Source organism: Macaca mulatta, chromosome 9, assembly GCF_049350105.2.
Source record: "Macaca mulatta isolate MMU2019108-1 chromosome 9, T2T-MMU8v2.0, whole genome shotgun sequence".
NCBI lineage: Eukaryota > Metazoa > Chordata > Mammalia > Primates > Cercopithecidae > Macaca > Macaca mulatta.
In genome coordinates, this window is record NC_133414.1 from 108,039,305 (window position 1) to 108,283,097 (window position 243,793).

At 39.9% G+C, this 243,793-nt stretch overlaps 4 protein-coding genes, 2 long non-coding RNA genes, 1 other non-coding gene and 1 pseudogene across 48 annotated transcripts in view; 4 read left to right on the forward strand and 4 right to left on the reverse strand.

The window, feature by feature from the left end:
• Positions 1-7,559, forward strand: part of CC2D2B (coiled-coil and C2 domain containing 2B) — a 131,147-nt gene extending 123,588 nt beyond the window's left edge. The window contains 1 exon segment of the mRNA XM_077946938.1: positions 5,632-7,559. Coding sequence (XP_077803064.1) covers positions 5,632-5,820 — 189 coding nt within the window. The 3' untranslated portion in view covers positions 5,821-7,559.
• Positions 7,560-17,859: 10,300 nt separating this feature from the next.
• Positions 17,860-35,319, forward strand: CCNJ (cyclin J). Of its 5 annotated transcripts, none has more exons than XM_015147818.3 (6): positions 17,860-18,017; positions 18,650-18,759; positions 24,548-24,758; positions 31,104-31,403; positions 31,491-31,650; positions 32,275-35,319. In XM_015147818.3, the coding sequence occupies exons 2-6, from the start codon at positions 18,691-18,693 to the stop codon at positions 32,684-32,686; spliced, it is 1,152 nt and encodes a 383-aa protein (XP_015003304.1). In that variant the 5' UTR covers positions 17,860-18,017; positions 18,650-18,690; the 3' UTR covers positions 32,687-35,319. The 5 variants fall into 5 exon arrangements, with proteins under 5 accessions (XP_015003304.1, XP_015003305.1, XP_015003306.1 ...); XM_015147819.3 differs by having other exon boundaries at positions 31,524-31,650; XM_015147820.3 differs by having other exon boundaries at positions 31,527-31,650.
• Positions 35,320-59,948: 24,629 nt separating this feature from the next.
• Positions 59,949-60,984, reverse strand: LOC144331225 (uncharacterized). Its single transcript, XR_013398196.1, has 2 exons — positions 60,953-60,984; positions 59,949-60,415 (listed from the first exon to the last, which is right to left on the reverse strand). It is a non-coding gene; the product is annotated as an uncharacterized LOC144331225 (long non-coding RNA).
• Positions 60,985-98,820: 37,836 nt separating this feature from the next.
• On the forward strand, positions 98,821-98,880 carry MIR7199 (microRNA mir-7199). Its single transcript, NR_128388.1, has one exon. It is a non-coding gene; the product is annotated as a microRNA mir-7199 (primary transcript).
• Positions 98,881-100,100: 1,220 nt separating this feature from the next.
• Positions 100,101-176,218, forward strand: ZNF518A (zinc finger protein 518A). Of its 34 annotated transcripts, none has more exons than XM_077946936.1 (8): positions 100,462-100,524; positions 103,002-103,086; positions 103,997-104,062; positions 127,082-127,154; positions 127,686-127,809; positions 127,961-132,160; positions 158,843-158,940; positions 175,913-176,218. In XM_077946936.1, exons 6-7 carry the CDS (start codon positions 128,087-128,089, stop codon positions 158,900-158,902), a joined length of 4,134 nt encoding a protein of 1,377 aa, XP_077803062.1. In that variant the 5' UTR covers positions 100,462-100,524; positions 103,002-103,086; positions 103,997-104,062; positions 127,082-127,154; positions 127,686-127,809; positions 127,961-128,086; the 3' UTR covers positions 158,903-158,940; positions 175,913-176,218. The 34 variants fall into 34 exon arrangements, with proteins under 34 accessions (XP_077803042.1, XP_077803044.1, XP_077803052.1 ...); XM_077946922.1 differs by lacking the exons at positions 100,462-100,524; positions 158,843-158,940; positions 175,913-176,218 and adding exons at positions 100,703-101,158; positions 123,189-123,334; positions 125,917-126,099 and having other exon boundaries at positions 127,082-127,132; positions 127,961-134,502; XM_077946926.1 differs by lacking the exons at positions 100,462-100,524; positions 158,843-158,940; positions 175,913-176,218 and adding exons at positions 100,121-100,398; positions 123,189-123,334 and having other exon boundaries at positions 127,961-134,502.
• LOC107000240 (nucleophosmin pseudogene) lies at positions 161,622-162,910 on the reverse strand (annotated as a pseudogene). Its single transcript, XR_013398194.1, has one exon. The product of XR_013398194.1 is annotated as a nucleophosmin pseudogene (transcript).
• BLNK (B cell linker) lies at positions 164,061-243,470 on the reverse strand. 4 transcript variants are annotated; one of them, XM_015147832.3, is made up of 17 exons: positions 243,253-243,470; positions 219,520-219,585; positions 215,017-215,066; positions 202,596-202,636; positions 199,187-199,343; positions 195,620-195,783; positions 188,179-188,260; positions 186,830-186,898; positions 181,792-181,861; positions 179,840-179,867; positions 178,994-179,036; positions 176,518-176,602; positions 176,049-176,080; positions 172,937-173,013; positions 172,033-172,116; positions 168,963-169,118; positions 164,061-164,444 (listed from the first exon to the last, which is right to left on the reverse strand). In XM_015147832.3, exons 1-17 carry the CDS (start codon positions 243,297-243,299, stop codon positions 164,325-164,327), a joined length of 1,371 nt encoding a protein of 456 aa, XP_015003318.3. In that variant the 5' UTR covers positions 243,300-243,470; the 3' UTR covers positions 164,061-164,324. The 4 variants fall into 4 exon arrangements, with proteins under 4 accessions (XP_015003318.3, XP_015003319.3, XP_077803093.1 ...); XM_015147833.3 differs by lacking the exon at positions 243,253-243,470 and adding an exon at positions 226,699-226,859; XM_077946967.1 differs by lacking the exon at positions 168,963-169,118.
• Positions 196,653-198,653, reverse strand: LOC144331227 (uncharacterized). Its single transcript, XR_013398198.1, has 2 exons — positions 198,383-198,653; positions 196,653-197,695 (listed from the first exon to the last, which is right to left on the reverse strand). It is a non-coding gene; the product is annotated as an uncharacterized LOC144331227 (long non-coding RNA).
• Positions 243,471-243,793: the final 323 nt, after the last annotated feature.

Consider the following 243,793-nt stretch of genomic DNA (forward strand, 5'->3'; position numbering starts at 1 on the left):
ACAGATTCGATGCAATCCTTATTAAAATACTAATGACATTCTTCACAGAAATAGAAAAAAAAATCCTAAAATTTATGTGGAACCACAAAAGACCCAGAATAGTCAAAGCTATCCTAAGCAAAAAAACCCACAAAACTGCAGGAATTACATTACCTGACTTCAAATTATACTATAGAGCTATAGTAACCAAAATAGCATGGTACTGGCATTAAAACATAGACCAGTGGAACAGAATAGAGAACCCAGAAACAAATCCACACACCTAAGTGAACTCATTTTCAGCAAAGGCACGAGGAAAATACATTGGGGAAAAGACAGTCTCTTCAATAAATGATGCTGGAAAAACTGCATATTCATTTATGCAGAAGAATGAAACTAGGCCCTCATATCTCACCTTATGCAAAATCACATCAAGCTGGACTAAAGAGTTAATTTAAGGCCTCAAACTATGAAATTGCTACAAGAAAACATTGGGGAAAGCCTCCAGGACATTGGTCTGAGCAAAAATTTCTTGAGTAATACCCCGTAAGCACAGGCAACCAAAGAAAAAGTGGACAAATGGGATCACATCTAGTTAAAAAGCTTCTACACAACAAAGGAAGCAATCAACAAAGTGAAAAGATTGAGAGAAAATATTCAGAAACTACCAATCTGACAAGGGATTAATAACCAGAATATATGAAGGGCCCAAACAACTATAAGAAAAAAAAATCTGATTTTTAAAATAAATGGGCAAAAGACTTGAATAGACATTTCTCAAAAGAAGACATACAAATGACAAACAGGCATATGAAAAGGTACTCAACATCACTGATCATGAGAGAAATGCAAATCAAAACTAAATGAGGTATCATCTCACCCCAATTAAAATGACTTTTATTCAAAAGACAGACAATAACAAATTCTGGAGAGGATGTGGAGAAAAGGAAACCTTCATACGCTGTTAATGGGAATGTAAAATTAGTACAACCACTATCGAGAATAGTTTAGAGGTTCCTCAAAAAACTAAAAATAGAGCTACCACAGGATCTAGCAATCCCACTGCTGGGCATATACCCAAAAGAAAGGACATGAGAATATGGAAGACATGCCTGCACTCCCATGTTTGTTGCAGCACTGTTCACAAGAGCCAAGATTTGCAAGCAACCTAAGTCTCCATCGATAGATGAATGGATAAGGAAAATGTGGTGAATATACACAATGGAGTACTGTTCAGCCATAGAAAGAATGAGATCCTGTCATTTGCATCAACATGGATGGAACCGGAGGTCATTATGTTAAGTGAAATTAGGCACAGAAAGACAAACATCACATGTTCTCACTTATTTGTGGGATCTAAAAATCAAAACAATTGACCTCATGGAGATAGAGAGTAGAAGCTTACCAGGGGCTGGGAAGGGGAGTGGGGGGTTCGGAGGGAGGTGGGGAATGGGTAATGGATACAAATAGAAAGAATGAATAAGACCTAGTATTTGATAGCACAACAGGGTAACTATAGTCAATCATAATTTAATTGCACATTTAAAAATAACTTAAAGAGTATAATTGAATTGTTTATAACACAAAGGATAAATGCTTGGGGGGGATGGATAGCCCGTTTTCCATGATGTGACTATTATGCATTGCATCATTGCATACCCACGTCAAAATATCTTCTCATGTACTCTCTCTCTATATATATGGTACATATACATATAGTATATATATACACTATGATACACTATGTGCCCACAAAAATTAAAAATTAAAAAAATGCATTTACTTATAAACCAAGAGACTGCAAATGTATTGAAGAATTATTACTAGGACCGTATTGCATGGCATTAACTTGGAAACAGTTATATGTTTTATGATGTATAAATTACAGGTTTTGCAAAGAGATGTCCAAAAGGAAACCACTCTGCAACCAAAAAACTAAATTAAAAAAATCTCTAGTCATAGGTCAATTCCCTGTTATTGGTTCTGGGCAAGAGGACTCCAGGCAAGCTTCATTATCTTCTACATGCGAATTACAGTGGTCCTTTGGTATCATTAGGAGATTTATTTCAGGACCCCCACAAATACCACAATCCAGAGATGCTCAAATCCCTTATATAAAATGCCATAGTCTTTGCATATAATCTATGTACATCCTCCTGTATACTTCAAGTCACCTCTAGATTACTGATAATACCTGACACAATAGTTAGGTATTATAAGTAATAATTATAAATAGTTACACTATATCGTTTTCTGTTTTTTTATTGTTGTTTTGTTTGTTTTGCGACGAGGTCTCACTCTGTCACCCAGGCTGGAGTATAGTGGTGTGATCATAGTTCACTGTAGCCTCAAACTCCTGTGCTCAAGCAGTCCTCCTGCTTCAGCCTTCTGAGTAGCTGGGGCTACGGTACTTGCCACTATGCCTGGCTAATTTTTAAAATATTTTTGTAAAGGTGGGGTTCCACTATATTGCCCAGACTGGTCTTGCACTGCTGGGCTCAAATGATCCTCCAGCCTTAGCCTCCTAAAGTGCTAGGATTACAGGATGAGCCACTGTGCCCAGCCTGCTATTTTTTATTTTTATTTTTTTCTGGATATTTTCAATTTGTGGTTGGTTGAATCCTCAAATGCGAAACCCATGGATATGAAGGGCCTACTGTACTTCTAAATTTATACATTCAGTCAGGCCACTGACATCTTTTTTGGATGGTAAAAAGACATCTCAAACTCAGCAAGTCCATAAACAAACATGGTGGGCATCTAGTATATTGTTAGGGTCCTCCTTTCCTTCTACTCTACCCCAAGCTCTGGGCATCCTTTCACCTCTTCTTCCCTATAAACTGGCTCAGTGGGTTTTTGAAAACCTCAGCCTCCCGAGAGATAGACTCCGTCCCCTTACCATGCAATAGACTGGAGGGTGTCTGCTAGGGAACTCTCTGAGATGAAGTAAGGAATCTATTGGGAGTTGAGTACTTAGGTGGGAAGGGAGGGATCTACAGGCACTATTCACTCATGAACAGGGGGGAAGTTGTTTTTGCTTTGTTTTGCTTTATTTTAAAGCTTATAAACAATAGAAATTTATTTCTCATGGTTCTGGAAGCTGGGAATTCCAAGATCAAAGTGCTAGCAGACCTCAGAAATAATATCACACGTCTACAGCCATCTGATCTTTGACAAACCTGAGAAAAACAAGAAATGGGGAAAGGATTCCCTATTTAATAAATGGTGCTGGGAAAATTGGCTAGCCATAAGTAGAAAGCTGAAACTGGATCCTTTCCTTACTCCTTATACGAAAATTAATTCAAGATGGATTAGAGAATTAAATGTTAGACGTAAAACCATAAAAACCCTAGAAGAAAACCTAGGTAATACCATTTAGGACATAGGCATGGGCAAGGACTTCATGTCTAAAACACCAAAAGCAACGGCAACAAAAGCTAAAATTGACAAATGGGATCTAATTAAACTAAAGAGCTTCTGCACAGCAAAAGAAACCATCATCAGTTTGAACATCAGAGTGAACAGGCAACCTACAGAATGGGAGAAAATTTTTGCAATCTACTCATCTGACAAAGGGCTAATATCCAGAACCTATAAAGAACTCAATAAAATTTACAAGAAAAAAACAAACAACTCCATCAAAAAGTGGGCAAAGGATATGAACAGACACTTCTCAAAAGAAGACATTCATACAGCCAACAGACACATGAAAAAATGCTCATCATCACTCGCCATCAGAGAAATGCAAATCAAAACCACAATGAGATACCATCTCACACCAGTTAGAATAGCAATCATTAAAAAAATCAGGAAACAACAGGTGCTGGAGAGGATGTGGAGAAATAGGAACACTTTTACACTGTTGGTGGGACTGTAAACTAGTTCAACCATTGTGGAAAATAGTGTGGCGATTCCTCAAGGATCTAGAACTAGAAATACCATATGACCCAGCCATCCCATTACTGGGGATATACCCAAAGGATTGTAAGTCATGCTACTATAAAGACACATGCACACATATGTTTATTGTGGCACTATTCACAATAGCAAAGACTTGGAATCAACCCAAATGTCCATCAGTGACAGACTGGATTAAGAAAATGTGGCACATATACACCATGGAATACTATGTAGCCATAAAAAAGGATGAGTTCATGTCCTTTGTAGGGACATGGATGCAGCTGGAAACCATCATTCTCAGCAAACTACCACAAGAACAGAAAACCAAATACCACATGTTCTCACTCATAGGTGGGAACTGAACAATGAGATCACTTGGACACAGGAAGGGGAGCATCACACACCGGGTCCTATTGTGGGGAAGGGGTAGTGGAGAGGGATAGCATTAGGAGATATACCTAATGTAAATGATGAGTTAATGGGTGCAGCACACCAACATGGCACATGTATACATATGTAACAAACCTGCATGTTTTGTACATGTACCCTAGAACTTAAAGTATAATAAACAAACAAAAAAACTGACAGAAAAAAAAAAGTGCTAGCAGAAAAGGGGCTCTTGTACATATAATACACCTTCTTGCTCTTTCTTCATATGGTAAAAGAAGCAAGGCAGGTTTTGCTTTGTTTTTAGTAGAATTAGGGGATAAACAGATAACAAAGCAGAAATATAAGCCAAGGTTTAAAATGTGGAGTACCTATGTAAAATAATCAATTTAGTAATACATAGTCTACAATAATAAAACTGGACTAAACCCTGCAGCCCATGCTCAAATCCTAGTTTAACTACTCAGTAGCTTTGACCTAGGGCAAGTGACCGAATCTCTCTATACCCTCTACTCCATTAGAAAACAGGAATTTTTTTAAAAGTTACCTATTCTATCATTGTTTTGAGGATTATGTGAGTTAATAATTACCATAGCACCCAACACCTATTAAGTATTTAGTAAATGCTATCTATTTTTTTCTTCTATGTGCCAGGCATTTTGCTGGGCACTGGAGTTATAGTAGTACACAGGACAGATACAGTCTTGTACATCTGCAGAGATTATGGGTTAGAGAGAGACCAGAAAACAGGTAACTGCAATATATTTTATTAAATAAGCTCAGGGAAGGACAGTGTGCTACACAACTACATGGGAAGAGCATGTGAACAGATTTAAGGATCAGGAAAATCCTCCTGAGTTAAGCAATTACAGTGTGAAAGAATGGTTGTCATCTATACATTATTAAATAGGTAATTTTCCGTAGGACCGTGTTCCACAATCCTTTAATCCCGTCATGTAGTAGTCACCTAGTAAACATAAGCTGAATCGATGTTGAATAAATTGTTCTGAAATTCTCACTTAAATCCCCCATATGTAGAATCAAGTAATTTTCTCACCAGCAGTTTGCTGTCTAGAAAGTTTGTGGAATGCTACCTGTGCAGGCTTTGGACTCAGACCTGGTTGTGCTCCTCTCTATCTGTAAAGTAAGGATTATAATAATACCTACCTCATAGGGTTGTTTGAGAATTAAATATGTATGTGAAGCATTTAACTGTACCTAGAACATAATTTAGCACCCACAGACAACTATGATAGTATTTTATGAGTACTATTTCTTTGAGGTTTTTGTGATCTTTTTGCATACAGTAATTCCAGATTACCCAGTTGTAATGTGGGTTTATGTGCTGTTCTGTCTTTGATCCAGGTCACGGGATTTCCCATCCAGATGCCATACACTGATGTACAGTCAATTATTGATGCTGTTTATCAAACTGGAATCCACTCTGCTGAATTTCCCCAGACAGAGTTCGCTTTAGCTGTATACATTCACCCATACCCAAACAACATATTATCTGTGTGGGTCTATTTGGCTTCCTTAGTTCCACATCAATGAAAAGGAAGCAGAGCAAAGTAAAAGATTGTACTATAGGCCTCTAATACCAACAAAAACTTTTCTGGTACCTTGAGATTTTGCTGTTTATTCTCAAGTCCAGCTAAGTGCTGGGCCCAGTTTTTTATTCACTTACAGAGTTGGCCACTATGGAGACTCGCAACCCTGAGTGAGTCTTTGAGGAGGAGTCTAGATGAACTTCTCACCAGAGGCCTCTCCAGGGAGGACCTTTGGATAGTCTGGCTGTCTTGGGTCACTGTCTGCAGTAGGTCTTATTCTGGGAAAGAAGCAATTTTGGCCTCTTCTCCTAAGGCCAATGTTTTTCAAATTGTAGAATTCACACCATCTCCATTTGAATCATCTGGAGAGCCTTGTTGAAAATGCAGATTACTAGATCCCACTCAAGACCGGCTGAATCAGCACCTCCGGGAGTGAAGCTACAGAACCTGCATTATTTTCAACAAGCCCCCCAGATAATTCTGATGCACTGTTATGAGGGAGAGCCCAGCCTTATAGAATGTTTTCAGTACTAAACTAAGGCTGGTACGTTTGATGCTGGGTCTGATACAATTCAAGATGGAAGCTGCTTAAGTGGAAAACTAAAGTCATTGCCTCTCGTGAATAAAATGCTTATTTCACTGGTAAAGAAAAAAAAAGAAAATCTACCATGTTGGGCTGATGTTGGCTTCTAGAAACTTCTCAAAAGTTTGCACTTGGGATGCTACTGACATGAAATTCTTACAGCTCCAAGTATTTGGAAGGAACTCCCAGGAAACTCTAATCTAATTTCTCCCAATTCTGTGAGGGAGGAAATGGTCTTGACAAATCTCAGGACTCCTTTTTTCCTTAGTGAGCAGCCCCCAACTCTGCCTCTGGCACTTCTTGCTGCCTTGCTTTCTTAGTAGTGGCTTATCTAGATCCTAAGAGCCCCTCAAGAAAGACTGGACAGGTCTAAGTAGGAAGCACTATACTTTCTTCTAGTTGATTGTTTTGTCCTTCATTAAAAGAAATGTATTTATATAATTTCCTTACATATGACAAAACAACTTGTCAAAAAGAAATAATCAAGGAATATGGATTTCCAAAGGTTGACCAGAGCAGTTTTGTATGAGGTAAAGATAAGAGAACATTCACCTCTCCCATTGCAGAACCACTGAGGTTTCTTGGTTCACTCGCACAAGCAGAGAGCAGAGACCCCAAATTTATCTGCAGGGAATACCCAATCTATATCCGTTTCCTAAATGTGCATGGGCTGGTGCCAGAAAAGCCTCACTTATTTGTGGTGATGTTAGTCTTGGACCAAGCTTGAGATTACTAGAAGAGGCAAAATAGGGACATGAGTGAAGGAATGTTTTTTTCTCCCAGGTTAAAACCTAACTGTATGTATCTTGTGGCATGCATAAGAAAACTGATCAGAATTTTTACTTTTATTTGAATGTTTTTGTTTAAATTTAATGTGAAGTTTTATTATTAAACAAGTCCCCCACTTTGATTGATTTAGCACAAAATGATGCTGATGGAAAGATGAGGACGCCAAAGACAGGCTGAATTCATACAACTCATTTCTGTACAGCTTTTAATATTTACATAGCTATTTTATTAGTTGTTCATGGTTTTTAGAATTGATAGGCTGCTTAAGAGTAGGGTAGCAAGTGTTCATAGGAAAGCATGGAGGACCTTTCTATATTGTATCCTTTTTACATGTGTGTTACTTTTACAATTAAATTTTTTCCTGAAAATCATGAAATTATCTGTAATGAATCTTTTTTTCATTAAAACGTTTCAAAATACATGATTTTAAGTGGAATGTATAATTGCAAAGTTCTATATATCATTCCATAACTAACTACAGGGCACCCGTTACATGCCAGATACTGTGTATTATCTATTTAATAATGTGCTGGAGCACAGTGATGAAAAGACAAAGACTCTACCGGTGTGAGGCTGACATGTTTAAAGGGGAAACAAACCACAGCAAGTAAGTGAGAAGAGTTCAGGGTGTGATGAGTAGTCTAAAGGAAGCAAATAGGATAGGATGATAGAGAAGGACTTTGGTGGGGATGAAGGGTGTAAGCAGAGCAGTCAGGGAAGGCCTAAGGAGGTAACATTTAAGCTGATATTTTTTAAATGATTTAACATTAGAATTGCATTCAGTTGCATGTAACAGAAACCTAACCACAGTAGCTTAACCAAACAGGAATTATTTTTCACACATCTGCAAGTCCAGAGGAGGCAGCCCAAGTTTGGTGCAAGAGGCCTACTAACTTCATCCAATTGCTTTGCCATCTCTAAAGAGACTTCTATTTTCTAGCCCAGTGGCTTTCAAATTTCAGCAGGTATAAAACTCACCTGAAGGGCTTGTTGAAACACAGATTGCTGGGCCCCACCCCCAGGGTTTCTGATTCAGTGGGTCTAGGGTGATGTCTGATAATTTGCATATGTAAGTTCCCTGGTGATGCTGAGACGGCTGATCTGGGGAGCACACTTTGAGAACCTCAGTTCTAGCTTCACAACCATTTTCATGGCTTAAAAATGCAGAAAAGGAAGGGGAAGACAGAGGATGCCAACTGGTTCCATTCTTTTAAGAAAGCTTACCAAGAAGCCATGCCGGTAACTTCTACTTACACCCCTTTGGCCAGAACTGTATCACTCCTAGTCATAAGGGAGCCTGGGAGATCAAGAATTTTAAATGGACATATTGCTCTCCCAACTAAAGTCAGTATCCTATTGGTAAGGAAGAAGGAGAGGGTGGCTGTTGGGTAGGCAAATCACAGAGTCTGCCACAGATGAGAGGAAGCCAGTCATGCAAAGACCAGTGGCAAAACGCATTTGAGGTAGAGGGAACTGTGACTGTGAAGTCCTTCAGTCCAGAAAGAGACGCCTGGGGAGGGGAGAGTAGTAGCACATAAGTCTGGAGAGGTAGATAGGACCAGATCACGTAGGTCTTGGTAAAGAGTTTGGATTTTATTTACAGTGCAATAGGAAATCATTGAAAAGTTTTAAGCAACTGAAATAATATTTTTCTCTTTTATATTTGAAATTACTTTTAAAACTATTTTTTACAGATACTCATTATTTTATTTAAGTGCATAAATGTCATGTTTTTTGAAATGCAGGTTTTATTTTTCTTTCCTGGTTTTCGCTTGGGTCCCTGTCCACTGCTCTTCTCTCCCCCACCCACATTGTTCACTTCTTCTACCTTCTTAGCAACCATGTTGTATGTATATTTTCACTTCACCAACATTCTCAAACATTCATATGCCAACACACACACATATGCACATATATGCATCTGTCTTAGAAAAATGAAATGACACGATGTATGTTTTTCTGTATATTGTTTTTTTCCTTCAAAAATAATACAACCCCTCCAAGTGAACTATTCATGTTTCCTAAAGGATGCATAACATTCTACAGTGTGGGCAGGACCACTGCATACACTTAAGGAGGTTACACACCACATGACTCAAAAGTTTATGTGCATGGACCCCTAGAGTTGTGTAGTATGTAGAAACCTTGGTTGTAAATGTTATTTATTATAGCTTTTTCAACCATTCCCCTACTGATGGGAATTTCTTTTGGTCCACTTGGTTGACATGTTTATTTTTCCTATATCCTTGCTATTTTTGTGTCTATGAGTTCTATTACTGAAAGAGGAGTGTGAAGTTGCCAACTGTAATTCTGAGTTTCTCCATTTCTTTTTTTTTTTTGAGAAGGAGTCTCACTCTGCCGCTCAGGCTGGAGTTCAGTGGCACAATCTCAACTCACTGCAATCTCCACCTCCCAGGTTTAAGCAATTCTCCTGCCTCAGCCTCCTAAGTGGCTGGGATTACAGGCGTCTGCCACAATGCCTGGCTGATTTTTGTACTTTTAGTAGAGATGAGGTTTCGCCATGTTGGCCAGGGAGTTTATTTCTTCTTTCAGTTTTGTTAGTTTTTGTTTCATGTATTTTAAGTTCTATTGTTAGATAGACACACATTTAGGATTTATGTCTCCTTAATGAATTAACTTATATCATTACACAATATCCCTCTTTAGTCTTAGTAATTTTCTTTGCTCTGAAGTCTGTTTTGTCTGATGTTAATGTAGCTACTCCACCTTTGTTTTGATTAGGGTTTATGTGTTATATATATTTTCATTTTTTATTTTTAACATACCTATATAACATTTGAAATGAGTTTCTTGTAGACAGCATATACCTGAGTTATGGTTTTTTGTTTGTTTGTTTGTTTGTTTTTTGAGATGGAGTCTCGCTCTGTTGCCAGGCTGGAGTGCAGTGGCGCAATTTCAGCTCACTGCAACCTCCGACTCCTGGGTTCAAGTGATTCTCCTGCCTCAGCCTCCTGAGTACCTGGGATTACTGGTGTGCACCACCATGCCCAGCTAATTGTTTGTATTTTTAGTAGAGATGGGGTTTCACCATGTTGGCCAGGATGCTCTCAATCTCCCGACATCATGATCCATCCACCTCGGCCTCCCAAAGTGCTGGGATTACAGGTGTGAGCCACCGCACCTGGACTATGGCACTTTTTATACCCTCTAATAATCTCTTTTTTAATTGGTGTGTTTACACTTAATGTAATTATTGGTATGTTTGGACTTAGATCTATCATTTCATTATTTGCATTTCATTTGCTGTTTCAATTCCACTGTTTTCCTCTTTCCTGCTTTCTCGGGTTATTTGAACATTTCTTAGTATTTCATTTTAATGTATATATTATATTTTTGATTATGTGTTTTTGTATATATATTTTTAAGTTTTTCTAGGGATTATCCTAATACACATTTAACTTTTCACAGCCTACACAGAATCTACTTTTTACCACTTTTAAGTGGAATGTAGAAATCTTACCACATATTCTTTTGTTCTTCTGCTTTTATGGTATAATTGTCTAATATATTTTATCTGTTGAAGTATATGCTGAAAACACTAGAAGACAATGTTCATGTGTTTGCTTTTAACCATCAAATGTATTTTAAAGAACTCAGTGGAGGCCGGGCGCGGTGGCTCAAGCCTGTAATCCCAGCACTTTGGGAGGCCGAGGCGGGTGGATCACGAGGTCAGGAGATCGAGACTATCCTGGCTAACATGGTGAAACCCCGTCTCTACTAAAAAATACAAAAAACTAGCCGGGCGTGGTGGCGGGCGCCTGTAGTCTCAGCTACTTGGGAGGCTGAAGCGGGAGAATGGTGTGAACCCGGGAGGCGGAGCTTGCAGTGAGCCGAGATCACGCCACTGCACTCCAGCCTGGGAGACACAGCGAGACTCTGTCTCAAAAAAAAAAAAAAAAAAAAAAAAAAAGAACTCAGTGGAAAAGAATGTTTACCCAGACATTTATCACTCTGTTGTTCTTCCTTCATTCCTGATGTGCCAAGTTTCCTTCTGGTATTATTTCCCTTCTGTTTAAAAAATGTCCTTTCGCAATTCTTTTAGAGCAGGTTTACTGACAACAAATCTTTGTTTTCTTTCATCTGCGAATGTCTTTAATTTCATTTCTGAATGATATTTTTGCAGGATATAGAATTCTGGGCCTGACAGTTCTTTTCTCTCAGGACCTAAAAAAAAAGCTCAACCTTTATTTTAGATTAAGGGGGTATTTGTATAGGTTTGTTACATGGATATATTGAATGATGCTGAGGTTTGAGATATGAATGAGCCCATCACTCAGGTAGTGAGGATAGTAACCAACAGTTCTTCAGTCTTTCCCGCTTCTCTCCCTCCCTGCTGTAGTAGTACCCAGTGTCTATTGTTGCCATCTTTATGTCCATGAGTACCCAATGTTTTGCTCCCACTTGCGAGAATATGTGATATTTGATTTTCTGTTCCTACATTAATTCACTTAGGATAATGGTCTCCAGCTGCAACCATGTTGCTGCAGAGGACATGATTTCCTTCTTTTTTGTGGCACCTCAGCATTTAAAAAATTTTGTTCTACTTCTCTCTGGTCCTCTTGGTTTCTGGTGAGAGATCCATCATACGTTGAATTTTTCATTTTTCCCCTATAATGTTTTGTTTCTCTCTGGTTGTTTACAATTTTTCTTTTTCTCTAGTTTTTAGCTGGTTTTTGTGTGTGTGTTTTTGTTTTTGAGACAGAGTCTTGCTCTGTCACCCAGGATGGAGTGCAATGGCTTAATCTTGGCTCAGTGCAACCTCCACCTCCTACGTTCCAGCAATTCTCCTGCCTCAGCCTCCCAAGTAGCTGGGATAACAGGTGAGCCTCACCATGCCCAGCTACTTTTTCTATTTTTAGTAGAGATGGGGTTTCACCATGCTGTCCAGGCTGGTCTCAAACTCCTGGCCTCAAGTGATCCACCTGCCTTGGCCTCCTAAAGTGCTGGGATTACAGGTGTGAGCAACTGTACCCAGCCTAGTTTTTAGCAGTTTTATCATGTATGTGGGTATAGATTTCTTTGAGCTTATCCTTGTTAGCATCAATCACCTGAGTTTCTGAATGTGTTTTTGTCTTTTCTCAAATTAGAGGAATTTTCAGGCATTATTCTCCCAAATATTTCTGTACCATATTCTTTCTCCTTTCCTTCGGAGACTCCAATGACATAAGCATTAGACCACTGGGTACTATCACACAGGTCTCCAAGTCTCTGTTCATTTGCTTCCATCTTTTTTTTTTCAGATTGTACTATTTCTATTGATCTACCTTGAAGTTCACCGACTATTCTCCATTCTCCATTCTCCTAATGAGCCCATCCAGTGAGTGTTTTTAAGTTTTGTGGGTTTTTCTATCTTTTTAGTTATAAATTTTCCATTTCATTATTCTTTATGTATTCTATTTATTTGCTGAAACTTCCTATCTTTCCATTCATTTCAAGGAAGTTTTCTCTTCTTGGAGCATTACTATAATAGCTATTTTAAAGTCTTGTCAAATAATTCTCTGTCATCTTAGTGTTGGTGTCTGTTGATTGTCTCTCCCATGAGAATTGAGATTTGTTTTTGTTCTTCGTAGGCTGAGTAATTTGGGTTGTGTCCAGGGCAATTTGAATATGCTATATGTTAGGAGATTTGTGTCTTACTTAAATCTTTTGGAGAGTATTGATGTTTTTTGTTGTACCCAGGAATCAATCTGGTTGACTTTAGGCTGCAAGTTCTGGCTAGCCTTCTGTGGGTTGTGGTTTTGATGTAAGGTCCATTTTCAAAGTCTTTCAGTGCTACTCAGATCTGTCACATGTGTGTGCTGCTTAGTGGCCAGCCAGTGCTCTGAGCAGTTCTCAGAGTTTTTAGTCTTTTCAGAGTGTATCTATGCATGCACAACTCAGAGGTAAGCCCAGTTGTTCATAAGCACTTTGTGGGATCATTTTCCAAAGCTGCTCCTCCCTCTCCACAGTCTCCCCAGTACTTTTCAGTTTCCTGGGCCTCCCTTTTTCAGTTCTCCAGCCATAAAGTTGTGGTTTTTAGTTACACCTCTTTGCCCACACTTCCCATTATTGTACCTCTATCCAGAGTAAGGCAGTGGGAAGACAAAGGAAAACAAACAACCACAGCTGTTCTGATCAGATAAGAGGCTTTCCTTTCCTAAGTTCTAGGCACCTGTGGGCCCCTATGACCACTGTTGTGGCTACCACCAATCTGCTGAAGATTGCCTGGGGGCTACAGCAGGAGAGAGAGGAAAGAAAGAAAGAGAGAGAGAGAAAGAGAGAGAGAGAGAAAGAGAAAAAGAGAGAAAGACAGAAAGAGAGAAAGAAACAAAGAACGAATGAACAAATGGGAATTGCCTCACTCTGAGCATTGGGAGACTCCTTTGCTGTTCCTCATAACAAAAGGGATTCTCCTAGGGCTCTCTCTTTCTGTGCCCAGGTGCCCATTTCTAGATTTCAGGCTTCCTGAATCCAGGCTGGGGGATCCTGGAGGAAGAAGGGGTAACTCACCACCAGTTTGGTGATATTTCAAATTAAGGTATTCTTCCCCAGTTGCCTGCTACTATTTACTTTACATTGTCTTCAAATAGTTGCTCATGCAGTCTGTCCAGATTTTATAGTTACATTCAGTGGGAGAGACAGGATGAAGCTGGCTTAATCCATTGTGTTAGCATTCTCCAGAGAAACAGAACCTATAGAATGTGCATGTGCATATGTGTGTATTTACCTATCTATCTGCATATATATGTGTGTATATGTGTATGTGTATATGCATATACACAGAGAGATATAGACATATAAACTAAGGAATTATATCTATATCTATAGTTATATATCTATATCTTACATGATCATAAAGGCTGAGGAGTCCCAAGATCTGCTGTCAGGAGCTGGAGACCAGGAGAGTTGACAGGTAGTTCCAGTCTGAAAACCCATAGGCTCAAGATGCAAGAAGAGCTGATGTTTCAGTTTGAGTCTGAAGGCCAGGAAAGACCTATATCCCGGCTCAAATAAGTTGGGCAGCAGGAATTCTCTCTTCCTCAACAAAGGGTCAACCTTTTTATTCTTTTCAGGCCTTAAACTGATTGGCTGAGGACCACTCACATTAGGGAGGGCAATCCACTTTACTTACTCTATGATTCAAATGTTAATCACATCCAAAAACACCCTCGCAGACACATCCAGAATAGTATTTGACCAAATATCTGGCACCCAATCTTGGCCCAATCAAGTTGACACATAAAATTAATCATCGCATCCATCTTATCCAGAAATAGAATCTTATATAGCATTTTAAGATTTGGAATATTTTTCGTAAATTACAGATTACAAATATCTGTAGATTACAAATACCTGAAACAAATTTTTTATAAAGCAGACTTAAAAACTATCCTTAACATTCTTCAACATGCTAAAACAGTTTGGAAATGTGATCTAGGAACTCTTAACTATCAAGCTCAGATGTGATTTATCTTTTTATGACCACTCCAACTACTAGGTGATGAATATTTTCAAGAACAGGAGTAGCTGCAATAAAACCAGTGAAGAGACTACTGTACAAGTCCAACTGAGAGATGGTAGATATGAATAGTAGTTGCAACAAGTTGAATACTACAAATAGCAACAAATCAAGAAACGAGAACCAGAGCCCAGGGATTTTGGCTCCCAGGCCTTTGCATCCAGTAGAATATGATGCTGCCATTAAAAGGAATCCTGGATGTCCTGTTATGGAAAGTTCGCCGGAATATTCTGCATGACAAAATCTAGGTACACAACAGAGCATGTGACACACTACCATTTGTACACAAAATGAGGCAAGGGAGTTTTATATATATATATGCATGGGTATAAATACCTGGATATCCCTGGAAGGCTACAAAAGAGTAATGGTGTCGCCTCTGGAAAAAACTGGGATTGGGGAGGGAAAAAGACTTGCTAGTCACTGTATACAGTATTCTATGGCTTGAAATCTACCTTTTTCATGCATTCATTTAAAAAACTTAAACAATTAAAAATCAGTGCTTTTCCACTGTCTAAAGTTCCTTGAGTTACAGAAGCTTTCCAGAGAATCTAGTCCCACCTCATCTCTTGTCAAATCTACCTGTGCCTTACGCTGCAGTCACAATAGACTCTGCAGTTTCCCTATTCTGCCCTTTATATAGATGTTCTGCCTTTTTACTTCCATTCTTTCATACCGTTGGTAATCAGTGCTTCCTTGACTTAGAACATCTTTCCTATCTCTTCACTCCAGACATACAGTGGCCTCTATTTTCACTCCAAACACGCCTTCACTTTAGAGTCTTTGCATGTACTGTTCCCTCAGCCTGATATGTGCCTACTGCCTCACTTCCCCTTTACAGTCTTTGCGTGTACCGTTCCCTCAGCCTGATATGTGCCTACTCCCTCACTTCCCTCAGGCCTTTGCATGTACCATTCCCTCAGTCTGATATGTGCCTACTCCCTCACTTCCCTCAGGCCTTTGCATGCCTTACCTTATCATGAAACAAAGTCCACCCATGGTCACTTTCTTTTTCTTTTTTTTTTTTTTGAGACAGAGTCTGGCGCTGTCACCCAGGCTGGAGTACAGTGGTGTGATCTCAGCTCACTGCAACCTCTGCCTCCTGGGCTCAAGCGATTCTTCTGCCTCAGCCTCCTGAGTAGCTGGGATTATAGGTGCCCACCACCACACTCAGCTAATATTTGTATTTTTAGTAGAGATGGGGTTTCACCATATTGGCCAGGTTGGTCTCGAACTCCTGACCTTAGGTAATCTGGCCTCAGCCTTCCAAAGTGATGGGATTACAGGCGTAAGCCACCACACTCAGGTCACCCATGGTCACTTTCTAGCCTTTTTTCCTGTTTTTCTTCACATCACTTGTCACCATGTGATATGTTTTTTTGTTGTTGTTCATTCTCTCTCTCTTCCTAGTGGAATAAAAACTCTATGAGAGCAGAGACTTTATTTAGGAGTTAAGTAAATACCTTATTGTGTCCATCTTGCTCTAAAGGAATTAAAGAAATCATAATAAGCCTGAACTTTGCATTTTAAGGATTTACAATCTAAGACACACTAGGGCAAAACATATGTGTAAAATGAACATTAATCCATAAAAGGAAATGGACATTGAAGTCTTCTCATCACAAGGCAAGTCCAGAAAATAATAATGATTTCTGAACAAATATATCCCAGTGAACAATATTTTCAAAGTAGAAACCATAAACACAGTCTACTTCTTATACTAACGATTATAGTCTGTGCCCCATTTTTCTGAAAGTATTCTTAAATAGGCCCTGGACGGTTAAGTCATTTAGAAACCAAATTATTATAAAGTTGTTTAATAGTCATGAAATGGAACCCAAGGAGGTAGATATTATTTAAATGCCACTAAAAACAGCCTGAAACTTTTAGCCTGATGTGTCTACCTTCACTCTAGAGGACCCCTGCAACTGAGAGACAGGCCAGGACAGCCTTCTCCCTGGACTATGTCAGGTTAGGCTGGGATCTGCCACCTTCAGCTCCTGAGTTTCCCTTTTCTTGCCTTTGGTTCCTGCGGGCCTGCTCTCCTGGTTATAAGCATCGTCTATGGATAGGGTACGGCTCATATATATGTCTGCTGATAATCTTCAAATGGATGAAGATGCCACCCAGAATCACGTAACATGTATTTATCACTTTGTAGTAGTTCTTTATCATCATGTATCTTTTTGGACAAAGGATTCAAAGTAAAAGGGGTGAAGTTTTTAAAATATTTACGCTTTACTATTAAGAGATTGATCTACAGTCTCAGAAAAGTGGGCAGTCTCACTGTCCTAGGGTTACCATCCACCTCTTTTGTGATAATCCACCAGAGGTTAAAATAGAATTGATTAGGTTTCTTCTAATCACATTTCAGCCCCCATATCACCTCAATTGACGTCGGAGTGTTCTCACAGTTGTGCAGTTTCCTGATTTACGAGCACAGATGGTTAATTACATCCACCATGGGTTTGACAAGCAAGGTTACTAGAAGTAATCTTAAATCGCTTCATTCAAAGCTCTTGGGAATCCCTACAGCAACGAAAATAAGGAGGGGGAAGAGATTAATTAGATTTCTAGAAGAAAGGCGGAGTTTGAGGTGGAACTTAAAAAGAAAGAATTTCATAGGAAAAAAAAAAAAAACGCTTCAGGGGCTGCAGAAACAGCTAAAGCACATTTAGAGGGCCTGATGATCCACGGAGCAGCCCCTGGGATGGAAGGGGCTGGTGCAACGTGAAGTAAGGCAAACCGAATCCATGCTGTGAAGACTTTTAAACGCCAAACGGAGGCGTCGGAACTTTGCTCCGCGGGCACCGAGGAGCCATCGAAGGTTCTCAGCAGGTGAGTGGCCTAACTAGATTGGTCACTGCAGTGATCCACGTTACAATTTCTCCGGCACTCTGCCGACCCCAGCCCGCGATCAGGCCAGCTTCGCAGTAGGTGGCGGCTGCGCGCCCCGGCAACCGAAGCGCCAGGCCCCGCCGCGCCGTCCGCGATGCTCACCCAACCCCGGCGGGAGCCGCCGCGCCGCCGCCTGGCTCTGCACCTGGACCCGGCCCGACCGCCGATTGGACGGCTCGGGGCGACCCCGCTGTATCGCGAGACGAGATTGGCAGCGGCGGGGCCTCAAGTGCCCCCGCGCTGGCTTTGTACGCGGAGCCGCCTGCCGGTCCTTTAACAATGGGCGGCGCGAGCGTCCAGGCGCTGGGCCCGAGCTGAGGCCGGCGCTTAGCGGCCGACTGTCCGCAACATGAGCGGGGCCGGCGTCCCCCGCACGCCGGCGGGGCTGGGGCTGTAAGGGCCGCGGTTCCGGGTAAGGGAGCCAGCGTGGGGCCGGGCGGCTTGGCAGGCCTGGGGTAGGCGCGAGGCAACGGACCCTCCCGGGGTGAGGCGCAGAGCCTGGCTGGCCCGGCCTTTTGTTCCCCTTTCTGAGGCCGCGCGGAACGTGCGTTTCTCGGGGGTCCCGGGAAGGAGCAGGCCCCCGACGTCTACGCGGAGACCCCCGGCCAGGCAGACGGTCACCCCCGGACTTTTCCATGGGAGCGTTTCCCCTCAGCGGGGCAATGACCGTGTCACCTCTCCCCGCTGCTCAGGACGGGCGGGAGGGCTCCAGCGCCGGACGCAGGGAGCCCCAGCTGGGCCTCCCCGAGCTCTTCCCGAGCTCGCACCTGGCTCCGCGCTTTGGCACCTCAGGGCCCGAGTGGATCCCCTTTTGCCCGACACACAGTCGGGCAGGGAGTCTCAGAGTCCTTCGGCTCTTACTGAGGGGCAGACCCGGCCTCGCGTGTGGCGTTGGGGGAAACGACTCGGGTCGGGCTGTGTTGAGGAAGAGTCAGGTGAAGATGAGCAGCCACACCGGGTGGCCTGAGGTCACACCCCCCGGGGAGGGGGCACAGAGGGTCGCGGGGGAGCCGGCAGTGACCGCGCCTGGGGTGTGTCTTACAGACTCGAGTTGCCGCGTCGGGTTGGGCGCGCCGCCGGGTCCCATGGAGCTGGAGGGGCAGTGGTGGCGAGGACAGCTGGCCGCCGACATTCACCAAGCGCTTCGCTACAAGGTAACTCCGAGGCCCGGCCTGCCTTCTCCTGTGTCTCGCGCCAGTTGTTCTGAATCTCGGCTCTCTAGAAGGTCTGGTCAGGTTCTTTACTCACTATCTTCTGGGCCAGAAAAGACGAGTTTGCTCATTTGCTCAAGGTTAATTAACTTCTTGGCTCCTTCTCTGGGATGTATCAGAAGAACCTGCAACTTGAATGGGGAGGGAGATTGTAGTTGGGCCAGGGAACGTGGAAAGGGACGTTCTGATATCCAGGTGGATCATGAATTTGATCTTGTATTTTAAAATATATATATACTGAATTTTTGTTGGGCAGAACAGCCCTCTTTGTTCGAGAGTTGCCGTTGCATGCAGCCAGTTTAAGTCGCTTTTGTACATAAATTCCTCAACCTTTCCGCTCCCTTACTGTAAGACTTGGGACAAGTTAAATTTCTGTTTCTTGATTTCCTCATCTGTAGAATGAGGAATAATACGAGTGTGCTTTATGATTCTGGCGATTGTGAAACTAAAGTTAGTACTGTACATGTGCTTAGAAACTGCTCTTGGTAAATAGTAAGCACAAAGTGATAACTTCTTATCGCTTACCCCTCAGGATTTGGGCTGTTCAAAAGCCCTAAAGTGGAGGGAGTTGGCCGCCCCTTCCTGCTGATATCAAAGGCAGAAAGTAGACGTAATATACTTAATAGATATTGCGAAAAAAATACTTTTCCAACACAAAGCAGAGTCTGTATATTGTTACTATTAAGTAACGATTTTATTCTGCATGTGGCAAGGCACATTAGGCAGATTAATGAGACATTTCTGCCTCTTTGATAACCAAAAGAGAGACCAGATCCAAAATGATCTCTAACTTAACTCAGTTTCACCTTGGATAAAGAAAGCCATTTGTTAAATGTAGAAAATTGAGAAAGAAGCAAAATAGCTGACTCTTTCAACAAAAAGGATTCTGAATCTTGGGGTTGAGATCCTGGAATGATAACGAACTTTTTATCTTGAGTTTCTGACCAGGTCAAGTAGATTGGAAAACCTAATTCTGACTTAAATTGTTACCCTTTTCTAGGCCTGAGATTTCTAAATGCTACTTCCTAATTCTGACATTCAGTTTCTAAGATTCACTAAAATACAGTTCAGCCCCCTAGGAGATGGTTTGTACCGCATAAAAATTCTAACTAGTGGGATCTCTGGAGTCTTAGGAAAGAGTTACAGGTTCTTTACTTGGAAAATTGTCCAGATACGCTTTTGATCTTTTCTTCTTTGGCAGATGTCATCTTTCAACGTGCAATTTTTTCTTTTTTAAAAAAATTAATAGAGTTGTACATATTTTGAAAAGTGTTTTAAGTGTCAGCCTCTTTATCCCTCTGGTATGTGGTGAAATTAGTTGATATTAAGAGTACTTTTTTTTTGAGTTGGAGTTTCACCTGACCTCAGGTGATCCACCTGCCTGGGCCTCCTAAAGTGCTGGGATTACAGGCATAAGCCACTGCACCCAGCCAAGAATACATTTTTTAATTGGCATGACACTTAAAAGGTTTTTCTTGGTGATTTCTGTAGTTTTCAATCATTTTATGTGTGTATCATTTTAATTCATGAATGATTATCTGAATTAATTTTGTCAGTTGAGGTTGGACATGGGATTTTTTTTTTTTTGGTTTGTTTTTGTTTGTTTTTTCTAGATTTAGATTTGTTGAAGGCTTTTGTGAATTAGTTTCTGGAGCATCCAAGGCATAAGACCCAACCCTACACTCAAGTTGCTTATGACCTATCAGAGGACAAGGTACCACAGGGTCTGAAGGAATGCCACTGAAAGTTTCCTTGGGCCACCTATGGCCTACTGCCCTGGGTTGTCTTTATGTTTAAGCATTATGCAAACCGTGGTTCTTACTGGCAACACTTTATAAATAATTTACATTAATCAGTAAAACTTAAACTTGTGGAACTGGAGAGACCACTGTTTGTAATACACTGAAGGAAACTTAAAATGGACTTTTCTCCTAGAAAAGACGTGGTAATTCCAGGCTATTAATTGGTGATTCAGTCGGATAGTCATCTGTTTTTCTTCAACATGTTGATTATTTATGACATACATGATATTATGCCAGGTGTTAGAGCAATAACAGTGAACAAGACATGATCCTTGCCTTCATAGTCTAATCTTATCTATAATTTAGAGCATCCACATTTAGGTCTTCCTTTGTGCAGTTGCCATTGAGATACTGCGGAAGGTGTTCTATGTTTAGGCCCAAGGTTTGTGGAGAAATATTTAGTGTGACTAGCACTGTGTTTACTAGGGAAGAGTGAAAATGACAATAAATGGAAATCATGCCAACTATCCACTCCCTCAAAAAAAAAACCCCTACAAAGCAGCTGTCACCTTACACCCTTTTGTCTCCTTTCTTCTCATTATTTTGCTGTGTATAGTTAGTGTGATAGGCTGTTTGAGAAACTGTTTTTAGGAACCTTGACAAATGGGAACAATTCTAGCTTTGTGAGAAACATTAAGAAAGTGTTCCATCAGTGTTTTCCAGGGAGTCTTTAAGACCATGTTCAGGCCACTTTTTGGGAAAAACCTGATCTGGTGTTGCCTTTTTTCCCAACTCCCTAATCCCTGAGTTAAGTTAGATTTTCTTCCTAAGTGTTGCCATAATAACCTGTGATGACTATATCGTGTGATAATCTATGTATTTGATTCACCTGCTAGAGATAGGCTTAAGACTGTTTTTCCAGCTTTTATGCCTGGCTTAGTATAGTGTCTGCAACGTGGGAGATGCTCAATAAATGTCACATGATAGCAGCAAAGGTAAAGTTGCCACTCACTTACACCATCATAAAGATCCGAAGAAACAGTTAAGGAGAAAAAAATCCTAGGAGCTGCATGAGAAATCGGCATCTTTATGTGAAAAAAAAAATTTTTTTTTGGCCAAGCATGGTGGCTCACACCTGTAATCTCAACACTTTGGGAGGCCAAAGCAGGTGGATCACTTGAGTCTGTGAGCTCGAGACCAGCCTGGGTAACATAGCGAGACCCTGTTTCTACTGAAAGTAACTGGGCATGACAGTGAGTGCTTGTAGTCCCAGCTACCCCAGAGGTTGAGGTGGTTGGATTGCTTGAGCCTGGGAGGTGGAGGGTGCAGTGAGCCAAGATAGTGCCACTGTACTCCAGCCGGCGCTACAGAAGGAGACCGTGTCTCAAAAAACAACCAGAATTGATGTATTCTTTGGCTATACTACTAAATTACATTGACTATTTATCCATTTATCTTAGATAATATTAATTTAGGTGAATATATAACTTTTCTTTTTCATTTATTGTAAAATGTATCATCATAAAACTTTTTTTCCCCAAACTTTTAAGTTCAGGGGTACGTGTGCAGGATGTGCAGGTTTGTTACATAGGTAAACGTTTGCCATGATGGTTTACTGCACAGATCATCCCATCACCTAGATATTAATCCTAGCATATACTATTCTTCCTGATCCTCTTCCTCCTCCCACCCCAACCCTCCGACAGGCCCCAGTGTGTGGTGTTCCCCCCAACATGTGTCCATGGGTTCTCATCATTTAGCTCCCACTTATAAGTGAGAACATGCGGTATTTGGTTTCCTTTTCCTGCATTAGTTTGCTACGGATAATGGCCTCCAGCTCCATCCATATCTCTGCAAAGGATGTGATCTTGTTCCTTTTTATGTTGCACAGTATTCCATGTTCTATATGTACCACATTTTCTTTATCCAGTCTATCATTGATGGGCATTTAGGTTGATTCCATGTCTTTGCTGTGAATAGCTTCACTATTGTGAATAGTGCTTCAGTGAACATACACGTGCATGTGTCTTTATAGTAGAATGATTTATATTCCTTTGGTTATATACCGAGTAATGGGGTTGCTAGGTAAAAGGGTATTTCTGCCTCTAGGTCTTTGAGGAATCACCACGCTGTCTTCCACAATGGTTGAACTAATTTACACTCCCACCAACAGTAAAAGCGTTCCTTTTTCTCCACAACCTTGCCAGCACCTGTCATAACGTAAAACTTACCATTCTAACCATTTTTAACTGTACAGTTCAGTGACATTAGGTACATTTGTATTGTCACCACTATCTATCTTTAGAACTTTTTCATTTTCCCAAACTGAAACTCCATACCCATTGAACGATTACTCCCCAGTTTCCTACCCTCTAGCTTTTGATAACCACTGTTCTACTTTCTGTCCCTATAAATAGGACTATTCTAAGTAACTCATTAAGTGGAATCATACAATAAATGTTCTTTTGTGACTTTTTTCATTTAGCATACTGTCTCCAAGGTTCATCCATGTAGCATATTATCAGAATTTTCTAAGTCTGAATAATATTCCATGTATATACCACATTTTGTTTATCCATTCATCTGCTGGTGGGCATTTGCATTGTTTCCACCTTTTGGTTATTGTGAATAATCCTGTTTTGAACATGTGTGTACAAATCTCTCTTCAAGTCCCTGCTTTCAGTTCTTTTGAGTATATACCTAAAAGTGGAATTGCTGGATCATAACTCTGTTTAATTTATTGAGGGATTGCCATACTGTTACCTGTAACAACTACATCATTTTACATTCCCACCAGTAATGCACAAGGATTCCAATTTCTCCACATTAAAGCTAACACTTGTGATTTTCTGGTTTTGTTTTTTTGTTTGTTTTTGATAATAGCAATCCAACTAGGTGTGAAGTGCTGTTAGTGGTTTTGATTTGCATTTCTTAATAATGAGTGATGCTGAACAAACATCTTTTTCATGTTTCATGATATTTGTTGGGCATTTGTATGTATCTTCTTTGGAGAAATGTCTATTCAAGTCCTTTGCCCATTTTTATAATCAGGTTTTTTTGTTGTCCAGTTGTATAAGTTATATAATCTAGATATTTACCCCTTATCAGATATGATTATAAATATTTTCATCCATTCTGCGGGTTGCCCTTTTACTCTGTTGATAGCATCTTTTGTTAAATAAAAGTTTTTAATTTTGTTAAAGTCCCCTTTCTCTTTTTCTTTTTTCTTTTTTTGCAGGGCATGGGGAGTTCTGCTTTTGGTGTCATATCCCTGTTACTTCTTCTATTGTGATACGTGTTGGGTTTAGTATCAGTATTATGCTGATTTTATAAAATGAATTTGGAAGCTTTTCATCTTTCTCTATGCTCTGGAAATATTTTAATAGTATATAATTTTTCCAATTTTTAAAAAACAAGTTGATATAGTCCTGAGATTGAACAGTGATTTTAGGTGTATGAGAGGATGATGGGAAAGGACAGATCATAAAACTGCTAAAAGGGAAACAAAATTAGAAGATACTAGTGTATAGGTACTGGTTTCTACACTAATGCAAGTATAATACTGCATGCAGCATTTCCACTTATCTATTACCCTTTAACCAAAAGTTTTGAGCATCTTGGAGAGGTGTAGGGATGTGTGTGTGTTATGTGGTTGGTTTTTTGTCAGGGATGTTTTTCTGAAAACACCTGGTAGGGAAAATAGGATTCCCTTATTAAAAATCTTTGTAAGATGAATCCATTCGAGAAAGCAAGAAACAAGAACATCTATAATTGTTCACATCAGAGGTGGTTAAGAATAAGGAGAAAATTTTGGTTTTAAGTGTCATTCATTATCCTTCCACTTAACTTTTTCATTTTTGTATTCCAGTCAAGAAAAGTATGTTTTAGGCACTTGTAATACTAATATATTGGAAAAACAATGTTAAGTCATTGCATTGTGGGGTAAGTCTACAGATAGGTCAGACTAAATGTTGTTCCTTTTGACTTAGGAGCTGAAGTTGCCCTCCTATAAAGGCCAGTCCCCTCAATTAAGTCTCAGACGGTATTTTGCTGACTTGATTGCCATTGTGAGCAATCGCTTCACGCTCTGCCCTTCTGCCCGCCATCTTGCTGTCTATTTACTGGACCTGTTTATGGACCGCTATGACATCTCTATCCAGCAGCTGCATTTAGTTGCGCTTTCCTGCCTGCTTCTAGCAAGTAAGTATGAATCTGATTTACATGACTGGAAATTTCTGATGTTTATGTAATAAAATAAATTTATGTAGAACTCAGTGAAATATCATCAAATCCCATTCATTCCAGTTCACTAGTATCAGGAAGCTTAAAAGTGCTTCTCAGTGCAATAATTCTTAACCAGACATTGAAAAATGGCTTTGGAACCTGTTAAAAACATGTGCCTAAGCTGTACATCCTCGGCCACTCCAGATCTACTAAGACAAAATCTACATAATGGGTACTGGGTATTTTTTAACTTTTTGAAAAAGTTCCAAAGGTGATTTTGCTTTACCTTCCAATTGAGAACCATTGTCTTTAAACAGTGGTTCTAAACCAGGAGCAGTTTTGTCCCACAGGGAACACTTGGCAATGTGTACAGACGTTTGGTTGTCACATCTGGTGATAGAGTGGGAGATGCTTTTTTAGCATCTAGTACATAGAGGCCTGGGATGCTGCTAAACATCCTGTAGTGTACAGGACAGTTCCCCATAACAAAATTCTGTGTCCCAAAACATCAATGGAGCTAAAGTTGAGAAACTGTCTTAAAAGTACCATACTTTTATATTAAAATACTTTCTACTGACTACATAATGAGTTGGCTTAATGAACTAAAAGTTAATGTGCAACTACTACAAATGTGAAAACTTTTGCTTTTGCATTAGACCAACTATGTAGTAGGCTCCAAGATACAATCTGATACAACCATGTTTGTTACTCAGTACAGAAAATACTGGTGGACCTTTTGGCCTCTCTTTCTCTTTACATTTTCCTGTATCTCATTTCATTGCTTGTTGGTACTCTCACTGAAGATAGGGCACGTAAAGGAATTGAAATTGTGTTTCTTTCTTTTAATAATGTGGAAGATTGTATTTGATATGGAAGTTGAATCAGTAATATAGTTTCTATATTCATGTCATTACAGTAGAAATTTATAGTATGTAGATGTATTGATAACCTTCACTTTTAATTCCCACTTGAGGGATAAAGATTGTATTTGATATTGAAGTTAAATCAGTAATGTAGTTTCTGTATTATCCATGTCATTACAATAGAATCTTAAAGTAGTACGTAGATATACTGATAACCTTCACCTCTCCCACTTGAGGTTTTGGGGTCAAATATGGCTGGGATGAAATAAGGAACATTCCCCCTATATCCATGCCACTAAAGTTCTTGAGCACTTCTGTGCTTGGCTGCTTACAAACCTGAAACCAAATGTAGTCCTGTGTAATATCATTTCTGGTACTAATCTCTTCTCAGATTTTATTTTCCGACCTTTGTTCTTTCTTTGATCTGATGACCTCAACTACTTATTTTATCCCCTGGAATGTCCTTTTGTAAGTTATTTCAGATCCATTGTAGAACCAGGCTGAATGTAAATAAAACACAGCTGCAGCATGACTTCCCACTGCCTATATGTTAAGGTGGAAACTGCTTAATGTAGTGTTTAGAATCTTTCATCTGGACCCAGCCATCTTTCCAGTCTCATCCCCATGTACGTTGAGCAAAATTCTTAGAATACCATTTACTTCCTGAATATCTACATTTCCCCTTTAATCTTTTGTTCTCTAAAATTCAGACACTTCACTCATCCCTCACCCCTCACCCCCCACGCAGGAGCCAGAGAGGTAATGCTTGTATATTTATAATTAACCTTTAATTTAGCCTCTAATTAAAGTTTCATGCTCGTAAGTAACCATGTGTGTAATACTGTATGTGTTTAATCACTGGCTGTGAAGCCCTTTGGGGTTTAATAGTTTGTATAAGATTGGAAAAGCTCACACTTGACAGTTTAGATGTGAGTCCACAAATAAAATGGCTTTTTGTTATTGTACAGAATGTTTATTATAGAATCAGTTTATAGTAGAGTGTCATTGGAAATCAGACATGCAAGTTAGATTATTTTAAAAGCTTGGTATCATTAATGGAAAGTAACTGTGTGGCCATCACTGTCATTTTAACACTACCATGTCCCACCTGCTCTATGCCTGTAATTCTTGAAGTGTAGTGTGGGCCAAGTGGGAGGGTCATCTTTGTGTACCATCTTAGGTTGGTTGGAATTGAGTTTTCAATTGTTGTTATTTTTAAATTATATATTTCTATTAGTTTAAGGTCATGAACAATTTATTTTATTGAACTATTTGGATTAATATCAGTGGTAAGATGTAGTTATTTGTGACTTTCCAGTAATTAGGCATTAGGATCTGTATTTGCTAGGGTTCAAATATGAATTATCACTTATTACTGAAAGAACTGGATACCTCCCTCTTTTTTCTGCTGATGACTCCTGATTTCCCTTTCCTTGAGGAAAGAATTGCTTTTACATTCTTCCTTTTGCACGAGAGTAGGAATGTATGTGAGGTATTCTTAAGGAGTTCTGCTCCTCGCAAGTAGCAAGTTGTTCAAAAGAGTTTGAGCTATCAGTTCTATACCAAGGTCGGGAATTGAAGAGGTTGGCCCTTAGCAGGCAGCAGTCTCTTTACCGTTGCTCCCCAACCCTAGTCTATAACTTTACAGCAGAAGAGCTTAGGATTCTTATAAACTGATAACCTGTTTTCAATGTCTGATTCCTGTTTTAAATTTGTGGAGTTCATTGTAATGGGAAGCTGTAAGTGGTTTGGCCAAAGATGGAGCATACTTTGTAAGTTCTAGAAGCAAATGTTTATGTCTATACTATTAGAAGAAAGAGCCTACAGATTATCTCTGATTGGAGAGCTATGTGTAGTGTTTTCGAGCAATGACCATAGTGATGGATTCCCTGGGTTGGAATCTTATCAGCAATATGAATTTCAACAACCCTTGAATCTCAGGTTATTTCTTTATAAGATGGAAATAAAGACACCTTACAAAGTTGTTCTGAGGATCAAGTGGGGGTAATATGTTTAAAAGCATGTAGGAAATGGAAACATTAAAAGATTAGCATGGTAATTATTAATTCCCCCATAAGTTGCTCTGTTACCTTTAGCCTGCCTCCTTTACCCTAAAGGTTTTGGCCTATTTCAAACTGGACCCTAATTTGTCCAGGGAAATTCTGCTATTCCAACTCTTTCACATGTATGCCCTGGCTTCCCTTGGCTTCTGTGACCAACATTACATTTATGGAGCATGAGGAAGTAATCTTGGAGATAAGATTTCTCATAATTTGCTCAAGATCTTACATAACTAAGAAATGATCTTGGAGTCAAGACAAAGTGAAAAGTGAGACAGAGGCTTATAGTAGTAACAATTTGTAACAAGTACTTGTTTCCCCTTGCCAACCAATACTGGGTTAGCAAAGCTTTTTACTGATCTGTGAAAATTTGTATCTCACAGCTGGTTTAATTTACATCTCAATTTTTAATGAGCTTAGAATTTTTTTTCTATGAATTACCTTTTTCTTTGCCCACTTTTATATTAGATTCATGTTATAAATTTGTGATAATTCTTAGTATATGTTAGGGATGACTTTTTCTCCTCCTACTTAGTAATAAAACAATAGAATGTGGATTGGCAGAGCACTTGGTGACATCTGATCCGTGCCCTATTCAGTATATAAATCTCTACCACATACCTACTATTCACTGCTGGCTTTGAAAATGTGTTGGTTTCCATGGCTGATATGAACATATCCTATAAAGGAAAGACAACCCAGTGTTTTTGTTTCTATGGCCTCTAATTCTTTATTTTCTGGGAAGCAGATATGAATTTCCTGTGCCCTTATTTCCTGTTTGGGGCCTTTATCAATATACTCACATGGCTTCTGGTATTTCCTTTCAATTGAAGAAACTGATCTTTGTGATCTGTGTGTGGTAATGTGGATAAGTAAACTTAAAATGAACATATGCATAGAAGTCAGCACAACAAAAACTATAGATATGAATGCAGGTACTCATTGACATTATCACACTTTTTGAAATCTTTTAATATCCATGTATCTGAATATTTATTACTATACATAATGGAAAAGTTCCAAAAAATTTGAACCCTGAATTAAAACTTCAAGTATGGTTATTTATTCAGAATGCAGATTATTCTTAACTTAGCAAGATCAATATGCAAAGTCCTTCACACTTGTAGTAGCCAAATATTTTATAAATGCAAACATCTCATAGATACTTAATAATATAGAAATCTGTCAGTTCTGGTCTAGAAGTGCAAATTTGGGAATTCAGATATAAATTTTCCTTTTGGCTTCCATTTTTGGTTTGATTGAACTTATCTGACCTTAAATGGATTGGCCAACCTCACTACCTTGGTTTTTGAGCAGTGAAATTGGTCATATGCAATTTTTTTCCCAGTGTTGAAGATTTCAAAGAGATAATATGAAACATTCTTACTCCTTCAATTACGATGTATTAATTTCTTCAAAGGAACTTTAAGCATAATATAAATAAACTCATTAATTTCTACAGTATTCCTTTGAAGTATTCTGTCAGTATTGCTGTTGCTACACAAATGGCAGGGTGCTTGAAAGCTGTAATGATTCATCCAGAGACACTGAACCAAATTTCTAGGTCATTCTCCTTCTGAAGAATTTCACTTTATACAAAGAACATTGGTTTCCTCTTCTTTTTTCAGGCAATATGCTGGATAACTGTGTCATACAGACCACTTTAGTGCTTTCAACTTTAAGTATTTGCTATTGGCAAAACTTGTTAAATTGATCTTTATGTGATTTTAATTAGGAAAGGCTATCTAGATTCTTAAGGTTTGAATTACTTAAGTTTGGGATCAACTTCTACCTGTAGCAATATTTAGAGTGGTTTAGATATAAGGAAGTTCTCTGCCATCACTCCTGCTTCTTTGGGCTTAGATTCTTCACAACACATGAGCTTAGAATCTCCTGGCATAGGAGAAAAACACCTTTTATACCAGTTCCGCTCCCTAAGCAAAGATCAAGGCAGTCGGCAGCATTTTTCCCCCAGCTCCAAAGCAAACCAACATGAGCAAATCCGCACTGGCTCTAGCACCACTGCCTGTACACTGAGCATCTGGGCTGAGTGTAGCAACTTTAATGTGTGGTGCAAACCCATCCCCTGTAGAAGAGAATCATCACAGAGGAACTCTTCTGGTTTCTCCTGGTTTGGCATTCTTTCTGGTTCTTCTCCCAAAAAACGTTTTTAAAGAATAAAATTATAAAATTTCCAAGGAAATGAAAATATATTGAAATATATCAAAATATTAAAATAATTTTTATATAGTAATATGTGTTGCTATAGAAACATTCAAATGATTTTGAACAAGTATGGGTGTAAAATCTATTGTGAGAAATCTATAATAATCATAGTATGATGGTTTTAAACCTTAAATCTAAAATAGAACACAGTAGTAAGAGCTTTAGTTATAATTTCCTTTCTTTTGTGGACCACCATGGAACAAAGACCCAAAGAGGCTTGATGACAACTCTGGTTCTGTTGCTGCATCTGGAAAATCATAATAGTACTTAATAGTTTATAAATGTTCTCCAGCCATCAGTTCTAGAAATACTTTCTAAAATGAAGGCTTTATATATAGAGACAGTAAAATGCTTGTTTGGAAAGTAAAGTGTAAGATGGTACATAATCGATAGAAACATTCTGGGACTGGAAAGGGAATCTTTATTCTTCAGCTGTGCATAGTTGAAACCTTATAGATAGGTATTTCCAGAAAAGAAATTAATCCTTTTGAATAATGTTCAGCCATATTGTCTTTACTATTCTGCTTTCAGTAAGGGAATTTAAAAGCAGATATAAACTATCTCCCCCATGCCCCTTTTTTCTTCAACAGACTAGATTTTTGTTTTGAATTCAGAAGAAGTGGGGAATGGGGTTTTTTATGGAATGATAGTACTTGTGTTAAATGTTCACCCAATTTCTCCCTCCAGTCTCTCTCTCTCTGGAATTGAGATTATATTGATGCCAAGATGAAACAATTGGAGCTTAACTATGTTTTATTTCAAATAAAACTATGACATTAAATTGTTAAAGCTATCTTCTACTCTAAAATCAAATAATTCATTTTGCTAGCTACCACCCACTGCAAAAAAAAATTTCCTGAAAATACTCAGCTGATGAGATTGAGTTATTTTTTTCACTGGCACATGACTATTTCCATTCTATACTAGAACACAGAACAAAATGTTTACGTTATTTCAAGCATTTTTTTTTTCCAGGGGATTGGGGAAAGGTTGGGGATGGTGGCACTGGGAAAGAAAACACAGGTTCTGGCACAATTGTATCTGTGTAAGGTAAACTACGTCTTTGGATCTAAATCCTGGCAATAAGACAGCAAATCCCATTTTACTGACTAGACCTGTAATGATCACTTGCCTAACATTTTCTCTCCCCTCCCATCCCCTTTTCTTATAAGGTAAATTTGAAGAAAAAGAAGATAGTGTGCCTAAGCTGGAGCAGCTCAACAGCCTGGGTTGTATGACTAATATGAATCTAGTATTAACAAAACAAAATTTGCTACATATGGAACTATTATTATTAGAAACCTTTCAGTGGAACCTCTGCCTTCCAACAGCTGCCCATTTCATTGAGTATTATCTCTCTGAAGCAGTACACGAAACAGATCTTCATGACGGCTGGCCAATGATTTGCTTGGAAAAGACTAAACTCTACATGGCCAAATATGCAGATTACTTCCTGGAAGTGTCTTTGCAAGGTGGGTTGTTGTGAATACCAGTAAGTGACTTGTGCACTTGTGACTCGTGTATTCTGTTCCTTAAGTTCATTTTTGGTGTCTCCACAGATTATGCCTTTCTAAATTATGCACCTTCTTTAGTAGCTGCTGCATGTGTGGCTTCTTCGAGGATTATACTTCGTCTTTCTCCAACGTGGCCTACAAGACTGCATCGTCTTACTGCCTACTCTTGGGATTTCTTAGTACAGTGTATTGAACGACTATTGATGTAAGCCTTTTTATTATTGTGTTTGTACTTTCTCATTAACAGTTTTTTTCATGCATGAGGTGCCCTGAAAACAACTTCTGAAAGGCACAGAGTTTCTAGGTTATTTGATTTTAGCAGCAGTTACTTGCTGCCATGAGCAAGCCCATGTATGAGCAGAACTCTGGGGAAGGAGAGTCCCTTTTGGCCATTAACCAGTTAGAAGATGTCATTGCTAGAATGATTCTGGGCACATGATAAGGAAAGGAGCTGCTTTTTTGTGTCTGTAAGTCAGTAACTCTGAGATCAGTCCAGGCCAGCCTTGCCCCATTCCTAACATCTTTGAATTTTGGGGGCCACCAGGATGTTACCAAAGTGGCAGCCACACTTACGTGCTTATTGTGGACACAGCTCCCAAACTGGAAATAATCCTCAAAGCTACCAGGAAGGTTCACATCAAGGGAAATAGCTTTAGAAGGACACAAGCGGGGTCTCACTGTTGTTGTAATTATGGTGCAGTGACTGCTACCTGGGTAGTGGTGGCAAGTGGTAGAAGAAGCTGTTGGGGAGTTGGGGATGGGGCCTGACTTTCTTGCAAATTCTTCTCAAGTAATATTTTTAATAGTTTCCTTTCTCTCCATGTTTCAGCGCTCACGATAATGATGTGAAAGAAGCAAACAAACAGAGAGGGCAAGCAGGACCTCAGTCAGCGCAACTAAGTGTGTTCCAGACAGCCTCCCAGCCCTCACGGCCAGTTCACTTTCAGCAACCTCAGTATCTCCATCAGACACATCAGACCTCACTGCAGTATCGCCATCCTACATCAGAACAACCAAGCTGTCAGCAGATTGTATCGACCACACACACCTCATCTTACACACTACAGACATGTCCTGCTGGCTTCCAAACTAGTGTTCAGGGCCTTGGGCACATGCAGACTGGTGTTGGGATGTCACTGGCAATACCAGTAGAAGTTAAGCCCTGTCTGAGTGTTTCTTATAACCGGAGTTACCAGATAAATGAACATTACCCTTGTATTACTCCATGTTTTGAAAGGTGATTATGTCTGAAGCTGATAACTGACCCAGACTGCTTTGTGACATGAAGCTATGGGTAAGCGTTTTGTAAACTTCTGTTCAAAAGGAAAGGGATCTAAGTGACATCAGAACTCTTCAGGTGCCAGCACCAGGAAGACTGAATATCCCTTTTAATGCACCATGAATCCTGGGAGGACTAAGCAAATTAACAGTATGTCAAATTCTGTTACAACAAATCCTTGTATGACAAAAATGTTCAAGTCCTGGCTGATGGTCCAAATATTTCAAAAATACTCAATACAACAGAAAATTTGGACAGACTCCAATTTGCCATTTTGAGAACTGACCTGTGGTAGCATCTGGGCCTAATGTTGGCTTCTAAGTCAAAGACTAAATGTTTATCTTATCTATGGACTTGCCAAACAGTCTTTTATGAAGGAAAGTTACAGTATTAATTTTTGAAAAGGTTTTTTTATTCTGCAATTTTTTATTTTTGTTCTACACATGAATTTTTGACTAAGTTTAAACTTACGAATTGTTATGCTGTACCAATCTGCAGTGAAAAAATTTTTTTAGATGATTCTATATAACTTCCTCTCATAAATAGTATAGGTATCTGGATTAATATACTAAAATTAAGGGTAAAAAAGATCTTGTTTTTTAAATCATGGTCATAATTTTTCTTTTTTTCCCTAAGTGATCAACCTCAAATTTTTAGAATTAAAATAGATTTAACTCAGGGAATCTGTACTACTTGGAAACACTTAACTGTAATGCAACATGCCTTGGGAATGTTATAGTGTGAACTACCTTTATAACATAGGTTAAAATACTCTTGCTAGGGTGTGTTTTCAAATGAGAACGTAATATTATAGCTCAGAATGAAGTGGTAGTTCCTGTGATTCATAATACATATGTAGGTTTTGCATTTCTCAGTGCAATCTGTGATTTATACTCAGAATCGACATTCTTAAAAAGTTATTTCAAGGGATGGCATAACTCTAAGAGGTCAGTGCTACAATAAAGTCCTGTAGGTTTATTTTGGAAGGGACTGTGGCCAGGGTAGTTCTCAGGTTGTGCTAGAGCAGCACTTTGTTATGTGGAAGACAGGTTTTTTAAGCAACCTTTGAATCCAGCTCTAGTCCGTCTAAGCAGGCAAAGGTAACTGATGACTAAATTTCAGTAGCTACTTTCATTAGATTGACCCTACAACTGCCCTGGGACATTTCACTGTACTGGTATTAACTGCAAACAGCAATAATTGTCATTACAGCAAGGGCAGTTTGGGGGTAAAGAATTTTGGAAGAATAACCTTAAAAAGTTAAAAAGTCATTGTAATAACTGATAAACTGTATACATTGTGCTCTTTTCTGTGGGAGAAGAAAGATTTGGTGGAGGGAAGCTTTCTGGTTTAAAAATTAGTAAGATGCGTCTTTTTGTGTTTTTTTTAAGATAGCACTTGAATAGAAGGGAATCTGCGTGGCAGATATGTGACTGCCACAATATGCATTGAAGACAAACTTACTATAAAGATGTTGTGGGTATGCAGCAGGAGTCTCAGTAATCAAGCCAATGGCCTTTGTCAGGAAGGGAAGGGGCTCAACACAGTGATGGACTGATCCAGATGGCTCCCGGGGATGAATGTGGGAGGGTAGCTTCTGCCAGCATGAATGCTTAGAGAAATATCCTTTCCTTAAAAAGAAAATAACTTTTATATTTAGAGTACATAGGGCATGATGTGGATGTATTAGTCTGGTAGATAAAATGAAAACCACTCAGGTAAGAACTCTCACTCATGGCAGCTTTTAAGCATGAAAATTGTTTTCTGAAAGTATCATCACTTTTCCTTTTTAAAGAAGGCTGCTAATTGGATTTTGGTAGTTCTTACCTCAAGAAAACTTGAATTGTTTGGGGGGAAAATAGGCTCAAAAGAGAATATATCTTTCACATTCACATTCAGAACCCAGCAACCTGGAGTCCAATTTTCAGTATTTTAACTACCTCAATAATGCTATGAATGTAAGATATTGGGATAGAGATCCCAACTTGAAACAACAGCCAGTGCCTGTGGAAACTTAATGTCTTGTCAAATACTTTTATTGATTGGTTTATATGCCGTACTTGTTATAGAAGAATATGCCTTTTAAAAAAGCTTATTAATAACACTTTCCCAATTTATATTTTAAAAAGCTAAAGAACACTGGATTAATAATCTTTTGGGAGGGTAGAATAAAATAATTGATTACTATTGCTGCATACCCGGGGTGGGATGGGGTGGTTGGAGAACCAGAACTATTTTTAAAACATTAGGTTTCAATATAAATACAACTCACAACTGCTAGCTTTGGGGGGTAGGGGAGCAATGTGTGGGTTTTGTTTTGTTTAATTTATTGATTAGTCTTCAAAGTAGGCTTTTTTTTTTTTTTTTTTTGAGATTACTGGACCATCATTAAATGTGTACTGTGAAGAGATTAATATGTATGAAGGGCTTTACCAAAGTCCACTAAATAAACACTACTCAAGTACAGACTGCAAACCAAAATGTATCTGTTATGACATTAATTGCAAATAGCAAGTATGGTGCTAAAGTCTACACCAATGGAATTAGATGAGTGCTATGCACTTAATTTTAAAATAAAACTAGTTTTCAGTAAAATGCCTTTGGTATTTTTGTTTCAAATACAAACTTGTATGTTTGCAGCTCTAGTGAAGCATCTCATGTAATTCAGACTTGGAATCATGATTATATTTACTAAAAGCCATGAAGATGTAGAATATAGCCATTAGTGGCATAAAACATCTGTTCGTTATGTATTCCATACTGAGCATTAAAGCTCACAAAAGTATATTGGACACCATTGCTGCCTTTTGAGCTTAAAATCAGTTGTTAGTATGTTAGCATCTACAGATTCTAATTTATTCAACAATCATGCAAGCATCAGAAAATCTGAAGTTTGATCTCAAAAGTAGGGACACAGAAAATGGTTAAAGCTGTGAGAAGGAACATAGGGTCTACAGTGAGTGCGAATGGTCTGTTTACCTGAGTATAAATATCATTTGCTACTTAATTCAACTCAAATCTTAGCAGATGGAATTTGTTTTGAAAAGTAAAGTTTAACAGGTTTATACAAGCGGGTGAGGAATTTACATGCCTTTTTAAAAAGCATTTTTGAAATCAGTCTCAAAAGTATTGTATCGTCACTTGTTCTGGCACAGTGCCAGGGTTTAGCAGCTCTCAAGAGTTAATATACCATGTTCTTTAGAGCTGACTTTAAGAAAAACAACAAGCATTCCAAACCAGGCCAGGTAGCTTTGCCTTGAGGCGATCTGAGCCCCATGTGACAAGTTTATAACCAACAACTGCCTGTCAGGCACATGGTAAAAGCCTCCCTAGCCTCGAGCAGCTTACATCTATGATAAATATGACTAGCACACTTGAAGCAATTAGGCTAGTAGAGGCCTGCGCGGTGGCTCATGCCGGTAATCCCAGCATTTTGGGTAGCTGAGGCCAGCGAATCACTTGAGGCCAGGAGTTTGAAGCCAGTCTGGGCAACATGGTGAAACCCTGTCTCTACTAAAAATACAAAAACAAGCTGGGTGTGGTGGCACGTGCCTGTAGTCCCAGTTACTCGGGAGGCTGAGGCACAAGAATCACTTGAACTCAGGTGGAGGCTGCAATGAGCTGAGATCACACCACTGCACTCCAGCCTGGGCAACAGAGCTAGACTCTGCCACTGAAAATTAGGCTGGTGTAGTCTGGAACTCGGTTTAATATCGTGTTGGTTTAGGAATCACTCAACATTCATTTTTCCATCCCTTAGATTTTAAAAAAGTAACAAGTATAGTCAGTTGACAGCATAAAGATCAGGCTCAGGGGTCATATGGGAAGGACACCTGCTGTCCTATCCTTGACTATCACTCTGTCTTTCCTCCCATAACACCCTCTGCCTCCCAGGTAAGCATCACCACCCTGAATTTAGTTATCAAGTCCATAAAGCCTTGACATGGTATGTAATTTATATGTAAATGATTTCCCCTGTTCTTAAAGTTTTATCAGTTACTCAAAGGGACCTGTAGTTAAAAATGGTAACAGTCATTATCTTGTATTCATTTACTTGCTAGTTTCTCCCTACTAGAACCTTGTGTTAGGCTGGTCTTGCATTACTATAAATAAATACTCAAGACTGGGTAATTTATAAAGAAGAGAGGTTTAACTGGCTCATGCTTCTGTAGGCTGTACAGGGAGCATGGAGCTGGCATCTGCTTGGCTTCTGGGAGGCCTCAAGAAACTTATTCATGGCAGAAGGGTAAGCAGCAGCAGGAATCTCACATGGTGGGAGCAAATGCGGGTAGGCGAAGGTGCCACACACTTTAACCAGCTCTCACGTGAAGTGAACTCACTAACAAGGACAGCACCAAGCCATGAGGGATCCGCCCCCATGACACAAACACCTCCCACTAGGTCCCACCTCCAACACTGGGGATTATATTTCAACATGAGATTTGGGTGGAGACAAATATCCAAACTATGTCAAACATATCTTCCCTCTGTCTGCCAGGCTGGAGTGCAGTGTCGCCATTATGGCCCACTGCAGCCTCAACCTCCTGGGCTCAAAAAATTCTCCCACTTCAGCCTCCTGGGTAGCTGGGATCGTAGGCACACACCACCACATGCCTGGCTAATTTTTACAATTTTTTGTAGAGGTGGGGTTTGCCATGTTACCCAGGCTGTCCTTTTTTTTTTTTTCTTGAGATTTTTAATTTTAGAAGAGCTTAGATGTACAGAATTATTACTAAGATAGTACAGACAGTCCCCATATATCCCACAGCCAGTCTCCCTTCTTATTAATATATTGAAATGGTACATTTGTCACAATGAACCAGTACCAATGTATTATTAGTAACAGAAATCCATGCTTTGTTCAAATTTCCTTAGTTTTTCCCTAATTTCCTTTTTCTCTCCCAGATTCCTATGCAGGATATCACATTACCTTTAGCACTCAGGTCTTAGGCAACTCTGGGTTGTGACAGTTACTCAGACTTTGTCTGTGATGACCTCGGCAGTTCTGAAAATCCGTAGTTAGGTATTTCATAGAATGAACATATGTTTCTTGAGAGCAGGGATTTTGTCTTACTCATCTTATGCCCCTGTATGTCATAGGGATCTGAAGTATGATAGCACATCATAGGCTCTTGGGACGTAGGTAACAAAAAATTGGCCAGCACGGTGGCTCACACCAGTAATGCCAGCACTTCTGGAGGCCAAGGTGGGTGAATCACTTGAGCCCAGGATTCAAGACCAGCCTGGCCAACTTGGCAAAACCCCATCTCTACAAAAAATACAAAAACTAGCTGGGCGTGGTGGTGTGTGCCTGTAGTCCCAGCTACTTGTGGAGCTGAAGCAGGAGGATTGCTTGAGCCCAGGAGGTCGAGGCTGCAGTGAGCTTGTGCCACTATACTCCAGCCTGGGTGACAAAGTGAGACCCTGTCTCAAAACAACCACCACCACCAAAACAAAACAAAACAAACAAAAATGCAGTCCAAAAGTAGGCAGTGACTAATAAACAAATGCTGCCTTGGGTTGATTTAAAAAGTAGAGTACTCTGATCATAGGAAGGCACAGTCCCATCAGATTCAGCACTGGTTAGATCATATCTACAAAAATCGTGTGAATCAAATTTTAAGTGGAATGGTGATAAACCCAAGTTTTGCCACAAACTGGTGATGGGTCCAGGAATCGTGTTATATGAGTGACAGCTGAAGGAACTGGTGGTGTTTTCATCTGAAGTTTAAGGAAGGGTAAAATGCTTGTCTTCCCAGATGTGAAAAGTCCTATTACTCCAAAGGGCAGAATTAAGGCAGTGGTCCAAAGTTTCTCATATTTCAATGAATAAAGCCAGAATGTTACAAACAGAGCAGTGCTGCTTTGAGAGTTCCTGAGTTCCCAGTTAACAGAGAACCCTGACATAGACCAGAAATGGGATGGAAGTAATCCTTGAACTTGGGTGTAAATATCTTCCAATTCTCAAGAGCTTCTCAGCCTCTAAAGAGTTTCTGGGGAGTTTCTAAAGGCTTTATGAACCTGGGACTTGAGCTGGGTGTAGAAAGAAGGGAAAAGCTTCAGCTAGACTAGGGCAGTCATCACCCCTAGTGTTGGCACAAAGCAGACTGCAGTAGCCTGGCTGAAGCCCTTCCCTTCTTGTATTCTCAGCTCAATTGTTGGACAGTGAAGGCAGACTCATTGAGAAATTGTAGAGGAAATAAGGCTGAGTGAGTAGAATGAGGTTGGGTTATGGAGTTTTATTTTATTATTATTATTATTATTGGGAAGGAGTCTTGTTCTGTCACCGAGGCTGGAGTGCAGTGGCGCGATCTCAGCTCACTGCAAGCTCCGCCTCCCAGGTTCACGCCATTCTCCTGCCTCAGCCTCCCGAGTAGCTGGGACTACAGGCACCCACCACCACGCCCAGCTAATTTTTTTTTGTATTTTTAGTAGAGACAGGATTTCACCTTGTTAGCCAGGATGGTCTCGATCTCCCGACCTCGTGGTCTGCCTGCCTCAGCCTCCCAAAGGGTTATGGAGTTTTGAAAGCCAGAAGAGAATACAGTTTTTGTGGGGTCAGAGATACCGCTGAGGATTTGTGATATGATACTGGTGATTTTAGGAAGAATGATGATTTTAGGAAGACTGGTTTTAGAAAGAATAATGATTTTAGAAAATGGTTTTAGGAAGAATGATCTGACCATATCAGAATAGGTTAGTGAGAGGAGATGGGAGTCAGAAAGCTTTCTGCAATAATGACAAATTGAGTAAGAGTGGTACATGGATATTTCATGGTACAAAGGTAAACCCTAAGAAAGAAAACAAAATTGGTAGAATTGAGGGATAGAATAAAGGAAAGGAAATATACTAACTCTGTTATTACGTATAAAAGTGAATTATAGATACTGAGATACTGGCTAAACAGAAAACAGGTATTATATAATCGGTATTACAAAGGTAAGTACAGGAACAAAAACACAAAGCTTTCTAATTATTAAAAACTGTCCATATAGTAAAATATACTTTAAAGGTATAAATAGCAAAAGTATAACAAAATAATCTGACAGAACTAAGTCCAAACATATCAAATCAATAAATGAAAACAAACTCAACTATTAAGAGAAAAAGAATTTCAGACTGAATCACAAAGTGAAAGTCAAATCTATGTTGTATGAGAGACAGGTCTAAAATAAAATGATTCAGAAACGTTGAAGATCAATGGATAAGTAAAGAGATACCAGAAAAACTCAAACAAAAAGAAAGGATCTTAATAACAGACAAGGCTGAATTTTGGCCAAAATGTATTAAACCAGATTTTAAAAAGAACACTTTATAATGCTAAGGGTTACAGTCCATGATAAGGATGAAGAGTTATTAATACTTCTGGATCAAATAACTGTAGCAATATTATCCAAAAACTATAAAGGTTATACAGAGAAATAACAGAAAGACATGGGGCCGGGCGCGGTGGCTCACGCCTGTAATTCCAGCACTTTGGGAGGTCGAGGCAGGCAGATCACGAGGTCAGGAGATCAAGACCATCCTGGCTAACACGGTGAAACCCCGTCTCTACTAAAAACACAGAAAGTTAGCCGGGGGCAGTGGCCAGCACCTGTAGTCCCAGCTACTCCAGAGGCTGAAGCAGGAAAATAGCGAGAACCCGGGAGGCGGAACTTGCAGTGAGCCAAGATCGCGCCACTGCACTGCAGCCTGGGTGACAGAGCAAGACTCCTTCTCAAAAAAAAAGAAAAAAGAAAAACATGGGTGGTAGGTAAGAAACTAATTTATTTCTTTAAGTCCAAGACAGATCAGTAACATTAAAAAAAAAGCAAGGATATACAAAACCCTAACATACCATTAGGGTACATCTAATGGACACATATTAAGATACTCTGAGAAGGAAATGTTACAGACCTGGAATAACGAAGATGGCAGAGAAAACAAAGGATACTGCCGGATGTACAGAGATAGCCTGTCATGCATGCCAACAACAAAATTCTGTCTTCTAAAGAGTCCTTAGATAACTGAAATTGCTTTCTTTGTTGACCCATCTAGGTGCCTGAGATCAGAATACCCTTGCTGGCCTCTTTGCTAGCTACCAGCTAATCTGCAGCTTATCCAGTGAAAATAAAATTCGTGGTTTCCAAACTGCAAAAACACTTCCACTTTGGCCTTTGTTAGATGAGGTCAATCCATTACTGGATTTCACTTTACACAACAGTATACTAATAACTGACTATATTTCTGTAAGTTTTCTTGGATAATATCAAATTCTAATGTGAAGTTTCACAAAACTTAACTATGTATTAATCCACCAAAAAAAAAAGTATCAATTCCAAAAAGTAGAATTAATACAGAAGACATATTCTGATGAAAATGTGACTAAAAAGAAATATGTAAAAGGACCAAAGAACCCAAATAATCTTTGGGTCAAATAAGAAACTGAAACTGAAACTTCAAAGTATCCAGAAAATCACTTGTAACAAAAATTCTACATATCATGAGCTCTGGGATAAAACTAAAGCAATGCTCAGAATAAAACTAACATCCAACTGAAAAAGTCTAAGAACAAGAAACCAAACAAAAGCAGGAGGAAAGAAATAAGACAAAAGCAGTAAAAATGAATTATAAAAGAGAAAAAGAAAAAAACTAATACCTACCTACACATGCAATACAACTAAACAAGAGAAAATAAAATACAGTTTAAACATTGGGAAGGAGGAGGTAAAATTACAACTATTTGCAGAATCAATGTATACCTGGAAATGCAAGGTAATCAACTGAAAAACAATCACACACAATAAGCAAATTTAGTAAATTAGCTGGCTACACAATTAAAATAGCTCTCACATATACAAACAACCAGTTAGATTTAATGCAAGATATACTCAATTATAATGGCCACCAAAATAAGATATAATGCCTAGCAATAAATATAAGACATGCACAAGATCTACAGAAAGAAAACTTTAAAATACTTATGACACAAAAGAAAGTTGCACAAGGCATACGATGTACTTTTACAGAAAGTGTAAACTTTATAAAGATGTCAATTGTCCTTAATCTATAAATTTAACACAATCTAACAAAGTAATTTTTTAAAATGACCTAAATAAGCAAAAATAACTAGGAAAAAAATTTTAAAGAATAATGAATATAGAAAAGCCTCATGACATTTTAAAATATATTATAAATCTATAAAAAATAAAACACAATGGTACTGGCAAATGAGCTGACAGACAATTCTGTGAAACAGAATAGAAATTCCCAAAATAAACACATTTAGAATTTATGATATAATAAAGGTTGTATCTTAAATTAGTAGAGGAAAACAAATATTACTCAATAAATTGAGTTAGGTCAACTGGGTAGCCACCTAGAAAAACAAATTTAGATTCCACACCTCAAAAAATTTAAGTTTTAGGCTGGGCACAGTGGCTTATGCTTGTAATCCCAGCATTTTAGGAGGCTGAGGTGGGAGCATTGTTTGAGGCCAGGAGTTCGAGACCAGCCTGGGCAATATAGCGAGACTCTCATATCTGTTAAAAATACAAAATTAGCCAGGTGTAGTGGTACTTGTCTGTAGTTCTAGCTACTATGGAGACTGAGGTGGGAGGATCACTTGAATCCAGGAGTTCAAGACAAGCTTGAGCAACACAGTGAGATCCTACCCCTACAAAAGATTTAAAAATTAGCCAAGCATGATGGTGCATACCTGTAATCCCAACTACTAGGGAGGCTGAGGTGGGATGATTGCTTGAGCCCAGGAGTTGGAAATTACAGTGAGCTATGATCTCACCATTGCACTCCAGCCTGGGCAACAGGGTGAGACCTCGTCTCTTAAAACAAAATTAAATAAATGAATAAAACATTTAAATTCTGACCAAAAAGAAACTATGGAAGAATTATTTTATAACCTCAAAGGCAGAATGTGCAAGAATACAAATGCAGGCTGGGCATAGTGGCTGCCTGTAATCCCAGCACATTGGGAGGCCGAGGTGGGTGGATCACCTGAGGTCAGGAGTTCAAGACCAGCCTGGCGAACATGGTGAAACCCCGTCTCTACTAATACAAAAACTAGCTGGACATAGTGGCATGCGCCTGTGATCCCAGCTACTCAAGGCAGGAGAATCACTCGAAAGGATTACTTTTACAACTGAGAAAATATATTTTTTAGGGAAAAAAGCTTCTTAGATCAAAAGGTAGACTGACTTCATTATATCTTAGAGCAGGTTCTAGATAAAAGCCTTTGTAGGTATTTGTGCAGATTTTTTTTTTTTTCAGTTTAAAAAAAATCCAGAGGTTCAAGTATTAAAGACCTCATTCCACGAGAACCTTCTAACTCTTGATATACAACAAAATTTGGGCCTTCCCTGGCTCAAGCAGAAAGAAGCCTACAAAGGAACCTATAAAGATGCAAGGAACCTACAAAAATGACCTGGTCTAAGGCCACTTCCTTGTAGACTCAGAAAAATCTGTCTGGCAGATAACCTTTTCCCCTCTGTCGTCCTGTTCTATGAGGATCTCTCACGGCTGCATGAATTACCAGTGACACTCAGCATCAGTGCCCCTCCCTACTATTGGTCCTGAAGAAGTGAGCTTTCTTTTGAAAATTCAAATTTATTGAGGTATAATTTACACACAATAAAATGCACATACTCAGTAACTTTTGACACCTATGCAACCACCACCACAACGAAGATACAGAACATTTCCACTACCCTAAAAGGATTATTTGTGCCCCTCCCACTCCATCCTCCCTGTATCCAAGCCCCTGGCCCCGGCAACCACTGAGAGAAGCACCCATGAGATGAGGATTTATCAACATGAAATAAGTCTGCCTTTCCTACAGTTTCAAACAAATGGAATTATACACGATGTTCTCTTTTGAGTGTGGCTCCTTTCATTTGGCAGGCTGTTTTTAAGGTTTATCCATGTTGTTTTTATTGCTGAGTACAATACTATTTTGTTTGTACTCAGCTGTGAACAAAACCAAACTACATCATATTAGAAATTCATGATAAGTGGTATTTGGGCTCATTAGTCACTTCATTCACCCATACGTCTTTCCAGTGATTCACTTTTCCCTCATCCAACAAATACTGTTCTAGTATTGCCTGTTATGCATCAGGCAATGAGTTAGCCATTGGTTAAATGTAAGCTGCACACTTGGTTCTGGGATCATGTACCTAATTTTGATTAGGTAAAAAAATTTTTGATTAGGTAAAAAGATTTTTGATTAGGTAAAAAGATTATTTTGTGTAATATTCAATAGTAGCCCTACTTATCTATGGGAATGTGAAACCTGTGTGGGGTAGTGTTAAACTTACATGCCTGGGCACCCAGTGTCTCGGTGTTCTTTGTAGACTTTGTGAATAGTCTATTTTTTCCATCATAAGAATGAGGTAAGATGGCGCAGCCAAGATAGTATGTCCATGTTCAAGACAAGAAGAGCTAAGAAACATCTGTCACTGTTATCAGAAAAGCAAAATCTTCCCAGAAGCCTCCAGCAGATTTCCTCTTATGACTCATCCACCAGAACTGGGTCACATAACCATCCACATCTACAAGAAGGCCAATGAGGGTCTTGCGAAATGAAATAAGATGGTCATGACTGACACATATGAATCATGACTCACAGACTGAGGCTGGCAATTGTTATCCCAAGCAAAATTGAGGTTTCAACAACAAGAAAGATGGAAGAAATACATACAGGGTAGGCAATATGGATGCTGTGTCTACCATGACTTCTCCTGACGATGTCTGCAGGGAGCCTCAGGATGACTCTGGCACAGACAGGGCAATGTGAGTAATAAAGTGGAGAATGGAAAAAGAATTCCATTAGATGGGTACAACCTTCCCTAGCCCATACTAAATAAGATCTTTGGAGACTTCCAAAAATATCATACACAATTGGGACGTTTACTTTGTTAACAAATGGATTCGTGCTCATAAAATCATAATTATGAACTTTCTCCCACTAATTATAAGACAAGATAAAGACAGAGAACATTTGCAGTCCCTGCCAAAAGGCACTCTCAAGCTCCAAAGCTTGAGTAAAGCACAGTTTCTAAGGAGAAGCCAGAGTCATATCATCTTCCTTCAGCCTTATTCCCTATCGTGCTCCCTCACCTCACATGTATGCTCCTCGAGACAGGGAAATTCGATCATGATTCTACTCTAGGTTCCAGGGGGCTGATAAATGTCACCCTTTTCTTCTCCCCAAAAAGGGAGAAAAGTCAGAATCAATGCACAGATAAAAATGAGAATAAGGCAGATGAAGACCAAAGTATCAGCTTTAGAACTAATAAAACCTACCTCAAAGGACATGCCTTAGATGTGTTATCTCAGTGCGTGACCTAATAGATACTTTACCACAGAATTCAGTATTCTCAACCAGACACAGGCAGGGCAGGACAACTGTAGGCCTTCCCTACCAGAATAGGCTTACTGTGATAAACTTCCTGCATGTATGAGTGAACCAGACATGCCTCCGATCTGCCAATGTGAAGATCAGAAGGGGAGAGAAGCCAAACATGCCCATGTCCTTATCCTCAACTCACAGATCATATAAAGTCTCCCTGCTACCCTGAGGAGGGGGAGTGGCTGAAAGTGTTCCTCACTCCTCTTTCTCCCTACGGACTGGAGTAGAAACTCCTACCCTCTGTGGAAACAGGAGAAACTAACAGTTCCTCTAACACTTCTGTTTACAACCCTAAAACTGTTTGGTCACTAAGTTTGGATCTTTTTTTAAGGAATAAATAGGGCGCCAATAAGAACATTAAATGTAAAGGTGACTCTGGAAAGTTCATCTAAAAAGTAAGATCTCACAGCCCCCTCATTAGCTAAGTAGTAGAGACTTCATTCATGCTAACCTATATACATAAAGAATATATTATTTGGATGAGGTAAAATGCTAGTTTGAATGACAGAGACAGTCAGCTATCTGAAGAATTAAAATGCAGGGAGGGCCGGGCATGGTGGCTCAAGCCTGTAATCCCAGCACTTTGGGAGGCCGAGACGGGCGGATCACGAGGTCAGGAGATCGAGACCATCCTGGCTAACGCGGTGAAACCCCGTCTCTACTAAAAAAAATACAAAAAACTAGCCGGGCGAGGTGGCGGGTGCCTATAGTCCCAGCTACTCGGGAGGCTGAGGCAGGAGAATGGCGCAAACCTGGGAGTCGGAGCTTGCAGTGAGCCGAGATCCAGCCACTGCACTCCAGCCTGGGCAACAGAGTGAGACTCCGTCTCAAAAAAAAAAAAAAAAAAAAAAAAAAAAAAATGCAGGGAGATTTGGGGGAGGGGTGTTAAAGAAAGCCATTGCTAGAGTCTTTCAGTGGTACAGTATATAAGTTTATTTCAGGATCTGGGCTCCTTGTTTAGAGTGAGCCTTTAGCTCATGGCACTAGTCTTCATATATGTTACAAATTGATTTTGTTTGACCAATCCAGTATGAACAGTTTATTTGTAGCACCGAGGAAAAAAGTTCATTATTGTTATACATGATACGAGTCTACAGAACAGTGAATCTTAAATGCCAGTGTGCGTTAATCAAAGAGCTAATTAATGCAGATTCCTAACACCCTACCCCAACTTCATAAGGTAAGTCTGGGGCAGGGCCTATTAATCTGCATTTTTAATAGTTACCCTGGGAAATTCTGATTCAGATTTTGGGAGGTCCATATTTTAAGAACCATTGCTATAGAGATGAAGTGAACTTTCATCAACTCCAAAACAGCTCTAGTTTCTTCTATTAGTAGCCAATCTATGCTCCTTTAACCTTCTTTGTCAAATATATTGTTAAATGCTATCTGACAAAAGAATTACTTCTTAATGAGCCTATTAGGTCAGTAGCTTTCTAACTCTGTGGTCCACTGGTAGAATATGAAGCAGCTTTCTCATTAATCATCCCCCTACTTTTGGTGTGTACTGTTCTAATCAATATTGAAGAAATATTGAAGACAATAAAGGTATTACAGAAGATTCAGTTTGCCTACCCTAGCATCCATTTCTCCTTTTTTCCTTTGAACAGAAGCTTGATTTGTCATGTCCCCTTTCCCCCCACATCAACATTGCAAGCTCAACCCGCCCTCAATTACAGGGAGATGACTTAGAAGGCTAATAGTTATTCATTTTCTTTGCCAGTGCTTGGTTCAGAAACTGGCACATGAGGCCAGGTGCGTTAGCTCATGCCTGTAATCCCAGCGTTTTGGGAAGCCAAGTTGGGAGTATCAGTTGAGGAAAGCAGTTCAAGACCAGTCTGGTCAACATAGCAAGACCTTGTCTCTACACGCAAAATTTTCTTTTTTAATTAGCCAGGCATAGTGGCTCATGCCAGTATTCCCAGCTACCTGCTTGGGCCCAGGAGTTTGAGATCACAGTGAGCTATAATCATGCCATTGCACTCCAGCCTGGGCAACTGAGTGAGACCTTGTCTCTAAAAGCAAAAAAAGAAATGGGCACATGTTTAGAATCTGGCCAATAGGACACACTGGGGAACTCCTCTGGGAGGATTCTAGAAGTTTTCTAATACTGTGAGCAAATGCTGCCAGCTCTGGATGTGATGCCTGGAACTGCTGCAGCTGTCTTGCAACGGCTTGATGTTGAAGTCATAATTACATACTTTCACTCACCAATTGCAACATAAAATATGATGGAGAGTTGCAAAGAACCTGTGCCCTTGATGACATTACTGTGCCAGTGAATAAAGGCAATCACACCTCAAAGCCTACCCTATAGCTGGAATTCCTGTCATCAATGAGTTAATTTTACTATTTAATCTTCTTGGAGTCTGGATTTGTTACTTGTTGCCAAAAGCATTATAACTGATACAGACATCTTTGTATCATGTTCTGTATTCTTCTCCAATATGGCTAGATTTGTGTACATTTCATTGTGCCCTCCTCAAAATGCTATCTTTTGGATTTCTGAATATTCTCAGAATTTTTTACACACGTGCATAAATACAGACACACGCAGACACACACACATACACAGACACCCCTCTTTACTTAAGGTTAAGATGTTTATACTTCCCATGTCTTTTGAGGAAATGTGTTACATTAGTGGCTCCTGTTCCTACAGCTGTTAGTGCTCTTAAGGTTGTGAATGCTACTGAACCATGATTTTTGAAGCAAAAAATAAGATTTTAGCTAATTATACCTACCCACCTGGGTGCTGTAATTTATGAATGTCCTACACCAATTAATATGAAGAAGCTGCGCATCTTAGAAATTCAGCCATATGTATAGAGATAGTAAGTATTCTTGTTATTCAAAGCATGCTGGTGGCACTCAAGTGAGAAACTCAGTAAACCCTACTATTACAGAAAACGCACTTAGAAAGACAAACACCCTCTTCCAGCAATTTTACAGGTCTTTAAGTGTCACATCTAAATCTGCATTTGAATGAGTTGGGTACGGTTATAAAATGAATGTCAGTAAGGGAATCATGTCGAATACTGACAAAAGACTGTTCCATTAGCCCATCTAAACAAGCTAAATAATCTCAACCCTGGTTATAAAAATTGCTTTTAAAATCACAGAGGTACTTTTTAGTTTGAGGATTGATTCTCAAGGGTCCAAGACTCAATTTTCTCAAAAGTAAGGCTTAGTTATTCATATTCAATGGATGTAATAGGCTTCAAGGAGGGACTGGCTTGTGCGTCAGTGTACAGTCTTCCATGACTCTTTAAAAAAGTACGTATACTTTTGTGCCCTTGCCCCAACTTGCAACAACTCTGAAGGGCCATCCCAGCTCCAGAGTGCCCTTACAGGATCTCCTGACATCTTTGTTGTGACTGCATCACAGCTCAACTAACTCTTTCTTTTGCCTAATTCTGCTTCCTTTACTCCCTCACTCACATTACACTCAAGAATCATCCCCATTAAGGCACCTATAGCCAAATCACTGTCTCACAGTCTCTTTCACAGCAACCTCAACCTACAACACTTTTCCTTAACCCGGAGAGTTGGAGGCCTGCCCCGCCTCTCTTAAGTCAACCCCTTTCCTCTAAACCTTCATGACAGCAGAATGGGGGTCGAGACTTCGACACACCATGTTTTTTAGTTTCTGATTCTTATTGTACAACAGAATCCTTCTCTAGGCACTTTTGAAGATTGTGTAGAGGGGAGTGGACTGACTGCCCCTTGTCCTGCGGTATATGGGAAGAATATATTTAGGCTCTTCCCAAATAAAAAGAAGAAACTTTGCTGCAGTGACCAATTAGATCTATGGTTTGGTAAAATTCTACTTGGAAATTATGAATTGATTTATTTGCTTAACATTTGTCTCTGCTCTCAACCAATTCAATGAGAATCCCTGAATTAATATTTAAAAAGGCTTTAGAACTAAGAATGTTTTGAATGAGTAATAAATACATATAGTAATTTTCAAAAGGTAAAAAAATATACTTCTATACATACACACACACATACACACACTTTTTTAAACTAGTAATTCTTATTTCAATACCAAAAGAAACCGTCAAATTGTTTCTGCTAAAATACTAGCAATTATATACAGTCTAATCTAATACTCATATTCAAAACCAATGACCAAGTATTAAATACGATCAATGTCTTAAATTTCCATCCCCACTACCTGGGTCCTAGTTACCATTATCTCATGCTTGGATGACTGGTTTTATATCTACTCTGCCCCACTCTAATCCTTGCTCCAATCGCAGCCAAGGAGATCTTCTCAAAATTCGAATCTGGTCTCAAGGGTCATCTCCTCCTCCTTCTCTCCCCTCCGACCACCGGCCTTTCTTCTAGTACCTATATTTGAACGTTCTTTCCTATCACAGGTCCTTTGCATATATTAGCCCTTTTATCAGGGGCACACATTCCTTCCCTCTTCATTTGTTAACATTTACTCATGTCTTCAGATTTCTGCTTCAGCATCACTTTAGGGAGACTTCCCTAATCTAAGACAGTCAAATTCTCTTGTTATAGACTTCTTATATTTACATTTTTATATTTGTGATTATCTGGTTACTGGTGGTCTATAGAAACTTGTGCTTCTTCCTAACACCTGTTACATTTGCATTTTTGTATTTGTGATTATCTGGCTACTGATGATCTATAACACTAAACCATCAGCTTTATGGGCAAGGGTTTCACCTGCTTTTACTCACCATTTACAAGCCCTCTGTTGGAGTAGATGCTCAATATGTATTCACTGGGTGAAAACATTGGCAAATGTTTTATCTCCTACAAAATAGCCCCCAAAGCAACATGAATTTCACCATCTTTTTCCTTTAGTTGTTTCCAGTGATCGAAAGAACCCCAATAACAAATCTTTGGCTAGAAGATTCTTTTTTAAAATATCTGTTACATGAGGAAGATGGGGCTGGATCTTCTTAGCACCCACCCATTTTGGAAGAGGGTTGTAAAGCATAGACAGCATAAAGGGATAGTGCCCAGAATGCAGATACTCTATTACTTGTAACCACAAGATATCAACACCAGGACCATTTCCTTCTCTTGACACTAAAAATAACTTCATCAAACGGGGAATTACTCAACTTCTCATCTGCACCCCTTCTCTGAAGTTGGTATCCCATCCATCATTTGAACCCTGGTACATGCTAGAACCCTATTCAAGCTACTCTCAAGTAAAGATACCAGCTCTTATCATTCCATTTTCTCCTTTTCATGGATGGGTTAAGTCTCTTTCCTGAATTGTATTCTTATGACACCAATCAAAGCATATGGGAGTAGGGGTTGGAGGGAGAAGGGGAAAAGCAGATTGTTCACAAATGTTAGGTTTAAAGAACTTCTTTATTCTTAATGCCTTGAAGAAAATTTCCAATGGTAGCAAAATCTTTTTCTGGGAAAAACTGTTTTCATTTTCACTTTCCATGGGCTTTTAAAAAATACTTAAGCCTCTTGGGGCAGTTTCAAAAAATATTTTTATAAAAGTTCTGGCCGGGCGCAGTGGCTCATACCTGTAATCCCAGCACTTTGAGAGGCTGAGGCAGGTGGATTACCTGACATCAGGAGTTCAAGACCAGCCTGGGCAACATGGTGAAACCCCGTCTCTACTAAAAATACAAAAATTAACTGGGCGTGATGGCACGTGCCTATAATCCCAGCTACTTGGGAGGCTGAGGCAGCAGAATTGTTTGAGCCTGGGAGGCGGAGGTTGCAGTGAGCCAAGACTGTGCCACTGCACTCCAGCCTGGGTGACAGAGCGAGACTCCATCCCAAAAAACTTTCTGCGAAGATAAATTAGAGGCCCTGAAGCAAGATTCACAGTGATATGCATGTAGTTAACACTGTGTGAGAGGCTTGAAAATGTATGCCACATTTTCAGTGTATGTTTAGGAGTGTATTTTTCTGAAGAAACAGTCCCAATATTGCTTCCGATTCTCAGTCTCTAGTACTTAATATACTGCCTGGCATGTAATAAATGCTTTATAAATACACAAACAAAAGGATGAGAGAATGAATGAAGGCAAAGCCCTGAAGACATTCAAAGGAATGACCACAGAAGTAAATTATCTAACACCAGGAAACATTGGTGTCAGTGAAGTCCAAGGAAAAGAAGATTTCAAGAAGAAAGTGGATAAACTGTCACATGTTGAGCAGAGGTCAAGTCAGACAAGGTCTGAGAAATACCCAGTGGATTTAGAAATGAAGTGGTAGTTGGTGACCTTTAAAACTGGTAATTTCAGTTGAGGTAAAATATTGCAGTTGGTTGAAGAATAAATAGGAAGTTCAAGGAAAGAAACAGTGAGTACAGATAACTTTTTCTTTTTATTTTTTATTTTTAATTTTTTTTTGAGACGGAGTCTCGCTCTGTCGCCCAGCCTGGAGTGCAGTGGCCGGGTCTCAGCTCACTGCAAGCTCCGCCTCCCGGGTTCACGCCATTCTCCTGCCTCAGCCTCCCGTGTAGCTGGAACTACAGGTGCCCGCCACCGCGCCCGGCTAATTTTTTGTATTTTTTAGTAGAGACGGGGTTTCACCGTGTTAGCCAGGATGGTCTCGATCTCCTGACCTCGTGATCCGCCCGTCTCAACCTCCCAAAGTGCTGGGATTACAGGCTTGAGCCACCACGCCCGGCCAGATAACTTTTTCATGAACACTTGTCTGTGATAGAGAGGTATGAAACAGAAGAGAGAAGGGCAAACTGGCATAGGATGGTTTTATTTTTTTCTTCTAAGATAGAAAAGATGTGAGAAAGGCTAAATGCAAGTGGGAAGCAGCCATAGCTAAGTAAAACGAGAAAAATCCTAAAGAGTAGGAATGAATGGGAAGAGATCCAGAGCCTCAGACCGGAAGAGGATCACCTTTTCCACTGTGCAAGGAGGAAAGGACAAAAAAAAAAAAAAGACAAAAAAAATGGGTTATCAATGAAGTAAGTTTGAAGATGTGGTCACACTAATTTGCTAAAGTTTCCATCTTATGTTTTCTATTTTCTCTGAGAAAATGGGAGGTAAAATAACCTGCTGAGAATGAAAGGGTAGGAGGAGATCTAGTGAGCACACAGGAAAGGGTCTAAGGTCAGCAGAAGTTTAAAACAGCTCCTGTGGAGAATGGGAAACAGAAGAATTGCCAGGCAAAGTCATGAACATAAATGTCATAGTACTAGTTTTCACCAATGTGTGATTTTTCTCTAAGAAGTCTTTTGAGCAGAAAGGGGTTTCTAAGAAAAATCCCTGCCACCAGAGGCTACCTTATCTCTTGTGAGTGAGAATTAAGTCAAGTGACTTAAATTCAGGTTCAAAATTGTGGTGGAAATACATTTATGTGAGTATCACATGCAGAAATTATGGTGAATCTGAAATTAAGGTAGGAAGTTATTGGTATTATTTTAAATATCTAGAAAATAAAAGTTTGCCTCTTTAAGGGACTAAGAATGGTGACAGGAAAGTTTTTTTGTACAGGGAAATGAAAACCATTGTCGAGGCCAGCACAGTGGCTAATGCCTGTAATCCCAGCACTTTGGGAGGCTGAGGCAGGCGGATCACCTGAAAACAGGAGTTCGAGACCAGCCTGGGCAATGTGGTGAAACCCCGTCTCTACCAAAAATACAAAAATTAGCACAATGTGGTGGTGCACACCTGTGGCCCCAGCTACTCAGGAGGCTGAGGCAGGAGAATCGCTTGAACACAGGAGGTGGAGGTTGCAATTAGCCAAGATCATGCCATTGCACTCCAGCCAGGGCAACAGAGCCAGACCCTGTCTCAAAAACAAACAAACAAATAAAAAAAACCATTGTCAAAGCAAATCCCTAAATTAAGTACAGTCATCATGCACTACATAACAATGTTTCAGTCAACAATGAACAGTATATGCACTGCTGGTCCCATAAGATTAAAATGGAGCTGCACTATATAGGTGTATTAAAAAACAGAAACAACTTTCATATTGTATTTTTACTGTACCCTTTCTATGTTTAGATATATTTAGAAATGCAAATATTTACTATTGTGCTACAACTGTCTCCAGTATTTAGCACAGTAACATGCTGCACAGGGTTGTAGCTTAGGAGCAAGAGGCTATAACATGTAATCTAGGTGTGTAGTAGGCTACACCAGCTATGTGTGTGTAAATAAGCATGATGGTGAATTCGCCTAATGACACATTTTTCAGAACATATTCCCACAGTCAAGTGATGCATGACGGTACTTAGAGAGTCCCATAGGTGACCTAATAACTGAAGCAATCAGCTCTCAAAAGCTTTACCCTGTCACTTCACAATGTCAGCATCAACAAATCCAGAACAAAAGGAAGGACATCTAGAGAGAGAAATCCAGAGCAAAGACTAGTTAGAGTGGTTTTCTCAAAACAGATAGAGATGGAAGGCAACAAGAGGGTGCATGATCCCCAGCACATCTCTCCAGGCCAGCTGAGCCAAGCCTCAGAGAGGGCAATGGAGGTCCTCAGCCCATCAGCCATGACATACATATACATGACATAATCACTCAGACTCACCTAAAATTAAAAACAAGAAACAAACAAACAAATGGAGGACTCTCTCATGCCTATTCTACCAATTTTAAGTCAGTTCAGTCTCTAATGTTCAGTAGGTCATCAGGCAAAGGTGACATCACACTCAATCTCCAAACTGATGCCTATTCTCTTTAGCTTTTTTTCTTCCTCTGGCTACAGACACCCAGAAGCAGCTGGTGACATTAAATACCTCATCACTGTTACTTCCCTCCTTATCTGTTTTCTGGCTTGGCTGGAGACCTACCAAGAGGGTTGGTTACAGAGCCAAGGTTTAAGATGAGTGCTTTCAACACTCTCCACCTAGCAAAACCTACTCTGTCTTGAAAACAGTACAGCAGTCCAAGTGTGGAAGCAGAGAAGAGAGCTGCTTTGAAACACAGTCTAAATAAGTGGTTAAATGCACATTTTCTAAGGGCAAACTTCTATGGTTTATATCCTACTGACAGTAGACAGAAATTGAGCTTTATTTTCCTCATGCACAAAATGGAGATAACAGCGCCATTGAGAATATTAAAGGAGACAATCCAGGTAAACTTAAAAGACTGGAATACAATAAGCACTCAGTATGTGTTAGCTATTACCATAATATCTGACCTAGGGTTGTGTTTTACTGGGTAGGTCTAACAGGGAAAAGGGTGCAAGATTGTAATGGTTGAAGTGATGGGAAGTAAAATGTAAAAGCTGACTGGGAGAGAAAACAGCACAGCCAAAGGATTGGAGTTCTTGAAGCTGAAGTACAGATGCACTGGAAGTCATTCAGCTAAAAAGCTGGAAAAATGGGCAGAGAGCAGAAGAGATTTTTAAGTTTTTAAGCGTGTAGCTGCTGATATAAATAATTATAAGATTCAGAGACTGGGTGGCTTCGTGAAAAGGTAAAAGGTCACTAAATTTGAGGTCAAGCAGTTGAGAACCAGGATGTTGGTTTAGTTAACCACATGGAATTTGAAGTGACCATCATAAAGGTGGGACTTGGGGAGAAGAGAGTAACTATAAGCCAGGTGCCAAAGTCTTCAGTGAATGAAAGGAAATGAATGAAAATGGCAGGGACAGGAAACTCAGAAAATAATAGTCATATTGTATGAGCACAGCTAAAGAAGGATGCCAACTGCTCTTCCCAATTCCAACTGATGCTAGCTGGTGGGAAAAGACCATAGACCCAAAGCTGCTTGCAATGCTTAAGAGAGTATAACGACAGTACAGCAAACTGACCTATCCAAAATGTTACTGTTCCTGCTGAGAAACACAGCCATCAAACTGTTTAGAGCGCCTTCTCAAAGCAGCCTGGCTATTCCGGGTGTCATGGTATCTCTGAAGCCCTTTCGAAGGATCATTTGTGTCCTCTCTCTACCCCCGCACATATGTCCACCACAGTATGGCGCATACTTTATGTATTTTTTTATTGATTGAACGATTGGAGACAAGGTCTCACTCTGTCACAAGGCTGGAATGCAGTGGCATAATCACAGCTCACTGAAGCCTTGACCTCCTAAGCTCAAGCGATCTTCCCACCTCAGCCTCCTGAATAGCCAGACTACAGGTGCAAACCACCATACCTGGCTAACGTTTTCTTATTTTTTGCAGTGATGGGATCCCTATGTTGTTCACAGTGGTCTTGAACTCCTGGCCTCAAGCAATCCTCCTGTCTCAGCCTCACAAAGTACTAGGATTATAGGCATAAGCCACGACATTTGGCCACATGAATATATTTAAATGTCACTCTCCCATAGGTACTTCCAGGGCTGAGGCAAGATATAGTCATCTTTTAATGCCTATCTCTTAATGCTGTGCAAGCACTTCATAAATGTTATAAAAGAGTTCTCGCAGTCACCAAATCAGGGAACAGAGCATAAAAAGAATACTCTCCTATGAAGATGGGTCATGAAGCATTTAAGCTTTGACTATAAAGAATGATTTTTTTCTGGGTGGGCGTGGTGGCTCATGTCTGTAATCCCAGCACTTTGGGAGGCTTGGCGGGGGGGGGGGTGGATCACTTGAAGTCAGGAGTTCGAGACCAGCCTGGTCAACATTGTTAAATTCTGTCTCTACTGAAGAAAAATACAAAAATTAGCTGGGCGTGGTGACGGGTGCCTGTAATCCCCTCTACCTGGGAGGCTGAGGAAGGAGAATTGCTTGAACCTGGGAGGTGGAGGTTACAGTGAGCAGAGACTGCAACACTGCACTCCAGCCTGGGCAAGAGTGAGATCAGGCCTCAAAAAAAAAGAGAAGGGAAGGGGAGGGCAGGAGAGGGGAAGGAAGGGGAGGGGAGGGGAAGAAAAGAAAAGGAAAGAAAAAAGAAAAGAAAAGAAAAATGATTTTCCAATAAAGATTAGAAAGGAGGTATGATATTTTTTCACCAACTGGTAGGATAACATTTTTAAACACTCCCGATGAGAAATCATGGCTGACACCTAAAAGGAAAAACTCAGGATTTGGAAAATAAATTTGTTAGTTAACTTGGAAAATCCTTTAACCAGTACACTAAATGAAAAACAATGATGTCTTAAATTAGCAAAATCCATTTGTATTCCTTGTTTAAAAGTTTAAAAATTTTAAACTTTTTAAAAATTTACTTGTTTAAAAGTTTAAAATTTTTAAACTTTTTAAAAATTTACTTACCCTAGAGTTTACATGAGATGCTTATAAATTCATCTTTGCTGTACGTAAGTAATGAGAAGGTTTTAGAATTTTGTTTCTGGTCCTCCTTTCAAGTGTCCCATGTCTTTCTGTTTTATTCTTTTGAGTCACAGAATATCTCCAAATGTCAAATGTTCAAATTCATCCATATTTGATATAAATTCTTGAAGATGCAGAAAAAGTAGGGAAAACAAAGTGAATATATCTTATGATTTCAGCCTAGGTGAATTCACATTTTGTTGGGGTGGGGGGTTTACTGTTACTCATTTACAGGAAAACAGAAAGATAGAGAAAAACGGTGTGGAAATAATAAAAATTTTAAAGGAAAACAATTTTCAGGGTAATACAAAGCAATCCTTAGGTACTTAAAAAATTATTCAAAGAAACTATTTGCTCCAAATTTTGTGATATCACTTCTCCTTCAGTTCTTCAAACTTGAAGGTCTTTGATTAATAAGCATAAACTTCTGTGAAAACTTCATAAAATGAATTACTTTTTTGGACTAATAAAATAATTTTTTGTAGGCCCTTGGCTTTATTCTCCTTTGGGTTTGGGGAACTCAGTAAAGTATACATTACAAAGTCTGTGCAAGGAAGTAAGTACTAACAGAAGTGAATACTATTCCCTCATTACTGCACAGGCATAACTAAAGAATAAAAACTGTGTTTTCTGTAAAAAAAGGGCTCTGAGAAAAGGAAATTCATAGTGAAAATTCCAAGATGTTCATGGTTAATGTTCACTCAGTAATGAAGTGCTATCACATGGTACAGAGTTTTATTTTAGTAGCAGGAATTTTTGTAATTACGTAAATGACTTTACTCCTGTATCTGGTCTTTAAAAATTGAATATACAGGCATATATTCTTTACAGAATTATGTAAGTAAAATTATAGCCATAATCACATTTAACAATTGAAATGATTTTTAACATCTGGATTATTAATATAAAATAATTTCCTGTATCTCATGTTTAGTTAAAACACTGTGTTATTTGAGGGTAAAAATTTTTTTTGTTAATTTTCCCAAATATCTTCCAGATGATATGTCACACACTGGCTTTTCTGGCCACAGCACAATACTCAGCTGATTATCTACAGAAAACAGTCTACAACTCTATAATTATTCCTGTGCCACCTTCCTGGTTCTAACTGAAAGTACAGACTATCAGACAGCCATACTTATGGTTGGAATAATTTCTCCTGTTACATTATTCTCACACTTGCCCACCCCAAAACTTGAACACTTTTCTGCCCATTGACATAATTTCAATACATCTTCCAATTGTAGTTTATTATTCATAACTCAGAAATATTCAACATTATTTGGAATAATATTTGGGAAAGACAGTATGCCTAATCACCTCCAGAATACTCACAAAAATTAAATAAGCTATCAACATTTTTTGAACTTTTCTTACAATGAAGATTGCTAAAAATTAAATAATGTTCCTATACTTTGGCCAGTTTAAAAATAAATCAGATTTCTTGTTGGAAAGTCTATATGCCAACACTTCAATTTTTACTATACCTCTTCAACGAACAAAATATACCCCATACTTGATGACAACCAACAATAACAAGCAGAAGAAAAGATATCTGGAAAGAAAGACATTTTGTAACAGTGAACTTTTGAATGCAAAAAATTTCAGTGCAACATATTTTTGCACTATTAATACTATTGCAGTCATGTGCTGCATGACATTTCACTGATGGTCCCATAAAGTTATAATATTTTTACTGTACCCTTTCTACGTCTAGACATGTTTACATATGCAAATACCATTGTGTTACAACCGCCTATGGTATCCAGTACAGTAATATGCTATACAGGTTTGTAACCTAGGAGCAATAGGCCATACCATACAGGTATGTAGTAGGCCGTACCATGTAGATTTATGTAAGTACATGCATAATAACAAACTCACTCAACACATTTCTCAGAATGTATCTCTGTCATTAAGCGATGCGTGACTGTGTATTTTATGTCTAATTCAAGCCAAATACAATTTTTTAATGTTGTATTTGTAATGTGAAATGAAGATGTGGTGGGGCACTGTGGCTCATGCCTGTAATCCTATAACTTTGGGAAACTGAGGTAGGCAGATCACTTGAGCCCAGAAGTTCAACACCAGCCTGGGAGAAATGGTAAGACCCTGTCTCTACCAAAAAATTAAAAAATTACCCGGTGTGGTGGTGTGTGCCCGTAGTCCTAGCTACTTGGGAGGCTGAAGTGGGAGGATCACTTGAGCCTTGGAGGCAGAGGCTGCAGTAAGCCAAGATTACATCACTGCACTCCAGCCTGAGCAACAGAGTGAGATTCTGTCTCAAAGAAAAAAGAAATGAAGTCTTGTTTACTTCATTGAGTAAATGTTCACTGAAAACTCACTATGTGCCAAGCATGTTCTCAGTATGGGGGATTCACAGGTGATAAAGACAAACATGGTTCCTATTTTTCCATTATTATGAAGACTAAATTTTTTAAAAATTTATTTTGCAGATGTGATCAAATGAAATCTATGCTTTATCTTGAATCATTTACATTCAAAAATACTTAATCCTGCAATAAAATGTTAAAAAGTCACAGATGTTACAGAGTTAGGGTTGAAAATGAGCTCATCAATTCCAAGATGCACATTATTTTACATTTTGACATCTCTAAAATCAGTCACATCTTACAATGTGACCAGACTAGACAGCAATGGAGATGGAGTTGGCACTGCCTATGTGTGCATCAAAACTTCAAAACTCAGAATGAGCACAAGGGGCTTGGAAGAAAATCTCAGGTTCAATAGTAAAGGCACCATTGTAAGGATTTTTTTTTTTTTTTTTTTTTGAGTAGAGATGAGATATTGCTATGCTGACTGACCAGGCTGGTCTCAAACTCCTGGCCTCAAGCAATCCTCCCATCTGGGCCTCCCAAAGTGGTGGGATTACAGGCGTGAGACACCACACCCAGCCTTAAGGATTTTTGATGATTCAAGGTTCAATAAAACATAACAGTTGAAAGTTTTCATTTATTATAGGTGAGGAAAATGAAATTTGGAGTGGTCACATGACTTGCCCTAATTCACAAAGCTGGAGAGGTAGAATAGAGTCCAGGTCGGTTTTCTACAGTCATTCACTCTTCTACCAGTGTACAGTTATATGGAGGAAAAGGGGTGTCATACAAAATAAGTAGGTAAGAAGATGGCTCTAGTTTTGTAACCATAAGCAAGAAACTTAATCCGTCCTTGCCTCAGTTTCTCCATCTATTAAAACAGGGATTTAACAAACCTAACTCACAGTACTGTTGTAAGCATTAAATAAGATATGTCTGGCAATTGTCACAAAGATTGGCATATGTTAAGTACTCCATAAATGTCAATTATTTGAGATCAGACTTTACATTTATTATACACTAAGTCAAGCCCACATATAGTTGTTTGTCTAAAGCACTAGAAAACTAAATAAACTGGTCAAATGTTTGAAGTGATAAATACAACGAAAATTTCCACCTTAACAATATTTTGTCCAGGTACTGTGCCAAGAACCCAGTAGACCTACCTGCAAGAAACCAAACAAAAAGCAAGATTCCACGCTGGCATGATGATCAAATTACGTACTTCAATATGTGTGAATGCATTTATAAGCACAATCTCAATACATAAACAGGGAGCAAAATATTTAATGTATAAACAGATCATTTCTTTTTGCTTTATTTAAAATACTATATCAGAATCACCCGAGGAACTTGATAAAATTTTTTTAAAAAACTATTATAACTACGTATATTAAGCCTGGTTAAAACCACAAGTTTTAGAGGTTTAAGCCTTACTAGCTCAGCTCTTCTAATTTTGAGAGTTTCAGTGAAAATCTAAATTATAACACAGTATGTGGAGTAAACTTGCTTTAAATATTAGCTTCTACATTGTTTCTATAAAAATAGTAATCTTCTGTCTTTTAATATCAACTCATCACATATTAAATATTTCAGTTAAATCAAAATTTCAGTTGAAATCTTCAATCTAAAAAATACACAGTTATGCGCTTAAAAAGTAATTTTAACCACTAGGAAATGTTAATGATTAACTCACATTTGTTTCTGTTTCACTCCATGACAAAACCTACAGGACACCCTGCAGAGAGGAAAACTCACATTAATATATCCAGAATTTTATTTTCAGAAGCTTCTGGTAATGAAAACTTTATTATGAGGTGTCTTCATGTTACCACCGCGCAGTAGCAAAGTTAAAATATTCTAAAGATTAGTCTATTTTCTCATACTGGTTTTTTTTTCTAATGCTTTTGCTAACATGTTGTCTAAATTTAAACCTTAAAACGATCACATGACCCAATATGCGAACTCTGCCTATTAATTCTAAAACTTTTAATAACAGTTTGCTTATGTTTGAGACTTAAAAAAAAAACAAAACAACATACTGCACTATGCCCATCCTAGATATTTTCTAGGATCAAAGTCTATCTGGAGCAGGGCAGGCTGTGGTTGAGGGTGGTTGGGTCAGCAGGGAAGAGCCTTATGATCAGCTCTGAGCGCCTCCACGGTGAGGAGCACCCAGAATTAAGAGAGACCAGGCACCAAAGGGTGGGGTAACTCAAGGTTCCATTTAGAAGACTCCAGCCTCGGCCGCCCGTGACTCCTCGACGAGCCCCACCTCTCTAGATTCCAGTATCCGGCCCGCCCCTTCCTCCCAGGCTACCACGGTATGGCCCGCCGAGCTCCCGGGCCGCGGGAAGTGACGGAAACAAAAACTTGGTACACAAAGAAGGGCTGGGTCAGAAGTGAGGCCCCACCCTGCCAAGAAGGACGAGTTTTCTAGAAAAACTTAGCGGCAAGTTAACGGGAAGCGCGACAACAGAGTTCTTAGGATTGTGGGGGGCACCCTGCCGCCAGAAAATCTCATCCTTTGTCCTTTGAGAGGCCTCCTTGAAGCCGAAGGCTCTAAGTGCCCCTGGGCAACCTTTAACCCGATCTCCATTTCGGGCCCTCACTCATGGCAGCCATGACAGTTGCATCGGAAATATCGAATAGCAGCGGCCAGAGTCTCCCGGAAGTGACGCAACGCGGAGGGATCCGCGTTCGGCCGAGGGAGACCGAAGTGAACTGGTTCCCGGAAGCGGCTGCAGCTGGGCAGCTGGTGGCGGGGCGGAGGAAGGTTGGGGAGAGAGGTTGTGGGTCTTACAACCAACCCCAACGCGTTTTACGTGTCGGGCGGGCATTGTGCTGAACACCTGATTGGCAAGCCATTTAATCCCTGCCTTACTACAATCCCAGCAGTCAGGAATTTATTACTTCCATTTTACATATGGGGAAACTAAGGCTAAAAGAGGGCGAGTAAATTTGTCCGAGATCGTATAGCTGGTACTTGGTGGACGTGGTGTAACTCAGACACCACATTCTCTGTGGTGACTCCCTTTTGTAAAACCAGAGCTGCTGGCCCTTGGCATCCTGGTAAGCTCCTTTAAGTTAGGCACTCTGTGGCCCAGAGAGGGGCCAACCTGTAGCCAGTGTGCTCTTTATGGTGAACACAAGGCCGAACGGTGTGCCTGGGTCCCCTTGGCTGAACCTCAGATTTCACTTGGTCTCTGACACCTCACCTTTGCAGCACTCTCCCTGTGTTTGCAGCGCTGGTTACCTGAGGAAACTGTCAATGATTGCTAGGCTCTGGGGAGCATTTTAACTCTGATTAGGCCCTTTTAAATCCAGGACTAAGACAGTTGGAGGCCTCTATCATCAGATACTCTTGCTGGCCTTAACAGGGGGCCAAGGATCATAATCTTGGACTTTCCACCAGATAAAGTGTTTGTTTGGTTTCTGTTTCTTTAGAATATGACTGAAAACCAATCTATTGTTTAATCTTCTTTCTGCGTTAACCAGTACTCAAAGTGTGAATAGCCACTAAGGCTATGTTTTTGTAAAAACAAATTATGCATAGAAAAAACACAGGAAATACATCAAAATTAACAGTGATAGTGTTTGAATAGTGGGTGATTTTTTTCTCTCTGCTTTCTCGGTTGCATATCTGCTATAATACCTTTTTAAAATAGAAAAATAAGCAAACTGGCTATGGTAAAAACATTTTTAATTGCCTGCCATTGTAATGAAGGCAAAGGCATGTTGTCATATTTTGACAAATGACTGTCCTTGATACAAATCACATAGGGAAATCCTGTTTGACTAGAAAAGCATTGGATTTTTGTGAGTCGGTGTATTCTCAAAATTTTTAATGTTTTGTTTTGGTTCTATAATCCTCACAGGAAAAGTAAAAAAGCAAATTGATGTTTTTCACACACTTTCGTATGAGAATATGCCACAACCAAAAGTCATATCTAAAACAAAGTTTCAGAGGGCATGGAATGTGGGGCCTTTGTGTACTTAAAATGCTGGAGAACAAGTATAAAAAGCTATTTTTATTCTGGCTGCTTTGGGGTACAGTTTTAAGCAATTTATTTCAGACTGCCAAAGAAAGCTTCATTCTTTATGCACATACTCTGCTTCCCACTATTGCTTATTAGTGACTTCTAAAGCAGTGACAAAACAAGAAAAAGAAGATAGAAGGGAAAAATGAGAAGTGATCACGGGAAGAAGAAAATGTGGAGGAACAAAGACACATGGTGATATTGGGGTTGGAGTTACTTTGGAACTCCAGGGTGGCATGTAACAGCCTTCTTATCCAAGTCCTGGCACAGGCCTGGTTACCTACTAAAAGGTAAGTTAGCATCTATGATGTTCCCGCTCACATACTCAGCACCCACAGTGATAACTCTTACTAAAAATTCATCTTGATGCTCATTCAAATTAGACATATATTTTAACAAAAATGGAGTGGTTGAACAAAAAGAAATGTAAAGTAAAATCTCATCACTTTTCCTGTTTTTTTCTCTTACCATGTCATTCATTCATCCTGTGGTTAGTAGCATAACTATAAACTGGAAGTTTTACCTGCATTATTATAAAGCAACAACTATGAAACACCAAAGTGAGGTGCTGACAAGATGCATATTTTCCAAAGAAATGTCTTTACGTTAGTCTGACTTTGATGAGAAGTTGTTGTGATGGGATTAAATGTGCAACAATTTTATTAGAGGAAACGCCTGTGAGAGAGAATGGGAGGGAGCCAAGCAAGGCTGGGAGAGGATGCAAGTCTGAAACTAAGTGAAGGAGAAAGGGAGAGAAGGGTGGTGGAAGTTTCCTAGACTGCCAAATAGTCTAAGCAAGATTTAGAAAGGCTATTGGAAATTCTCAAGCAAAAATCACCTGCCAGAGGAGTCCTTCTTTCGGGAACCAGCCTGCATTATTATCTGTGCTGCTCTCAGTCACCGGCTGGAGCAACCCATGGGTGAAAATGTGGCCAGGGAATTCAGAGTGCAGCAAGCATCTGGGGCCCTTGATTGGTTTTGCTCCCTGTATTGGCAGCCACTGTCCAAGAACTGATTTTGCCACTCCTGGACCTTTCACCAGTTTCATGGGTTAAAAGATGTTGAAAGAGATGAGTTTATGAGGTGAAGTTTTGGGGAGAGCCATTGTTATGCTTCCCCACTCACCTTCAAGTCTAGTGAAGGGAGCTTCAATAGCAATACTCAGAGAACTTGATATGCATTCCCTGCGTTTTGAGAGTTACAGTAGTATTGTGAGTCACATCTGGGAAACCCCAGGGGCAGGAGAGATGGGCCAGTGAGAATTTTGGCATAGGAGTGAAGGAGAGTTGCTATGTTGGGATCGATAGTCACTGCCATAGTTTGTCAAGGCAAATGATGCCTGAGTGTTTCTTGTGCAGCAGATGTGGGCCACATGAAAAAAAGAGGAAGTTTGCCTGAGACTTTTTTGACTCTTGTGTATGGAGAGAATCTGTATGGTATGGATTATTAGAGAAACCATAGCTGCAGATGGAGCAATAGCTGGAGGAATAGAATGCATTGCCTATCTAGAGTGACCAACTTGTCCAGTGTGCCTTGGACTTTCCCTGCTTTAGTACCAAAAGTCCCAAGTCTCAGGAATCCATGTTTGATCATGCTACATGTCATAGGAGTTGCGGCATCCAACAAACCTAAAAATCATCTGTGAGAGTGGGTCAAGTTTAAGTTTCAAGCAGGTCTAGAGTGTAAACCCAGTTTATGACCATGCCAGTGTTTAAAGTAGATTTTATCAGAGGATAATTGGAAAATGATGCTAAAGGAAAAACTTCTTCACACTGTTTTTTTGGATCAGTCTTTTGACACAGCCAAAATACCATAGACTGAATGGCTTACACGCAGAGATTTATTTTCTCATCGTTCTGGAAGTTCAAAGTCCAAAATCAAGGTTTTGACCAATTTGCTTTCTGGTGAGGGGCATTCTTCCTGGGTTGCAGCTGGCTGCCTTCTCACAATATCCTCATATGGCCTTTCCCCGGTACATACTCAAGATGAGGAGGCATGGGAGAGAAACAGAGAGAACTTTCTGGTGTATCTTCTTATAAGACACTAATTCTGTCAGATCAGGGATCCACCCTTATGACCTCATTTCATCTTAATTACTTCCTTAGAGGCCCCATCTCCAAATATAGCCACAGTGGGGGTTAGGGCTTTAACATATGAATTTGAAGGGCACACAAACATTCAATCCATCACAGAGTGTGACTCTGCAACACAGAGATACCTTTTTGGGGGAAGGGGGGTCGTGAGAACATTAGGTCTGTGTTTATGTCTCACACTCTTAAGGAGGAGTTGTGCTATGGTGACTTTGCAGCCCTGTATCTTTATGAACAAATGTAAATATGATCTCTAGAGATCGTTTGTGACACTTTTAGAGCTTTTTAGACATTAATCTTGTCAAGGAAAGTTGGATACCCAGAGGACCCTGTTATTTTTGCATTCTGCAAAGCAGAAGATATCACACACTAATATTCACACTACTGAACTCATGAGGAAACCCACAACGGACTCTGTGTACATAGTGATCAGGACTTGGTCTAAGCCCTGGGGCTTGTATTTAGCTACAGGGACTTAGTAAACAGTGGAACTGTTCTGATAAGAGATATGGTTCTGCTTCTATTTATGAAATTTGATTTTTTTTAAAGTTAACACAGGATTGGTTAATCAGGGAGTATATCCTCTTACATCTTTCTTACAAATATGAACTCAAGTAGTTGTAGGACTCCAGCTTAAAAGGCCAGTATGTTAAGAATGAATTGCTGTTAAACAAAACAAAACAAAACAAAACAAAAGACAGACATAGATTTGAGCCTCCTTTAGCATCCACTTGATCCTTCCAGAAGGCATAGCTGTTTTTTTAATTCCTTAAGGGGTATAATAGTTGGAAGTATGTTCAGCTATGATGAAGTAATATAAATTTCCAAAATAAATTTATTTAAACATGACATAAACTAATTTTTTTCTTTTAAGAAGTCTAGATGAAATCAATTTAGAGTTAGTACAGTTATTCATGGTGTGAGGATTCCAGGCTCCTATCTTGTTGCTCCACTATCTGTGGTGTCCATTTTCCAAGGTCATTTCATGATCTAAGATGGCTGGTAGAGCTGTAGCCATTCCAGTGAACAGGAAAGACTAGGGGATTCAAAGAAAAGCACAGTTGTTTCATTTAAGGATGGTTCCCAAATGTTACACACAAGCTTCTGCAAGACATGTGGAAAGGGTAGTATTTTATTTTGTGGTAAGCCAGTGCCCAGCTGAAAAATTAGTTTTTATTACTCTATAACAAGGGTCAGCAAATGATGGCGAATTGGTCAGTTGCCTGTATTTGTAAATAAAATATTGGAACACAGTCATGCCCATTTTACCTGTCGTCCATGTCTACATGTTCTTTTAAACTATTTTATTGACATAATTCACATTATACAATTCACCCACTTAAAGTGTAAAATTCAGTGGCTATTAGCGTTCACAGAATTATGCATCTATCACCACAATCAATTCTAAAACATTTCCATTGTCCTGAGAAATGCCACAACCTTTAGGTATCTCTCCAGTCCCCCATATCCACCACCCCAATCTTTCTGTCTCTATAGATTTGTCTACTTTGGACTTTTCATGTAAGTGGAATCATACAATAATATGGGTCTTTTGTGACTGGCTTCTTTCACTTAGCATAATGTTCTCAAGATTCATCCATATTGTAGCATGTATCAGTACTCCATTTCTTTCTGTGGCCAAATATTCCATTATATGGATATACCACAGGGTGTTTATTCATTCATCAGTTGATGGGCATTTGGGTTGTCTCTTTCTTTTAGCTATTGTGAATAATGCTTCTATAAACATTCATGTACACATTTTTTTGTGGACCTATGTTTTCATTTCTCTTGGGTATATTCCGAGGAGTAAAATTACTGGGTCTTATGGTAAATGTACGTTTAACCTCTTTTTTTTTTTTTTTTTTTTTTTTGAGACAGAGTCTCAAATGTCTGTCCATTGATGCAAAAGAACTCATGGTATTAATTTAAATGCCACATACTGGTTCTTTAGAAATCATTTCCCTCCTCCTTTAGAAATCACTTCTTCCTTCACCTAGGACAAATCACAGATAACTGCACAGGCTCTGTAAATGGTTCTAAGAAGTCTTCAGTGATGACCCTAAGAGCGTATTTGGCTCCCCTCTGGTAGATTAAATGCTACCTGTCCTGAAGAAGGCCCCCTGAGTATTAGTCTTTTTCTCCTACCGTGAGTGACATACTGTAAAAGCATTAGGCATCCAGATGTTCTACTTCTCATTGCTTTTCTAAATGTTTTATTGAGATATACCTTCTACTATAAGATGACTCATTGTTAGGCATTATTTATCAAGCAGCTATGCCAGTTATCAACTGATTGCCTCTCAGCCCCAAATTTGCCTTTTGCCTCATCAGTAAAAATGGACCTGGGTTCTTGAAATATTTCTCCTTAGCCAGTGGGCATGATGTTAATCTTCTTAAGAACTGGGAGCTGGAGAGACATTGTAGGAGGAGGAATTTTTCCTTCCTGGTCCTAGTGGCTTTTATTCTCTATTACTTGACCTCTATTCTCTATTGCTTTTATTTTCTATAGCTTGGCCTGTGTAGTTTTCTCCGGTATGAGGTACCTAAAGGAGGCAGATTTCTCTAGTGGCTACTGTGTCAATTTCTAGACTTGGGTGACAGAGGCATAGCCAGGAGAATGGCATGAATTTGTGCCTTCCCGGGTCACTGCCCTCTTTGCCCACTCCTCAGACCCACAATGTGTACATGCCCAGAGCCCTGTAAGCTGGCTGTGAGGAGCCCTGCAAGCAACCCTAACCCTGGCTCTAGTGAGCCAGCCACCCAAGCTTTGCCTATGCAGCTGCTCAGAGCTGCCCTTGTCCAAGCCACACACAGAAGCACTAGTTTCCTGTAGCTCCCAGTTCCAGCAGCATCCACAGTGGTGCTCTGTCTTGTTCTGTGCACTTGACTTCCTGCCTAACACCCACCTACCAGTTTGAGCTTGCCTGTACCCTCTGGCTTACCCAACAACTAGGCATAAATACATCTTTGCAACTTTGCATCTTCCAATTCATGAACATTGTATATTTCTCCATTTATTTCATTGTTCTTTGGTGTCTTTTACTGAAGTATTATAGTTTTCTCTACAAATATTTTACTTATTGTTTAAACATCTATTCCTAGTATTTCACATTTTAATGCTATAATAAATGGCATCATCTTTAAGTTTTTAATTTTTGACTGCTTGGAATGCAACAAATGTGTATATGTTGATTTTGTATATCCAGCAACTTTGCTAAACTTTCATGTTAATTTTAATCATCTATCTGTAGGTTCTGTTTAATTTTCTATATCCCAAATTGTATCATATGTGAATTCTTCTTTTCTAATCTTTATGGTTTCATTTATTTTTCTTGTTTTATGTACCAGTGAAGACACAAAATATAATGTTGAAAAGAAATGGTGTTAATGTCTGCCGGGCATAGTGGCTCATGCCTATAATCCCAGCACTTTGGGAGGCCAAGGCGGGCAGATCCCGAGGTCAGGAGTTCGAGACCAGCCTGGCCAATATAGTGAAACCCAGTCACTATAAAAATACAAAAAAAAAATTTAGCGGGGTGTGGTGGCACGTGCCTGTAGTCCCAGCTACTCGGAAGCCTGAGGCAGGAGAATCTCTTGAACCCTTCTCTTTTCTTTTTCTTTCTTTTCTTTCTTTTTCCAGATAGGGTCTTACTTTGTCACCCAGGCTGGAGTGCAATGGTGCAATTGCTGCAGCCTCAAACTCTCAAACTCAGATGATTCTCCCATCTCAGCTTCCTGAGTAACTAGACATCCAGCTCATTTTTTTTTATTTTTTGTAGAGATGGGGTTTTGCCATGTTGCCCAGGCTGGCCTCAAACTTCTAGGCTCAAGAAATCTGCCCACCTCAGCTTCCCAAAGTGCTGAGGTTACAGGCTTGAGCCATCGCACCCAGACAAAAGTTTGGAATTTTTCAATCTGGGCCTGGAAAAGACAGATTAGTCTTTCTCAACTGATAGAGATATGAGGGTAGATGAGATGCCATGAAAGACTTAGAAACAATAACATTCTTTACTACCAGGACAACATTTTTTTTTGCAGTGAGATAAAGCTGATATGTAAAGAGAAGCTGAGATAAGAGATTGATGGGAAGAGATCTGAAAATTTTTATATCACTGTTTCTGGGATCTCCTGAGACCCAGTATTATGGTGTACCCTTTCAGTAGTTGTGTATTCAACCCTTCATTTCATTATGAAGAATATCATACCTTGATATTTTTTCAATAAATTTGTATTTTCAGCCTAGTTTGTTTGCAACCATAAGGAAGTCTCATTGCATACATGATTGTTGCAAAAATGTACAAAAAATTATCAAGCAAAAAGCAAGGATTTTCTCCTCTCCTTCTACCTTACTGTTCTCATTATGGTATGAACTACTCACAACAGTTTTCTTAATATCTTTCCATGTTCATTCTATGCCTATTACACATGTGAAATTATATCTTTATAAACTACTTTCATCACTATTTCACTCAGTGTTATATTGCAGAATTCTGTGTCAGGATACAGAAAATACACTTTTGTCTTTTTAGTAGACGTGTTGTATGGTTATGCCCCTATATGTCTAACTAATTTCCTATTGATAGATATTCAAAAGATGTTCCCAATTTAATTGGTGTTACAAAACAAAGATATATAATTATTTGCTTCATTTGTTAATTCAACAGAAATATATTGCCCATATTACATGCCAGACAATTTTCTTGGCAAGTAATTTTTCAAGCTTCTACTGGTAGAGGGGGGAAGAAATAAACAAGAAAACAAATATGTGTGAACTAAATAATTGCATCTAGTGATAAGTTCTGTGAAGACAAATAAAACAGGGAGATTTCATACAAAGGGAAAGATGTGGGTGTAGAACTTCTTCAGAAGGGGGATCTGGGGAGGTATGCAGTGGCTCATACCAATGGAGTCCCAGTGCTTGAAGAGCCAAGGTGAGAGGATCACTTGAGTACAGGAGTTTGAGAACAACCTGGACAACATAGCAAGACTCTGTCTCTACAAAAAGTTAAAAAAGTTAGCTGGGCATGGTGGCATGCTCCTCTAGTCCCAGATATACAGGAGTTCAGGAGGCTGAGGTGGGAGAATTGTTTGAGGCCCAGCCCAGGAGATGGAGACTATAGTGAACCGTGATCGTGCCACCCCAGCCTGAGCTACAGAAGGAAACCCTGTCACTTAAGAAAAAAAAAAAAAAAAAAAAAGGAGGATCTGGGTCATTTCTGCTGCAAGGTGGGTGATATTTGGCCTATATCCTGAATGATACAAAGGAATGGGCCCTGTGTGATCAAGGCAGACGAACATGGAAAGCAAAGATCCTAAGGCGGTAACAACTTGGCAGTTTGGAGGAAAAGAGAGGTGGCCAGTGTATCAGTTAGACTTCTCCTTGCAATCAGTGGAAACCAATATAACAGTTTAAGCAGGAAGAGAATTTATTGAAAGATACTTAGCAGCTCACAGAATCTCTGGGATGCCAAAGAACCATCTTGGAGACTGGCCTGCCAAGACAAATTCCCAGAATCACACTGCGGAACTGGTCTAGTGGGAACATCACTACTGTGCTTGCTGGTTATGGATGCTATTGCTTGCACCAATAATGATACTGCTACTTCTGACTCTTAAATTTCAGTGTGTCTGCCACCTTACCCTCCACCCTTATTTACAACACTAGTTTCCAATTTAAAGTCTGGAGAAGTGACTCACTCATGTAGATCCTATATGTGTTTGCACATTTGTACTGGTATTTTTAGACTAAATTCCTAAAGGAACTGTTGAGTTTAAGGAGAAGCACATTTACATTTTTTTCCAGACAGGGTCTCACTCTGTTGCCCAGGCTAGAGTGCAGTGGTGCAATCATGGCTCACTATAGCTTCTACCTCCCAGGCTCAAGTGATCCTCCCACCTCAGGCTCCCAAGTAGTTGGAACTGCAGGCATGCACCACCATGCCCAAATAATTTTTAATTTTTTGTTAAGGCGGCGTCTCCCTGTGTTGCCCAGGCTAGTCTTGAACTCCTGAGTTCAAGCAATCCTCCTTAGTCTGCAAAAGTGTTGGGGTTACCCAACACTTGGTATTACTTATTAACTCTAGATTTATGTTGTAGGGTAGGATTGCAGAGCTGCATATATTTGGATTTCATCTTGGCTCCATGGCAGTAATTGTGCATCATTGGGCAAATTAGTCTACTTCTCTGTGCTTCATTTACCTTGTGTATATAATATGAAAATGACTACCATGTTTCTGAGACTGCCACTTGTCCCCCAGTATCTTCTTTCCCCTTCGATGCACACAGAGCCCCAAATTTTATCTAGATCCATACCTATGCAGAATCAGTACTAATTTACTCTTTTCCCTTAGTCATAGCCATCACTAAAGCCTGTTGAGCCAGTGTCAGCAATTTGTAAGAAAAGCCCAGAGCACTTTTAAAAAAATGCTGCCTCACAAAGTTTCTTTATGGTACATGGGATGATACTGGATAGAAAAACAGATACTTGTGCCACTGAGTTAAAGTGATTGAACACAAATGTAAATGTGAAGGAATTTTAGAAATACCTTAAATGATTTGTTTTGCTTACATATTTCTTTTTATATATACAAAAATTATATATAGTTGAGTACATGTCTAAATCAAAAAGGTATATTTCAATAAGCACACAATAAACATCCTGATAAGAAAGCATCTCACAATTTAATTGAAAGCATTTAAAAAATTTTTTAGATTCAATTTAAAATGGAAAATGTGGTGCACATACACTGTAGAATACTATACAGCCATAAGAAAGAATGAAATTATGTTCTTTGCAGTAACATGGATATAGTTGGAGACCATTATCCTAAGCAAATTTATGTAGAAACAGAAAACCAAGTACCATGTTTTCACTTATACATGGAAGCTAAACAATGGGTACCTACACTGTTTTACTCAACATTTTGGGAAGTAACTGCCTCTGACTTCAACTCAAGAAAACACTTTTTTTGTTGCTAATGTAGTCGGTTTTTGTAATGGCGTCAGCAAATAAAAGGATGCTTATTTAAAAAAAAAAAAAAGATTAGACATAAAGATGGGAACAATTGACACTGGGAACTACAGAAGTGGGAAGGGAAGGAGACAGAAAAGGTTGAAAAGCTACCTATTGGTTACTATGCTCACTATCTGAGTGACGGCTTCAATCATACCCCAAACCTCAGCATCACACAATACAACCATGAAACAAACCTCCAGGAGGGTCACTTGAGGCCAGGAGTTCAAGGCCAGCCTGGGCAACATAGAGAGACCCGCATCTCTTAAAAAAAAAAAAAAAAAGTAAGAAATTGGCAGGGCATGGTAACACGTGACTGTTGTCCCAGCTACCCAGGAGGTTAAGGCAGAGGATGGCTTGATCCTAGGAGTTCAAGGCTGCAGCGAGCTGTGATCGCGCCGCTGTACTTCAGCCTGGGTGACAGAGTGAGAATCTATCTTTATTTTTATTTTTTAAAGCTGATATTATATAGGAACAATGTTCTCTGAAAAACATGAAATAAAATTAAAAATCAATACAAACAGTTAAAAATTAGTTGTGAAAACAAAACCTTACTTCCAAACAACTCAAGGTCCAACTAAGAAATCAGAAGATAGTGAAATCACTCCAGATAAACAACTGGTGCAGTGCAGCTAAAATGGAACTTAGAGGGAACTTGATAGGCTTTACATTTTAGAATACAATAAATGAAAAAACCATAAATAAACCAAGTACTTAATTCATGAAGTTAAAAATAAGATAGAATGAACTCAGATAATATAGAAGAAAATAAACAGAGGAGAATTTAATTATTTAGAAAACAAAATAACAGAAAAAGAGATAATACCTCCAAAAGATTTTTTTTATTTTGAAAGAATAATAAACAGACCAATATAAAGATAGAGACAAAAAGAAGGAAAACATAAAGAATCAAAACAAGAAAAACAGCTATTGTAGAGACTTAAAAAGCCTTAGAAGGATAATTTGAATAGCCATATTCAATAAATTTGTAAAACCTAGATGAAATAGATTATTTTCTACGAAAATATAAGTCACCAATAAAGCTTAGAAAATCTGAGCAAATAAATAATCATTCAAAATAATATTAAAATGTCTACCTTCTACAATAAAGATGTTATCTGTATATAGATTTATAGGCAGTCTTAACAAATGTTCAAGAAACAACTAAACCCTATCTTACACAAACTGCTACAAGATTATTTTAAAAAGAAACATGGCCAGGCATGGTGGCTCACACTTGTAATCCCAGCACTTTGGTAGGCCAAGGCGGGTGGATCACTTGAGACCAGGAGTTTGAGACCAGCCTGGCCAACATGGTGAAACCCCATCTCTACTAAAAATACAAAAATTAGCCGGGCATGGTGGTGGGTGCCTGTAATCCCAGCTACTCAGGAGGCTGAGGCAAAAGAATCACTTGAACCTGGGAGGTGGAGGTTCCAGGGAACCAAGATCGTGCCACTGCGCTCCTACTCCAACCTGGGCGACAGAGCGAGACTCTGTCTCAAAAAAAAAAAAAAAAAGAGGAAGCATGACCTATTAATTTTTTTGAGACCATACAAGAGCAAGGAAAGAAAATTATAGCCACATTTCTCTTATGCACATGGATGTAAACACATTAAATATATCAACACGTTGAATCAAACGTATTAAAAAATAGACCGTGACAACTTTACATCAGAAATATAACAGTGGTTCAACAACTAAAATTATATCATTGTAACTCACAATATTAAGGAATCAAATTTTAAAATGTGGCCATTTTAATGGTCAGTGGATGAGGAAAATCTGTTTGATGATATTTAAAATCTATTCAAGATTCTTAAAAAACAACAACAACAAACAAAAACTTCTTAGCAAAAGAGGAAAAGAAAGACACCTCTTAATGTCATGATTGACATCAGTGCAAAACCCGTAAACACTTTCACTTAACACCATTACCACTTAATGGTTACATTTAGAAGCATTTTTATAAAAGTTAGGACGTTATATAGATGCATAGATATTTTCTGTTACCGTTACTACTCAAGATTACATTGGAGACCTTAGACATGCTCAGATTGGCTTCTTATTTTGTTTTATTTTTTGGCTGGAGTGCAGTGGTGTGATCTCGGCTCACTGCAACCTCCGCCTCCTGAGTTAAAGCAATTTTCCTGCCTCAGCCTCCATGCGCGGCCGAGTTTTTGTGTTTTAGTAGAGATGGGGTTTCACCCTGTTCCCTGGGGTGGTCCCAAACTCCTGAACTCAGGCAATCCACCCACCTCAGCCTCTCAAAGTGCTAGGATTACAGGCGTGAGCCACCTCACCCAGCCCAGATTGGCTTTTTTAAATCAAGCAATATGTACTTAAGTTTGTTCCAGGTCTTGCGGCTTGATAGTTCATTTCCTTTAATGGCTAAATACTAAATAATATTTCACTGCATGGATAGATATACTACAATTTGTTTATCCATTCACCTTTTGGAAGGACATCTTGGTTGCTTTCAGTTTTTGGCAATTATGAACAAAGCTGTAATAAACATTCCTAGCAGATTTTGTGTGAAAGTAAATTTTCAACTCATTGGGGCAAATACCTACAAGTGCAATTCCTGAGCTCTATGGTAAGACTATATTTAACTTTGTAAGAAACTGCCAAACAGTATTTTAAAGTGGCTATACCACTGTGCATTTCCACCAGTGATAAATGAGAGTTTGCATTGCTCCACATTCTCCCCAGTATTTGGTACTGTCAGTTTTTGGATTTGAGGCATTCTAATAGGCGTGAGGTGGTATCTTGTTGTTTTAATTTTTATTTCCCTAATGACATAAGGTGTTATTATGTCATTAGGCATATGGTGTATGGTATATGTTGTCTCATATGTTTATTTGCCATCTGTGTATTTCCTCTGGTGAGGTGTTTTTCAGATCTTTAGCTTATTTTTAAAATTGAGTTCTTAGTTTTCTTATTGTTGAGTGTTAAGACTTCTTTATATATTTGAATACAAGTTCTTTGTCAGATATGTATTCTGCAAATATTTTCTCCCAGTCTGTGGCTTGTCTTTTAATGTTCTTAACAGTGTATTTCACAGAGCAAAAGTTTTAACTTTAAGTGAAGTCCAGATTATCAATTTTTTCTTTCATGAATTGTGCTTTTGGTGTAGTATCTAAAAAGTTATCACCAAACACAAGGTCACCTAGATTTTCTCTTGTGTTATCTTCTAAAAGTTTTAGTTTTGCATTTTACATTTAGGTATAAGATCTGTTTTGAATTATGAGTTGTGAAATGTGTGAAGTCAGTATACATATCGTTTTAACATGTGGATGGCCAGTTGTTCCAGGAACAATTGTTGAGAAGACTAGCCTTTCTCCATTGAATCTCCTTTGCTCCTTTGTCAAAGGTCAGATGAGAATATTTGTGTGGATCTGTTTCTGGGCTCCCTATTCTATTCCATTGATCAGTTTGTCTGTTCTTTTACCAATACTACACTGTCTTGATTACTATACATTTATGCTAAGCCTTGAAGTCAGGTAATATTAATTCTCCCAGTTTATTCTGCCTCCTCGGTATTGTATTGGCTACTTTGGGTCTCTTGACTGTCTATATAAATTTGAATTTGTTGATATCCACAAAATAGCTTGCTGGGTTTTTTATTTAAATTACATTGAATCTATAAAGTTGGGAAAACCAAACATCTTAACAATATTGAGTATTTTTATCCATGAACATAGTCTCTACATTCTTTTAAATATTCTTTGGTTTCTTTCATTGGAGTTTGCAGTTTTCCTCATATAGATTTTGTACATATTTTGTTAGATTTATTCCGAAGTACTTCATTTCTTCATGCTAATAGTATTGTATTATTTTTTCTTTTATTCCTGTTTTAGGTTCGGGGTACATGTGTGGGTTTGTTATATAGGTAAACTGTGTGTCACGGGATTTGGTGTACATATTATTTCGTCATCCAGGTAATAAGCATAGTCCCCAATAGGTAGTTTTTTATTCTTTCCCTCTTCCTACCCTCCATGCTCAAGTAGGCCCCAGTGTCTGTTTTTCCCCTCTCTGTGTCCATAAATGTGAGCACGCAGTATTTGGTTTTCTGTTCCTGGATTAGTTTGCTTGAGATAATGGCCTCCAGCTCCATTCATCTTGCTGAAAAAGGCATGAGGTTGTTCTTTTTAATGACTGCATAGTATTCCATGGTTATACGTACCACATTTTCTTTATCCAAACTACTGTTGATGGGCATTTAGGCTGATTCCATGTATTTACTATTGTGAATAGTGCTGCATCAAACATAGACATGAATATGTCTTTATAACATAATGATTTATATGCCTTTGGGCAATACCTAATAATGGGATCTATGAGTCAAATGGTAATTAGGTTTTTTGAGGAATCACCACACTGCTTTCCACAAGGGCTGAACTATTTTACATTCCCACCAGCAGTGTATAAGTGTTCCCTTTTTACCACAATCTCACCAGCATCTGTTATTTTTTGACTTTTTAATAATGGCAATTCTGACTGGTGTGAGATGGTATCTCATTGTAGTTTTGATTTGCATTTCTCTAATGATTAGTGATGTTGAGTATTTTTTCATATGCTTGTTAGCCATGTGTATGTCTGCTATTGAAAAGTGTCTGTTCATGTCCTTTGTCCACCTTTTTTTTTTTTTTTTTTTTTTTGAGACGGAGTCTCGTTCTGTCCCCGGGCTGGAGTGCAGTGGCCGGATCTCAGCTCACTGCAAGCTCCGCCTCCCGGGTTTACGCCATTCTCCTGCCTCAGCCTCCCGAGTAGCTGGGACTACAGGCGCCAGCCACCTCGCCCGGCTAGTTTTTTGTATTTTTTAGTAGAGACGGGGTTTCACCGTGTTCGCCAGGATGGTCTCGATCTCCTGACCTCGTGATCCACCTGTCTCGGCCTCCCAAAGTGCTGGGATTACAGGCGTGAGCCACCACACCCGGCCATCCTTTGTCCACTTTTTAATGGAGTTGATTTTTCTTTTACGTTTAAGTTCCTTATAGATTCTGGATATTAGACCTTTGTCAGATGCATAGTGTGCAAATATTTTCTCTCATTCTGTAAGTTGTCTGTTTACTCTGTTGATAGTTTCTTTGGCTGTGCAGAAGCTCTTTAGTTTAATTAGGTCCCATTTATTAATTTGTGTTTTTGTTGTCATTGCTTTTGGCATCTTCGTCATGAAATCTTTGCCAAGGCCTACCTCCAGAATAGTATTTCCTAGGTTATCTTCTGAGGTTTTTGTAATTTTAGGTTTTGCATTTAGTCTTTAATCCGTCTTGAGTTGATTTTTGTGTATGGTGTAAGGAAGAGGTCCAGTTTCAATCTTCTGTAAATAGCTAGCCAGTTATCCCAGCACCATTTATTGAATAGAGAGTCCTTTCCCCATTGCCTGTTTTTGTCAACTTTGTCAAAAATCAGATAGTTGTGGGTGTGCAGCATTATTTCTGGTTCTTTATTCTGTTCCATTGGCTTATGTGTCTGTTTTTGTACCAGTACCTTGCTGTTTTGGTTACTGTAGCCTTGTAGGATTGTTTTGAAGTTGGGTAGCATGATGCCTCCAGCTTTGTTTTTTGGCTTTCTGGGGGTTTTTTTGCCTAGGATTGCTTTGGCTATTTGGGCTCCTTTTTGGTTCCATATGGATTTTAAAATAGTTTGTGCTAATTCTGTGAAGAATGTTTGACAAAGATAGCATTGAATCTGTAAATTGCTTTGGGCCATATGGCCATTTTAACAATATATTGATTCTTCTTATCCATGAGCATGGAATGTTTTTCCATTTGTTTGTGTCATTGATTTATTTGAGCAACATTTTGAAATTCTCCTTGTAGAGATCTTTCACCTCTCAGTTAGCTGTATTCCTAGGTATTTTATTCTATTTTGTTGCTATTGTGAATGGGATTGCATTACTGATTTGGTTCTTGGCTTGAATATTTTTGGTGTATAAGAATGCTATTGATTATTGTGCATTGATTTTGTATCCTGAAACTTTGAAGTTGTTTATTAGCTTATGGAGCTTTTGGGCAGAGACTATGTAAATTTTTAGGTATAGAATCATGTTGTCTGCAAACAGGAATAGTTTGGTTTCCTCTTTTCCTATTTGGATGCCTTTTATTTCTTTATCTTGCCTGATTACTCTGGCCAGGACTTCCAGTACTATGTTGAATAGGAGTGGTGAGAGAGGGCATCCTTGTCTTGTTCTGGTTTGCAAGGGGAATGCTTCCAGCTTTTGCCCATTCATTGTGATGTTGGCTGTGGGTTTGTAATAGATGGCTCTTATTCTTTTGAAGTATGTTCCTTCAATGCCTAGTTTGTTGAGGGTTTTTTTAACACGAAAATGTTAGCAGAAAGGGTCCTGATCCAGACTCCAAGAGAGGGATCTTGGATTTCACGCAAGAAAGAATTCGGGGCAAGTCCATAGAGTAAAGTGAAAGCAAGTTTGTTAAGAAAGTAAAGAAATAAAGAATGGCTACTCCACAGGCAGAGCAGTGCTTGAGCTGCTCAACTAAGGATACTTATTGTTACTTCTTGATTATATGCTAAACAAGGGGTGTATTATTTATGAGTTTTCTGGGAATGGGGTGGGCAATTCTGGGAACTGAGGATTCCTTTCCTTTTTAGACAATCTTGAGTAACTTCCTGATGTTGCCATTGCATTTGTAAACTGTCATTGCACTACTGGGAGTGTCATTTAGCATGCTAATGCATTATAATTAGCATATAATGAGCAGTGAGGACAACCAGAGGTCACTCTAGTCACTATCTTTGTTTTGGTGGGTTTTAGCTAGCTTCTTTACTGCAACCTGTTTTATCAGCAAGGACTTAATGACCTGTATGTTGTGTGGACCTCCTATCTCATCCTGTGACTTAAAATGCCTAACCTCCTGGGAATGCAGCCCAGTAGGTTTCAGCCTTATTTTACCCAGCCCCTATTCAAGATGGAGTCACTCTGGTTTGAATGCCTCTGACAAAGGGATGTTGAATTTTATCAAAAGCCTATTCTGCATCTATTGAGATAATCATGTGGATTTTGTTTTTAGTTCTATTTATTTGATGAATCACATTTATTGATTTGCATGTATTGTACTAACCTTGGATCACAGTAATAAAGCTGGTTTTGATGTACTGCTGGTTTTGGTTTGCTAGTATTTTGTTGAGGATTTTTGTGTCTATGTTCATCAAGGATATTGTCCTGAAGTTTTCTTTTTTTGTTGTATCTCTGCTAGGTTTTAGTATCAGGATGATGGTGGCATCATAGAATGAGTTAGCGAGGAGTTCCTCCTCTTCAATTTTTGGGAATAGTTTCAGTAGGAGTGGTACCAATTCTTCTTTATACATCTGACAGAATCCGGCTATGAATCCACCTGGTCCTAGATATTTTCTTTGGTTGGCAGGTTTTTCCGTACTGATTCAATTTTGGAACTCATTATTGGTCTGTTCAGGGATTCAGTTTCTTCCTGGTTCAGTCTTGAGAGGTTGTATGCATCCAGGAATTTATCAGTTTCTTCTAGGTTTTCTAGTTTGTGTTCATAGAGTTGTTCATAGTTGTCTCTGAAGGTTTTTGTATTTCTGTGGGGTCAGTGGTAACATCCCCTTCATCATTTCCAATTGTGTTTATTTGGATCTTCTCTCTTTTTTCTTTATTAGTCTAGATAGCAGTCTATCTATCTCATCATTTTTTTTCCAAAAAGCCAACTCCTGAATTTGTTGATCTTTTGTATGGTTTTTCGCATTTCAGTTTCCTTCAGTTCAGTTCTGATTTTGGTTGTTTCTCATCTTCTGCTAGCTTTGGGGTTTGTTTGCTCTTTTTTCTCTAGTTCTTCTAATTTTGATGTCAGGTAGTTAATTTGAAATCTGATGTGGGTGTTTAGTGCTTGCTATAAAATTCCCTCTTAACACTGCCTCAGCTGTGTCTCAGAGATTTGTGTATGTTGTATCTTTGTTCTCATTAGTTTTGAAGAATTTCTTTATTTCTGCTTTAACTTCATTATTTGCCCCAAAGTCATTCAGGAGCAGATAGTTTACTTTCTCCTCTTTTTCTTTCTTTCGTTTTTTTTTTTTTTGCAAGAGATTTCAGTTTTTACTTGTTTAAAGAGTGTAGGTGGTAGTTTCAACAAAAGACTTTTGGTAAAAACATCTAGCAATAAGACCATGGCTATCAAAGCAGTTTCTTTCAGAGAAAATGGCCATTCCTTAAGTGCTACATGTTTTTGGAAATTTCTTAGAACAGTCTTAAGGTTGTTTAATTTCTATGTAACTGTGTGGTTTTGAGTGATTTTTTTTCAGTGTTGATTTCTATTTTTATTGTGCTGTGGTCCAAGAGTGCGGTTGATATAAGTTAGTATTGTGTTATTAATTTCACATTTCAGTTGTTCACTGCTGGTATATAGGAAAGCAATTGACTTTTGTAAATTAACATTGTATCCTGTAACATTGCTGTAATCACTTATTAGTTCTAGCATTTTTTGGTCAATTATTTGAGATTTTATACATAGATAAATATGTTATCTGTAAGCAAAGAAAACTTTATTACTTCCTTGTCAATCTGTATATTTTTTCTTTTCTTTCTTTGTCCTGCTGAATTACCTAGGATTTTCAATATAATATTGAACAGAAGTGGAGAGAGGAAGCAATTTTGCTTCATTCCTAATTTTAGTGAAAAGCATCTACTTTACCATTATTAAGTATGATGTCAGCTATGGCATTTGTAGATATTCTTTATCAAGTTGAGAAGTTCCCCTCTATCCTAGTTTGCTGAGAGTTTTTATAATGAATAGGTATTGGATTTTGTCAGATGCTTTTTCTGCATCTATTGATATGACTATGTAATTTTTCTTTTTTAACCTATTGATTTGATGGATATAACATTAATTGATTTTCAAATACTGAATCAGCCTCACATAGTTTGTATAAATCCCACTTGGTCATGGTGTCTTTTCATCAATTATAGAGATTTTTATTGATTATTTCTTCAAATACTGCCTCTCCAGCATTTTTTTTTCCTACTAGAACTCTGATAAGACAGGTGTTGAAATTCCCAGTCTTTCTTCTGTGTATTTTACATCCTTTTCATTATTCTCATCCCTTCGACTTTCAGTGCTGCACTCAGGAAATGTTTCCAGATCTGTCTTTTACTTACTTTTTCATGTGTTTTTAATATTTAGTTTAATCCAGTTCCAGAGTTTTAATTTTCAATTACTATGTTTTTGCTTTTTGGAAATTCTACCTGGTACTTTGTTAACTTCTCTGGCCAGTTTTGATAGACTCTTGGATTTTTACCTGAGGGAAATTTGCAATTTTTAACATAGATTATTAAATAAGATAGATTCAAACAGAAAGCACTAGTGCCACTGGGCTGAGGAGACAAACAAATAGAAATTGAGAGACAAGATATCAGAGCAGAGAAAATCAAGGGAAGTAAATCCAAAACTTGCATGTCATCTTCCCTCAAGACATTTGCCAGTTGCTAAGCTTTACATGCACAAGATGAAAGTTCAAGAAATCTAGGATAAAGAAGCATCTTTGAGGCTAAAGAGCTGAACAGGGATTTCAGCAGCTTTGGGGTGGTAGGGACACAGAGGTTCAAGTTAAAAAGATCGGCAAAGGTGGAAAAACTATATAAATACCACAGACTTTTAGAAGATACCACAGAAAGCCATATCCTAGGAGTAAGGGCAAAAAACAAAACAAAACAAAAAACTGAATCATCTTTTATAAGGCCTAAAACCAGGCCTATATAGAATTAAGATAATCTGTCCCATCTGTCAGAAGAAAACTGACTTAGGAAGGAGAAAACATTAGTTAAACCTTTTACAGTTTTAATACACAAAGTCTGGTATTCAGTAAAAATTATGAGGCATGCTATAAGAAGAACCACATAACGAAAAAACAAATTTAAAACAGATGGAGAAATAGCCTCACAGTGATTCAGATATTGAAGTTAGCAGACAGAGACTTTAAAATAATGATGATCCATGTTTAATTGCTGACCAAAAAGAAAAAAGAAAAAATTGTTTCTAAAAACAATGATTAAGATAGCCAGTAGAACAAAGGGAAAGACAGAATTTCAGCTGATGCTAGGAATCTATTTAAAAGGTCAAATGGAAATTTTAGAATTGAAAATAATCTGTAACTAAAATTAAGAAGTAAGTTGATGTGTTTAATAGATCTGACACATCGAAACAGGATATTTTAACTGGAAGACATATGAGTAGAAATTATCAAGATTAAAGCACAGAGAAAAAAGGATGGAAAATACATAACAAAGATAAGAATATATAGAACATGGTGACATCTTCTGACTTGTGTATAAATCTCAAAATAGGAGGAGAGAGAATAGAACAGTGGCAGTATTTCAGAATATGTTGGCTGAGAATATTTTTCTAGTGGTGAAAGATATCAAACCACAGATTTGAAAAGCTCTCTAAGAACCATAGGTAAGATAAATACAGATTATCATACTTGGGATCAGCATAGTCAAAGACAAGCAAATTATAAAAGCAACCTGAGAAAAATGAGATGTTTCTTTCAAATGGGCAGTTGAGTGAGGAAAGCCAGATAAATGACTTTTCAATAGGATCAATGAAAGTCAGAAAACAATAGAGCAATATATTTAAGTTGTTGAAACAAACTATCCATAAAGCTATAATTCTACAACTGGCAAAAAAATTCTTCACAATTAAAAAAATTGAAAAGCAAATAACCATATTTTCAGGCAAAAACGTTGAAAGAATGTTTTGCCAGCAGATTTTCACTAAGGGAAATATTAAAGGGAGTTGTTCAGAGAGAAAAGAAATGGTCCCAGGTGGAAGTATAGAATACAAAAAGAAATAAAGAGTGCTGGGAAAAGTAAATATGTGGGTATATTAGAGTGAATATTGATTTTATCAAATGACAAAAATAATGCCTTGGGCTTAAAATATTTATAAAATGAAATCTATGACAACAATAGGACAAATTGGGGGGCAGGTAAATGGATTTAAAATTTGTAAAGCTCTTTCATTGTTTGTGAAGAGATAAAATTACTAATTTCATAGGGACTCTAACAAGTCAAGAATATATAATGTAAATGCTAAATTATTGATTAAGGACTGTATAATAAACTAATAAGGGGAAAATAAAATAAAAATACTTGAGTCATCCAAAAGAAGAAAATAATTAGTAAATTAACTGGTAAACTTTAAGATATGTCAGAGAAAAACATCAGAATAAGATACCAAAAGAAAAAAGAAAATATTTAGAAAAGTTTAAGACACTAGGGAATAAAATGATAAGGCATTGCATATTGTATAACATGTTTGTATTGGAGTCCCAGAAAAGGAGGAGCAAGAGAATGGTACAGAAATAATCTTTGAAGACGTAATAGCTGAGATTTTCCCAAAACTGAAAAGTGATCTCCAGGCTTAGAGATTTCCAGTGATTTTTGCCTCCTGGTATTCTCCGCTCCTATATTGTTTTCTCCCACATTGCAGAGGGCTAATCTGTATAACCAATAAAAGAGTGCAGAAAGGATGGAGTGTGCTTTCCAAGGCCAGGCATAAAGGACATTTCACCTTCCATCTTGCTCTCTCAGATCACTTTCTGAGAGAAGCTAACTGCCATGCCATGAAGACATTTAGGTAGCCCAATGGAGAGATCCATGTGGCAGGAATTGAGGCCTATTGTCAAAAAACAGTACTAACTTGGCAGCCAATTGAGTAAGCTATGTTGGAAGCAGATCTTCCAGGCCCAGTCAAACTTTCAGATAACTGCATTCTTAGCTGTCTTCTGTTAACCTTAAGAGAGACCCTGAGTCACAGCCATAATCGTTAAGCCGCTCCCAGGTTTTTCACCCTAAATAAACTGTAGGAGATAGTAACTGTTTATTGTCTTATGCCACTAAATCTGAGCTAATTTGCATGCAGTAACAAATAACAAATACAGATTTTTGAGGCCTGGAGTTGGAGTGCTGCTGTAACCAAAACCTAAAATGTAATGGCTTTGGAACTAGGCAGTATACAAAACACAGAATGGTGAAAACCTTGAAGAGCCTTTAGGTGTTTGTTAGTAGAAACCTGATGGCATTTTAGGAGACTGCAGGTGAGGACTTAAAGTGAAAGGGAGGTAAATTTTACTGAATATTGGAGGAAAGGAAATCTTCCTTATGTAAAAACAAAGTTTAGCAAAACTAGTACCTGCAGTAACGTGGAAAGTAGCAAACATATCTGATGAGCTATGTGATCTAGCTGAAAACAATTTTCAGGCAAAGTATTGCATGCCTCCTTGATTCTTCATTTTGCTTATAGTAAAATGTGAAAGGCTAGGAGAGGCAAAAAATAGAACTGCTTTTAAAAAGTTGAGTAAGGGAAGCCAGAAATCATTAGATTTGAACATTCTTAGCCTCTCCAAATGACACAGAATGCTGAAATTAACAAATGGCTTCCAGACAAAGGTCAAATTTAAGGCACTTTAAGAAAAACTTGGTCTAAAGATGAAGCTGAGGGTGTGCCTATAAAATACTTTTAAAGAGCTCAGAAGGATCCAAGGTGATGCTTTAGATACTTTTAATCAGAGAATAAAGGTTATGTGACTCTTAGGTGTGCTGTCCCCAGCGCATCAGTGGAAGTCCAGTGTAGAAAAGAGATCACTTCAATGAGATTTGTGGGTGTGGCTTTTGCTTAATAGAGTAAATCCAAGAACTTTCACAGAATACCCACAGTTTTAAAGATACTTTTATTGGTGGAAACACCACTAGCTTGGACTTAATGGGTCAGAAATAGCAAAAAGGAAAATAAGTTCTTGGATTTGGAAACATTTATAGGCATGAACTAGGCCAAGAAAATCATGCAACCAAAACCAATGATAGTGTTTTATGAAAAAGGAAGAATAACTCAAAGAAAAGAATCAAAAGCCCAGATGGTAGAGCCAAGAGATATGGAGAATTGTTCCTCTGCAGGATTAGCAATGAATTCCGATCAAGGACTTTGAAAATTTGTCCAGGTGAAGTTCAGAATTGCTGTGGACTGTGTGTTGTATTCATTCCCCCATTCTTTTAAACAGGAGCATCTATAGCAGTTATCCTTTGCCTGTGCCATCATACTGTTTGACATGGGAGACACTAACAACTTGTCACTTTAGTTCACATGCCTTCAGATTGAAAGGAACAATACTTGAGCTTTTATGAAAGAACTACACCCAAGAAGACTTACCTATATCTGGACCTGATATAAAGTTTTGTACTTTGAGCTCATGCTGTAATGGATTAAAACTTTTGAGGGTGACTTTTTTTTTCATATGAGAGGGACATGAATAATTGGGTTACAGAAGGTGGAATATGGTAGTTACCCCGCAAGATGACCTCCAGTGATTTTTGTTTCTTGGTATTAAACTCTTGGGTAGTCCCCTCTCATTCTGAATACAGTTGGCCTCTGTAACTGATACTTCTGAGACAATATAATAAAAGACAATGTGGCTTCTATCTTGTGTTCTTTTAGATCACTTGCTTTGGTAGAAATCAACTGCCATGCTAGTATACTCAACCAGCCCGATGGAGAAGTCCATGTGACACTGCATTGAGACCACCTGCTAATAGTCAGCACTGATTTGCCATGCATGTAATCAGACACCCTGGCAGTGGATCTTCAACCTTAGTCAAGCCTTTAAATGAGTGTAGTCTTAGCAAGCATCTTGACTGCTATCTCATGTGAGACCCTGTGTCAGAAACACCTAGTTAAGCTGCTTCTAGATCCCTCCAACATAAACACTATGAGATAATAAATGTATTTTTGTTTTGTTAAGAGATGGAGTATATGTTGCCCAGGCAGGCCTTGAACTCCTGGGCTCAGTGATCTTGCTGCCTCAGCCTCCTGAGCAGCTGGGACTACAGGCATACATCACAGTGCCCAGCTTGATAATAAATGTTTATTGGTTTTACCTGCTAAGATTTGAAGGTAATTTTTAAATGCAGCCATAGATAGCTAATAACATAATTTTTTCCAAAACTGAGGGTGTTTTTCCCCAAAGAAAAACACGAAGGATAAATATATGAAATGACATAAGAACCAAACTGCTAAAATCAAAGACAGGGAAATTTTTAAAAGCAAAATTCTGTTCATAGAAAGATAAAAAACACATATTATCTTCAATAGAATAAAAATTGAATAGATAACTGTGACTCCTCAACAGAAACAATGAAAGTCAGAGGCACCATACAGTTATCGTCAATGTGGTACAAGAAAACAACTGCCAACCTAGAATTCCATAACAAACGACACCGTCTTTCAGTAATGAAGGTGAAATAAGTACATTTTCAAGAGAACAAAAACAAAAAGCTTTATCACCAGCAAACCCCCACTAAAAGATCAAGTGTTTCCCCCATCACCCCTGCAAGTAGAAGAGAAAGGATCCCAGACAGAAGTTTGGAGTTGCAAGATATTATGAAAGCATGTAAAAGTAAATCTGAATCAATTATGCAATTATGTCTATGTAAAGCAGTGATAACAATGTCTATTGGGGCTTACGATAGAAAATTAAAATTTATAAACAATAGCACATAAACTAAGAAGGATGGGATTAAACTGAGTTAAAATGTTCTCTTAATTGACAAGAAAAAGGAAAAAGTACTGATATACATTAGACATTAATAAGCCATGGGTAAATTATATAAACTATAATAAAGCACTTAAAGATAAGTAAAGAATAGATTACTACAAAACTGATAAAAGGAATAATAAAACCGCCAATCAATCCAAAAGAAGAAAGAAAAGGAGAAAAATGATAGTGGAAGAGGTAGAAAAAAACAAACCAAAAAAAGATAGTAGATTTAAGTTCACATACATTCCTATCTAATTATATTAAGGATAAATGACTGTATTGTCCAGCTAGGAGCAAACCATTTTCTTAGTAAGAGAAACTATGATCTGCTGTTTATAAGAGACAAACTGTAATGAAAGAAAAGCTTAAAGATAAAAGGTCATGTCATGTAAACACCAACTTAAAGAGACCTGGTATAGATATATATCACTCTCAGATAAAGTAAAATTCAAGAAAAAATGTCTGACTAGAAATACAGTCCTATTTCATAAAGATAAAACTAATTTATCAGGAAGATATAATAATTTTAAAATTATATGTACATAAATAACATTGTCTCAAAACACATAAAGCAAAATAACAGAACAACAAGGAAAAACAGACACATCAACAATCATACTGGGATTTTTAAAGATACTTCTCTCAGTAAGTGAAAAAATAAACAGACAAAAAAAAATTTGAAAACCAGTGAAGACATAGGAGTAAAAACAATGATTTAAATGCACCTGAGAGACATGCACAGAACACTACACCTATTACCATGGAATACACATTCTTTTCAAGAGCACATGAAATATTTATAAATGTTGACCATATCCAAGGCTATAAAACAAATCTGAATACAGTTCAAAGGATTGAAATTGTGGAATACATGTTTCCTGATCACAAGGGAACTGAGTTTGAAATCAATACAAAAACAACACACACAAGTAAACAGTAAAAGAGAAAAAGGAAAGAAACACCATGTATTTAGAACTTAAACCATACATGTCAAAATATCGCATGGATTAAAAAATCACGATGGAAATTTAAAAATAGTTTGAATTCAATGTTAATGAAAATACTGCAAATCAAAAACTGTAGGATATAGCTAAAGTAGTGTTGGTGGGAAATTTATAACTTTGCATACATAAGAAAGGAGAATGACTGAAATCAGTTAGGGATTCCTCTCAAGAAGTTAGGTACAGAGTAACAAACCAAAGAATATACAAAGAAGAAATAATATAAATAGCAGAAGTGAATAAAATAGAAAACAAATATTAAATATTGAAGATCAACTTACCCAAAACTTGATTCTTTAAAATGACTTAAAAAAAAAGAAAAGGAAAAATCTCTGAGATAATGATTTTGAAAGACAGAGAAATCAAATAATATCAGCAATGTATAAGTGGATATCAAAACATATCCTACAGATGGGAAAACGAGTAAATTGTATTGTCAGTAATTTGCCATTTAAGAAAAACTGGACAAAATCTTGGAAAATATAACAATAAAATAGACACAAGAAGAAATAACTGGTCCTAGGATAGAAGGGTTTAAAAAAAAAAAAGAAGAAACAGCTGGAATAAATGTACGCAAAATGCATTTGCAACTCAAGGATGTCACCGTTGACACATCATTGACACACACTTTGTTCTGAAGATTGCATTTTCTAAAAATCATCAAATATTACTTCATTTTTTATCTTTCATTTTAAATAAACTTTTATCCATTTTGGGGTAGTGCTTCAGTATTTTTAATGCATTATTTTTAGTTATTGCTTTAAAAATTTTATTTGAGCGATAGGCATGTTTAAAAATGTGTTTTGCATGCTGTTTTATATGTTTTTAAGTTATATTTGAAATGTGCTTAATATTTAGCTTTTCTATTTTAAAAATTTTAAAGAAAATACCCATCTTCACTCATATTTCAACACTATATGAAATAAGACACAACTCTATCTATATTGTTATTTTGTCCTAGTTTTACAATCTCTAGTTTGCATGGTGTTGATTCTAGGAAAGGTGTTGAAGAAAAGTGTTCAAGTTTTGTAAATATTCCATTTATCTATTGTCAGCTTAAGTGCAGGAGTATATAAATTAGTTTAAGCTTACTGATTTTGTTGTTGAAATCTTCTATATCCTCACAAATTTTTTAATCTGTTTGCCCTATCAGTTTCTAAAAAAGGTGTATTAAAATCTTCCTCCATGATTGTAGACATCTCAATTTTTTTCTATTGATTGTTATATTTTACTTTATAAATTCCAATCTTATGTTGTTAATTATAAGTTGAGGATTATGACACCTTATTCATTAATAGTTCCTTTTATAATTACTATGTAGTGACTATTTTGAATCCTTATTAAAGCTTTTGTCTTTAAATGATATTTTGGACTCATGTTAATATTTTTAACCTATTGTAACTGAACCAGACCAATCGGGTTCAACTTCTATGTAACAAAGTTGTGAATTGCTTTTCAGTTGCTATGGACCTCCCAGGTTCAAGGTCATGTAACCTGAGCATGCCCAGATGAACCAAATGTGCAACCACTGGTGGAACCTAAGTGCTCAGACCAAGGAACAGGGACTGAATTAAGAAGCAGACACCACTGACATCATGACTCCCAGCAGCAACTCACTGCAAGCTCCAATCAGATCACCCCTCATTATCCTATACTTAAAAAACCTGACCCAGGCTGGGCGCTGGTGACTCATGCGTGTAATCTCAGCACTTTGGGAAGCCACGGTGGGTGGATCGCTGGAACCCTGGAGTTCTAGACCAACCTGGACAATGTGGCGAAACCCAGCTCCACAAAAAAATACAAAAATTAGCCGGGCATAGTGGCATGCTCCTGTAATCCCAGCTACTCGGGAGTGGCACTTCAGCCTGGGTGACAGAGTGAGGACCCCGTCTGAACAACAACAACAAAACAAAAAACAAAAACAAAAAAACAAAACAAAAACCTGGCCCAACCCCCAGCTTGGGGAAACAGGTTTGAGTGTTTCCTCCTCTGGTCTACTTGCCAGTGCAGTCACAATAACCCTTTCACGTTGCAAAAACCTGGTGCTTCCGTGTTTGGCTTTGTGTTGCGCAGGCAAACTGGCCTGGTTTGGTTTGGTAAAGCCATCTTCCATTAGTTTAATATTTTCTTGGTGTATTTACCTAACTTTTACTTTCAAACTTTATAGGTTTGTTATTTTCTCTTGTAAGCAACACAGTGATGGAATTCGTTTTTGAGATATATTCTGAGGATCTATCTGTCTCAATATGTAAGCTTACTCTGTTAAAATGATTGATGAACTTATGTTTATCATAATATTTACATTTACATTTTCTGTTTACCATCTTTTATCACTGTGTCTTTATTTTTCCTTTCTTAGATTGGATTGAAAAACAAATGTATTGCCTTTTGATTCCTCTCTTGGCCTAGAAGCTATAGAATATATTTCTCTTCTTTTAATAGGAACCCTTAATATTTGAGGTACATAACTCCATATAAATTTTTTAACAATGTCTGTAATTATTCAATTTTTATTTTATTATTTTTTGAAACAGAGTCTTGCTCTGTTGCCCAGGCTGGAATACAGTGGCTCAATCTCGGTTCACTGCAGCCTCTGCCTCCTGGGTTCAAGTGATTCTACTGCCTCAGCCTCCGGAGTAACTGGTATTATAGATGTGTACCACCACACTTGGCTAATTTTTGTATTTTTAGTAGAGACAGGGTTTCACCATGTGGGCCAGGCTGGTTGAACTCCTAACCTCAGGTAATTCACCCTCCTCGGCCTCCCTAAGTGCTGGGATTATAGGCATGAGCCACCACACCCAGCTTGTGATTACCCAATATTTGTATCTTTCTTCTGAATACCACATGACTTTTATCCATTGAGCATCAAGACCAACTCCAAACCTTGTAATTGTTGCATAGCATTTTGGCTTCAACTTTTTTTGAAGATTAGAAAATGTTTTCTTGAAGAGTCCATTAATTTTCTCACATATTTTGTAAGTTTCAGAACTCAACATTTTTGCTATATTTTATACTTTTCCTCTTGATTTACTTACCTTCTGGCTGAAGTTCATTATTTAATATTCCTTTGCAGACAATATGTGGAGGTAAATTTAATCTTTAAATGATGGCAAATATCTTTAAAATTTCCCTCATAACAATAGTTCAGCTAGGTATGAAATCCTATATACAGTCATTTTCTCTCACCACTTAAAAAAATTATGATGTTGTTTTATAGTATGTATGAGGTATTGAAAAATTCTGTTTTTAGTCTAATTCTTTTATATTTAATCATCTTTTCTTTCTGGTGACTTAAAAAAGAATTGTTTATTTCTTTTATTTTTGTAATTTTACTATGGTGTGTCCAGGTATGTTTTAATTTATTCTATCCAGTGTTTGCAGCACATTTTCAAATGGGGATTCTTTTCTTTGAAAATCCCCACATTTTCAAATGGGGATTTCTAAAAACTATGTTTTTAGTTACAATTTATTTTATTTTTTTAATTTTTGTGGGTACATAGTACATGTATATATTTTGATACAGGCATGCAATTCATAATTACATCATGGAAATTGGGGTATCCATTCCCTCAAGCATTTTCCTTTGTGTTACAACCAATCCAATTATACTCTTTTAGTTATTTTAAAATGTACAGTTAAGTTATTATTGACTATAGTCCTCCTGTTGTACTATCAAATACTAGGTCTTATACATTCTTACAATTTTTTTTGTACCCATTAACCATCCCCACCTCCCTGCTATCCCTGCCACCCACCCCGGAGGAATCTTGTGTTTTCTCCAATTCAGAAACATGCTTAGCCGTATCTTTTCCAATACTGCTTTTCTTCCATTAACACACTTGCATGCACTCCTATAACAGGTGTATGTTGAAAACACTAAATCTTTCTCCATTTCTATTAAAAGCTCTTTCATGTATTTCAAAGTATTTGTTTCTCCTTACTGCATTTCAGAGAAATTCTTCAGGGTCATTTTCACATTGATTCTCTTTATTATAACCACTGTAGGCTTTATTCCATCTGTTAACTTACAATATTTCAATGGCTATATTTTTTTATTTCTGAGATATCTAATTATAATTCTAATACATTCTTTCTTTTTTTTTTTTTTTTTTTTTTTTTGAGATGGAGTCTTGCTCTGTCACCCAGGCTGGAGTGCGGTGGCCGGATCTCTGCTCACTGCAAGCTCCGCCTCCCGGGTTTACGCCATTCTCCTGCCTCAGCCTCCCGAGTAGCTGGGACTACAGGCGCTCGCCACCTCGCCCGGCTAGTTTTTTGTACTTTTTAGTAGAGACGGGGTTTCACCGTGTTAGCCAGGATGGTCTCGATCTCCTGACCTCGTGATCCGCCCGTCTCGGCCTCCCAAAGTGCTGGGATTACAGGCTTGAGCCACCACGCCCGGCCGTCTAATACATTCTTTTAAAATATCACTCTACTTGTGCTTCATGCCTGCTTATTAATTCATTGCTTACTGTTTTTAATAACATCATTTTTTCATTTACCTTTTTGTAAGACAGTTTAGTTTCTTCAGGAGTGAACTTACATTTAAAGTTTGATTTATTGGCTACTTTCATAGCATTAGATTACTTTATGGGGTTTGGAGTTGAATTTGCAGAGTCAATTTGAATAGGAATTTTATCCTTCCTTCCTTCCTTCCTTTCTTCCTTCCTTCCATTTTCTTTTTTTTGGGGGGGGGGACGGGCACAGAGTCTCGCTCTGTCACCCAGTCTGGAGTGCAGTGGTGCCATGTTGGTTCACTGCAACCTCTGCCTCCAGGGTTCAAGCAGTTCTCTGTCTCAGCCTCCCGAGTAGCTGGGATTATAGGCGTCTGCCACCACGCCCTGCTAATTTTTTTGTATTTTTTAGTAGAGATGAGGTTTCACCATCTTGGCTAGGCTGGTCTTGAACTCCTGACCTTGTGATCCACCTGCCTCGGCCTCCCAAAGTGCTGGGATTACAGGCATGAGCCACCGCCCCCGGCCATTCTTTCCTTTTCTCTTTCTGTCACTCTTGATCTTGCTGTCTGCTCACTCTTCCTCATTTAGTTATTTTGAAGTTGTCTTTCTAAGCCTACCCCAGTCTGTCAGGGTGGAACGAGATTTTATATTACAGATGACAGGCCTCTGTTTTAGAGTAAATTGAGGCTAACACGGTTCCCCAGAGACCCAGTGGATAATTTTGTTTTGTTCCTGGTACTTCCTTTTTCTATTATTCTGAGATTTTCTTACACTTTCTTCTGACTTACACTTCCTATTATCTGATTTCTGAGTTTTACTCTTTCTTAATTTACTCCCTGAATTTTAGTGAAGCATTACCTTTTTGGGAAAAAGTGCAAGGGAGGTAAGTTTTAGAGCATTTCCCTTCCTAAAAATGTCTTGATTCTACTCTTATGTTTAATTGTTTAATTTGCCTTAGAATTTAAAGGTATTACTCCATTGTTGTCTAGTTATTTGTGTAATTATTGAGAAATCTGATTTTATTTTTATTTACTATCTTTTGCATGTGACCTCTCTTTTCTCTTTGTAAGATTTTAGGCTCTTTGTATCCTGATGTTCTAAAATCTACAGTGATGTATCTTAGCATGGTCATTTTGGTGACATTCAGTGTGAAATTCAGTATAGAAAGTGACATCCTCCAGTTCTAGGGCATTTTATTGTATTTGTTTAATAATTTCTTCTCATTTCTCTTCACGGAAAAGAGGAGCTCCTATTATCTGGATGTTAGGTTTTAATTTTTTATGTTTTCTATTAGTTGTAGTGAATAATTCTGCTATGAACACGGTATACAAATATCTCCTCAGGATTCTGTTGTTAATTCTTTTAGGTACATACTCAGAAGTGAAATTGCTGGATCATATGGTAACCTATTTTTACTATTTGCATGAAATGTATTTTTCCATCTTTTCACATTCAACCTATTTGTGTCTTTGAATCTAAACTGAGTCTCTTGTGGACAGCATTCAGTTGGATCATGTATTTTTATCTATTCTTCCAATTTCTGTCTTTTAATTAGAGAGTTTAATTTATTTATATTTAAAGTAATTACTGAAAAGGAGGGAATTTGTTATGTCATTTTGCTTTGTTTTCTATATGACTCATAACTTTCTTGTCTCTCATTTCCTGCCTTACAGTTTTCTTTTATCTTTAGTTGACTTTTTATAGTGAAATGTTTTAATTCCCTTCTCATTTCTTTTTGTGTATATTCTATAATTATTTTTGTGGTTACCATGGGGATTATATTTAACATCTTAAAGTTATAACACTCTAATGTGAATTTTTACCAGATTAACTTCCAATAGCGTACAAAAAGTCTGCTCCTTTACAGCTCCATGTCTACCTCTTTTTATTATTGAAGTCACAGAATTACATCTTTATATATTGTGCATCCAAAAACATAAACTAGTCACTGGTTTTTAAAATTCATTAGTCTCTTAAGTTATGTAGAAAATGAAATATGGATTTACAAACCAAAGTTATAAGAATACTAGCTTTTAGACCAATAATTGTTTTTTAATTTATTGGTCTCTTAAATCACATATAAAACAAAAAGTGGAGTTATGCCGGGCGCAGTGGCTCACACCTGTAATCCCAGCATTCTGGGATGCCAAGGCGGGTGGATCACAAGGTCAAGAGTTCGAGACCAGCCTGGCCAATATGAGGAAACCCCTTCTCTACTAAAAATACAAAAATTAGCCAGGCATGGTGGCGGGTGCCTGTACTCCCAGCTACTTGGGAGGCTGAGGCAGGAGAATCGCTTGAACCCGGGAGGCGGAGGTTACGGTGAGCAGAGATCATGCCACTGCATTCCAGCCTGCGCAATACAGCGGGACTTGGTCTCAAAAAAAAAAAAAAATAGTCGAATTACAAGTCACTGTTGGCCTAGCATGGTGACTCATGGCTATAATCCCTGTACTTTAGGAGGCTGAGGCGGGTAGCTTGAGCCCAGGAATTTGGGACCGGCCTGGGCAACATGACGAAACTCCATCTCTATGAAAAATACAAAAAATTAGCCAGGCATGGTGGCACATGCCTGCAGTCCCAGCTACTCTGGAGGCTGAGGTGGGAGGATTACTTGAGCCTGAGGTCAAGGCTGCAGTGAGCTGAGATCATGCCACTGCATTCCAGCTTGGGCCACAGAGTGACACCCTAGTCTTAAAAAACAAACCAACAAAAAACCAAGTTATTGTCACCATAAAACTAGTTTTAATAATTGCTCATGTATTTTTCTTTATTAAGACCTTTATGTTTTCATATAACTTTGAGTTACTGTCTAGTGTCCTTTTATTTCAAGCTGCAGGAACTATCTTTAGCATTTCTTGCAGAGCAATTTTTGTTTTGTTTATTTTTTCCCTGTGATTGTGCCATGCTTTCCTGTATCTTTGTATGTCTTGTGATTTCTTTGTTGAAAGTTGGCCACTGGAATCTAATAATGTGGCAGCTGGTAATCAGAGTCCTCCCCATTCCCGCAGGGTTTGCTGTTTTTTGTTGTTTGGGTTTTGGTTGTTGTAGGCTGTACTCATGCCAAGCCAAGGATCAATCTAAGGTGTAAACCAGTCTCCTCAGGTGTTTTCTGAGCCTGTGTCTTTTTCTGGGCATGTGCGGTGACTTTCTTATTTCTCCTGGATATGCAGATGCCTTTGAATGTCCTAGTCTTTAATGTTTGGCTCCCAAAAGGGCAAAAAGGAAAATGAAGGAGAGGAAAAAGGCGCTGGCCCTTTAAGTCTCCTGGCAGTTGCTTCAGCCTGAGGGGGAGGGACTTGCCACCTTGGAGGAGGGGTTGGGTGGTGGTGGTGCAACAATGGCTGTCTAACTCTGTGCGGACACTCTTAGGATCAGAAGTAGCAATCAGCAGTCAGAACACAGATCCCCAGTATTTGGAGGATGAGTACTTGCTCCTTATTGCCACCCAAGCCCAGCAAACTGCAAGCAAGGGACTCCAGGAACAAGTGCACAGCTGCCTTGCTGGAGGCTACAGGGTGGGGGATGGTAGCTATTGCGGAGCTAAGAGCTGAAATTGACAGAAACTGCAATTTACCTTGCAAGCCTTCTATAGATGCCAGAGTTCCAAAATAGTTACATCAGACATATCCTGCCAGTACCACTTGTTGACAGATTCCTGCTGCTTCCTATGTTGCCATCTTCCCAGAATCCTCTCTTAAAAACTTTTTTTCTTAAGTCTTTTTGGTTTGGTTTTGTTTTTTGGAGGGGAAGAAATTTTATGTGTACCCCATGAGTTTTATTAGTGATTTTCATTATTAACTTTTAAATTAATCCTTCTGTGTCAATAATTGTATAGGTCCAGTCCTCTTAACTCCCTTTCCTGTTTATCTAGAAACTGTATTAATTCTTCTGTCAGACTTTAAGCTAGGAGCTGGATGTTGATAGTTTCTATTTTTCAGTTACTCAGCTGTCTGAGGAGGTTGGGGAGATGGAAAAAAAAAGGGAGTGAGGTAATTTCTGTCTACATAGGGGCATTTTTCATTTAAATCTGTTGAATCTCTGCATTTTGTCCAGAGGGTCAGTTCCTTTTGCCATATCTCTGCTTTCTTGTGTTTAAAGAACATTGGTCATCTTGGTGCCAGGATCAGTTAAAGTGAAGACCTATGACTTGTGGACATACATGAAATGTGGTCTTACATTTTATCTGTAAATATTTCAGCATGTGTCTCTAAATGATAAACTTTAAAGACATAACAACAAATATATTACATCTAAAAATTAACAAAACAATTTAATACAATCAAATATCCTGTTTTCAAATTTCCAGTTGTCTCATACATGTCATAAATGTGTTTTTGTCTGTTTGCTTGAATCAGAATCCAAGTAACTTCCACACATAATGATTAATTGATATATAATTTAAGTCTCTTTTAATCTATAGGTTTTCTCTTTCATCTCTTTTTTCTGTGCAACTTTTTGTTTGGTTGAGAAAACAGGTCATTTGTCTTACACAGTTTCACAAAGTTTATAGTTGGTTTTGCTCATTGTGTAGTTTAGTATGTTCCTCTGACCTCTGTAATTCCTGTGACTTGGTAATGCTATAGGCACTCTTGCTTTTCCATAATGACTGGTTTTCTCCCATTTTTTTTGTGATATTGACAGAAGTCAAACATTTTTATATGCTAACCAAAAGTTATTCATCCTTCCTCCATGCTAGTTAGAACCACTATTTTGCTCAGTTGTCAATTTGCCCAGTCTCAGGGTATAAGTCATGATTGGTTTGAGTCAATCACAGCAATATTGTTTTTCTTCACTATCAATTTGTTCTAGAGATGAGTATGTGATTCCATGTTGGCAAATGAAATATAACAAGTTCATTAGAAAAGGTTTTTCTCTTCCGTAAAATTTGGAAAAGTGTGAGAAGAAAGATCTTTTTTTTTTTTCTTTTTCTCACTTCTTACTGCTGAGGGAGGATACAATGCCTACGGCTGTAATAGCTACATGATCTCAATCTGATTCTTATTCTGTATAAGTGATCTTTTTATCTCTGGAAACTTTTAGAAGTGCCACTTTGTCTTTGATATTCTTCAACTTCATTATAATGTATCAGGGTTGGGTTTTTTGTTTTTTGTTTTTTCATTACATCTCTTGCTGGACACCTCATGAACCATCAAACTTTTATTAAAAGTTTTCTTTAAAATGTAATGAACCATAATTATCTACTTTTACAAGTTCTCAAGTATAATTTATTGGTATTAGCATAGTCCATATGGCATTGATCTCACAAAAATCAGATTTATCTTTTAAGCCACTTTAGACAAAAAACCAATTAATTTCCACTAACAAAAAAGAAAAGAAAAACCCTATACTATTTTTCTTTTAAAACTTTAAATAATGAAATGTTCTATGCATATACAAAAGAAATAAAGGAGTATGTATAACATATATATGTACCAGGTTTGTTCTTAAATGTAATTAACAAGTATTCCACTGAATTATTTTTTCTTTTTCTAAGACTTGAATTAACTGTACTATCTATTATCTTTTCCTCAGGATGCAGAGAGTCTTAGGAAGAATTTGATGTGATTGGAGGTGGGGAAAGGTACCCTAAAATACTTAGGTAAGACCAATATAGTTTATACAGTTCATTTTAATGTTCTTTATGGTGAATATAGTATCCATGAAAAGAACTAAGAAAGAGAGACTCATAAAAACTTAATAAAAATGTCTTGGTCATCTAAGAAGTGTGAATTGAGAGGAAACTGTCAGGATGCCAACCTAAAGAAAAATCTTTGTCATCCTGTGTTACAGGATCTGAAATCTCATCTTTAGAATTGCTTTGTTGGATCATAAAATCTTTTAAATATTCAAGAAAATTCCATCGAACTGATGGTCCTCCACGAGGAATCATGTCTTATTTATTGCTAGCAGTTTCTGGCACATAATAGGTAGTCAAGAAAATGTCTGCTGAATAAATATTAAATAACAAAATTGAAAAGAACATTGAGAAGAATAATACTTAAAGACCAACTAACACTTGTATGATAGATTGCCACAAGTAATTAAGCCATAATATCTTTGACCAAGATGTGTAACCACTTTATGTTGTATCACCCAGACTCTTCCTATCTTTTTTTTTTTTCCCCCAATTCTGGTTGCACTTGATTATATTGTTGAGGGTAGAGAACCTGGGCTTGAGTTCATAGATCAACAAAAAGAAAAGAAGCATTTTTAAGAGACTCTTATTATCCAAATTAATATCATTTAATCTTTTGTTATCACAGTGCTTATGAGGTGCCAACTTATCTATGTCTTAAAAATATTTTTACATTGTTGTAAGAACAAATACAAGTTTGTTGGTATGATTTACGGGTGAGAATCCTTAGAGAGAGATGTATTTCCATTTATATATTATTTTTAGGAGAAAATTTCACTGTCTTAAAATGAGGTGCTTTATGACACAGTGTCCATGAATTGTATGTATATATTTTTTTATCCTTCCACCTCAGTCTCCTGAATCACTGGGATTTTAGGCACAAGCCACTGCACCTGGCATCAATTGTATATTGAAAAGCAGAAAGAGGTTTGTAATCAAGATGGAAACTTCATTACTATCACCACCATCGTCACTTTTATCATTTCCATTACACTCTTGGTGCAATGGTGTTGAGTACTCTCTCCAATCTGTCAAACAATATATAACATATTAGTTATACATTGCACAGCTCTGAGAAACTCAGAGGTCAAATGCTATCAGTTAGTAAACAGTAGTAAGGTCTTCGGAGGGATCAACTATTTAAAGCATTAATCTAAATGCCCTATCCCCACTAACTATCCTTCTCAAGTAAAAAAGTATTCCAGAATCCTTTCCTAAGCTATGATTTAGCCCTCTCCTTTTGTTTTTCTCCCTTTTAATCATCTTCCCTTCCTTCTTGATTCACTCTCCTCTCTCCTCTCCTCCCTCACCGTTTTTTTTTTTTTTTTCTTGCTAACCAATATGTTCAAAACTGAAAGGAGATCAAGAGGTAACTTTCAGGTTTTGAACATAGAGGTTAGCAAGAAAAAAAGGTCATATGAATGGTGGAAGAGGTGAGATGAATGTTGGAGGAGAAAGGGGAAGAGATAAGGTAAGTCTGACTAACAATTTATTTTAACTTTCTCCAATTCCTCTATAACATAAATGCAGGTTTGCAGGATTTTGTAGGTGAATGTATACGTAGAGGTAAAATAAAGTTATAATGTGAATACTGTTGGGGGGATGCAATATCCTAATCTGAAAAACAAAAACTACATGAAAACACAGAACAGCTCTGCCCATTTTTCCAAACTAACATCGTTTTTTGTCATTAAAAGAAAAATCTTGTTCTCTCTTTCTGCTGTGATGTGTGTGCATGTCTGGCTTGCACGGAAATGAGGACCTGAAGAGAGATGGGGGATGTACGATGCGGGCATAAAATCCACTTTGTAAACATGTTCATCATTCCATAATGGCATCCCCTTTGGTATTTACAGAAGATTTCTCCTTGTGTGTTTTACACAAACGTGAGTATGACTAACGTGAATTTCCGCTCATTTGCCTTTTCTAGGTGGAATTGTGTAGCCCAATAAACACAATAATAAAGGCTTCCTAAAGACAAAGTGAGGATTTCTCAGTGTGCTTTTTATTAAAGGATGGAGAAAATCTTGCATTTGGCTACAGGTTGACATTTTCAAAAGCCTACTCTGAGACAATTATGTATCATACACATTTTTAAAGTTTTTAGAAAATTGTCAATGCTGTACATGCTACTTAAGAAAACATGGAATAAAAAAAAAAAAGAAGTGAAAAATCCGATCGTAGTTTCGCTTTTAATTTATTGGTATATCCTTCTGCACCAAGGTATTTTGTTGTTGCTTGAACGTTTGCCGCTACTTATTCCCTCCCACATTTTAAAAGATAATTTATGTAGAATTATGTAGAAAGTGAGGTATCAATTAATAGGTTGGATTTATAAAGAACAGAAGAGGAGCCATACTGGCCTTTGGGGTAAAGCCAACCATATTAACTGTCCAGCCCTGTTGTGAGGTAGAGGAAGTATTCGTTTGAGGGGGATGTGAGCCTCTCTCATTGTAAAGACAGTTTTTGATCAAATATTCAATATGTACATGTTTGGAGTTCAGTACGTCTTCCAGAGCTACTGGCGACAGCTTCTTTCGTTGACATGGGCTACAATGATTGCTAAAACCTGTGTGCCAGAAGCAAGGGGTGGGGAGACGCCATTTGCTAAACCGGAACTGGTTAAAATCTCAGGGTGGAGACCATTCCCAGTCAGCAAAGGCTTGCGAAGTGCATACAGTTCCTGCTCCTGGTGTCTACTCTGAAGAGCACAAAGTGGACGTTTGTCTGCCATTTCACTGGCAGTAGGATCAGCAGCTGCTGGTGAGCAAAGAGGTAGTAGTGAGTCACTGGAGTGGTGGGCGCCGGGGCAGCGCCCTACGTGGAAAGATCAGCGGCGAACCCAGCTCCATGGCCTAGTCTCGTCAGACCGAGCGCGGACCCTGCCGGCTTCCGTTCTCTTCCGCTTGTCTCAGGTGCAGCGCAGATCCCTCCGCCGTAGCGTGCGCTCCCGGTAGCGCTGCGATCAGCTTTTCGGCAATACCCGGATGGAAGTGTAATGGCCGCCATCAGGGACTCGCAGGCAATGGGGACTACGACAGGTACTCCCCGTGAGCGGGACTGCCCAGACCTTTTAGGATACCGGAACTTCTAGAGGGCCGGCCAGCAGGCAAACGGCGAGTTTGTGGACCGTCAGGGTCCCCCAAACAGGGCTAGGGATCCGCCTCTTGTGAGAGGAAGCGCAAGTTAAATAGTCCCGGCCATTCAGCGCTTCCGCCTAACTTGCCGCAAAGTTTTTCTGGAGAAGTCGGGGTTTTTTTGCCGAGCGCTTTTGCAGGCTGCTAGAGCTAACCCTTACTTTCTAAACCTGGGGTTGTTTTACGTCCGGGCTTTTTCAACTCTACACTCTCCTACATTCTAGGAGCTGGGTGGGAGTAGGGCACGGTGTGCCTCCGCGCTCCCCGCGGGGCAGCCGAACCCCGGAGGAAGGGGCGGATCGGGCGCGGTGTTTGGGGCGAAGCTGGGCGCGCGGCGCTCGAAGCACTCACTCGGCGGGTTTCGTGGTTGGTGGAGACAGCAAGGGCACCCCGCAGACCGCACCCCTCGAGCTATAGGTTCGCAGGCCCGACTCGACGGCGTCCCTATTGCTGGCCCAGCCTATGGTCATTGGGGGCCATTTCTTGCAGAGATGCCCAGCTCCCTGAAGCGCTCGCTCTTCTCCAGAGTTGGCCAAAGGTGCTCTTCCCCGCAGACCCTAACCACACCCAGTGGCAGATGGATTTCTTTGTAACTGGCTTTCTCACATGTAGGGTTCATTTTGACTCTATTCTTTACATGGTGTCCTCTTTGTCAAGTAGACAGTCTCTTCCTAGGTGGCTGTGGTAATTGAAAAGTATATGGAGTGAATGTATATAAGGAAAAATGTTTTAACTCTTAAGCGGACCGAACAAACAGATGTAGCTTTAAAGTTTAGAATACAACATTTAAGACTCAGTTTTCTTTTTAGGTTTAAATTTGATAGCAAGTAGTGTATGTGAGCTGTTTGAGTGCAAACATTGTTGAGTATGTTGTCAAACGTCTAAAAAACCCTAGAAAAATAAAATAAGTCAATGTTCAAGGAATTCATAAGAATGTTGGAATTTGTACAGTTGTCACAGTGATAAAACATGAAGACACCAAACTGTCAGGATAGGAATTCTATTAACTTGAAAATGTGCATGTTAGATCTAGTTACTGGTAATTATTGAATTGCTTTTTCTGCAGCAAGGGATCTGATTTGAGTATACTCTAAGGTTGGTATCCTCAGATTTAATTTAAAACATTTAAATTGATTCAGTGAAATTTCCTAACATTTTCAGAGTTTAACTGCAAATTTATAGAAATGCATTCACTACCTTTCAGCAAAATTCTCTTTTCTGAAATTTATAAAGAGACATTGCATTCTTTTAACACATTGAGGGTGTTGGGATTTCCTGGGGAAGGTAAGCATAGTAAACAATGTTGATTTTTGCTATAAAAACTATAAATTAGATCATCCCTGGATACAGAAAATTGCCAACAAAAGGGGGAGGAGAATAAAATGTAGGTATGTTACACAACCAAATGTTTCCTGTTTGTTGCAGTGAAAATAAGTATAATGACCAATTAAAACGTTTTATATCTGGTTTTATGGAAGGACAAAAGACAGTAACCACAATGAACAACCACTATGTGCATTGATAATGTATGAACTTTTAAATGCTTCAGTTTTTTGCCATGGTCACACTTCGGATTCTGTTCTAGCCTCTCTGGTAATAGTATGCTGTAATCCCAGAAGTTTCTATATTTTGAAACATTACAGAGGGACTGTACTTTAGCCTAAATCTATAATTTGACTTCGAGATATACTTTAAATGCCCTTTAAGTTTATTTTTATTGTTTGCTTTTCTGTATATAGTTGTTTAGAATTGTTCTCATTGAGGCGTTCTGACATTGCATACTTTAGAGTACTTAATACAACTTTTTTTTTTTTTTTTTAATGATAGGAGACTTTAATCTTGCCGACATTCCTTCAGGTATGCTACTGAAGGTTTTGTGGCAAAGTGCCATAAGCAGAAGAAAAGGGTTTTAACACAGTCTTGAAATTTTTGTTTATTATCTGGTCCCAGGTGTGTAGGCTGTGAGTATTTCAATTCTATATGGGGTATTGGCGTCTCATGGTGAGCAGTTTTCATGGCATATTAGATACCAGAAATAAGTATTAAGGGTTACTATTGTGGTTGTAGGATAACTGAGTTGGAATCAGATCCAGATATTAGTTCTAGTTTTGTGACTTTGGGCAAGGCTCTATTTCTTTTTCTTATAATAAATGAAGATACTGAGTCAGATTGATTCTAGGCGTTAGATTGTGACTTTTGCAGATTTATGACATGTTACCACTGGGCATCAATGATATATGCTTAAGGGTAGAGAGGTTTTCTTAGTTGTGTGTGTGTGTGTGGGTTTTTTTAGGTTTCTTTATACACCTTAAGTTGAATGTGACGTGTAATTGAACAGTTTTTGTAGTCAAAAGTTTTAAAATCTTGGTCTTCATTTCCAGATATCATCTCTTCTTTTGATCACTGTTCCTGATTGTGACATTGTGCAAGTGTTAAATTGTGTGCCTTTTGTTCCTGAAGAAAGAGGTATGGTAAAGATTGAAATACTGGAGTATATAGTCTATTAAGTAGTAAGTTAGTATGTTTTAATATTGAACTAAATAAAATAAAATACAGGTTAAGTATCCCAAACCCAAAAATCCAAAATGCAAAATTCTTTGAGCGCTGACATGATGGTCAAAGGAAATGCTCTTTGGAACATTTTGGATTTTGAACTTTTGGATTTGAGGTGCTCAACTGGTATAATGCAAATATTCTAAAATCCTAAAAAAGAAAAAGAAAAAAAGAATGAAACCTTTCTGTTCCCAAGCATTTCGGATAATAGACCCTCAACCTGTAGTTTACATATACATGAGTTTTCATAAGTTATGTAAGTTACAGTTGTATTTTATTTTTTGGCCAAAATAAAATACTTAAACATGGGTTTTCATTTTAATCTAAGCAAAAAAAGCAATTTTTGGTTTCATAGTTTATTGCTTAACGTTTTGTTAGAGATCCAAATACAACTTTAACTGTATCATCCTTCTAAATAGAAGGTGGCATTAAAGACTTCTGGGTAATGAACAGTGGAGATAAAGGTGGCAGATAGATGTTTCAAAGCTGTATGAATGGCCAGAAGAGTGTGGTTGTGGTCTAGTAAGTGCAAAGCAATGTACCTAAAGAAAAGTTATCTCGTATGTGTTTATATTATGACTAATAGCATCTTCATTATGAATCAGGAGCGAGACTTGGGAATCACTATTGTGTTATGATTAGTTTCTTGAAGACAATCGTGAATGTCTGGGTGTAGACAAAAAAGGAGGAAAAATATGCCAACAAATCTATGGTATTATAAGGAAAGTTTTGGAAATGTAGTGGAAAATATTGTACCCGTGTAAAAAAACATGTTTTTTCTACCCTCGAAACACAGATGTCTCTTACTGTTTGTGTTGGATAGGTCCTGGGATCTTTGAAATCCTAAGATTCTTGGATACCACAGTATCATAAAATTCCTCTAAATGCAGTAAGTATACACACAAGTATAACCATAAATTAGGAATAAGATTATTTATGTAACTGCTGAAATAGCTGTCGTATAGTATACCACCTTACATTATTGGTTTAATTATCATAACTGTGTTGTTCTCTGAACTTCACCAGCAAATGGATTTCTGTTCAGGGCCATTTTTTTACAAAGGCATGAATTTTGATTTTGTCAGAAAATAATGTACATTGAGTAGAGAGCAGTAGAGCTGAGTTGAGGATACCACGTTATCATTTATGTCATTAAGTAACTTTTTCCTATATAACATTTGTTTGACTTCCTACCATGAGGTTCACATGCGTACTATGTTATTCCTGAGGAGATAAAGTAATTCTGAATGCTAAGAATTTTCCTAAAGGTTGAGCATCCCAAATCTGAAAACCTGAAATCCAAAATACTCCAAAATCTGAAACTTTTTTAGTGCTGACATGAAGCTCAAAGGAAATCATCATTGGAACATTTTGGATTTTGGATATTCAGCCAGTAAGTAGTGCGAATATTCCAAAATCCTCAAAAATCTAAAATCTGAAACACTTCTAGTTCCAAGCTGTTTTGTTTTGTTTTGTTTTGTTTTTTTGAGATGGAGTCTCACTCTGCCACCCAGGCTGGAGTGCAGTGGCGTGATTTTCTCGGCTGACGGCAACCTCTGCCTCCCGGGTGCAAGCAGTTCTTCTGCCTCAGCCTCCCGAGTAGCTGGGACTACAGGAGCATACCACTATGCCTAGCTAATTTTTGTTTGTTTGTTTGTTTGTATTTTTAGTAGAGATGAGGCTTCGCCATGTTGGACAGGCTGGTCTCAAACTCCTGACCTCAAGTGATCTGTATGCCTCGGCCTCCCAAAGCGCTGGGATTACAGGGGCGAGCCACTGTATTACAGGCATGAACCACTGCTCCCGGCTTACTTCCAAGCATTTTGGTTAAGGAATATTCAGTTTGTACTATTTGAGCCAAACTACCCAGAAAAAGTAATGTAATGAAGAATGAAAGCTTTAGTTGTAGTGAAGTAAATAAGAGACTGCTATGTGATGACTGACCAAAATGATTTTTATTAATTTATCTTGAAAAGTTGTGAGCAAAGTCTGACTAAAAATTTAAAGCTGTGACTGGTATGGCTGCCTGAAACAAGTGTCAGAATATTAGAATGAAGGTACATGATGTGAAGTTTCAGAAAATTAAGTGGACTTCACATAGGTCTCATTTCATGAGGAAAGTCAAATAAGTTCAAAATGTAGTAAGCTTATCGTCAACTCCTGATTAAAATTGGTTTGTTGAAGGCTGTGGCTGGTAGAAGACATATCATATATTGTTTTTTTTTTTTTTTTTTTTTTTTTTGAGACGGAGTCTGGCTCTGTCGCCCAGGCTGGAGTGGAGTGGCGCGATCTCCGCTCACTGCAAGCTCCGCCTCCCGGGTTCACGCCATTCTCCTGCCTCAGCCTCCCGAGTAGCTGGGACTACAGGCGCCCACAACCGCGCCCAGCTAATTTTTTGTATTTTTAGTAGAGACGGGGTTTCACCGTGGTCTCGATCTCCTGACCTTGTGATCCGCCCGCCTCGGCCTCCCAAAGTGCTGGGATTACAGGCGTGAGCCACCGCGCCCGGCTATATATTGTTTTTGTCAACTCAGTATCTCTTCATTTAGGGAACCACTCCTCCCCTATTCTGAGTGGTTGGTGGGCTCTCCATCAGTCTTACTGTCTTATAACCTGAGCTTGGTCATCCCTATTGCAATAGTGATTGCTGTTACTCATGCAGAACCAGTCAGAATCCTTTTTCAAAATTTATGGGCAAATGCTAGGACAAAGGTGTAGTACCTTTTCTCTGAAACTGTTAATCTGGGAAGGTGCTGGTGACATTCTTTACCACGTGTATGAAAAGCACATCTGTGTAGTGGGAGAAAGTGATGCCATAAGGAGATGGGAGATGGATGGTGGTAGTGCCACTTTCAATCTCAGGGAACATGGTAAGTGGTACCTACTTTTGATTTTGTGAGCTATCCTGGTGTCCTTCTCAGTCCTTGTGCCAGAATTCTATGCATAAATTGGTTTGAATTGGAGCAGAAAGTGTTCTGATGAATATATGGCCCTTATGAATTTAAGGTCTAAAGTTTCAGATTGATCATTCACATCCTTCTGTAGTTTGCCACTTTCCTATACCTTATAAAAGGTTCCCTTTATTTATTCATCATTTGTGCATGCATTCAATCTGCTTTCATTCAACCTACAAACATTTTTTGAGTGTCCATTATGTACGAGTATGTGCAACTACATGGATATGCAAGGATTATATGTACTAGACTGAGTGGATGGTGGATATATGACATTTTTTTTTTTATTTCTGGTACACAGATCAACAAGCATGTGTTGAGAATAATGACTGTGGTGCTTGGCATCTAAGTAATAACGTGAGAATAAGAATTCCTTGTCTTGGAAGTGCTTCTAGTTAAAGAGTTCATATTAATATACAGCAAACACAACAGAAAAAACAGATAAATGAATGCACAATTGTATTTTAAGTCAATTTTGATGGGAAGGAAGTGAGCAGGTTGAACCATTTAGGAAGATTTCGTGAAGAATATATAACTTTAAATGTATTTTTAGTTACGAATGTGGCTTTGATAGGCACAGAGAATAACTGAAGAAAGGATGGAGTTAAAAATGATTATAGGCTGATCCAGGTTGGAGTGGAGATTGGTTTCACTGTAACAGTATGTGTTCTTTGGAAATGAGGTAGTAGAAAATAAGGTAACTGTTTAAGGTAAATCTTTGTATGAGGCCTTTGGAAAACGAAGCAGAAATTTTGGCTTTCTACTAAGATGGAGATTTCTTTGAAAAAATGTGTATATTTCTTTTCATGTAATTTCATTTTTGTATGCTGAAATATAAAGTATGATGGAATACTGTAAAATTATTCATTATGGCGAAAACCTTTATTATAGTCATCTGTCTTGAAGATTTTTTTAAAAATAGCAAATAACTTGAAATGCCGATTTATAAATTATGTATGTATAACCTTTCTCAAAAAGCGAAAGGTAAGAAGAAATAAACATATATAACATTTCTTCTTACCTTTCCCTTTTTGAGAGATCTCTTAGTAATAGTCAAAACCATACCCTATTCCTTATCAATAAAGCCCGTTTGAAACGAATGTAGCAATAGATGTAAAAACATTTAAAGGCTGGGGAGGTGGCTCATGGCTGTAGTCCCAGCACATTGAGCAGCTGAGCTGGGAGGATCGCTTGAAGCCAGGAGTTCGAGACCAGCCAGGGCAACATAGTGAGACCCCCATCTCTATTTTTAAAAAAATGTTTTTAAAGATAAGGAACAAAATTAAAGTGATGATTGATTGCTCATAGAATGTTCATTTTGGGCTCCAGAAACTAGGAATGATGTAAAACTTATTGTTGGGTCATTGTCTCATTAAATGCTGTAGTTTCCTATGTCCTTGCCTACCTTCTTTCCTCATAGCCTCGCATCTGACTCTCAACTCAGAGAGTAACATTTGGATTAATCCAGTTGGATTATTCCAAGGTTGGCAAGCTTTTTCTGTAAATGGCCAGATAGTAAATATTTTAGGCTTTGTGGGCCATATGGTTTCTGGTGCAACTATTGTAACACAAAAGAAGCCATAGGCAATATGTAAATGAGTGAGTGTGGCTGTATTCCAATGAAACTTAATTTACAGAAACAGGCAGCAGGCCAGATTTGGCCCGCAGGCTGTCATTTCATTCCACAAACTCTCTCAGTCACATCTGCGCACCTGCTAGCATCTTTATTTATCCTCCCTTCTAGTTACTATAGATGGATCATGTTTGCTCCTTTCTAAGTTCACCTCTTCAACTTGTTCACTAGATTCTGTCCCTTCTAACCTGAAAGACTTTGCTGCTGCATTTCTTTCCTATCCTCCATCATCAATTTTTTTTATTTTTACTAGATTATTTTAATAAGCATGCAGTCATACTGTAATTTTTCCCACCTTTAAGACACAAGAAATAAAATTAAACAAAACAACTCCTTTATCGTAAAACTCCTTGAAAGAGTTGTCTGCACTACATCACTACTTCCTCTGTTCCCATTTTGCTTACATCCAAGCTTGTCAGCCTTTCTCCTCTATAACTCCACTGAAGCTCTTCTAATCCATGGTACCGGTGATCTTCATATTAAGTCTAGTTAGTCATCTTCTTACTTGACAGAGTTGTTCAATCCCTTATCCAGGAAACATTTTCTTCATTTGGCTTTGAGGTTACCACATTCTTGATTTACCTTAAGTCTTATTGGTCTTTTCTTTCCTGTCTCACTTGCTGGTTCTTTTTAATCTCTTTCTGTTGAATGTGTTATAGAATCTTAAGCCTCAGGCCTTGGACTGCTCTTTTTGTTTATTCCCCCTGGTGATTTCATCCTGCTCCAAGTACTTGAAAGTACATATGTACATATACGCACACCGATAACTCCCCAAATTTCATCATCCACCTAGCCCTGTGTAGTCTATATCCAGCCACATAGTCCACCTTTCCTCTTGAATGTCAAATAGACACCTCAAATGTTACATGCCTAAAATGGAACTTTTGGTATATTTCCTACTACTTTAACAATCTTTTGTATCTCGGTAAATAGCAATTCAGTTCTTTCCATTGCTGTCAGAACTTCTAGAGTTATCCTTGACATGTCGCTTTCAGAGAAAGCATGTCAGGATATCTTGTAGGTGCTAACTTCAAAATATATTCAATCTTACCATGCCTCATTATCCCAACCAAACCACCATCAACTCTTACTCGGATAATTGCACTGTGTATTCTTTGTCTTTACTCTTAATCCCTCCTGAATACTCTGTTCTTAGCATGGCAGCCCAAGTGATAGAAGTAATTCAACTCATGGTAATTCTCTGCCTGCAATGCTCCAGTAGCTTCCTCTCTGATTCAGAATAAAACCAAAGCCTTTATGGTTTCTATCAGGGCCTGTTTCTGTCCCCTTGTTGCTTCTCTGACCTCATCTTCTAGCTTTCCCTCTAATGCTTTCTGTTGTGGTCATACTGATTTTCTTGCTGTTCCCCAAATGTGTTAGGCACATTGCACACTCAGGGTCATGGCACTTACTGTTTTCTTTTCTTGGATTGTTGGCTTCCTCAGCTCCTTAAGATCTTGACTCCAATAAGACCTTTTCAAGTGATGGCTCCCTGACTTCATAATTAAAATTATAGCACTCTGATTCTGCCTTTCCATCTTTGCTTTATTTTTGTCTGTAGCACTTGTTGCCTTTGAATATACATTATAATTTGCTTGCTTTGCTTATTACCTGAATAATCAGTAAAATGTTATCTCTGTGAGGGGAGAGATTTTTGTCTGTTTTGTTTACTGCCATATTCCCAATGCTTAGAACGTAGATGTGGTGCTAGCTATAAGCCTGGCACCATCCCACATGCTGGTGATACAGTAAAGAACATTACAGATGTAGTTCTCATCCTTATGCAGCTTATATTCCAGTGGTAGAGATAGATAGAAAATAAATTGGCAAATAAAATATTGCCAGAGATGTAAGATGTGTTACAAAAAAGAAATACAAAAGGATAAAGTGGCGAATAATTTATGTATTTTTTTTTTTTTTTTGAGGAGGGGATGGTTTATAGGGAAGGGCCCTTCTGAGGTGGTGACATTTGAGCTGAGACCTAAAAGATGAGAAGGATCTAGCCTTTTGAAGAATGGAAGAAAGCACATTTCAAGTAGGGAACAGCTGATGCAAAGGCCTGAGATAGGAAGGATAGGAAGAATATTTGAGGAGCTGAGAATCTGTGGCAGCTTGTTGGAGTATATGTACAGTGGGGAGAGTGGTGTGAGATGAAGTTGAAGAAAAAGGCCCAAGACCAGATACTGCTGTTTCTTGCAGGCCTTTGTAAAGAGATTAAATTTTAAGTGCCTTGCCGCTATAGACTGAATGTTTGTGTCCCCCTTCGCCAGCCTCGTATTGATATATTGAAACCTATTCTTCATTGTGATGGCATTTGGAAGTGGGGCCTTTTTAAGAGGTGATTAGGTCATGAGGGCAGAGCCCTTAAGAATGGAGTTAGTACCCTTATAAAAGAGACCCCAGAGAGCTCTATTTTGTCATGTGAGGACACAGTGAGAAGATGGCCCTCTGTGAACCAGGAAGTAGGCCCTCCCCAGACACCAAATCGCCAGTGCCTTGATCTTAGACTTTCTAGCCTTCAGAATTGTGAGAAATAAGTCACCCATTCTATGGTACTGTGTTACAGCAGCCGGAACAGAGTAAGACACTTGGGAAACCACCAAGGAGCTTTAAGCAGGGGAGCTTTGTGATCTATTTTATTTTAAGAAGAGCATTAGCTCCTGTGTGGAGAGTGGACTCAGAGGAGGGTGGTGGACAAGGTGGAAGCATGGATGCCAGTTGGGAGGACTCTTTTCTTTTTTTTCTTTTTTTTTTTTTTTTTGAGACGGAGTCTCGCTCTGTCGCCCGGGCTGGAGTGCAGTGGCCGGATCTCAGCTCACTGCAAGCTCCGCCTCCCGGGTTCATGCCATTCTCCTGCCTCAGCCTCCTGAGTAGCGGGGACTACAGGCGCCCGCCACCTCGCCCAGCTAGTTTTTTGTATTTTTTAGTAGAGAGGGAGTTTTACCGTGTTAGCCAGGATGGTCTCGATCTCCTGACCTCGTGATCTGCCCGTCTTGGCCTCCCGAAGTGCTGGGATTACAGGCCACCTCGCCCGGCCTGGGAGGACTATTTTTATTCATGTTCGAAATGATGGTGGCCTGGACTAAGATGATGACAGTGGACAGGAAGAGAAGAAGGAAAATACAGGATCTGTTGTTTCTGTTTTGGTTTTTGTTTCTGTTTTTTCGAGACGGAGTTTTGCTCTTATTGCCCAGGCTGGAGTGCAATGGCACGATCTTGGCTCACCGCAACCTCCACCTCCTGGGTTCAAGTGATTGTCCTGCCTCAACCTCCTGAGTAGCTGGGATTACAGGCATGCGCCACCACACCCGGCTACTTTTGTGTTTTTAGTAGAGGCGGGGTTTCTCCATGTTGGTCAGGCTGGTCTCAAACTTGCAACCTCAGTTGATCCACCTGTCTCAGCCTCACAAAGTGCTGGGGTAGGCGTGAGCCACCTCACCCGGCTCAAGATCTGGTTTTGAGATAGAGTTGACCAGGCTTGCTTATGGGTTAATGTGGGAAGTAAGGGATGGAGGAATCAAGGATGAATCTTGATTTCTGGCTCATGAAAGTGTATGGATTTTAGTGCCACATACTAAGATGTGGACATACAGTTTCTAATCATGGAGGCAGGTGCTGTATAGACCTAGAGAAAAATTAAACCATTTATATTATTTAGTGAAGCTGAGCAGGAATGGATAACGTGATAACATGTTCTCCCAGCAAGCAGCAGTACATCTTTTGATTTTCTTCCCTCCCCTTGTGTATTCCAAATCAAAATCTGCCTATTCTAAATCACTGTCACAGCGAAATGACAAACAGAAGAAAAGAGCAAGAGATGAAAATAATCCCTTTCCTATACTGAATTCAATGGTGCTTATGTCACTTTGGACAAATTAATTCAGATTTTTCTCCCAATTCCTACCTATTAAAAAGGTGATTTCTGTTAGAGTGTGGTGGCTCATGTCTGTAGTCTCAGCACTTTGGGAGGCTGAGGTGGGCAAATTGCTTGAGACCAGGAGTTCAAGACCAACCTGGGCAACATGGTGAAACCCCATCTCTAAAAAAAAAAAAAAATTGGGCAAATTAGCTTGGCATGGTGGTGCACACCTGTGGTCCCAGCTACTTGGGAGACTGAGGTGGAAATATCAATTGAGCCCAGGCGAGGCTGTAGTGAGCCATAATTATGCCATTGCACTTCAGCCTGGGAGACAGAGTGAAAAAAAAGATGGGGGGTTGTGGGAGTGGTTTCTGACTCAGTGTGTTTTAAACCAAGTTCCAAATTATTGCAGCAAAAAAGTTTACATGCTCTTTGAAGTTTGCTATGAATTGATTTAATCTAAAATCATAGTCATATTTGATTTGAAAATGAGAGAATGAATCGCTTAAAAATATATGGGTTAGGTACCTGTTTACCGAGTCTTCTGGTTTTTGTGAGGGAAAAACGAGAAATATTAAGTAAAACTTGCATTTAGGAAGCTTATACATTATCTGGGGAGGTAAAACTTTAATGAAATTATGGAATAGTATAAAGCAGTTTGTAATAAATGGTGAGCACTGGCTACTCTTTCAGTGGATATTCAGAGAAAGGAGAGATTTAGTGTGTATTGTAGACGGTTACATGTCCCTATAGGAAGCAGAATTTGAAAGGAGATTTGAATAGTATTGAATTTAGATAGAGGGAAAGAGATGCCATGCCTGGTGACCGAAAATTATATGAACAGAACAAAGGTCAATAAAGGTGTATGTGTGGGTAAGCATCTTTTATATTGGGCACAGTAAGAAGTCATAGTTTCAGGGAGTAATAAAGAGTAAGGTTTACCTGAACCTAGAACTGCTTCTGTATTTTAATTTTTAATTTTAAACTCCTTTATAATTGTGTACCAATATCAGCTGCATACCAGAATAGTATGTGACCCACAGATACACTAGAATTTTGAACATTTCCAGATCTGTATTTAATTAGTTTTGCATATTTAACCCTACATTTCTTTCTTTTTTTTTTTTTTTTGAGACATGGTCTAGCTCTGTTGGGCTGGAATGCAGTGGTGCTTGGCTTGCTGCAACCTCTGCCACGCAGGTTTAAGTGATCCTCCTACCTCAGCCTCCTGAGTAGCTGGGAATACAGGCACATGCCACCACACTTGCTTAATTTTTAAAATGCTTTTGTAGAGATGAGGTCTCACTGTATTGCTCAGGCTGGTCTTGAACTCCTGGGCTCAAGCAGTTCTCCCGCCTCTGCCTCCCAATGTGCTCGGATTATAGGCCTGAGCCACTGTGCCTGGCCTACATTTCTTTTTCCATGTTTAAGTTGTTCATTAAACCACAGTGATTTGGAAAGAGCTGGATTTGGTTATGTATGTAAACTGGTATAAAACCATTTCTTGCACTCTCTTAAAATGTGATAGGCATTAGTTTTGCAGGTAAACTTTCGGAAAACTTAAAACAGGTACAAAAAAAAGTAAGCTCAAAATGTTTGTTTCAAGTAATGAATAGGTAATAGTTATTTTGAGGGCACTAAAATAGATTCTGCTTTGAAAGTAATATTCTTAGGGGTGTGTGTGTGTGTGTGTGTGTGTGTGTGTGTGTGTTTCTAGACTCTTTTTAGCAGAACCTTATATTTTTCAGTAAGCTTTTACTGTACATGCTGCTTTGGTTTTATCACCAGTAATGTATTCATTCGTATGACTGTTTTGCCTGTATTTATCTACAGAAAAAGGGTTGAATGACTTAAGGAATGCAGTAGTTTTCTATGTGATGAGACAACTTACGGAGCTACATGCTGAGTCACGAATATAGCTAAGCTAAAACTAGAGTTTTCTAGTTTTCTTTGGTTTTTAAGCAACTTGAATATAGTTAAATAGCACATAGATTCTTCCTTTTTAGACTCTGTAGAATGCCTTTGACTTTTAATTATCGTAGAAAGCAAATATAACTGTCTAGGAATGTTGCCTTTTGATGAACTCTTCAAATCTTCCTTATCTTTGGCATTGTACTTTGGGAATTATCTTTTAAAAGTCTTTCTGGACCCAATGTGTGATTTCTATTTTTTTTTTCTTTTTTTTTTTTTATTGCAACAGAATCTCACTGTCACTTGGGCTGGAGTGCAGTTGGCAGTTGGCTCACTGCCAACCTCTGCCGCCTGGGTTCAAGTGATTCTCGTGTCTCAGCCTCCTGTAGGATTACAGGTACCCACAACCATGCCCGGCTGTATTTTTAGTACAGATGGGGTTTCACCATGTTGGCCAGGCTGTTCTTGAACTCCTGACCTCAGGTGATCCGCCCGCCTTGGCCCCGCAAAGTGCCGGGATTACAGGGGTGAGCCACTGCGCCCACCTGTGATTTCTGACCTGTGTATGTTAACATTACTAGTTCCTTGGCTCCTCGCTTTTTATTTGGATTGTCACTCTAGTCATTTAATTTCCTCATTTCTATTTTTACTCTTTCTCCAGTTTATCTTGCTTTCTAGTACCCTTCTAATATTTCTAATGTACATCTTTTATAACTTTTTTCTGTTCATAAATTGACAGTTGCTTCTGTTAATCTTTCATTTCCAATTCAGATCTGTCCTCTGTAGTCTGTTCTCACTTAACCTCCCCATCGTGCATTCTCTTTTTTTTTTTTTTGAGACGGAGTCTCACTCTGTTGCCCAGGCTGGAGTGCAGTGGCCGGATCTCAGCTCACTGCAAGCTCCGACTCCCGGGTTTATGCCATTCTCCTGCCTCAGCCTCCCGAGTAGCTGGGACCACAGGCGCCCGCCACCTCGCCCGGCTAGTTTTTTGTATTTTTTAGTAGAGATGGGGTTTCACCATATTAGCCAGGATGGTCTCGATCTCCTGACCTCGTGATCCGCCCGTCTCGGCCTCCCAAAGTGCTGGGATTACAGGCTTGAGCCACCGCGCCCGGCGCATTCTCTTTTTGATCTAGACCCTGTGGTACCTTGGGAGAAAAATAGTTTTCTTTCATTGTTTCTTTTTTCTGTTCTTCTGGTTTAGATTGCCTTTGCTCCTTTCTTACATGTTTAAGTCCTGCTACTCTTTAAAGGGTCCTCACAAAACCTACCTTTCTGTGAAGTAAACACAGTCATCATTGATTTGTCAACTTTTTGTATTAAGATGCCTCTGATTACAAGCAGTAGAAACCAATGTGAGCTAGCTTATGTTGAAAGCGGAAATTATTTTAAGGATACAGAATTTCCTGGAATTCAGGAGTAGGAATATATAGGCAGACCTCATAAAGGCTTGTGGTGGTGACATTGCCCTCTTGGTTTCAGTCAGGGTTCTTAGGAGAGCTGATTATTTTTCTCCTATTGATTTGGTTTTCTGGTTTGTTTTTTGCTATGCCATGCTGTCATTTTTTTAAAAAAAAATTAAACTATCATCAGTAGTTTGGAGGATACCCTTCTGCAGATCTTGCTTGTATACATGTATACTTATAAGATCTTTCCTCTTAGCATGAAAATGACATGAAAATGAGGATCATTTCTCCTACTTTAAAAATGTATTCTGTGCCTCAGTCTGCAGCTTCCTTCGTTGTTGTTTTTTTAGACAGGGTCTTGCTCTGTCACCTAGGCTGGAGTGCAGTGGCATGATCATGGCTCACTGCAGCCTTGACCTCCCAAGCTCAAGCAATGCTTCCACCTCAGCCTTCCGAGTAGCTGGGACTACAGGCGCACGCCACCACGCTTAGCTAATTTTTGTTTTTTTTGTAGAAATGGGGTTTCGCCGTGTTTCCCAGGCTGGTCTTGAACTCCTGAACTCAAACCATCCACCCACCTTGGCTTCCCAAAGTGCTAGGATTATAGGCATGAGTCACCATGCCCAGCCTACATCTTCTTTTCAAAATAAAAAATATATATATTACGTAGAATAAATATTGTTTGAAGTCAATTCAGTACACATACTTCTTTCTGTATAATTTCATGTGGATGTTCCATTATTTTTTAATTTTCCTATTCCTGGGCATTTAAGTGATACTGATATATATATTTATATGTTACGCTTTTTAGGGGGTAGGATATTCTTAAAAGTGAGGTTTTTGTGAGTATACAAAATTGAGTATTATCAAGGAAAATATAAATTACCGAAGTGACTCAAGCAGTAGAAAATCTAAAGAGCCCAGAAACCATAGAAGGACTTGCAAAGGTTGTAAGGTCTAAAAAGCTGAAGTGTTACTAGTTCCATATGGTGTTCTTGGTGCAGTCTGTATAATTTTAAGGAAAGAACAAAAATTAAACTATGGTCAGTAGTTTGGTTAGTGAACTATTTCAGAGCAGATGAAATAGTGGTAAGTACTGCAATCCATTTTACAAACCCTCTGTAATACCACTGCCAAAACTGTTATAGATAGCAAAAAAAAAAAAAAAAAAAAGAAAAAAAAATCTAAATAACATTTTGTCAGATGGAATTCAGCACTTTATTAAAGAATAATATGCTGCATATTGCAAAAATAGTTCAACATTATAGTTCTGTTCATTTGTTTGTATAGCATGTAGAAAGAAATATATAGGCAAAATTAAATGGGTGTTAAAATTTTTAGTATTTCTTTTAACAGTATCAAGATCAGGAACCATATTGTTAGTTGAATACCATTTGTTTTTGTATAAAATACGTGTATCTTTTTGTTTTTTTGTTGAGATGGAGACCCGCTCTCTTGCCCAGGCTGGAGTGCAGTGGCACTATCTCAGCAACCTCCATCTCCTGGGTTCAAGCGATTCTCCTGCCTCAGCCTCCTGAGTAGCTGGGATTACAGGCATGGGCCACCACACCCGGCTGATTTTTGTATTTTTAGTAGAGATGGGGTTTCACCATGTTGGTCAGGCTGGTCTTGAACTCCTGATCTCAGGTGATCTTCCCACCTTGGCCTCCCAAAGTGTTGGGATTACAGGTGTGAGCCACCGCTCCCAACCACATCTTTTTATTTATGTAACAACACTGCATACATAATTGGTATTCTGGTTGTATTAATTCCCATTACTTTTTAGGTAGCCTCATTCCTCACAACTTAATTGTTAAACAAACTAAAAACACTTACAGCATGAATTTATATAACATGAGTGAAATTTAGTAACATAATTCATCATTCTCTTGAGTGTTTACCATTAACTTTGACGCTGGTGTTAAAGTGTTCGCTGCACTGGTATGAGTGGGTATGTGTGTGTTGATATGGGGAACACAGAATTGAATGATTCCTATATTGTTTTGATTTCTTCTTCACCTTTAGTGTCAACATTCTCCTATTTTATACTGGCAGCAAGTATATTATTTTGAGTTTGTTTAAGAAAAACTCAGTTGGTTTACCACAGAAGTCACTTGCTTTGTTTGAGAATTTCAAAATTATCATGGCTTCATGCCACTTTATTTCATAAAGTTTCATAAAATTGCAGTCTAGAGGCAAAAAGATTGCTGTTTTCACAACATCCAAATGTAAGTTGTTTGCTTGTGCTATCATAAGGTAGTATGCCAGTGTGGAGGCCCTGGTGATCTAAGACAGCATTTTATGAAACACTGACCTAAGAGTAACCAGTGATCACTAGGAACATTTTTGTATGTGTGTTCTTGACTTTTTACTTTTTACACATTTGTTTATCCATTCTGTATCCATCTATCAGTATTTGAACAAATTAAACTCTATTATGTCTACTGTTAATTTTTTCTTCACTTAAGGTATGTTACATATCATTGTGTTAGTAAATGTGAGTTTACAGTATTGATTTTTAGATTGCATAATATTCCCGTAAAATACCATACTTGATTTAATCATTATTTATTAGTGGACACTTATTTTTAATTTTGTGATTTTATAAACAATGGCACAAATAATATTTCTGATTATTAGCTTTAGGATGCATTTCTAGAAGTGAATCAGAAGTTGTATGCCTTTTCCCCCAGACTTTTTATGTATGTATTGCAAACTGTTCTTTATAAAAGTCCTGCCAGTTTTATCTCCATCATTGGTATATCATTGTGCCTTTTTTCCCTCACTGACCAACACTAGGTATTACAAATATGTAACATCTTTTGCAGTCTGATTGGCAGAAGTTTTCTCATTTTTGTTTGTTTTGAATTCTAGTGAAGTTGGGCGTGTTTTCACTTATATTCCTCTGTGACTTTCTTCTTTGGGTCTTTTGCCCAGTTTGTAACTTGTTTTTATTTTTATTATGAAATGTGTTTATGTACCAAATGCACACTGTGTGTATGGTTTAAAGATAAATATCTGCATACCAACTGTTTGAGAAACAGAAGCTCCTTTCCTCTGCCCTCATTGTGTTCTCTCTGGTCATATCCTCCTCTCTGCTCCTAACCAATATGAAACTACCATTCTAACTTTTGGTATTTTGATGACTATAAACACCAAATTGTTTAGTTTTGAAAATTTGGTAGCAAGCCTAAATCTAGCTGTACAGTGAAAGCGTAACAGTGCCACTAGTAGATGAAGGCTCCCAGGAGAAGTTAAGGTAACAGCATACCTAGATCACAGTCTAGTTTTAATTTCCCTAGAATTTACCAGAGCCGCTTTTGGGGAAGTCTAGGTAAGTCATGAGTGAATCCTAGCAACCTTAGGGCTCACTGTAATCAGAGAATCTGGCAGGCCCAGAGTATAGACCAGATAGTGGATGTCTGAGAGAGGCTGCTCTGTAATCTTGGTTTCTAAGCTCACCGTGCAGTTGATCTGGATATAAAGGTATGGAGGGAAAAGCAGGAATATGATGAGTTTATGCCAATACAAGCCAAATACAGATAAGAATCTGGGTCAGGCTCACCTGGGGATTCTGTCCAGTGGTTGAAAAGATGGTACAGTGTCAGTGATGTTTTTGGCGATGGAAGTCCTCAATGTGTCTTTTGATGTCCAAGATGTCTTGTCTTTGGACTGACAGGAGCATGTGATCTGTGGTCCAACTGTTTGTTATCCTGGTATTTCCCTTAACCATCATCTTGGGGATGTTATTTACTTCTCTCTATTCCATTTGATCTCACAATGCATATATTTCATGTCTTTCTCTCTCTTGGTTTATTCTTTCATTTTGGTGGAGTATATCTTATAGTAACAACTTGGGGGAGGATGTCTGGCAGATAAATTTTGAGATTTTGCATGTCTTCATTTTACCCTTATACTTAGACCTTTGGCTAAATGTAAAATTCTCGGTTGAAACTTTATGCCAGAATTCGAAGATATTGCCCCTTTGTCTTTGTCCATCTGTTATTGTTGTTATTGTTGTTATTTGATTTCTAATTTGTTTTCTGACCTTTTTTGTTTCTTTTTAGAAACTGGATTTTGCTTCTACTGTTACGAATCTTTGCAATGATATGCCTTCGTACTTTACACTGAGCACTTGAAAATGTCCACTTGGTGGACGTTTTCATCCTGGAAACTGCTTTCCTACAGCTCAGTACTTTAAAAAGTTATTTTATTGATGATTTCCTTCCTCTTTTTCTTTGTACTCTCTTCCTGCCCTCCTGTTAGTCAAATGTTAGACCTCCTAGGTTGCTCCTCTAACTTTCTTACCTTGTTTCTCCTGTTTTTCATCTCTGTGTTTTGTTTTTTTCTGAGAAGTTATTTCACCTTTACCTTACAGCCCTTCCATTGCCCGTTTTTGCTTCTTTATGTTTTCTTATTTCTTAGAGTTCTTTTTGTTCTTTTGATGTTCCCTTTTTGTGGCATCCTGTTCTTACTTCTTATATCCCTGGAAATCAGTGAATTTTTAAAAATGTGTTGTCTTGGCCAGGCACGGTGGCTTACACGTGTAATCCCAGCACTTTGGGAGGCTGAGGCGGGCGGATCACCTGATGTCGGGAGTGCGAGACCAGCCTGACCAACATGGAGAAACCCCATCTCTACTAAAAATACAAAATTAGCCGAGTGTGGTGGCCCATGCCTATAATCCCAGCTACTAGGGAGGCTGAGGCAGGAGAATTGCTTGAACCTGGGAGGCAGAGGTTGCAGTGAGCCAAGATCGTGCTATTGCACTGCAGCCTGGGCAACAAGAGTGAAACTCCATCTAAAAAATAAAATTGTCTTAATACATAGTCTCAGTTTCTAACAAATTACTTTTTTTTTATTTATTTGGTCTGGATCTTGAACTAATATTAGAGGGTTTTCTCAGATATCCGGTAATCCTTGGCTGTCTGCTTGTGTCTCAGAAGCTCCTGGAAAGCCCAGTCTGAACCCATAGAAGGGTTTGTAACACACAGTTTTGACTCCCACTGTGGGGAGCTCTTTGGACTGGGCCAGGCACCAGAATCTGGCCCAGTGCTTCTCCAACTGGTGAAGCTCTAGGATTTTTTTTCCTTATTTTTCTTTTTGAGACGGAGTCTCGCTCTGTCGCCCAGGCTGGAGTGTGGTGGCTCAGTCTCGGCTCACTGCAAGCTCCACCTCCCGGGTTCACACCATTCTCCTGCCTCAGCCTCCCAAGTAGCTAGGACTACAGGAGCCCACCACCACGCCTGGCTAATTTTTTGTATTTTTAGTAGAGACGGAGTTTCACCGTGTTAGCCAGGATGGTCTCAATCTCCTGACCTTGTGATCTGTCTGTCTTGGCCTCCCAAAGTGCTGGGATTACAGGCATGAGCCACCGCGCCTGGCCTGATATTTTTTTTTCCCTTTTACCTCTCAGTCTATTACAGCTGATAGTTTTAAAGCATAATAAAAATAAATTGCCAGAATAATGAAATTTTAAAAATGAAGACATATAAAACACAAGTATGTATTTTTATTATTAGATTTAACAGATAATAACCCTAACTCTGAAAATTTCTGTATTAGTTTATAAATGTTTATTTTCGGTTTCGGTACTTACCTTGTCATGGACTGGTGACAGATGGCTTATGGACCATCAGCAGACCATAGTTTAAGGAGCATTGTTGTCACCTAGGAGCCAACCTAGAAGCAGAAAAAAAAAAGGGGATATGAGGTGAGGGTTTGTGTCTCATGTATGTGGTGATTTAATCCTCTTGGTTTTGGTGTAGTACCTACTCTCTCACCTGTGCCTGGTCTCCCCGAAAACAAAGATTCTGTTTTACCCACTGTAGAGAGTAAGCCTCTAGACTTCTGTAGTGGGGAAACAACAGTAACCGATAGCTTGATAGAGTGAGGAAGAGAATCTTAGCATCTAACTAAAAGTCAACCTGCTTTCTCCAAATTTCTGTTTTAGCTTCCTCCTCACTCCTTCCTCCCATTTCGGAGTTGCTTGGTGCTGCCAGTTCTTAGGCCTCGTAAAGATTCAGAATGTAAAATGTGTTAGTTGCTAGCTTTCCCAACTGTCTGCAAGGTCATTTATGTGCTTTTCAGTATCCAAAATTTTGTTGCTGTTGTTTCCTCTGCTGTTTTCCGTTGTGAATTTTGCTGTAAGCGATTCTAAATATTTGTTGTCGCAAGTGTTCTTTTTCTCCATCCAGTCTTTTCTGCTTTCTTAACTACATTAATAACAATGTTTATATTCATTTCTGTGTTGTAGGTTATATTGTTTACAGATATTTGTTCTATATTACTTTTTTTGAGTTCTTTGTGATTTAAATTTGAATTTGCTAAAGTATTTACTCAAAACTTTTTTCTTTAAAGAATACATATGTAGTATATTTTCTGAATCTTTGCATATCTAAAATTGTGCTTTTCCCTCACATATGGGAACTTTTCTGGATGTGAAATTAATCTTGGGTTACCTCAGAACTCTATATAAATATTATTCCATTTTCTTCTCGAGTTTAGAGTTGTGAATAAAATGTCTGATTAATATTGGTGTTTGGGCTGGGCGTGGCGGCTCACACCTGTGATCCCAGCACCTTGGGAGGCCAAGGCAAGTGGATCACGAGGTCAGGAGATCGAGACCATCCTGGCTAACACGGTGAAACCCCATCTCTACTAAAAATACAAAAAAAAATTAGCCGGGCATGGTGGTGGGTGTCTGTAGTCCCAGCTATTTGGGAGGCTGAGGCAGGAGAATGGCTTGAACCTGGGAGGCGGAGCTTGCAGTGAGCTGAGACTGTGGCACTGCACTCCAGCCTGGGCCACAGAGCAAGGCTCAGTCTCAAAAAAATAAAATAAAAATAAAAATAAAAAAATTGATACCTGATTAAAGGTGGTGTTGCTGATGAAAAATCCCTTTTTTTAAGGTAACTATGACCACCTTTTTGGATAGCATTTCATTTTTATCTTTTAAGCTAAAAATTTTTACAAGAATAAGTTGTAGATACTGAGCTTTATATTCTCCTTCTACCTTGTAATCTTGCCTGGTTATTTGGAGAGCCTTTGATTTTAAAAATTTAGGTCTTATTGGAAACAAACAAAAACCTAGGTACAATTTTTTCTCATTTTCAAAATCATTATTGCTCCTGTATCTACTTTGTTCACTCTTATATGACAGTCAATATGCTCTTTTTTATTTTATTTTATTTTATTTTTGAGACGGAGTCTCGCTCTGTCGCCCAGACTGGAGTGCAGTGGCCGGATCTCAGCTCACTGCAAGCTCCGCCTCCCAGGTTTATGCCATTCTCCTGCCTCAGCCTCCCAAGTGGCTGGGACTGCAGTCGCCCGCCACCTCCCCCGGCTAGTTTTTTGTATTTTTTTTAATAGAGACGGGGTTTCACTGGGTTAGCCAGGATGGTCTCGATCTTCTGACCTTGTGATCCGCCCGTCTCGGCCTCCCAAAGTGCTGGGATTACAGGCTTGAGCCACCGCGCCCGGCCCTCAATATGCTCTTTTTTTCAATATGCTAGTTATTATCTGATTTTTTTTTTAAGTTTTCTCTTTTTGTTTTAATTGCAGTAACTTTCTTTTTGTTTTTTGTTTTTGTTTTTGTTTTGTGACAGAGTCTCATTCTGTCACCCAGCTTGGAGTGCAGTGGCATGATCTCGGCTCACTGCAGTCTCCACCTCTACCTCCTAGGTTCAAGTGATTCTTGAGCCTCAGCCTCCTGAGAAGCTGGGATTACAGGCACCCATCACCATGCCTGACTAATTTTTGTGTTTTTAGTAGAGATAGGGTTTCACCATGTTGGCCAGGCTGGTCTCAAACTCCTGACCTCAGGTGATGTGCCCTCCTCGGCCTCCCAAAGTGTTGGGATTACAGGCGTGAGCCACTACTCCCTGCCTTACTGCAATAACTTTCATTATGGTCACAGCTGGGTGGGAGAACAGAGGAGAGGTTTCTCAGAAGGTTCAGATTATTTTCTCTTTTTAGAGCTGCTGTATCCAGTGATGTTTCTGCCTACTTATCTTTTTTTGTTGGCATTGGTGGTTAAGATGAATTCCTAGAGAATACACCAAGATTTTCTCAGTGTTTTTGTTAGGAGAAGGGGAAGTTGAGATTTAACCTCATTTATTTTTCTGACAGTGTAGAGATAATTCAGTTATGTGGCGAAAGGACAGGGCTCTTGAGCAGAGGAAGATAGCCGTGGGTGTAGGAAGATTCATCTTTGTTCAGAAATAATGTCCTCTTTGCATCTCTCCTGACAGTTGGTGCTAACAATCCCCTACTCTGGCCTCTGGACCTAGCTTGAAGTTCTGGATTAATTTCCTTCTTCCTTGTACCTCAGCCTGAGCCTTCTGTCACCCAAAGGGCTCCAGCTTTTTTTCACTCAGGCCTCACTTGATCTTCCAAGGTATGTTTAGGGGTAGGAGTAGTCAGAATTATCTCTCACTTCCTTACTTGGGGTATAATGGGCAGATCCTCATTAAATATTGATTGGATGAATGTTCCTAGTGAACTCCCTCTTTAAAAATGGTGGTTGGCAGTGGGTCGGCGTTTGTTTTTACTCCCCTCTCACCAGACCATTTCCTGTCAGACACCTTGCTGTATGTATATGGAATGTTTTTCTAGTTCCTAGCCATTTTGTAGGAGTTTTTAAGTTATATTGTTTGGTTGTTTCAGTAGGCAGTTAGGAGGAGGAGGAAGTCAGATGTTTTCAGTTGCCGTGTTCTTATAGGAAACTACAGATTATTTTAATACTTTTACAAAGTTGTATTATTTCAAGACCTATTGAGATGTTGGTCAAGTCTTATGCTGTAATAATACATATATAGAAGGCAGTAGTTTAAATAGCACATTAAAACCAGTAATCTGGGCTGGACGTCGTGGCACACACCTATAATCTCAGCACTTTGGGAGGCCAAGGCAGGTGGATCACTTGAGCTCAGAAGTTCAAGACCAGCCTGGGCAACATGGCAAAACCTCATCTATGCAGAAAAATACAAAAATTAGCATACTGTGATGGTATATACCTATAGTTCCTGTTACCTGGGAGGCTGAGGTGGGAGGATTACTTGAGACCGGGAGATTGAGGCTGCCGTGAGCTGAGATCATGCCACTGCACCCCGGCCTAGGCGACAGTGAGACGCTGTCTCTAAATAAATAAATAAATAAATCCAGCAATCTTTGTTGGTGGGTAGAGATTGGACTGTGGTAAAAAGAACATTAGCTCATAGGTTGGAGGATTACAATTGTAATAAAATTTTTCTTTTTTTATGTTGAGATGTTCGCAACATGCCAACATGTTTTGTCCATATGTGGCAACCTTTGTATAAATTGCTGTCAGATATCAGGTTTGTGTATTAGTCAGAGTTCTCCAGAGACACAGAACCAATAAGATACATACACAGTCATACCTTGTTTAACAATGGGAATAAGTTCTGAGAAATGAGTCATGAGGTTATTTTGTCATTGTGTGAATGTCAGAGTGTACTTACAAAAACCTAGATGGTGAACCTGTTACACACTTAGGCTATGTGGTATAGCCTATTGCTTCTAGGCTACCTGTATAGCATGTTACTGTACTGAATAGTGTATGCAAATGTAACACAATGATCAGTATTTGTGTATCTAAATGTAGAAAAGATGCAGCAAAATTACAGTATTACAGTATTACAATCTCTTGAGACCACGTTTGTTTATTTGGTTCATTGTTGACTAAAACATAATTATGCAACATGGACTGTATATAGATTGATAGATATATAAATACATGAGAGGGGATTTATTAAGGGAATTGACTCATGTGGTTATGGAGGCTGAGAAGTCCTGTAACAGGTTGTCTGCAAACTAGAGACCCTGGGATGCTGGTAATGTGATTCAGTCCAAGTCCAAACGCCTCAGAACCAGGGAAGCCGATGGTCCAATTCTCAGTCTGAGGCTAAAGGCCTAACCAAAGCGGGGCTGCTGGTCTGAGTCCTGGAGTCCTAAGGCTAGAGAGCCTGGAGTTCTGATGTCCAAGGGCAGGAGGAAGAGAGTGTCCTTGCTCCAAGAGAGAGTCAGGGGAAATCCTTTTCTCTCCTTTTTTGTTCTGCCAAGGCCCCTGGCCAATTGGATGGTGCCCACCCACACTGAGGCAAATCTGCCACACTTAATCTACTGACTCACATCCTGGTCTCTGGAAACACCCTCACAGACAAACCCAGAAGTAATGTTTTATCGGTTTTCTAGGTGTTCCTTAATCCAGTCAAGTTGATACCTAAAATTAACCATCACAGATTGCTTCTCCATGCAACAAGTTGAACATAATTGAAGACATATAATAGACTCTTTAGAGAAACTTAAAATTTGAGGGCAAATAACAAACCCCAAACTAGCTAAAATACACAGACTCCTCTAGTGCTATATTGTATATGCCATTAAATACGAAGAAGATTGACATTCAACTTTATTTAACAGTTACCAAGCTTAAGTAAGAGCTAAGTGGATTTCCTAATAAGATGGTCTCTTTTATCCTTGTTGTTATGCCATTTTTTTGACTTACAAAAATGTTCCCAGTGAAACTTTTGAACCTCTTGTATTTGAAGTTGAAACTAGTGAAAACACATGAAAACTCGAGTAGTACAGAAGAGGTGTAAAATGTGAAATAGGACATAAGCAGTGTAAATACTGAGTTTCCATCTGCTAGGCATCTAAAATTTTTTGATACTCAAACAGAAAAAGTGTGTATTACATTTTAATAATCCTATTCTCAAGGTCTAAGTGAGACATTATTAGAGAAAGAAGCCAAAGCTGTCTGTTATGTTTTATTTCACAACCATTTTGACTCCTGAGTTACATATTAGAGTATCTTACAAGATTAGACAGTTTGATTTCCTACCTCTATATATATTCCATTTCCCCACTCTTGCCCTAGTCCCTGAAGGAGAACTGAACACGTGATTTAGTAATACTATTTTCTTTTTAATAAACTCATATAATTCTTTCTACACCCAGCCTGGGCAACATGGTGAAACCTCATCTCTACAAAAAATGCAGAACATTAGTTGGGTATGGTGGCGCATGCCTGTAATCCCTGCTGCACGTCGGGAGGCTGAGGTGGGAGGATCACCTGAGCCTGGGAGGTCAAGCCTGCAGTGAGCCGTGATGGTGCCACTGCACTGCAGCCTGAGTGACAGAGTGAGCCCCTGTCATCAATCTTTTCTTTCTCTTTCTCTTTCTCTCTCTCTCTTCCTTCCTTTCTTTTCCTTCTTTCCTTCCTTTCTTTCTCCTCCCTCCCTTCTTCCTTCCTTTCTTTTCTTTTTTTTCTTCCTTTCTTCTTTCTTTTTTTTTTTTCTTTTCTTTTCTCTTAACAAAGCAGTGAGTTAAAACCTGACTGTTGGATTGTAGAGCCCTTCTCTTATTGGTAATTAGCGTCTAGTTCATTCTCCTAGAAAGGCAAGTGCTCTGCTTTGCTAGTCATTCTGAAATCATCTGTAAGCCCCATCTTTGTTTAAGAATAGCAGTCAGATAATTCTTCTCAGCGTTTTCTCCTGGTTTCCTGACAGTTCCAGTTACTTTTTCAGCTTTTCTTGTTTTAGGGCCCTAAAAACCCTTCATAAGGCCTTCATCTTGTATTAAACATCCCATTCTAGATTCACATTTTACTGTATTAGTCATGGCATGTAAAACAGTTCAATAATTGGTATCCTTCTGATTAATTTATTGTAGATCTCTTAATATGTAAGTAACTCAACTTTTAATCATTCCCTCAGTAAAGGATTTCTAAAACACTAAAGTTCATAGGCATTTAGATTAATTGAAGTTTAAAGCTGAGACCTTTGGCTAGACGTTTATGGATGGGGAGCTTAATGTGATTTATACTATATTTTGTTTAGCTTATCTGATTTTGTCTATTCATATATATATAGCACAAAATTAAAAACGTAATTTTTCTAATAATGCAGTTTGATATTTTAATGACTGAACCTTCAGTATTCAGATTCCTGTCTCAACAATATATTGTTATGTCCCATATATGATAATCACATAGAGTAATAGTGGTAGCTATGATTTATATAGCACTTTTAAGGATATTTTTACATATATTTTCTCATTTTATATTCACAACAACATTGTGAAAGACATAGGGGAAGTACTAATTTTTTCCCCCATTTTACAGATGAAGGAACTAAGACACAGAGGTTGAGACTTGTCTAAAGTAACATGACCAGTAAGTGCTTGAATTAATGCAGGTAGGTAGTGATGGGTATGTTCTAATCTGCCAAGGGCTTTTCCTTGCTGTCATCTGGCTAGAGTTCTAGGGATATAAATCCACATAGCAAAATGGTAGGGAACCAGAAAGGTAGTAAGTAGATGAACTTTAGGACTACACTAGGAAAATGGTGCTGCTGTTCTTTTAAATTTCTTCCTTTTTGTTCTTTTTGTTTGTTTGTTTGCTAACCTGTTAGTAATGATAAGCAGATACTGTCTTTGGTTGTTTCTGTTAGATGAATGAAGCTTTTGTTAATTTAACTGTAGATTATCTCTGAGGAGCTAAGGAAGTAGAAAATCTGGAGAGAAGTCTGTTGGTATTCTCACAGGGAATAGCTATTAGATCAACTAAGCAAATGAAAAAGTTAATAGTATATGGATAAACCACATGTGAGTAATTGGAACTTTTTAGGATTCTGAGATTTTTAAAGGCTTGTTTAAAAACTGTGTTATCACCTTAATATAAAAATCTTAGTGCTTGAGCGTACTTATCCAACTGTGGTTTTCTTTAGATGAGGAAACTGAGGTCCAGAGAAGTTGAAGCTTTCCCAAGGTCACACAGCAGAGCTGGAACTAGAGCTTGCATTTCCTGACTTCCAGATTAGTGTTATTTTTACTTCAAACTGTTACTTCTTGGTAAGCTGTTCTTAAAATACTTAACAAGTCTTTTGTATATTTAATTTGTGTTTTTGATTAACATTCCTACTTTGTGCCAAAATGAACTTACAGATACGAAATTTACTATTATTTTTTGTGATGAGAGTTTCAATTCTTTGTTTAATTTTAGGTGAGTTATTGTGGGAAAAATCCTGTATTTTGAAGATGTCTCTACACAGTATCGTTTCCTGTTTAAATTACAGATAACTTCAAGAGTTTTCAGAAAAAAAGAAATTGGGACATTTTTGGTTAAATCATGCCATCTGAACAGAAAGAGTTATTTTGTGATGAAAAACAAACAACTTTAAAAAAAGATTATGATGTGAAAAATGAGATAGTTGATAGATCAGTACTTAAACCAAAAATTTCAGAAAGTATTCATTATGAACTAAAAAATGTGAAAATTCATTTGCCAAAAATAAATATTCCAAATGAAGTCCTATTGAAACATGAAGTTGACAAATACAGAAAATTATTTCAGAGTAAACAGCAGACTGCAAGAAAATCTATCAGTATAAAGACTGTAAGCTGTGTAGAGGAGTGTACATTGCTTCATAAGTCTGAGAGAGCTGAAGAAGAGGGTATAAAAATGTCTGCAAAAATACTCAATTTCAGCTGTTTAAAATGCCGAGACAACACTCGATACAGCCCAAATGATTTGCAGAAACACTTTCAAATGTGGCACCATGGCGAATTACCTTCATATCCTTGTGAAATGTGTAGCTTTTCAGCAAATGACTTTCAGGTATTTAAACAACACAGACGAACCCATAGAAGCACTTTAGTAAAATGTGACATTTGTAACAATGAGAGTGTATATACTTTACTGAACTTGACAAAGCATTTCACATCCACACATTGTGTTAATGGTAATTTTCAATGTGAAAAGTGTAAGTTCTCCACCCAGGATGTTGGCACATTTGTTCAGCACATTCATAGACATAACGAAATTCATTATAAGTGTGGTAAATGTCATCATGTATGTTTTACCAAAGGAGAGCTTCAGAAGCACCTTCATATTCATTCTGGTACTTTTCCCTTCACTTGTCAATATTGTAGCTATGGTGCCACCAAGAGAGAACACCTTGTAAGACATGTTATAACTTTGCACAAAGAACATTTATATGCAAAAGAAAAACTGGAAAAAGACAAATATGAAAAAAGAATGGCAAAGACTTCAGCAGGACTTAAGCTAATACTGAAAAGATATAAAATAGGTGCATCAAGGAAGACATTCTGGAAACGTAAGAAAATTAACAGTGGAAGTGATAGAATTATAGAAAAGAACACACAAGTGCTTCAAAAAATGAACAAAACACAGACTAAATCTGAAGACCAGAGCCATGTTGTTCAAGAGCATTTAAGTGAAGAAAAGGATGAAGGACTACACTGTGAGAATAATGATAAAGCCCCTGAATCAGAGTCAGAGCCAACTCCTGTGTCCACTGGGCAAGGTAATAAAGCTGAAGAGGGACCAAATGCTAGTTCAGGTTTCATGAAGACTGCTGTACTAGGACCTACACTGTTAATGCTGAAAAATAATAAAATAACAGTTCCTCCTAACTATAGTGCTAAGTTTATGGGCTTCAAGATGATGGATGGAAAACAGCATATTGTATTAAAATTGGTGCCTATCAAACAAAATATATGTTCACCAGACTCACACTCAGGTGCTGCAAAGGACAGTACTGCTAATTTGCAGCCCCAGACTTTGGACACTAATGGATTTTTGACAGGAGTAACAACTGAGTTAAATGATACAGTTTATATGAAAGCAGCTACTCCATTTTCGTGTTCATCTTCTATACTTTCAGGGAAAGCAAGTTCAGAAAAGGAAATGACTTTGATATCTCAAAGGAATAATAAGCTTCAAACAGTGGATAATGAGAAAAGTGTATCTTCTTTGTCAACAACGTCAGAATTGGTTACATCATCAGTGAATTTGACCACAAAATTTGAAACAAGAGATAATGTTGACTTCTGGGGAAATAATCTCACTCAGAGTCACCCCGAGGTATTAGGTACCACCATTAAAAGTCCAGATAAAGTCAACTGTGTTGCCAAACCAAATGCATACAGCAGTGGAGATATGCATAATTATTGCATTAATTATGTCAACTCTGAGCTACCTGTTGAGTCCTCCAACCAAGGATCATTACCTTTTCATAATTACTCAAAAGTGAATAATTCTAATAAACGTCGTAGGTTTTCAGGAACAGCAGTGTATGAAAACCCTCAAAGAGAATGTTCATCCAGCAAAACAGTTGTCCAACAACCAATTAGTGAATCATTTTTATCACTAGTGAGGCAGGAGACCTCAAAACCAGATAGTCTGTTAGCATCTATTAGCCTTTTAAATGATAAAGATGGAACTTTAAAAGCAAAATCTGAAATTGAAGAACAGTATGTTTTAGAAAAAGGACAAAATATTGATGGACAAAACCTGTACAGTAATGAAAATCAAAATTTAGAGTGTGCGACTGAAAAATCTAAATGGGATGACTTTTCTAATGTCGATTCACCTATGATGCCTAGAATCACATCTGTTTTCTCTCTCCAGAGCCAACAGGCATCAGAATTTCTGCCACCTGAAGTAAACCAATTGCTTCAGGATGTATTGAAAATAAAACCTGATGTAAAACAAGACTCTAGTAACACTCCAAATAAAGGCCTACCACTTCATTGTGACCAGTCATTTCAAAAACATGAGGGAGAAAGCAAAATTGTTGAATCTTCGAAAGATTTCAAAGTGCAAGGCATCTTCCCAGTTCCACCTGGCAGTGTGGGTATTAATGTGCCTACAAATGATTTGAATTTGAAATTTGGAAAAGAAAAACAAGTGCCATCAATGCCACAAGATGTGAGAGATTCAGAGAAGATGCCTAGAATTTCAGGTTTTGGCACATTACTTAAGACTCAGTCAGATGCAATAATAACACAGCAGCTTGTAAAAGACAAACTACGAGCCACCACACAAAATTTAGGTTCTTTTTATATGCAGAGTCCACTTTTAAATTCAGAACAAAAAAAAACTATAATTGTTCAGACTTCGAAAGGATTTTTAATACCACTGAACATTACTAACAAGCCTGGGCTACCGGTTATTCCCGGAAATGCACTTCCATTGGTTAATTCACAAGGTATCCCTGCTTCTCTTGTTGTCAACAAGAAACCTGGGATGATTTTAACACTTAATAATGGGAAACTTGAAGGTGTTTCCGCTGTCAAAACCGAGGGTGCCCAAGCTCATGGAACTATGACTAAGGAGCCTTGCAAAACACCTATTTTGAAGGTAGAACCAAACAGTAATTGTCTTACACCTGGACTTTGTTCCAGCATTGGCAGTTGTTTGAGCATGAAAAGTAGCTCAGAAAATACTTTGCCATTAAAAGGCCCTTACGTTTTGAAACCAACAAGTTCTGTGAAAGCTGTTCTTATTCCTAACATGCTATCCGAGCAACAGAGCACTAAGTTGAATATCTCTGATTCAGTAAAACAGCAGAATGAGATTTTTCCAAAACCACCTCTTTATACCTTCTTGCCTGATGGCAAACAAGCTGTTTTTTTAAAGTGTGTGATGCCAAATAAAACTGAGCTGCTTAAGCCCAAATTAGTCCAAAATAGTACTTACCAAAATATACAGCCAAAGAAACCTGAAGGAACACCACAAAGAATATTGCTGAAAATTTTTAACCCTGTTTTAAATGTGACTGCTGCTAATAATCTGTCAGTAAGCAACTCTGCATCCTCATTGCAAAAAGACAATGTACCATCTAATCAGATTATAGGAGGAGAGCAGAAAGAGCCAGAATCTTCTAGAGATGCCTTACCCTTCTTACTAGATGACTTAATGCCAGCAAATGAAATTGTGATAACTTCTACTGCAACATGCCCAGAATCTTCTGAGGAACCAATATGTGTCAGTGACTGTTCAGAGTCCAGAGTATTAAGGTGTAAAACAAATTGTACAGTTGAGAGGAACTTCAATAGAAAAAAGACTTCCAAAAAAATTTTTTCAAAAACAAAAACTCATGGAAGTCAAGACTCTGAAACTGCCTTTGTATCTAGAAACAGAAACTGTAAACGAAAGTGTAGGGATAGTTACCAAGAACCTCCAAGAAGAAAAGCAACATTGCATAGAAAGTGTAAAGAAAAGGCAAAACCTGAAGATGTCCGTGAAACATTTGGATTTAGCAGACCTAGGCTTTCAAAAGATTCCGTCAGAACTTTGCGGCTTTTCCCTTTTAGTTCTAAACAGCTTGTGAAATGTCCTAGGAGAAACCAACCAGTTGTAGTTTTGAATCATCCTGATGCAGATGCACCAGAAGTAGTAAGTGTAATGAAAACTATTGCTAAATTTAATGGACGTGTACTTAAGGTTTCATTGTCAAAAAGAACTATAAATGCTTTACTGAAACCAGTTTGTTATAACCCTCCTAAAACAACTTACGATGATTTTTCCAAGAGGCACAAAACATTTAAACCTGTTAGTTCTGTGAAAGAAAGATTTGTGCTAAAATTAACACTGAAAAAGACAAGCAAAAACAATTACCAGATTGTGAAGACTACCTCTGAAAATATTTTGAAGGCTAAATTTAACTGTTGGTTTTGTGGTAGAGTATTTGACAATCAGGATACTTGGGCTGGTCATGGGCAGAGACATTTAATGGAAGCTACTCGGGATTGGAACATGTTAGAATAGTTTACCATAATTACCAAGGAAAAGAAAAGTAAAATTACCTTAGAAGAAAACAATGGGTTGAATTACCATAATGCAGACATTTTCTACTTCAGTATAGGACCTGAAATTGAACACTTAAAAAGTTGATTATCTTTCTGTGGAAGAGTAAACGTTGTATGTATGATATTTGAAACTGCTATTCCTGCACTCAGAAGTTTTGAAAGAAACTAATCACAGCACAGAAGTACCTTGATTTAATTTTTTAAACATGTGTTCTTGGGAAGTTAGGGCTAAAGAAAATTTTGATAAAACAATTTTCCCACTTTAGTTCTTTAGTGACTCTTAGTAGAGGGTAATGGCTGACACCCCCATTCCCTCTCTTCTTCCACCAGCCTTATGCATCTAAGTGTAGCTCCTCTGGAGATGGAGAGCTCTTTCATCATAGAACTGAAGGAGTTTCTCACATTTGTGAAGATACTTTGAGAGAATTTGGGTAAAGAAGTTAGTCTATGTCTGCTAAATATAGTTATTTTGAAGGATATTAGGCTCCTTGAAAGTACATTTAACTCACTACAGTTACACCTCATATAATGCTTGAAGAGTTTTTGGCAAGTAAATTTGTTTTCCAGTTGAACTCTGTCACATGTTAGAGATTGGGAACACTCTCTGGTGATTTTCTTTTTCTAAATGACGATGTCAAACATTGCAGTAGATGAGCAGCTTCAAGAGAAGAATTTAAACTTTTTGTCTCATTGAAAGTTTGGTTAAAGAACTTGAACATAGTTGTGAATTTGATTATATTCTCTGATGATCCCCTTGCACAGAACTATGCTTATCTCATTTAAGTTGTTTGTCCACCATAAACAAATGGCCATTTATTCTTCTTGGTTCCCATCCCTTTAAAAAGAATGGAACATAGGAGCACTTCCAAGGAAGTGGCTTTTCTTGAAAGTTAAAATTTTTTACCAAAACAATGTTCTGAAGCAAGATCATATTTTTGTCTGTATTCACTTTATTATTTGAACATGTCCAAATTAGGACAAACCATTTCGGTTAGCTGCTTCTTAGTGTGACTGACAACCCAAAACATATATACAGATTGTTGGCATTTGGTAAAGGAAGCATCAACAGTGGACCCAGAGGCAGTGCATAAAACCTTAGGATAGATTCCTAAGGGACATGCCCAACAGAGTTTTAAAATGGATGTTTTCATGATGACAACAGAATCATAGATTTAGATTTTTCACCTTGTAAGTTTGGATCAAATTTTGTTGGATCTTTGGATGATGGAGTTCTTGTATAACAAAATTACGTGCTATATGATTTTTTGTTACATTGTTACAAGTGTTAATGACATTTTCATTGATTGATGAAAACTTCAGGGCTTCTTTTCTGTATATAACAAATCTGTACATATTTTTGTACCTTTTAGTTATGTAAATTTTGCACAGAAATTTTTGGCATAAGTTTATTTTCTTTCAGTTTAGTTCTGTGCATGCACTAATAAAACTGGTTGTTTACTTTAAAAGGAATATATAAGACTTTACCCATGTTATTTTCTTGGTTTTTATTTCAGATGTAGATTTTGTTTTTGAGGTAAATTCGTTTTTCAGGGATTGAACACTATTGTTAGCAAGTGCCTAAAAAAGATGTGAAACAGTTTACATATGTCAACTGTAACAGTAGGTCCCAAATGGGCCCATTCCCCTAATAGTTTTATTTTAAAGAAAGCCATACATAGAATGCTTCAAGCTATCTTGCTATGCACATTATACTTGTACTGTTTTGTGCAGTTTGTCTACTTTCTTAGTGAAGTATTTTTTGTATAAAATGTTACAATTGTGTTTCTTAAATTGAGCCTAAGAATGGAGTTAATTGGAAATATACAGTATATATTAATAATGTATATGGTGTTTAAAGAATGGTAAGCATTGTTAATTTCTGTAATGAGCATTTTCAATTAAATTTATCTTAAGTTTGTGTTTACACAATAATTTTTTTACTGTGCTAAAATCTAATGGACATTTTATTCCCTAACTAGGAAATACAGATTTTAAAGTGTATGTGTTTTTTCAATGCTAGTTAACTGTACAAGATAAAGTGTGGGATTTTTTTTCTTCCCAAAATCATAGATGATATATTGTTTAAGAAAGGTAACAGATACCATAATTTTACTGTGGTTACGCTGGCAAGGTAAGCCATAGAGAGGCTTATAGTCTTCAGTGCCCTAACAGCAATAAAAATAAAATGCTCTGTTTGTTACATACATAAAACGCTCTGTTTGTTACAGAGGCATCATTTGCTGTAAATAGAGAGGAGAGAGAAGGAACTTTCCTGCTAATATTCACACTATAAAATTACATTTCAGAATAGCCCTATCAGGAAAATAATGTCAAGATATGTACTTCTTGCCTTAAAGTTTTAACAGCCATTTAAGCTTCGTGCTGCAGATATTCTAGTTGGAACTTTTTCTGATTTTGTTAACTTAGGGTTATTCTGAGGGAGGCAAACCTGCTTTGAGCTTCATTATTGCCATCGCAGAAAATCCAAAACAAAATCCTGTATCCTTTATTTTTTTGTGGTTTTTCAAAGAGGACTTTCCAAAATATATTCAGTAGTTCAAGGTTCTTATTACAATTGAAGAGTTAGTTTTAGTTTTGCAGTTGAAATTCTGGGTCAGGAATTGGTTTTATTTTTTCCAATTTGTCCATCTCCACTGAAATGCGTCTCTCACTATTTGGCATCTACTTAAAAAAATTCACTTTTCAAAGAATTTATCTTGCTAAGTATTCAGTAATACGAATTGAAATGTAATAGGTTTTTTAATGAAAAATGTTTTCATGGAGAGGCTAGCAAATTTTTTCAATAAAGGGTCAGATAAATAACTTAAACTTCGTAGGCCTTCTAGTTTCTGTCCTAACTACCCAATTCTCACAATGCAGAAACAACCATAGACAATATATAAATGAATTCGTGTGGCTATGTTTTAATAAACAATTTACAAAAAGGAAGTGGGCTGAATTTGGGCTACCAGGCATAGTTTACCAACTGTTGCTTGAATTCCCTAAAGTCTGCTTTCAGAGTGGGATTTTTATTAAAAAACACAAGCTTGATAAGTTTGGTGATGTACTCCACCTGTGTAAAAGAGCTACAAAGTGTACGAACTAAAATGTATGTGTATAAAGTTTCTAGTGTAGATGTATTTGTATAAAAATGAAGAGACTGTAAATGTAATGACAGTGGTTAGTGGGTAAAATAGGTCATTTGTGTGCTAAGAATAATGCAACTTATGAAGGGATTAAAAATGAGATAGAGCAGAAATGCTGTGAGAAATTATGTCCAGGTTCGATGGGAAAAGGACTTAGGTATAGTGATTTGAAATAGCTGTTAAGAAAAAGTAATAGACATTCTTGGGATGGGAGAAAATGGAGGTGAATTAAAAACAGAATATTATATATTAATTCCATACAACTTATCTTGATTTTTAAAAAATAAGATTCCTTTTCACCATTGACATCTACTTCCTTCCTTAACTTTATTAACAGAGCCATTTGGGACATTCGCTCTGTTCTTTGCCTTAGCATCTTCTTAGGATCCTTGCTGTCAGCATACTTACCTTGACCCATTGGGGATCTCATCCAGCAAAACTTACTGGGGGGATTTTTCAGGGTGGTGGTTGTTGCTAGTTAGCAGAGTATGGCATTAGTGAAAAATTTCCCCTATAATGGAGAGTTGAAATGGTTGAGTTTGATGTTTATTAATTTATGTATGCCTTGCTCAATAAGTGGAGAGTTGAGAAGTAATTAGTATCTTGGAGGAAGTATTTCATGAAGTCATCTTTGAGGTGCTTTTTGACTAGTTTAACAAAGCTTCTGTTAATGCCTCCAAATTTAGGAATCTTTTCTGTTTAAAAAGAGAATAATTGTTACAAGAGTGGAAACTTTCAAGTAAATAGTGTGGAAAAAATATAACGTACATCAATTTTAGAAGTCATGATTTTAGGAGATGCCAAGAATGTGCTTAATTTAAATACTTATTCCTAGTGAAGACATTTCTAACGTGTTAGAATAAGAATTTTTCCATATACTTTAAAGTGCTTAAACCACAAGTGAGGGTTATGTTTTTGTGGCAGCTCTTGAAATAAATCTTTCAATTAAGGAGTGAAATGTTGCCTGCTATCATCAGTTACATGATAAGCTATTGCTAATGTCAAAGAATAGGAAAGCAAAATGAAAAATTGGGGAGAGAGACCAACATAATTGTAGATGACATGCTTTTAATATCTTGAAAGTTTAAAGGAGTACACTGAAAATTAGTTACCGTTCCTGAACAATTAACAGTAATCAACTGGGAAACAATAAAAGAAGACCCATTTATTTGTTTTTTGAGCTGGAGTCTCACTCTTGCCCAGGCTGGAGTGCAGTGGCGCAGTCTTGGCTTACTGCAGACTCTGCCTCTCAGGTTCAAGTGCCGCTCCTGTAGCTGGGATTACAGGTGCCCACGACGATGCCCAGCTAATTTTCATGTTTTTAGCAGAGATGGGGTTTCACCATGTTGGCTAGGCTGGTGTCGAACTCCTGACCTCAAGTGATCCACCTGCCTTGGCCTCCCAAAGTGCTGGGATTATAGGCGTGAGCCACCACACCCAGCTGATAAGACCTGTGTATAATAAGAGGCACAAAATAATATGAGCCTGCCAAAAAACAACAGCAAGCAAAAAACAAAAACAAAAAAACAAAAACCAGACACCAGACCAAACCTGTAAGATATAACTGGGAGATACATAGTATTTCTGAGTGGAAGACTAAATATACCCACTTGGCAGATTACATTTTTACAGCTTTTACAGCTTTGTCCCCCACCCGTACCCCTATTCCCCTCTTCCTCCAACAGAACTGTTCTACAGGGAGGATTGTGGTTTAGGCATTCATTGAGGAGCTGATTTCCCATTCTCTCCAGCTGTTCCATAGCGTAAAGGTACAGAGGTTCTGTTCAGTGGAGGGTTGGAGTGAGCTTCAAAAACTTAACTACACACCATTATAAGAGGCCTGAATTAGGGTTTTTCAGAGATACAGAACCAATGTAAGAAGTCTTGTCTTGAGGGAATTGGGTTATGTAATTATGGAGGCTGAGAAGTCCCACACTAGGCTGTCTGCTAGCTAGAGACCTAGTAATGGTGGTAGCATGACTCAGTCCAAGTCCAGAAGCTTCAGAACCAGGAAAACTGATGGCGTAACTCTCAGACTGAGGTAGAAGTCCTGAGAACCAAGGGGCCATGGGTGTAAGTCCCTGAATCCAAGTGCCTGAAAGCCTGGAGTTCTGATGTCCAAGGGCATGAGAATAAAGCTGTCTCAGCTCCTGGGGTATGCGGTTGGGGTTGAGGGGAGAAGATTCAGGGAAAGAGAATTAGCCTTTTCTCTTTTCCTTCTGTCCAGGCTTCTAGCTGTTTGGATTGTGCCTCAGTCACATTGAGGGCACATCTTCCCCATTCAGTCTGATGGCTCACATGCCAGTCTCTGAAAACACTCTCACAGACACACCCAGAAATAATGGTTTACCAGTTCTCTAGCTGTTCCTTAATCCATTCAAGTTGACACTGAAAATTAACTCTCACAGGACCTGACTTTATTTGTAACAGACTTCAGAGTATTGTAGAAAACAGTAGAGCAGTCAGTAACAGTGGAGGTTGAGTAGTCAGTAACAGTGGAGGTTAAACAGTTGCCAGGTCATTCCAATAGATAACCAGAAGCTTCAAGAACGGATCAGGGAGGCCAGGCACCGTGGCTCACGCCCGTAATCCCAGCACTTTGGGAGGCCGAGGCGGGCGGCTCACAAAGTCAGGAGATGGAGACCATCCTGGCTAACACAGTGAAACCCCATCTCTACTAAAAATACAAAAAATTAGCTGGGCGTGGCAGCGTGCACCTGCAGTCCCAGCTACTCAGGAGGCTGAGGCAGGAGGATGGCGTGAACCCGGGAGGCGGAGCTTGCAGTGAGCTGAGGTTGCATCACTGCACTCCAGCCTGGGCGACAGAGTGAGACTGTCTCAAAAAAAAAAAAAAAAAAAAAAAAAAAAAAAAAAATCAGGGAAAGAGACAACCTAGATAAAACTACAGACATCCCTTGTGATCAGGAAGACTGTGTGCATACTGAAGGCTGTCAACTCAGAGGAGTGACCAGAGAGAACTTCTAAACTGCAAGTTCCTGGCCAAATGCAGGGCGAACTTGTAAACTCCCTAAGTAGTGAAAGCAGTCTTCAAGCCATACATTAATTAGTCAAGCCAAGTCACTAAAGGGAAGATGATCAGTGTGCAGAGATCCTATGTTACCTAAAATGTCCAGTTTCAACACAAAAATTGAGATATGCAAAGAAACAGAAAAGTATGTGTCCCATATGACAGAGAAATGTAGGAAATATAAAGTTGTTTTGAGGGATACCAAATTTAGGATAAATGCTAAACAGCTGTTATATGTTCAGAGGCTGGGTGCAGTGGTTCATGCCTGTAATGCCAGCAGTTTGGGGGGCTGAGGTGAGTGGATCGCTTGAGGCCAGGAATTTGAGACCAGCCTGGCCAAAATGATGAAACCCCGTCTCTACTAAAAATAAATCAGCCAGGCATGCTGTTGGGTGCCTGTAGTCCCAGCTACTCAGGAAGCTGAGGCAGGAGAATCGCTTGAATCCAGGAGGCAGAGGTTGCAGTGAGCCGAGATCGTGCCATTGCTCTCCAGCCTGGTAGACAGTGAGACTCCACCTCAAAATAAATAAATAAACCCAAAGAACTAAAGGAAACCAGGTGTAAAGAATTAAGGAAAGTATTCTAATGTCTCACCAAGTAGAGAACATAGAGAATTTTTTTTTTTTAAGAACTAAATGAAAATTCTGGAGTTGAAAAGTATGATAACTACAATTTAAAAAGTTACTAGAAAGGCTCAATACTAGATTTGAGCTGGTAGAAGATAGAATCAGCAAACCTGCAGATAGATTGGTAGAAGACATGCAATGTGAAACAGAAAAATAAGTTTGAAGAAAAAATGTTCCTCACACTATGTACACAAAAATGAACTTAAAATGGACCATAGACCTAAATACAAGCAAAAACTGTAAAACTCTTACAAAAAATATAAACAAATATTTGTAAACATTCTCTAGGCAAAGCTTTCTTAGCTATTACATCAAAAACAAAAACAAAAATGCAATAGATAATTTGTTTTAAAAGACAGCATTTTTATTACAGGAGATTGTAAAACTAGTCTGTTTTATCTGTTTCAGATTAATTTCAAGTTAATTTCAATAGTGAAAAATTTGCTCTGTATACTTTCATTCTGCCCATGCTGTTATTGTCACAAACTACATCTTTATAACAATTATGTGTCCATCAACATAGTTTTATAATTATGCAGTTTTAAAAATCAGATAGGAGGGAAGAACAAGAGTTACAAACAGATATACATTGTCTTGCTGCTCCAAAATCTGCAATGTAAAAGGCCCCATGCACAAGGGCAACGTGCTTATTCTGTTGGAGTCAGAGTGAGAGGCCCAGACGTTGCACCTCACTTGGCTGCTCACTGGGTCTTGGATGCAGGGTTCAACCACTTGGCCAATGGGAATGGTGTGCCAGGATCTGCTCCTTTATTTTATTTTTTGCTCACCACATGGGAATTGAGATGCACCCTTAAATAAAGCATTTGTGTTCCAAGTTAAAAAACTCTTTTATGTTTATTTGTGCTGGTGAATATATTTATCTTTCCAGTGTTTTTTGTTTTGTTTTGTTTTTGTTTTTTTCCTTCGTGTGGGTTCGAGTTACTGTGTAGGGTTCTTTCATTTTAGCTTGATACTCCCTTTAGCTTTTTTTTTCTTGTAGAGCAGTTCTGCTAGCAACAAACTCAGTTTTTGTCTGTCTATGAATATCTTAATTTTTCTTTTTAAAAGAATAGCTTTGCTGGATATAGAATTTTTGGTTGACGGATTTTTTGTTTTTTTTTAAATTTTCCATTCAACACTTTTAATATGTCATCCCATTGCCTTCTGGCATCCGTGATTTCTAATGAGAAATCAGCTGTTAATTCTCCTGATGTCCTTTGGATGTGATGACTCACTTCTTTCTCTCTTGCTGCTTTCAAGATTCTCTTTTTGTCCTTGTCTTTCAACAGTTTGATTATAACGTGCCAGTATCCATATCTTTGAGTTTATGTTACTTGGAGGTTCTGGAGCTTTGTAGAATGGTAGATTAACGTTTTTCATTAAATTTCTTTTTTATTTCATTAAATTTGGGAGGTTTTCAGTTATTCAAATATTCTTCCTGATGAATTATCTTTTTTCTCTCTTTCTGAGACTCATCTTATGCATATGCTGGTATTGTTACTGTTTATTTTAGAAAGGCAGGTTCTTGCTCTGTTGTCCAGGCTGGAGTGCAGTGGTACAGTCATAGCTCACTGCAACATTGAACTCCTAGGCTCAAGCATTCCTTCCACCCCAACCTCCCAAATAGCCCAGCTAACTTTTAAAAAATTTTTTGTACAGATAGAATCTTGCATGTTGCCCAGTCTGGTCTTGAACTCTTGGCCTCCAGGGATCCTCCTACCTTGGTCTCCCAAAACACTGTGATTACAGGTGTGAGCCACTGTGTTTGGCCATATGCTGGTATTCTTGATGATATCTTACAGGTCTTTCAGGCTCTGTTCATTTTTTGGTTTTCTTTCTATTTCTCAGACTGTATGCCAACTGATCAGTCTTAGAGTTCACAGATTCTTTGTTTTGCCTGCTTACATCTACTGTTGAGCCCTTTTAGTGAATTTTTATTTCAGTTACTGTGCTTTTCACCTGTAGAATTTCAATTTGATTCTTTTAATAATTTCTATCCCTTTGTTGATGTTCTCTATCTGGTTGAGCTGTATTTCTCTTTAGTTCTTTAAACATGGTTTGTTTTAGTTCGTTGAACATATTTAAGATAACTGAGTTGAAGTCTTTGTTCAAAATGTACAATACCTTAGGGATGATTTCTGTTGATTGCTTTTTTTCTCTATGTATGGGTCATACTTTCCTCTTTGCATGTCTCATTTTTTTGTTGTTGAAGAATTTAAAAGTGTGAATTTTGTAATGTGGCAACTGAAAATCAGATTCTCCCCTCCGATCTCTCAGGTTTGTTATTCTTACCGTGTTTTATTCTTGTTGTCTAGTGACTTTTCTGAACTGATTTTGTAATGCTTGTATTCTTTGCCATTTGTGGCCATGAAAGTCTTTGTTCTGTGAGTTTAATGGTCAACTAATTAGTAGACAGAGATAAACTCTTGGAATGAATAAATCTTCCAGTGTTTGCTAAGGGACTTGTGTGTTTTCATGACACATCTTCAACATTCAGCCAGGTGGCTTACAACTCTACCTTCACCTTCAGCCTCCAGGATGGCCATTGTGAGAGTTTAGGGCCTTCTCACATCTTTTCTTAGCACACATACGGCCCTGGGCATGAGTGTGACCTTCTAAATTCTCAGGAATATGTTAAAGCTTTCCAAAGTCCCTGTGGACATCTCATTTCCCAGGCTTTTCTTCCAAGCTTTTGGTTATTCTATTGCCTGTCCCAGTTGTTGTCTGTCAGCCCAGGCAGCAGCAATTAAAGCATTTGCCTGCTAATATTTTAAACATTACCCCCCTAGTTAGCAACTTTAGCTCTGGACCAACTCCAAGTTAGGCAAAATAAAGACAGGCCTTCTGAGGTGGTCTTCCAGGGAGCCACAGACAGGTCAGTATAAATAGTTAAAGTATTTTGTGACTGACGTCTGTTTTTCCTCTAATACTGGGAATGAGGGCTGTTATTTTCAGGGCTGTTGCTGAGGTAAGGAGTGGAGAATGAGACTAGAGTGACTTAAAATACCACAAAGCTGTTGTTCTGAGAATCAGCCATTTTTCTTGGGTAAGCACTTCCTGGGATGCTGAAAGCTTTTGATTAGTTTCTAAAGTTCCAAAAAAGTTGATTCTGACAGTTTCTTTGCCAGACTTTTAATTGCTTTTATGTTAGGGCAGAGTTTCAAAGTCTTTGCTCTTTTCACTGACACCACATTATAGATAAATTTAACTTCATTGAAATTTGAAAAAAATTATTGCTTCAATGGATATCATCAAGAAAGTGAAGACAACCCACAGATTGGGAAGAAATGTTGTATATCATACATCTGATTATGCATTTTAATTTAGAATAATGAACCCTTACAACTTAGAAGACATGTAACCCAATTTAAAGTGGGCAAAAGATCTGAATAGAATTTCTCTAAAGAGGATATGCAAATGGCCAAAAAACACCTGAAAAGATGCTCAACATCATTAGTCATTAGGGAAATGAAAACCAAGATCACGTGAGATACCACTTTATACCCTCTTGGATGGGTGTTGAAAAAATAAAAACCCAGGTGATGAGGCCAGGAAGAGTTTGGAACCCTCATACACTGTTGGGAAAGCAAAATCGTACAGTCATCTCAGAAAACAGTATGGGACTTTCTCAATAGGTTAAATGTAATGTTACCCTGTGGCCCAGAGCTGCTTCTCCTAAGTGTATACCCCAAATAATTTAAAACAGGTGTTCACACAAAAATTTATACAAGGATGTTCATAGCAGTATTATTCATAGTGGCGTAAAGTGGAAACAACCCAAAGTCCATCAACTGATGAATATATAAATAAATGTGATATATATGTACAATTGAATATTATTCAATCATAAAAATAAAGTAGTAATTTATGCTACAACTTGGATGAATGTTGGAAACATTAGGTTAAGTGAAGGAAGCCAGTAACAAAAACATATGAGTTCATTTATATGAAATGTCAACAATAGGCACATTTACAAAGAATGAAAGTAGATTAGTAGTGGTTGCTTAGAGCTAAAAGCATTTAAAGGAAATACATAGGGGACTGCTAAAGGACAAGGAGTGATAAAAATGTTCTAAAATTGTGATAGTTATGTAATTCTGGGAATTTACTAAGAAACCATTGAAGTGTACATTTTATATGTGTGAATTATATGGTATGCAAATGATACCTTAGTAACTCACACAGAGACATGTATAATGTGGGACACTATTAAGGGCAACATACGTGTAATGAAAATTTTTTTAAGTAGTCAAAGAAATAATGACTAGAAACTTCCCAAGTTTGGTGAAAAACATATTTCCAGAAGCTCAACATACTCCAAGTAGGATAAATGCAGAGATTCATAAGTAGACATGTTATTGTCAGAATGTTGAAAGACAGAAAAAAAATCTTGAAATTATCATGAGAAAAATGATGCATGGAATCCCCAATAAGATTAATAGTTGACTTCTCAGCAAAACCAAGGAGGCTAAAGGGAAGTGGATAACATATTCAAAGTTTTGAAAGAGAAACAAAACTGTCTTTCAAAATTGAAAGCAAAATGGGTATTTCAAATAAGCAAAATGAGAATTCATTGGTTGCAAACCTACCTTTCAGCAAATACTAAAAGTTCGTAAAACTGAAAGCAAATGACACCAGACAATAATTTGAATTCACAGGAAAAAAGAAAGACATTACATAATAGTAATTAAGTATAAAAGAGAATATAATTGCATCTTCATTTTCCTTTCTGTTATTTAAAAGGCAATCAAATAAAGCATTATGCATATCATTGTATTTTGGGGCCAATAATGGAAATGTTGTAACAATACAAGGAAAGTAGATGGGAACAAATCTATTTTGCAGTAAGGAAATGACACCAGATAGTATCTCAAATCCACAGGAAGAAGTGAAAAAAGTCATAATAGTAAATAAGAAGGCTCATATGAAAAACTATAAACACGTACTTGTTCTTTTTAAATTACCTTTAAAAGACAAAAAATTATATAGTAAGTATAACAATTTATTCTTGGGTTTGTAACATGTAAACCTATTGTGTATAACAATAATAGGGTGGGGGAGGGAATAGAACCATATAGTAGTAAAGTTTTGATATTTCACTGGAATTAAGTTTGTATTTATCTGAAGTAGATTCTGATAAAGATGTATATTAGAAGCCCTAGAGCAACCACTAAGAAAATTCCTCAAAACATCATTAAAGGAATTAATATTTATTTTAAAATAGCCAAGGAAGACAGTAAAGGAGAAACCAATTAACAAAAAAAGAATGAGACCTATAAAAAACAAAAGCACACTGGTAGACATAAATCCAACCATATTAATATAACATTAAATGTGAATGGATTAAGCAGTCCAATCAAAAGACAGAAATTTTCAGACTGGATAAATAACATTCATATGCAGTAAACTCTCCATGTCTGTAGGGTCTACATCTGCAGATTCAATCAATCATGGATCAAAAATGTAGTTAGGCATATGATGGTTGTGTCTGAACATGTGCAGACTTTTTTTCTTATTCCCTAAACAATACAGTATAACAACTATTTAGATAACATTTGCATTGTGTTAGATATTATAAGTAATCTGGAGATTAAAGTATAGAGGAGGATATTTGTAGGTTATATGTGAATACTATGCCATTTTTACATAAGGGACTTGAACATCCGTAATTTTGGTTTCCACAAGAGGTCCTAGAACCTCTTGGTGGCTAGCCCCCATGGAGGCTAAGAGAGAACTGTTTATATTATGGAAATTGACAGCAGATACAAACCAGGGCTTTTTACAACCCCTGACCAAGAAAGCTGATTTCACCAGCACCCTCTGTGGAGATCACAGTTCTAGTTTTTGTCCCTTGAATCTGAACAAACCATTCTGTCTACAGGAGTTACACTTTAGACTCAAAGATATTAATAGGTTGAAATTTTAAAAATGGAAAAACATGTAGTCTCAGTCATTTTGGGCTGCCATAACAAAATACCATAGACTGAGGGGATGAAACAACAAAAATTTATTTTCAAAAAACATTACTAGATATAAAGAGGGAAATTTTATAATAAAAGTGTCAACTCATCAGGAAGCTATAACAATTTTAAACACATATGCATCAAATAACAGAACCACAAAATCCATGAAGCAAAAACTGACAGAATTGAAGGGAGAAGTAGACAAATAAAGAATAATAGTTGGAGACTTTGATACTCCACTTTGCATAAATGAATAAAATAACAACAAAAGATTGGCAAGGAAATAGAAAACTTGAACAGCACTACAAAGCAACTAGAGCTACTATATCTGTGAAATCCACTCCAAAACAGCAGAATAGATATTCTTTTCCAAAGTACATGGAACATTCTCCAGGATATACCATATAAAACAAGTCTCAATGAATTTGAGAGGATGGGAATGATACAAAGTGTGTTCTCCAACCACAATAGAATTAAATTAGAACTTAAAGGAAATTTTGAAAATTCATAAATATGTGGCAATTGAACAATACTCATAAATAATCAATGAGTCAAATAACAAACTCTCTTGAGGTTAATAAAAGAAAAAACCTACAAAACCTTGTGAGATGTGACTAAAGCAGTGCTTAGAGGGAAATTGATATCTGTGAGTACATTTAAAAAATAAAAAAACTTAGTGCCACAGAACTGTACACTTAAAAATGGCTAAAATGGTAAATTTTATGAATATTTACCACAATAAACAAGAAGATTTAAAATTAATAACATAACTTTATACCTTAAGGAACAAGAAAAAAAGAGCAAATTAAACCCAAAGCAAGCAAAAGGAAGAGAACCATAAAAATGAGGTGGAAGGAAATTGCATTGAGAATAGATAATAGAGAACATGAAGGAAACCAAAATTTGGTTCTTATCAAAGATCAACAAAATTGACAAGGTTTAGCTGGACTGGCTGAAAAAATAAAGAGAGAAGACTCAAATTACTCAAATCAGAATGAAAGAGTGGACAATACTACTACTCTTGAAAAATGAAAATGAATCTAAGGGAATACTATGAACAATTGAATGCCCAGTAATTAGATGACCTAGATGAAATTGACAAATCCCTAGAAAGATACAAAAACTATTACAAAAATGGCTCAAGAGGAAATATAAAATCAGAAGAAACCTATGGCAAGTAAGGTATTGAAATTATTCCCCCAAAATTGTAAGAAAAAGCCAGGTTTAGATGACTTCAGAATTCATTAGTAAACTCTACCAAAAAAAATCATAGGTAGATGGATAGATGATAGATAGAAGAAAGAAAGAAAGAAGATAGATAGATAGATAGATAGACCCCAAATGCATATACTGGTGCTTTAACCTCCAATTAAGGTATTAGGATGTGGGACCTTAGGGAGATACTTAAGTTGTTTTTTTTTTTTTTTTTTTTTTTTGAGACGGAGTCTTGCTCTGTAGCCCGGGCTGGAGTGCAGTGGCCGGATCTCAGCTCACTGCAAGCTCCGCCTCCCGGGTTTACGCCATTCTCCTGCCTCAGCCTCCGGAGTAGCTGGGACTACAGGCGCCCGCCACCTCGCCCGGCTAGTTTTTTGTATTTTTAGTAGAGACGGGGTTTCACGGTGTTAGCCAGGATGGTCTCGATCTCCTGACCTCGTGATCCGCCCGTCTCGGCCTCCCAAAGTGCTGGGATTACAGGCTTGAGCCACCGCGCCCGGCCGAGATACTTAAGTTTAGATGAGGTCATGAAGATAGAGCCCTCACAGTGGAATTATTGCCCTTATAAGAAGAGTAAGAGACAAAAATTTTTTTTCTCTGCCATGAGGATACAACAGGAAGTCACCATTTGTAAGGCAGGAAGAGGGGCCTGACTAGAACCCATCTATCCTGGCCACCTGGTCTCAAACTTCCCAGCTTCCATAACTGTGGGAAATAAATGCCTGTTTGAGCCACTCAGTCTACAATATTTTGTTATAGCACCCAGAGCTGACTAAGAAATGTACACTTCCCAACTCATTCTATGAGGCAAGACAAAGACATCTAAAGAAAGCTTCCTTATGAATGTAGATGCAATGAAAACTAGTAAATCAAGCCTGGGGACATATAAAAATAAATCACTGCAAGACATTAGTATCTGGGCCACCACTTTGTACTTGGGGCAATTCATACCTTACATACCCACAGGATGGGTTCTCATTGTCTGCTGGGTAATGAGTAATCTGGTCCCAAAACCTCGTCTTTACTTCTTGCTTTCTTGGACTACTTTAGGTACTAACTCTGTCAATTGAGTCTTCTGGATAAGATGCTGACATGGAGTTTGGAATGCAAGAGGTTTATTGGACAGTAATGCTTGGGAAAATTTAAAGGGGAGGGAGGAGAATTGAGTAAGAAAAGCCTGCAAACCATAAGACAGGTCTGATAACTGGGGAAAGAAAGGGGTTGGTGAGTGGAAACTGCATTGGTTATAGAGAGTCTCAGATTGTCATGCATCTCATATACAGTCAGCCAACCCAATGGGTACTTCAGGTCAAAGTCTTTTAGAAGAATTCCATGTTGATCAAAAATGTAGACTGAAGGGTACTCAGGAAGACCTTATATTTGGCTTGAATCCTGAGACAGATTCTGAAAGCCCTAATAGCTAGAGGCTGTCAACCTAATTGCACTCCTTGCAGCTGAATTACAAGCCAGCCCGCCCTTCCTTCCTTCCTTCCTTCCTTCCTTCCTTCCTTCCTTCCTTCCTCCTTCCTTTCTTTTGTTTTTTAGAGATAGGTCTTACTCTGTCTCTCAGGCTGGAGTGCAGTGCAATCATTGTAACCTCAAATTCCTGGGCTCAAGCAATCCTTCTGCCTTCTGAGCAGCTAGGACTTCAGGTGCATGGCACCTGGTTATTATTATTTTTTAAGTTTTTGTAGAGACAGGGTCTATGTTGCCCAGGCTGGTCTCAGACTCCTGGCTTCAAGTGATCCTCCTGGCCTTGGCTTCCCAAAGCACTGTTATAGATGTGAGCCACTACACTCAGCCTATAAATTTTTTCTTGAAGGGAGATCCAAGCTGTACACTTCCATGAATGCCACACTATAGGGCAATATCAAGTAGTACAACATTTATGTAATTGGAGTCCCAGAAAAGGAGAAAATGGAGAAAAAAAAATTTGAAGCAATACTAACAAATTTTTCCCTAAATTTTATGAAAATTATAAACCTAAAGGTCCAGGAAGCTACCTGAAGCCCAAGCAGGAAAAGCATAAAGAAAACCATCCCAAACACATCATAATCATATTTCTGGCTGAGTGCCTATAATCCCAGCATTTTGAGAGGCTGAGATGGGAGGATCACTTGAGCCAGGAGTTTCAGACTACCTGGGAAACATAGTGAGACCTTGGCTCTACAAAAAACAAAACAAGGGTGGGCACAATGGCTCATGCCTGTAATCCCAACACTGGGAAGCCAAGTCAGGCAGATCACCTGATGTCAGGAGTTTGAGACCAGCCTGGCCAACATGGTGAAACTCCATCTCTACTAAAAATACAAAAACTAGCTGGGCATGGTGGCAGGTGCCTGTAATCCCAGCTACTCAGGCGGCTGAGGCAGGAGAATCACTTGAACCCAGGAGGCAGAGGTTGCAGTGAGCTGAGATTGTGCCACTGCACTCCAGCCTGGGCAACAGAGCAAGACTCTGTCTCAAAACAAACAAAAAACAATAAAAACAACTTAGCTGGGTGTAGTTGTGCATGCCTGTAGTCCCAGCTACTTCAGTGGCTTCAGTGAGAGAATACTTGAGCCCACGAGGTTGAGGCTGCAGTGAGCCATGATCATGCTGCACTGCACTCCAGCCTGGGCAACAGAGAGAGTCTCTGTCTCAAAAAAAAAAAAAAAAAAAATCACATTTCTGAAAGCAAGTGATAAAAATTTAACAGAAGCCAGAGGAAGAAAGTACACATATGTATTGAGAAACAAAGATAAGAGTTACTGCAGACTTACATCAGAAACTATGCAATCCAGAAGATAGTGGAATGATATTTTTAAAATATTGAAGGGAAAAATAAGTCATCCTAGAATTCTATGTCTAGTGAAATCATGTTTTAAGAATGAAGACAAACCAAAGACAGTTTAACATAAGAGAAATCTGAGATAATTCAGCACAACTATGCTACCTTAAATATTAAGAGAAATTTTTAGGTAGAAGAAAAATGGATATCTTGTCTACACAAAGGAATTAAGAGCACTGGACTTTTCCCTCATTGTTTAATTTCTTTTAAAGAAAATCATTGAAAGCAAAAATAATAACATATTACAGGGTTTATTACATGTAGAAGTAAAATGTATGACAACAGTAGCACAAAGGCAGGGAAAGGAAATGGAGGAGTACTGTTGTATTTGAAGATAGACTGTGATAAGTCACATGTGTATTGTACAGCCTTGAGGAACCATTGTAAAAAAACATGTAATTACTAAGAGAATATTGAAGATAAAATAGATTTTAAAACCTCATGCCAACAGAAGGCACAAAAAGGGAAAAGAAAAACTGGTGGGAAAATATAGAAAACAGAGATGGCAGCTTTAAACCCAATTATAGCAATGTTATAAACACTCCAATTAAAAGGCAGAAATTTGTCAGGATAAAAAAATGTAGACTTCAGAAAAAAAAATGATACTAGGGATAAAAAGAAATACCTCAATGATAAAGAGTTCCATTCATTAAGAAGATATAACAATCCTAAAGGTCTATGCATATAATACCAAAGCTTCTAAATACATGAAGTAAAAGTGACAGAACTATAGAGAGAAATTGACAAATCTACAATTATAGTTAGTGAATGAAATTGAGAAATCTATATTACCATTTGTTGAATGTTACTAAACCTGTGTTTGGAGGGATATTTTAAGCCTCAAATACTTATATTAGAAAACAATAAAGGTTTATAGTCAATTGTGCAAGCTTCCATCTTAAGAAAGTATGTAAAGAAAAGCAAATTAAACCCAATATGAGCAGAAGAAAGGAAATAATAACATTATTTAAGGTAATCAATGAGTAGAAAACAAACAATAGGGAAAATTAATGAAATGAAAAGTTAGTTCTTTGCAAATGTCAATAAAATTGATAAACCTTTAGCTAGATGAATCAAGAGAAAAAAGTTAAAAAGGGGACATTACTACAGATCTGACATATCTTAAAAGCATTATATTAGAATATACATTAGACTATGTTATACAAATAAATTTGGTATCCTAGTTGAAATAGACAAATTCCTTGAAAGACAAATTGACAAAACAAGAAATAGAAAATCGCAATAGCCTATAACTATTAAAAAATTGAAATCATAATTGAAAACCTTCACACAAAGGAAGCTGCAGCCCAGATGGCTTCATTGGTGAACTCTATCAAATGTATTAGGAAGAAATAATATCAGTGCTGTACAAATTCTTCCAAAAAATAGAGAGGGGAACATTTTTATGTCATTTTATGAGTCCAGCATTATCCTGATACTAAAATTTGATGAAGATATTGTAAGTAAAGAAAACTACAGACCAGTGTTCTCTATGGATGTCTATGTAAAAATCCTTAATATATTAGCATTAAAAACCCAGCAATATATAAAATGGATGCTGTATGTTAAGTAGGGTTTACTCCAGGCAAGAAAAATAAAATATTCACAATACATATGTCTGTCAAGGGACTTGTATCTAGAAAATATAACATTTTTACCATTTAATGAAAAGACAACCTAATTTTTAAAATAGACAAAGGATTTGAACAGATTCCTCAAAAAAGAAGATATATGGGCACATGAAAAGATAATCAATATCATTAATCATCAAAAAATGCTAATTAAAGCCATGGTAAGATACTACTACACAGCTCGTAGAATGGCTAAAATTAAACTGACAATATCAAGTACTGATAAGGGTATGAAGCAACTGAACTCTCATATGTTGCTGATGTCCCCATAGAGTTTATGCAAAGTACATCCACTTTGTAAACATTTTGGCAGTTTCTTATAAACATGTACTTTCTATTTGACCCAGGATTATACTCCTAGATATTTTTTTCTAAGAGGAATGAAAACACAAACACTTCCACACAGAAGCTAACATACATACTGACAGACATACAGCAGGCTCAATAAGTGTTCACTGGTTTTATGAAAAAATAACACTTTTGAACTTTTTACAATTCTTTTTCTTCCTCCTCCTCCTCCTCCTTCTCCTCCTCCTCCTCCTCCTTCTCCTCCTCCTCCTCCTCCTCCTCCTCTTCTTCTTCTTCTTCTTCTTCTTCTTCTTCTTCTTCTTCTTCTTCTTCTTCTTCTTCTTCTTCTCCTCCTCCTCCTCCTCCCTTCTTTTTCTTCTTTCTTTCATTTCTTTTTCTTTTTCTTTCTTTTTTTTTTTTTTTTTTTGACATGGAGTCTTGCTCTGTAGCTCAGGCTGGAGTGCAGTGGTACAATCTTGGCTCACTGCAAACTCTGCCTCCTGGATTCAAGCAATTCTCCTGACTTGGCTTCCTGAGTAGCTGAGATTACGGGCACCTGCCATCATGCCTGGCTGATTTTTTGTATTTTTAGTAGAGAGAGAGTTTCACCATGTTGACCAGGTTGGTCTCGAACTCCTGATCTCAGGTGATCTGCCTGCCTTGGCTTCCCAAAGTGCTGGGGATACAGGCATGAACCACAGCACCTGGCTTTTTTTTTTCAGTAGAGATGAGGTGTTGCTATGTTGCCCAGTCTGGTCTCAAATTCCTGAATTCAAGTGATCCTCTGCCTTGGCCTCCCAAAGTGCTAGAATTACAGATGTGAGCCACTGCACCCAGCCTTGAGCTTTTTTTCTTTCTTTCTTTCTTTTCTCTTTTATACTTTAAGTTCTAGGGTATGTGTGCACAACATGCAGTTTGTTACATATATATACGTGTGCCATGTTGGTTTGCTGCACCCATTAACTCATCATTAGCATTAGGTATTTCTCACTGGTGTGAGATGGTATCTCACTGTGGTTTTGATTTGTATTTCTCTGATGACCAGTGATGATGAGCATTTTTGTCATGTGTCTGTTGGCTGCATAAATGTCTTCTTTTGAAAAGTGTCTGTTCATATCCTTTGCCCACTTTTTGATGGGGTTGTTTGATTTTTTCTTGTAAATTTGTTGAAGTTCTTGTAGATTCTGGATATTAGCCCTTTGTCAGATGGGTAGATTGCAAAAATTTTCTCCCATTCTGTAGGTTGCCTGTTCACTCGGATGGTAGTTTCTTTTGCTGTGCAGAAGCTCTTTAGTTTAATTAGATCCCATTTGTCTATTTTGGCTTTTGTCGCCATTGCTTTTTGGTGATTTAGTCATGAAGTCCTTGCCCATGCCTATGTCCTGAATGGTATTGCCTAGGTTTTCTTCTAGGGCTTTTATGGTTTTAGGTCTAACATTTAAGTCTTTAATCCATCTTGAATTAATTTTTGTATAAGGTGTAAGGAAGGGATCCAGTTTCAGCTTTCTACATATGGCTAGCCAGTTTTCCCAGCACCATTTATTAAATAGGGAATCCTTTCCCCATTTCTTGTTTTTCTCAGGTTTGTCAAAGATCAGATGGTCGTAGATGTGTGGTGTTATTTCTGAGGCCTCTGTTCTGTTCCATTGGTCTATATCTCTGTTTTGGTACCAGTACCATGCTGTTTTGGTTACTGTAGCCTTGTAGTATAGTTTGAAGTCAGGTAGCGTGATGCCTTCAGCTTTGTTCTTTTGACTTAGGATTGTCTTGGCAATGTGGGCTCTTTTTTGGTTCCATATGAACTTTAAAGTAGTTTTTCCCAATTCACGATATTGATTCTTCCTGTCCATGAGCATGGAATGTTCTTCTGTTTGTTTGTGTCCTCTTTTATTTCGTTGAGCAGTGGTTTGTAGTTCTCCTTGAAGAGGTCCTTAACATCCCTTGTAAGGTGGATTCCTAGGTATTCTCTTTGAAGCTATTCTGAATGGGAGTTCACTCATGATTTGGCTCTCCGTTTGTCTGTTATCGGTGTATAGGAATGCTTGTGATTTTTGCACATTGATTTTGTATCCTGAGACTTTGCTGAAATTTCTTATCAGCTTAAGGAGATTTTGGGCTGAGACAATGGGTTTTCTAAATACACAATCATGTCATCTACAAACAGGGACAATTTGACTTCCTCTTTTCCTGATTGAATACCCTTTATTTCTTTCTCTTGCCTGATTGACCTGGCCAGAACTTCCAACACTGTGTTGAATAGGAGTGGTGAGAGAGGGCATCCCTGTCTTGTGCCAGTTTTCAAAGGGAATGCTTCTAATTTTTGCCCATTCAGTATGATGGTGGCTGTGGGTTTGTCATAAATAGCTCTTATTATTTTGAGATACATTCCCTCAATACCTAGTTTATTGAGAGTTTTTAGCATGAAGGGCTGTTAAATTTTGTCAAAGGCCTTTTCTGCATCTATTGAGATAATCATGTGGTTTTTGTCTTTGGTTCTGTTTATATGATGGATTACATTTATTGATTTGTGTATGTTGAAGCAGCCTTGCATCCCAGGGATGAAGCCCACTTGATCATGGTGGATAAGCTTTTTGATATGCTGCTGGATTTGGTTTGCCAGTATTTTATTGAGGATTTTTGCCTCGATGTTCATCAGTGTCTCTTCCAGGCTTTGGTATCAGGATGATGCTGACCTCATAAAATGTGTTAGGGAGGATTCCCTCTTTTTCTATTGACTGGAATAGTTTCAGAAGGAATGGTACCACCTCCTGTTTGTACCTCTGGTAGTATTCAGCTGTGAATCCATCTGCTCCTGGAATTTTTTTTTTTTTTTTTTTGGTTGGTAGGCTACTAATTATTGCCTCAATTTCAGAGCCTGTTATTGGTCTATTCAGGGGTTCAAATTCTTCCTGGTTTAGTCTTGGGAGGGTGTATGTGTCCAGGAATTTATCCATTTCTTCTAGATTTTCTAGTTTATTTGCATAGAAGTGTTTATAGTATTCTCTGATGGTAGTTTGTATTTCTGTGGGATCAGTGGTGATATCCCATTTATCATTTTTTATTGCATCTATTTGATTCTTCTCTCTTTTCTTGTTTATTAGTCTTGCTAATGTTCTATCAATTTTGTTGATCTTTTCAAAACACCAACTCCTAGATTCATTGATTTTTTGAAGGGTTTTTTGTCTCTATTTCCTTCAATTCTGCTCTGATTTTAGTTACTTTTTGCCTTCTGCTAGCTTTTGAATGTGTTTGCTCTTGCTTCTCTAGTTCTTTTAATTGTGATGTTAGGGTGTCAATTTTAGATCTTTTGTACTTTCTCTTGTGGGCATTTAGTACTATAAATTTCCCTCTACACACTGCTTTAAATGTGTCCCAGAGATTCTGGTATGTTGTGTCTTTGTTGTCACTGGTTTCAAAGAACATCTTTATTTCTGACTTCATTTCATTATTTACCCAATAGTCATTCAGGAGCAGGTTGTTCAGTTTCCATGTAGTTGAGCAGTTTTGAGTGGGTTTCTTAATCCTGAGTTCTAATTTGATTGCACTGTGGTCTGAGAGACAGTTTGTTGTGATTTCTGTTCTTTTACATTTGCTGAGGAGTGCTTTACTTCCAACTACGTGGTCAATTTTGGACTAAGTGCAATGTGGTGATGAGAATAATGTATATTCTGTGGATTTGGGGTGGAGAGTTCCGTAGATGTCTTTTAGGTCTGCTTGGTGCAGAGCTGAGTTCAAGTCCTCGATATCCTTGTTAACCTTCTATCTCGTTGATCTTTCTAATATAGACAGTGGGCCGTTAAAATATCCCATTATTATTTTGTGGGAGCCTAAGTCTCTTTGTAGGTCTTTAAGGACTTGCTTTATGAATCTGGGTGCTCCTGTATTGGGTGCATATATATTTAGGATAGTTAGCTCTTCTTATTGAATTGATCCCTTTACTGTTATATAATGGCCTTCTTTGTCTCTTTTGATCTTTGTTGGTTTAAAGTCTGTTTTATCAGAGACTAGGATTGCAACCCCTGCTTCTTTTTGCTTTCCATTTACTTGGTAGATCTTCCTCCATCCCTTTATTTTGAGGCTATATGTGTCTCTGCACTTGAGATGGGTCTCTTGAATACAGCACACTGATGGCTCTTGACTCTTCATCTAATTTGCCAGTCTGTGTCTTTTAATTGGGGCATTTAGCCCACTTACATTTAGGGTTAATATTGTTATGTATGAATTTGATCCTGTCATTATGATGTTAGCTGGTTATTTTGCCCATTAATTGATGCAGTTTCTTCCTAGCATTGATGGTCTTTACACTTTGGCATGTCTTTGCAGTGGCTGGTACCGGTTGTTCCTTTCCATGTTTAGTGCTTCCTTCAGGAGCTCTTGTAAGGCAGGCCAGGGGTGACAAAATCTCTCAGCATTTGCTTGTCTGTAAAGGATTTTATTTCTCCTTCTCTTATGAAGCTTAGTTTTGCTGGATATGAAATTCTGGGTTGAAAATTCTTTTCTTTAAGAATGTTGAATATCAGCCCCCACTCTCTTCTGGCTTGTAGAGTTCCTGCTGAGAGATCTGCTGTTAGTCTGATGGGCTTCCCTTTGTGAGTAACCCGACCTTTCTCTTTGACTGCCTTTAACATTTTTTCCTTCATTTCAACCTTGGTGAATCTTACAATTATGTGTCTTGGGGTTGCTCTTCTTGAGGAATATCTTTGTGGTGTTCTCTGTATTTCCTGAATTTGAATGTTGGCCTGCCTTGTTAGGTTGGGCAAGTTCTCCTAGATAATATCCTGAAGAGTGTTTTCCAGCTTGGTTCCATTCTCCCCATTACTTTCAGGTACACCAATCAGATGTAGATTTGGTCTTCTCACATAGTCCCATATTTCTTGGAGACTTTGTTTGTTTCTTTTTACTCTTTTTTCCCTAAGCTTCTCACTTCATTTCATTAATTTCATCTTCAATCACTGATACCCATTCTTCCACTTGATCAAATTGGCTACTGAAGATTGTGCATGCGTCACATAGTTCTCATGCCATGGTTTTCAGCTCCATCAAGTCCTTAAAGGTCTTCTCTACACTGTTTATTCTAGTTAGCCATTTGTCTAATCTTTTTTCAAGGTTTTTAGCTTCCTTGAAATGGGTTTGAACATCCTCCTTTAGCTCAGAGAAGTTTGTTATTACTGACCTTCTGAAGCTTACTTCTGTCAATTCGTCAAAGTCATTATCCATCCAGCTTTGTTCCATTGCTGGCAAAGAGAGAAGCTGCAATCCTTTGGAGGAGAAGAGGCACTCTGGCTTTTAGAATTTTCAGCTTTTCTGCTCTGGTTTCTCCCCATCTTTGTGGTTTTATCTACCTTTGGTCTTTGATGATGGTGACCTACAGATGGGATTTTGGTTTGGATGTCCTTTTTGTTGATGCTGATGCTATTCTTTTCTGTTTGTTAGTTTTCCTTGAACAATCAGGCCCGTCATGTTGCGGGAAGTCAGGGACCCCGAACAGAGGGACCAGCTGAAGCCGTAGCAGAACAACATACATTGTGAAGATTTCATGGACATTTATTAGTTCCCCAAATTAATACTTCTATAGTTTCTTATGCCTGTATGTACTGCAATCTCTGAACATAAGTTGTGAAGATTTCATGGACACTTATCCCTTCCCCAATCAATACCCTTGTGATTTCCTATGCCTGTCTTTACTTTAATCTCTTAATCCCATCATCTTCGTAAGCTGAGGAGGATGAATGTCGCCTCAGGACCCTGTGATTGTGTCAGCTGCACAAATTGTTTGTAGAGCATTTGTGTTTGAACAATATGAAATCTGGGCATCTTAAAAAAAGAACAGGATACCAGCGATGTTCAGGGAACAAGAGAGGTAACTTCGAACTGGCCACCAGTGAGCTGGACGGAACAGAGCTATATTTCTCCTCTTTCAAAAGCAAATAGGAGAAATATCACTGAATTCTTTTTCTCAGCAAAGAACATCCCTGAGAAAGAGAATGTGCCCTGAAGGTAGGCTTATAGACAGCACCTTTAAGGCGTGCCACCTTTTATGGTCGAAGCCGAAGGGATGAAATAAGCCCTGGTCTCCTGTAGTACTCCCAGGCTTATTAGGACGAGGAAATTCCCGCCTAATAAATTTTGGTCAGACAAGTTGTCTGCTCTCAAACCCTGTTTCCTGATAAGATGTTATCAATGACAGTGCGTGCCCAAAACTTCATTAGCAATTTTAATTTCGCCCCATCCTGTGGTCCTGTGATCTCGCCCTGCCTCCACTTGCTTTGTGATATTTTATTACCTTGTGAAGTATGTGATCTCTGTGACCCACACCCTATTCGTGCACTTCCTCCCCTTTTGAAAATCGCTAATAAAAACTTGCTGGTTTTTTGGCTGGGGGAACATCACAGATCCTGCCGACACGTGATGTCTCCCCCGGACACCCAGCTTTAAATTTCTCTCTCTTGTACTCTTTCCCTTTATTTCTCAAACCAGCCGAGACACTTAGGAAATAGAAAAGAACCCACGTTAAACATTGGGAGTGGGTTCTTCCAATACCTCAGTTGCAGGTCTGCTGGTATTTGCTGGAGGTCCACTCCAGACCCTGTTTGCCTGGGTATCACCAGCAGAGGCTGCAAAACAGCAAATATTGCAGAACAGCGAATATTGCTGTCTGATCCTTCCTCTGGAAGCTTCATCTTGGAGGGGCACCCAGCTGTATGAGGTGTCAGTTGGCCCCTAATGGGAGGCGTCTCCCAGTTAGGCTACACAGGGGTCAGGGACCCACTTGAGGAGGCAGTCTGCCCATTCTCAGAGCTCAAACGCCATGCTGGGAGAACAACTGCTCTCTTCATAGATGTCAGACAGGGACGTTTAAGTCTGCAGAAGTTTCTACTGCCTTTTGTTCAGCTATGCCCTGCCCCCAGGGGTGGAGTCTACAGAGGCAGGCAGGCCTTGTTGAGCTGCGGTGGGCTTCTCCCAGTTTGAGCTTCCCAACCACTTTGTTTACCAACTCAAGCCTCAGCAACGGCAGATGCCCCTCCCCCAGCCAGGCTGCCGCCTCACAGTTAGCTCTCGGACTACCGTGCTAGTGGTGAGCAAGGCTCTGTGGGCATGGGACCCGCTGAGCTAGGCGCTGGATATCATTTCCTGGTGTTCTGTTTGCTAAGACCATTGGAAAAGTGCAGTTTTTGGGTGTCAGTGTCCCGATTTTCCTGGTACAGTCTGTCACAGCTTCCCTTGGCTAGGAAAGGGAAATCCCCTGACCACTTGCACTTCCTGGGTGAGATGACGCCCCATCCTGCTTCGGCTCACCCTCCATGGGCTGCACCCACTGTCCAACCAGTCCCAGTGAGATGAGCCAGGTACCTCAGTTGGAAATGCAGAAATCACCTGTCTTCTTCTGCATCGATCACACTGGGAGCTGCAGACCGGAGCTGTTCCTATTGCCATCTTGGAATGGAGCAGCTTTTACAATTCTTAATATCCTCATTGAACAATAACATAAAGTAGGTTGCTTTTTGTTTGTTTGTTTTTGACGGAGTCTCTCTCTGTTGCCAGGCTGGAGTGCAGTGGCACAATCTTGGCTCACTGCAACCTTCGCCTCCTGGATTCAAGTGATTCTTCTGCCTCAGCCTCCTGAGTAGCTGGGACTACAGGTAACATGCCACCATACCCAGCTAATTTTTGTATTTGTAGTAGAGATGGGGTTTCACCATGTCGGTCAAGATGGTCTTGATCTCTTGACCTCGTGATTCGCCTGCCTCAGCCTCCCAAAGTGCTGGGATTACAGGCGTGAGCCACTGCACCTGGCCTAGGTTGCATTATTATCTTCATTTTACAAATGGAGAAACAAGACAAATAACTTTCTCAAGTTCACACAGTCTGTTATTGGTAAAGCTGGGATTAGAATTATTGCAACTCACAACAAATAACTTGCCCTAGACCACAGCAGTATCCTCCTTCTTGTCTAATGGAGGAGTTACTTTTAGGCTCATTCACATGTTTAGTAGAATAATATGTCTATCTTGATGCATCAAAGCTTAAGAAAAATGTTGAGTCCTTAGTCTTGGATGTTTGGACCTTTTGTCCATGGATAGGCCCCCAGAGGTCCAGGAATCTCATGATATTTGATGTGAGTTTCTGTGTATATACATAAATGAATTTTTCCTCAGGCCAAAGACCCATAGTTCTCATCAGATTCTCAAAGAATTTTGTAACTACTAAAAGATTAAGAACCATAGATGTAGAAAGAATATTTGAGATCTTCCTAATACACAATTATAATTACTAAGTGTTCTAAAATATTTATAGATGGGTTCATTTGAAGAGTTATCCACAGATCACTTTTTATGTCTGCACAGAAGATTTTGGTTAGGGGACTAGGAGGTAATGTTTATCACGCACAACTAGCTTACTTTAGCTCTTGAGTCATCACTGGAAAGATATTGTTTACCCTTACCTAGAAATAGAAGCTGAGTTATATGGTGTCTTAAGACCATTTTGAAGGAGAGGAATTCAGCCCTGTTTTAAGAACATGTCTCATGTGGTGCTGGTTTTGTCTCACATCGCTGAATTCTGTTCTTTGGGACTTACTTTTAGGCAAGACTGTCCCAGCTACTATGGTAAGAGTAGTTTAGCTCCCAGAGTGCAAAGTCTCCAAACCATTGCTCTGGCTAACTCATGATAACACAATTCAGGCTTGTGCTGGTCACAGACCTAGCTTTTTCATGTCTATTGTCCTTTTGAACAACCTTGAACAGCCTTCCTACTACTATAGCTGCAATCTACTTTGCAACGGAGAACAAGAACTGTTTTGTTTTTTTTTTTCCTTCTTCAGCTGCTACACATGTACTTCTTGACTAGTGTCTCCTATTCCACCACCTAGCTTGCCTAAAAATTTCTTTATGCAAAACCATTTATTTGTCAGCCATTGAGACATTGAGATCACAGACAGGTGTTTTGAAATTTCTTATTTATTTATTTTGAGACAGAGTCTCACTTTGTGGCCCAGACCAGAGTGCAGTGGCATGATCTTGGCTCACTACAACCTCTGCCTCCCGGGTTCAAGTGATTCTCATGCCTCAGCCTCCTGAGTAGTAGCTGGAATTATAGGTGAGTGCCACCATGCCCAGTTAATTTTTTCTAGTTTTAGTAGAGACAGGGTTTCACTGTGTTGACCAGGCTGGTCTTGAACTCCTGGCCTCAAGTGATCCACCTGCTTCGGCCTGCCAAACTGCTGGGATTATCAGTATGAGTCACCATGCCCAGCGTCTTAAAGATTTTTCTAATCTCATCAAGAATATCACCTGCAGAGGTGGGCTTTAGAGAAGCAGGTAGGATCACCCTCAGTGGACTCTTCTGCAAGATGAGGGAAAAGACTGGTATGTTGGATTGGGTATTTCTCCCAGCTGGGGAGGAGTAGAGCCCTTAGCAGAGAATGGCATATCTCTCAGAAGTTCTCCCAGCCTCTGCTCCAAGAAGTCCACCACACAGTACTGAATATCAACCAACTGAGGATTAGTATAATCTTAACGGCTATGCTGATCACCTAGCTGGAGTAGGACACTTGGAGGAGGAGAGGAGGAATGAGGCAGAAGAGGTTGTTATGGAGCCAGGGTTGCTGTGGTAGCAGCGGGAATTAATGAGGATTTACTTAAATAGAAAATAATTCCATGTAACACTGAGGAAAACTGAAACTAGAGAGCTGATACCACATACTACAAACAGATGCTCTGCTTTACCAAAAAATTACCCCAGTTTCCCAGTTTAAATTGTGAGTCATCCTTTCTAGTACATTCTAAATGATTCAATGGTTTTCCTAAAAGGAGAAAAAAAAAACCTTTCCATACAAAATTTCCCAAACCCCTATATACCTGAATGTAAAAAATGCATATAAATTTTATTAATTTATATGGCCACCATAATAAACTGGGTGGCTTAAAAAGCCAGAAATTTATTGTCTTCAGGTACCGGACACTTGAAATCCAAAATCAAGGTGCCATCAGGGCCATGCTCCCTCTAAAACCTGAAAGGAAATCTGTTCTTGCCTCTTCCTAGCTTCTGATGGTTTGCAGGCAATCTTTGCAGCTCCCAGGCCTACAGATGCATCACTCCTGTCCCTCATCTTCATGTAGTAATTTTTTTTTCAATAGAAACTGTGCTACTTTATTAAAATACTGAGTTTTAGTTCACATGTGTATTTTTGACTCCCCACCATTTCCATGTCTGACCACTGCTACCACTACGTCCCATCATAACGTTCCATATGTATTTAAAACAAAGCAAAGGGTGGAGTTCCATCTTTAAAAACTAAACAGGCATTTTGGACAACACATTCTTGGCAATGGAACCCAGACAACATTTATTAAACACGTTAGGGAGAGTTCTCACTCTGCATTATAGAAAGGACAACCAGATATCGACTGTTACAGAAATGAAATAAGATGGAAAATTTTTAACAAATTGTTTAAACTACTTTCTTAAAGGGACTTCCTCCACTTCAGAGATCTTGAATAGCCTCCTGGTCAGTTGTCCGGAAGCAATTCTTCACATAATTGATGAACTTGGCTTCCACTTTGGGAAGAGAACCACCTTTTTCTATACTTGCTTGCATTTCTGCTTTAATGTCTTCTACAGAACTAGACCCTTTTGGTATTTTAGGAGTTTTTTCCTGTTTTTTGAAGGATTCTTGTCCTTTTGATCTTGGTGTTTACGATGGGTTTGAGTGTTTTCCATTCTGATTTGACTTTTGTGCATTTTTGGTTGGAGTATCTCATATAGATTTCTTCACTGGTGCTTTTCTTCAATTTCCTCATCATCATTATCTTCATCAGCAGCAAGTTTTACTTTTATTTTCTGGAACCTTGCTACCACCTCTAGGGGCAGACTGCTTTCCAGATATCCTTAAAGAGTTTCACATCCTCCTCCTCTTCATCTTCTGACTCTGCATCTTCCTCCACAGCTACTAAGTGCTGTCCGCTAATGTGCGCTGGCCCTGAACCACACTTCAATGGTAAGAGCACTGGTGGTGTGACTTCAAAGCCCCCAAGGGAAACCGTTGGCTGTACAGACATTTTCAAAGTTGCCAGTGTTACTTTAATTGGACTGCCTTCATAATTCATTGCCTCTGCTTCAACAATGTGCAATTCATCCTTTGCACCAGCCCCTAAACTGACCGTCCTTAAAGATAACTGGTGTTCATTTTCATCATTATCCATCTTAAAGTGATAATCGTTGTCAGCCTTTAGTTCAAAACTGAAAAGATAGTTCTGAGCCTTGTGGGGCTCATGTCCATGTCCATCGAATCTTCCACTGGGTGGCGGCACACGTTTAGGTGGGAGAGAAAGAAGACAGAGATAAATGACCACTGCTCAAGAGAACAGCCATACAGGACGGAATCACCAGTAGTATTCTTCCTGTGTGTCTCTTCATATAGTCTTCTCTCTGTGCCTGCATCCAAATTTCCTATTTTTATACCAACCATTGTATTAAGGCCCACCCTACTGACCTCATCTTATCTTGACTACATCTGTAAAGACCTCATTCCCAAATAAGGTCACATTCTGAGATATGTGGCCTTATGGATTAGGACTTCAACATATCTTTTTGGGGGAACCACAATTCAATCCATAACATAGATGGTAATTATGAAAGTGTATGACATTTAAATATACAATTATCTTTACGATTGAGTCATGAGTTACTCTGAAATTATTACCTTCTAGCCTTTCAAAATACGTCCATAGATTGCTATCTTATGCAGTGGCCAAGTGTGTTCCCCAATTAATTATTAGGCTTAATTAGCTGCTTTATCATTTCAGTGCTATCTGAAGTACACAGTAGAAATATATGACAAAGTATGATACATTTCTGGGATGATCTAAGACCTCGGACCTGATTCTCCATGATGGTATCTTTTATTCCTTGGTGTTCACCAATGTCTGCTTTTCTGCCCTGGTTTTGTGGGATATTTCTCTAGGAACTGGCTTTTAGTCTAGCTTTGCTGTCACTCCACTTTGAAACTTGATATGGTTTGGCTGTGTCCTCACCCAAATCTCATCTTGAATTGTAGCTCCCATAATCCTTAAGTACCATGGGAGGGACCTGGTGGGAGGTAACTGAATCATGGGGGCGGGTTTTCCCATGTTGTTGTGATAGTGAATAAGTCTCATGAGATCTGATGGTTTTATAAAGGGCAGTTCCCCTGCACATGCTCTCTTGTGCAGCCACCATGTCAAACATGCCTTTGCTCCTTCTTTGCCTTCTGCCATGATTGTGAGGCCTCCCCAGCCATGTGGAACTGTGAGTCCATTAAAGCTCTTTTTTTTTTTTTTTTTTTTGTAAATCACCCAGTCTCGAGTATGTCTTTATTAGTGGCATGAGAATGGACTAATATAAACCTCATATCAAGTTTAGGTTCTATCTGATAGATATGCAAATCAAAGAGGGTGTAATTATCTTTAGTAAGCAAAACTAACAGCATAATCCTAGACAAGAACTTATAGAAAGTTCATATCCATATGTATCTCCCATGGTTGAGAGTGCTCACAAAAAGGAACCATTACATCCTTCTTACCTATACTTACAGATATCATACATTACCTGTAATACCTTATTTTCTACAAATTAAATTTTTAACCAAGATTTAATTATCAAGCATTGGCAGTGGTGAGCCCAGCTACATTAGTGTACCAATAATCATTGTGGAGGTTTAAATTTCCAGCCACTTTGTTCTGTGCAAGAGCATTATTTTCTTATTTTGATAATATACTTTACATTTATTTTTAAAAATAAAGATATTTATTTGGAAAATATTGGTAGCATGATAACTCAACCTCACCAGATACTAACAGTTCATCAGGTCAGGCAATAGGTAGAACAAGTCCATGTGAGCTTCTTAAAAAGAAATGGATGACCACTCAATAGCTGACTCCATCTTCCATTTTACTAATCCAAAATATGAAGTTTTGGGACTTTTTCTCAAAAGGAGAAACTTGGGGAAAATGTCTGAAGCAATGTTGTTGATCTTTTTTTTTTTCCTTTATGAAACTTTAACTGCATACTTCAGTCTGGTGGAATCTTTTGTGTTATTCTGACTGTCAATAAGAACCAAAGGACTATGTTGATGATTCTTGATGATTTCAGCAACACTTCCAAAGTACTAGAGGAAGAAAACACAGATGAATTATACATTGGAATTTGTGTTAACTTTGAGCTCCACTCCTCCCATCTTCTCTCATTCTCAAGTTAGTAAAAGTTATTATGCCCCAGCTGACATTCTGCACAAAAAAATCTAGTTTAACAAAGACTATAACCTTCAAGACTTTGGACTTTGCTGTATTAAGTATGAAGAAAAACACACTGACAGCCTCAATTAGCATAGCTACTTAGATTACTTAACTGAGTTATGATAAAATATCATAGTATATTGCTTTTCATTTACTGTTAAATGTAAAACTATCATACAATGCATTTTTCTACATTCTTCACAAAACATAGATCATCTCTTACTTTGCACAAGTCTCAGATACAAGAACTGATGTAATAAATTAACCTTAAAATTTAGTACAAGGGAACAGTCATTTCCTAAACAAATTTATGTCTTGTTTTCTTTTTTAAACAAATAAAGCTTTAGAAACCTTCATATTTCCATTTTTACTTGGTTCCTGGTAAGCTTAGAGTTAACTTAGTGCCTAATAAATAATGAAATTTCATGCTAGGCTCTCTCCTTACATACTTATTTTTCCAAATTTTGATCCTTGCTGTCTATGGGTTTTAATTTAAAATTATCACAAATTTTGTTCTGAAAAATAATTAAAGTTTTGAAGGAAAGATAAAAACAAATGTAACACAGATCATGAAATGAAATGCATTGAGTATACAAAAGTGCTGCAAGTTCACACTCATTAAATGTATTTAGAATCACTTTTAAGAAGTGGTGATTGTTTTACAACAGTGCCATGAGTTTAGCAGTTACCATCAATTGATTTTATTTTCTCGATGTTTTAGATAAAGACAAACATCTGGAGTAAAAATTTTAAGCATTTATTAATTGTTTGGATGACTTCCAAGTATCTACATATCGACTAAAGTAAAATATTCAGAATATTGGCCAACATTTTCAAATGAAATATCAGTTGTCTTTTAGATAATTGGCTAGCTGAATATTCAGTCAGGAAGAGAGATAAGAGACAGGGACTTTCAAATACCTTTAGTCTTTATTCTTTACTTCCTATTCAATCATTCAGCCATCTTGCAATTGCCAATGAAATTCTTTCATTATAAATCCCATAAAACATTCATTCTGCTTGTTTGCTTGTTTGGCATAATATGTTGCTAAACCAAATGCAGCTGAAAGTTAAATGTATGGACTAAAGGGCCAGAAAATGAAATAGCGCAATCTCTTTGAAGTGGATTACAAGGGAAAAAGTGTGTCCTGAACCTAGGAAGCATAGGAGAGGATTGCTATACTTACACAAACAAATATCTCATTCTGTCCCTCTAGTCCCTGAATATTTGTGAGTATTGCTTTGTTGTGGTGTTTGGGGATTGACGTGTTTACAGTAGAGAGTTGAGCTGAGTTGAAACATTTGAAGTAGGGAATGAAGTTGAAGAATATTTGTTATTTAATTTTAAAAAGAATTGGGCATAACATAGTTACAGCTTCCCCTCACTCTCCTTTTTTTCCGTTTTTATTAATTCAGTGTATTTGAGAGATACATTCAGCATATTTGTGGACAGAAAAACAACTCATTTGATAACTCAAAATCTCATGGCCAATAAGATAAAGCAGACCGTTGTCAAAACTGTAAAATTACTCAATGCTGTATCACACAATACCAAAATAGCTGCATAAAAAGTTAAACAGTTAATGAATTGGTTACTTTTTCTGGGCATATACACACAAATACACAGACTTTTAGAAAAACATCCACATGATTGACATCACGTAACCAACACTTTAATTCTCCATTCAGATGTTCAGTGTATAGGGGACATAATCCTTTTATTATAGATACTTTAAGTAAGAGTTTTAATTGACTGTCAGTACCTCCAGATGCTATTATGGTAATATACTACTTATTTTGGAATCCATAGGCTGAATATGTTGGAAGTGAGGTGAAGCTCTAGTCTATTCATTCTAAAGTAGAGATGAAGATTCATTAGGCCAAGAGAAATTCCTGTTTACCAGAGTTTCCTAGCAGGACAACAAAATCCAGAGCCCCTCAGGGAGTTCAAAATTTGTGAGAGAATTTCAGGACCTCGAAATAGGACAGCTTCTTCACCCACCCTTAAGCCTCTTATAGAAAAGTTAGACTGCTGGAGAAGCTTTAGGATGTTAAATGATAATGCAATCTACATTTTAAAACCAAAGACTGGTCTTAATTAGTGCTCTCAGATTCAAGAGTTTTGCATTATAAAATTATCTGAGACTTTGTTAAAAGCAAAATAAAATTCCCCAATATAAAAATTCTAGAAGAAAACGTAGGGGGGAAACACCATGACACTGGATTTGGCAATGATTTTTTGGATATGACACTAAGCGCATAGGCAAAAAAAGCAAAAATAGACAAGACAATATCAAGCTTAAAACCTTTTGCTCAGCAAATAACACAATCAACAGAGTGAAAAGGTAACCTATGGAGTGGGAAAAATATTTGTAAATCATTTATCTGATAAGGGCTAATATCTAGGAATATAAAGAACTTCTAAAACTCAGCAACAACAAAAGTCAAATAACCTTATTATAAAATGGAATAGGCATTTCTCTGAAGATGACATACAAGTGGCCAAAAAAGCATATGAAAAATGTTCAACATCACTAATCATCAGAGAAATGCAAATTAAAACCACAATGAGCTATCACCTCTCACCCATTTGGACGGCTACTATAAAGCCACAACAACAAAATTCAGAATATAACAAGTGCTGGTGGGGATGTGAAGAAGTTAAACCCTCGTGTGCTGTTGGTGAAATTGTAAAACGGTGCAACTACTATGGAAAGAAGTATGGGAGGCTCTCAAAGAATTAAAAATAGAATACCCATATCATCTAGCAATCCCACTTCTGGGTATATACCCCCAAATAATTGAAAGCAGTGTCTTGAAGAGATTTGTACACCCATGTTTATAGCAGCACTATTCACAATAGCCAAGAGATAGAAGCAACACAAATGTCCACTGATGGATGTTAGACACACAAAATGTGGTATATAGATACAATGAGATACTATGCAGCCTTAAAAAGGAAGGAAATCCTGACACATGCTACAACATGGATGAGTCTCGAGGACATCATGCTAAGTTAAATAAACTGGTCATAAAGGACAAGCTTATTATGTGTGTGATTCCACTTTTTTGAGGTATCTTAAGTATTCGAATTCATAAAAATATAACGTGGTTGCTAGGGGCTGGAGGGAGGGGGAAAAGGGAAGTTGTTGCTTAGTGGGTATAGGGTTTTAGTTCTATAAGATGAACAAGTTCTGGAGATCTGTTTCACAACAGTATAAATATACTTAACACTACTGAGCTGTACACTTAAAATGATTAAGATGGTAAATTTTATATGTGGTTTTTTAACCACAATTGTCTAAAAAGCAAAATAAAGGATACACATGACTTTTTCAGTTTGTTTTGCAAATGCTATTCTCCTGCCTGTAATCACTCAATCAAATCAATTCAGTCGCTTAGTAATTATTTATCAAGTGTACGCTGAAGCCAGATACTGTGCTCTGATTCTGGAAATACAGAGATGAAAAGACATTGTCCTTGGCTTCATGTAGTGGAGAAGACAGACACTTCAGCAGTCAAGACACTTTCCAACAATTCAAATATTTTCTAACAGGTGCTGGGTTTGGAATGGTGTACCTTTTTTCTGAAGGAATCTTGAAAGTAAATATTTCTTACCTTGAATTTTGTTTATGCTATTTTCTCTGCATAGATTGTTCTTCCCATTTTTCTCCTTCTCCTTCCCTCCAACTTACATTCTACCCATTCAAATTCAACCCAGAATTCAAAACCAGAATAAGTATCACTCCATTTCTAGACCATTCATGGGTTACTCCAGCTCATATTTCAGGGTTCATTTATAGGAGCAGGCTGGCTAAACTGAGATATGGTAAGCATTGAGTTTGGTCCAGATTAAAGAGGCATTAAAGTTAATGTCTGGTTAATATTTAAGACCCATGTGATTTTTTTTTCTTGCTGCAGGCCCATAAGCTCATTCTGGTACAAGGGCTATAGTCTAATGTTTTAACTCAAGTTTCTGCATCTCTTCTGGATCCTTCCCTGATAACCTACCTTGGTACTTTAGTTGAGATTTTAGGTCTTGACTTTGGAGGTCTGGACCTTAACCTTAACTCTTACAACCTTAATTCAACTTGACATTTCAACCTTGATTTATATTTGCCCCTGGACTAAACTCTCAGGTCAGACTGACCTCATTAAATAACTGAATGAAAGAACTAGGATGTATATCACACGACTTCTTCCTTTTCTGTGTTCCTATTGGATATACTGCCTAAAAATAGTATTTTATCTTGTTCTCTATGACATTTGTGCAAGCATAAGAACAAGTACTTTTGTATGCTTTCTCCTGATCTCTAGCATCTAATACAGTATTTGATGTCATTATACTCAATGCATAGTTATAGAATTGAATTCAAAAAGAAATCACTGACCTCTTCACCATTTTTCTTTCTGCCCAAGGCATATTGTTTCGTTGCTTCAATAAACCGCACAGGAATATTATATACTCGCTTGTTAAAGAATACAACTAGTGTATATGGTTGTTTGGAATCATGGCCAGAGCTTTTCCGAATAAGAAATGATCCATCCTGTTTAATTTTTTTATAAAAGCATAATTATGGTTAGTATTACTTATATTTCTACAGGTTCAAAAAATCATTTTGTGAAGAACACCTATATTACATTCCAAAGGTAAACTATTTAGCTACATTATTTTTACTATTGATTAGTGCTTGTCCTCTTATTTTCTAAGAAAATAGTCCAAGAAAATATATACTCATAGAAAATCCTGAGTGAGATCAATGCTTGCCTTTTTTTAAAAAAAGGTAATAATAATTATTTTTAGAAACAGTCTCACTTTGTTGCCCAGGCTGGTGTGCAGTGGTGCAATCACAGCTTACTGCAGCCTAGAACTCCTGAGTTCCAGCGATCCTCCCACCTCAGCCTCCTGAGTACCTGGGACTACTGGTGTGCACCACCTTGCCCAGCTAAATGCTAGCTTTTTAATGTGCTAAATAAGGTTTTATGTTTATAAAATTTAGAAATATGTGAAGGGACACATTAAGATAAAATCTAGAGGACTGTCTTGAACTGGGAACCATAGCCACCAGTTGTCTATGAAAAAAACATATCAAATTCCATTCATAAGTACTGTAAGAAGAAAACAGAAGTTGGGAATCAAAACTTTCAGCTGATGAAAATTCTCTCTTCAAAGAATTTATATAAGAAAAAAATCCCTAGCCGGGCATGGTGGCAGGTGCCTGCAGTCCCAGTTACTCGGGAGGCTGAGGCAGAAGAATGGCATGAACCCGGGAGGCAGAGTTTGCAATGAGCCGAGATCACGTTACTGCACTCCAGCCTAGGCAACAGAGCGAGACTCCGTCAAAAAAAAAAAAAAATTCCAAAACTGTAACACAGTAATTCAAATTTTGTTAAACATTTTATAAAAATATTTAGAATCATAAAATAAAAAATTATGAACAAAGATGGACAAAAAAGCAGAATGAAATGCAACAAGAGTTGATCAAACTCAGGAAAGAAATTGAAGAAAAAGACAAACCTATCTCAACAAAGAAAAAATTATAAGATGTCCAAGGGACGAGAGCTTCAAATGAAGAGTTAAGAAATGACACTTGAAGGAAGGTGTGGAAACAACCAGAAGAGAAAATGGGATTTATTCAAATAAGTACCGTAGAATCAAAGACAGTGATGGGAATGAAAAAGTGACAAAAAAGATCCAAAACGCATGTAAATTGAGTGCTTGCAGAAGAAAAACAAAACAAGGGAACAGAACTATCCTTTAAGACTATGATCTAAGAAAACTTATTGGATATAAGAGAAAACTTAAATCTACATATTGAAAGGGCTTCTGTCTACTTGAGAAAATTGATTTGGAATTATCAATCAGAGATATATTCTGGTAAAATGATTAGACTTTAAAAAGTCTGCAGAGCCACCAGACTAAAGTATCAAATTACATAGACAGGCAAGAAAGTCACACTGGTATCAGACTTCTCAAGAGCTTCATACAGAACAACACAATCTAGTGGAGCAACACTTTTCAAACTCAAATTAAGGATTCTATAGCCAACCAAGATTTCTTCCAACTACTAGGATATGAGAAAAGAGTTTTTTAACTCTCTTTCTCTTTTTATTCCCCCACAGCAGTCTCACTCTTGTTGCTGAGGCTGGAGAGCAGTGGCACGATCTCGGCTCATTGCAACCTCCGCCTCCTAGGCTCAGTGGATTCTCCTGCTTCCGCCTCCCGAGGAGCTGGGATTACAGGCACCCGCCATCATGCCTGACTAATTTTTATATTTTCAGTAGAGATGACGTTTTGCCATCTTGGCCAGGCTGGTCTCGAACTCCTGACCTCAAGTGATCCACCCACCTCGGCCTCCCAAAGTGCTAGGATTACGGGCATGAGCCACCATGCCTGGCTGAGAAAACAGTTTTGAATGTGCAAGAACTCAGGGAATAATGTAAACATGGATTTTCCTTAGAATCTACTACAGGTACACTTTATCAAAGGAAAGAGACGATGGTGGAAGTAAACCAAAGGACTGATGGAACACACTGATATATTTACTTGTAGAGCTAGGACTAAAACAAGGGTGAGGAAGAACAGTATGTAAATGCTATATATTCTGACAAAGTAGAGTGCAAGAAAACAAAAACAGATGGGAGGAGAAGAGAGAAAGAAAAAGTGGCACTTTAATCTTGAATTGTCCAAGCTGTCCCTGGTGTTCCTACATGACTGAAGTTGGGCTCTCCAAACATTTACTTCCAGGTATTTTTTGTTTGTTGTTTGTTTGTTTGCCATCTTGACTCAAATTTTAAATCCTGCACATTGATCCAAAATAGCCTGTCACTGTTCACTCCTCAGTGGAGCTCATGCAGCACCAAGCCTTCCACAGACCTCCTCTGGAGCTTTCTTCTCTCCCACTGTTTGGAGGGCAGTGGAGGCTGTGGGTCCTTGCAGAGATGAAAGGACAAGTAGAAATGAGATGGAGGAACTTGAAAGAGAGGAGGGGATAGCAGTTTCTCTTGAGTGAGTAAAGGAAAAAGATCCTTGTATCTATACTTGTCGCAATTATTTAATTAGCATATCATAAGGATAACAACTGTGTCTATTACAGGCTGAGGGCAAAACGTATGATTTAAAAATGATCAGACCTTGGCCGGGCACGGTGGCTCACGCCTGTAATCCCAGCACTTTGGGAGGCCTAGGCCACCGGGCGGATCACCTGAGGTCAGGAGTTCGAAAGCAGCCTGGCCAACATGGTGAAACCCCATCTCTACTAAAAATATAAAAATTAGCCGGGCGTGGGGGCACTCACATGTAATCCCAGCTACTTAGGAGGCTGAGGCATGAGAATCGCTTGAACCCGGGAGGCAGAGGTTACGGTGAGCCAAGATCGAGCCACTGCACTTCAGTGAAACTGTGTCTCAAAACAAATAAATAAATAAAATAAAAATAATAAATAGTAAAAATGATCAGACCTTGTTTGATCTGTGCAATGCCTCTTCAGCAGACTTTCGGTCACAGTCACCAGCATACCATGGCTTACAGAGAACGCCAGCTTCCTGTGAAATGGAGGGCACAGATCAGCATGGGCTGGTGCCTACTTAACTCTAATTTCTGTGTACTAGAAACAAAGACCCATTTGCATTATGAAGACAGGCCTCTATATTTAGACCAGTAATTTTAAGATGAGTTTTATTTTTCCTTTGATCAAACACAAGGATTATACCATTAACTTGTTTTTTGTATTTTTTGTTTTTTCATTTGGCCTTAGCTAGGTTCCTGAATTACTTCTTTCTTTCTCCTAAATAAGTAATAATCCCCCTTTCCATTGTGTTCTTATTGCTCTTACTTTGTGGAGTGCTTTGTAATTTCCAAAGCATAAATATCATCGTATTTGATTCTTGCAAGAAAGGATATATGCCTTCTTTGAAGGCAAGAAGGACACATGCTATCATCCATATTTTACATTTTTACATATATTTTTATGGAAATGTAGAAAGACTTGCCCAAGGGCACACAGAGTCCTTTCTCTGTCCCTTTTTAAACTGTGCTGTCTTATATGTGATTTAATATCATCAGCCAAACAGATCTATTTGGAGGAAATTACAAAGTTTAAATAAAATCTATGTGAGAGGAAGGACAATGAAAACAACACATTTCCTTGCTAGTTTTGAGGAAACATTAACTGGAGCAATGTCTTAGTCATTGAAAAAAAACAACTGGGTATTCTGTCCCTGTTACCAAATGACAGTTCACATAATGATGTAAAATATAGTCTCTGCTCTCAAGGTTCACTCCAAATGCCCTCTTCTCAGAAGACATGCTCTTTCCTGCAGTTTCCTGGTAACAATTTACTGAGATCAAGAGTTCATTTCATACCTGTTCTGAAATAGTGGAGTTAGATGAAAAACTGGGTACGGGCCCATCCACAGTTGGGTTTCCCCCTTCTGTAAATCCTGAAAGGGATCAGAAAAGTCCTTCAATTAATCTTCATGTTTATTGAACTCTTTCTATGCCTACACCCTAACACTGTGCTAGGTGCTGCTGGGGACACATGTACCAAAAAAAAAAATTATTAAGGCAATGGTTTCAAATGTGTGGCCCAAGGACCCCTGGAAATCCCGACAATCCTTTCAGGGGGTTCAAGAGGTCTTTTCTTTTCCGATTACCTATCACTATGAAGCCCAATTTTCTTCATGTAGTTCCACCAGAAAAACATTGCAACAGATTAAATGTAGAAACAGAGATGAGAATCTGCAGTCTGTGTTACGTTGCAGTAATATACATTAAAGAGATTTACAAAACATAAACTAATGCCACTCTTTTCTCTAAATTGTTTTTGTTTATAAAATATAGTTATTTTTCATAAAAATATGTTATTTATGTTAACATGTAATGAGTTTAATATTATTTTTAAATGGATTAATAAATGTTTTAAATGTCTCAGTTTTAATTCTTAAAATACTAGGTATCAACAGAAACATGTAAACCAAAGTTCTGTGGGTCTACAATTATATTGAGAGTGTTAAAGTGGTTCCGAGACCAAAATGTTTGAGAATTGCTGTCTTCAGGCATCAGCTCCCGCAGAGAGTTTACAGTCTAAATGTGGAAACATGTGAAATACAGAAAACTTATCTGCATTCATTCGTTCATTCATTCACTCTTGTTTCTCTGCCATGAATCAAAGGCATTGGGGATATACAGCAGTTAACAAAACAGCAAAATGCCCTGCTCTCCTGGATCTTAAATTTTAATGGATTGAGATGGGCAATAAAGACATAAATAAATAAATATATATGTGTGTATATATATATATATATAAAATATTAGAGGGTCATAAATGCTATGAAGAAAAATCAGGAAAGGAAGATCTCACTGAGGGAATAGTTGGGTGAGATCTGCAGGTGGAGAGGGAGGAGGCAGTGGACATCCCAGAAAAGAATGTCCCAGGTAGAGGGAGCTGTGAACGCAAGGCCTGGCATATCTGAGGAATAGCAAGAGTGCCACTGTGCCTGCAGTACAGTAAGAAAAAGGGAGAAGAATAAGAGATACAGTCAGACAGGAGGCAATGAAGGGACCAGATTTATAGGACTTGGTGGACCCTTAACGTGAGTCCAGAGCTGTAATGAACATGATAAAGGAAGCTTTCGGAGGGTTTTGAACAGGGGAGTAACATGATCCGCCTGTATTTTAACAGGGTCATTCCGGCTGCTGGGCTGGAAACAGAGGGTGGCAAGAGCAGAGTGGGGGAGGCCAGTTCGGTGTTCTTGCAGGAGATGACAGTGGCTTGGACAGATCACACGGTGGAAGTAGTGAGAGTGGTTGGATTCTGGATCTATTTTGAAGAAATAGCTGGAAGGCGTGTGAAGAAGGCAAATGAGAAGTCAAGGGTGACTCTCAAGGTTTTTGACAAGAGCAACCAGAGTTGTCCTTTATTAAGATGGGGAAGTCTGCAGGAGAAAGAGTTCTGGATGAACTAAGTGCTTCAGATAATAGTGCCCTGGATGTTCAGAGAAGGCAGCCAACATTGTAAGAGGAGGGGGCAGTGAGGGCTTGGCAGGCCCAACAAAGATGGGCCAAAAGGAAGGGTGTATTCTAATAGGAGGGGAACAGTACTCCCAGCTGAGAGCAGCAAAGGTGAGTGAGCGAACAGACTTTCCCTAGGTGCACAGTGCAGGGCGGTTGGTGGTTTCTGCAGTTCTGGCAGTTGGAAGAGTACCCATGGCTAGTATTTTCTCACACCCGAATGTGCCAGGCCTATTCTGTTTTCAGCATGTGCGCACCTCGTCCTTTCACCAGCTCTTTGTGGAAGGAGCTCTTATGCCCGTTGTACAGAAGAGGCCTTCTCAGACCACCCTGTCTGCAGCAGCAGCAGCTCCCCCTGCCTCCATTACTCTCTGCCACCCACTCCTGCTGCTGGGCTATATTTTTCTTTATAGCGCTTTTAACATTTACCTGATATCATATTATTTGTGTGTTTATTTTTACTATCTGTCTCCTTCAATAGAATATAAGCTTCATGAGAACAGGGTCTTTATTTGTTTCGTTCATCCTTGTATCTCCTGTGCATAGAACAGTGCCTGGCACATGGCATATGGTCACTAAAAACTGAATGAATGACTTGGGTTGAAAAACAGTAAAAGATATAATAAAGATTTTTAAATAATGAAAATAAATTTCTGTAGTCAAATCATTTTCACTTTGTGTTGTCAGAATTAAAAAAAAACTGGTAAAGGTTTCATTTATTTAAGATGAATATTATTAAAAATCTAAAAAGCCAATTTATGTTTAGTAAAAAATGCATATCAATTTTTTGCATGTGGACAGTTACTGTTTATTTAAATGGATTTAAGCTTGATTATTTTGGAATATATGCCAAATTATCTACGTAAAGCAGAGCTTTTTTCTTCCTTTTTTCCCACATTGAGTTGAAGGCAAATTAAGGTTTGGGCAGTTACATTCTGTGAGCCTGACTTATCCAATTCATACATTTTTAGGGTGATGTTTGCCTTAGAAAAATTATCCAGATATTTGCCATATCCTCTTTTTAGGGTACCTTTTGTAGATACATTTTGTGATCTTTAAAATGTATTTTAGACTTAATTTAAATGGGTATTATTTGTTTAGAACCAAACACTATAGCTGGTGCTTCCCATATGTTATTTTACTTGATCTTCTTATTTTGAAAACAGCTGTATTGTTTTTGTAAAAAAAAAAAAAAAAAAAAAAAAGTTAAAAAAGGATGCATGACCAGTAAAATATTAAATCGCTACTAAAAAAAGTAAAAATTGCCTCAAATATATTTACTTTTCAAAACAACTCTGTGAAATAAACATTCTTGGCCCCATTTTACAGGAAAGGAAACAAGTGGGAGAAGATGCCAGGATAACACAGCTGGAAGTGACAGTGCTGTGTTGGAACCAGGCCTATCGGACTCTAAGATCCAGCCTCGACCACTCCCTGATACACTACATGGCTTCGTTGTACTTACTTGGCAGAGGTATGGGTTTTTGGTGGAGTTGTCTGCAAGGAAGAATTTCAGATAATTAAAGGACAAAGCACAATATGAGCAAGTTTGACTTTTTGTTTACACTGATGATGCTGTGAACAGGCACATCACAAATAAATCAATCCAAATGGCCAATAAAATATATCTAAAGATAGAAGAGGCACCAGAACCTTAAAGATAAGTAAGACTCTTAGTTTTGAAAAAGGAGGAAATAATGACTAAAGTATTGTATTTTAGTCAAGTTCAATAATTAACCCAATTAGTAGGTCTCTGCAACTCTATACAGTTATTTTAAAGTTGCTTAACACCTTTTAACATGTAATTGCAAAACAATGAAATGTTGGATTTTTACCTAGCATGACAAGTCAGTGTCACTGTGCAGTGAAACAATGCACATGTTAATTCCTGCAGCAACAAGAGGAAACCGATTTTTAAAGGAAAGCATTCTTACTTCTGGGCGGGAGGAAACACTGGTGACTGCACAGCTTCTTGTCTGTGACTTGACCCTCGGTGGCGTTCAGCAGGTATAGGTTTTTCTGAATCAGGAAAATTATCATATTAGGATTAGAGTGAAATGTCTATCATCATCCCAAAACCCAGCAACATCAGCTGAGAAGAACCAAATTTGATCAGAAGTCTTCTCAGGAACATGTCTTTTACTGGGATGCCATGGATCTGTGCACTTGCCAGTTTGCTGAGGTACTTGTGCTTCTAGGACCAGGACTCACTCCCAGCAGTGTTACAGGTACATCCTACCACCTCTGCATTCATCCACTGGCAATGTACATACAGACTGAACCCACAGGCCCTGAAACTTTAAGTGTGTGAGTATAGGTGGAAGCCAGAAGATGAGAACATGTTAGCCACCCTCTAAACAACTCACCCTCTACTTTCCATGTGGCCTCCACACAGGTGGAGATAACACCCTGGTGGGTCTTGATTAGTCATAAGACATGGTATAAGCAGTGTGTTACTGATAAGAGGCACACTACTGAGTTCACAAATGATCTCTTTTTGCAAAATTAATTGGATCAAATTCATGGTTATCCCTATAATAATGTAAATCTCACTTGCATTTCACTGTGTTTTCCTGAGCAGAAGAGGAAAGGGTGGGAAATGGGCATAAACCTGAAGTGTAAGAAATTTATGTTGAAGCCCATGGTGAACTCTACTGCTGAACCATTCAGAAATGTGATCATAAATTATTTTAATACTTTACTCTCCCTCAAATTTGCCCTTGGGAAGTAGGTTGTGTTAAAATCTTGGTATGTTCATGTGTGAGTCTCTGCATGGAAGAAAAGTCTGAGAACTACAGAAACCTCAAAGAAATAAAAGTAGTAAGAACTCAAAGATTCAAATAAATGGTAAAAAAGATGTCAGGGTTTCTTACCATTCAGTGGTGCACTAAAGCTTGGAAACCTTGAACCTCTGAAGATTGTATTTTGAATTTGTGGCAACTTACTTTAAACCTCTATGTTAGAGGTTTTGCTCATGACGTTAAAACTTGGTAATTTCAGAAGGAGAAACAATGAACACCTTAGGTCTTGCCAGCCTATAAGCTTTGACCACACCTGCTTTGCCTCCGCCATCCTGAATCCTTCCTAGACTAGTAGAGGCCAGTCCCTCGCTTTGCATTTGGATGGCAATTGCCTATGCTCTTGAAATAAATAACAAAGGAGGGGGCATGCCTGGCAGGCGCCTGTACTGGGAGCCCTTTGAGAATGAGGACACCTAAGCAGCAGGGGATATGCCATGGGCCCCGCTTCTCTCCTGGGTTTTGGAGGTTCTTGTAGCCAAGAAGTCTGCACAGGGTCGTACTTACTTCCTACAGATTCTCAGAGCCCCTGAGGTCACTATCACTCCACAACCCGGACTCAGCAGGTCTGAGAGGCTGCAAGGAATGGAAGGACAGAAAAGACAAAAGCCTCAAAGGGAAGGCAGAAGAAAGCAATATGGCAGGAAAGGGGTGATGCCTCAGAAATAGCCTAGGGAAGCAAGATGTGGGAGACAGGATGAAAAAACCTAATGGCATCATTAAAGCAGAGAGGTGAGTTGTAGTGCACGCTCAGAAAAGATCCACTGTCCATCATCAGAGAAATGAGAGCGCTTTATGTAGATGTGCACACATTAACTCAGGGAAGGGGAGAATACTCACTACATTTTTAACCCAGGGGATCTTCAAGTATGATTAAATGGGTACAGGGCAGGAACTTCTATATAATGTTTTCAGTGTTGATATTATAGATGATTCTTCTATTTTTTCACGATAATTTCTGAACACAATTTTTTTAAACATGGGCAGTTTCTAAAAATATATATAAGATTTTTGAGTGATGATAAAGGAAGAAATTCTAAATTACTCAGGAGGCTGAGGCAGAAAGACAGCTTGAGCCCAGGAATTTGAGACTGCAGTGAGCTATAATTATGCACCACTGCACTCCAGTCTGGGCTATAAAGCGAGACCCTAACTCAAAAAAAAAAAAAGGAAGAAAAGCAATTGAAGATATACTAAGAAGACAGACATTTGAACTTTGAAAACATTATCTTGAAAACTTAGCAAAAGAATTTGTTCAAATAAACAGATTTTTAAAATTTTCATTACTTTAAGTAAGCTATTAGTTCTAAAACATGTGAATAGCTCTACATTAGTTTTCAAATCTATGTAAGGTCCTAGCACTATTTCCTGGCAAGTCATATCTGTCTGCCAACAGGCAGGTTTTTGCATGCATTCTTTAGCCTACTCTAAAGATGCTAAGGTTCTGAGCTAGTTTTGCTGTTCATTGCTCATTACGAAAACTATTTTGTTTAGAAAATTGAGTTTCATGTTACAATTGCCCCCAAAATAATGTAATAAATGTGTATATACAAATCCTTAATTAAAATAACTTTTAGAAGATGTGCTCATCCTTCAAAATAATAGATTTTACCTTCACAAACACTTGAAGTATTCTGTTGAGAGGCAACTGGAGTCTATGTAAAAGACAAAAAGGCAAGGATATTCAATATAGCAGAATGTGGAAATAAATGTCAGAGCAATATTATTAAAATAAATATTTTGGGAGCACTTTTCTTTGATGCATTGCTATTCTTTCAATCCCAACAACAATTACAAACCCACAGTCCCTAGCCCAACCTTTGCGTTAAGCAACAAACAGCTGGAAGGAGCAATGTCACTGCGGTGCAGAAACCTCCCTGCTTTGTCAACAGGGTTGATGGAAATCATGACCCCCCAGCAGCTGCCACATAGTAGCCCATGTACAGCAGGCATCTGACATCTGCTTTGGTCTCATGACCCCACCTTCCGTGTGTTTGCTAAATGATTGTAAAGGTCAGGCTTCACAGTAGGGACTAGGTCCAGGTGGGCTCCCCTCACATAGTGTCGTGGCCCAGGTTCACCATGTTCTGGCCAGAATCTGAGTTTAGTGAGGCCTACGTGTGCCTAGCACAAAGGTCTACCATTAACTGTGGTGGGGAGTGGACACAGGGGCTTCCTGTGGGGAGGGCAGGGAACCTGGCTGCCCCTCTGATCTGCTGCACACACTCAGTGAAGCTGCCGGGATCAAGTGAGGATGAGCTCCTTCTATGCCCCAGGGAGGGGCATCCTCCCTGGCTACCTGAGGATCTGAAGCTTCTCTTGGACTGCTTGGGCAGCAACTTCAGTTGCTAAGATTGCTGTGTGCACCATAGCTGGAAGCATTTTCAACTTTAAATAAATGGATAAGAATAAACACTGCAGGAAATATGAAGCACTTTTAAATGCAAAATTAACTTACTGTCTTCAGTGGTGTCATTGGTTTTTTCCTGGGGAATAAAAAGAGATGAGCTTTGTTAAAACATAACGAAGACAAAATGGAGCTATTTACCATTAATTTAGTCTCAAATGTAAGCTAGAATTATGAAAGCGATACGAGTGTGTAGAAGACTATCCTTGCAAGGTGGAGAAGGATGGAAGTGGGATTTAGTTATGATCCTCCTAGGCTCAGACAGAGTCTGCTGACAGATGGGGAAGGGGTCAACTGGGGATAAAGTAGGGCACCAGTTGCCAGGGAATCGGCAGAACTGGACTCTTGCACCAGTTGCACTAATTACTCGGCGGGTGACCTTGGGCCTCTTTGTCTTGGGTGTGAGGTTAGATTCCTCACCTGTCAACTGAGGACCGGGATCAGTATTTTCAGTGTTTCTGTGGAGCCCCCTCTTCCCCAACAGCTCCCTGTAGGGGTTACTGTCCAGGACAGAGGGTAGAGGTAAGAGAGTGGTCCAGCAGGTGAGGTTGCAGCCGCGCTTGCCCGCTCCAGCTTCCTCCCTGTCTCTAGGGGCTGTTCTCCACTGGTCTTCTGTGCAGGCTTTCTTTCAGAGAGATCCAAGACCAAAACAAGTTTGAAAACCACTGATGTGTGGTCCTGAAGGTACTTGCCTCCACTAACATTCTAGTTTGCAAAATGATTCAGGTTCTGGAGCTTCTGAAAGTCGGGGTGTCTTGTGGAACACTGTAAGTCAATGAACTCAAGATTCCAATAGAGACTGGAGTCTAATATTGATAAGGTTGTATGCTCCTTTTCTCTGTGTTAAATTTCTTAATTTAAAAACCCTCACCATGTCTTTCTCTTGCTTTGTTTTTGGCTGAGAGTTGAAGTGTGGGGGAAGAACACAAGAATTCCTGAGCACCTGTAAGATGCCTGGCACTGGGTTAGGCTCCTCACTTGTTATTTAAACCTTACAGTGACATTTTAAGGTGAGGAAACTGAGGCTCAGAGAGACTAAGTAACTCGCACAAAGTGATACAGCTGAACTAAGAGAGACGTGTGCAGAGTTTTGGTTAACAAACTTTCAACATGGAGGCTTTCTTTGGTTTACACAGAGGCAGAAATAAGATTAGAGCCATGCAGGCCAGATTTGGACATATTTAAATTTGCTTTCCAAATAACCTGTTGAGCCAACATAATTTTACGGGGTGATGTTTGTAATATTAACACATGACAATCCTCACCTGACTGTTTACAAAGCCCTTCTAAATTCAATAAGAAAGAATGACTGTCACTTTCGAGAGGAACCTCAGTGGTGTGGCTTTGATGGAGCGCCCTGGTCTGACCAGCACATGGTATATATCTGCACACTTATTGGTAGACCGTAAAACTGAGGAGTAGAAAGTAAAGACAAAATCTGCTAGAGACTCTGAAAATGATTCAGGTGCTGGAGCTTCTGAAAGTCGGGGTGTCTTGTGGAACACTGTAAGTTAGTGAACTCAAGACTTAACTAAAACTTCACAGGAGGAAATACTCCTATATTTATTTATTTATTTATTTGAGATGGAGTCTTGCTCTGTTGCCCAGGCTGGAGTGTGGTGCTACAATCTCAGCTCACTGCAACCCGCAGAGGTTCAAGTGATCCTCCCACCTCAGCCTCCCAAGTAGCTGGGATTACAGGTGTGTGCCACCATGCCTGGCTGATTTTTGTATTTTTAGTAGAGACGGGGTTTTGCCACGTTGGCCAGGCCAGTCTTGAACTCCTGGCCTCAAGTGAGCTGCCCGCCTCGGCCTCCCAAAGTGCTGGGATGAAAGGCCTGAGCCACCACACCTGGCTCGTTCGATGTTAGCAGGGCTCCTTACTCTTGGTCCAAGTTGCAGCCTGCCATGGGGAGAACTTCTAATGAAGTCAACAGGGCAGTGGGGTATCACCATCCTCATTCCCCAGATCTCAAAAGCTGCTTCCTGCAACAGGTACTTACCCGGCCCGTGGCAACGGGGATGGCGCAGCTGGTGAAGGTGACTTGGTTTCCCAGGCCCCACTGTTTCGACCTGCACAAACATATACACTACTCAGTCCCCAAGTCCTGAACCAGGGGCTGATGGTCACAGTGAGGCTGGCCTTTCTGGCAGGCTCAGAAATATTCGCACACATTGTGTTGCTTTCAGGTAAGCACATATAGGTAGTTATATTGAAGCTATTAAGGAAAACCTGTGGGCAAAGGTGATGACACATTTTAAAAGTGTCAGTGTATAAACTCAGAACTGGGATGGGGATTAGGGACTCCACCTTAACATTTCTAAAAGACCTTCCCCTTACCCGCACCACCCCCTACCCCCTGCCCCATGGGGCAAGTCCTGAGCCCACTGATTCTGAGAACTCAGTGAGGACCCCCACAGAGGTCCTTGAGGAAGGGAGCCAACAGCTCACACCTGCATCTGTGCACACTGCACAAATGTGCACGGCAGAGGCACCCAGAGACAGAGGCTCCAACCCACCATTCCTGACACAGACCTCAGACACTGCTCCCTTATAACCACACTTAAATACAGTAAACGCCTCTAACTTCACATTTGGAGGATATTTACTCATTCATCTCTGAGTTCTCAGGGCCTTTGCCCACAGGTTTTCCTTAATGGACAAATTGAGACAAGTGCAGGCTGCTGCCCAAATCTCATCTTCTCGAGTCATAGAAGGGACCTGAAGGGTCTTGTCCCCTGCACCCAACCTCCCTTCCTGTACCTGAAGATAGATGCCAGACAATCATTGTGGGGGAGGAAGTGAGAGAGAGGCAGGATGGATCTTCACTGTGGGACAGAGGGCAGGCCAGGAGGGGAGAGGCCAGAACTGAGCCAGTCCCCTCAGCATCCCCTGGCTGCCTCAGACATGATGCTCACCTGCTTGGACACCATTGCTCAGTGAGACCAAGGGGGCTCTTCATGGGGCTCTTCATTAATTTAACTGAATAAATGTTTTGTTAAGAACTTACTACACATATAAGTCCACAATTCCCCCCACTTTTTTTTTTCTGGGTCTTGTTCTGTCACCCAGGCTGGAGTGCAGTGGGGTGATCACAGATTACTGGAGGCTTCAAACTCCTGGACTCAGGTGATCCTCCCCACTAAGCCTCCTGAGTAGCTGGGACTACAGGCGTGCACGACCACACCTGGCTAATTTTTTATCAAGATGAGATTTTGCCATGTTGCCCAAGCTGGCCTTGAACTCCTGGACTCAAACCATCTACCTGCCTTGGTGTCCCAAAGTGCTGGGATTACAGGCGTGAGCCAGGGTGCCCAACCTTCAATTCCTAATGCACTTACAGGGCATACTCTGCAAGTACAGGCTGGACCTGCCGCCCTCAGTCTGTACTTTCTTAGTTTGTGAGATAGAGCACAGATAAGCACACATTGAAGTAATAATCCATTACCAAGGATTATCGAGGACTTGGTACATGTAAAGCCCTTGAAGGTACCGTGTTAGGGGCAGAGGAAGAGGTGAAGAAGCAGACATAGGACTCTGCCCTCTCAGAATTTATAACAGGGAAGATATGTGCACCCCCGTATCATCTCATCCAAACACAAACAAGAAAAAGAAAAGGCCTCAAAAAGTATTGAAATAGAGACCAGGAAGTTCCTTCCCATGTGTGTCACTGGAGAGAGGCCCCCAGGCTTCCACTCAGATCCCACTGACTCTTTTCCTAAACCCTCATGGGTGGGAACAACAGCAGAGTGGGTGGTGTGGATTGTACCCGGTGGCCTTCCCCAGCACCCCGGGAAGCAGTGCCCCCTCCATGACAGCTCTGTCTTCCACGGCACCTGAACTGGGTCTGATTTTTTTGAAACATTTTGGAAAAGAGATTGCATTTGGAATGTTTACATTTCATGTGACAACATGAAAACAATAAACTGAAATGTCACCTGAATGTGTAGTAGGAGTCTCACTGTGTTTAAGTGGCTGGTGTATCAAATTGAATACTTAAGACTGACACTGTTAAAGTACCCTTGACTACTCATAGAATTTGATGGAAGATCTCGGGGAAGCGGAACAAAATCTTGTCTGAAAAATAAGGAAGTAGAAAGAAGGTCTGAGTCTGAATTTCTCACTTCTGAAATGCTGGGGGCTCATTTGACCACTATATTATCTTTGTCAGACCTCCCGCCTGGCTTTTCTACTATGCTTCCCTTTCTTGCATATCTCAGAATAGTCTGCCAAAACCTTCCTTTCCCTTTCCCTCCCTATAAATAACTTCTGGTGATAAGAGGACAGCATGAGCACTGGTGGAAAGCCTATGGTCTTGCCTCAGGAAGACAGAGTTCTAAGGAAGGATGGAGCATGTCTCCTCTGTTTCATGGGCCAGTGACCCATGAAACAATATCGTTCCCTGAGAATATCTGCCAGAATGGTCATGGATCAAGGCAGGTTGAACAAGGGATTCTGAATAATAACAATAATAATAACAAAACACTAGCATTTTATGAGTGCAAGTCATCTATAGTGAGTCACTTAATTCTCATGATGTCTACTCATGATACCCCTAGGTATAGGTGCCATTTTATCAGAGGAAGAAACTAAGAAACAGAGATGACTTCACCTGTTCAAAGTCCGGCACCTAGCAAATGTCACAGCCAGGACCTGAACTATTTCACTTCTTCCCCCCTCCTGTAGGTGCTCCCACCTGTATGTGACAATCACATAACCAGGACATTATTTTCTTGTTTAGATTTCCTTTCTTCATCTCATGTCTCTAGTATTAAAATACAGCTATACCAGGTTAATAGCAAACTTATGAGTAATAAATCCAGCTGGTTAATGCCCCCTTGGTGATTCTTTAAATATTTAATACAACCAGTGTTTGAGGACTCATTCACCCTCTCAACCAACTGACCCCTCTTCAGTCTCGGCATCTCCCCTGAGCCAGATCCTGGGGTAGGCCCTGGAAACAGCTGTGAGCAAAGAGACAGAAATCTCAGGGCATGTGCAGGGCACTACAGGGATCTGCCCCAGCATGGGGCCAGGTAAAGCCTCCTGAGCAACGACATTGAAGGCAAGGTCTTCAAGGAGCTTGCAGTGTACTTAGGAAGCGATTAGACTGAGACACAAAGTAATTAGGGAATAAGTATGGGCTAAGTGTAAGGGGGAAGAGGCTTCCTGCAAAGGAGAGCTCTCTGAGGGCTACAGGAACCAGAGGAGGCTTCCTAGAGGTGGAGGCCTCAAGCTGGGCCTTGAAGGATGGGTAGGATTAGGTGTCCTAAAAGTGAGAACACAAAGACCAAGAAGCAAGACCCATGAAATACAGGCTGATTGGAGTACTGGGTGTGTTTTAGGAAGAGGAGGTCCTTGTAAGGCAAGTAGAGCTTTGTAAAAGGCAAACACCAGATATTAGTAATCTATTTCTCTAAAGGAGGGTTGAAGTCTTCATTTATTTATTTGTTAAAGGGTTTTCTGTTCCAGTAACAAAAGCCCTCATCCTGAGTTATCGGGAGTTAGGAGTCTCCATTTCGGCTGGGGCCTAAGCAACCTGGTCACGATATTTTAGATTGGCATGTTGACCTTTGCCTCCCGAGAGGGTAAGATGAGCTGGCTAAGATGGCTCTGAGCTCCACTCCCCATATATAAAGCGCTTGTGGGTTCTGAGGAGAGGATAAGAAAAACCAGAACTTGTGAAGAAAGTGAATAATTTCATAAGAAATGAGTCCAGGAAAAGGTTTTTAAAATACTCGACTCTTCTTTCATTTTCTATTAAGGAGCCTGTCTCTGGAAGCAGAGCTCAGCCTCTCAATGACTTGTGTTCAGCTCTGTGAGAGAAGAAAATGTGTGTGTACGAATACGTGTGTGTGCGCACGCGCGTGCGCATATGTATGCCTAGGGGAGAGGGACGAGGGGAGACAGAGAGAGGAAATGCCCGTGAGAATGCTGGAGAGCAGGCTCCTATACCTCTCTGTGCTGTTCATGGGGGTCATGGGTACCCCTCAGTGTCTTGGGCTCAGCCTTGGGGGTTGCCAAAACCTATAGGAGCAACCAGGAACATTTATGGTTTGGTGGTAGAGGTGACGTGGCAAAAACTAGCTTTGTGGTGAGATGAAACTGGTAACATCTGGAGGAGTTCAGCAGCTCAGTCCTTGTCACTGAGGAGAGAGTCGAGAGGCAGGGGTGTGGCCGGTGGACTGCTGCAGATGAGAAGGTACAAGGTGGCTGAGTAAAGAAAGCCTGGACTAGGGTGGTCACAGCTAAAATGGAACAGCAAATTCAGGAGAAATAAAAGCAGGATTTGGAGTATGTGGCCTGGAGGCTGTACACATTGAGAAACAGGGGTGCCCACAGGGAAGGGAGGAGTGAGTTTAGAGTCCTGCGTGGGAGCATCAAGGTGTTCCGAAGGGAAGTCAGGTCAGGTTGGATGCCAGGGAGTTACCAGTGTAGACTTGAGACATGAAGCCAGATTACTCGATGAACCCTACAGAAGTGAAAAATCATTCTCTCTCCTCAGCACTCAGTGTGTGCCAGGCACTCATTAAGAGTTTCACATGCAGCAGAATTCTCCTGTCACAGAGTAGGGGCTATGAGCACCATTTACAGACAAGAAAATCTGATACTTGGAGAGGCGGAGTACAAGCTCAAGGTGGCATAGCTGGTAACGGGGCACACTGGGGTTCCAACCGAGGGCTGTCTGGCTCAAAACCAAGCTTGTAACCATCATGATGTTCTGAAAGAACTGAGGGTTGAGGGCTGAGGGCTAAACTCTGGGACCCCCTCAGTCAAGGGAGGGGACACGGAGAAGCCAGCAAGGTGCCCAGGAAGGTAGGGTGAAAACCAGAACTTGTCTAGCAGATGCCAAAATGCCTGGAGAAATGGCCGCTTCCACACACGTGCCACTAGACAGTGCATGAGGGTGAGGACTGGCCCTCTGTTCCCATTATTAAGACATTTGCAAATACAAGTGATTACTTCTTCATAGTTCATCTGAGTTGTTTTTCTTATTTGAAACAGACATAAAACCAAACCAAAACACATATACACTTTACCTGAAGCTGTTCCTGGAGGAGAGGCGGGCGTTGAGGAATTTGGCTTGGTTGATCTATTCACCATGGGAGCTTAAACACAGAAATATACATATACATATATATAAAACCATTACAGATACATGCCATTGAGGGAAAGTCACACTCAGGGAAAAATGATGACCAGACCAGAGAATTTGCAAAGAATGGGAGACACACTTATTAGACACACAAACCAATAAAAGAAGCCTTCTCAGAAGAAACATCTTTAGAATGGAAATATCAATGACAGATTCATAATTTGATATATTACTATTTGATTATTTGATGATAGAGATCTTGTTAAAGTGAATAATGGCTTGGAATTTCATTTGCCAAATGGGAAGTCTAAGAGAGAAAGGAGTTTTATTGTTTTTGTTTTTCATCAAGAGTGTATTGAACCCCTTCCTGGAGGGGCCCAATTAATAGCTCCACCTCCCCTACCAGACGCAATACACACCATTGCTCTGGGATTTCAGGGGTTTTTTCTTTTCTTTTCTTTTCTTTTTTCTTTTCTTTTCTTTTCTTTTCTGTTTTTTTAAGAGGGGTTGGAAGGAGGGAATGTGTATTTGTTGTTTTGTAGTAATGAATGGCTTGGGAATTCAGGTAGGTCTTGAAGCTGTTGGTGATAGGTACGGAGTATGGGAGAGGGATGCTACGTGATGGCGGACTAAAACCTGAATATGGCTACCATGTAGTTGACAGTAGCAGATGAGCAATGTTACCTGAAGAGATATCACTTGTACTGGATCATATTCTCCATAGTAACTATATTCAGAGTAAACATAGCCTGTTTCCATGCCTAATCTTATGTAGCACTGGCTTTTTAAGATAATTCATTTGTCATAGCATTTGTTGTCCTGTGAAGGGTTAACAGATGAAATGTTTCTCGTAGGCCTAACATACTACTAAATTTAAAGAGCCAGGACTCAGGGCATATTTTACTCTTTCATTTTTTCGCTCTTCTGCAGAAACTGTTCTTGGTGCAGTGTTTACAAGGCCAACATGGTGGCTTGCGACATTGTATTAGGTTTTATGAGAAATCCATTTAAAGCGAGGGCAGCTGAAGAGAACTACCCAGGTGCTTTCATAATTTGAGATGGGAAGATTAAATCATGGAAGAGGAAAGAGAAGGCGGGGAAGGGCTATGACACAGAAATGGGTTGTCACTGATGGTGTCTGCCCAACCAGCCAAAGCAGCACACACTGTGGCCCAGGGGAGAAAGGCCTGGACACTGTCATTTCTGAGCCTCTTAGAACTTACTACCAAATACTCTTGTACATCCCCATCAACTGCTAAAAATTTTCAGGTGCTTAAGGTGACAAACTCTTACCTCTTTCAGGTGGAGGTGAACTGCTTTCTGTGGGATGAATATAGTTTTCATCATTATCTTCTACGGGGACCACATAATCAGCCTAAAAGAAATATAAAACTGAATAAGAAGAATGCTGTACATTCATAGTTGACTGTATGGGAGAGAGTGATTTTTTAAAAAAGCATTACTGAGATGCAATTCACATACCATAAAATTCTACTATGTAAATTGTACAATTTGGTGACTTTTAGTATATTCACAGATGTATGCAACCATCACCACAATCTAATTTTAGGACATTTTTATCACCCCAAAAAGAAACCTCGCATCCATTAGTCACTCCCCATCCACCACTCCCTTGACCTACTCAACCACAAATCTGCTTTCTTTCTCTATAGATTTTGCCCATTCTGGACATTGAATATACATGGAATCACACAATCTGTAGTCTTTGGAGACTTCTTTCACTTAGTATAATGTTTTCAAGGTTTTCCTGTGGTATAGTATGTATGACAACTCCAGCCTTTTTTATGGCCAAATAATATTCTATTTTATGAGTATCCCACATTTGTTTATCCATTCATCAGCTGATGGACATTTGAGCTTTTTTCCACTTTTTGACTGTAATGAATAATGGTGTCATGCCTATCCATGTACAAGTTTTTGTGTAGACATGTGTTTCTCTTGGGAATATCCTAGAGGTGAAATTGTAGAGTCACATGGTAGCTCTATGTTAAACAGTCAGAGAAACTGCCAAACTGTTTTCCAAAGACGCTGCACCATTTTTCTTTCCTGCCAGCAATGTATGAGGGCTCCAGTTTTTCCATATCCTTACCAACACTTGTTATCATCCTTTTTATGACAGCCATCCTTGTGAGTGCAAAATGGTATCTCGTTATAGTTTTGATTTGCATTTCCCTGATGACTAATGATGTTGAGTAACTTTTTATATACTTATTGTCATTTTTTGTATATTCTTTGGAGACATGTCTATTCAAATCTTTGCCCATTTTTAATTGGGTTGTTTATCTTTTTATTGAGTTACAAGAGTTCTCTATATATTCTAGTTACAAGTTCTTCATCAGATATACAATTTGCAAAACTTTTCTTCTATTCTGTAGGTTGCTTTTTTACTTTCTTTCCTTCTTTTTTTTTTTTTTTTTTTTTTGAGACTGAGTCTCGCTCTGTCTCCCAGGCTGGAGTGCAGTGGCGTGATCTCTGCTCACTGCAAGCTCCGCCTCCCAGGTTCACACCATTCTGCTGCTTCAGCCTCCCAAGTAGCTGGGACTACAGGCGCCCGCCATCATACCCGGCTAATTTTTTGTATTTTTAGTAGAGACGGGGTTTCACCGTGTTAGCCAGGATGGTCTCAATCTCCTGACCTCATGATCCGCCTGCCTCAGCCTCCCAAAGTGCTGGGATTACAGGCATGAGCCACCGCGCCCTGCCGGCTTTTTTACTTTCTTATTGGTTTCATAGGTGGCACAAAATGTTTAAACTTTGAAGTCTGTTTTATTTATTTTTTCTTTTATTGCTTGTACTTTTGGTATCAAATCTAAGAAACTATTGCACAACCCAAAGCCATAAAGACTCATACCTGTGTTTTCCTCTAAGAGTTTTAGAGTTTTAGCTCTTACAGTTAGGTCTATGCTACATTTTCAGTTAATTTTTGTGTATGGTGTGAGGTTAGAATCCAATTTCATTCTTTTGCCTGTGGATACATCTAGCACCATTTACCTAGCACCATTTGTTTTAAAAAAATATTTCTCCATTGAATCGTCTTAGCAGTTTTGTCGATAATTAAATGACCATAAATGGAGGCAGAGAGGGATTTTATATTGACAAGACACAAATGAGGTAACCAGATTTCAAAAGTGGTTTTTACCACCTGCCCTGGTGGGCAGCCAAGAAGGGTACTGGGAGAAACAAAATCAAAAAGTTATTGCTGGGTGTTCTTCTAAGTACTTTACATGTTTTTTTCTCATGTAATCCTTCTATAATAAGAGAGGTACCACCATTGGCTCCATTTCCAGATGAAGAACCTGAGGCACAGAAAAATTAAGTACTTTGCTCAAGTTGTCAAGTTTAAAAGTGGTAGACCCAGACAGGCACAGTGGCTCGTGCCTGTAATCCCAGATCTTTGGGAGGCTGAGGCAGGTGGATAGAAGAGTCCAGGAGTTCAAAACCAGCCCGGGAAACATGGTGAAACCTTGTCTTTACAAAAAGTATAGAAAAATTAGCCAAACATGCTACTCTGGAGGCTGAGGTGGGAAGGTTGCTTGAGCCCAGGAAGCTGAGGCTGCAGTGAGTTGTGATCGCGCTTGGCAACAGAGTGAGACCTTGTCTCAAAAAAAAAGTGGTAGATCCATCATTTGAACTCAAGCAGTTCAATAATTTAGCACCCATACTTTTATCCACCACATTCTAGTACGTTCCATCCTCCCCCTCCTCTTTCTGTCTTATCTATCCTCTCTTCATTTAATTGCTATTTCTTATCTCTTTCTTCACCTCTGAAGCTGACCAAGAGGCACCAGAGAGTTCTACTCACATATCTCAATCTGCAGTTGTGTTTAGAGACTATCTGGCTGAGGGAGGTGAGGCTTTGGAATCATACAGACCTGGGAGGAAATCTGTGCTTGGGTCTTTTCTAGATGTATGACCTGTTGGGGAGTTAATTGCTGAATCATCGGAAGTTCTCCTGGATTCTGCCATTCAGAAGTGGGCACTTGCTTCTCTGTGGCACAGGAAACCTGGTCCTCATCTCTGCTTCATCTCTGGCCCCACAGTGTCAACTCCTGAAGGACAGGGCCTTCTCTTTCTCTGTATTTGTGTTTCCAGTATCTGGCCAAATGCCTCACTGAATTAAATTGAAATTGACTAACCCAATAGCCAAAGCTGGGATGGGCTGACTTAGCAGCTTTGAATAACGGGATGTTGAGTGGCTGCAGTATCCCTGCAGGACCTTTTTGAGTCCGTGGGTCCACCTTTTTGGATTCATTAGTAGCCAGAGTGACATGCTTTATCAGAACCCAACTTCTCTTCTAGGGGTTAGCTCCTATAAAAGGAGAGGTTGAGCCCCTAGGAGGCATGCCACCCTCTTAAACCCTGTAGTCAACAAAATCCTTAAACATCCTATATCTGAACACAGAATATTGGTATTGAAACTCGGCAATGATGCCTGAATGGATATAGGGAAGTTGGAAGCTCCAGGCCCTAACCTAGTCCTGCTTAACCACTTCAAAATTTATTCTTTCTTCTGTATTCTCAATTTTGTACTTGTTTTGTTCTGCAGGGTTTGATTACAGAAAATGTTTTTATCTGCAGTGTTTAGAATCTGAGCTGTTTAGAGTCATGATGATATAGGAGTTAAGAAAAAATTACTTAGGCAGATAGTGAGGGTAAGATGTCCTTGGTAAGGTTTTCCTTTTAATAAAAAGCAGCCCCAAATCATTTTCTTTTCTAACAAAGAGCAGCCTGTAAAATCAGGCTGCTGATAGAGACGAGCAAGTTGGAAGCTTGCATGGGTGAATGCTGGCAGTTGTGCCAATAGGAAAATGCTACCTGTGCCTCGGCATGATCAAAACGGTGGCTCTGTCTTCCCTTCTCTTTGCCAGCCACCTGTACACTAAGGAGCAGACAAGACGGCACTGGCCAAGTAGAAAACCCATTTGTATAAGATTAGGGTGGGGCGACCAGCCTCTTCTGCACCATGTAAATGTCACTCCTGATCAAACCAATCTATGGGCCCTATGTAAATCAAGTATCTCCTCCTGAAGCCTGCCTATAAAATCTGCTGTGGTCCACCACAGGCCCGGTTTTCCTTTTAGGATTCCACTGTCTTGCGAGAGAGAGAGATGCTCTCCTCTCTCCTGTCTATTAAACTTTACGCTGCTTAACCCACCCACACGTGTCTATGTTATTAATCTCAGTGTGAGACAATGAATCCCAGATATGTACCCCAGACAACGATGCCACTTCAGTGATATTTCTGGAATGCAGACATTTGTATTCGCAAAGAATGATAGGAAAAAAAGACTTGATCCAGTCTCAACAAATTCTATTTGTAGTGTCTGCCCAACTCTCTCATCTTTATAGGGTTTTAGGAGAAGGTATGTACAATGTATATTCCCAACATTGCAATTCAATGCTTTAATGTTGTTATTGCTGAAATAAGTAAGTGACGAGGAACCATCATATTTTATATCCTTTATTAGGATATCATGTGGTCTTATTGACCACTTTGACATTGCTGCAGTGTTTTAATATCAACCCCCTTATTTCATGAACAAAACACAAAAACTTGACTTTAGTGAATCAGTGATTGGTCTTTCGAAGCCAGGTAGATTATTCTACTACCATCACGTACAGGTATTAGAAATCCTTCTCAATTATTACAATGACATGATTCCTAATTAAAAATAGATTAAAAATCATCTTAGATCAACTCCAATGTTTAGATGTTTCAGTATTAATAAGACACTTGTCATAAGTGTTTACATGTTTGCCTCCCCCTAGGACTACAGATTTGAAAAATAGGAGTAACATGAATTTATCTTATTTTCACTTTCCCATTGGCTCATACCCTATTACTTAGCAGGAGTCATTTTGATTAGCTGTTAAATGCCCACATGAGCTGCATCCTCATTACCATTCATATGAGCATTTAAAAGCTTTACGTACATTATTTTATTGAATTCTTATAAAAATACCCTTTAAGCTAAGCATATTCCCTCTGTGACCTTGGACAAGTTTTTTTTAGCCCCTTTACACCTTTGTTTCCTCATCTGTAAAGCGGGGCTGATGATAGACTTCATGCGGTTGGTGTGAGGATTTAATGAGATAATGCACACAAAGTGCTCAGAACACCAGTGGATACACAGCATCCACCAAGTGTTAGCCACTCTCATTATAGCACAGATGCTTCTTCCCCCTAAATGTCTTTGCCCCACCTCCAGCTTTCTGTTTAGCCTGTATCTCTATATTTTGCCTATAACCTGTAGAACAGGGTTAAACATTTTTATTTATTCTGGTACTTGACTTCTTCTTTTCCCAACTAATGGTTCAGCCATATCTTAATGTTGGCCTCTGTTTGTTTGTGTATTTGTTTTTACACCTCTTTCTTATATTGGCTCTGCATCTGCCCATTCCAGAACGCCCCCACCTTCATACTTCTCTTTTTCCCACTGGTGAAGACTTGTCTGAGCCATCTCCACGAGGCTGCTATTAGCAAACCTCTGCCTTGCCTCCCTGGGGTCCATTCTCAGTTATTTACAGAAATGAAGAGCCTTGCATATCCCACAGTATTCATTCACATTCTGTATCTGAATTTGTGTCTTCATATGGATTTGCCAAATGCTGAAATAATTTACAGTGAGACCCTAACAGCTGGTCTCCCCATCCTGTCCCCTCCCCTGCTCAGCTTCTTCTTGCCACCCTATTCGCACCCTTGAAAGGACAACGTCGCCTCTCAGGTGGGAGGAGTGTGCGCAGGGTGAGGGTGTGTACTTGCACTGTATGTGTCGTGGGAGCTATGACAAATCAAAAAAGAGACCAGGGATTCACAGCCGAGAGCGGGGGGTGCCCTGGGGCACAGTTGCTTTGAGGCCACTGCTGGCCTGGTGTTGCCAGATTTCAGTTTTCAGAAGAAACTAGAAAACTGGATTTTGTCAAGAATCTAGAATATGGTAGAAAGGAATCCAACATGTATTAAACCCCTCTGTGTGTGAGGCACTGTATTTAGTGCTGTACATATGTTCTCTTATTAAATTCTCAAAATAACAGAGATGAGATGAAAAACAGACAAAAAGAAGTTGTCTAGCTTGCCCCAAATTATACACCTAGAAGGGCCAAAGCAGGAATTTGGGCCTAGATGCTGCCTCTATTTTGATTTAAAAGCCCATCTTTTCCAGCTCCTGCTGGGCTGCAAATTTTATAAAGGTGGAATGAAGATCATTTCACAACATGTGTGTAAGCCATAAGTTTTATCCTCTAGAGGCAAGTTACTTCTTAGAGAAGCTGCCGCTGGTCTCTGTCCTTATTTAAAATGCAAGGACCTCTGGGAGCCATAAAACATTAGGCTTTATCAGTTATTACAACAGTTTTGATGAGTTTATGTATTCATTTTCAAATAGCAGCAGTTCCATAGGGAAAATGACACACAAGCTCTAAGAGCTGAGAGAGGGGAGATTGAGGAGGTAAACCCAGAGTTGGATGCTGGGCCATCTGAAAAGGTGGGTCTCTGGACACCTGGTGGCAGTGGGGGTGGGGCAGCTGTGGGGAGGGAGGGAGTGAGAAGCAAGAGCTGTTAAAGGGAAGTCAGGGGTCAGTTCCTCCATAGGTTGTGCGGGGTACCTTACAGACTAGCTATCTCCATTGTACATTCTGGCCCATGTCACCCTCTGCATCTGAGAAGAGGAAAATGGAGGAGCAGAGAGAAAAGAAGGTGGAGGAAAGAAAGTAAGGTGGAGACAGTGTTACAGTGGGTATAATAGCTAGTCAGGCATGAGCAGAACAGGAGAGGGCTCCCCTGCCCCAGGAATGTCAGGAGACTATCAGGTGATTGTCAGGTGGTTGTTAATTGTCTCTCTAAAATAATAATTGGTCACAGCCAGCACCAGAGAAAGGCAGTCTCCCAATAGATAGAAAAAACCTGAAACTAGTGATGAGCAGTTTCCCAATAAGATCTCAGGAGTTGGGCAAGTGGGCTCAAGCATGCGCATTAAGAGGCAAAATGGCAGAGTTTAATTGGTATTTGACCTTCTAGAAACATTCAGCTGGTAAGGCAAGAGTGCCTCAAGGGAGTGTGCATACAACTCCGGTAAGCACACTGCACATGCTCACCTCCCAAATGCTAGCAGGCCACTGCACAAGCAGACAGCTCACACAAAGGAAGAATCGGGGAGAAGGGACACAAGACCCCAGAAGTGTGCCAGTGTATAAAACCCCAAGTCAAAGGTCAAACAGCGCACTGGATCTCTCAAGTCATCCACTTGGCCCTCTTCTAAGTGTACTTGACTTCTTTTCATTCCTGCTCTGAAACTTGCCTTGGTCTCTCCTTCTGCCTTATGCCCAGGAGGCAAGAATTGAAGTTGCTGCAGACCCATATGGATTTGCTGTCGGTAACAACAGGACAGAGAAGCAAAGGAGAACAAAGAGAGGGGAAGAACATCTTAGGGAGGAAAGAAGAGATTCACAGGAAACCACAGTGAAGAAGGAGGGAATAATATGAGGGGCACAGACTCAGTATTGATATTTTACCATACACCTCTAGTAAACAGACATGCTTACAATAAGCCATTTTGGAGAAAACCAAGTCCCTTTGGTACAATAGTGGAGAGTGAGAGGGGACAGTCAATAGCAGGTTGTAAAGAAGGAGGACAGCCAGCGGGCAGGCTGTCCTGGTCGCTTGCCCCGCCCCCTCTCTGTGTCCTGGGAAGCCTTTGGGACAGATTTACTTTACCTCATCCTCAAGGAGGCCTTTGGGTTTGGGTGGGACTCGAGGTTTCTGCAGAGCAGTCAGGGCCGGCAGGGTGGAGGTGAGCCTTGCTTTCTCTGAAGGCCAGCTGGGCTTACTGGGAAGTGTCTTGCTGAAGGGTGGGGAATGCCTCTGGCTTGATCGATTGTCTTGAAAGGAACAAACAAAAAACATAACATAAAAGAGGCTCCGGATCATTTCCTGGGTGGAAGCCATTGAGATCTAGAAAGTATAAAACCACAGGTGTCTATGTAGCCACAAATGATCCACGGGCATTCCTTGAAAGAGTAAAGTGAAATGTTAGGCCAAAAATTTCAACTGCCTATTGACTTAAACGACAAAAACTGGAAGAATGTCCTCATTAAAAATATCCTTCCAGGGCAGTGATGGTCACCCAGAGGTTCAGGAGAGCCAACAACCCAACACTTGGCCACACAGAGGGCATGGAAGCAGCACTGGTGGGTGCGGGCTGGGGGTGAGGTGCTCCTGGCTTTTAAAAATGCCAAGGTCTAGGTTCCACCCCAGCCTGGCAATGTCTGAACTTCTCAGGAGGAGTCTGGCATTACGGGTTGGAAAAGTTCCCCAGGTTATGCTAAAGCGTTTCCAGGTGGTGATTATTCATGTGGGTCAACCTCCATGCTCCTTCCCTCAGTGATTTCGCTCCATTCACAGGGAATCTGTGGGATCCCTTTGGTCCAGGACTGTCCTTCTCAGCAGGTATCAGAAAAGGAGTCAGGCTCTAAGGCCAACTGGGTCTGAGTTCTGCCCCTTGCTCAGCCACTCACTAGCTGTGCTCTTTGGGGCTGGTTATTCAACCTCTCTGGGACTCACATTCTTCACTGTTATTTTTAATTTTTTATTTTTTTTTTGAGACAAAGTCTCGCTCTGTTGCCCAGGCTAGAGTGCAGTGGCGTGATCTCTGGTCACTGCAACCTCCGCCTCCCAGGTTCAAGCAATTCTCCTGCCTCAGCCTCCCGAGTAGCTGGGATTACAGGCATGTGCCACCATGCCTGGCTAATTTTTGTATTTTTAGTAGAGATGGGGCTTTACCATGTTGGCCAGGCTGGTTTTGAACTCCTTACCTCAAGTGATTCACCCACCTCAGCCTCCTGAAGTGTTAGGATTACAGGCGTGAGCCACCATGCCCGGCCAACATTCTTCATTTTTAAAATGAGGATCATAATATCGACCTTAGAGATCTTGCGGGGATTAGGAAGACGGCAGTGAAGGCAGTAGGTGCAGTGTGTCTGCCTAATAAGTAGAATTCATATCACCTGTGCCATGTGAGCAAGGCCTTAGGCGGCCTCAAGTCTACCCCAGCAATTCAATGAGCTGAGCAAAGATTCAGACTGATGTGTTTTAGGAAAATCTTAGCATAGGAATAACCTGGCGTATTCTTCATACTGGGAACAGCACAGGTGCTAGCACTGGCCTCTGGATTGCATCACTGGCTTGCTGCTTCCTCCTGTGACAGCCCCAGCTCGCCTGGTGCGGCTGTCCTTGCCTGTTAGGCCCCTGCCTCTATGCTCACCTCCTGGTGCCTGCCCCTGCCCTCGGCCCTCACTGCTTGTTGAAGGTATGTGGTTAACTTCACCTCTGCTGCCTCCTCAGAAGCCTCTTTCTGGTGGTGTGGCTGTACTCAGCCACGAGGGCATCCTTCCTTCTGTGCCTTAACTCTTGTCAGTTTTATTTGCAGCTCCTGGAGTTTACTCAGATTTCTGAGTCAAAAAATATTTAATGTAATATTTAAGCCCATCAGAAGTAGCAAAACACAGGAGACAGGCTTTGAAGAGTGTGATTTTTTATTTTTTTGAGACAGTTTCACTCTTGTTGCCCAGGCTGGAGTGCGGTGGCGCCATCTTGGCTCACCACAACCTCCGCCTCCTGGGTTCAAGCGATTCTACTGCCTCAGCCTCCCTAGTAACTGGGATTACTGGTATGCACCACCATGCCCGGCTAATTTTTTTGTGTTTTTAATAGAGATGGGGTTTCGCCATGTTGGCCAGGCTGGTTTTGAACTCCTAATGTCAGGTGATCCACCCACTTTGGCTTCCCAAAGTGCTGGGATTACAGGTGTGAGCCACCACACTCAGCCAAGAGCGTGTGCTTGAATGAACCACTTAACCACCCTGAATTGCAGTAGCCCTTTCCTCCCCAGGGTTGTTGTGATGATTGAAAAAGGTCATTCACCAAGTATGGTGGGTGGTGCATAGAGCAGAGTTGTGAAGAGCTGGGCTTTGGAAGCTGGGAGCCCTGTCTTGCATCCCAGCTCCATCACTTAGAGAATCTTGGCCCAGTCAGTTCACTCCTCTGACCTCTTTCATGGGATTATCAAGGGGGTTAGGTAGAACCCCGGGGGAAAGCACTAAACTGTAAATTAGAAGATCTCTGGGAGTATGTGCCTCCTGCATGCAGCTAAATGCTCAGTGCTTAGCATAGTTCTGGTGCATGGCAGGTGCTCAACAGATCAACTGTGGCAACCCAGTAAGCCCAGCTGGTCTTCACTTTACTTTCATTCAGTGAAGCAAGGAGCAGTGCCTGGTACACTGTAAGGAAGGGGTTAATGGCAGTGGGATGTTAAATGTAGAGCCAGTCCACACAAATGCTGGCATCGCCATGACCATCATGGACATACTTGCTCTCTGAACCTTTGGGGAACTTAGTCATCTGCCAAGACTGGAACAAAGATGGGCGTTAAAATACATACTTGGGGCCAGGTGCAGTGGCTCACGCCTGTAATCCCAGCACTTTGGGAGGCTGAGGCAGTTGGATCACTTGAGGTCAGGAGTTCGAGACCAGCCTGGCCAACGTGAGGAAATCCTGTCTCTACTAAAAATACAAAAGTTAGCCGGATGTTGTGGTGGGTGCCTGTGGTCCCAGCTACTCAGGAGGCTGAGGCAGGAGGTTGAACCCAGGAGGCAGAGGTTGCAGTGAGACGAGTTCATGCCACTGCACTCCAACCTAGGTGACAGAGTGAGACTCTGTCTCAAAAAAAAAAAAAAAAAAAAAAAAAATACTCGGCCAGACCCAAGCTGTGTCCGTTTAACCCATGAGGCTCATTCCAGGTTTGGGGCTCCTGAGCACCTGTACCCGCTGGTAAAACCCCACAGTCTGGACTAGACATGGGAGGAAGGTGAGGCAGACACTGGGATCCTCGAAGCTCATTGTTCTGTACAGACTTCTTAAGAGAAATCCCAGAACCTTTAGCACACGAAGCCCTAAAAGTGGGGACTCATCTCAGGGTTGCTTTCCCTGGGAGTGTTGGGCAGGGGTGGAACCATCGGGGTATGCTGGGTTTGTTTATTTATTTATTTATGCCTGCTTTCAAAGTTCCAGACCTAGGAAAGATGTCCCTTCCCCTGGAATGGGAAAACCCTACAGCTTGGGATCCTTTACCTGGGAGCCCAGATCCCCTGCTTGGAGGTGGTGGGAGTGGGAGGCAGGCAGAGGCCCTCAGGCCGCAGCCGGGTTTGTCCCCACCTTGCAATCTTGGCCATCCCACCTCCCCATGGGCCTGGAAGGCAGAGTGCCCAGGTCTGTGGGGGACCTCACCTACGTACTCGCCCCTGGCGAAGGGCAGGGCTGGGTGAACCGGCCTGGTCTCCTGCTCTACCGGAGGCGGCTCGTAGCTGTCATCAGCATTCTCCTCGGCGGGCATCACGTACATCTCTGAGTCGGAGTGCTCGTCTGGATTTTCATAGTCGCTGTCCTGCAAGCGCAGATGCAGACACTGTGCTCAGCGTCCCCGTCTGTGCTGCCTGGCCATCAGGACCATTCCTGCCTTGGGAGGCCGGAGCAGTGACAGGAGACAAGGCTTGGAGAGATTGACTTCACAAGGATAGGCAGTTAGTAAGAGGCAAAGCTGGGGTTTGAAGCAGGCCTTTCTGCCTCCAAAGTTTATCCTCCCCACCACTGCACTGTCCTGGGGGGACACAGGAACTACTTAACGCTAACAGGAGCTGACACTCTGTAGATCCACAAAGAATAACAATAGGAGATAATAAAATATGTTTTTAAAAGATAGAAAAAGGACCCAGTAAAACAGAATAACCAATGGGTTTTATCTATTATGAATGCTGATCACTGAAGAGAAAGTAGTTTTAACACGAAGAGGGTGAGGAGACACACAGGACCAACTAGATATCTTTCAGATGAGATTTTTTAAAAATTCCAAGCAGAGTTGGTAAGCTGCAGGGTCAAGGCTTCAAATGGACTCAGAGTTCACTCTCTTTATTTTTGTTTTTTTCTTTTTTTGAGATGGAGTCTCGCTCTGTTGCCCAGGCTGGAGTGCAGTGGCGCAATCTCAGCTCACTGCAACCTCTGCCTCCTGGGTTCCAGCAATTCTCCTGCCTCAGTCTCCCAAGTAGCTGGGATTACAAGCATGCACCACCATGCCTGGCTATTTTTTTTTTTTTTTTTTGAAACTGAGTTGTGCTTTGTCACCCAGGCTAGAGTGCAGTGGCACAATCTCAGTTCACTGCAACCTCCACTTCCTGGGTTCAAGCTATTCTCCTGTCTCACTCTCGAGTAGCTGGGATTACAAATTGCGCCACCAAGCCCGGCTAATTTTTGTATTTTTAGTAAAGATGGGTTTCACCATGTTGGCCAGGCTGGTCTCAAACTCCTGACCTCAGGTGATCCGCCCACCTCGGCCTCCCAAAGTGCTGACATTACAGGCATGAACCACCGCGCCCAGCCTGTTTTTTCAAATCCACATTTTATTTAAGTCCACATTGAAAATACATTCTCATGGTCTAAAGTCCAAATGGCTCAGAAGGATATAAGGTGCAATCTCTTTTTCAGCCTCTCTTCTTCTCACCACAGAGGCAAAAAGAGTTACTAGGCTTCTTGTGCATGTTTTTCAGAGGTGTTTTATGTATATACCGTTTGTACATACATTAATGTGGAGGAAATATTTGACTCAGGACATAAGAGGTCCTCTGGCCTCTAAGTCCACCGCCCCCACACTCTGCCTATCACATTGCATGATCTGTACATGACTTTCCACTTGCTTTTTGGCCTGTAGCCTTTCATGAGCAATTTTATATAGCAGGATTTTTTTTTCCTGTTGATCTTTTAAAAAAAGAATTGTAGGGGTACATAGTAGGTCTATATATATATATATATATATATATATATATGGGGTATATGAGATATTTTGAAACAGGCATACAATGTGTAGTAATCACATCTGGGTAAATGGGGTATCCATCTCTCAAGCATTCATCTTTTTTGTGTGTTATAAGCATTCCAGTTATATTCTTTTAGTTATTTTTAAATGTACAATAAGTTATTGTTGACTGTAGTCACCCTGTTGTCAAACACCAGGTCTTATTCATCCTAACTATATTTTTGCACCCATTAACCGTCCCCATTTCCCTCCCCAACCTGCTGCCCCTTCGACCACCCTTCTCAGCCTCCGGTAAACGTCATTCTACTGTCCGTCTTTATGAGTTCAAGTGTTTTAATTTTTAGCTCCTACAAATGAATGAGAACTTATAACAGGATTTTTTTTTAATCAAGAAAGCTTGGAGGCTTTATTAACGAGCCCGGATTTCATTCTGCATGCAGGGGGGATCCATCTACTGACATCAAAAGAGCTGTGAGTGAATGCTTACTCAGTCCTTAGTATGGCTGGTATCTTCATTTTGGTGGTTTGATTTTGGGGAAAGTCATGGCCTCCTCTCCAGGCTGATTTTATTTTGTGCTTTCTAAGTCCCCATTGTGTGCTCTTTTTCAACCAGCCAGCTTGCTCAGTTTTCTTCTCTTACCTCTGAATGTGGACCAACCAATTTCTTTGCTTTACATGTGGCCCTGTGTGTGTGCAGCCAGCAGGGGGCGCAGCGGCAGTGCGTCTCAGGGAGCTGCGGCGGCTGGGCCCCAGGAGGAGCTCCATGACCAAGAGATGGGCAGAAAAGTCAACCCTCCCTTACCCTCACTTTTCTTTTCTTTTTCTGCAGTTGGAGGAGGACGAACTCCTGTCTCCTGAGACTCTGTATAAACTCCAGATAGTGTGCACAGCTGGGCACAGGACTGGAGGTCTGAGTCCTGGGTTCTCATTCCACTGAACTGGGTGAGTTTCATTCTCCTGGCCTCAGTTTTCTTATCTGTGAAATGGGTATGTGGTTGTACGGAAGGCTTCTTGGGACCCTTCCAGATCTAAAACTCACAGGTTAGAGCAAGCTAACATTCTGGATGAATTTGATATAAGTGAGGAATAATTATTGTGAAGAAAAGTTTTTAGAATGTCTTGTCCCTATAACACTCAGCCCAAGAGAGAAGCGAGTACAGGGGCTTGCAGATTTCAGAGCTACCTCAAAGAGGTAATTCCAATACAACATCCCCAGTGTCATCATGACTAGGTCCCTCTCTCTCTCTCTCTGTGGGCTCCCGAGCTCTGCTAATGTTCTCTTGATCACAGCAAGCACCTTGGTGGCAAAGAGCCTGGTCCTGAGATCTGAGGGCCTGGGTTTGAATTGTGGAACTGCAAGTGACTGAAACTTTCTCTGTCTTGGTCCTGGAGGCTCCCTCATGTGCCAGACACTTATTCTTTAGTTGCTGGTTCGTTTAGGGCTCCTGGCCGGGGGTCAGGCAGTGATGGGGCACTGGGGAGTTAAGGGCAAAGGCATTTGCCAACTGATATGGAAACATTTAAACATTTTTACACCTGTTTTGGCTGTGCTAGTGAGTACTCTGAACACCAGCACTGAAGGTGGGCATAAGCCTCAAAGGGCTGTGGTGAGGTTTAAATGGGGTTATGTGTGGAAAACTCTTAGCCAGGCACACAGTGAGTGCCAGTCAAGTCAGCTGGTATGCAGTATGCCTCGCCTGTAGGTGACCTTCCCAAGTCTGCCCTCTTGGGACGTGCGGCTGACCACCAGCATGTAATTCAGAAATAAGACCTTCAAAAGGCCTCCCATGGGACCCTGATGCCCTCCTGGTTCCAGGAGCAAATACTTACAAAGTCATCGGACCACTGCTCCTCTTCGTCAGCGGGGCTCTCTGCAACAGCAGGGGAGAAGCAGAAGGCACAAGCGTGAGCCTCAGCTGGCCAGCCCCAGCCCATCCACACATACTTTGCACCTGCCTTCCCTTCCCTTTGGGCTTTCTGGTGCCATATACTTGACCTTGGGTTCGTTACTACAATCATATGTTCACTTACTTTTGACTTTTTAAAAAATGTTAATTCTCCAAGCATAGAGAGACGTCCCACTGGGCAGAGCAGTGTGCATCTGATCCATGTGCGGGCTTTATTAAGGGACATTTCTGGGTCCCCCAGTAGAGACTTACAATTTATACTACATGGCTTCTAAGGACTTCAGAGAATGGCGTCGTAGGAAGAGCACTGGACAGGGAATCAGACAGACCTAAGTTCTTATCCAGGTTCTGTTTCAAATGTGTTGGAGTGTGGGCAAGACCTCTAACATCTCTGAGCCTGTTTCCAGATCCATACAATGAGGGGAGCATTTCTATGATCCTCTCTGGCTCTAACTTTGACTTTTCTTGTTAAAAAAAAAAAATTAGGCCGGGCACGGTGGTTCAAGCCTGTAATCCCAGCACTTTGGGAGGCCGAGATGGGTGGATCACGAAGTCAGGAGATCGAGACCATCCTGGCGAACACAGTGAAACCCCGTCTCTACTAAAACTACAAAAAACTAGCCGGGCGAGGTGGCGGGCGCCTGTAGTCTCAGCTACTCGGGAGGCTGAGGCAGGAGAATGGCGTAAACCCGGGAGGCGGAGCTTGCAGTGAGCTGAGATCCGGCCACTGCACTCCAGCCTGGGCGACAGAGCGAGACTCCGTCTCAAAAAAAAAAAAATTATCCAATGCTTTACTATGTGCCAGGCAATGTTATCAGAGCTCTGTCCTCTTTTAACCCTCTCAAAGACCCTGTGAGGGGCTGGGCATTGGACTTATGCCTGTAATCCCAGCACTGTAGTCCCAGCACTTTGAGAGGCCAAGGCAGGGGGGTCGCTTAAGCCCAGGAGTTCAAGACCAGTCTGGGCAACGTGGCAAGGCCCCATCTCTACAAAAAAATAAAATGATTAGCTGGGTGTGGTGGTCCACATCTGTAGTTCCAGCTACTTGGCAGACAGACGGGAGGATTGCTTGAGCCCAGGGGGTCGAGGCTGCAGTGAACTGTGATTGTGCCATTGCACTCTAGCTGGGGTGACAGAGTAAGACCCTGTCTCAAAAGAAAAAAAAAAAAATCACCTAAACTTTGTGAGGAAAATGAGGCCTAGAGCAGATAAGTCACGTACCCAAGGTCAGATAGTATAATAAATGGCAGAACCAGGAGTTGAACCCCACAGGTTGCCTTCCACGGGCATGCGCTGAGCCCCTACATAGTGCTACCTCGCTCCAGGGGCAGGAGGTGCCGTCCTGGGCTCTGCACGGGCATATAGAAATGGATATGACAGGTTGTGGTCCTTAAGTAGTTTATCAACTTGTAGAATAAAATAAGTCTGAATTTTGACAGCCCAGGCGAATATTTGACCCCTTTCCCTCCAAAACACATTTAGAGTATGAGAAACTTAGCATCTAGCCTATCACATAAACTGACCTTCGAGGTTAAACGGGATTCACTCTGCTGTGTAGGAATGAACTAGACACAGGCCATGTGGCAGAGTGGCTCCATGACAGCACCACAGAGGGTCCCAGCTCCCTCCTGCCCCTCTGAGCAGCCACTGCCACAGAGGACCCAGGGGATGCTCCTAAATTCCCCAGAACCTCAACAGAACCTTTTCTAGTTTTATTTTTATGTTTTTGCTATTTCTACCCCTGCCACAGCAGACTACCAGCCTCCAGAGAGTCAAACATTTGGGTACTCCAGAGGCACCAGCAAAGGAATTGCAGAGGGGAAATGGGGTCAGGAAGGAGACTGTGGGATCGGAGTGGCCACATTTTAAGCAATAGCAGCAGCAGCAGCACCCTCTTTTGGGAAAAACATGATAGAAGGAGCCTTACTCTACAAGCCAAACATGGGTCACGCTTTGACGTGAACAGAAAAGAATTCTTAACACATTATTCTTTGGGTTGACTAATGCCGAATTAGAGTGTACTGCAATCATTGGGGTTGGGCAAGAAACTCTAGAAGACTGGGTGAATAAATCCTCTTCCCAATATGATTACCTGGCACAATGGGGGAGTATGTTTCTTTTTACTTCTTTTTTTTTTTTTTTTTTTGAGATAGTCTCACTCTGTGGCCCAGGTGGGAGTGCAGTGGCACGATCATGGCTCACTGCAGCTTCAATCTCCTTGGTGCAAGCAATCCTGCTTCCTCAGCCTCCTGAGTAGCTGGCACGTGCCACCATGCCCAGCTAACTTCTGTATTTTTTGTAGAGATGGCGTTTTGCCATGTTGCCCAGGCTAGTCTTGAACTTGTGGGTTCATATGACTCGCCCGCCTCTGCCTCCAAAAGTGCTGGGATGACAGGCGTAGGCCACCGCATCTGGTCAATATGTTTCTAACACCTTAAGTCTGGGGTCACTGAAGATCGACACTTAAGATGGCAAGAGTTTTTGTAACAACCATTTACATAGAAACCTTCATAAAATGCCTCTATGAAACCCACTTCCCTGCCTGGATAACTGCATTTGCTCCACCCTTTCTCAGTGAGTGGGGGTCTACTTTATGATCAGTCCCTGGTGAAAGTAGCTGCATTAGCCATCTAACTAGTGTCCCTGTCTCCATTGTCTTTATTCTCCAATCCATCCATCCTACTGTTTGTAGTTGTTTTATTAAAATAAAGGTTGGATTACACTGTTCCTTTCCTTAAGAGTCATCAGTGACTCCCTATGGAATCAAGTCCAGGTTCTGCGTCAACACATTTCGATGCCTCCGCCTTCTGTCCCACCACCGACTTCTTGCGGCAGGCTCCCACGCTCACTGACAGTAACACCAGACAGCCTCCTCCTCCCGTCGTGCACTTTGCTGATTCTCTGCTCTGCTCGTGCCATTCCTCCAGCCCACCTTCCTTCTTCCATGGAAATCCCTGTCACTTCTCCTCCACAAAGTCTACCCCAGTCTCTTGTCGTAATCAATTGCTTCTTTTTCTGGGCCCTCTGGGAAGCTGGTGGCACCGTGATGTCACACATATTTCGTTCTGTCCTGTGCTGTGATTAAGTTGTTCATGTCTCGCTGTACTGGAAAGTAAGGCCTATCTAATTTAACTTTGCATCTGGGCAGAATTTTGCATTTGTAATTAGTGTATTAATAAAAGTGTGAACTAATACATGACTTAAATAAAGGAGCATTAGGACAGCAACAATCGATTCCATTTACTGAACACTTCCTATGTGCTGGGTGCCAGGCTAAGTGTTCTAAAAGTATATTCTTACAACAGCACTATGTGGTAGGTGTTATTTTTATCTTTATTTTACAGTGGGGAGACTTGGTTTTGAAAGAGGTTGTAAAACCTGCCTGAGGCTACATGGCTGGTGAGTCTGGGAGCTGGGTTGGAAGCCAGGCTGTGTTGGCTCCTGCAGCTGAAATCTCATGTGAGCCACCTAGCCCTCTGCTGAGCCCTTAGATAAAACCTTGGCGAAACGAGAATGACCCAATCCAGACATCTCGGCACATGGAGACAGAAAAGAGAGAAAAGCATCATATGGTATGGGATGGAGGTTGTTTGTTGGTGCCACATCGATCCTTAGAGAGACCTATCTACTTCCGGTCCCAAGTGCAACTCACAGCATCATATTCATAAAGTTACAGCCTTGCAGGCAATTGCTAAGACTAAAAAGCATGGGAGTGCAGGGTATTAGGTCCAAAACAGTAGTCAGTTTTCCAGTGTCTCTGGGAGCTTCCCAAAGTGCACAGGTGGCGGTTTTAGAGCCAGGCTTTCTAGGTTCAAATCCTGGCTCTGCCCTTTACAAGCTGCTTGGTCTTGGACCAATAATTTAACATTGTTTAAAGCTTCATTTCCTCACCTGTAAAGCAAGGATAAGAACAGTGCCTGCATCCTATTTTTGTGAGAATCAAATAACAGAATACATGTGAAGCTCTTAGCAAAGCCTGGCACACAGTAATGCTTTAGTAATGTTACCGTCATCTTGAGCATTGCAAAGAATGCCTCAATTAACACTCAAAACACCACTGATTCTTTTTTTTTTTTTTTTTTTGAGATGGAGTCTCGCGCTGTCGCCCAGGCTGGAGTGCAGTGGCCGGATTTCGGCTCACTGCAAGCTCTGCCTCCCGGGTTCACGCCATTCTCCTGCCTCAGCCTCCTGAGTAGCTGGGACTACAGGTGCCCGCCACCGCACCCGGCTAATTTTTTGTATTTTTAGTAGAGACGGGGTTTCACCGTGGTCTCGATCTCCTGACCTTGTGATCCGCCCGCCTCGGCCTCCCAAAGTGCTGGGATTACAGGCGTGAGCCACCACGCCCGGCCCAAAACACCACTGATTCTAATTCACTCCCATGTCAATCACACACTATGGCTACCACAAAGAAATGGATCCAAGAAAGCCTCTACTGTAGTGAGTAAAATTTGAAGGAGGAGAAGTTCGAGCTTCATATGGGCCAGGTAGTTTGATTTTGTGTGTGTGATTCCATGGTCTCTGCCAGGAAGCTGAGATCCTGGGAGGGCCCTCTTGTCAGCGAAAGCCCTTCCTCTGGTGTGGTTTACCTGGTTTGGGGCTTATGCTCTATTTACCATGTCATAATCTCATGCCACACAATGACTCCTCCCTTTGCCTGACCCAGGTTTTAAGATTCATGTGGCCCTCCCTGGCCTGTAGGTACAGCACCAGGCACGAGGAGATGTGAGAATAGTCACAGCAGCCCCCATTTGGGCTTAGGTTCTGCGGTCCGACTGCCTAAATTAGAATCCTTATTCTGCCATTTTCTAGGAGTGAGATCTTAGCTGAATTGCTTCACCTCTGGGCCTCAGCTTCCCCTTTGCTAAAATGGACATTATTAATTGTGCTTAGAAGAGTATCTGACATAGAGTAAAGGGCTCAATGAATATTAGCTATTTCAATGAACTTACAGTCTCTGCAATTCTCAGAACAATCTAAAGGATTGGTATTCTTATCCCCAGGTCAGAAATTGGAGGCTCACTCAAGTTACAAAACTGTTCCAAGTTCACACAGTGCTTAGGGAGCGAAGCCAGGATTCCAACCCAGGCCTAAAGGACCTCAAAGTCCAGGGTCTTCTCACCAAGCCATGCTGCGTAATACAAATAAAGATTTAAGGACCAGAAGAATGACCACATGAGACTGAGGACAACTCAGGGCCATGTAGTTTTCTGAGAAATGTCCCCACACCTGGAATCATTGCCAGGAGCGGGGAAAGTTCAGAGAAAGGTGTGCCCAGTGACAGCCAAAAACTTGCATGAGGCCATGTGCCTGAGGTGGGGCCAAATGGGGCCTTGAAGGATGAGCAGGATTTGGAGGAGAGAGTAAGGATAAAGGAGTATGTCCTCCTCCATCATCTGAGAGAGGGGCTTATGTGTCAGCCCCAGAAGCAGGGCTTAGAGGCAGATATGTGCAGAATGACTGCGCTGGGCTGGAGAGGGACAGGAGATTCTGCTGAGTGCTCACACAAACCTGATGTGCTGCCAGCCAATGGGGGCTCCAGCCATAGTGGACCCTGCAGGCTCCAGTGACAAGCTGAGATGGGGAGCTGATGAGGATGGCATTTTGGAACTCAGGCATAGAAAGATGAAAGCTGATCCAGACCAGGGGGTCTTGGGAATGGGAGGGGATGACTGGAAGGACAGTATAGAACTCCGTGGTGGTGGCTGGGGCAAAGGGAGTGTGAATCCAGCCTCTCAGTTCTGAGTCAATGGGAGCACCAGAGCCCCTGGGGCAGATGCTGGAGGCTTCACAGCATGTCTGACATTCTGCCTTAGCTGCAGCCCTGATCCTGCTCTGGAGGCTACCTGGCCGCCAGACCCTGCCCATTGCTTCCCTGACAGAGCAGGTGGTGGCACGCAGGGAGCCAGCGGGAAGACCGCAGCGGGACACAGAAGGAAGGAAAGAGGGAGGGTGGGCCGGTTGTGGTGGTGGGTACAGACACCAAAAAGGAACAGAAAGCAGAACTACAGAGGCTGCAGGGGAGGCGGTGGGTGGCCAGCCCCACCAGTGCTGCCCTAAGAGGAGAAAGGGACATGATTTAATGTGAGGAACTGAGGACAAGACCCAGATTCAGACTGGCTGGGAGAGGTGTTCTGAGTCTAAATACTTAACATCTTAGGCTTGTCATGGTGAGCTCACACCTGTAATCCCATCACTTTGGGAGGCCAGGGCAGGAGGATCATTTGAGCCCAGGAATTTGAGAACACCCTGGACAACATAGTGAGACACTGTCTCTACAAAAAATATTTTAGAAAATTAGCCAGGCATGGTGGCACATGCCTGTGGTCCCAGCTACTCAGGAGGCTGAGGCAGGAGGATCACTTGAGCCCAGGAGGTTGAGGCTGCAGTGAGCCATGACTGTACCCCTGCAACCCAGCCTGGGTGACAGGGTGAGGCTCCATCTCAAAAAAAGAAAAAAGAAATACTTATCATTATAGAAACTCCCTTCGTCTGTATGTCTATTCATTCCTTCACAGGACCATTAACAGAGGGGTAGGGGTACAGCAATGGGGGCTATAGTTCTGGCTCAGCCATCATCTCACTACATGACCTCAGGAGTCACTTTGCCTCTCTGGTCTCCAGTTATTCCTAAAATGAGAAGCTTGAATTGGGCAATCTTTCAGGACTTTCTAAGCTTTAAAATACCTTTGAGCCCAAGTGTCATTCCTCTATTCTTAGTTCCCTGTGGCAGGACTGATGTTGGATATAACTCTCCCATGTCAGTGTAAGACCAGTACCTCCAGGGGAATGTGAACAGGGAGACAGAAAACCAGGTAAATGCTGGCTCCACTGGGAGCACCAGGGCCATGACAAAAGCAATGTTAAATCTCACTTCTTTAGTGGACAAAGGATCGTTATGCATGCCCCATACTTCTGTGTGGGCATTTACCCAAGAATCCCTGTCCAAGCGCCTTCTTTGCTCTGGATTTTAATTTTTTCCGTGTAAGTGAGTTTGCTGCCCCTCCACCCCATATTTGCTCTGATCTCCTCCCTGCATGATAGCAGAGCCAGAGGAAGAGTCACAGGTGGACCTCCCAGGGATGCCACCCCATCAGAGCCCAAGAGTGGCAATCAGAGCCCAAGAGTGCAAGAGAGGGGCTCTGTTCAGTTCTGACTCCTCAAGGCCTTGTGGGATAACCAATGAGGCATCTGCAGTGATCCCAGCAGACTCTCAGGCACCACGACTGGTCTCCCTCTGACCTCCATCCCCAGCCAGACCTCAGACTTCAAAGATACAGAAGGCTGTTCAACTGTGAAAGCGCAGGAACTGGGAAGCAAGTTCTTGTGTTAATGTCAGGAACTCTAGTGCCTTCAGAATAAGAAAAAGTATCCCCCAAATACGTAAACACTTGAGCATGGGTCAAAGCAAGGAGCGGCAAAATGGGAGTCGGGGACGGGTTTTCCTCTTAGTGGCTGCAGTCACCTTGGACAGGATACTTAATGTCCCTGAGACACGTTTTCCTCATCTGCAAAACAGAGATCGTAATTTCTATATAACGGTGCTAATAAGAAGATTAAATGAGGTATGTCTGTGAAGAGCTTAGCTTAATGCCCAGAACAGAGTCAATACTCAACAGATTTTCAATCTTCCTTCCCCACAGCAATGCCAGCTGCCTGGAGCAATGCACTCTGCCCAGTGGGCCAGCAGTTCCTTAAGGGCGATGTTTCTTCCTCAGGGAAAGACTGAATTGGGATTGCTGGGTCTGAACTGAAGGCAGCAGGCTCCACACCGGCGTGACCTGAATCCCTGGAGGAGACCCAGGTCTCCATTCTTTGTGTAATTCAAGCTTTGTCCTTCTGTACTCTAACTAGGGAAGGGGCTATGGTGACTCTTCTACTGACCTCCTGCAGGGACAGTTGCTGGTCCTTTCTATCCTCTGCTCTCTGAAGGTCAGCATCACCAAGATCAACACACTCTTGGCTTAGACGGTTTGGGGGAGCCATTTGTTTCCAGAACCGGAAAGAGGACATAAATCCAGCGTGTGGGGGGAAAATGGCTGGAGCATTTCAGGAGCCTGTGGTGGATCAAGTGCTCCAAAGGGCACATGATTAGCCTCCCAGGCTCAGGAGGTCTGGTAGGCTCTGGCCTCCACACACTAGGGTTTCCAAGGTCCTGAAGATTCCCCAGGTTCAGGAGGAGCTCTCAGGGCTGATTTCTGAGGCCCTGGTCATGCAGCTGTGCAGAAACCTCAAGGCTCAGGGGAAGCAGCTGGAAATGCTCCTGGGACATGAGTTGGGGTTGGGGAGAGAACGGCAAGGGAGGATGCTAACTGCAGGTGGTGATGGTGGTTTTGGACCATTTCCGGGGATTGAGTGTAAGAGCAGGGGAAACTGCGCAAGGCCCCAGTCATCTGGCAAAGCAATAAGATGCATTTCTGAGACCCTGGAAATCAATGGATTTGCAGGGGTCAGGGGCTGAGGGAGTAAAATCTACTTGTCTTTCAGTTCAGGAAAGGCAATAGGGACAGAGATGGTGGTTTATAGCAGGGTTTCTTAAGTGTGATTTACATTCAAATCCCCTGGAGATTTTGCTAAAATGTAAATTCTGATGCAGTAGTTCTAGGTTGGAGCCAAGAATCTGCATTTCTAACAAGGTCCACATGAGGTTGATGCTGTCAGGCTGGGAATCAAACTTTGTGTTGCAAAGGCTTAGAAGACCGTGTTGGGCCACCCTTCTGCATTCCAGGAGAGATTAAATGTTCTGACATCAAGACTATTTGGAAGGGTTCCAGGAAAGGGAGCAGGTGTCTGAGGACAAAAAAGAGAACACTTCAGAGCATCAGGGAGATTGGAAGATGTGAATTCCTAAAGCCAGGGAATGTTAGGAGAGGCTCACTTCATCACTGGGCCCTGAGCCCCAGAGATCTGTGTTTCTGCAGGAGTGCAGAACAATTAGTATTACAGGGGACCTGACAGATCTTCTAGTTCAGGCCTGCATAATATAGATAAGGAAAGGAACATGAGTTGCCCAAGGTTACACAGCCAGTTAGTGGCTAGACACTGAAAGACCTTGTGTGGGGGCTCAGCGGTTTGCAGTTCCTCTTGTTGGCGATGTAGATCCATGAAAAGATTTAAAGAGAATTTTATTTCAGAACAATTTTCTGGTGGAAGTTGAGAGGACCACATGCAATCAGGAATTAAGCAGATTACTTAGAGCCTTCTACCCTAGGACAAGCAAGAGATGATGAAGGCCTTAGCTGTAGCAATGGGAATAGAGAGGGAAAAAATATTTAAGAGGCATTTAAGAGCAAATCAATGAGATTTGGAGATGAATTTTTGTAGAGAGTGAGGGAAAAGGAGGCATCAAGGTTGAGCCCAAGGTGTGTGGGTTAGGCAAAAGGATGAATAATAGATGGATTCCACCTCCCTTTTCCCCAAGCAGAAATAGAGGGAAAGGAGAGGGCCTGGGTGAGTAGATGAGCAGGCAGACAGGTGAGTGTGAGGGGACAATCAGGAGAGATGTCCACCCTGAAATCAGATATGTCAGTCCACTTAGGTTTCCAACAATTGACTCGGAACTCCTGGCATCTGTGTCCAGCATCTCTGATGCTATTGGTTCATCTAAAAGTGGCAAATATTCCGCACATTTGTCCCCGAATCCTCGAATTAAATGTCACCTTCTCAGACAGACCTTCCCAGACCACCTAAGCTCTTCTCCTACCCCAGACTGATTCCCCATCATTGCACCCTTCCATTTTCCCTCACATCAGGTACCAGGTTTGCTAATTTATATTTACCTGTTTGCTTTCTTGTTTCTTATCTGACTCCCCACTAGTCATTCAGTACTGTAAGGTCAGGGATGGCATTTTGTTCCCCACTTCAGATCTAGCACAGTGAGAGTCACATAGGACACACTCATGAAACACATGTTGAATGAATCAGAAAATGTGCGAAACAGCTGAAGCACCTGGAGATGTTTATCCCAGAGAAGAAACCACTCAAATGACCTAACTTCTTAATTCTCTCCTTTGAAGTTGCACAAGACAATTCTATTTCTATTTTTCTTAATTTTTTTCTCATATTTTAAGAAATGGGATCTCGCTATATTGACCAAGCTGGTCTTAAACTCCTGACCTCAAGTGACCCTCCCATCTTGGCCTCCCAAAGTGCTGGAATTACAGGTGTGAGCCACTGTGCCTGGCTCTACTTTTCTTAATATTTAAAGGCTTGAACTGTGTGGCCATCAGGATAGACATAGGCAGCCACAAGGAAATGGATTGTATTTATATCCAGCCAGGGCCATCTGTCCCTTGCCAGACCATGGGAAACCACCACAGAAAGGGTCCAAGCCGAAGCTGGGCCTTGTGCATGGAGGAGCATGGTGGTGGGATAGGGGTTAAGCCCTGGATCAGATATTGGTGTACACGACCTCTGAGGTTCCTTTTAAACCCAAGACTCCATGATTTTATCATTTTCCCATCAAACTTCTTTAGTTCTTTAACAGGTTTAGTCTGTTTTGGTTTCTTTTCTTTATTTAGAACTTGGAAAGAAGAATGTGTTTGTTCTCATGTAACTAGGAAGTTTCCTTGACTTATTGATTAGGTAGATATTAAAGCCCAGAACAGGGTCCCTCTTTTAGTGCCAAACTGTACTGGCATCCCCTGAACAACTGTGTAAACTTGCTGACTGATTGGCAGGGTGATGCCAATAAATACTCTGTGAATTAATGAGTGGTCCAACAGGCCTGTAACCAGACTTGGGCAGGTTGGTCAGCATTTCTCAGTGTGATAAGATTCGCTTTGGAGGAACTGCACTGTCTAACTTATTACTATCTTGATCAGTGGCAAAAAAATAAAATAGTAAGCATCATTTAAGGTTATGGTTTGGTTTTAGGCTGTTTCCCTGTTGAGAATCATCAATGATGTCTGTAGCTCTGTGGTTTTCACTGAGGGATATTCAGGAAATCTTTATATTTAATGCTATAGAAAGATATTTTAAAACTATCCTCCAAGGTATTTGTTCTAATAAAGAAAAGCATGTTGAATATTTTACTTGGCTCACCACTGCCAGAAACACTACAAATCTCAAAACTAACCCTTCTTTCCTGCCAAAGTTGATCTTGGCTGGAATGAGGTTACAGGATAAACTTGGAGAGGACTGAGTGTCAGCAATGTGCCAGCAATAATTTATTACACCCACCCCTTCAACAACCCTCAAGTATCAATTTAAACAACTTTTGATGGAGGAAGTCGTTTCTTCCCCACTTCCCCCACACTTACAGCCACAGATTAGATTCAGTAGTGCTGCTGTGGAATTCCAAAGAACTTTGTGCTTCCCATATCACTGGATTGTAATTACTTTTCTTTTCTTTTTTTTTTTATTTGAGACAGGGTCTCACTCTGTTACCCTGGCTGGATTGCAGTAGCATGATCACAGTGCACTGCAGCCTTGACCTCAGTGATCCTCCTACCTCAGCCTCCCGAGTAGCTGGGACTACAAGTATATGCCACCACACCTGGATAACTTTCATTTTTTGTAGAGACAGGGTTTTGCCATGTTGCCCAGGCTGATCTCAAACTCCTGGGCTCAAGCAATCTGCCTTCCTCAGCCTCCCAAAATGCTAGGATTGCAGGTGTGAGCCACTGCACTTGGGCCTATAATTACTTTTAACATAATTGATATGGTTTGGCTGTGTACCCCCCAAATTTCATCTTGAGTTGTAGCTCCCATAATTCCCACATGTTGTGGGAGGCACCTTGTAGGAGATAATTGAATCATGGGTGCAGTTTCCCCTCTACCGTTCTGGTGGCAGTGAATAAGTCTCACAAAATCTGATGATTTTATCCAGGGTTTCCCTTTCTCTTGGCTCTCATTCTACCTTGCCTGCCGCCATGTAAGACATGCCTTTTGCCTACCACTATGATTGTGAGGCCTCCCCAGCCATGTGGAACTGTGAGTCCATTAAACCTCTTTTTCTTTATAAATTACCCAGTCTCAGGTATGTCTTTATCAGCAGTGTGAAAACAGACTAATAACAATAATCTGTCTTCCTTTCTAGACTATAAATTCCTCAAATGTAGAGTCTATCTTTAACTTTTAGCACCGTATTCCTGCCTCAGATCTGTGGGTACCTGGCGCATGGAAGATGTTTAATAAGTGACCAACAAATAGGTGGGTAGATGGATGGATAAAAAACTACATCTCCACTGTAGTCAAATGCCTAATAGATTCAGTCATTCTTGTAGGAAATATACTTTTTGTTTTCAAATGAGGATAGCAGATTTCCCTTTCCATAAGCGTAAACATAAATGTGAACATTAAATGAGTCAAGAGTCAGTTAAAGTATCTGAGAAATACCTTACCTGAAGCGTAGTCCCTTCGAGGAACACTTGGAGGTGCTTTGACTTTTAGCCTGGAGGTAACAACCATGAGACAAAAGGTCAGTGAGCAGAACAACGATGGTCAAAGCCGATGCTACAAGCTGATATAGAAAGAATAGATAGACAACTAATAGCATAATGGCTTCTCTTGGACCCATCAATGGACAGATTTGATGTATTGTAAATGTAGTGAGGCCATCAGTCAGGGGTTTTCCACCTCTCCCAATCTCCCCAGTGAATGCACAATGTGGCTATGACTTGGCAAAGGTGAAGTCAGGTGGAGAAGGGCTCAGAGAGGTCAGAATATGATAATAGTAAGCACTGAGTTCAGAGGTTCAAGGAAGATAAGTGTTGATTGATTGGTAAGTTAAGTGTTGATAAGAAGGTAAGATAAGATGAACTATATTTTAATGACTTAGAAATGTTTAACAGGAAAAAATCAGCTACAATAAGTATTTTGGTTGTAGGTTGGGCTAAAATTATTTTTGCACCGTTTAAAAAAACGCAGATAAGCCAGACACACTGGCTCATTTCTGTAATCCCAGCACTTTGGGAGGCCAAGGCAGGAGGATCACTTGTACCTAGGAGTTCAAAACCAGCCTGGGTAACATAGTGAGACTTCATCTCTACAAAAAAACAAACAAAATGAACCAGGCATGGTGGCATGCACCTGTGTTCCCAGCTACTTGAGGGGCTAAGGTGGGAGGATCACTTGGGCCCCAGATGTCAAAGCTGTAGTGAGCCATGATCACTCCCCTGCACTCCAGCTTGGGTGACAGAGCGAGACACTGTCTTTAAAAAGAAGAAAAGCCAAACAAGTGAACAGTGAGTGTCTCAGGATTGGAGATGATGAGACTTAGCATATTTAGTATTCAACTTGTTTTAAGCACTCTCAAAACTACTTTAGTACCTTTATGCATATGTGAAATGTGCTAAATAGTCACAATCCTTCCTCATTCAATAAAAGAAGAAAATTGAAATTACATTTGAGAAAACTATTCCACGTTTTGTAAATTCTGATACCTCCCTTTCCACTACTTGAAATGAGTAAGGTTTACAGTCAATTATTTTTAATAATTATTACCTATTTTAACTGAGAATTGTTTAATGAAATATAAAATATACATAAATAAAACTTATATCCAGTAGCCTTTATTTACTAAAATATCATATCTTCTATAGAAGCAGTGTAACTGCTATTATATACAAATATTTCATGTTTTGAAAAAAAAAGGAGCATAGAAATTTGTGTTTGATTAAAAAACACACACAAAAAGAATTTATGAACCAAAATTGTAATTTGCAAAAATAACAGTACATATATTTACATAGAAATTCTGGTTTTCTTTTTTTCATAGGCTCTCAATATCTATTATTTCATTCAATTCTCCTCGCAAGCCAGCAGGGGGGGCTGGGAAGATACTATCATTAAGTCCATGATGAGGTATAGAGACAGAGATCGTCCAAGATGTTGCAAGGAAGAAAAACAAAAACAAAACTGGGTCTGGTGCCCAGGTTGGTTCGAGGAATAGTAAAATTTCATGGCCCGGCGCGGTGGTTCATTCCTGTAATCCCAGCACTTTGGGAGGCTGAGGAGGGCGGATCACAAGGTCAAGAGATCGAGACCATGGTGAAACCCCGTCTTTACTAAAAGTACAAAAAATTAGCCGGGTGCGTTGGCGGGCGTCTGTGGTCCCTGATGCTCGGGAGGCTGAGGAGGGAGAATGGCGTGAACCCGGGAGGCGGAGCTTGCAGTGAGCCTAGATGGTGCCACTGCACTCCAGCCTGGGCGACAGAGCAAGACTCCGTCTCAAAAAAAAAAAAAAAAAAAAAAAAAAAAGGAATAGTAAAATTTCCAAGAGCACAAACCACCTATTATCCATTATTACTATCATTTCATAAAAGAAAAGGAAGGGTATTTTAACACCCCCAAATCATCTCAGAATAAAGGAAAAACTCACTAAAGGACTGTTGGCCACTGAACACTAGGAATAAAAGGCGTAGTTGAACTTTACTCTGTAGCTGGCTGCTGCGCACAACCCCCAACACTTCATGGTCCTTATTTTCTCACGCGGCCATAGACCAGTGAAAACTCTGTCACAGTCTTGTGTTAGGGAACCAGCGTGTTCAAGCATGCTTCCTCCTTTCAGGGTAGCACCTGTGGCCTGGCTTGAAGTAAAAGTGTAACTGCAAGTCACTTTGAGCTAAAGGGCCCCTGATGTCACCCAGGGTAATGACTATGGTGGCCATAATTTCTAGGCTGAGAAGAACATGGTTTGTCATATAAAAGTGCTTTGGTCATCCAGTGGGCAGAATATTTGAAATAGAGGCTGTTAGCAAAAACTTGAGCTCCACAGCCGCTATAAATATGACTGGCCATGGAATAGAGAGACACTCTATGCAGAGGCTTCATGTTATTGAGAACTGCTGTATTGTAAAACTGGCAACTGGGGGCATGGAATAGAGAAACATTTTATGTAGAGGCTTCATGTTATTAAGAACTGGTGTGTTGTAAAACTGGAAACCAGAATTGCTAGTGATTGTAACAAAGAGTGTCTCAAAAAGAATAAGATTCTATCTGTAGCAGAAATAATAAGCGAAAATCATCACACACCTCTCCCAGTCACCAGACAGAACATGAAGCCAAATTCTCCTCCTCTGTAAGATGACCACCACCTCACAAGCAGAAGGCTTGTGTTTTATGTTTTGTGATGATCACTTTTGCATAGAAACTCATTTACATTTCATAGTCTGGAAATACCACCAAAAGTCATTTCTTATTTTTAATTTCAGCATAGATTTAAAAGAATAAGGATGCTGTTTCGAATGTATAGAGAAATGAACTTCTATAAACTATTTTTTGGTCCAAAATTTGGGGAGAAAAATTTGGTAATAGCAATCAAAACTTTAAGGACACAACTCCTTCTATTTGGAAATTTCATTTTAGGAATTTAGCATACTGGTATATTCAAGGTCTGCAATGAACATGTATTAAAGTATTATTCATGACATTTAAATTGGAAGAAACCACCAGAGAAATTTGATTGCTATTATCAAATTCCTCTCCATAAATGTTATACCAGTTTAAATTCAAATCCCCCCTTAAAGATGACCACCAATACATAGCTAGTTAATTGAATTGTAATACATTTAAGGTAGACTATTAAATCATCTGTTCAGAAAGGAATGTGGTTAATTTTTACTTACTAACAAATAAAAACGTCCATGAAATAGCTTAAGTAAAACCAACAAAGCAAGTTGGTAGAATGGCGTATGCACTATGATACCATTTGTGACAAAAGTGTATGTGTATATTATGTACAATGGCAGTGTATGTATGTTTAAGCACACACACACATACATATATACATACTTATACACACATACATACATATATATACACATTGAACTTACCATGACAATGTCCCTTTCTGGGGAGTGGGTTAAGATGGAGATATAAGGAAATGGGAGATTTTGACTTCATATAATTCTTGCCGCTTTAATATTTTTCCCTGGTGAATCTGTATTAGTTTTATTTAAAAAATATAAAGACTTAACAGAATACCATTTCCCATTTCCTCTTGAAAGAGACTTACCTACTAAGGTACGTACGTCTACCTTAGATTTTGAGTAGGAAATGCAGATATGTACAGTTTTTATTCTCTTTTAAAGAAAAAAGCTTAAGAGTTTTTGATGTACAAGGAGTTTTGAGATGCTAGCTTTCCCTCTCCAAGTGCCAACTGAAAAGTTCATTTTAAGGTAATAATTCAAAAAGCAGAAATCAAAATATAGAAAACTGGCTGAGTGCTGCAGCTCAGGCCTGTAATTCCAGCACTTTGAGAGGCTGAGGCGAGCCGATCACCTGAGGTTGGGAGTTCAAGACCAGCCTGACCAACATGGAGAAACCCTGTCTCTACTAAAGATACCAAATTAGCCAAGTATGGTGGGGAGTGCCTGTAATCCCAGCTACTTGGGAGGCCGAGGCAAGAGAATCTCTTGAACCCAGAGGTGGAGGTTGTGGTGAGCTGATATTGTGCCATTGCACTTCAGCCTGGGCAACAAGAGTGAAACTCCGTCTCAAAAAAAAAGAAAAAAAAAAGGGAAAACACATGGCATCTTGAAGAAGCTAGGGCTGTGTTTTATAACTTTTCATTGGATTTCTCCATACATGTGTTCATAGCCCTTAGCTAAATGGTTATAGAAATGATTTTCCTGCTTTGACATTTGTTAGGCACCTTGAATGGGCATAGCTCACTTTCCCTGCAGTGAGAAGGAAAATCAAAGTCCACTGAGTACCACCGCACTCACTTGTCCTGTTCCAGAATGTAGACCCAGCCACCATGGATTCCAGCCAACAATAAAGAAGGGTTACGTGCTATAGAGGTTGAAACTTCTCATCCAGGTAGCAGAGAAATTTGTTTTCTTCCATGTAGCACATGTTGACTTATTTTATATAACTAAGTATTTAAAGAGAGTCAAACTTACTTTTTGATTTTATTGATTATTCCACCTTCATTGTTTTTAATATCATGGACCATCTTTTGAAGCTGCCTGTAAAAAACAAAATTAAACATAAGATACTAATAACCAGCCTGACTTTTTAAAAACAGTCTTCTACTCTTCTCAAATACAAAAAAGAAGGGGGAAGAACCCTACCAAAACAACCTCCAAACAGGATGAATTATATTGTATTTAATTAAATTGACCATCTGCTACTTTAGCAAAGGAGAAGCATGACTGATTCTATAAGGACTGTGGTCACTGGGCTATGTACCCCTCCGTTGGGATGTCTGGGCCAGTCTCAGGCTGTGAAGAAAGATATTCTGATTCCTTGCTCATTATCTTAGAGCATCTCCATTATGAAGATAGGTGCTACTCTGTGGACACAGAGAGGCTTCAATCAGGCCCAAGGTTCTTTTTTGTTAAATGTTAGTAGGTAGCATCTATTAAAACTTCCATTTAAAAGTTACTCCTACCTAGGAGTCATAAAGAAAATGACTATTAAATCTGGCTGATATTTGAAACTTCTGTAGAACAAAAAGTAATATTGAGGCAGGAGAATAGGGCTGGAGGCAGGAAACCTAAGGCCAGTTTACACTGACTGCCTAGAACTGAATCAAAAGGAAAACCCCACCTCTCCATGCCCAATCAACAAAAAGATCAGAGGCTACTTCCTTTGCACTGTGTTATAGATGAAAAATGGAAAGTGCCTCTGATTGGTCCCCTCCTGTAACCAATCAGACTGGTCCCAGGCCAAGTCTTCCTGTGTAACTTCATACCTTCACTTCAGCCTCTGATTGATCACCTTCTGCAACCAGACTGGTCATGGGCCACTCCTTCATTTACATAGGATGTAACCAAGTAACTAATGGGAAACCCCTAAAGGTATTTAAACCCTGGAAAATTCTGTAACCAGTGCTCTTGAGCCACTTGGTCAAGCCTGTTCCCACTCTGTGGCGTGTACTTTCATTTCCATAAATCTCTGCTTTCATTGCTTTATTCTTTTGTTGCTTTGTTTGTGCTTTCATTGCTTTATTCTTTTGTTGCTTTGTTTGTGCAGTTTGTCCAATTCTTTGTTCAAAATGCCAAGAACCTGGAAGACTGGTAGTCAAAACCCTCCACTGGTAACAATATGTACAAAATCAAAAGATAAATGACATGCTGGAAGAAATATTTGCAGTATATAGTAATAATAATAAGAACAACATACTAGGTTGCTGCAAAAGTAATCACAGTTTTTGCCACTAAAAGTAATGACAAAAACTACGATTATTTTTGCACCAGCCTTTCTTGATTTACAAAGAAATCTTACAACTCAATAAGAAAAAGAGAAATAATTCAATAGAAAAAATGAGCAAAAGATATGAACACACAGCTAACAGAAAACAAATACAAGTGGTCAATAGACCAATGAAAAGATATTGAACATCACTTGTATTTAAACAAATCTAAATCAAAACAACAGTGAGATGTCTTTTCGCCTATCAGACTGGCAAAACACAACAAGTATGATAATATCCAGTTTTGAGAAGGTAAATTGTTACAATCAATATCTGTCAAGATTTAAAATGTTCATGACTTTTGACTCAGCAATTGGACTACTAGGAATTTTTCTTAAGAATATGGTCACAAAATGATGTCAGTATATACATATAAGCATGTTTATTGCAGCATGATGTGTAAGAACTCTCTAATCCTCCCTGCTTCTCCTGCCCTCCCCACAGCCATAACTCTGAAAACAACCCAATGCTCATCAATCATTAAAAAGGAACTAGTTAAAGAAATTCTGATAGATCCATACAATGGAATGCCACAGACCCCTAAAAAAAAAGAGGAATATACATCTATATTGCTGCCTGGAACTTCTACTTTCTAAAAAGGGGATTATTATTTTATGATGTTTTAAAATATTTGAATTTTTATAGCATATGTATATATCATTTATATTATCTGCGTTATATAAAAATATGGAGAAAAATGTTATAATGGGAGGATAGGGCCATGTTATGTTTTCCTCATAATAATTTTATGACTTAAAAAATGTATAATAAAATTTCACGTGGTTCTTCCCTGAAAGAGTAGGATGTTTTAATTCACCTTTTAGGTAAACTCTTCCTTTCTTCCAAGAAAACTATTTGACTGGATCCTTTAGATAATGAGCTGTACACAGCTATTGTTCTTATAGGAAATGGTGATTTCCCCATAATCCTGAAAGCAGATTTTTCTGACTCTGGGAGCCAGGCCCTGGGATAGGTAATAGAAATAATTTAGCGTAGGTCTAGGAAACTGTTGGTTGAGGACATCTGGGAGAAATACTACCTTGGCCCTTTGTGAATTTAGAACGCCCATGCAGTGAAAGAGTTGCTTTTTGGTGTGGTGGTGGAGCAGTTTAGAGGGTAAGAGGACAGCTTGTCAGAAGAACTCTGCCTGGGCAAGCCTGTGGGTGTCCTCTACCAAGTGTTAATTTAAGGCTAAACACTGCAGCGATGCTGGTGGTCTGCCGGGGCTGCTCTACTGAGGGCAGGCCCTCTAGCGCTTAGTGGAGTGAGATTTACTGGATAGGGAATTGGGAAAAGGGAGATGCTCAAACATAAAATGGGAACTTAGAGTGCGGATTTTGGGGAGATCTGTCTCCTTCTAGGGCTAATGGCTGTTAGGCACTAGAGTGCTGAAGAGCACAGACAAACCTGAGGGATTTTCAGTGGTGGGGGTTGGGGCGATGGCGGGGTTGGGTGGTAGTCCTGAATCTGAGGCTGGGTCTGGGCCTCTGCTCTGAGAAAAGCCACAGCCAGAGCCATCGCTAGCTGTTTTCAACCATATAATCCCTCTCCGCTGTCCCTGAATCTTCAGTAAGATCTTGTAGTAGCTTCAGCCTGGCCTCAGCTGGGCCTTGGGGAAGAGAGTGTTCCACAGGCATGGAAGGGCGGAGGGAGGACAGGCTGGAGGTTGGAGTAGAAGGTTAAGAGAAACTTCTTTGGGGACACCCTTAAGGCTGCATCTTGGAGAATTATCTGCATAAGTGAGGGACCCACTGAGAGGCCCATGTTCAAATGTATGTGTCAGGGTCTGGTGCCACGTCATTGTAATTTGGGTAACATAGGAAATGAGACCACATTTTATACTCCCTAGCTAGGGAGGCCAGAGGCCAGGCACACTGATGACACAAGTGTAAGAGCTCGGGGAAGAGCCAGGCTCATATTATGGGCTCAGTAGCAGAGAGAAAGGATGGTTGAGAGACACACAGAGGGTCCCTCAGATGGGCCCTTGAGTTGCCTCACAACTCTACAGTTTTCTGGAATTTGTTCATGTATACTCTATGCCAAACCCCTTTCTCCTTTTCCTGAGGAACTATAGAGAATCTTTGAGATAGAGGAAAGAAGGAAATGAAAATAAGGGGTCTGGCAGTGGGGAGAAAGAGAGATTGAGAGACAGACGGGGCGAGGGGGAAAGAAAGAGAGAGAGAGAGGTTGAAGTGGATTGATTGCAAGGAAATTCAATAATTTTATATGGAGGGCAGAGGGCAGCTCTAGTTGTAAGCTGACTATAACTGAATAGAGTATCTTTAACCTAAGTTAATGCTTAACGAGGTTGAGGAGCAAAATGAGCCAGCAGTAGGGACACAGGCAGAGTAATAAGGAACCAGGGGCCAATTTGCATAAGTGATTTTGCTGTGGATGTAAATAAACAGATGCAAAATGTTGCAAAAGAATTGGATGCAATTTTGTCATTTGCTCAGTTTGGCATTTGGTGCTTCTTGGCATTTCCTAATTACTTTTTATTGTGTATTATTAGAACTATAACAATTATACTATGTAACTATATCATTATAGTAAGTTACTGAAGTGTTACATAAACTATACTTTTTAAAGTGGATGCATAATAACAGTAGATCTTTATGGATGCATGTGATATTTCGATACATGCATACAATGTGTAATGATCAAATCAGGGTAATTGGGAAACCCATCACCTCAAACATTTATCATTTCTTTGTGCTGAGCACATTCCAAATCTTTTCTTCTAGCTATTTTGAAATATACAATAAGTTATTGTTAACTATAGTCACCCTAGATAAATTATACTTTTTATATTTTGAAGTTTTCTTCTCTCTCTGTGTCTCGTTTACACAAATTCTGATGTCTATAGACTGCTTTGTTACAGCTGCCAAACTTCTGTGATCTGGGAAGACATAGTGACCCCAAACCAAGATTTGCTGTGATGCTCTTAGCTCATTATGTCAACTCTGCATGCATCTGGTGGTGCACAGTTCTGCTGCTCTCTAGTATTGGCCATTGTATCTTGGAGTGCTTTTTGCTCCTTATTACAACTTATAACACATGCCATAGCAAAAGAATGCACAACTGGCTGTTCTAGGAGGGGTTGTTCTGGATTCAAACAGTAATCCTTTTACTGACATGAGTTGTGTGTAGGTTCACTTTGATTCTCTCATTCAGAGATATCCTTCCATGGTGGGACGATGGATAATACAGTCACAATGTCCTAATCTTCTAAAGTCATAGAGAGACAGCCATGCTCATGTAACAAAATAAAGTGAAGAACAAAGCTTATCTAATACATGTTTTAAAATATATATTAATATTGTAATTTTAAGTGGTATGGGCATTTTGGTATTTAAAAATGGTGAGCAGGTCATAAAAATAATTATAATACTTGTATAAACTGAATCGAATTTTATGTTCTCTCTTTTGTTTTTAATTTTCAAGCTTTTGAATTAAGACACGTAACTGAGTCACACTGTAGTAGTGTGACCTTGGGTAAGTCTGAATCTTGAGAGATTTAAATTCCAGGATGCACTGAGAGTAGAAAAGTCACCATTTGAAAGTTACAGCAGTTTTTTGCCTTTAAAGTGCCTTGCTTTAGAATCCGATAGACCTCAGGAGGGCTATTGGACCACAGCTGGCTGGGCCTGGAGACTCTCATTGGGTTGTCTGTGGTGCATCAGAAAATCTGCATATTATTATTATTATTATGAGACAGGGTCTCACCCTTGTTGCCCTGTTGGTGGGGGATGGACTGTCTTTGCTGTCACTCATCCTGCAAAAACTCCAACCTATAAAAAGGATGTAAGAAAATGAGGATGTAGCAGGCAGGCCTCAGGCTTGGTACTATGATGTTTCCTGTCTTCCCGGGCCCTCCTGGTTGTTGGTCCCTGTGCTGCAGGTTGAATAGAGGAATCTTCTAGAAGGATTCCCATTGAATAGCCTTCCAATTTTTACTACCCATGCATAAGATGCACAGATTTTACACAACTAAGATCACTCTTGACATTTTGAAATCTGCATGTTCCACTTAATATATTGTGAATATGTTCATAAGTGAGCACCATCCTTAGGCTGTATCTGTATCTTTCCTTCCTCTGCAAACTGAGAGGCTTTTAAATAGCTGAAACTCTGATCTAAGTAGGTGTGACTAGAAGCAGTGAATCAGGACCCCTCAGCTTGAGGGATTAGAGAGATTACCAGACCACACGGCAAACTGAGACCAGGAGAAGCAAAGGCTGTGTGAGAATAATTGCCGAATGTCTTGTTTCTGGGAGCCTGGGATCAAGAGGCTTGGACCTGAGGGGCAGAGAGGGAGGGAACAATCTCTGGTTCCCCCTTGTGCCTTCAAACCCAGCCTCTCTTCCAGATCACCGTCTGAAACAGTGTTTTCTGGAGTAAGGTCTAAAGATTGCCTGTATTTGTTTATTAAAAATTCAGATTGCTGGACCCTAAACCATATCAATAGAATAAAAATTCCAGGTAGGGCCCAGCAATCTGCATTTTGACAAATTTCCTAGGCCTGGTGACTCTTATGCACACAGAAGGTTGAGAGCCATTTTTAAAAGAATTAGGCCAGGCCAGGCGCGGTGGCTCACGCCTGTAATCCCAGCACTTTGGGAGGCCGAGGTGGGTGGATCACGAGGTCGGGAGATTGAGACCATCCTGGCTAACATGGTGAAACCCCGTCTCTACTGAAAATACAAAAAAAATTAGCTGGGCGTGGTGGCAGGTGCCTGTAGTCCCAGCTACTCGGGAGGCTGAGGCAGGAGAATGGCATAAATCCAGGAGGGGGAGCTTGCAGTGAGCCGAGATCCGGCCACTGCACTCCAGCCTGGGCGACAGAGAGAGATACCGTCTCAACAACAAAACAACAAAAGGCTTAGGCCAGGTTTATCCTCTTCTAGGCTAGGTTTAAATGGAAAGAGGAAAAGAGATGACTTCCCAACCTCCAGAGTATCTTCCCCCATCCACCATAGCCTGGAATAGCTTTAACAATAAATCTTACTGTTTCCTCCATAATGAGTGGCCAAAGGCTTACCCAGGCATTCTCCCCAGGAAGGGAAAGACACTGGCAATGGAATCTTAGTCAATGGTATGATGTCTGCTTTCAACAAGGGGAAGACAGCAGAAGGAATCGGCTGTGGTTGCCAATGGCCAGGCATTCACCTTTACCTGGACTCAGATTAATACAAGTCGGGCACAGTGATGCTTCCAGCCTGCCTGCCTTCTCTTCCCAGGCAGCCTGGTGTCAGAGCAGGGACTCTGACCCCAGGAGCTGAATGTATACAGCCCAGCCTTCTTCAGTGAGTCTTTTTTTTTTTTTTTTTTGAGACAAAGTCTCGCTGTTGTCCCCCAGGCTGGAATGCAATGGCGCGATCTCGGCTCACTGCAACCTCCGCCTCCTGAGTTCAAGCGAGTCTCCTACCTCAGCCTCTCGAGTAGCTGGGATTACAGGGGCATGCTACCACGCCTGGCTAATTTTTGTATTTTTAGTAGAGACGGGGTTTCACCATGTTGTCCAGGCTGGTCTCAAACTTCTGACCTCAGGTAATCCGCCTGCCTCGGCCTACCAAAGTGCTGAGATCACAGGCGTGAGCCAACTCACCCCGCCCTTCAATGAGTCTTTTATGAATCGAAGTTTAGACCTTACATCAACTGGTAGTCTTTCTACATCTCCTTCTTGGATGAAAAGGTAGGTTAAAGAAATGGTCTTGACTTTGGCTGTACATTAGAATCACTTAGGGGACTTTAAATAATCCTGATACCCAGGCCTTGCCCCTGACCATTTAAACCAGAATCATTGACTCTCAGGGGATCCAATGTGCAGCGAAGGTTAAGAACCACTGGCAGTGTTATCAGGATAGGAGAACTTTGTACATACCCCAGGGAAGATCGTCTGGCCGAGCGAGCACAAGGAGAGGAATCCATAGAGAGAATCCACAGAAAGGTATCTGCAGGCTGAGAACAGCCCCAGGCACGTAGAAGGATAAACAAGTTCAGGAAGGATGGAGTTGAAGGACAGCGAGCTCTTCCATGGCCAAGAGGGCATGGGGGGAGGGCAGCTGCACACAGATATTTTGGCCAGATCACCAAAGTTGTCCAAGAAATTACGTATTTTACAAAAACACTTTTCCAATAATTTATATTAAATACAGGAGATGATTTAACAGATGATATTATTTGTAAGAAGTTTTTTTTTTTTTAATTTAGTAGAAATAAGAAGATCAGAAAACATCTTGTTTTCCTTGTAACTCTAGTGCTGTCACAGAGGACAATGAAAGGCAGGTTTCAGGATTTTTTTTTTTTTCATTTGTCTTTCAGAAAGGGTGGAATGCAAAGCATTGCTAATCAGAGAAAATCCCTGTTTAATCTGCATGTAGGAATGGATTAAAGAGTGTCTCAGGTGAAACTGACTCTTTGTAAACAAACTGAACAAATAAATCCTTCCTTCTTCATCCCCTACATCTTAACCTCAGGTCCAGTTCTTGAGTTTCATCCTTTCAGTGTTCAAAGGGCTGGTCCTCCTCTCTGAGCCAAGGTCTAAGCCTACACTTTCCCCTTTACAACAGGAAAATGCAGCAGCTGGCAGCGGGGTCCTCCCACCCATGCTGTGAGGGCTTATTAGGGCCTCTTTGAGCAAGTGTTTCTAAAACCCAGATTTCAACAGATCACTCCCTCCTCAAGAGTGCAGCAGCTCCCTGGTGTCCACTGAATCAAGCCTGAGCTTTTTGTCATGGCTCAGAGTCACTCAGTCTCACCCTGAGCTCTATGCTCATATAGAAATTTTATTTTTGTTACTAAATTTTAAAACAGCTCTATGATAGAAAATTGAAAACTGCCAATAAGAAAAAGGAAAAGGGCCGGGCGTGGTGGTTCACGCCTGTAATCCCAGCACTTTGGGAGGCTGAGGAGGGTGGATCACTTGAGGTCAGGAGTTCAAGTACTGCAAGCACCCCTGGGGGCTGCTGGCTCAGCCCTTTGCTTTATCCACATATACTTGGGTATATCCTTAGAACATCTGTGCTAATACAGTTGACCTGGTATCTCCAACTTATATGTTTCTAAAATCAATTTGGAGTAGAAATCTCTATAATGCTTTCCTTGGCATATATAGAAACAAAAATGTATCCATGAATACTTTTTACTATCAATGGATTTTTAAAAACACTTTTTTAAACTTAAAATTCAAATAAATTTAAATGCATTTAATTTAAAAATAAAAAAATTAATGTTCATCATTAGGTCTGCTGATTCTCTAGTTGACTTCCTCCTTTTTTAGGTGTTTAATATAATTGACTCTGGGTTTCTTTTTAAGATGCTACTCATATAGTATATTTTATTTTTGTGACTAAATTTTAAAACAGCTCTATGATAGAAAAATTGAAAACTGCCAATAAGAAAAAGAAAAAGGGCCAGGCATGGTGGCTCATGCCTGTAATCCCAGCACTTTGGGAAGCCAAGGAGGGTGGATCACTTGAGGTCAGGAGTTCAAGATCAGCCTGGCCAACATGGTGAAACCCCATCTCTACTAAAATTAGAAAAATCAGCTGGGCATGGTGGCGCGTGCCTCTAATCCCAGCAACTTGGGAGACTGAGGCCTGAGAATCGCTTGAACCCAGGAGGCAGACGGTGCAGTGAGCCAAGATCACACCACTGCACTCCAGCCTGGGTGACAGAGTGAGACTCCATCTCAAAAAAAAAAAAAAAAAGAAGAAGAAGAAGAAAATGGAGTTTATAAGCTGGCATCCTTGGATCTTCAGGCTTGAAACTTCTGAATGTTCTTTAACCCTTTCTCTCTGTCTTTGACTCTTCATCTCACATCTCCAGTCACATCAAAAGGGTGAGGAACAGCAGCCAGGTATCAGGAACAGCAAGTGCAAAGGCTCAGAGGTGAAACTGTCTGAGATGTTTGGGGTTCAGTGAGCAGCTGAGAGTGGCAGGAAAGTAGGTGTTGAGGGGATGTTTACAAGACAAAGATGAGACCGCAGGGAGCAGAGACAGATAGTCAAGGGATCTGTTAGGCCAGGGAGATGGGGGTTACAGGCTTCCTGCTGGAAGCCCTTGGAGACCTTTCCTCGGGGTGTGTCATCACGAGGGTGGAAGAATGGAGGAGGACCTTGGCCTGGAACAGAGGTGGCTGGAACACCAGTATAGAGGCAACCCTGCCAGGCCCAAGCCTCAAGCTCATGACAGTGTGGTACCAAAGGCAATGGAATAACACTAGGAGTGCCCTGTGGGCCTCAGCTGTGCAAAAGGACCAACAACTCTCCAAGAGGACATTACTGAGACAGAGTGCCATGTTGGCCATACTGGGGCCTGAGACAAAATAAATCAGCAGGACTGATTCTGTCTTTGTTTAAAATTCCAATAATTTCTTCATCATGGATTTGTGGGCATTCATTTTGATTTTTAAAATATTATATTAAATACTACTTGTATCAATTTATTGATGGGGGTTACCCCTTAAAGTTTAATGTCATGATTTGCTGTTTTATACAAGACTCATTTTGTTTTATTCCACAAATATTCAGTGTGTGCACACTGGGCATGGTACATGCAGGCCACAGAGCTAACCTAAACACAAACCCTTCCCTCTTGTAATGCAGGAAAGGGGCCCCTTTCACCACCTTATAACATGACAGAAACCTTCTGGCCTATGTGAAGCCAGGGGACAGATACAGGCAGACTGGATAATTCTCTGATTCACAAAAAACATCCTCCTCTCAGGTCACTTCTGTCTTAAAGCTGAAGTCTTTGGCCACCAACCCATCGTTTTGAAGCAGCATGATACTTTTTAGTGACTATCCTGTTATTTGCATGCAGCAGGACTCCTATGACAATTTCCCCCCCTCCACTCTTTCTAAAGCCTTGTCCATTTCTGGCCCCAGCTTCCTAATGCTCACTTCCTCCAGCCTGGCCTTCCTATGAAATAACAGCAATTATATTTAGATTTGTGAATTCAGCACTGGAGGCTGCTTCCTTCTGGAAAGTGAGCTCATGGTGGAGCTGGCAGAATTTTGACAGCTTTGGCAGTCCCATGGTGTGATAATGTGAACAAGCCCCTCAAGGTCGAGTTAGTGCCCTTCTCCTCCATTTCACATATGCAGATACTGAAGCCCAGAGAGATCAGATATCATGAGTGTCTCAGACTATACAGCAGACTCCGAATTTTCCCTATAATTAAGGTAGTCACAGAAATTTGTAAGTGAGAGAGACTTTGGGAATATCCTGGGTCAACCTCCTCTTATACCAAGGGAGGAAATTAAATTCCAGGGAAATTTTGTGATTGCCCCAAGGTTAATGTAGTTGAGGACTCCTCCAACTCTTTTAGTCATACCTCTTCCTTCCCTTTCCACACACGGCTCGAGCCCCCTGCTAGAGGAGAAACTTTGCCATGGCCAGAGGTACCCCCTACATTCTTATGCCAAAGTTCAGAGCCGTGATTATAGTACAAGCCCAGTAAGCCACTGTTGAAAGAAGCGTCATGCATGCCAGTGATCAGACTTGGAAAATCAACAATGGTAAAAGCCAGCATTTATTGAACATGTACTATGTTCTTGGTACTTTGTGTGCATTATCTCATTAACCCTCACAACTACCCTGTGAGGGAGGTTCTATTATTATTCCCATGTTTATATTGTGATAAAAAACACATTGGCCAGGCGCTGTGGCTCACGCCTGTAATCCCAGCACTTTGGGAGGCCGAGGCAGGTGGATCACGAGGTCAGGAGATCAAGACCATCCTGGCTAACACTATGAAATCCCGTCTCTACTAAAAATACAAAAAATTAGCCAGGCGTGGTGGCAGGCACCTATAGTCCCAGCTACTCAGGAGGCTGAGGCAGGAGACTGGCATGAACCCGGGTGGCGGAGCTTGCAGTGAGCCGAGATAGCGCCACTACACTCCAGCCTGGGTGACGGAGCGAGACTCCGTCTGAAAAAATAATAATAACAAAAAATTTACCATCTTAACTATTTTTAAGTGTCCAGTTCAATAGCATTAATATATTCACATAGTTGTGGTTATCCCTATTTTTATAGATGAGAAAATTAGACTCAGGTTAAATAATTTGCCCAGATCCTACAGCAAATAAATGACAGAGCTGGAATTCGAAATCAGGTCTGACTCCAGAGCCCATACTCTCAACCCACTCTGGATGATACAGGCTAACTTGTTTCAACTTGGCCCCTCACCAGGGCAGGTGACTGGCTTTACCACTTACATGCCTCTCTGGATACCTCCCTCTCCGTCCCTGAAGACAGCATCCATTCCCTCTACCAGCCCAGTAATCTTTACTGTGACACATGTGCCCCTACCCCTGGCTATTGGTCCCCAAGGTTAGACGTTTTGCTAGAGTGGAGCATTGGCTCTTAAGGGCCTGTTTCAGACTTTGGGAGGAAGAGGGAGAGTAAAATGAGGAAGGTACAGATGGCAGGAGAAACAGGAAGGAGAGTGGGTAGGGCACGTGGGAGGCAGGAGAGACTGCGGTAGCAGCCCTCTAGGGTCTGGAATGTGCTCAGAAGTAGGGTGGCTGAACAGAGCAGTTGAAAGGACACCACCATAATCCATACATCCTTTCTCAACATCTGAGGCAGCAAGGCCACCTGAGGGTCCTGGAGTGGAGGGGCTGCATTCCCTTACACACCAGTATCTTGCTGCCAGGGCTGTTTCTTACTATCTACTTATTAACTGTATAAAGTAATTTATAAGTTTCTCCAGGCAGTTCATACCCTACCTTTTTTATTTTTTTTTTTGCTTGTTTCTTTTTTTTTTTTCCTACTGAGATCTGCAAATATTTTGTGGTAGTCTTTGGCATGTCTGAACGGCTGAGCTTGGTTATAAGCAGTCAGAAATTGGGCTGACTTGGCACAAGCAGGAGTAGGGATGATTCCACTAATACCCTGTGTCCTTCAAAAACTCCGGTAGGATTTACCCTATCGGAGGCAGTTAGGCATCAGGCACACCACCCTGAGACTGATGAGGTGGCAAGGAAATGAGGCTATACCTGCCTTAAGAAGTTCTTAGAAGCTTTGTCACTTGATGTGACAGCTGAAATTGGCATGGCTCTTCCTCTCTCTGACTTTAGGGGCCAGTGGTCCTTGAGGCCTCCAGGGATACAACACTTTCCTTTCCTTTAGCACATTGGAACGCTTGCTGAACCCTGCCCTCACCGCCCACCTGGCCGAGGTCTTGGGTAAAGGGAAACTTCCTCATAAAACTACATAAAAGCAGACTGCAAAAACCAAAAAAGTTAAGGGAGACTCCTGTGTTCATAGACGACACAGACTCTTGGGTTTGGAAGAACTCCAAGAGGTCATGTCGTTTAGTCTCTTCACTGTGTCTGACTCTGATGTGCTCATTGTTCTGACGAGGTGCTGACAGCTGCACTGTGCCTCTGTTCACCGTCTCTCCTCTACCAGCATAAAAATGTGAAACTGACGTCTCTTAAATCAAACCAGCTGCCAATAGGTTTGTAAAACCAAGCGACTGATAAGTAGTTCTAATCATGTTTCTGAAAATGCAGTTATACATAATTCCAAAAAATAAAAGTGTCTTAAGAATTTCAATACGTTCTTTTAAAAATTAACTTAATGGGGGAAAAAGGAACTTTGGCTATATCTACATGGCATGATATATATAGTATTGTCATCTACTTGTCCTGGCATCCATTTCTGCAGCTAAAAGCAAAGATATTTTCAGGAAGTAAAGAGTGATTTTGAGGGATGGCATTTCTCATACACTGAAAAAGTTTGACCTAGTTAAATTCTTCTTGGCTCTGAGAAAACAAAGATATTGGAAATGTCTTGTATGTAGGGTAGGGGTGAAAGGAAGCATTGTAATTCATTAAAAGCATCTAAAAATGTTTGTCAATAATACATTTAAATAAAAACTTTGAAACAATATCTTTTTTTTTTTTTTTTTTGAGACAGGGTCTCACTCTGTCACCCAGGCCGGAGTACAGTGGCATGATCTCGACTCACTAAAGCCTCAACCTTCCTGGCTCAAGTGATCCTCCCACCTCAGCCTCCTGAGTAGCTGGAACTATAGGCATGTGCCACCATGCCTGGCTAATTTTTTGTACTTTTTGTAGAGACAGGGTTTCGCCACGTTGCCCAGACTGGTCTCAAACTCCTGAGCTCAAGGGCTCTGCCCACGTCGGCCTCCCAGAGTACTGGGATTCCAGGCATGAGCTACTATGCCCGGCCAACAATATCTAATTGGTCAAAAAAATATATAATCATAGATCCCCAAAATACACTCGTTTATAGTAAATATAGGAAATTGTTTAATTATCAAATTTTAAATTGTGGTAAAACACACATAATGTAAAATTCACCATTTCACCCATTTCAAAGTGTACAACTCAGTGACATTTAGTAAATTCACAATATTGTGCAACCACCACCACTAGCTAGTTCCAGAATATTTTCATCACCCCTAAATAAAACCCCAGACCCATGAAGCAGTCATTAGCAATTTCAAAGCAGATTTTTGAAATAATTTACTTTTGAGGTATTTTCGTGAAAGCGTTTGTTTTCCTTATGCTAAGAGCTTGTTAACAGAATTGACCCTAATAGGTAGCATCGGGTATATTAAGCTCAGTTATCTAAGATTGGTTTGGCAACTGTGACGATCTTTGAGTGTGAAGATGATGTGAAATCAGAAGTCCTGCCACGGTAAAAAAGGGAACTTTGACCCTGAACATGCTGTAAAGATCATCTAAAAGCCAAAATCATCATCATATATATATATAGGTAGAGAGTTCATTTTTTTCAATGATTTTATATTACATTTGCCATTTTCTTTTTTGAAATTATAGTTCTTATGTTTGTATGTGATTCTCATAGTTATTTACACTAAAATGAAATACTCTTTCCCTCCTGGTATGTTCAATATTGAGTAGGGACATTAATACACTTTTTATGCTTAAAAAATTATTTTTCATACTGAAGCTTTTTATACTTTGAACCAAGTAAGGTTGTAAAATGAAGGGGTAAAAAATGGAATGGGGTTGGGGATCATTTCACTCTAGGTATGAGCTCAGACTCTCTTGTCTTCTACTCCAAGCACCCTTGGTCATAGCCTCCCTCTGGGGAACTCCCGTTTACTTAGGTGTGGTCTCCCACCTCTGGCCTTTCCCCGCTTCTTATCACCATGTTCCTGAACAATGTTCCATTTATCCAACTAGATTATTGATTGGACCACCTCTGTGGGTGGGTAGGAGAGCTCTCTGCCCCCTTGGTCTGAGTTGGTTATCAGATAAATGAGTCCTGCGAGAGTGCTAGTGACAGATAATGACTCAGTGCCTGAGCCTATTGCACTTAATGATGTTTAATTTTGAACAGAACATTGAGACACTGCGGTATCCCACATAGATGCCTTTCTAACAACACAATCCAGGGCACCAGGGAAACACAGACCAGGAGGGAGGGGGCATTCATTGAGCTCTTACTCCCCAGTATATAGAGGTACCGTTCTAATATCCCTGCTTTGTGTTATATATTATTGAGATATTATTATTCCCATTATTCAGATGAAAAACCTGAGGCTAAAAGGGATTAAATGATCTTCTCAAAGACCACGAGCTGGTAAGTGCAGAGCAAATGTTCAAATCCACGTCTGCCTGATTCTTTCTTTTCAGTAAGACAAAAACAGCTTCCAGGGGCACCTCTTAAAATACCACGTTGGTGCTGTGTGCTTGGTCTGCATATAAGACCAGCTCTGCTCTTCATAATTATAACTCACTCTCAGATTACATGAACGATTGTGGGAGCATTCTTTGCAAAATATATAGCAGTAGGATATCAGACATGCCTGAGTCAGTGTGGAATTCAAGTTTGGGCCTGAAACACACAATTGCCTGAAATACTGACAGCAGGAATCCTCAGAAGGCTTTCTGACTAGTAAGTAACTGCTTTTTTAATTTTAAAACAAATGTCTATGAAAAGCAAAGAACACAGACAAAGCCTGAATGTTACATTGGCCAGTAAATTACACAGGCAGACATGGAGGGGTCATTCTAGAGCTTGAACAGGTGACCTGGCCTCCCTGGGCCTCAGGTTTCTCACCTGTGGAATAAAGGGGCTGGAGAGGTGTCCTTTCAGCCCTTGCAAGGCAAATCTCTGTGCTTCTCCATGGAAGCCTGTGTCTCTGCACATTGTAGAAGCAGGCAAGGCCCGAGTCCTCATGGAACCCCGACCAGCACTGTCTACATAATTTCTGGGGCCCAATGTCAAATGAAAATGCAGGGCCCCTTGGTCAAAATTGTTAAGAATTTCAGGACTGCAACAGCAGAGCATTAAACCAAGCACAAGCTCTGAGCACAGGACCCTATGCAACTGTACGGCCACACGCCCAGGAACCTAGCGGACCTGTGCTGCGTGTTCCCTACAATGTGTGAAGGAAGGGAATCTGGAGTAGGTCTGGGGCCCCCAGCCAGCGTGGGAGGCGGGGATGCTCCTGGGGTAATGAGAGCCTTCCTTAGGAAACTGGCCAACAGAGAAGTGTGGCTCAGCAAGCAGTCACCACATGTCCCTCAGGCTGGCTTCTTTGTCTTGCTTTTGAAATAAGCATTGAAATAGCCATGCTGGACTGAGGGAAACGGTCTGTTTGGAGGCCTAAACCATAGTGCTGCAAAAGGGTCATGAAAACATCACGTTAAAAAATAAGGCTGCAGGTGTAGCTTCCAGTGGACTCCCTTTCGGAAGGAAGGTGAAGGCAGGAGAGGTAGGAAAAGGTGGTGAGATAAGGAGGAGGAGGGGCTTGTGGGGAGGGCTCTTTATGCAGGAACAGACAGCCCTCAGCTGTGGAACGAAGCACAGGGAGGAAGGAGGTGAAGTCAGACTTTCTTGCTCATTGCTAGATGGAGACAAATACGCCGGTAATGAGGAGGCTCGACACACAGTCAAGAGGAGCAACCTGCTGAGAGGGTTTCCACTGCAGCAGCCAACCCCAGTGTCCAGTGTCAGCCCAACATAAAAGCCGCTTCCCTACAGCCGTGCTGGGGAACCCTGAGGTCATGTGAGACCTAGAGGATGGCAGCCAGCGTCACACTTCAGGGTTCTCTGCTCCCTTGATCTGGAGCAGGGACTTGGGTGGAGGCTGGAATTCCACCCCATCAGCAGGTGAGGCCCATTTCTGGAGCAACAGGTGAATCATATTCTTAATTCCTAATAATGTGCGTGGTTCCTAGGGGCCTAGGAAGCCCAGCATAAACGTGGAATGAAAAACCTAAGGCTGTCTTTGAGCGTTTAAACCTCAACATCTGACAGAGCAAACACAGAGAAGCAAGGTCACCCTAAAGAAGCAGAATGTCCCCAAATCTATGAGATTTAAGGGGGACCTGATGGAATGTAATCACCAATCCAGAGACACAGGGTGTCCAATGGGAGGCAGTTGCGGTACCTCCCTGACCTCCATTCTGCAGAGATGGAGTCTTGGTTAGGTGGACTTAAAAGGCTTCCTTAGTGAGGCTCTATCTACAGTGGGCAAAAGCACCGCAGCCCTGCAAGCCTGCAGGCAGGATTACCCAAGAGCCTTGAGTATCTGACATTACAACAGAGAGCACAGGCTCTTCTGAGCACAGGACCCTGGGTCCCTCACATAGACCTCCTCTCATCGTTCCCAATATGCAGAACAATCACACAAAGCATTTCCTGAGATCCAGATGCAATCAAAACCAATTTAAAGAGTTATTTTGGAGAGGGGCAGGGGAGACATAGAAATGCTCAATAGAGCTGGAAAAAAAGTCTTCAATGAAAAAGACTGAACCCCTAAAACCTACCCATCAGTTTCAAAAAAATATATACACACTGGCCACAGGGAGACCAGACAAGACAGGGTGAATCCTGCTCCAGAAACTCGCCCAGCTCATGGAAGAATTATTCCAAATACATGCTTCTTGGACACTGCCACCGAATTTTCATATATAACCAGGAAGATTAAAGGATGGACAAGCAAACGGATTTCATCTCTCCTCCACCAGCTGCTTTGTCTTTTATCCAATGTCTTCAGGCAACGTATTCTGCTACAGGACAAGCACAGTGTGTGCACCTCTGTCCAGAATTTGGCCTTATTATTATTATTGTTATTGAGACATGGTCTCATTCTTTCACCAGGCTGTAGTGCAGTGGCACGATCTTGGCTCATTGCAACCTCAGCCTCCTGGGCCATCCTCCCATCTCAGCCTCCTAAGTAGCTGGGACTACAGACGCATGCCACCAGACTGTTAATTTTTTTTTTTTTTTTTTTTGGTAGAGATGGGTGTCTTGTTATGTTGACCCGGCTGGTCTTGAACTTCTGGCTCCAAGCAATCCTCCTGCCTCAGCCTCCTAAGGTGCTGGGATTACAGGCATGACTCACTATACCCAGCCAGAATTTGACCACTGGATCAGACTCACCAGCCCTTGAATTTCTTAATGGCTGTGTTATCACATAATATGCTTTTTACCTCAACATTAAGAATTTCCACTCAAGATTTGCTCAGTCTACTTGAAGAAGTGGAAACAGACTATTTATTCCAAGATGATCTTATGTCTGGAAATCTTTTCCTACTCTCACTTTTCTACCCAGGAGAGAGCAACTTATACCTCAGTGGTGCATATAGTTCATGGGATCTAGTTTTGTTTGACACAACTTTTTAAAAGGAACAACAAATTGAAATGCAGGCCTAAGGATTTATTGCCCCTCCTCTAGGCACTCCCTCACCTAAACCATCCCAGACAGGAAACCCAGTGTGATGTGAGCGAAGACCACAACAATGGCAAAGATATGTATTGCCTGTTCTGAACTTTAAATACATATTGTCACTATAAGCAAATAGAAATGAATATTTGCTTACTGTTCTGAAGAGAACATTCTACTTAGTCTGACTCGGGGTTTCTCAGCAGTGGCACTATGGACATTTTGGGCCAGCTGATTCTTTGTTGTGGAGACTGCCCTGTACAATGTAGGATGTTTAGCAGCATCCTTGGGGGCTAACTACTAGTGTCTGTAACACTCCCCAGTTGTGACAACCAAATGTTCCCTAGGAGACAAAATTGTCCCTGATGGAGAACCATTGATCGAAATGATCCAACTGTATCTTGCGGGAGGCTGGGGAAGAATGCTTCTGTGGAGTCTATTAAGAAGCCAAAGAAAGCCAAGTGTTTTCATTTCCCTAGAACAAGCTATCCTTTAATTTCTGTCTCCCTTTTTTTCTTACTCATGTAAGGCCTTATTTGAAAATGAACCAAACTGATAAATTCTCCAAAGAACAGATGGGGTTAAATCATCTGTAGGGAGAAAACAAGAGCTCATCTGTAAACATGTGCCTGAAGAGTTTGGCACAAGCCCAGTGCCCTTCAATCCAGTAATCTAGGAGGCAGGGCTGGAAAATAACTGTGATTTCGTCCTTGGAAACCTAATTGATTGTATCATAGTCCATTTGGAAACATGTTATGTGAAGAGAAAGGTGTGGTTCAGCCATGGTACACAATCATTGGGTCCAGAAGAGAGGTTCCTCGGACATGTGGACTCTGGTTTAGGGTTTTCCTGACATAGCCATGCCCGGAGTGGGTGAGGAAGTTGCCTTGCGTTTTCTTGACTGATGACTCTGAAGTCCACTCGCACTAAGCCAGTTTCTGGCAACGTGGCTCCCATGCGGCTTGCCCACAGGAAGAAAGAACCCTTTCCAGCTGCTCTGGGTAGTCCATCAATCGGTATGGTGCAAGATGGCCCAGTTGAGTGGCCTCTCAGCCAACAGGAAGCAGGTAGGCAGTGTGAGGAGGATGGGAAACCGAACTGTCCAGGAAGTGGATCTAATCTCCACCACTAGATGCTGTGCCTCCTGACTGCAGCTCCCCACTCTGCTTGCCACCCCAATTAAAAGGAGTTGGAACCACATACATGAAGAAGAAGAGAGATAGCAGATGGCCACTCAGCATGGGTGGGTTGAGGTACTGGTGGTTGTGTTTGCTTTTTATTGACTTGGTGTACTGACTAAGTGGCAAATACTCTTCTGGGAACTTCAGTCCATGTTGTCTCACTTGGTCTTCACACAAGCCTGTGAGGAAGGCATCTCTAGTTTCGTTTGACAGCTGGGAAAACTGAGGTGCAGAGAAACTGAATGGCTTCAGGATTTATAGCTAGTAACTGGCCATTAGAATCAGCCCTGTTGGGCCCCAATGACATGGTCCTTCTAAATGTATCAAGAAATATTTCCTGAAAGTCCTGAGATAAAATGATAGCCTTTGAGAATGTAACATATGTCAAACGTGGTCTCTGTGCTTAAAGGATCATAGCATCAGAACTGAGAGGGACTTTGGGAAATGTTCTCATTTTGTAGTTTGAACCAAACAAACATAGGGTACATGGGGGAGCTGAGAACCTATCCTGGATGTTGTAGAAGAAAAGGAAAGAAAAGGCATATTTGGAAAAGCCATAAAGAAAACCTGCAGGGTGTGGTAGGTGAGTGGGTGTCAGTTGAGGTGGAGAGGGAAGGGTGAGTCAGTGTGAGGGCTGATGAGGATACCATCGACCAAAACAGGGAGGATCTGAGAGGCAGCTAGTTGTGGAAAGGTGAAAAGAAGGTGAATTTGTTTCTGAAGAACTGAACCAGAAAAATCAAGGAACTAAAAATTCTAGTTGAAAACTCCAAGCCCTGAGAAGAGAAGGCATGTCTCAGAATCCATCAAATAGGGTCTCAGTGAGACCCCTACCAGGAAGACCCAGACACCCACGGTAGGGCTCTGTCATGCTTAACATTATTAGTCACTTAGATGAAGGCAGAGAAGGAATGTTTGTCACATCTGCAGTCCATGCAAAGCCAAGTGTCACAGATGTCAGAATCAATAGACAAAATAGTCAACATAGCTAGAAAGAAGAAATTGAACCAACATGAAACTTATCAGGGATCAATGGAAAGTCCCTGTTTATCTTCAGAAAATCAATTATACAGCTATAGAATTAGAATAACAACAGTAATGATATTAATAGCTACTATTTTAAAAATCCAATAATCACTATATGCCAGTTGCTTCACAGAAAAATTTGTTTAAACCTTACAATAGCCCTATGACGTTGGTACTGTTATTATTGTCTTTATCTTACAAGTGAGGAAACCAAGGAGATTAGGCAATCTTGCCTAAAATCACATAAACCTTGATTTTTCTAACGGAAAAATGCCATACTCTTTAACCAATAAGATAACTGGGGAGACCCAATTTGACCACACTTGTGTCAAAGACCTTTTCTAGTTGTAAAAATGGGCAGGTACGTGTTTGTTTATGCTACAAAGAAAAATACACAAGCACAGATGATGAGTCAATTGGGAGATTATTAAAAACTAAACATTTCATTTTCAAGTTAGTTTTACTAATTTGAAAAGGGATATTTGCAAAGTGATTCAGGATTGTAAATTTTGAAATGTTCCCCTAGAAGGGTGAAATTTTTATGATCATAGGAATGTTTACTGTGGAACGATTGAGAACCCAGGTCTAGCCGGGTTTCTGATGATATCTTTACCTCATACAATTAAGGGAAAATCATGGCTAGGAATCAACTAAGAGACTCTGAGTGTCTATGGACTCCAACTAACAGAGAAGCCTACTGTAGCAGTGCCTCGGTGGGAGCAAAAACATGAGAATCTGTGCTCACACCTCTCTGTGGTCACAAGCAACTTAGCCATCTCGCCTATCTCTATTCTGATACAGCAGAAACTCTCAAGGTGATGACCCATCCCCAAATGGGTTCATCTAGAACATTCCCTTTCTCCTTCATTTTGAGAATTCCTTGTCTCCTTCCAATCCTGCATGACCTCCTTTCCTTGGATGACTCTGCTTCCCCTCACCTTCTAGTAATTCCTTCTTCTCTACTTTCTTTTCAGTCCTGGGAATATACTCCCTGGATCAAGGTCATTCCTTTCAGTTCCCTGGATGAACACTCACTGTCTTTCTATTTTTGTGGCTAAGAATTTGAGCAAATTCTCACCTAAGCCTAAGAGTATAAACATAACTGTCCACTTTTGCTGTCGTCTGGTGCCAAATAATTATGTTGTTAATCAACCTCCAGAATTGATGTCAACCAGTCAGGATAGAGGACACAAATCACAGGAGGCAAGTATTTCATCTATTAACTGCTCAGCATCCCAGCTATCTAATTATGGAAAAGAGTTAAGATGGTGCTTCGAGCCCATTTAATTTACAATTTCATTTCTTTGAAAAGTTCCACGTCAGCAGGGTACATTTTATCACAACGTGATGATTCTATAAAGACAACTGAGTGATCAAGTGGGAAAAAAGTTACTTTTATGTAAGCAGATGAGTGTAGTATATGATTATCCGTGGTATAATTTTGGTTTTCTATTCCATAATCTATGGTTGTATATTGCCCATCAGCTGCTCTGTGATCAAGCTGGACTTTGTCCCAAAGGGAGGAATCATAAAATGATTTAAGTTCTAGCACCTTTACTTAAATTCCCATCTGGATTCCCTGAAAGAGAATACGTCTCTGTATAGTTCTACATTATGATATATGTCTGAAAAAAACATTTGGAATCCTCCTGTTCATTCATTAGTTTCTTTGCCACGTCTTTCTTCCCTCTCTTTCCCTCTTCCTTCTCACTGCTGTGCCCCAAGTCCAGGCCTACAGCCCTGGATGCTTGGGTTACTTAAGCGCTCCTCCCTCCCAACAGATCCCTGCCTCCAGTGTCCCTCTCACTCCAACACATCCTACCAGACTCCTTTAAGCCTGCTGTCATGACATCACTAACAGCATAACCTGTTCTCCAACACTCCCTATGGTTAGGGCCCTCACCACCCTTTGCAACCTGGACCCGCCCTATGTGTCCAATTATACCAGGACCTTCAGGTCCTACATGCCCTACTCTATAGTTTCCGCTAGACAGAAAACTTTCCTCACCATCCCACAAATGGACCGTATGTGTGTTAAGCTTTGAGTGACAGCCTCTGTATTTCCTCCCTCCCAGCACATACATGTTTCCTCCAATTCTCCAGTATTTTATAATTTTACCCACCTCTCAAAGCCTACCTCTTAAATTATCTTCTCTATGAAACCTCCTCCTGCTACTCTAATTCTCTTCTTACATTCCTTCAGTCACTTACAGCTTCTATTGTATCATCCCTGCCCCTTATGAGGGTGTAGCTATTTGAGACCAAGGGCAAGAATGAGGTGCCTTCCTGTCCCGTCAGTGCTGATCACACAGCAGAACTCAACAGCATGTTCTTGAAATGGTTGAATGCAGTTGATACTGCCTACTGATCCCAGATCATTGGTGCATATCACATTACCTTTTACCAAGCACCTCCTAGGCATAAGACCTGTATTCTAGTGTGAAGGGCTGTCCCTCTGCCAATTCCAGACTTTCTCTTAAATATTGTCTCAAAAGCTTCAATTCTCTGGCTCCTTGTTATCTGGGATTACTTGTCTGCTACACGTGTCACATCACCCCCTGAACATTTGGCTCAGTTCCGATATGTAGTCAGAATAGAAAACACTCCCTGAATGGAGGGGAACATCACACACCGGGGCCTGTCAGGGAGTTGGGGGCCAGGGGAGGGAGAGCATTAGGAGAAATACTGAATGTAGATGACGGGTTGATGGGTGCAGCAAACCACCATGGGACATGTATACCTATGTAATAAACCTGCACCTTCTGCACATGTACCCCAGAACTTAAAAGTATAATAATAATTTTTTAAAAACTGTTAAAAAATGTGGGAAAAAAACCCACTCCCTGAACTTTAAAAGTTCCAGTCTCTGAAAGCCATGATGCCATTACAATGAGACAAAAAGACGACCTTCAAAAGCAAAATTTGGGGAAGTTGTCTTTTCCATAGCTCCTTGACTCATGCCCGTGGGGCCGCTTCTGGTTTATTCCTTTTTAAGAGGCTTGTTATAGATCATTGTTACGTTGACATGAGGGTATTGGAATGACAGATCTAATCCCCCCAAACACACTTGTAATATACACCCACAAAATAAATGAGACAATAAAACAATGAATAACAAATGATTACAGCTATCCTTAAAATTAAATAGTAACCTGCAATAAAATGGGTGAGGACTCAGTTTAGAGAAACCCTTCCTTAGAAAAGTTGGTTGCACTCAGACTCTGAACGTTGACCTTCAGTAGAATCTAAGCCCTTGGTATTTCTGTTTTATTATCTTTCCAGAGCTTCATACTTTATTGTAAGAGGTAGCTAAAGCAAGTCTCTCTTGTTCCTACACATTTCTTTAAGAACTCAGTCCACTTCCCTATAGCAAGTGCCACCCAATGCTTTCCCTAAAAGCTCAGTCCACTTCCCTATAGTAAGTGCCACCCACTGGAAACTAGCAAAGCATTCCAGGATTTCAGTATTTCTGAGATGCCATAAGAGCATTGGGGGAAAAAAAAGGAGATGAAGAAGGGTAAGTATTGGGTGGGGAAAATCTTACCTCAACTTCTGACTGGCGGGGACGGTTATTTTATTAAGCTTGTCCATTCTGTTTGGTAATTGTAAGAGACACGAATAAGTGTCCAGTGGTCACGTCAGCAGTTCCTGGCCCTCCTAAGGAGCAGCATGGTAAGCCTCTGGTCTCAAGGGTTCCGGCCACTCAAGTCTGACTTCTGAGAGTGCAGGCTGCTGGCAAACACCCCTGCTCTAGGGAGAAGTAAAACTTGCCCGAGCACATAGTCAAGTTTCATGTTTCTACATAATCATGTGATCTGGATAGCCAGCCAGCTTGATGATTACTCCACGTTCTGTAAACTTTAATAGTGAAACCTACTGGGCATGCAAATTTCTTTCCAGCTGCTTTCTTTTACAATCAGATTTGTAACAAGGTTGGGACAAGTTTCTGGCTGGTCACTACTTCCTGTTTGTCCCAAACACATCTAGTCTGTTTCCAGCAGGTGCATGCTATAACTGGGAACTTCCTGGGCTCAAGGAAAAGCAGAGTAATCAAGTCCATCTGAACCTCTCTTGGAGACTTTCTG

Coding starts and splice junctions, on each gene's coding strand:
- CCNJ (XM_015147818.3), top strand. CDS start 18,691: ATGGAGCTGGAGGGGCAGTGGTGGCGAGGACAGCTGGCCGCCGACATT. Junction 18,760..24,547: donor ACCAAGCGCTTCGCTACAAG/GTAACTCCGAGG, acceptor CTTTTGACTTAG/GAGCTGAAGTTGCCCTCCTA. Junction 31,651..32,274: donor TGTATTGAACGACTATTGAT/GTAAGCCTTTTT, acceptor TCCATGTTTCAG/CGCTCACGATAATGATGTGA.
- ZNF518A (XM_077946916.1), top strand. CDS start 128,087: ATGCCATCTGAACAGAAAGAGTTATTTTGTGATGAAAAACAAACAACT.
- BLNK (XM_015147832.3), bottom strand. CDS start 243,299: ATGGACAAGCTTAATAAAATAACCGTCCCCGCCAGTCAGAAGTTGAG. Junction 195,784..199,186: donor CGCCAGGGGCGAGTACGTAG/GTGAGGTCCCCC, acceptor GTTCCTTTCAAG/ACAATCGATCAAGCCAGAGG. Junction 186,899..188,178: donor TTCACCTCCACCTGAAAGAG/GTAAGAGTTTGT, acceptor TCTGTGTTTAAG/CTCCCATGGTGAATAGATCA.